Genomic DNA, 259,795 nt, shown 5'->3' on the forward strand with positions numbered 1-259,795 from the left:
AAGACATTGTTCAGGCCCGAAGGAAGCTAACAGACAAGCTACCAATAGTACCTTTGACGATCAACATTATGGTCCAATGTATAGGCCATCTTTAAAAATTTAAAAAACAGCCATGTTGGATAAACTCAAGCTTTTCATGAAACATGGATGGATATTTCAAAAGGAGCAGGAAAAGAAAGAGTCTCATGGCTGAGTGAAAAATATCAGAGTGAAGAGTAAGCAGCGCAAAGGAGGCTACTGAAGCGGGTCATTAATAGTCAACCAGGATATACCGCAGGGGGATCGGAGGCGGCTTGATAATTCAATCTGTCACATCGCCTATATATATATATGTATGTGTATATATATGTATATATATATATATATATATGTATATATATATTTATATGTGTATATATATATTTATATGTGTATATATATATTTATATATATGTATTTATATGTGTATATATATGTGTGTGTATATGTATGTATATATGTATGTGTATATATATGTGTGTATGTATGTATATATGTATGTGTATATATATATGTGTGTATATATGTATGTATATATATGTGAATATATATGTATGTATATATATATATATATCAGCCACAAGCTTATTTATTTATATATTTATTCATGTATTTATTTATTAACTTACTTATTACCTATTTATGTCTAAAATGCCTTTCCTATTTCTGCATCCTCACCCTCTTGCTACAGTGACAACAAAATTTCCCGAATACAGGATGAATAAAGTTAACCAATCCTATCCAATGTACATATATGCACACACAGGTGGCAACATCATGTTATGAGACCTATAAAAAAACCATAAATTATTCATGTATTCATTTTCTGAACCGCTTATCTTCACAAGGGTCGTGGGAGGTGCTGGAGCCAATCCCAGCTAACTAAGGGCACCAGGCGGGAGACCCTGAATCGGTGGCCGTAACCCGAAACTTTCATACCAAGAGGTATGATTGTACTATAACATTACATCAAAGTTGTAAAATAAAGGTTGTGAACCATCAATTCGAGACATCATTTTTCCCCAACTAGAGATGCTACAACCAATTGCTAGCCTTTCATTTGTCGTGCTCTTGAACATGTTTTCAACAGGATGTTTTGTGATCTAATGATGAACTCGGGCACTGCCAAAACACCCGTGAGTCACACCACGCAGACATGCCCGGCCGGCATCTAACCCCGAACATCAAAACACGAAGGACGGCGCGGGCACGGTCGCCGAGGAAACGGGAGGAAGTAAAAACTCCCGCTATCTCCCTGCCGACAGCTCACGGGGATGCCGCAGGTAACAAATCAAACAAGGAAGTGGAAGCTCCAAAACATTTAAAATGGAAGTGATGCTCAGTGTCGCAGTGGTCCGCGGCTTATCTCTCCTCAAACACCTGCCATGTCGCCTTCTACTTATCCTATGATTACAGCTGTAGCCCTTTTAGTGTAATTCACCAAAAAACGGATTCTTGAAATACATGGATTTTACACAGGAAGTGAGAGGTTGAGAGGAATTAAGCCGGGGAGAGGAGTTAAAATAGTATTCAAGTTGGAAGGGGAATGTGGTGTTCCCAGATTGGGATAAATAAGTAAAAATGGAGTAAAAGGAAGAGGAAAAAGTCCAAAAGGAAGTTAGATAAGTAGTACTTTGTGACACATTTGACTCCCAAAACGGTCTATTGCTATGCTACACATCATACCTGGCAACTTATATGTTTTTCCTGTATTTTATACGTTTTTTTGATCATTTCAAATGGTGTACGCCGTATAACAACGTTTGTACGGGATTTTTTTAAGTACGTTTTTTGTAAAACCGATCTCCCAAATGTCAAGGAAATGACAAGCAACGTAGCTCAACTCATCACACTGCATTATCTTATAAAAGTTTAATCACGTGGTACAGAATACTGCAATTCTAGTGTTGGGTTTATTCTGGGATGTTAGTATATGTTCATTAAGCATTTTAATAGGTAATGAAGCTATAACTTAATTTGTGCTTTATGTTGGGACCAAGTAAGCACGAGGACACAGAGCTGCTTTGGAGGCCAGTTAATTGTTTTCAGGACTATTGACTGAACAGGACACCTTGTTCCAGGCCGAGACTGTTGATCTGAGTTGGCAATGAAGATCTACAAGGGACTCTTAAATTGCTTTGACTTGGATTCCGGCAGATGTCGATAATTATTGTTTAAAAATACGGCCGCTCTGTTTACCTTATAAAGAAATTATATGCTTATTCGTGCAAAAATCTTACGCAGTTGTTTTGGTTTCCGATCTAATATGAGCAGGTTTTTTTACCTTAATGGTGTTATTCGGTTAGCTTATGCAATTGTTTGAATCAGATGACCTTAAATGTTTTGATTATGCGCCGACTAAATTGACAGAGGAAGATGCCGTTTCTTTAGAATCCTCTTGAACAAAGGCGAGTTGGGAGTGATTTTCCTTGCAAGTTGTAGCCAGTGTATGTTAAAGATGTCTCCCTGTTTGATTAAAGTATATTAATAATAAATCTATCACTAGTTTCTCAGATTGATTGAAAATGATAGAAAAACTCTGTTGAAGTAGCGAGCTCCCCCTAGCGTTAAAGACGAGAAATGCAACACAATCTTGGTTGAACTTTAGCTTCTAGTGGGCCCAAATTCATACTTGTCAATTTATACTTATTTGATCATTTCAAATTGTGTACGCCGTGTAACAACTTTTGTACGGGATTTTTTTAAGTACGTTTTTTTTGTAAAACTGATCTCGTTTTAGCCATTTTGGCTCAAATCCGGATCGTCTCGATCACTGGTAGCAGATGAAAACCTAATCGTCGACTGCTAATTGTAATGCTAATGCTATTGTCATGCTTTAAGCATAATTATGTCAATCATGTCCGCCTTTTCACTGTATAAATATAGCGCGTCAGCAAGCAATGTACCCGGATAGTCAAGCTCTCAGCGTCAAACAGCGACATCTACAGAATCTTGAATTTAGTGCACCGATTGATTGGGCACCGCGTCCACTTTGGAGAAAATTTGAGACTTTTAAGTGCGCCCTATGTGAGTAAATATGTGCCGTTAATGTTTATTATCGCTTAATAAAGATAATTGCAATCATATTTTCTTTACAATGTGCTTGATTAACCATCATTGTAGGATAAAACTACAATTTAATTTTAACTTAATTCCATTTTTATTATATATAAATCTTTTTATGACAACATATTCACATGTTTGGTGAAACTTTCAATTTCATTGTACATTGTAGAATGACAATAAAGGCATTGCATTCAATAAAGTTCACCCCAAAAATAGAAAGCAAATAGCGTCATTCCGGTTAGCTACGACGCTCACATAATAAAACACAGAACCCAAATTAAATTAGGCATTTCAATTAAATCCCAACATTGAAGTCTCTCACCCACCCACTGCCAATCTGTCAGTCATTTTATTGTCTTTTTTCCGGTGAGCCTCCTGTCATTTTTCTTCCTCGTATGGAGACCCCCAGACAGCCCATCCAACCAAACATGGGGTCTCAAAAGTGTTCATTAAGTAAATCACAACCCAAACTGTTATAGTGTGTCAAAGAGAAAGCAATGGTGCCCTCTGCTGGCTATCCATCGACAGGGGTCAAAATACATTTATTTATTTTTTCATTGGGGGGTCCAAGTATAAAAACACATTTCATTTCTGAAGCGCTTTATCCTCTCTAGTGTCGCAGGGGGTGTCGGAGCCTATCCCAGTTGACTTCAAGCACCAGGTGGGGGAAACCCTGAATCAGTGACCAGCCAATGGCAGGGCACAATGAGACAAACAACCAATCACTCATAGCTAGGAGCAATTTAGAGTGTCCAATCAGCCTACCATGCATGTTTTTGGAATGTGGGAGGAAACTGGAGTACCCAGAGAAAACCCACGCAGGCCAGGGGAGAGAACATGCAAACTGCACACAGGTGGACCGACCTGGATTTGAACCCAGGACCCCAGAGCTGTGAGGCCAACGTGCTAACCACTCGACCCGCCGCACAAGCCAAAATTCATTCATTCATTTTCTGAACCGCTTTATCCTCTCAAGGGTGCGGGGGTGCTGGAACCTATCCCAGCTAACTACTCTCAAAACTTTGCTAACCACTTTCACCGTGTTGCCAGATTGAAATCTAAAGATATCTACAGTGATCACTCGAATATCGCAGTTAATGTAGACCACATGTGTCAAAGTGGCGGCCCGGGGGCCAAATCTGGCCCGCTGCATCATTTTGTGTGGCCCGGGAAAGTAAATCATGAGTGCCGACTTTCTGTTTTAGGATCAAATTAAAATGAAGAGTATAGATGTATATTAAATTTCCTGATTTTCCCCCTTTTAAATCAATAATTGTCATTTTTTAATCCATTTTTCTGTGTTTTTAGTTCAAAAATCATTTTGCAAAATCTAAAAATATATTTTAAAAAAAGCTAAAATAAACATTGTTTTAGATCTATAAAAAACTTAATATTCAGGGCTTTCAATCCAGTTCTTTTAATCCATTTATTAAAAAAAATCTAAATATTATATCTAAAATGGTCCGGCCCACATGAAATTGAGTTGACGTTAACGCGGCCCGCGAACCAACCCGAGTCTGACACCCTTGATGTAGACCATGAATGGCCACAATAATCGAAAAATCGCAAAGTAGGGTCACCCCTATTATAACTATCTTTTTTTTCTTCAGTCCTAGTAGCAAGAGTGGTTTCTGCTTGCGAGTTTCGGCATGGATTTTCACATTTTCATGAACTTAAAAATATATATATATATAATTAATAGCAGTAAAAAAAAGATTGCAAAGTAGTGAATTCGCGATAAGTGAAGTCGCGATAATCGAGGGAAGACCGTACTATGTCTCTTCTACTTGATTTAGCTGGTTGAAGTATTTTTTGAAACCAGCTGCAAGAATATTTGATGTCTTTTTGTGTACCCAAGGAACACATGGCGGTAGAGTGGCCTTTTGAGGGACCTGTGGAGACAGATGGGTCGAATCCACAAAAGTGGGACGAGCCAAACGCTGAGTTGGCACTGGCACCCCTCACGCAGATTTCCATTCTCCGAGGCATTTTCGTCTTCATCAAGTTTGGCATCGTAACGTGGGAGTGTTGAGGGGGACAATATTACAACATCTGCTGCGACCGTGAGGGACGTCACACCGCTATTGATTAGCCTCATCGTTCACTCCTCATTGGGTGGGAATACATTTATTCATTTTTTTTTTTCAAACGCATCAGCATCCACATTAAATGTCTGTTTTCCCGTCATTTTTTTCCAACTTTCCGCAGTTACGGATTCGAGCCGTGAGGTAAACGGCTGCGTAATTCCACAGCTGAATGGCTTCCTAATCACACATTACTAATCTGGCTTCACTCTCCCAACACTCATCCAGCTCGGCCTTTTGTTTGCTAACGCATTAGCGGCCTTGTGGATAATAAAGCAGACTATTGCTCTAGTCACAATGAGTCAACGGATCCAAGCTCAAATCTCATAACCTGAACTTGGCAAGCCGCTATTGATTTCTTTCATAAAGCCAGCTCGGCGTCTCGTCCCTTCCTTTCGGCGACCCGTCGCGGCGAAGGAAAACGCCGCGCCACGTGCCCCGCCTACGCTAAAGAGCAATTACTCACTCTTTTATTGTCTCCTGCATGGCGTGGTATCGGGCTAGTCATCTTTGACGGCGGTGCGGCTCAAATTAAATTCCACAATCTGATAATGAAAGTCATTAGGTCTTTCAGGAGGCCGAACAAAGCATGGCGAAGGTCCGTGTAATAACCCCACCATTGAAAAAAAAAACATAATAAATATATAGGTGGGCACAGACTTTTTGGGTGTTTGTTAGCCTGAAAAAAAAAAACTTTTTTGTTAAATAGAAGTACCGTATTTTCTCGCATATTAGCCGCCTCCGCATATAAGACGCACCCTTAAAATTGTTGAATTTGACAATTTCTCTAGTATAAGACACCCCGTTTCAGAATTTTGACCTCCATATTTGCGGTCGTTTGGTAGCCCGTCTTTTGGTCGCCCGGACGTTTGGTCGCCGGTCTTTTTGGTCCCCGGTCTTTTGGTCGCAGTTTGGTCGCCCAAATGATCGGCTGCTGCCATCTACTGTCAATTTATTAAAAAGAAGACAAAGCAAATTCACAGATGGTGCTTTTATTGAAGTTGTAAAACTTACAAATTCTAGCAGTAAAACTTACAAATTCTGTACAAAAATTACAAATACAAACTTACAAATTATGTACAAAGGGAATTCACAGATGGGAGTTTTTATTACAAATTGTATGCAATGGCTTGCAGGTACTCTACATTGTTCGCGAATCGATCCGGGTTTCCATAGTCCTCCGAGTTCATTGGACGCCTATGACAGTCGATGGCAGCAGCCGATGTGTTAAATGAGTGCTCTTATTTCTCCCAGAGAGAATGAAGGTTGCTAGAATTTCTAAGTTTTACTGCTTCAATAAAAACACTATCTGTAAATTTGCTTTGTCTTCTTTTTAATAAATTGACAGTAGATGGCAGCAGCCGATCATTTGGGCGACCAAACCACGACCAAAAGAACGGCGACCAAAAAGACCGGCGACCAAACGTCCGGGCGACCAAAAGACAGGCGACCAAAAGACCGGCGACCAAAAGACCAGCGACCAAAAGACCGGCGACCAAAAGACCGGCGACTAAAAGACCGGCGACCAATCGACCGTGTACCTCCATATTCATGGTTTTAATAGGGAGTACAAATGTGTTACTTTGGAGGGGAAAATCTTGAGAAAAATCATCGCGTGTGGTATTTCTGAGATACTTTATAAATCGTCTGCTGGATTACATATTCCGAAAGGTTGTCGCCTGCACGTAGATAAATTTTAAAAGGAAAGTCACGTGAGAAGTACAGTAATCCCTCGAATATTGCGGCTTCAACTTTCACGGCTTTACAACGCGGAATTTTGTGCTGTAAATATTGTTAGCATCATTAGTTTAGAGCAGGGGTCGGGAACCTTTTTGACGGAGAGAGCCGTAAACAATTCATATTTTCAAATGTTATTCCTTGAGCGCATACTCAAAATTTAAAAGTAAAAACACGTTTGCTATTTGTAGTAATTTCACCACAAAGTACAAACGTTCTCCGAGATCTTTTGACAACATTGCCGCGCTATTGCTAATCAATGATAATCAATGGCAGTATGCATGCAGAATAATTTAATTGAAAAAGTTTCAAGCCGCACTTCAGGTAGTGTCGGCGCCTCACAGTTTAGCGGAGAGCTATATGCACCTAGCAAAAGAGCCACATATGGCTCCCGAGCCATATGCACCTAGCAAAAGAGCCACATATGGCTCCCGAGCCATATGCACCTAGCAAAAGAGCCACATATGGCTCCCGAGCCATATGCACCTAGGAAAAGAGCCACATATGGCTCCCGAGCCATATGCACCTAGGAAAAGAGCCACATATGGCTCCCGAGCCATATGCACCTAGCAAAAGAGCCACATATGGCTCCCGAGCCATATGCACCTAGCAAAAGAGCCACATATGGCTCCCGAGCCATATGCACCTAGCAAAAGAGCCACATATGGCTCCCGAGCCATATGCACCTAGCAAAAGAGCCACATATGGCTCCCGAGCCATATGCACCTAGCAAAAGAGCCACATATGGCTCCCGAGCCATATGCACCTAGCAAAAGAGCCACATATGGCTCCCGAGCCATATGCACCTAGCAAAAGAGCCACATATGGCTCCCGAGCCATATGCACCTAGCAAAAGAGCCACATATGGCTCCCGAGCCATATGCACCTAGCAAAAGAGCCACATATGGCTCCCGAGCCATATGCACCTAGCAAAAGAGCCACATATGGCTCCCGAGCCATATGCACCTAGCAAAAGAGCCACATATGGCTCCCGAGCCATATGCACCTAGCAAAAGAGCCACATATGGCTCCCGAGCCATATGCACCTAGCAAAAGAGCCACATATGGCTCCCGAGCCATATGCACCTAGCAAAAGAGCCACATATGGCTCCCGAGCCATATGCACCTAGCAAAAGAGCCACATATGGCTCCCGAGCCATATGCACCTAGCAAAAGAGCCACATATGGCTCCCGAGCCATATGCACCTAGCAAAAGAGCCACATATGGCTCCCGAGCCATATGCACCTAGCAAAAGAGCCACATATGGCTCCCGAGCCATATGCACCTAGCAAAAGAGCCAGATATGGCTCCCGAGCCATATGCACCGAGCAAAAGAGCCACATATGGCTCCCGAGCCATAGGTTCCCTACCCCTGGTTTAGAGGATTAGATATTTTTATTGTTAAATAGGACTAGAAATGCTATTGATTAACTCGTTTCGTCTCAACATTTGATTTTATTGTACTTTTCCCCCCAAAAAATTTACAAAGCAACTCATGAAAGTAACATTTGCTAACTTCTACGCGTAGTTAAACAAGTCGCAGACTTTGAATGAACGAAGGACGTCATAGATTTACAAATGATTAATGTGCACGAAAGCGGGATGAATAATTAAACACATTTGGACTCTTTCACACGTTTAACACCTTCCACGCAAGATGTGTGAAAACCACTTAAGCACCCCCATTTGACCCGCAGCATAAAATAAAGAAGCCTTACGTCCATCTCGTCAGACGGCGAGAAATGTAAAGCCGAGTTGAATAAAAAGCGCGTAAGTGGCCGTGAAGTGTGTGTTCGCCAGCCCAGGTGGTCCCGCGCTCCGTTACAACACTTAAACCATTATGCTAATTATCCCTACAATTACACATTCATGAATTTGCTGTGGAAAATGGCATTCGCCGCGCCGAGTGCGGCGGCTCCTGTCAAACTACAGCGCCGGGTAAAATATTTTTAATTGCTCCCAGGCTCGGCTGGCTTGATTGTTGGGGGCCGCTTTACGGCGAGTACAGTTGAAATGTGGGTGCGAAAGGGCTCCGAGACGGGAAGTGGGTGTGGACGGACGGGGATGTTGCATGTGAAGGGAAATGTCAGAGTCGTCGCCTCAAAGGTCAGCGTGGAAATAATTAGAGCGAGAATAATTGAGAGTTGTTTATATGCGGCGGCGGCGGCGGCGGCGTGTGTGCCGGTTACGCTTGGATTTGGTTTAAATAGTTCCGGTCGATCTTAAGAAAACTAATGTGGAAGATGCCATTGTAAAGACAGCTTGGCGCAATAGACAGGGAAAGAATTCTGGGAAGCTGTTGACAAGTGTGTTTTACAAGGAGTTTTAGGCAGTGTGTGCATGCATGTTACAGTAATACCTCGACATACGAGCAATTTGAGATACGAGTAAAATTTTAGGCAAGTATTTATCTTGAGATACGAGACTAATTTTGATATACGAGCAGGCAGCAGATCCTGTAAACACAACAGTGAACAGTTCATTCATTTTCCATACTGCACATCCTGGTAAGGGTTAGGGTTAGGGTTAGGCAGCCGGTGTTAAATGAGTGCTCTTATTGATAATTTGATATTAGATATTTAGATCGTTTCAACAGTATTTAGATCGTTTCAACAGTATTTAGAGTCTAAATACTGTTGAAACGATCTAAATACTGTCTAACTAAAAGTATACTAACACTTTTATTTGTTTGTAAAAAATGACCATCTAATCTAAAGTATTTCAACATTGCAAGTTCTCCCAGAGAGAATGAAGGTTCATTGGACTGCTTCAATAAAAACACCTTCTGCTATTTAATAAATTGACAGTAGTAGGCAGTAGCCAATCAGGCGACCAAAAGACAACCCAAAGACCGGCGACAAAAAAGACCGGCGACAAAAAAGACCGGCGACAAAAAAGACCGGCGACCCAAAAGACGACGACCAAACTTCCGGGCGACCTAAAGACCGTGACCAAAAGACCAGTGACCAAAAGACCGGCGACCAATCAACCGCGTACCGTGTGCACGAGTATACTTCATTACCCAGAAAGCCCTCTTTTTGCCCGCGCATGCGCGTTGTGCGTTTCCTGGTCGAAACTCGTCTGAATAAATCGTTCAGTCCTCGTAGATATAGTAGTTATACACGAAAGAGATGCTGCAAAAAAAACAGTGCGCTACAATGATAAACAGCCTCTCATGTCATGGCCTCCTGGCTTGGTCGCATCTCGAAATTTTAATTGTATCACAAGCGAATTATGCGATCGAAATTTTCGTCCTAACACGAGCATGTCGTATGACGAGCATGTTGTATCATGAGGTACCACTGTATAATTGAATGTGAGTCCCTTGTAGGGCTATATTTCAGACGGTTACATATTCAGTTCACTGATACTAAAGTTGAACAACAAGAAATTGTTCTAACACCTCCAAATTGAATTTTTTTTTAACCAAAACTTGCTTTATGAAATTCAGAATCACGGGCATACTCATGGTTTAGGGCAATCAATGCTCTGTGGCATTTCATCAATACCAAATTGAGGAGAAGAGTGAAAACCAAATGCCATAAGAGCACCATGTTGGAGTTAATTGTGAGATACTTGCGCTTTATTTTGAAGGCCTAATTAGTCCACGGTGTCTAGACAGAGATGGGAGTTGAATCAATATTGACCAAAGTAAAGGACACCAATACACAACATGAGAATGTTGGACTCTTTTATGTAGCTTATCTTGTTAGGAATCGCCACGGCCTTTTCGACCTAAACTGATCTTCTGCCATCCTCAAGTGTCCTCCTGTATTTCTTCACGCCATCTATCAACATTCTTTTACTGTATCTCTTCCTGTCGGCTCAAACCTCATCAGCCTTCTGGCAAAGTGCTGGCGACCTTTCCTCTGAATGCATCCGGAAACAGGGGTGTCAAACTCAGTTTGGTTGGCGGCACACATTCACGCCAACGACAGCTCACGTGGGATGGACAGTGCATTTTCCATTTTGACCGGGAGGGGCGATTGAGCAAATGTTGGACTAGTAACATGGACAAATTAGCACTTTTAGCACGGCAACGCGCTCGTAACATAACATAAATACATTTAAATGAACTGATTACGATGCAGACACACTCAAAAATAAGTTTAATCTAACCTTACACTTACCGTATTTTCACGACTATAAGGCGCACTTAAATTTTCTCCAAAATAGACAGGGCGCCTTATAATCCAGTGCGCTTTATATATGGACCAATACTAAAATTGTTATCACGATAAAATAAAATAAATCAGTGGATAGGGTACACCATCCTCTACAGCTCTCACAACTACGGCAAGCAGCCCCCGACTCTAGTATTTTCCCCGTAGAAACAGTACTGCGCAGTGACTGCTGGGATATATAGTTCTTTTGTCAATACACCCAATGGATTGTGGCCTGGACATCGACATCAACACAACTTTACGAAGGGTGGCAGGCAGACTCGGGCTAGTTATGCTAGCTACTAGCTAGCTACTATTTGCGAATTGATTGTGGCCTGGACATCGACATCAACACACCTTTACGAACGGTGGCAGGCAGCGTCGGGCTAGTTACGCTAGCTACTATTTGCGAATGGATTATGGCCGCCTGGACGAACGTATTAAACTCAGCGTTTTCGATGGACAATTGTTCAATTCAGACACAGAAAATGAGGACTTTGATGGATTTGTGGGTGATGATGACGTGAGTACATTGTAAAATGGCTAAATAAAGTACAACCGAACTCGGTTTTGCTTCCGTTGCCTTTTTAAAAACGTGTTTTTAGCGTGTGTCCGTATGTTTAAGCTGGTGTATGTTTTGCCATGCCTGGCTGCGTCTTTAAAAATGGTGCGTCTTAAAATGCGATGTGTCATATAGTCATGAAAATACGGTAACTGAATTCTAATTTTGTTTGAAATGTTGATACCTTTCTTCTCCCTGGTTGGCTCTATTGGCCCTGCCTCCACCCTGACTTTCAGATGCAAACCATCGAGAGTTGTTTGCTTTTGTCGTCCCTTCAAAATATTCCCAAAATGATGCACACAAATGTGCTCACAATAGGATAACGCACGACCACTTGCCAATATATAGTATATACTCCTCTCGTATTAGCGATTGCTCCGCCATTCGCACTGACTAACAGGGAAAAAAAACACTGAAAAAATGCAAGGCTCCGCCCAGTGCTCGTAGAGACATTACACGAGGGAGTTGCGACCAGAAAGACAGTGGCCATGATGTTCTTATGAGCAGCCTCTCGCGTCTGCTTTCTGCTCGTATATCAAAATTTGGCTCGTATCTCAAAATAATTATTTGCCCGAAATTTTACTCTTATCTCAAATTGCTCATATGTCGGGGCACTCGTATGTCAAGGTACCACTGTAGTTTACGGCTCTCTCTGTCAAAGAGGTTTGCACCCCCTGACGTAGTGGTTCTTCTGCCTGACTTTGATTCGGCCAGTCTGGGTTCGATTCCCACTCGGTGGCACTGTTATTCGTGAGCCTGAGTGGTTGTCTGTTTCTCTGTGTGCCCCTCGGCTGACTGGCGACCAGTCTAGGGGTGCAGTTTGCCTTCCACCGAAAGTTTGTTGGGACAGCCTCCGTCAACCCCCGCAACCCTCACCAGGAGGCGCGGTATGGAATATGAATGAACTGTTCACTGTTGTGTTTACAGAATGTGACTGTAGCACAAGAATTGCTATAGAAATCAATTAAAATACACCAGTTGTGCGCTCATCTGTCCATTTTTTTCGTTCGTCCTTGGGTGAGGATTAAAACCGTCCTTTTCAGTTGACATTTTCCACCAGTTTAAATGATGAAAGGGTATGTTTATTGCCCTGAATCATTTCATTTGGCAATTATACAGTACGGCCAAGACGATTTTGCAACCGCCACTGCAAGACAATTCCAATCTGTTGTCAAAAAGAGTGGCACTTTCCGATAATGTCTATAATCAGCCTACTTAATGCTTTCACCGAGCAGTAGATATGAAGCAGATGGTGAGTCTGCAGGCACGATGTGCTTCACATTAATTGACTCGGGCTGTTGTCGGAAGACGGCGTTTGTACCCCGGAGGATCCGCGGATGCCCGTGAGGAAGACCAACGGACTTTCTGGGCCGGCCGATAAATCATTTCCACCAGATATACAAGGTTAACCATCCATGTCATGTTCTTCGTTGCAATCATCCTCAGACATGAAGGGCTTTAACATGTAGGCGGAAGGAAGAGTGCAAGCTTTGCGCTTCTATTCAAGCTAGCTGAAGGAAAAAGTTGGCCCCCGCCCCTCGCCGAGCGTGCTGCGGCGTAGATTTGATCAGCCCCCTGTTGTGAATCATGTTAATAGTCCTGCTGCAAATGGGGCAAATACAAACACTCCATAATGCTCAGGAAAACCGGTGGTGAACATCTGAAAAGTCTTTAAAAAACGCCTACGAAAAGAAATGAAGTAGCGGGAAGTATAAAAATGAAAAAAAAAAAAATACAGTGGTACCTCTACTTACAACATTTTAATTCTCTAATTGGTTCCACTGTCCTCTAAACAACCTCTACTTACGAAATTAATTGGTTCCAGAACTTGGATTTTGCGTGAATAGAGCAGTATTTTATTTGTAAATTTTCTAATAGGTTCCACGGTCTCAAAAAAACGACGTCTAGTTACAAAATTAATGGGTTCCAGAACTTGTTTTGTAACTTGGGTTTTCCGTGAAAAGAGCAGTATTTTATATGTAAGTTCTCTAATAGGTTCCACGGTTGGATGTTTTGTGAATAGCAGTACAGTAATCCCTTGAATATCGTAATCAAAAGAATCGCTAACTTAAATTATTATTATTTTAAATAATAGTATAGATAGTAGTAGAAAAAAATTGCGAAGAAGTGAATTCGCGATAATCGAGGGAAGATCGTAGTTCTCTAATTGGTTCCACAGTCCTCAAAAAAACAACCTCTACTTGCGAAATTAATTGATTGTTTTGTAACTTGGATTTTTCGTGAATAGATTATAGAATAGATCATTTATAAATTCTCTAATTGGTTCCACGATCCTCAAAAAAAAGAACAACTAAACCCTTCGAAAATGATCAAAATGTTTGTAGGAAAGGCTTCAGAAAAACACAAAAATGAGAGGAAATGACAAGAAAATGTATTAAATATTTATTATCAATAATAAACAGGCAAAATAATTTCCTATTCGTGCAGGTGCATACGTTTAAGGAGGAAGCTAACTTTAGCTCACAAACATGCACGTACACACGACATCAAATTACGAATTCAAATCAACTTAACATTAATAGAACACATCTTTTTTTTATTAATGTTTTTATGTTTCATGATTTTTTGCGCATTTGACTGTTGGGATTTACATTCCCCTTCTGCGCTGCTTTTTCAGACATAATCGACTACCAAAAAACACTGCAAAAAACACTGCAAAAAAACACTGCAAAAAAACACTGCAAAAAAACACTGCAAAAAACACTGCAAAAAACACTGCAAAAAACACTGCAAAAAACACTGCAAAAACGCTGCAAAAACACGGCAGAAAACACACTGCAAAAACACACTGCAGAAAACACTGCAGAAAACAGCAAAAAAACACTGCAAAAAAACACTGCAAAAAATACTGCAAAAAACACTGCAAAAAACACTGCAAAAAACACTGCAAAAAACACTGCAAAAACGCTGCAAAAACGCTGCAAAAAACACTGCAGAAAACACTGCAAAAACACACTGGAGAAAACACTGCAGAAAACAGCAAAAAAACACTGCAAAAACAGTGCAAAACAGTGCACAAAACAGTGCACAAAACAGTGCAAAAAACAGTGCAAAACAGTGCAAAACAGTGCAAAACAGTGCAAAACAGTGCAAAAACAGTGCAAACACACTGCAAACACACTGCAAACACTGCTAACACACTGCAAAAACACTGCAAAAAACACTACAAAAAACACTGCAAAAACCACTGCAAAAACACTGCAGAAACATCCATCCATTATCTGCACCATTTCGGTCAATTGTGAGCCGGACGCGACCCAGTTGATACGGGCAGGAAGTGGGGCAGACCCTGAACCGATTTCCAGCCAATCGTAGGGCACTTGGTAGTAGTACCGCATAGTAAATCATAGCCGAGTCATGAACGGTTGACGATAGTTGATGCAATTACTTCCTGTATTCACCTTTTGATCTTCCGAGGTAAATGTAAGCCGTCATTGAAAATGCCCTTAAACTGTCATTTATAATGAATGGGAGCCGGCCAATAGGAGAGCTCTTTTTTTAGCTTCTAGCGCATGGATTGGAAGATAAAATACAGTCAAAACATACACACACACACACCCACACACTTGTAATTAACATCCCCAGTGACCCGAAAATAAACATTTATTTTCCCGTCTCATGCACACGAGGGTGGATTTTTGACACTGTCCTTTGATAGGCTGATTTCCATTTTCATCTTGGTTTCTCTTCTCCATGCCTCAACTGTAATTTATGCATCAAATTCATGCATAATTAATTTTTGAATTTGCCGACGTATAAGAATTGAGATACCCAAACAAATACTCCGATAATTGGGATGGTTTACGTTCCTGCTCTTTTTGAATGAACAATTAACTTTGCCATTCATTCATTTATTTTCTGAACCGCTTATTCCCACAAGGGTTGCAGGGGGGGGGTGCTGGAGCCTATCTCAAACCACACCCTAAATTGGCTAGCCAATCGCAGGGCACGAGGAGACGGACAACCAATTATACCTAGGGGCTATTTAGAGTGTTCAATCAGCTAGCCTAGCATGCATGTTTTGGGGATGTGGGAGGAAACCAGAGTACCCAGAGAAAACCCATGCGAGCCCGGGGAGAACATGCCATGTTTAGGAGAGTCTGACAACTGCGCAGGTCAAAGAAATGTACACAAAAGGACGCTAATTTATAGCAGGACTATCCACACAGTGAGGAACGACCTGGGATCGAACCCTCGACCCCAGAACTGCGAGGCCGTCATGCTAATCACTTGGCCACAGTATATATATTTTTTATGAGGAATTGATAGCATTGGGTTTTAATTTTGACAGACTATTAGTAGCTAACAGTATCACAATAAGCAGATAATGTCAACAATAAAAACAATAATAAAAATAAGAGACTTTTTGCACACTAAATTCATTTTTTATACACAAAATAATGACAGTGCATCTGAAACAAATAATTATAACAATATATTTGAGGAAAAACATTTTTTTGCCTCATTCAAATCATGCAAAAACTGCCATCTTAATATATGAACATTTAAATACCAATCTATTTTGATAAAATGACAAAATAGCATTGACCACCAAAGTGTCCAGCATTCATATCTGGCGCCATCTAGCATTGTGAATGAGAATAATGTCTAGACAACACTTTTTCACTCTCATTTCAATGCAAAAAAAAACATTGTCTTATATTCGGGCCAAGATGTAAGGCCATTTTTTTGAAAATTTAACCTGGTGGTCATGTTTTAGAAATTTAAAACTACAAATACAACCAACAAACGTCAAAAAATGACCGTGCTTCAAAAGAGAACCTTAAAGTGATGTCATTTCTTGAAAAATGTCTTCATCAAGAGGCAAAAGATAACTACAAAAAATGAAAAACAATCAAACAGTGAAGCTTATTTTCCACATGACCAGACACTCGTGAATGAGCTTTTGGAAGACTTCTGAAGCAAAGACACTAAAAAGTGCGCAGACGGATCATAATTGGGTGAGGGGGGTTTGTAAAAAAAATAATTAATAAATAAAAAATGCTTGGAAATGTCGGTTCCACTAGCTTAGACTTGCAGCACATCGTGCAATCTGCCTTTGTAATTCCCTAAAGCACTCTAGGCCAATTTTCTGCTATGCTCGCACTATAGCTTCCAAGGAATTGCTTATGTTAATGTGTGCTTGAAAGCAATTAAACAAATAATGTGTCAGACATTTACTGTTGTTGTTTACCACCTTTAAATATTGACATTTTCATGCCTCCTCAACCATGTCAGTGATTAAATAAACAATTAAAAACATTTTCCTTTCCTGGGAATCACACACTAAGCGATGGTGCTAAATTGATATGAAATTCATTGCATGGGAGAATTAAAATTTTGAAGAAAAATATGAATTCAAGTACAGTCGTACCTCTATTTAAGAAATGAATTGGTTCCAAGACTTTTTTCGTAACTTGAAAATTTCGTAAGTAGGTGTACTTTATATGTAAATTCTCTAATTCGTTCCATGGTCCACAAAACTACCAACTAAAACCCTTTAAAATTGGTCAAACTGTCCCAATGTAATATGAAAGATGAAAAAAATATAAAGAAATGATTTATTAATGTCTTAAAGCATATGAAAAAATGCCCTGCACCGCTGAAATATCTCCCTCCGTGGCGTTTTAGATGTAATACCCGTGTTTGTCCGCCAGATGGCGTCAAGAGTCGGTTCTACCAGGGGCGAAAGCCGTCCACTTTGTAGTACATTTTAGACTTTTACGTGCGCCCCATGTGTGTGTGTGAAAATATGTGCCACGTTGCATTAGTACAATTTTTAAATCACTTAATAAGGGGAATTTAAAATAAAATAATGGATAAGGAAATGCATTTACTTTTTGGGTGATTTCGTAAATTTTTCGTATCTCCAGTCACTCATTTGCATATAAAAAAAATTGTAACCTGAAACTTTCGTATTTAGAGTCAAGACTGTCGTTTTAGGCTTCACGTCTGGTGAGAAAAAATATTTACATTTAAATATCGTGGGAAGAACTTCAGTAGGAGGCACTTTACCAAATCAGCTACTTATTTATTTATCACTTATTAATTGATTATTTATTTATTATTATTATTTATTGATTATCTTCTGTTTGTTTGTTTGCTGTTGTTAATTGTGCACTTCCCTAATTTTGTTGTTGAGTCCTTTATTCATTCATTCATTCATTCATTCATTTTCTGAACCACTTTATCCTCACTAGGGTCGCAGAAGGGTGAATTGGTGGCCAGCCAATCGCCGGGCAACTACTTATTTATTATATATTTATTAGTTATTGTTATAATATTTTGATTATTTGTCCGTTTGTTGTTGTTATTTGTGCACTTTGGGGTGAAACCTTAAATCTAATTTTACTTATTTAATGACAATAAATGCATTCATTTCGAAATCAATTCATTTCAATGATCTCATTAATGATCTAGCCATCATATTTAATGATTAATATCCATGCATAAAACATCTTAATAAATGGCAGTAGAATTTACACAAATCTGACTTACCTTATTTTTCACGTGTGTCCTTGAAGTAGTCATAACGGAAAGGAAAACTTGCTCACAACTTTACCTTTCGCTGCATGTTTTGCACATTTCTCACGCGAAAAATAAAAGATCTCCCCCAGTTTCAACGCTTGTTCTTCCGTTTGCCATACTGCAACGGCCATTCCAACTTAAAAGAAGCACAGTTAGTTCTTTTTAACGCTGGCTTGGGGAGTGTGAACGTTGCACGTTCACGTTAGCTGCGTTACCTTAGCCTCATGTGCAAGTTTACTGTCAATGCTGTGATTGGCTGCGCAGCATGATTGCATCATAGCCAATGATTGGCTGGACACCTACCACTCAATGAATTTCACAGTAAAATGATACAGAAAAAAAAGTTATATTTCTAATATATTTGCAGTGCGTTCACTGCGCTGGATTGGATTTGTTGTGCGCAGCTTAGAGGGAACGTTAAAAATAAAAGTGGTACAGAAAATGAATGAATGAATGTTACATTAACAGGTGCTTATTTTGACTGGTGTTCCCTATTGCACGATTATTTTAATATAGAATGATATATATATATATATATATATATATATATATATATATATATATATATGTATATCCACATATATATACATATATATAATTATTCAATATTTGTTATTATTCCAAAACAATCATTAAATATTAAAAAAATCTATATATTTTTTTCTAATATACAATGATTGTTTTGGAATAATTATATATTTTGTTTTTGTTTTAGTAATTATTATTATTATTTTTAATTTTTTTCATGTACAATGATTTATACATATATATAATTATTTTTTTCCAAAATAATCATTATACCTTAACATAACATTCATTCATAAAGTAACATTCATTCATTTATTTTAACCTCACGAGGATCGCGGGGGTGCTGGAGCCTATATACACTGACTTCGCGCCAGAGGCACAAGGAGACAAACAACCATTCACGCTCCCACTCATACCTAGGGGCAATTTAGAACGTCCAATCAGCCTACCATGCATGTCTTTGGAATGTGGGAGGAAAACGAAGTACCCAGAAAAAACCCACGCAGGCCAGGGGAGAACATGCAAACTCCACACAGGTGGACCAACCTGGATTTGAACCCAGGACTCCCACATCGAGGCCGACTCAGCCACTCTACATATTTTTGTCAACATACAACTGCACACCTTTTTGAATTGAAAGTGCTAAAAATTATCAACACGCTAAGCTAATTAATTGCAAAAAAATCTGGCTAACCACGTCCATCCTGCTTTCATCTTGCAGTTAAAGCATCCACTGTATTTATAATGACGTGAAATATGAGCCATTGATGGAAAAAAGGGCAACACCTGTTTCATTCTTTTTTTTTCCATGTCGTGCCTGAAAAGGAAAGCGCGATGATAAGGGAAAAAGAGAAATACATTGAAGATAAAATGCTGGCGACTGTGGAGTGGGCATGAGAGTGAGACTGTTTCTCATCATAATAAAAAGCCAGGCGGAGCTGAGGACGGGGCTAGAAAATGGCACAGGCCCCTAAGTGCACTTTGTGATGCTGAAAGCAAAAAGGTTGTGCTGTTTGAAAGCAGCTCATGGTTGCGTTTGCGTCCCTACTTTGTGCGCAAGACCATGCCGGCACGCGTAAATAGCACCTGCATTACTTAGTCATTGGGACAAAAGCTCATCCGCATCAGATGGACGGACGGACGTTCCGACGCCCCCGTTGTCGTTCCCGCGGTCCGTTCGCTCTTTCTATTATAAATCGAAGCGTAAAACGGTGGCGACGTGGATTGTGTTTTAAAAGGTTATTGTTGTTTATGGAAACATGGACGAGTAATAATTACGTTTCATTGGGTTTTCAACCTAACTGGTTTTAGTCTATAATTGCCATATTTTTGGACTATAAGTCGCACCCGAGTAAGTGAGAATAGTAAAAATGGGTAATAACAGGCTAAATGGGCATATAGCGTAAAAGGAGATACGTAGTAGTAGTATTAGTAGTAGTAGTATTAGTAGTAGTAGTAGTAGTAGTATTAGTAGTAGTAGTATTAGTAGTAGTAGTATTAGTAGTAGTAGTATTAGTAGTAGTAGTAGTAGTAGTATTAGTAGTAGTAGTATTAGTAGTAGTAGTATTAGTAGTAGTAGTATTAGTAGTAGTAGTAGTAGTAGTAGTCGTCGTCGTCGTAGTAGTAGTGGTAGTAGTAGTAGTACTGGTAGTAGTAGTAGTAGTAGTGGTAGTAGTAGTGGTGGTAGTAGTAGTAGTAGTAGAAGTAGTAGTAGTAATGGTAATAGTGGTATTATTATTAGTAGTAGTAGTAATAGTAGTAGTGGTAGTATTATTAGTAGTAGTAGTAGTAGTAGTAGTAGTAGTAGTGGTGGTATTATTATTAGTAGTAGTAGTAGTAGTAATGGTAGTAGTGGTAGTATTATTATTAGTAGTAGTAGTAATAGTAGTAGTGGTAGTATTAGTAGTAGTAGTAGTAATAGTAGTAGTGGTAGTATTAGTAGTAGTAGTAGTAATAGTAGTAGTGGTAGTATTATTAGTAGTAGTAGTAGTAGTGGTGGGAATATTAGTAGTAGTAGTAGTAGTAATAGTAGTAGTGGTAGTATTATTAGTAGTAGTAGTAGTAGTGGTGGGAATATTAGTAGTAGTAGTAGTAGTAGTAATAGTAGTAGTGGTAGTATTATTAGTAGTAGTAGAAGTAGTGGTGGGAATATTAGTAGTAGTAGTAGTAGTAGTAATAGTAGTAGTGGTAGTATTATTATTAGTAGTAGTAGTAATCAAGATAACAGGCTGTAGGGCAACACAGTGGTGGAGTGGTTGCCACGTCGGCCTCACTGTTCGGAGATCGAGGGTTCGATCCTACGTCTGGATCTTCCTGTGTGGAGTTTGCCTGTTAGCTCTGGGCTTACGTGGTTTTTTTCCGGGTACTAAAACACCTTAGCTACCTTGCTATGTGTGCTGATTCAAATTTGGGAGGAAGAACCCGATATGAGATTTATCGTCATCGTTTTGGCAAAAACGCCACTTACTTTTGGGCACCTACGCAGGGTTTACAAGATTCACAGGGGCTTACATTAGCGAGTTATACAATGAGTTGATTTTAGGGCTTTTGACATCGCTTATATTATGGATTCATTTAGGCTTAATTCCACAATATGAACCACTTTAGTCACTTTTTTTACCTTCATTTTTATTGTATATAAATCTTTTTATGACTACTTCCCCTCAGCAAGCAATGGCAGGCACAATTTAGTGAGTTTTTCACATTTTATGCAAGATTTTTTTTCTTCTTGAAATTCATTCATAGACGTCAACATAAATTTTATTTTGCATTTTATCCGTGTATCTTTTCTCTATTTTGAAATAAATGACTGTAACGGCCGCATTGTCTTGCGTTATGACGTCATGGCGTCATGGCGCCACGGCGTTAGGGTGTCATAGTGTTTCGTCTTAGTTTCCTTGCAGTTTCGTGCATGTCAAGTCTAATTTGTGCCGAATAAAACCATTAAGGTCAAAAAACAACTGCCACAAAAATCTCATATTAGATCGAAACCAAAAACACCTGCGTAAGATTTTGCACAAGTAAGGATACAATGTGACCCGAGCGGATCGGAAACCAAAACAACAGCGTAAGAATTTGCAGAATAAGCATAATAATTTCTTTATAAGGTAAACAGAGCAGCCGTATTTTTAAACAACAATGTGATTATCGCCATCTGCCGGCGTCCAGGTCAAAGCAATTCACGAGTCCCTTGTAGATCTTCATTGCCAACTCAGATCAACAGTCTCGGCCTGGAACAAGGTGTCCTGGTCAGTCAATAGTCCTAAAAACAATTAACTGGCCTCGAAAGCAGTTGTGGGGGAAAGTGTCCTCGTGCTTACGTGGTCCCAACATAAAGCACAAATTAATTTATAGCTTTATTACCTATTAAAATGCTTAATGAACATATAGAAACATCCCAGAATAAACCCAACATACGGTAAGTCAAGGCTGACTCACTTCACCTGCGGTATCTGCCCTCTGTTTGTCTCAAAAAACCCAAAGAGTGTCCCCCTCTTTATTTGTGGCATTTTTTTGGGAATGTCTAATGACCAATCTGATACCTCGCCAATTTCCACATGATCACAAACGACTAAAAGAGGTTCAGAAATCAACCGAAACTTCATCACGGTGCTAATGAAGAATATGTTTCAGTCACATGGTGACGTTGGGGAGCATTTAATTCGTTTATTTCCGTGTAATTGTGTCTCGGAGGACTTGTGTGTGTGTGTGATGTGGACGCGTGTTCAACTCCGCATGACTGGTTTGTTTGTTCCCTGGTGAATGCAATCACATCTGACTTTTGTATACAACGCGCATTTTGATTCTTGCCTTGGCGTAGCGTCGCCGCCGAGCTTTGATGGCGAAGGCGCGGCGAGGGCTCGTCGGGGGTTTCGCTCCATTACCCTCGTAAACGCATGTGAGCCCCGACACACGCTGACGACAGCCACCATTCCTTTGTGCACGTGTGAAGACTTCCCTCGGAAGACGTTTGAAGTATTTTTTGACCCGTGATTACTCAGCCGAGACTTGCAATTGAAACTTGACGACCTGTCATTAAATTTGGGTTTGAGTGCAGCAAATAGTTGAGTGCATGTTGCTTTTAAATTTAACAGTATCACTGATTTGGATGAAAATGTCCAAGGCTAAGTGGTTAACGCGTCGGCCTCACAGTTTCGGGGTCGAGGGTTCGATCCCAGGTTGGTCCTACCTGTGTGGAGTTTGTATGTATTCCCTGTGCTTGCGTGGGTTTTCTCCAGGTTTTCTCTCACATCCCAAAAATGTGCATGCTAGGCTAGCTGGTGGAACACTGGGTGAAAAAAAGTGTAATTTAATAGATTAAATAATCCAAGAGATTATAATTCCTCTCTAGGCTTGCGTGGGTTTTCTCTTGGTTTCCTCCTAGATCGCCAAAAACATGCATGCTAAGTTAACTGTATGATAATTTGCCCCTAGCTAAGAGTGATTGGTTGTTTGTCTCCTTGTGCCTTACGATTCAGGGTGTCTGTAGTTAGCTTTTTGCATGGCAACACGCTCGTAACATAACACAAACACATTTAAATGAACTTGGATTACGATGTTTTTCCCGTATTTTATAGTTTTTTATCATTTCAAATTGCGTACCCCGTCTAACAACTTTTTTACAGGATTTTTTGCACGGCAACGCGCTCGTAACATAACATAAACACATTTAAATGAACTTGGATTACGATGCAGACACACTCAAAAATAAGTTGAATCTAACCTTAAACTAAACTTAATTAACTTAATACTCCTCTCGTATTAGCGAACAAGCTCCGCCATTCTGCACTGACTAACGGGGGAAAAAAACACTGAAAAAATGCAAGGCTCCGCCCAGTGCTCGTAGAGACATTACACGAGGGAGTTGCGCCCAGAAAGATAGTGGCCACGATGTTCTTATGAGCACCCTCTCGCGTCCGTTTTATGCTCGTATATCAAAATTTGTCTCATATCTCAAGATAAATATTTGCCCGAAATTTAACTCCTATCTCAAATTGCTCGTATGTCGGGGCACTCGCATGTCGAGGTAACACTGTACTGTTATATCTAAAATGGTGTAAAACAACTACTGTTTTTTGTTGTTGTTTTTTTTGGGGGGGGGCGTTATTTCACCATTCAATTCCAAAATGCTATCATTTTCTTGCCCCAAAGTAAAATCCTCTCTCAATAAATGGCCGTGTGCGGCTTTTCCAAGATGTAAATACATTTTTTTTTTATAAGAAATGAGTCACAGCGGAGGACATGTTGACTCTGATATATCCCAGGTGGCTTTATAATTCCCACTTGTCTGCCACGAGAACACTAATTCCAGCTCCTTCACCATAAAATCTTGCATAAACAGTGGCACTATTTCCGGCTTATTTTTTCCTTCAGTGGATTTAGCATAAATCAACATTTTAACAAGTATTTCGACGTCCTCCTCGCTGTCCATTCCTTTGACATAAAGACTCTGCTTTTGCAAACTGATTACCTTCTTTTGTTTTGCTTTCAGTCACAACAGACAATCCTTAAGTACTTAAAAGTGAGGTAAAATACGATAAATTACTTCAAAGTAGAAAGCTAACGACTATAAATTTGCTTCGCGGTTTAATGCGTACTAGTAAAACAATGAATAGAATAGAACATATCAACCCGTAAATCATATTATATTTTACGCCCGGGAAAAAAAATCAATAGTCTAGGGTGACAAAAACGGGAACTTTTTAACTAGCCAATAAAAAGCCTTTAAGATATAATAAGGGAATTTGTTTAAAATGGCGTCTGTGTTTCTCCACAAATCAGCTTTTCAGATGCTAAATTGAGTTATGATACAGTGAACTTTTCAAAAAAATCCCAATCTTTACTAAAATGGCGGATTGGTCGCTATCTTGCAGTGCAGTCGCTTGCTCATGTCTGCCAATGACCACTTAAAAAATGAACTATTAGCTTATTAGCTTAGCAACAAAAGAGAAGTTCAAATGAATGAATTATTTTCAAAACTCACCTTCAGAATCAGGCGGCCGAGTGGATAGCCCATTGGCGTCAAAGTTCTGGGGTCGAGGGTTTGATTCCAGAACTCTGAGGGCCACTCAGAACCAAACAAAAACATCCTAAACAAACAGAAACTATGATAGTCATAATTATGGGTGATTTTAAATCTTTCATCAACATGCTTGTTTATTGAAAGGGGAAAATTTACACAGTACACAAGCACATGCTAATCATTTAGCATTTCTCTTCTTACACGTTATTAATTGAATTCAATGCTTTTATTGTCATTATACAAGTATGATGAGATTTAAAGGCTCACCACAGTGTGCACAATGACAACAACAAATAAACAGACAAATAAATAATCAATAAATAATAAATAAATAAGTAGTCAACATAATGAGTAGTCTACACAAGAACATCAATAAGTAGGGAAGTGCACAAATAACAACAACGAACAGATAAATAATCAATAAATCATAAAAATAAATAATCAATAAATACGTAATAAATAAATAGTCAACATAATAATTAGTAGTCAACACGCTAAGTGAGTAGTATATAGTCAACATAGATAAGTGGCCAACATGAATAAGTTATGTTATGTTAGCGTTGGGCCCGGTGGAGCAAGTGGTTAGCGCGTCGGCCTCACAGCTCTGGGGTTCTGGGTTCAAATCCAGGTCACGTCCACCTGTGTGGAGTTTGCATGTTCTCCCCGGGCCTGCGTGGGTTTCCTCCGGCTACCCTGGTTTCCTCCCAAGTTCTAAAAACATGCATGCTAGGCTGATTGGACACTCTAAATTGCCCCTGGCTATGAGTGATTGGTTGTTTGTCTCATTGTGCCCTGCCATTGGCTGGCCACCGATTTAGGGTTTCCCCCACATCTGACCCGAAGTCAGCTGGGATAGGCTCCAGCACCCCCCACGATCCTAATGAGGATAAAGCGGTTCCGAAAATGAGATGTTAGCATTGTTATGTTAAGCACCATTGTTTGCAATACAAAACAAAAGTACTATACTATTTTAATATTAATTTTCATAGGACATTAAATGAGGCCTCGTTGCATCCAAGGTGAGTGACAGGCAAGAAATATGTTGCTTTTTGGAGACGTTTTTGACCTCCCCAGTGCCTTAAGTATAATCCGCGTGGATAAAGCAAGCAATTGCGAGATAAATTATCGCCGTTGCTTTGGAGACAGGCCGTCCTTTTAGTGGGAATAGCTGTCAAACGCAACGCTCGCTACTTGTTTGCTTCCAAGTCTAATGAGTGGAATTGGAAACCCAGATTTCCATCGCAACCAATTTATTGACATTGAAAGGATCGAGCAGCCTTGAGCTCAATGAATGCTTTGCCATTTATTGGACCAATTTCTTAAAAAGAACCAAGAAAAAACAGCCAATGCGGGTAAAAAAAATAGCATCTATTATGTAAGAAAATAGCGACCATTCAGCTTCTGAAGCACTATTTTTTTAATTCTAGTTTTTAAATATGGGTTGGCAGCCTAGTGATGGGGTGGTTAGCGTGTTGGCCTCGCAGTTCTGGGGTCGAGGGTTCGATCCCAGGTGGGCATGTTTCCCCCCGGCTTGCGTGGGTTTTCTCCGGGTACTCCGGTTTCCTCCCAAATCCCAATAAAAGGCATGCTAGGCTAACTGAATCCCAATAACAGGCATGCTAGGCTAACTGAATCCCAATAACAGGCATGCTAGGCTAACTGAATCCCAATAACAGGCATGCTAGGCTAACTGAATCCCAATAACAGGCATGCTAGGCTAACTAAATCCCAATAACAGGCATGCTAGGCTAACTGAACATGCTAAATTGCCCCTAGGTATGATTGGTTTTCCATCTCTTTATGCTCTGTGATTGGCTGGCCACCAATTCAAGGTGTCTTTAGTTAGCTGGGATAGGCTCCGGCACCCCCTGTGACCCTTGTGGGGATAAGCGATTCAGAAAATGAATTAAATAAAAAAAAACGGACATTTGAAACCAAGACCACCAAATAAAGGCACTTTTGTAACTATGCTGTCCAAAATAAAGCAACAAAAACTCCATTAAAATAGTGGCGGTGAGAGATGTCAATGTCATGAATGATCTTCACTAGCTCCGCCCCCCAACCTCAACCCAGTTGTTTGTCATCAAAAAAACCAAGGCAAGTTCAATTGAAGCTGTTGTTGTCCACTTGAGATTGAAAAGATGGCGGACACGATCTGGCCAAGGATTTTTATAAGCTGGCCCGAGTGTTGATTTATACGAAGCTCAATGTTCTTTCTCCGGCTCAAAGATGAGGGCTTGATAAGCGGACGCCCAAAGTGCAAAGCAATTGGATAAGAGGAGAGTTTCAAACAAGCTGAAGGTCCCGCTTTTATCTTTCTTGCTCCCATTTCTGACTCTTGTTCCATCCGGGTATTGACAAGTTGCTGCTTCAAGATAGCCTTTTGCTATCCTTTCTTCCCAGGAGCGAATTCTAGGAGAAGAAATCCGGGTTTTGTCAACTTTTTTTAGCTGTGGCGTCACATTTCGAAAAAATCTCAAGGCACAGAAAGTCATAGATTCGTTTTTTGCTTGGGTGGGTTTTCTCCGGGTACTCCAGTTTCCTCCTAAACCCCAAAAACCTGCATGCTAGGCTAGCTGATTGAACACTGAAATTGCCCCTAGCTATGATTGGTTGTCCTTTGTCTCCTGCAATTGGCTGGCCACTGATTCAGGGTGTGCGTCATTAGCTGGGATAGGCTCCAACACCCCCCTGCCACCCTTGTGAGGATAAGTGGTTCAGAAAATGTACTTATTTTAAATGCCTTTCAAAGTGAAATATCTGTTTTTTATTTGGATTATAGCAAATGAAATTCCCCCAAAATCTTTTTTAAAAATGTTAAGGCTCACTGTAGATTTTTTCACAAAGTTCTAGTCATTAAGGCGAACCTTAAAGTTATCATTAAATATAACACACACACACAAACAAGTGAAACATTGTTATTGTTAACTTTGTGAGCCTTCCGACATGGAAAAACAAAAATAAAATATATTTCTTTCTAATGTGTCCTGCTGCATCTCTCATCTGTGCTTTGATGATCCTTTTTCTCTCTCACTGACACACAATTAAATCCCCAAATAATGATGATACCTGCTTCCAAAGTCTGTTTCATGCACATCAAAAAGGCTCGTGCTTGGACTAAACTCACAATATTCTTCAAATGAAGTCAAAAGATTGATTATTTGCACACAGGCGTTGATTTGACCTGCTAAACTTGAGTGTGCAATATGAGCAAATGGCGCCATCTTGAGGACGAAAGGGCTCCTTCACTTCACATACCTATGGGCACCCATTGAGGGTGGTCCCCCGCCTGGTGCCCAAAGTCAGCTGGTATAGGTTCCAGCACCCCCCGCGACCCTTGTGAGGATAAGCGGTTCAGAAAATGAATGTATATACATGCATACACACACACACGTATTTCAGTGTGGTGTTTTATATTTGCTTGTAGCGTATGGGAACAATAAAGAAAGTTACATTTGAAAAAGCACACCGAATCATCTGTTGCTTAGCAACCATTTTGAGCCTATCTGTGTGGCACTTTGGTAAGTCACTGCAAATGAAGATAATTCCAGACGTCATCCGCGATAGTACTCGGAGTAGTAGCAGTAGCAGTAGTAGTAGTAGTGGTAGTTGTAGTAGTAGTGGTAGTAGTGGTAGTCGTAATCGTAGTAGTAGTAGTGGTAGTTGTAGTAGTAGTGATAGTACTACTACTACGGTAGTAGTGGTAGTCGTAATTGTGGTAGTAGTAGTAGTGGTAGTTGTAGTAGTAGTGATAGTACTACTACTACGGTAGTAGTGGTAGTCGTAATTGTGGTAGTAGTAGTAGTGGTAGTTGTAGTAGTAGTGATAGTCGTACTATCACTACTACTACAACTACCACTACTACTACTACCACAATTACGACTACCACTACTACCGTAGTAGTGGTAGTCGTAATCGTGGTAGTAGTAGTAGTGGTGGGAGTAGTAGTGGTAGTAGTAGTAGTAGTAGTAGTAGTAGTAGTAGTAGTAGTAGTAGTAGTAGTAGTAGTAGTAGTAGCAGTAGTAGTAGTAGTAGTAGTAGTAGTAGTAGTAGTGGTAGTTATAGTAGTAGTGGTACTAGTAGTGGTAGTCGTAGTAGTGGTAGTAGTAGTAGTATTCGTAGTAGTAGTGGTGGTAGTAGTATTAGTACCAGTACTTGTAGTAGTAGTTGTGGTAGTAGTAGTGGTGGTAGTAGTAGTAGTCATAGTAGTACTCATAGTAGTAGTAGTAGTAGTAGTCATAGTAGTAGTAGGAATAGTAGTGGTGGTAGTAGTAGTAGCAGTAGTAGTAGTAGTATTAGTAGTAGTAGTAGTATTAGTCATAGTAGTAGTAGTACTCATAGTAGTAGTAGTCATAATAGTAGTAGTAGTAGTCATAGTAGTAGGAGTGGTGGTAGTAGTAGTAGTAGTAATAGTAGTAGTAATAGTAGTAGTAATAGTAGTAGTAGTAGTAGTAATAGTAATAGTAGTAGTAGTAATAGTAGTAGTAGTAGTCATAGTAGTAGTAGTAGTAGGAGTGGTGGTAGTAGTAGTAGTAGTAATAGTAGTAGTAATAGTAGTAGTAATAGTAGTAGTAGTAGTAGTAATAGTAATAGTAGTAGTAGTAATAGTAGTAGTAGTACTATGGGATTGTGTTATACATCCACTAGATGGAGCTACCTTGATTAACCAATATTGATCTATGGATATATATTTATATATTTGAGAAAATTGACGTCTTTTAGTGGCGCCTTTAAGTGTGGAAAAGACGGTAATCATCCCTTATCCAAACAGTAAAAATCGAGTTCCGAAGATCCTGACTTATGCTCCATAGCTACCAAGCTTCAAGTTTACGAATGACAGAGAAGCAGGCCTTCAAAGTTAGTGTTTACAACAACAACAATCCCAAACTGAGCGGTGACCTGACAAACCTCCAGCTCGGTTTAAAAATAAATAAATAAATAAATAAATAAATAAATACAAAAAAGGCTGTTATGAAAGAGGACTCTCGCTCTCACAGAAATCACACAATCTGACAGATGGTATAACACAACATCCACTGTAGCTACCAGTTGCAGTTAAAGTTGAAGTCAGCCATTCATCCATTCAGCCATCCATCCATTCCTTTTCAGGCGTCACCATAGCAAAAACCATCAATTCTCTCCTTCCACAAGCCGCAGGAGGTTCGAGTGACCCAAAATGGAGGTATACATACGTCTCATTAAACCTCCGACTCCGACCAATCCGTGCCGTGAGTCATTCATCTGGTCATGGAAACAAAAAGCACCATTTGGTTGGGTGTTTGATCATGGGGTCACCCCATGAACAGCTGCTTTCCTCCACGCGTAACGCTTTTTATATTTAGCATAACCTTTGGATTTATTGACGCGATGCTGATTAATGGCTTTATGTACATTTCTATGGCCTTTCATTATGTAGCATGAACAGTAAAGTGGTTTCTCATGCCATGACTTTTCTGGTGTTTTTTTTTTGTTGTCTGACATGGACAGAACAGAAGAGTGGTTCCCTTCAAAAGTGGGTTGGAACGTTGGAAGAATTGATATGATGGCGTGAGTGGATTAAAACTGGACTCGAAGGTGTGTGAATAAATATTCGGGGATTTAAAAATAGTGCACTGTCCCTTTACATGTGGAAAAGTGTCGTTTCGCGTCCTACCCGAACGCCCGATTATTGTCTTTTAGCTTTGCCGGTTAGCTCTAAACACTGGGCCCATCCCGGAACCACAAATAGAAAACCACGTGAGCTCAGAGGGTTGAGCCCAAATCCACCGCAAACTGCAGCGTAAAACCTGTGCGTCCCAGAGGAGAAACTACACATTAGCACCCTCAAATTCCACCGTTCACAAATGCTAGGGCTCTTCGTTGCAGAATCAGACAACCAACCGACTTTGTGACGTACAGCCTTTCCTCATGGTGACGGTGTAATAAAGCTAATATGCTAATACGCTAATAATAATATTGTAATGTTGTAGATTTAGTGTGCGGACCAAATTGTTGCGATTAGCGCTAACGAAACCCTTCACTGAATAGGCCCAGGAGGTGGGAGGTCCGGTTGAGGTTTGGTCAGGTATTTTGCGGGTGAGTCCAACCTTCCAAGCCCCACCCCCTTTTCTAATGGATCCCAGGTACACACAACCGACTGCAAACTAAGACATTTTAACAAAATTATTGCTCTTTATATCAGTTTAAGTTGGTTTCACGCTCTCGTCTCACGCAAACACGCCCACCTTACGCCCTAAAACTGGACCCCCTGAAGATCGGGGGTCGGGTAGGGCCACCCCCTCAGCACCCCCTACTTTTCATCCTAAAATCGGCCCACCTGAAGGTTGTGGCTCGGGGGGGCCCACCGGGGGGGCCCACCCTCGGAAGCCCCCCTACTTTCCGCCCCTGCTTTAAAAGACAGTAGACGAGTTTAAACGCTTTTAATGGTCAAATTGGTTTCCTATTTCTAATTTAAGATTTATAATGGGCAGTGATTGATCCTAAAAATTGCCCCCCTTGTATTTTTCAAATTAATTCAAAATTAATTATTCAAATGAATCAAATATATTAACATATATTTTAGATATAATATTTAGATTTTTTTTAAATAAATGGATTAAAAGAACTGGATTGAAAGCCCTGAATATTAAGTTTTTTTAATAGATCTAAAACAATGTTTATTTTAGCTTTTTTAAAATATATTTTTAGATTTTACAAAATGATTTTTGAACTAAAAACATAGAAAATTATTATTAAAAAAATACAATTATTTATTTAAAAGGGGGAAAATCAGGAAATTTAATATAAATCTATACTCTACATTTTAATTTGATCCTAAAACTGAAAGTCGGCACTCATGATTTACTTTTCCGGGCCACACAAAATGATGCGGCGGGCCAGATTTGGCCCCCGGGCCGCCACTTTGACACAGGTGATATAAAGCATTGGAAATAAAAGCTGTTGGTTGCCAGGTTGTGACTCTTTATATATTTATATTACTTATGGTTTTTTTTACTGGGAAAACACACTTTGTGGAGTAGCACCACCAATTTTGTTATACGCAGCTGTGTATGATGAAAAAAGGCTTTTTGATTTTGATTAATCCAAGGAAATCATACTATATAAAGCATTGGAAATAAAAGCTATTGGTTGCCAGGTTGTGACTCTTTATATTTTTATATGACTTATTTATGTTTTTTTTTACTAGGAAAACACACTTTATGCAGTAGCACCACCAATTTCGTTATACGCAGCTATGTATGATGACAATAAAGGCTTTTTGATTTTGATTTTGATTTTTTGAAATCACAATCTATTTGAAATAAAGTCGTTGAAAAGTGAGGGGGCGCTCGAGATTTGCCGTGACGTCACCTCCCACGGCCCCCTCCATGTTTTGGCGAAGAAAAAAAATTCGTTCAACTTCCACAAACTCCATTCTCCGGCTTCAATTCGGCTTCCGAAACCGCGTCCGCGAAGACGGTTGTCGCCCCCACGATCGTTGGCTTTCGGCATTCCGGTGATCAAATTTGTTATGGAATGATTTATTGACGAGTTCATGTGAGTGGCTCCCCGAGAATAGTTCCAAAGCGCAGCCCACACTTGTCTCGGATGGCCGCTCACAGACGCTCTTCCAGCCGCTTCATGTTCCGAAAGACTGCCGGTTCCTCGGCCGATCGGCCCCGCTTCGTGTGAACCCCGGCCGGGGGAAAGGGGACACGAGAACCGAGGCGCAGGCGTCGCGACGGAGAGCCGCCCGAACGGACGGCCGATCGGCCGGGCGGGGGGACCGGCGACCGGCACGATGAGGATGCCCCGAGGAGGACGCCTGTTTCTGGCGACGTGCCTGGGTTCTCTCGTGGTCCTGGTGCTCTACTACCAGAGTGCCGAAAAGCTCGGTAAGTCGCCCCCCCCCCTGACTCCTCATTTTGATAGATTTATAGATCTTTTTTTTTTTTACTGTAAATGTCTCCAACTCCAACTCTATCATTTTTTTAGGAGTTCTAATAAAGTTAAGAGCAGAACGGTTTGTCCGTGAAATGACTGTCAGGAGAACATGTTGTACAAACCGCAATTCGGAATTAAATGGAGATGTTTTGTATCATTTTAAATTTAAAGATTTGGAAATATTTTTGGAACATATAGCGAGATGCTTTGTCAATGATTGTGTTTATAATAATTGAATTGAATGCTTTTATTGTCATTTTATGCAAGTACAATGAGATTTAAAGCTAAAGTTTCACCACAAAATGCACAAATAATATCTATAAACAAATAAATAATAACAAATTAATAATAAGGCTGGGTGGCAAATGAGTGGTTAGCGCGTTGGCCTTACAGTGGGGGATTTGGGTTCAAATCCAGGTCGGTCCACTTGTGTGGAGTTTGCATGTTCTCCCGGGCCTGTGTGGGTTTTCTCCGGGTACTCCGGTTTCTTCCCACATTCCAAAAACATGCATGGTAGACTGATTGGACAATCTAATTTGCCCATAGCTATGAGTGATTGGTTGTATTTCTCATTGTGCCCTGCCATTGGCTGGCCACCCAATCAGGGTGTCCCCCACCTTTGGCGTGAAGTCAGCTGGAATGGCCTCCAGCACCCCCCGCGATCCTAGTGAGGATAAGGCAGTTCAGAAAACGAGATGGGTAGGTGAGATGAATAATATATAAATAATTAATAAATAATTTCCCATTATGCTTGATGTACAACTTCTATTTTGATTTAGTTTGCGCCTAATTAAACTGCTCGTCAGGGGTGCTAGACAGCTGATTTTGTTGGAACACGTGCAGAATGGAATTTGGAATTCTCTCGGGTAATTACCCAGAAAGAATGCTCCTCGGGGGAAGTCACTGCTCGCATGATCGATCAAATTTGAATTTTAATAAAAATAATGTTGCCCTATGGCGGCCCGGTGGATGAGTGGTTAGCTCGTTGGACTCACAGTTCTGCGGTCCTGGGTTCGAATCCAAGTCGGTCCACCTGTGTAGAGTTTGCATGTTCTCCCGGGGCCTGCGTGGGTTTTCTCTGGGTGCTACGGTTTCGTCCCACATTCCAAAAACATGCATGCTAGGCTGATTGGACACTCTGAAATTGCCCCTAGCTACGAGTGATTGGTTGTTTGTCTCATTGTGCCCTGCCATTGGCTGGCCACCAATTCAGGGTGTGCCCCGCCTCTGGCCCGAAGTGGGTTGGGATAGGCTCCAGCACCCCCCGCGACCCTAGTGAGGATGTAACGGTTTAGAAAATGAATGAATATACTAGCTTAGGGAATCTAATTAACAGGCTAACCCAGAGTGTATATCCAAAATGGACAACACCCTGCGTGGCACAGGAAGCTCGTTGCGTGTTATTGTTTTGCCTCCATTGTTTGACTTTTAAGTGCCACCACCCTTGGGAAGGAATACGTCTGTCCACTGTGCCAATATAAACTCATCAGTCATGCCATAGTTATTGCTATCATGGTTATTTTTGGAGTCAACGTCAGGGGCCATTTAAACGATGAGTGTACAAACGCCCTCAAAAAATTCACATATTAAACAACTTCTTTGAATCTATCTATAATATGCTGAAATTCTCAATGAGGAGCATGTTTTTAATGTTAATGCTTATGATTAGTTTGTTTACAAAAGGAGCCTAGAGACAAAAGACAATCAGGCACACTCACACTCATACCTAGGGGCAATTTAGAGTGTCCAATCAGGCGAAAGACAGCTTTATATTCACTAAAATTGAAGATTATTAACCACAGTGGGTTGGAAAATCATTATTTATCATCATTTGATTCACAAAAAAAATCGCAGGGAAAAAGGAGACAAACAACCAATCACTCGTCACTAGGGGCAATTTAGCCTTCAATTAGCCTAGCATGCATGTTTTTTGGAATGTGGGAGGAAACCGGAGTACCCGGAGGAAACCCATGCAGGCCCGGGGAGAACATGCAAACTCCACACAGGTGGACGTGACCTGGATTTGAACCCAGGACCCCAGGACTCCTGTGCTAACCACTTGCTCCACCAGGCCGCCCTGATGCTACATTAGTTTACAAAATCTTCCATCAAAAAGCTGCTCCTCCACTGCAAGAATTTGCCAAAAAAACTCTAACACATCAACAAGGGCTGGCTCTAGAGGTGAATGTGTAGTTCCCTTCAAAAACTGTGCATTTAGCCGTGCCTCACATAGCAGTTAGCATACGTGAACTCCCGTCTCTGAACCCCTCGGCCAATAATCTTAAAGCCTGGCAGTTAGACAAATTAAATTGCCATCACAACGCCGTCTAAAACTCTAGAGTAGGACTTTTGGTCGCCGGACGTTTGGTCGCCCGGAAGGTTATTGATAATTACCATTTAAAATTGTTGCTCAAATTCCCTAAATACAAACTGCGAATTAGTATTTAGTCATACTTAATGCCCTAGTAATTATTAGGCTAAAGAAAGGCTCCAAATTTCCTGGACTTTTATTGTTTTTTGTTGGAGAACTTGTTAAGACCCTGACTGACGTAGCTTCTTAAAGGGACAACGCATGTACATACAAACTCTTCTACACTCACACGTCGGCTCAGTGAAACTGCTCAGGGCCATTGTTGTCTTTTATTGATGCGTAGACCGTGTTGTTTTACCTTGTTTGGTCGCCGGACTTTTGGTCGCCGGTTGTTTGGGTCCGGGCGACCAAACGTCCGGCGACCAAAAGTCCGGCGACCAAACGTCCGGTCACGAGATAATACAACTAAAATACAACTTTACGGTACATGACTGCTAGCATGTTGCTAGAAAGACATTAGAATTCTGACCAATTTGCCAACATTGTGCCATTTTTGTTGTCAAATTAGAAAAGACTAAGAAATACTAAGAAAAAACAAAGCATTCAAGTTTGTGTTTTCGTCAAAAACAACGTTTTCACACAGTGGTGCCGTGTGTCGTTTGTGTTTGCTCACATGCCAAATCTCAGCACAGTTTGAAGCATTACAGCTTGCGATATGTCTATTTTTTCATTTTATTTTTGAAGGATGGGCTTGTTCTAAGTGAATACTAGTATCAAATCTATTCCCTTGTGCTAATTTGCCAACTGCACCAGAATCACCAAAAGTCAACATTTGTATGTCCAATTTGCAAGAAAGAGGAGCAGACAAGTTTCTCTCTGATGCGCCACAGTCGGCCTCACACAGGCCAAGTCCACCAAAGTCCACCAAAGTCCACTCGGTAGGTTCTTGTGACAGTGATGGATTCCTCCTCGCAGCTTTAAACCCAAACCATCAAAGACCTCCGCGTGAGTCAGTTTAGTTCACCACGGTCAATTTTAGCTCACGCTTACTGTAGCCATATACACACGGGAACAATGTAGTATTTGAAACCCATGGCCACACATTCATTCATTCATTTTCGGAACCGATTACATACCTGGCAACCTCGGACAATTGCTCCCTTATTAATGATTGCAATTCCCCTTATTAAGTGATGATAAACTGTACAAACACAATATTTACTCACATAGGGTGCACTTAAAAGTTTAATATTTTCCCCAAAGTGGACGGGGTGTCCAATCAGTCGGTGCAGTACATTCAATATTCTGTAGATGTCGCTGTATGACGCTGACAGCTTGACTGTCTGGGTACATTGCTTGCTGACACGCTATATTTATACATTTTTTTCAGTGTTTTTTTCCTGTTAGTCAGTGCGAATGGCGGAGCTTGTTCGCTAATACGAGAGGAGTACTACTTCCCGGGCAAGTGTGCACCATTTTGGGAATATTTTGAAGGGAAGACAAAATCTGAAAGTCAGGGTGGAGGCGGGGCAAATAGAGCCAACCCGGGAGAAGAAAAGTATCAAAATGTCAAACAAAATTAGAATTAAGTTTAGTGTGACGTTAGATTAAACTTATTTTTGAGTGTGTCTGCATCGTAATCCAAGTTCATTTAAATTTGTTTATGTTATGTTACGAGCACGTTGCCGTGCAAAAAATCCTGTACAAAAGTTGTTATACGGGGTACACAATTTGAAATAATTAAAAAAAACTACAAAATACGGAGAACCAATCACTCTTCGCTAAGGACCATTTATCATGCAATTAGCCTAGCATGCATGTTTTGGGCGTGTGGGAGGAAACCGTAGAACCCGGAGAAAACCCACGCAAGTCTGAGGAGAACATGCAAACTCCACACAGTGAGGGGCCCAGCTGGGATCGAACCCTCGACCACAGTACTGCGAGGCCAACGCGCTAACCACGCATTTATACAAAAATACGTAAGATTGTCAGAGATTTTTATTATGTTGATTACTATATGTTTGTGTTTCTTAATAAAATGGTTGTCTATTTTAATTTTTGACCACTTTTGATGAAATTGACATTTTTTGTTTAAACCACAGGTGTCAAAGTGGCGGCCCAGGGGCCAAATCTGGCCCGCCGCATCATTTTGTGCGGCCCGAGAAAGTAAATCATGAGTGCCGACTTTCTGGTTTAGGATCAAATTCAAATGAAGATTATAGATGTATATTATATTTTCTTATTTTCCCCTTTTTAAATCACTAATTGAGATTTTTTTAATCCAATATTTTTGGTTTTAGTTCAAAAAGTATTTTGGCAAATCTGAAAATAAATATATAAAATATTTTCTATTTGAAAAAATATATTTTGTTTTGAAAAAACAAATGATTAAAAGACAATTTCCCTTACTAAGGAACAAAAAAGCTCAAATAAACATTGTTTTACATCTAGACAAACTGAATATGAAAATGACACCTTTGGTTTAAACAGTCCTTTTGATTATTTACTTCTAAACACATTCAATATATTTGAAGATAAAACATGTGCGCCTTTCTAAGTTATAGCCGGAAATATTGTTGTCCTTTTTTTTCTAGACGGGTCTAAAATTTAATGACGTCAACTAAACATCTTGCATCAGCGTCTCTTCCTGCCGATCACCGTTCATAACCACACGATTACGTTATTTAAACCCCAAAAAATGACTTTAACCATATTATCGTCATACCGCAAGTCATCTCTCCATTCATAATAAGTTTCTAACCTCCACCTTAAAAATTAACGTAAACACGCAATCGCAAAATGAATCCAAATAATTAAAAAATCCAAAAAAACGTCCTATCACAAAGCGAGAACCTAAATGAGGTCACCGTGACTCAAGCACAGCAGGAGTGCGGATGTCTTCAAACGATCCTTCAGCATGGAAGTCGACAACTAACCCAGCGGGAGTGTTGTCTATCATTAAAGGAAACATTAAAAAAACACAAGTGTCTGCTCAACCTTCCAAAGAATATCACCTGTCGTAAACTCACATCATCTCATCTGCTTTAATGACATCCAGGTGTAGCTCGCTAAGATGTCTGTTCTCATTAAAGAACTTTTTTTTTAGCGTTCCTAAGTTTCCCTTTCAAGGCTAATGCACTTCGGTTACGTACTTTGGAGAATGAGACGATCACAATATGCCCGACCCTTTTAAAATTTGCAAGAATGTTAATGTAGCGCATCATTTTAGTCAATCAATGCTTCAAGGCGAGGAAAACCCGCATTTTCTTCACCGGATGAGGGTTGTCCCCTGACCCCCATCTATAGACACCCCCCCCCCCCCCCGAGAGTCTCCTGACCAGCTGCATCTCCGTTTTGTCTGGAAATCTTTGCATACCTGTCAACCTCTGCCGATAACTGCCCTTATAAATGATTATGATTCCCCTTACAAACCCCCCAAAAACCTTACAAACACCGTACGACTCGTACGGTGTTTGTAAGGTTTTTGGGGGGTTTGTAAGGGGAATCATAATCATTTATAAGGGCAGTTATCGGCAGAGGTTGACAGGTATGTCTTTGTTTTAGTGAGTAGCAGGGGTGAAGCTAGCCTTCTTTAGTTGGTAGCGTTAGCACAGAATTTTGGTGGAACCTTTTTTCAAAAAAAAAACATCCATTTATTTTCTTTACTTGAGGTATAGCTTTTCCGATACTTTCACTTTTAATAAGGTGAAAATCCAGGTATACATATAGTTGTACCTCTACTTACGAAAATAATTTGTAACTTGGATTTTTTTTGTAAGTAGAGACATATTTAACATCAAATTAGCCTAATTTGTTCCACGATCTTTCATACTAGCTCCTTTAAAAATGTTACTCTTTGTATGAAATAAGTATGCAAATGGATGTAAAAGAAAAAAAGATATATACTATATATACGTATATTTAATTGAAAAATTAAAAACACGTCAAAATTTAAGTGGGCTGGCAGTGATTTTATATTATTTAATCCCAATAACGGGAATAGATGACCAATCTCTTTGTGCAGAAGAAACTGGCTTACTTTTTTAAAAGTAAAAAAATATAAATAAGGTGACAGTGAATAATCAAGTTTACGTCCAATCCATTTGGTTTGGGCTGACAAAAAAAAATAATTAAATGGAGATGGACGTCCAATCCAATTCAAATGGAAGCAAAAAAAGAGGAAATGGGTAATACATTTTATATGACGCAATTAAAAATAATAGGAAAGGGAAAGATATTTTCTAAAGGGGTGGAAATGCGAGTGGCAGCTGAGTACACATATATACACGCACATAAACACGCCATTTTTTACTTAGAGGCTTTTTGTATCCTGATTATTTCGTATGTAGAGGCATTCGTAAATAGAGGCATCACTGCATACAGTAATCCCTCGAATATCGCGGTTAATATAGCGCAGACCTATAATAATCGAAAAATCGCAGTAGGGTCACTCCTATTATAACTACCTTTTTTTTTTCTTCAGCGCTGAGTCGTAGTAGCAAGAGTGGCTTCTGCTTACGGGTTTCAACATGGATTTTCACATTTTTCTGAACTTGATTTTTTTAAATAATTAATAGCAGAAAATAAATCGTGAACAACTGAATTCGCGATAAGCGAAGTCACGGTAATCGAGGGAAGACTGTAATGTGCCGCAAACAACATTCTAAGCTACCCTGCTAAAAGAAATGTACTGGTTACAAGCTTTTTTTTACCTTTCAGAGAATTGTTTACAAAGTCAGTGACACACAATGTCCTTCGCACTTTATCACGATGATTAAGGGGAAGAGGTTTTCAAACAGGGAAGTTAATTTCCCCACAGAGCAGCGCTAAGATTTTCGCCGATCACCCAAGATAAATGAAGTGGCCCACACACGTATTTTTGATTTAAATTTGTGCTGCCCTGTTTATAACATCGTGACATTCTACCAAGCAAACGTAAAGACCGAAGCACTCAACGGAGCCTGAACCCTGACCGCCAAGTGTTTGCGTCGGGGCGCTGCATCAACTGTCTGCATTGCTTCACTTCCTGGATCTGAGAGGAAGTTGTGGTTTGGGGTGCAACGCCACGTATGATACAGAAGAAGGTGGTTTACGTGGGTCGAAATAGAGCACACGCAAACTTTAAAACATTTACCTTTTGCAATCGAGTTGAATCTGGACACGAGATTAAATGGCATTTTTTTTCAAAGTTATAATTATAATGGCCAAATAATACGCGAAAGCACATTGGGCAATAGCTAGTATTCACCCCATTTGACAAGATATTTATTTAACTATTTGTTCATAAATAGGTCGCACTGGGCTCTTAACCAAAGTTTATTTTAGAGGATGTTTAGATGAAAAAAAAAAGTATAAAGTCTATCATTAAGGCATACTGGGCTGTAAATTGCAGAGTTCAAAGCTGGAGAGAAAAGTAACTATTTATACTTCAAAAAATGACAATATTATACAAAGTGTGAAAATGTAATATCCACCACATATGTTTGTTTTTGGTTGGGGATTAAGATCCTAACTAGCAGATGCTAGTAAGATGGAAAACTAACAAAAATTGTGGTAATGCTATATTTAAAAAGGGTTCTAATACTTTGGATTGTTATGCTAGTTATGCTAGTTTTCATTTCACAATGTAAAAAATAGTGTAGGAATTAGAAAGAGCTTAACATACAATTCAAAAGTCAAAGCAAAGTCTTCAGAAAAACAGCTTTAGATTCATTAAAATCAAAGATTATTAACCACATTGGGTTGCAAAATCATTGTTTATCATCATTTAATTCACAAAAAAAATCGCCAAACAACCAATCACTCGTCGCTAGGGGCAATTTAGCTTTCAATTAGCCTAGCATGCATGTTTTGGGGATGTGGGAGGAAACCGGAGCACCCGGAAAAAAACTCATGCAAGCCTGGGGAGGACATGCAAACTCCATTCAGTGATAACCCACCTGGGATCAAACCCACGGGCCGCCAGGTTTTATCGTTTATTTTGCAGTAGTTAACTTCTCAAGTCAATATTTGCACACGGTACTTGGAGTTATCCCAAAGTTTGTCAAAACAACGCCAATATCTCGAAGCAAAACCTCCACAGAATTTGAAAATCCAATCTTCAGTATTTTGGACCTGACCCTGTTGTGGTGTTAATCCTTTTTACAAGGCTTTTTAACAAGACACTTGGCCTGTTCTCATGGGCCGGCTCCAACATGCTCAACTCCCTGGCAACCATGAGCTTTTCTTGCTCAAGTTGACAAAGCCAAGTCATTTGTAAATGTCCATCAATATTTACACTTTTTTTTCAGGTTGACACAATGATCATATCACACATGACTTACCACCTAACAACTTTGTCATTGGCCTGCGAGATAACACTAAAACCAATTGAAACCGTTTACAAGCAAGCTCTGAAAGTATTGGACAGAAAACCAAAAACGCACCACCCCCGTCCGATATTAAAAAGACCCAAACACCTGAACTAGGGCAATACTGTTAAATATGCATATACTACCTTAATTTACAACATCTCCCATTACAAAGCTCCTCCTCCACTGCAAGATTTTGAACAAAAATATTCCAACACATCAACAAGGGCTGGCTCTAGAGGTGAATGTGTAGTTCCCTTAAAAAAACTGTGCCTTTAGCCATGCCTCACATAGCAATTAGCATACATGAAATCCCGTCTCTGAACCTCTTAGCCAATCATCTTAAAGCCTGGCTGTTAGACGAACAAAATGGCCATCACAACGCTGTCTAAAACTGTCCTACTAGTGTTTGTGTGTGTGGGTGTGGGTGTATGTTTCCTCGTTCACCTTCAACCTGCACAAGGGACTAAAGATGGAAATTAGCAATCAGCTACAATCTTACATATTTAAATGTATGTATTCATTAACATGAATATCTTCACCAAAATGTGTTTTTATTTGAGTATAACGTGCACATGTGTATAACGCGATTGCACTGGTACCGATAACTGGCAAATGCAGAACACATTCACAACAGATGGCACGGAAACCTGGGAAAACAAACTGATAGGATGAATACAATTCTCAAATGGAATTTACAATTTTAAATACTTAAAGTCTAATTCAACAGCATAATATTTATTTTTTTTCAAAGTCTGATTCATCATCATCAAATTCACCGAACAATTGATTTTTTTTTTCCAAGTGTGAGCATCGGCCAATAGAACGGGCTCTCATCTGGCGGGCAAAGACCAGTTTTACATCACCGGTGGAGGGCAGTGTTTCACCGAGATTCGTGTATAACGCGCACCTGAACTTTGCTTCAGTTTTTTGGTGCACAATTTTGCGTGTTATACACAAATAAATATGGTATTTACATGTATATGTTCATTAACATGAATATGAATGTGCTCAGGGCGGCCCCGTGGCTGAGTGGTTAGCGCTTCAGCCTCACAGTGGGGGTCCTGGGTTTAAATCCAGGTCGGTCCACCTGTGTGGAGTTTGCATATTCTCCCTGGGCCTGCGTGGGTTTTCTCCAGGTACTCCAGTTTCCTCCCACATACCAAAAATATGCATGGTTGGGTGATTGGACACTAAATTGTCCTTAGGAACGAGTGTGAGCGTGAAAAAATCAAAATAAATCAAACTCAGGTTGAAGATTTTGCACGTTTTTTTAGGAAAATGTCGGAGGATTAAGTCATCACAAAGCGCGGAGTTAATCGTTTTAACGACGGACCGTCTGGAAGTGTGTTCACAACAAAGGAGAGCCGAGGTGCAATTATTGCAATAATGAATGTAATTATTGCTGAGGAGCCGCTTCGCAAATTAGCATTTGGATTCTTCCAAATTAAAAAAAAATAGACGACACATCTGGGTTGTCTTTGGCCGTGTCATTTTGATATAACGCGTGACTACTTCCCATCCATCATTAATCAGTGGATAGTCCTTTTAACAAGAAGCTCATGATACCCTTGCATGTGACCATGCATTCACTTGCCCTTTGAAATGAAAGATTGAAAACAATCTGGAAATTTAAGCATTTTCATGTGATCTGCTATCTGGGTTCTCCACGTTTGTAAGTAGTCATATCCTGTGACTGAGTCCCGTCACCATGTGACAGGAAACGCTTGAACTCCTTTGAAGAAGGAGGCACAAGACAACTCAAAGTTGGAATGCTGACTCAGGCAACTTTATTTATACCGTTTTGGAGAACAAACGTAACAGACTAAAAAATTAAGTACAAGTAACGTGGGTATATTCGAACTCGGTTTCGGTGTATTAGTTAATTTTCCCAACTGCTTGTCCTCACAAGGACCGCGGGGGGTGCTGGAGCCTATCCCTGCCAACTATGGGAAGTAGGCGGGGACTCCCTGAATTGGTTGGTAACCAATCGCAGGGCAGACTGACACAAATAACTATTCACGCAATCACTCATACGTAATTTAAAGTGTCTGACTAGCCTAGCAATCATGTTCTTGGAATGTGGGAGGAAGCAGGAGTACCCAGAATAAAACCCATGCAAGCCCGGGAGCACAAACAGCTATATATATACACACACACACATATATATATATATATGTATATGTATATATATACATACATATATATAGGTATATATATATATATTATATATATATATATATATATATATATATATATATATATATATATATATATATATATATATATATATATATTTCAGCAACATGGTTATTTATTTATTATTAACTTATTTACTACCTATTTATTTGTCTAAAATGTCTTTTTCTGTGTCTGTATTCTCACCCTCTTGCTACTGTGACAGTGAAATTTCCGGAATACAGTATGAATAAAGTTATCTCATCTAATCTAATTAGTCACTTCCGCCCTTTTCACTATATAAATAAATATATAGTGTGTCAGCAAGCAATGTACCCAGAAAGTACCGACTGATTGGGCACCCCGTCCACTTTGGAGAAAATTTTAGACTTTTAAATGTGTGTATGTGTGTGTCAAATGTCATATGTCTATGTGAGTAAATATGTGCCGCAATGCATGTGTACGGTTTGTTGTCGCTTAACAAGGAGAATTGCAATCATTAATTTGAACAATTGGTCGAGGTTGCCAGGTATGAAATTAATAGTAAAGGTCCTTTGCCCAAGTTTTTCTAAAGTGCTAAAGCCAACTTATATACATTGTTTGAGGCACATGTGCAAAAGAAATCACTTCTCTGGTGCAGCCTCATTAGCCGCAGTTGGCCCTCGGTGGGGGATGGGATTGGTCGGCCAAAGAGACACTGAAAAGAAAAAGGCCCACAGAACAAACCATGGAGGAATTCCAATCTTTTCGATCAGTTCCTTCAGCCCAGTTCCCCCGTGGACATTTTCCTTTTTGCGCAATGTGAGAAAATACACTTGCCTTTATGTCATAGCACATTGCGTGTATTAGGACAGGACACCGTGTTCTTTCTAGAGGACGGACAGGTCTTCGGAAGGGCTTGAACATGAGGTATTGGTTAGGATCTCATGTATTATGTATGCCTGACGCAGAAGCTGATGCTGGGACAGGCGGCAGACTGAAGAAAACCAGAACTCCGTTGCAGAATCTATACAGTGGAGACCAGGTGAGGACGTGAATATCTGGTCCGAGTCCCCCGATTTTGACAATTTGCATACCGAGTCTCGATCTGATACTCGGGAAGTGTGTTACTGTATTTACTCGCATATAAGCTGCATTTGTCAGACCCCAAAAAAATGATGACTGAATCGAGGGTATGCGCATAAAAAGACGAAATGCGTGAAACTGCAAGGTGACAAAGACGAAACGCCATGACGCAAGACAATGCGGCCGAAAAAATGTATTTTGCAAAACTAAACTTCAAAATCGAGGGTGCGGCTTATATGCGCATAAAAAGACGACATGCGTGAAACTGCAACGTGACAAAGACGAAACGCTATGACGCAAGACAATGCAGCCAAAACAATGTATTTTTGCCAAACTAAACTTCAAAATCGAGGGTGCGGCTTATATGCGCATGAAAAGACGACATGCACGAAACTGCAAGATGGCAAAGACGAAACACCATGACGCAAGACAATGCGGCCGAAAAAATGTATTTTGCAAAACTAAACTTCAAAATCAAGGGTGCGGCTTATATGCGCATAAAAAGACGACATGCGTGAAACTGCAACGTGACAAAGACGAAACGCTATGACGCAAGACAATGCAGCCGAAACAATGTATTTTTGCCAAACTAAACTTCAAAATCGAGGGTGCGGCTTATATGCGCATAAAAAGACGACTTGCACGAAACTGCAAGATGGCAAAGACGAAACGCCATGACGCAAGACAATGCGGCCGAAAAAATTTATTTTGCAAAACTAAACTTCAAAATCGAGGGTGCGGCTTATATGCACATAAAAAGACGACATGCGTGAAACTGCAAGGTTACAAAGACGAAACACCATGACGCAAGACAATGCGGCCGAAAAAATGTATTTTGCCAAACTAAGCTTCAAAATCGAGATTACGGCTTATATGCGCATAAAAAGAGGACATGCACAAAACTGCAAGATGGCAAAGACCAATAATAAGACAATAATAATTTAGCGTGTCGCATGGCTCGGTTGTTTACATCAGCGTGTGTTTTGAACGTAAGCCCCGCCTATATTTCTTTTAACGCCCGCCCTTCTTCCAGCAAGCGCAGCTGTTGGCCGATCAGAAGTCACTTCAAGGTCGCAGGGAATTGTTGGAACGAGCTTGTTTGAGTCACACAAAGAAGCGGCGGGTGCTTTCTCCCGAAGATCTTAAACATCTCATCGTGGATGACAAACACAACCTCATTTACTGCTATGTTCCCAAGGTTGGTTCCCCGTCACTTTAAACCCCGTTTAAAATGTTCAAAAATGGCATTACCCAACACAACAAATTCATTTTCACTATCAAATCTGGTGAGGGGGGGGTTGTCAATTTTAGTTCAATAGTCTTCCTTAAAAAATGACTTCACAAAAAAAGAATATTAACCTCTATTTTAATCTCCATTTTAGTTCAACAGAATTTTTTTTTTTTTTTTAAGAAAGAAAATTAACCACTGAAAGTCCAATTTTTTCTCCATTTCAGTTCAACAGAATTATTTTAAAATATTTATTTTAAATTTTAAAAAAGGAAACCACTGAAAATCCAATTTTTCTCAAATGCAGTTGAAAAAATAAAATAAAAAATAAAAAGGGAATTAACCACAGAGAATCAAACATATTTTCTCAATTTCAGTTCAATAGAATTAAAAAAAAGAAAATGAACTTAATTCATTAGAATTAATTTATTTTCTGAGTTTTTTTTTCAATGTAATTTATTTTTGGGGTTTTTATTCCTTCGTTTTTTTAATTAACTTATTTTCTGTTTTAAACAAAATCTCCCTTCGTTTTAAAAATTAATATAGGTTGTTTTTGAATGTTTTTGTTCTCTATTTTTTAAATTAGTCATTTATTTTCTGGGGTTGTTTTTTGAAGAAAAAAAATTATCTCCGTTTTCAAATTAATTTTGGGTGTTTTTTATTTATTTTTTTCACAGTTTTCAAATTTATTTTTCGTGTAGTTTTTTTTAATTAAAAAAAGCAAATTAACCCCTGAAAACCAAATATCCTTTCTCAATTTCATGTGAACATAATTAATTTTAAAAAATGTGAATTAACCACACAAAATCAAATATGAAAATGAACCACTCAACAGAATTCATAAAATTTAAAAAAAAACGCTAATTAACCCCTGAAACCCAAATATCCTTTCTCAATTTCATTTGAACAGAATGAATTCCAAAACCAAACTCGCGATTGGTCGCCGACAACTACAAGCCTAACTTTTAACGGTTCAACCTTTTTTATATTTTTTGGGCGTTCCAGGTGGCGTGCACCAATTGGAAACGCGTCCTGATGGTCCTGAGCAGCGACGGCCGCCTCACGGAGCCCCTGGCCATCCCGGCCAACGAAGCCCACGTGGCTGGCAACCTTCGCACGCTGTCCGAGTTCTCGGTACCCGAGATCAACCGGCGCCTCCGCGGCTACCTCAAGTTCGTCTTCGTGCGGGAGCCCTTCGAGCGCCTGGTGTCGGCCTACCGCAACAAGTTCACCCGCAGCTACAACACGGCCTTCCACAAACGCTACGGCACCAAGATCGTGCGGCGCCACCGCAACCGGCCCGACCCGCGGGCCCTGGAGAAAGGCGACGACGTGGCCTTCCACGAGTTCGTCCAGTACCTGGCGGACCCCCGCACCCAGCGCGAGGAGCCCTTCAACGAGCACTGGGAGAGGGTGCACTCCCTCTGCCACCCGTGCCTGATCCGCTACGACGTGGTGGGCAAGTACGAGACGCTGGAGCGGGACGCCCACGCCGTGCTGTCCTTGGCGGGGGTGGACGACACGCTTCGCTTCCCCACCTCGGGGAAAAGCACCCGGACGGACGGCGACATGGCGGCGCGCTTCTTCAAGCACATCAGTCCCTTTTATCAGAAGAGGCTGTTCAACCTCTATCGTCTGGACTTCCTGCTGTTCAACTATTCCATGCCGGAATATCTCAAAACTTGACGGCGATTTGCACTTGTTCGTGGCGGAGGATGAACAAAACGTCTCTCAGCGGGTTGTGTCGTGAGGTTTGAAGGAAGTTGTTTTGTTTTCGGGTTTGCGCGGTCGTCAAACTGAACTCCAGTTTTCGATTCAATTTAAAAAAAAATATTCAAAAAAAATTAGGGTGGTCCATTGGATAAGTGGTTTTTCATGTCGGCCTCGCAGTTCTGGGGTCCTGGGTTCGAACCCAAGTCGGGCTTCCTGAGTGGAGTTTGTATGTCCTGCGCTTGCGTGGGTTTTCTCTGGGTACTCCTATTTCCTCCCATATCCCAAAAACATGCATGCTAGGCTAATTGGATGCTAAATTGCGCCTAGCTATGATTACTTGTTCTGCGATTGGCTGGCCACCGATTCAGGGTGTTCCCCGCCTGGTGCTCAAAGTCAGCTGGTGTTTGTTTGTCCTGCCTCCCCTTGCGTGGGTTTTCTCCGGGTACTCCGGTTTCCTCCCACATCCCAAAAACATGCATGCTAGGCTAATTGGATGCTAAATTGCGCCTAGCTATGATTGCTTGTCCTGCGCTTGGCTGGCCACCGATTCAGGGTGTCCCCCGCCTGGTGCTCAAAGTCAGCTGGGATAGACTCCAGCACCCCCGTGACCCTTGTAAGTGGCTCAGAAAATGAATGAATGAAAAAAAATACTGATATTTTTTTTAGAGAAGGGGATTATGGTTTTTAATGTTTTTATTTTGCATTCAAATTCTTTAAAATAGTGCCTTGTAATATTTTGTAAATGCTACACAATTTATCATTTTCAAAAATTGGAGTTGATACATCACAAAACTGGTCACATTTATAACACACAATTCATGCTCTGCGATTGGCTGAATGGAAACGGGAAAACTACCTGCTTAAAAGTGCTTCTATGTATTTTCTTTGCAATTCTATTTTATTTTATTTATGGCCTTGAGCCATATTTTTTATATGGATCACAATTTACCATGAAAATGCGCTTGGTTTAAAAAAAACTAAGTGAACATTTATTTAACAGTACAATCGCGATTAAATCGGATAATCGCTACTTTTAACACGGACTCAAATCACTTTCTAGTCTTGCCCGTCAGGCTTATAAAACTGAGGACCCGGATTTTAAGGAGCAGGTTCTCCTTTTGCATGGAGGTACGGACTGAAAATTCCAAAGCACCTCCTATATCTATTAAATAAAAATTAAATTATACGTGTCGGCCAATGCGTTTGGTATTTATTCATGTACAGAAATGCGACGTCTCGTTAGCAATTTGATCATTTCCATATTTTGACAAGAGTGAAAATATCGCTCGATACGGTATTTTGCGATAACGTCAACGTACAAAAGTTTTTTTTTTTAAATATGGACCATTTATGGAAATGCCAGCTGAAATGTTGAGCATGTAGATTATTATTATTATTTTTGTTTTCATTGGAGATGCGCTTATTAATCTATTGACTTCACTTTATTAGCATAAATGACAACATGAAGTTACTTTATTCACTGTGACAAAACTCTTTCAGGTAATATTATTCTGCTGAAAATGAACTAGATGTTTATCGCACAATGAATATGCAGTATTTGGATTTTTGAGCAGTTTTGTATGGCATCAACGTGTGATGCTGATATTGTGAGAAATGAAACCTACTGTGGATTTCTTCAGTAAAAACAGTGACTTTGTTTTTGCACACTTTTGAACGGATGCCAAATAAAAATCCCATTTTTGTTTTTATTTGTTCAGAAGTCAAAGCTTGTGTCCTCTTAATCCAAATTGAAGATATCAATGGATTTGCATATCTGGCAACCTCGGCCAATTGCTTCCCTTATTAATGATTGCCTTTCCCCTTATTAAGCCATGATCGGACGATTCGCCGACGGACGTTTGGCCGACGGACAGTTCGCCGAACGAACGTTTCGCCGAAACGCTCGCCCCGCCCCCGGATCATGTGTGTACATGTTTTTCAACCTCGGCCCACAGGCCATATGCGGCCCGTTACAGATAACATTCATTTAGGAATAACAAGGGCATGTACTGCCCCCCGGTGGACATATTTCTAAATACAAGTACATACTACACTACAATGTGCTGCCAATTTTTTATATTTTTTATTTTATCCTTGCGTTTAAAGTAGTAGCCATTTGGACACGCAATGTAATTTATCAAAGCGGGGGATTGATGTCTGACACTGAGAAAAAACAACACTAGGAGACTTATGTGAAATTCTAAGAGCAGTGGTTCCCAAACTGGGGGGCGCGCCCCCCTAGGGAGGCGTAAAGAGAATTCAAGGGGGGCGTGAAGTCATCTGCTAAAAAAAAATGTTTAAATAGATTATAAGAATAATAAAATTAAATAACAAATATCTGCCATTAAATACATGCAAAATATGATTATAGCAGTCACTCCAACGGTCCAACCCGTTTTCTACTAACAGAGATCTGTTTTCCGGAACAATGCTAAGAAATAAATGCAATAAAATAAAATAAGTTCACATGAGCAAAAGAGGAAGAGGGAGGGGGGGGGGGGGTTCGTGCGGGTCTACTGGAACCAAGAAGGGGGGCGTCAGGTAAGATAGTTTGGGAACCACTGGACTAGAGGAATCCACTTTTACTTCTAGTTTAATTTTAAATAATTTCCCATTATTTTAGGAAATATATATTCAAAATGATTTGCTGAGGATCTTAATTCAAAGATTAATCTCAACGTTTTCTATGCTGGTGTATGTTTTCTGGAGTAGGATTTCTGGATTTACAATTTCATTACAGTAGTACTTACTGTTACTACTACTACTTTATTTTCTCTATTTCTTCTGTCACGTAGGATAAAATAAAAAAAATAAAAAATGGCGGCACATTGTAGTACGTACTTGTGTTTAGAAATATGCCAAGCGGGGGGCAGTATATGCCCTTGTTATTCCTAAATGAATGTTATCTGTAACGGGCCGTATGTGGCCCGCGGGCCGAAATTGAAAAACATGTACACACACGATCCGGGGGGTGGGGCGAGCTTTTCGGCGAAACGTCCGTTCGGCGTACTGTCCGTCGGCCAAACGTCCATCGGCCAAACGTCTTTCGGCGAATCATCCGAGTAACTTATTAAGCAGTAAAAAAAATGAACAAATGCAACGCGGCACATAATTACTCACATTAAGTCTAAAATTTTCCCCAAAGTGGACAGGGTCCCAAATCAGTCGGTGCACTAAATTCAAAATTCTGTAGATGTCGCTGTTTGACGCTGACAGCTTGACTGTCTGGTTACATTGCTTGCTGACGCGCTATATTTATATAGTAAAAACAGGTACACGTGTTTCAAGTTGGGACCTGGCAACCTTTTATCCCTTTGAAAAAAAAAATTTGGACACCCGTGTCTTAAAGGTTCATTTTAACGTATTTGATTGACTTTCATTTCAGGTGAGCGACTGCCCAATTCCAGTAAAAACTTGCCATGCCCTCTACTTGTGCCGCCCGTTTCACACCGGGCAGCTACGCCGTCCAAACAAGGCCGTGACTGTATTCCAAGCCCGGCTCAGGTCAGAGCTTCCCTTGTTAGATCCCACCAGGGACATGGAGTGATTCAATCCACCTTCACTGCCCACACACTCACAAATGGCTAAAAGCGGAGTTTTGATCCAAATAGTATGGAATCTTATTGCATTCAGCTTAAAAATAAAAAATAAAAAGCCCTGGCGATTTTTCAAATTCATTTATTTTCTGAGGTTGTTTTTGTTTTCTTTGTTTTTCAAGTAAATTTATTTTTGGGGTTGTTTGTGGAATTTTTTCCCTTTGTTTTTTTTAAAATAAATGTAACTGGGGTTGTTTTTTGATATTTTTTTTCTGTTTTCAAAATGTTTTGGAGTTGTTTTTTGATTAATTATCTTTTGAAATCCCTATTTTTCAAATTAATTGAATTTCTGTTTTTGGGGATTTTTTTTTATTCTTTGTTTTTCAAAATAATTAATTTTTGGGGTGTTTTTGTTTAATTTTTTTTGCTTTTGTTTTTCAAATTAATTAATTTTCTCGGGTTGTTTTAGTATTAATTTTTTTTCTCCGTTTTTCTATTTAATTTATGTTCTGGGGTTGTTTTTGCAATTTCTATTTCTTTCTTCATTTTTCAAATTAATTTATTTTATCGGGTTGTTTTTTTAACTATAATTATTTTCTTCTTTTTTTAACTTAATGTAATGTCTACGGTTTTTGTTTTTTAATATTATTTCTTAGTTTTTCAAATTATTTTATTTTCTGGGGTGTTTTTTAATGACTTATTTTGTTCTCTGTTTTTCTCATTTTTTTATTTTTTTCCAAATTAATATATTTTTAAATTTTATTAAGAAAACAACCCCAAAAATAAATTAATTTGAAAATGGCCACAGATTTTTATTTTTTTATTTTTAAGGTGAATGCAATAAGCTTCCATAAAATAGCACTTCACAAGCTATTCTTGACAAAATTGCAAATTATACAAGGATACTTTCCACAACTGCGGTGCGCCATTTCGTCTGCGGCTGATACAAACGTACGGTTGAGTGATCAAATTTGAGGGTGAACTAAAAATGGAATGCTCACTTCTGATGTTTTTTAGGTAAAACTATAATTTTATAATTTTATCTTTGTGAAATGACCTTCAACGACGAAGCTTGCTGAAATGAAATATTTGCCATGCTTGGGCTGTTTAGGATATTTCTCATTTTTTCTTTTGGATATCAGACGTCACAGGATGTTATCTGAAGGGTCACGGGTGGTCTCAGAAGATTAAAAAGTGACAGAAATACTCCCTGATGTTGAAAACAAACATTTGAGAAAATCAACTTTTCTAAAGGCCAGGTGCCAAAAACATTTGTAGTTTTTACAGTTTCATTTACCTTAAATATTTATTCTTCATAATGCTTATCATCACATGGGTCCCGCGGGGTGCTGGAGCCTATCCCAGCCAACTATGGGCACCAGGTGGTGACACCTAGGATTGGTGGCCAGCAGATACCTGAAACATAAATCAAAATAAACAACTATATGTATAATACATACTAGTAATCATTTTTTTTGCCATATACAGTGGTACCTCGAGATACAAGCTTAATTCGTTCCGGGACTGAGCTCGTATGTCGATTTACTCGTAACTCAAATGAACGTTTCCCATAGAAATCAACTAAAAACAAATTAATTCATTCCATCCCTCTGAAAAAACACCAAAAACAGGATATTGGATTGGAAAAAATGTTTTATTTGTTCTATTTCGCCATCTATTAACAAAGTAATAAAAATACTAGTGGTTTAATAGTACTAAAATGGGTTTAATAGTACTAAAATTAGACAGATTTTGCAGAGGGGAGTGACATTTTGCACGGCAACGCGCTCATAACATAAACAAATCTAAATGAACTTGGATTATGATGCAGACACTCAAAAATAAGTTTCATCTAACCTTACACTAAACTTAATTCTAATTTAGTTTTAACTTTTTATACCCTTTCTTGGCACTATTGGCCCCGCCTCCACCGTGACTTTCAGATGCAATCTATCGACAGTTGTTTGCTTTTGCATTCCCTTCAAAACAGATGTGGAATTAATATCATTGCATTTATAAAATAAAATAGTTTATTCCCACTCACAAAAAACTCAAAATATATCATCAATAAACCACACAAACACTCGTTTCGTCGTGATTAAAAATCTTACAAGAAATCCGTTTGTTTTGGACAACAAAACTGCAAATAAATAAAAAGATACAAAACATTGTAACATGCTTTGGCTCTTTGAAGAAAGTTCAGCGAGACATTTTTTCATGTTAAATACAGATTAAAAAAAAAAATCTGTGGAAATTTAAAAAAAAACACTTACATTAAAAGGTTTCAACAGTGTAAGAATCACAATATGTTACAGTTTAATCAATTTTTTTTTTCAGCGCAGAACAGAATCAATATTTTTTTAAATTAATCCACAAAAAGGCCAATTTGTTGGTGAAGAAAAAAAACGATGATGAAGCATTATGTATTTAAATGTACTAGGAACTCTTTTGGCAAATTTTATTTTCATTTTTAATACTTAACTCGCTCACGGCCAATGACAACGATTGACGTCCAATCCATTTTAACGGAGGGCTTCCTATCAATTTCATTTCAGCACTGTTTCAAAATAAACCAGAGTAAAATGTAAGTGCGAGACAAGTGGTTAGCGCGTCCGCCTCGCAGTTCTGGTGTCGAGGGTTCGATCCCAGGTCGGTCCTCACTGTGTGGCGTTTGCGTGCTCTCCCCTGGCTCGCGTGGGTTTTCTCCGGGTGCTCCAGTTTCCTCCCACATTCCAAAAACATGAAGCTAGGCTAATTGTATGCTAAATTGATAAATAAATAAGTGTGATTGTTTGTTTATCTCATTGTGCTCTTCTATTGGCTGTTTACCAAATGAGGGCGTCCCCTGCATGGTGGTGAAAGTTCGCTGGGATAGGCTACAGCACCCCCCGGGACCCCTGTGAGGATAAACGTTTCCGAAAATGAATGGCGTCCAATCATTGCTTGTGTCCAACATGAAAAGTGTCGTGTCAACTTGCACAGTAACAAGAAAAGCAGTTTAGCACCCATTTCCTAAAACGCAAGTTACGCATTGCATATTCCGCGGTTGTCGGTTGTCTTCCCAAGCGAGAAAAAGACCACCTTGGCGAGCCGGGTATGTCGAAGCGCCATTCGCCGATTGCTCATTTCCAGTTGTAGGACATCCAGAGAGCGGCAAAAAGCAGGTTGGCGCTCAAGCTGACCACTAAAAGCACCTTCCAAATTCGGCGTGTCGAATCTGCGAAGAAGTGAGGAAATTAATATAAGGCAATGTTTCCCAAGCAGGCAATGGTCAGGTGGTACACGGTCGATTGGTCGCCGGTCTTTTGGTCGCCCGGAAGGTAAGTGATAATTACCATTTAAATCGTTGCTCAAATTCCCTAAATACAAACTGCAAATTACTATTTAGTCATACTTAATGCCCTATTAATGATTAGGCTAAAGAAAAGCTCCAAAGTTCCCGGACTTTTATTGTTTTTTTGTTGGAGAACTTGTTAAGACCCTGACTGACGTAGCTTCTTAAAGGGACAACGCATGTACATACAAACGCTTATACACTCACACATCGGCTCAGTGGAACTGCTCATGGCCATTGTTGGCTTTTATTGATGCGTAGACTGTGTTGTTTTACCCTGTTTTGTCGCCGGTCTTTTGGTCGCCGGTCTTTTGGTCGTCGGTCTTTTGGTCGCCCGCTGTCGCGGTCGGGGCGACCAAAAGACTGGCGACCAAAAGACTGGCGACCAAAAGACCGGCGACCAAAAGACCGGCGACCAAAAGACCGGCGACCAAAAGACCGGCGACCAAAAGACCGGCGACCAAAAGACCAGCGACCAAAAGACCGGCGACCAAAAGACCGGCAACCAAAAGACCAGAGACCAATCGACCGGCGACTAATCGACCGGCGACCAATCGACCGGCGACCAATCGACCGGCGACCAATCGACCGGCGACCAATCGACCGGCGACCAAAAGACCAGCAACCAATCGACCGGCGACCAATCGACCGCACACGGGTCAGGTGTGCCGTGGGAAATTGCAAAAAGTAGTCCAATGTCATTTTCAGAGAGGAAAATGAATATGAATATAACAAGATTAAAATATGAACGTTAAATCACAGATTATACTATTACAAGATTCAAACTGTGAAACAGTCATTTTGTTGCTTATTTTTCCTCTAACATGAACCGGAAATTGTTTGGTTTCTAGGGCATCAACTGTTGCTGACGTTAAGTAATATTTGGAGAAAAGTCATATTGTCAAATGTGCGATTGCTAGAAGGAATAGTAGTTGGAATAAAAACAAAATAAATGCTAAAGAACTTTTGGGAAACCCTTATGTATTTTATTCATACAGTCGTACCTCTACTTATGAAATTAATTGGTTGCAGGACTTTTTTTCGTAAGTTGAAAATTTCGTAAGTAGAGGTGTACTTTATATGTAATTTCTCTAATTCGTTCCGACCCTTTAAAATTGGTCAGTGTCCCAATTTTGTATGGAAGATGTGAGGAAACACACAAAAATGAGAGAAAATGATAAGGAAATGATTTATTGTCTTAAAATAAATAAAGCATATGAAAATGTGCCGTGTGCCGCTGAAATATCTCCCTCCGCGGCCGTTATAGATGTACTACCCGTGTTTGTTGGCCAGATGGCGGCACAAGTCCGTTCTACCAGGGCCGAAATCCGTCCACTTTGTAGTACATTTTAGACTTTTACGTGTGCCCTGTGCGCGCGTGAAAATTTATGTAGTTTTTAATCGCTTAAGGGGAATTCAAAATAAAATAATGGATAAGGAAATTGAATTTTTGAGGGATTTTGTAACTCGGATATTTTTCGCATCTCGAGTCACTCATTTGCATATTAAAAAATTTGTAACCTGAAACTTTCGTACCTAGAGGCATTCGTAAGTAGAGGTATGACTGTACAGTAATGGAGGCTGGCATCTTAGACGTTAGCTTGATGGAAACATGGCAGAAAAACAAAAATCTGCGTGATATCTATTACAAAAGTACATGTTTGGCTACAGAAATATAGAATGACTACATTCCATATCCTATTAGAAATTGGATACACGCAGTATGAATTTTTTTTTTAAAGGGAGAGCATCCAAGTGTTAGTCAGTGTTTTTTGTGTTGCCATCTCTCAAAACATTGTTTTAAGGAAGGAATCCAAAAAGTGAATGGATGATGAATAAAATCTAAACAAACAACCACAAACAATTCATAACGTTGTTAAAGAAGAAAAAAAAATCAAGTGCATTTTGGTTGTTCAAAAGCTTACTTTGTGAGGAGGGGCTGTTCTGTGGAAAGCCCGTCATGGTGTCAACCTCAGATGTTAAAGACCCAGACGTGCTGCTCGCTTTCTCCTTCATACAGCTGTCTTTGTCTAGTGAGGTCAAATCTACAAGTTGGTGAAAAGAGGAAATCATTATTTGAAAGCGAGCAGACAAAATGCGCCCATTTTTGCTAGGAGAGGTGGAACTATGAATCTAAAAGACGGCATCTGTAGATGTGAATGTTGTTTCAGTGCATGTAAGTCATTACCTAGTTAAATTTGAATTACATTTGACTTAAATGTAGTTTTTATTTTTTTTTAAGACATTTTCTAAAATTCCAGTCGTACCTCTACTTACGAAATTGGTTCCAAGACGTTTTTTCGTAACTTGAAAATTTTGTAAGTAGGTGTACTTTATATGTAAATTGTCTAATTGGTCCTCACAAAAAATTCCAACACATCAACAAGGGCTGGCTCTAGAGGTGACTGTGTAGTTCCCTTCAAAAAGTGTGCACTTAGCCGTGCCTCACATACGTGAAAGTCATTAGCAATTAGCATACATGAACTTCCATCTCTGAACCTCTTGGCCAATCATCTTAAAGCATGGGTGTTGGACGAACAAAATTGCCATCACAATGATGCCTAGAACTGTGGTACTTGTTTGTGTATTTGTGTGTTTGTGTGTTTGTGTGTGTGTGTGTGTGTGTGTGTGTGTGTATGTTTCCTTGTTTACCTTCAACCTGCACAAGGGACTAAAGATGGAAATAAGCTCTCGGCTACAATCTTACATATATATATATTCATTAACATGAATATCTTCATTAATATGTACTGTCCCCTTATTAAATAAATCTAACTGGTGACTTCCACCTGCTGGCAGCTTTCTGTTGCTACGACGAAAAAATTTAATCATGACTAAACGAAAAATGTTAAAACTTTTGAGTTTGCCCAATAAATGCCACTTAAAAGGGCTTTGGCAATGCATTCTGGGGGCAGCGATTAACGAGCCGTCAACACAGCTGTTGCACTCACCGCCGTGGCTCGGGAAGAAAGAGATGTCCGGTGAAATGCGACCGCTGCAAACCGACGTCTGGTCTGCGGCGAGGACGCGTGACGTGCACAGCAGTCTTGACTTGACGATGTACTCGGGTTTGCTGGAGTACATTTTGGGTCTTGGGTTTCCCAAGTGGAGTCGGGCGGGGCTGATGAGGGGGCGACTCTGCCTGTCTGAACCGGAACTCGACGTCGCCGAGCCATCCATCGACGGCGTCGGCGAGAGCCCGGGCGACGAAGGGCGACTCCACGACTTCATTGAAAAGTAATCTGTGGCAGAAACAAGTGGTAAGATGTTTTTCCCCTGACTCAAACCCTATTCATTTCGCCCCGAAAGCCTATACCTGAAGGTGGGGAGTCTTTGTAGACTGAGGCTGGCCTGCTTCCACTGAACAAGTAGCCTGAATCTGAAAAACAAGTGTTAATACATTTTTAACGCCACAAGAATTCATTCTATGCAGTTGGGAGTGATTTGCCTGCCACATTCAGGGTTTATTTTGGACAGAACATGTTGAGCTGGTTAAACTAAATTTGATATTCTGCACCCTCTACTGGTGCAACTATAAAAATGCAACCTTTCAGCAGCAAGCTCTTTGAACAAAAGAAATTGAGCTGACTTTTTCTGGTCAGCTAAACAGTAAGATTAGCATACCTGCTAACCTCGGCTAATTGCTCCCCTTAGTAATGATTGCAATTCCCCTTATTAAACGTAACAAAAAAAAACGTACAGATGTAATGCAGCACATATTTACTCAAATAGGGCGCACCTAAAAGTGTAAAATTTTCCCCAAAGTGGATGGGGTGCCCAATCAGTCGGTGCGCCTTTTGTATGCAGTAAATTCAAGATTCTGTAGATGTCGCTGACAGCTTGGCTGTCTGGGTACATTGCTTGCTGACACACTATATTTATATAGTGAAAAGGGCTAAAATTTGAAAGGGGAATATCATGCTTAAAGCATGACAATATTAGCAGTCGATGATGACGTTTTCGCGACCAAGACGATCCAAATTAGAGCCGAAATGGGTCAAACCATATCGGTTTTACAAAAAAAACGTACTTAAAAAAATACCGTACAAAAGTTGTAGTACGGCATACACAATTTGAAATGATCAAAAAACGTATAAAATACGGGAAAAACAAAAAATGAACACATGGATTAGTCAGAATAATTTGTCACATTGCAAAGGCATTCTTACCATTTTCCATGAAAAAATATGAATGCTATAAAAGTGTTTTTACTCATTGATTGCTGTCCAGCATGCGCAGCAGAAAACCACTATTCTTTCTATTTATGATAGCTAACGTGCATTTTTTAAAAACTAATTTCCCCCCTTTGAAAGTACAAAAAGTCCATAAATTCTTTTGACAGCATTGTTGTGCTGTTGCTAACCAATGAAAAAATGCACGCAGAAGAAAAAAACGATTAAAAAGGCGCTAGATTGCCACAATACCGACGTGAGACGCTCTCATTGGTGCGTTCGGCATTCAGCTCTCTCATCAGCGCCTTCCATATTTTCGCTCACAGGTTAGCGGAGAGCATTTGCACCCATCAAAAGAGCCACATATGGCTCCCGAGCCATAGGTTGCCTACCGCTGCAATAGACCTGAGTAGTCCCTGGCAATATTAGCGGAAAAATACATCAAAAAAGGGAACTTAAGGTCAGAATTCTCAAGCCAAACGTTCATCAGACCCAAATATAAAGCAAAACAAATAAACACCATTCTAACTGGAAAAAAATTGCGGTAAAAGCAAAAAAAATATTATTATTATTTTTTTTAATACCTTTTCGGCCATTGTGGTTACCATGGTTCCCAATCAACAATGTTTATACTTATAAGCATATAACGACAGTCCTCCCTTAAAAAGAAGCCATTAATTGGAATTTTGAGATCTTTTTTTACACTTCATTCTAAAAAAAAAGGTAAACGGGCTCCCTCTTGTGGTACATAAAGTCATCACTGAATTAAACCTCACTGCACACTTATACTTTTCTTTGAAGTCCTGTTAAATCAATCCATTTACTACAGTTAGTTTACCTTTGAAATTAAATATATTTGCCAAAAATGTTGTTATTTTGTCCTCAAACAATCAAGTGCTATTTGTATTCATTTTTACGAGTAACGCATCTGGAATGATCGCAATTGTTCTTTGCTGATATTAACGTATAAGAGTAATAAAGGTCGTATTGGAGTAAATTTAAGGGTGAACACAAACATTGGGTGCTACCTGTCCTGGTGAAGGTGGAACCAGTGCCAAGGCAGAGCGCATTCTTGAGCCGGCGTGGCAACGAGGACAGCTTCCCCTTGAGTTTCATGGGAGTCTTTTGGTGGTTTATGAGCTTGAAGATGTTGGGAGGCGGCGCGGGGATGAAGGAGCGGATCATTTCGGGAGTAACCAAAGCGGGCCGGTTGCTTAGGGAGTGCGGGGAGGAATCCGGGAAGTTTCTGCAAAACAAGAGCAGCGACAGTCTACTATCCTGGAATTGGTATGTTCAATGTTTTTCAATTCGTTCCCAGACCGCTTCACTGAAATATGGATTTGACGTCCATTGTCATCAAAAGCCGCTAATCACTTAAACCTGATAGCAAAATTAGATGGATAAAAAGAACACATTTTTTTGATTTAATGCGTCTAGTACAAATTGTGCATACTTTACTAGTCCAGGTATAGTAATATTTTACGCATAACTGTAAGAAATGACCGAAAGAGAAGCATTATGAATATTAAATTAATGCTTAGATGACGTTTTGTAGTTGAATAAATGTTTGGGTAAATTGTTTTGGCAGCCATGGCTGTTTCCAATTGCGATTTAAAAAGAAGAGCTTTGCATTTCAATTAAAAAAAGGACACATTCTCACATAAGCCCTTTATTATATAAATACACAGTAGCATATGCAAATGTAACAGTTGAAAGTGGAAATTGAAATCAAATGTTAATATGCAGAGAAGTTACAAACAGGAGAAATACAAGCCTTGAAAATGGGTGACATCACAAAAAAGAGAAAATTATTAAATCACGGGTCACCAACGTTTTGACGAAGAGTTACTTTGTGAAAGGATACAAATTTCCTTATACATACTTAAGGAAAAAAGGTATTGCCAAAAACATAATGATAAAATATGTATGATACAGCTATCCCAATACAGGGAATAGAAGGCGATACAAATCGCAATATAACTTTTAAAAAAAAGACATTTGTATTTTGTTGGATAGCAAATCCACCAAGTAGTCTGACTTAATGTCCTCAACTGTTAGCATGTTGCGTGTGCGGATTTCTTTAAATACTAAAATTAATTTGGCTCTGGTCGATTTAGAGTACATCCTGAAGTACCGTATTTTCACGACTATAAGGCGCACTTAAGTCTTAAATTTTCTCCAAAATAGACAGGGCGCCTTATGATCCAGTGTGCTTTATATATGGAATTTTTTTTAAATGTGTCATTCATTGAGGGTGCGCCTTATAATGCGGTGCGCCTTATAGTCGTGAAAATACGGTATTTATGTTCCCATCCAATACTCGGTGTTACGGTACAATTATTTTTGGAGTATTGGATTTGGAAACTAAATCTTAGTCGATCTAGTAGTGGCGTATTTTTTTTTAATAACGTCATGCATTTCCACTGCTGTTAATCAAACCACAAGCCAAACATGTCCGCTAAAACTAATGAGTGACAGATCATCGTAAACAGAGCATTGAATTTAATACAAAGTGATTTATCATTTAGCGTTAGCATTGTTTTTTTTTTATTATTTTTACTAGTCGAACAAATATGTATCGGTAAAACGTATCTAAATGGGATTGATCGAAAGTTAAAAAGTCCGTGTTGAGACATTCCTACTCTGAATAAGTTGCATACCTGGCAACCCCCGGCCAATTGCCCCCTTATTAATGATTGGAAATCCCCTTAAGTGATTAAAAAACGTACAAGCGAGTATTTTTTTCTCTTCTTCAATGGCATATCTGGCAACCTTGGTCAATTGCTCCCCTTATTCATGATTGCAATTCCCCTTATTAAGCGATTAAAAAAAAAACGTACAAATGCAACGCGGCTTTTATTTACTCACATAGGGTGAACTTAAACGTCTAAAATTTTGGCAAAAGTGGACAGGGTGCCCAATCAGTATGCACTAAATTAGAGATTCTGTAGATGTCGCTGTATAACGCTGACAGCTTGACAGTCTGGGTACATTGCTTGCTGACGCGCTATATTTATATATTGAAAAGGCGGGACCTGTGAAAGGGGAATGCCTGTGCACATAATAGCAATCGACGATGAGGTTTTGGTCTGCTACCAGTGACCGAGACGACCTTGATTAGAGCTGAAATGTGTCAAATAGGATCGGGTTTACAAAAAAATGTATTTTTTAAAAACCATTACCTTGTACAAAAGTTGTTATACGGCGTACACAATTTGAAATTATCATAAAAATGTATAAAGTACGGGGAAAAACTTACAAGTTGATTTTTTCACTGATGTTTTTTAGTGTCTTTCATTTAATTTTGTCCTAAACTAACACACACAATCACTACATTCTTATACGACGGGTATAGAGTAACACAGAAACATAAAAATAATATAAAGTATCACATGGAAGTCATCCATTTACAAAAATAAATATCACTATGACCACTTACTATTGGTGAAATAAAGTGAAATATTATGGAGAGAAAAATTAAAGCATTTACGAGGAAAAAATCAAACGCGCCCAAAAACAGCGTACGCATGTCTAAAAAAAAAAATCTTTCCAAACATGACTATTTTCAGTGTCGCTAAGATGTCACATGATTTTCAGGAAAACTTGTGGTACAGTGCTATTATAAGATAAAAATACATTCACCCCATTTCTAAAAAGGTCGGCAATTTGTTTGGCATACTGTGTCTACCATTTTAAATAGCATTTGGGGGAAAAAAATTGTGCTTAGAAAGATGCGTGCTTAACATATAATAATCACTAAATCTAGAGCTTCATTTTAGCTAATGTTGTATTCACTTGGGAGCGCCAAAGAGATTAAAATGAAGCAAGTGGACGGTGACAAAGGGCAGGAATAGAAGAGACACACTAGCCAAATAAGACAGTGACGTCAAATAACCTACTGTCCTCAGTAGTAGTAAATACTCACTAAATATCTTTAGTTTTACGCTAGTTAGTCCTGTTGAGGCATTGCAAATACACAGGACATTTCATAAGGTACACCTTAGAATGCAGGCATTTGACTGACAAATGTTTTTCTACATCACTTCTTCGATACACAGTGTTCGATAATTTGGAAGTAAATAAAGTCCAACCTGAAGTGTAAAAAAAAAATACAAAACATTATAATTTTTAATATTTTCTGTGATAGTCCGTCACTGAAAAACGACAACAAACTGTAATTACGGCTAAAACTATGACAAACACTGTGTCCAGCCAATGAGAGTGGGTACACGGTCGATTGGTCGCCGGTCTTTTGGTCGCCAGTCTATTGGTCGCCCGGAAGGTAAGTGATAATTACCATTTAAATCATTGCTCAAATTCCCTAAATACAAACTGCGAATGACTATTTAGTCATACTTAATGCCCTAGTAATTATTAGGCTAAAGAAAAGCTCCAAATTTCCCGGATTGTATTTGTTTTTTGTTGGAGAACTTGCTAAGACCCTGACAGACGTAGCTTCTTAAAGGGACAACGCATGTACATACAAACCCTTCTACACTCACACGTCGGCTCAGTGAAACTGCTCATGGCCATTGTTGGCTTTTATTGATGCGTAGACCGTGTTGTTTTACCTTGTTTGGTCGCCGGACTTTTGGTCGCCGGTCTTTTGGTCGCCCGTTGTCGCGGTCCGGCCGACCAAAAGACCGCGACCAAAAGACCGGCGACCAAAACACCGGCGACCAATTGACCGCACACGATGATTGTGACATTAAAATGTTTTATTCATCGATATTAATCATTAAATTGTATTATGACGAGATCATTTATGGGTAGTAGACATGCACCTGCTTATGGCAGGTTTGATACTGGTGTGTGCCTATAGCGAGCATTTATGGTGATGCTCACCGTGGTCCTCAGTGTGCTTAGGTTGTCTGTATGGCGAAAAATTGTGAAAAATTAGAGGGAACATTGGTCAAACATGGGGGTGTTTTTACACTACCATATGTGGCCTTGACCACTGCTGCAAAAATGTCAAATTATGCCAGGAAATTAGATAGTATTTCCATTTTTGGCCAAGTTTGCAGGAGTACCTTATGAAATGTCCAGTGGCTTTACTCATTTCCATATTGACGTAGATGTAAAATCTAAAGTGCAAGAATCCTTAGAACGAAATGAAAAGATGCAATGGCTACATTTCCAGAGTCAACAGTAGTGTGGCAAAAAGAAAAGATAACTGCAACGCTGCCAAGAAAAATAGCTTTCAAACAATGTTGCTGCGTCAACATCAAGTTACCAAATAGCAGTGCTACATCCAAGATTTTCACTTAGGAATTCCCAACAAGAGTCTTTTGACTAATAAGTTAAAGCAGAGAAAATGTCTAAAATTAAAGCCACGCCTACTTGTGAGGGACATTCATAATTATGGATCATTTTGTCATTAATTCAGGAAATGCCATAGCAAAACGTGTAGAAATTGACCCATGAAATTGACCCTTACATGTTAGTCAAAACAAACAACATACGTGAATGATGGCACGGAAAATATCTTTTCCTTCGTGATATCGCCCGTGAAGCTATCATGTAAAAAAAATAAAAAATACTGGCTCTTATCTAAAAAAAAACCCTCAAAAGCAGCACGTCACCATCCTTCATGTAGGCATTCCCTACACACTGCAAGTGTATGTGTATATATATATATATATATACATATATATATATACATATATATATACATATATATATATACATATATATATATACATATATATATATATATATATATATATATATATATATATATATATATATATATATATATATACATATATATATATATATATATATATATATATATATATATAGTGTGTATCTTTGCGGTTTGGTTATTATAAGTAGTATTATGAGTATTGCAAGTACACACAAAAAAATACACATTCAAATTAGCAGTGTGAATGTAGTAACTGGTTTTAACACTAATGGAATTTCTACAGCATGCAAGGATTGTTTTTTTTTCTTTTGGGTTTTAATAATTATTATTGATGAGTGATCTGTGTGAAACAGAAATTTAATACAGTAATACCTTGAGGTATGAGCTTAATGCGTTCCGGGACCGAGCTCGTATGTCAATTTACTCGAACCTCAAATCAATTTTTTCCATATAAAATTACTAAATACAAATTAATCCGTTCCCAACCTCTGAAAAAAAAACTAACATAGGATATTATAATGGAAAAACATGTTTTTAATTGTTATAATTCACCAACAATACTCAAAAAGTAACAAGTGCCTCTAAGTACGAACGTTTCAGGTTACGAATTTTGTTTATAGGCAAATGATTGACTTGAGATACGAAAAAGATCCAAGTTAAAAAATCCCCCAAAAAGTAAATGCATTTCCTTATCCATTATTTTATTTTGAATTCCCCTTAAGCGATTAAAAACTACAAATTCACGTGGCACATATTTTCACACACACACACACAGGGCACACGTAAAAGTCTAAAATGTACTACAAAGTGGACGGCTTTCTGCCCTGGTAAAACCGGTTCTTGTTGCCATTTGGCGAACAAACACGGGTATTACATCTATAACGGCCACGGAGGGAGATATTTCAGCGGCGCAGGGCATACTTTCATATGCTCTATTTATTTTAAGACATTAATAATTCATATTTTATTTTACACTAAAGTAGGGTTCGGTGAATGCGCATATGAAAGTGGTGGGGTTTGGTAACTCCGCCTAGCCGCCGAATCGTATGCTGGTATGTCAAATTCATCTTGTATCTTAGGGCAAAAATTTGCTTGGAATTTTCCTCATATGTCAAATTTCTCATATGTTGGGACACTTGTATGTCAAGGTATTACTGTATACCATAGATCACGTTAAGAGGATCTTGGATTTTGTTCAAACCAATGCAGAGCAGACAGTTTAACCAATCAAATGTCTTCTCCTGACTGCAGTCAACTGATTACAGTAGTAAGAGATCAAATTGGTCAAAATATCTTAGATCAAAAAATCATCTAAAATGACACCCGCTATTATAAAGTTAGGCAATTAGAGTCAATATATTATAGGAGAGGTCTTTTACAGAATTGGCTTGACACCAGTGCCATTGGTGATTTTTACCTAAAAGGCTAATATAAAGTTAGGCAAACTGTCAGTATATTATAATAAAAAAGAGAGGAGGGGGGCGGGGGTTCATTAGACGGACGGATACAATACAACTAAGATTATAAATTGCACATAATGAACTCAAGTTTGCTTACTGGCATGAAAAAAGGCAAACTTATCATATAGGACAATCAATGTGTTACTGAATTTCTATGATCTTTTTCTTTTTATACAAATATTTATGACAATTCTGACTACAAGGTGCACGTTTAATCATAAATATTGTTTGGACTTGCTTCATTGGAACGGAAAGGAACTTCAGAAACTGAGGACTTCTGTATTTTCTTATATATTAGCCTCCCCGTGTATATAAGCCGCATTGTCTTGCGTTATGGCGTTTCGTGCATGTCAAGTCTAATTTGTGCGCATATAAGCCGTACCCTCGTTTTAGTCATCATTTTTTGGGCGACAAATACGGCTTATATGCGAGAAAATACGGTATTTACTCTAATTTGATTCATGAATTTCAGTCTGTGTGCGCGACACATGGCTTCATGTTTTCTTCAAGCTTCTAAAATACTAATATTATTTTTTTTAAACTGGAGAATTTACAGTTGAGGTGAGGTTATTTTGCATTTCAAAAGTCTCCTGGCAAATATTTAGAGTGGCTCATAATTTCTTTTAAAATGAAAAATGAATATGACAACAAAAGGAGGACATGTATACTTCAGCGTTGAGTTTCTGACCTTGGATATTTGCTTCTTCGTTGATTCAGAGGGTTGCGTGTTGCCACGGCGGCGGCAAAGCTGACGAGGCAGCAGAGCACGATGGTGACATGTAGGCCGGTCCAGCTGGACACGTCACCCTCCTCTATGTACTCCGCCGCCAGGTGCCAACACAAAACCAGGAACCACAGTACTGAAGACACGATGTCGATTCTCCTCAACCTGCAAATCCCACCAGATGGGTGATTGACGTTTCTTTTTCCAACAGATGGCCACAGCAGGTCGTGACTCACCTGCCGGCTCCCGCTAACACGAGACCGATGAGACACGACGTCAGTCCGGCACCAACGACGGCCGTCTGATGAGCTAGTCCAAAGAGCCACGAAACCTTGCCGTACTGCGCGAGTTCATCTGGGAGAAGTTCCACGAAGCTCTGCCACGTCTGTGCGATGCCGTCACCCTCAACGTCGGCGCCGGGTCGGGGAGGATTCTCCACTGTACTCGGCCCCTTCCATTCGGGCGCGTAGGACATCGCGAGCAGAATCGCGGAAATGAAGAAGGAGACGAGGCGGAAAAGTACGACCGCCAGAGGACAAGACGCCGAGAGGGTGCCCTGTGGGAAAGAGACGACTTGAGAGGCTATACGGATTTAAAAGGCAGTGAAAAATTAAAGTTAACTACCATATATCACACCTATAGGACGCATCGCCTGAAAGGGTGTATGTTCTGCTAGCATATGTTCTGCTAGCGTATGTTATACTATCGTATGTTCTGGTACCGTATGTTATGCTAGCATATGTTATGCTAACGTGTATTATGCTAGCGTATGTTATGCTATCGTATGTTATGGTACCATATGTTATGGTAGCGTATGTTATGCTAGCGTATGTCATGCTCACATATGTTATGCTAGCATATGTTATGCTAGCGTATGTTATGCTCACATATGTTATGCTAGCATATGTTATGCTAGCGTATGTTATACTATCGTATGTTATGGTACCGTATGTTATGCTAGCGTATGTTATGCTCACATATGTTATGCTAGCATATGTTATGCTAGCGTATGTTATGGTACCGTATGTTATGCTAGCGTATGTTACACTATCGTTTTTTTTAAAGGCGGAATGAACAAAACTAAGTTTGATTGTGCTTTATTGGATAATAATTTTAACCTGCTTCGTATCATATTTTTGTATAACTGCATTTGATGTCTCTTGAGGGTGGACACTTAGCTTGAAATGAACGCACTGTTGATTTATATGGATATATACGTGTTATGGTGAATAATATGGCTATAATTGTGTGTTTTTGTGTGTCTGTCTGTTTTGGTAGGTGAGGCTCATTGACTTACTGTTAAACATTTTTTGCTGTGTCGAAATTATTCGCCATTCCTATATTATTTGAATAAATTCATTTTATTAGCACTTATCAGGGGGTTGATGTAACTCAACCCGGGATATAAAAACAATGTTTACATTTCTGTACATGCTAATTATTCACATGTATTTACTGTATGCCTTTAAATGTGAAAAGTCAGATAGAAAACTTAAAACTGATGTCATTTATATAGTCACAACACGTATTTAGTTAAAATAAAGGTACGCACATACCTTTATAAAGCCCTTAAGGGGCTCTTGGGTACGTCTAAGATGATTGCTGAGCAGCACGGTCCTCAGTTGGCGATTCTGATATTTGATGTAGTAGTCTACAGCTGCTTGACATGGCCTGCAGAGTTTGTAGTGTTCCTCCAAGTGGCACGTGTAAGCGTCAATCTCATCATCGTAGTTTCCCTATAGAATTAGTTTAAAATATGATTAACCTTTCATTAACAACAATGAAAGTTTCATCACATACATCGTCCTTTGGAAGGAAAGACGCCAGCAGCTTGATTTTAGTCGACTGGTTGTGATAACACTTTCTGCAAAGGAGCATCTTGGAGTTGACCCACTGCATGGTTCCTGGCGTCATCTGGGTCGGAATGCTGCCAGAGGCCCCGTGGTTCAAATCCTCGCTGTACTGAGCCGGAATGGGTTTGTTGTAGTCCCCATTCTTATATCGGAAATGGAAAAGAACGTTACTAAACATTGACAAGTCCTATTTGTTGGAATGAAAGGTAATTAGCCAGAAAGGGAAAACTTACATCTTGAAAGCCGTTGTACTGGTCACAACTGGGACAATCCCAACAGTTTCTATTGCCATACGGAACTATTGTATCTTGATTGCAGAACCAGCAATTCACTGTGGCATTCAGGGGCTTTTTCTTTTTTCTGTAAACGGGAGTTTATTTTTATTTGATGTGAGCATAATAAAACGATCCAGGAAACTATGGGAACTACAAACCAATCGGGACATCGAAGGAAGAAGCAGCATTAAGGTACAACAATATTAGTTTGGGAATGTTCTCTTGGTTTAGCTTTTTTTTTAATACTTCCAGTTCCTACAGTAGTGCCATGTTGATACCTGCTAGCAAGCTTGTAGATGAGCGCGCCACCGGCCACAAACGCTGTAGCGCTATACAACATTTCCGGATATTGGTGCATGATGTCCTTAAAACTCTCCATTACATAAATAGCAAAGTCACGTGGGAAAATAAATATAGGTAATTTGTCTTCTTATGGCTGAGTAGCCATGTAAGTTTAACACGCTGCAAGCTAGCTACTCTTTTGTCTAGCCCCTGAACCGGAAACGGAAGTTACGTATGCTCATGATGCGAACATGATTGTGATTTCTTCGATTTAAAAATTTTAATATACATTTTGAAAATATGTTTTTACAATACTAACTTATTAGAAAGTTGCTAGTTCATTCAAATTTTGAAAAATCTACGCAAACTATTGAATTTGTAGAACACGTTTGCTCAGGCACTCACGAGATAGTATCAGAAGGGACGAACAGGTCAAATGTCGGCCAATTCAACGTAGTAGAAAAACAGTTATAAAATCCCAGAATGCTATTTTTTTAGTCAAAACATTACACCTTCCAAGCCACTCATTTAACTTACTGAGTGATAGATATTCATTCGATTTTAATAAATCGATGTCAAGCACCGTCATTGGCACTGAAAACGATAACAAGAATTGGACGTCTATCGCGGTCAAAGTCAGTAAATAAAATTCGTGAAATAAAAAAAAAGTTTACGTTAGCGTGCATTTGTGTTTATTCTTTTTCCATTTTTGTTTCACTAATATTTGAATGATAATTTATGTATACATTAAAAAGAATATCTAAAACTATTTGTTAGGTTCACTCAGTGGCGGTCCGTGCATTTTCTCGTAGCGCCTTCAACGGGTAAAATCCACTTCCTAGCAGCATTTAATGATTAAATACAAATATTGGAGCTTTTCAGACATTACAACCGGGCCGGGGAGTGATTTTCCCAGGAAAAGACAGCGATGAACGTCAATGTCGTGCCGGCAAACATTGCCCAAAAATGGGGTAAAATCCAGCCAAAAACAGCATTTATTGATTAAATACAAATACTGGAGCTTTTTAGACATCAGAACCGGGCCCGGAGTATCATTTCCCCGGGAAAAAGACAGCGATGAACGTCGATACGTCCATACGCGAAACGGCAAAAAATGCACTAAAGGGGTAAAATCCACTTCCTAGCAGCATTTAGTGATTAAATACAAACACTGGAGCTTACCCAGGAATAGTGTCCCAAATGCAGGTACTTGTATTAGGGAAGAGTGTGAGTATAAGAACCAGGCCTGTTTGGTTCTGAGGGTTAACTTTACCCAAGAATAGTGTCTCAAATACGGGTACTTGTATTAGAGAAGAGTGGGTGAATAAGAACCGGGCCTGCTCGGTTCTGGGGGTAATTTGACCCAGGAATAGTGTCTCAAATGTGGGCACTTGGATTAGAGAAGTGTGGGTGTATAAGAACTTAGCCTGTTCGGTTCTGGGGGTTAAGTTTACCCAGGAATAGTGTCTCAAATAGATGTAATACCGACGTTTCTCCACCAGACGACATACATCCATCATCATAAAAAACATAATTATAGTAATCAACAAACAGATCATTTGGTCCCCAGAGCATAGGATGTTTGCGAAAACACACGTGAAACTTCATCTATGCTGACAGACCAATACATACAGTGGTAAATACTACATATAAGTGGGCAAACAATTCCACAAATGGCTTGCAGTCAGGTGCTTCTTGTTTCAGCAGAAACCTCTTTGGTAAAACGGTCTGTATTGGATCGGTTGGAACGAAAAAACTTGCACTCACATGAACCTCGAGGACCGGTTTGCCCACCCCTGTATGCGTGCATTGAAGCATTCACACCCTGTGGCTCAGGTAGGTGTGGAGACCTTTGTGAAAGAATGGAACAACACAGATGATTGCCATTTTTGGATTAGTGGATAATTGTCTGGGTGGGAAGTTGGAGACAAGCCATTGTGCACATAATACATTTCCTTCTCAACCCAAACCAGGACTTTCAGTATTTATCAATCAATGAGTATGATTTGGGTTCATTTGGTCGAATTGACTCTTTGTATGAAGCCCATGCACATTTCACCTCCATTGTGTAAAACAATAGTGTTTCATTCACCAGTTTTCTTGCTGACCTAGGAAGAAAGACGACTGGACCGGTACAAACAGACATGGGCAAGATGAAAAATGTCAAACTTCACACATGAAGGCCAGAACCTTTGTTCCTATTAATTTTAACTTTAACGTCCAATTTACGTCCACCGCCACCCCGCAATGACTCAGATAATATTCCTGCCATGAGACCTGGGAACACAATAAAGAATTTAAACGATAAAGCTCCACACCTTAGTTTAACATGCAATGGAAACATCTTCACTTACATATTTTCCACAGGTGCAGTACACTGTCGTCATGACAAAAGATTGTATCTTGTAATCTAATCATATCATAATCCCAACTAAGGAGGAAAATTGTTTAGCGTAAACCGAGTGTGTACATTCACACGCTTTAAGACCATAATGATATGCGATATGTAAAATCCAGTGGGGGTCTGTGCATTTTCTGGTGACGCCTTCAGCAAAAACTATTTTATGGCTATAAAACCTCTACTGCAGCTACAGCTGCGACACATAAAAAATAATCAATAATAACCTTATACAATTGAAATATTATTTAGGAATATAGCCATATTTTACTCACCAAAAAACCTTTTTACCTGTAAACAATATCCATCCTCCTTTCTTTCCTCCTTTTTTATCGACATCGAAGCTAATGCTGAAAGTCGAGCCTTTCCTGTCGTATTTCTGGCATACGTTTCTATTCGATTTAGTGCTGAAAATGTTCGTTCCCGGTTGCGACAGGCTTGCTTCCTTTGGTGTTGTTCGACCCTTCTTAATGATGTCCTGCTTTTTTTTCTTGAAAAGTCTGTCTTGAAAACGGCTTTGACAGTAAATCTGCAAACAAATCCATTTCTTCTCCTCCTTCAGCCATTGCGGGTTGAGAAAACCGCTTTTAAATCAACACAACAATATATTTGCTTGTGCTGCTCGCTACAGATACACTTTGGTAGCTCTGGCTAATCCACTCTATCGCTAGCCAGCCTGCGAGAAGGCCGTGGTGTCACCAAATCAAATTCTGATTGGTTAAAGCAATAGTCTTATCGACGCTTGTTTAATGCACCAAAGCCTGAAGAACTGATTGTGAAGGCCTTGAGGCAGATTTCTGACCCTGGCAACAAATAATGCCTGAAATGTGATTGGTTAAATGCTTCAATATGAAAACACATCTGGAAGCAGTGCAACCAGAGGGAAAAGCAATGAAAGGAAGCTAACAGACCATTTGGAATAATAAGTATTGATGGACAAAATATAATATGATTCAGATATTTCTTAGCCCAGCAGAGAGGGCCTTGAAGGCCCTGACGGCCCGCCACTGCTATATATACACATACATATATATATATATATATATATATATATATATATATATATATACTCAAACTCAATGGGTGGGGAGCAGATTCAGACTGTTCATCTTACCCGTACCCAAAGGGATTGCAGGGGCCTTGGCTCCTATTTGTTTGTTTAAGGAGACGAAAGTAAATACACACAAAGACACTTGCTCCAGTAGGTTGCTTTATTAATTGCTGTGCTAAAGTTTGTTTTCTTTTAGTAACTACTTAACAAAAAAAACTAGAACACATGCTAAGAAATATGCTTCTAATAAGGTTTTGCATATTTGGCGCAAACAAAAGGTAGTCGGCTATTGCAATTTCGATCATTCCATTGTTGTCCATCTGAAAGTAAACATAAGTACCAGTTTAATTATTTGCAGTCATGAAGGCTTTATTAGTTGATAATATAGCAGCCAAATTTCTCTAGGTTTGAGTGTATTAAAGTTATTTTTTCATTTTCCTTCCAAACACACATCCTTATTTACCCTGTTTTGGAAAGTCAATTTTATCCATTCATTTTCAACTTCACTATCCTTGTCAGGGTCGTAGGATGGTGGAGCCTATCAAAGAGCTAAATTCGGCAAAAGGCGGACCACACCCTAGACTGGCTGCCAGTTAGTCACGGTGAAGACAAAGATACAAACTATGGAGCTAAATCAAGGCCAAAGGTATTGAATGGAAAAGAAAATTGAAACTTGGAGTTGAGGTTTTGTTCTTGTTTAAAAAAATAAAAACAAAAAAATTAAAAATCACCTAAAAATATTTACTTTCAGATCTTATATTTTCAGTTTCAGAATTTTTGCTTCCAAATCTTTTGTGTGTGTGTTCAATTTCAACTTTTTTGAAAGGAGGATTACACCTTAGCCTGGTCGCCAGTAAACTGTAGAGCACATAGTCAGACAACCATTCGCACTCACAATCACACCAACACATATAAACACTAAATCCAAAACTTAAATCTAGTTATAGTTGTATTTTACAGTATCTGACAAGAGAATGAAATACATGCAGACAGAATAGACGGCTGTATGTATTACAGGTGGGTAACTTAGGATGACAAAATTGTATTCTTACTTCGAAAGTTTATCTCTGCGCAATTTGAATTTGCAGCAACTCTTGGCCGGTTATTACCCCAGTCATCAAAATCAAACGCTGAGCCATCTACCCATAGAAAATCTCCATCCTGTTAGGAAAGTAATTTTTTTGTTATGCATGGAATAAGAAAGGTCAACCCTATTCATTGATTTTCTGCTATAATTTTCTCAGGAGGATTTATTATATTATGATAAAATCCTGGTTACGTTGTTAAGGTTTGATTCCTTTGTCATTGGGGATTCATTTATTCATTTTTTGTACCGCTTATCCTCCGGGTCGCATTGATGCTGAAGCCTAACCCAGCCAACTATGTACAGTATGCGGGCAACACCCTAAGGAGACGAACAATAATCATGTTCCCTCCAACTCATAATTAAGGACAATTTACAGTGTTCAACCCTCCTACCATACATGCATTCTTCGTTCCTTTGACTTTGGATTCACATAGTATCTCAGAAATACCATGTGCGATGTTTTTCAAAGAAACACATTTGTACTCCCCATTAAAACCATGAATATGGAGGTAAAAATAATGAATCAGGGGGCGGCTTATACGAGAGTAATTGTAAAATTCAACGATTTTAAGGCAATTTTAAAGGTGCGACTTATACACAGTGAGTGGCTTATATGCGAGAAAATACGTTATCACATCGGGTCAGTGCATAATATGTAGTAGCAAGTTTCATATCCCTGAAAGTTGAAAGTGGAATTTTTAAAACATTTTACCATGACTCGTTCATGCAGTCCAATCCAAGTACGGGCAAAAGTTCCAGCATTTGCCCGGATTACGTGTCGAACTACTTCATTTTCGAGAGCATTGTGAATTGAAACCAGATTTCCTCCAAGGAGGTTGCAGAAAGTCTAATGGATTGAAAACAACCATTGAATATTAAATACAAAATAAACACAACTGCTTAGTTTTATATATATATATATGGGTTCCCAAATATTGTACCTCAGCCATGCCAAATCTTAATCGCTCATTTATAAAAATGATACAGCGGGAGTCCAGACGAGTCCAGTCCATGGGGCATTCTTTATCTGCAACAGAGAGCAAAGACAAGTTGAAGACAGTAAAAAACCTTTAGAAGTCCGACTGAAGCTAAAATTTGCGAGATACAATTAAATTAAATGTGTCTACAATTAGATAAATACTTAAATACATAAATAAATAAGTCTATTACTATATATCAGGGGTTGGGAACCTTTTTGACAGAGAGAGCCATGAACAATTCATACTTTCAAATATTATTCCTTGAGAGCCATACTCAGAATTTATATATATATATATATATATATATATATATATATATATATATATATATATATATATATATATATATATATATATATGGCAGACAATTTGGAATTATTGATAAGTATTCATGGACGAAACATAATTAACAGACAATTACCAACCTCCATGTATGACAAAAGCCCGCTGTAAGAAAAAAGAAATGCTGAGTAAATTAGCAGTAATAATTTATGAACCATGTTAAAAACACTACAGCTAACGTAGGCCAGATTTAGAGATTCATTCATTCATTCCTTTTCTGAACCGTTTTATCTTCATTAGGGTTGCGGGGTGTGCTTGGAGCCTATCCCAGCTGACTCCGGGCCAAAGGCGGGGGACACCCTGAATCGGTGGCCAGCCGATCGTAGGGCAGATGGAGACAGACAACCATGCACACAATTTAGAGTGTCCAATCAGCCTAGCTTGCATGTTTTTGGAATGTGAGGGCAAACCGGAGTACCCCGAGGGAAGCCACGCAGGAGAACATGAAAACTCCACAGAGGTGGACCGACCTGGATCTGAACCCAGGACCCCAGAACTGTGAGGCCGACACGCTAACCACTCATCCGCCGGGCCAGAGTTAAACAATGACTGTAAAATTTAGTTTTCAACCTATGTCGCAAATTTGGATTTGTTTCAGTGGAGTGTGTTAACTTAGCTAAACTTGAAAGATAGAAAGATGAAAGACGTTTAAAAAAAATACTTATACATACAGTTCCGGTTAACAGGCCACTGATGCCACACAGCAGCCACAAAAAGTGAAGAAAAAATCTCATCTGTTGAATTAAAATATTTCAGCAATGGAATTTCTCATTTGGCTTCATGATCAATGGTTACACCACATAAAATTGGTTAATTTAATAATACTCAACTATATATTTGTGCATGTAAAAATTAGTTGCCAGGACATCATAAGTGTACATTTAAAAAGTTAACGTAAAAAATGATGTGTTAAATCTTACCTTTGCCGTTGTTCAATTCAACTGACAACCTACCAAAGAGCCTCTCTGTAGTTACCCTTTTTGTACACGCAATGTTTTTCTCGTTTGTAAGGTAGACCTATGGAAACACCCACAAAGGAATTTTAATAAGCACTCATAATAACTCACTGTTTCTGTTAATTACACAATGTCACAAAAAAATGAAAATTGGGTTCTTGTGAAAAGATAAGTCTCAATGAGAAGTTTAACTTTGATGCTAATAGTTTTCATTTAAATCCTAAATCCAAAACATTCACATTCATCTAGTGCTTTCCTTTGACACAACATAACCAAAACTGAACAATAACCATTTTTCCCATACATCAACTTTAAACCCTATAGGGGTTTGTGCACGCGTGCACGTGTGTGGGTGTTGGGGGGATTGTGCGTGCATGAGTGCGTATCAGTGGTGTGCTGTCAGGGACTTCAAGGCCTTCTCTGCTGGCCTAAGAAATATCTGAATCACAGACTGATGTTAATTATATTTTGTCCATGAATACTTATTAAATAATTCCAAATTGTCTGTTAGCTTCCATTCATTGCTTTTCCCCCTGGTTGCACTGCTTCCCTCCCTCAGTTGACCCTCACCACTTAGCCTATAGAGCAGGGGTAGGGAACCTATGGCTCGGGAGCCACATGTGGCTCTTTCGATGGGTGCATCTGGCTCTTCGCTAACCTGTGAGCTAAAATATGGAACCCGCTGGTGACAGAACTGAGATACTACGTCCAGTGCTGCTTTAGTCTTCTTTTTTGCATTAGACTCTGTTAGAATGCATACTCTCATTGAGTAGCAACTGCATAAGAATGTTGTCAAAAGTATTCTTTTTTCCACTTTAAAAGTGGTGAAATTACTAAAATAAAAGACACCCATTTACATGTATTTTGACTTTTAAATTCGGAGTATGGCTCTCAAGGAATAACATTAGAAAAAATGAATTGTTTATGGCTCTCTTCGTCAAAAAGGTTCCCGACCCCTGCTATAGATCAAATACGTCCACTGAGGACGCCATCGCCGTAGCTCTACACACAGCACTGAGCCACCTGGAGCACCACTGGATAAAGAACTTCTTAACCAACCGACCACAAACTGTTAGACTTGGTCCCCTGTTGGAATTATTGTAAATAAGTTATCCTGATTTTAGTTTAGACTGTCGAAATGTAAGTTAATAGAATTGGGGATGTCTTGACTCCCTGGGGGGGAAGTTTCACCTTATTCAACAAAGAGGAACTACCCCAGGGGGTCTGCTTGTCTGTTTGAACTATTGTGTGAAGATTGCGGGATATCGGGAAAGATACTGTAAAGGTGTTACCTTGAAGGGGCATATGGTCATACATCAAAGAACCTTTTGTAACTGGGAGAGAACTCTCTCTCCTTTGATCAGCTTGAAACTTCCTGTAACTTGGACACTCCCAAAAGACAATAAGAGACTTGGCAGGAGGAGACATCTTCAGAGTGTGTCGAAGGACTGAGACGCGAGCAGTCCCGAGACCCTCTCATTTTTAAATAAAATAACCTCAATTCTTTGTGTTCTTACTTCTTTCAGATTGGTGATACAAATGTCTGGGGTTTAAACCTAACATCCCCACCTCTCTTCCTCCATTACACTGAGCACTGGCTCCCCTCAGGGCTGTGTACTGAGTCCTCTTCTTTTTTGTCACCTTTGCATATGGAAGGCTGATTTTGTCAACAAAAAGACCCAAAAAGTATTTTTCACCAAAAAGAGAGCTTTATTGGAACTACCAAAAAGATGACATGTTAAATCGGTTTAAAAACGTGATTCGTCTTATAATATGACAAAAGTATAAGGACATTGTACTACTTATTTATTTTGAGCAAATTCTTTGTCTTTCACACCATATTTCTACTAATGTTTCTGAGATCCTCGATTCAATATATCAATGATTTTCATTAAGATGTATCATGTTTGAATAACACTCAATATTCTTATTGGATTTGCTAGCAAATTCAATAGACAAAAACTGCAATTTTTCAAATTTCTTAGGCATGTCTTCTTTAACTGTGAAGACATATTTTCCAAATTATTTACATACAATTTCCTCGTTTAGGGTCTACTATTTCGGATAGAATTGTGAAGTAAATATAATCTTCAACGACACTCAATTTTCTTATACAGTGGTACCTCGACATACGATCGTAATCCGTTCCGAGACTGAGATCGTATGACGATCTTTTCGTAACTCGAGCGGACGTTTCCCATTGAAATGAATTGAAAACAAATTAATTCGTTCCAACCCTGTGAAAAAACACCAAAAACAGGATATTGGATTGGAAAAAATGTTTTATTTCTTCTAATTTGCCATATATTGACAAAGTAATAAATAACAAGTGGTTTAATAGTAATAAAATGTGTTTAATAGGAGTAAAATTAGACATTTCATGGAGGGTAGAGACAGCGACATATCCACAACGCACTCGTAAACGAACAAACAAATTTAAATTAACTTGATAACTATATACAGACACTCAAAGTCTAATGTAACTTCAAACAAAACTGAATTCTAATTTTGTTTTAATCTTTTTTAACTCACATAGTTCTACGGGTTGACACCACCCGGACGCTCCGCGGAAGTCTTCAAAACGAACGCATCAAGAGTTGTTTGGAACTCGCCTCCCCTTCAAAATGTTTCGAAAATGACGCGTAATCCAAGCTTTAGAATTAGCGCGCCACATCACTTATAGGTTTTCTTTCTTGATGTTGTGTGTCTTGAAGGCACGCGGGTTCTCCGCATTGTACACCAATAGCGGCTTAATTTTACAGTCACCGCTCGCATTAGCACACAACGCTAGCGTTAAGCAGTCCTTCATAGGTTTGTGCCCCGGTAATGCCTTCTCCTCTGCCACGATGAATGTCCCCCTGGGCATCTTTTTCCAAAAAAGACCAGTTTCATCGCAGTTGAAAACTTGCTGGGGGATGTAACTTTCCTTGGTGATAATCAAGTCTTGATAAATTCCAGCGCGGCTTTCGAATTGGAACTCACCGCTTCCCCGTGTCGGATTACCGAGTGTACTCCAGATCTTTTTTTAAATTTTTCGACCCAGCCATGACTCGCTTTAAAGGGTTCTGAAGTTGTTGAAGGCTCTCCTTTCGTTGTTATCAAATCCATGTAAATTCCGCTGGCTTTTTCCACATATGGTTGACTCGGTCACGCTATTTCCTGCTAATTGTTTTTCTTTTATCCACAATAAAAGAAGGTTCTCCATCTCGTCGTGAATGTCACTGCGCCGGTGGGAAATTATAGTTATTCCCTTGGAAGACCTCCTTAATTGCGTCCTTCTGCTTAAGGATGGTGGATATAGTTGACGGATTCCTCTAGTATTGTCGAGCGAGCTCGGTAACACGTACCCCACTCTCATATTTTTCAATTATTTCACGTTTCATGTCCATTGTCAACGGTTGCCTTTTCTTTGCAAAACTCTACCGATCCATAGTATTGTTTACCTGGTATGTAAATGTAGACCAAGGTGAGGGGAAAAAGCGGTTGTGGAAATGCAAAGTCCGTCCAGTGCTCGTAGATATATTTTATACACGAAAGAGATGCAAAAAAGACAGTGCCATGGCCACCTGGCTTGGTCGCATCACAAAATTTTGATCGCATGACGGGCGAATTATTCGATCGAAATTTCCGTCGTAAGACGAGCATGTCGTATGACGAGCGGTCGTATGACGAGGTATGACTGTACAGTCATACCTTGACATACAAGTGTTCCAACATACAAGAAATATGAGATAAGAGGAAAATTCTGAGCAAATTTTTGCCTTGAGATACGAGAAAAAAAGGAGATATGAGCACACCAGATGTTTCCCGATTGTGAGTCAGTGGTGAATTAGAACAATAAAGATGTTTTTCCCTTGTAACATCCTGTTTTTTTAGGATGGAAACGGATTAATTTGTATTCTGTTCATTCCTATGGGAAGAAGTTATTTGACACACTAGCTCGATCCCGCAGTAAGCTCGTATCTTAAGGTATGACTGTATTTGAATCGTGTAGATCGATATTACACGCTAAAAAGTGTAAACAAAGTTCTCAGAGTAAATTTGTAGCAACACTGTATCCATGTAAGCGTATTTTAGAAGCATTTTATTTTGTTTTTCACAGCACTAGCTCCGTCTACTGCACTTAATCGTAACTTAACTGTTTTCTCAATATTCACCCAGTATAACACGTCCAAACGTGCCTTAACACACACACTTTGACAAGTGCTGTCCAACATGAATTTTAATGACAAAAGTTAAGAAATGGCGACTGTAAATGCTAACGAAGCAAGATATGGTGACATTTGCGTCTTTTAAGTCAATCCTTACGGCTAAATCTCTGGAAAGAAGCTGAGCAGGAAAAGGGTTTCTGACCGCATGGGTAATTGTGTTTTTAAGATATTCCTGCCACAAATTCAGCAAAAAGGGCTTTTCTCCTGTGCGGGTTGTTAAGTCTTCTTTTCAGGTTCTCTTATGTGAAAATGTTGGAACATTAACTGCGCCTGGAAAAGGTTTTTGAATTGTGTAACTGTTCAATTGGGCTGTTGTAGCAAATCTGTGGCCACAGACTGAGCAGGAAAACATTGTTCTCCAGTGTGGGTTAATAAGTGTTCTTTTAAGCTTCTCCTTTGGGAAACTGGTCCACCACAAACTGAGCAGGAAAAAGGTTTTTTGCCAGTGTGGGTTCTTGTGTGGCCTTCTAAGTGGTGCTTTTGAGAAAAGGCTTTACCGCAAACTGAACATGAAGATGGTTTTTCACCAGTGTGGGTTCTTTCATGACTATTTAAGTTTCCCTTATGTGTGAATGCTTGACCACAAACTGAACACGAAAATGGTTTTTCACCTGTGTGGGTTCTTGTGTGGGTTTTTAAGTGTCCCTTCTGTGTGAATGTTTGACCACAAACTGAACACGAAAATGGTTTTTCACCTGTGTGGGTTCTTGTGTGTATTTGTAAATCTTGCTTTTGAGAAAAGGCTTTACCGCAAACTGAACATGAAAATGGTTTTTCACCAGTGTGGGTTCTTGCATGACTAATTAAGCTACCCTTGTGTGTGAATGCTTGACCACAAACTGAACACGGAAATGGTTTTTCACCAGTGTGTGTTCTTTCATGAATAATTAAGTGTCCCTTCTGTGTGAATGTTTGACCACAAACTGAACACGAAAATGGTTTTTCACCAGTGTGGGTTCTTGTGTGCCTTTTTAAGCTTTCATTCCGGGTGAATGCTTGCCCACAAACTGAGCAGGAAAATGGTTTTTCACCAGTGTGGGTTCTTGTGTGTTTTTGTAAATGTTGCTTTTGAGAAAAGGCTTCACCGCAAACTGAACACGAAAATGTTTTTTCCCCAGTGTGGGTTCTTATGTGGGCTTTTAAGCTTTTCTTGTGTGTGAATCTTCGACCACAAACTGAGCACGAAAATGGTTTGTCACTCATGTGGTTTCTTGTGTGCATTTTCAATTTTTCCTTGTGTGTAAATGTTTTACCACAAACTGTACATGATAAGGGTTTCTCCCCAGTGTGGCTCCTCATATGTCTTTTCAAAAATGACTTTTTCCCAAAAGTTTTCCCACACTGATAGCATTTGCTGAGTTTGTCGCCACTGGGATTTTTCTTAACATCTTCAACATCATCATCGTCAAAAAGCATGTCGTTGCTATCTGATAAAGGAGCAATAAAATTTTCTGCTCGCCATCCTTCAGTTGAGCTGCCGCTCAGAAGCTCCGCCCCTCTGTAGGCCACGCCCAGATCATCTTCACTCTTGAAAGGCTCACCAGTTGACCATTTGACACATTCCTCGTTTTTGATTGGAGGTTGCTCTTCTCTTTTGCACTGTTGAGGGAACTCTGGCTCCTCTTTAATTTGGGGCCATGCTGAGGCGTTGGCAGGCTCCGCTTCTTCGCTGGCCACGCCCAGATCATCCCTTTTCACGGACTCACCTGGTGACCAGGTGAAATGATCTTCCTCCTTTTTGATTGGAAGTTGCTCATCTATCATTGTTTGTTGATAGAAATCTGGCTCCTCCTCTATAATTTGGGGCCATGATGAGGTGTTTGCAGGCTCCGCCCCTCCGCTGGTCCCGCCCAGATCATCTTGCCTTGTCAAGGCCTCACCAGGTGACCAGGTGACATCATCTTTCTCCTTTTGGATTGGAAGTTGCTCTTCTCTCATTTGTTGTTGAGGGAACTCTGGCTCCTCCTCTTTGATTTGGGGGAGCGCTTTAAGGCCAACAAACTCTTGCCCATCAGGACTAAGATTTTCCCTGAAACCTGCAAAGACAAAAAGATAACATGTATCACTACATGTAGTCAAAAATGGGAAATATTTTTTTCTTACATTTACAAGTTTATTATCACAGCATGGTTGATTGTTTCGCAATAATATATGCCAGAAAAGTTACGTTTTATGTTTGATCCGGTCATCCGGTACACAATTTAAAGACAAAATAGTGGTGACATTCAGATTGTGGTGATTATTTAAAATATTTTATCCTTTTCATTTATTGATATTGATCACATAACCCTCCAAAATAATTCCAAAATCAAAATTTTCACAGTGACCTAATGTCACCGAACTGCTTCCGGTTCAAGTGATGCAAAAATAAGTAATGTAATGTTTTTAATCTCATAATTTTATGAGCATGAAAATTGTTTTTCACCAGTGTGGGTTCTTGTGTGTATTTTTAAACTTCCCATCATTGTAAATGTTTGACTAACAAACTGAGCATGAAAATGGTCTTTCATCAGTGTGGGCCCTTAGGTGCGTTTTTAAACTTTTCTTAAATGGGAATGCTTGACCACAAACTGAGCAAGAAAATTGATTTTCACCAGTGTGTGTTCTCCTGTGGCATTTTAAGTAGTTCCATTGAGAGAAAGCGTTACCAAATCGAGCATGAAAATACTTTTTCACCAGTGTGGCTTCTTATGTGGGTTTTTAAGTGTTCATTTTGAGAAAAGGCTTTACTACAAACTGAGCATGAAAATGTTTTTTTCGCCAGTGTGGCTTCTTGTGTGTATTTTTAAACTTCCATTGTTTGCAAAAGTTTTACCACACACTGAGCACAAAAATGGTTTCCCGCAAGTGTGGCTCCTTGTGTGTTTTCAAAATAGACGTTTTTTACCCAAAGGTTTTCCCACACTAAGAGTAAAATGGTTACCCTCAAGACATACACAACATTTGTACCCAAAACAAGAAACATCTTCTGATGTACTTGACATGCAGCTCATCTCCAACACGATCTCTAGCTACCCTGGAGTTACAGTTGAGTATGTGGTTGATAAAAATAACACTGAACAATTGTGTACTTGTGCAACTCCTGTGGCAATGACCTCCACAGTAAACCATCAGTTGTATGTGATGCTTGTCTTCATTGGCATCACTTGGGGTCTGTTCGGAGGAAAACCAAACCAAAGACAAAATTCTGGTTCTGTAGGCAATGTTTCTTGTAACATGTGTAATGACAACAGAATTGTGTTTTATTGCCATTAGTATTGGTGAATGAACAGATATGGTTGATATGTATTATGTTAACAATGTTACTTGTCTAAAAAGTGCTACTCCTAAAGAGGTTTATAGGATTGGAGGGTTACATGTGTTTTATTACTATCAGTATCATTGGAATTGTATGTAACACTTGTCTTAGAACTGTTTCAATTCTAAAGAAAACTGATGTCAATGGACTATGTAGACATCTGTGAGATAACATAATACTGTTACCATTAATGTTTGTGTGCTTTTGTTAATAAATGTATGCCATAAAAGTCGAGTAGACCTAGTTATCTTTATATAAAGGTCCTTATCAATTATCACATTAAGGAAATAAACCTTATAAAATGTAGCTTCTTACTATTTACCCCACAAAGAATTCTTACCGGCTAAATAGCCATATGGGGCCATATAGGCTATTTGACCGGTTACCGGCTACGGATACACTGCCAATAATTTTACGTCAATAGAATACCTTTAAGCCCTTTTCCCTTAAACATTAAGGGAATTAATGGAAATAAAAAGTCAACCCACCTTCTAGTCTATATCCTTTGAGGTCAAAAAGTTCCTCTTGGAACTTTGGCCGTTTTATTCCTGCGGACATTTCCACACGTTGATTCTGATGATGGCGGCGCCTTTGTTGATAGCTGCTAGCTAAAATTAACTCAACTAGAGTAGGGCGCAAAGCTTTAACGGGTTCTTCGACGACTTGAGCACTTGTTTCTTTGATAGATGTTAGCTAAGATAAGCTAAGATTAAGCATAAACTCCCTCTTCGACGACGTTTTCCTAAAATAGCTGCTAGCTAGGCTAAGCTAAATTAGCCTGAAAAGCTCGAACGAGTTCCTCGGTGACTTGTTTCTTTGATAGCTGCTACCTAAACTAAGCTAAAGCATAAACAAGCATTTGACGACTTATTCCTTTGGTAGCTGCTAGCTAGGCTAAGCTAAAAAAGGTTTTGCTGATAGTGATGGGACGATCGACACTGTGGCGAGAGTTCAAAAGTGAAAGCCGGAAGTAGGGCGTGTATAGCTTTAAGAAAGAATCACGTGACCGATACAGGAAATGTATCATTTGGCGAAAGTGTCGTGGGTCTGTTGGATGGGCTTTTACGTAATTATTGATAGTTCTAAAGAGTTTCCCCCAGTGTGTGATTTATGCTCAGTTTTATTTTCAATTTAATTCAAACCTGCGCAATATTTTTTTTCTAAAACCATATGTCACACCATTTGATGAATATTTATTTCCTATGTCCCACTCTCTTGCATTTATAAAGCGAATGCCATCGAAAGAAGTGACGCTTGATTCGCGCATGTGCAATTCCGCACTGTAGGGGAAAGGAAACTTGATGAACTGATACAAATAAAACTTCCCATTTCCTTGCAAAATAAAGAACCGCTGTCAACGAGGTTAGCAAAGTTTGTCCATACTTTCCATTTATATAAGGAAATTCTTTATTAATGTCTTAAAATAAATAAAGCATATGAAAATACAGTGGTACCTCGTCACACGACCGCTCGTCATACAAAATTCTCGTCTTACGACGGAAATTTCGATCGAATAATTCGCCCGTCATGCGATCAAAATTTCGTGATGCGACCAAGCCAGGTGGCCATGGCACTGTCTTTTTTGCATATCTTTCGTGTATAACAATATTTACGAGCACCGAATGAGTTATTCAGACCAGGAAACGCACAACGCGCATGTGCGGGGAAAAGAGGGCTTTCTGGGTAATGAAGTATACTCGTGCACACAACGCCGACAGGCAATGGCACTCTTTCTCAGAATAAAACTTTACCCACAATCAATACGTGGGTAAGCTCAGCTGCTGCATTTCCTGTTATTTTTATCTAATACGAGGAGTATTATATCACTTCTCGTTCGCTGCTCATAAGAACATCAGGGGCATTGGCTCGCAACTCCCCGCAATAGCATCCACGGTAGCAACTCTATCATAGGCGCCGTTCGAGGGGATGCGAACACAGATGCTACACGCTAAAAGGGAGCCGCTAGCCAGCGCCCCCGAAGCTCCCATGAGCAGCGGAGCGATCGCTGATAAAAGACTGCTGCTCGTTGGCAAGTGGTCGTGCGTTATCCGATTGTGAGGACATTTGTGTGCATCATTTTCGGAATATTTTGAAGGGAATAGTACAACAGCAAATAGCCCATCGATAGCGAACGTGAGGGTGGAGTGTTTGTTTTGTTTACGAGTGCGTTGTGTGGAAGAAAAAAACCCGAAGTCCCCCGCCCCTTTTGTGCCCCTCTCCCCTCGGCGAAATCTGCCCAATTTTAGTTAGATTAAACACTTTTTATTTCTATTAAACCACTAGTTATGTGTTACTTTGTTAATAGATGGGGAATTAGAAGTAATAAAACATTTTTTCCAAACCAATATCCTGTTTTTGGTGTTTTTTCAGAGGGCTGGAACTAATTAATTTTTTTTCCATTCATTTCAATGGGAAACGTCCGCTCGAGTTACGAGAACCTCGTCATACGATCTCAGTCTCGGAACGGATTACGATCGTATGTCGAGGTACCACTGTATGCTGAAATATTCCCTCCAGGGCCGTTATTTTGGGAGATGTATTACCCTATTTGTCCGCCAGATGGCGGAAAGAGGCCGTTTTACCAGGGCCACTTTGTAACTACAATTTAGACTTTTACCTTTGCCCTGTGTGTGTGTGTGTGTGTGTGTTTGTCTCATCTCATTTTCTGAACTGCTTTATCCTCGTTAGGGTCGCGAGGGGTGCTGGAGCCAATCCCAGCTGACTCTGGGCCAGAGGCGGGGGACACCCTGAATTAGTGGCCAGCCGATCGCAGGGCATGAGGAGACGGACGACCATGCACACGTACAGCCATACCTAGGGGCAATTAAGAGCAGTGGCGGTCTGTGAATTTCCTAGCGACGCCTACAGCTGACAAAATCAATCCAACCCTCAAAAACTATTTTATGGCTATAAAACCTCTACTGCAGCTACAGCTAGCGACACATAAAAAATCATCAATAATAACCTCATACAATTGAAATATTATTTAGGAATATAGCCATATTTTACTTACCAAAAATCCTTTTTAACTGTACACAATATCCATCCTCCTTTCTTTCTTCCTTCTTTTCTATTGCCATCGAAGCTAATGCTGAAAGTCGAGCCTGTCCTGTCGTATTTCTGGCATACGTTTTTAATCGATTTAGTGCTGAAAATGTTCGTTCCCGGTTGTGACAGGCTTGCTTGCTTTGGAGTTGTCCGACCCTTCTTAATGATGTCCAGCTTTTTTTTCTTGAAAAGTCCCGTCTTGAAAATGGCTTTGACAGTAAATCTGCAAACAAATCCATTTCTTCTCCACCTTCAGCCATTGCGGGTGGAGAAAATCGCTTTTAAATCAACACAACAATATATTTGCTTGTGCAGCTCGCTCCAGATACAGTTTGGTAGCTCTGGCTAGTCCACTCTATCACTAGCCAATCATAGTTGGTGAAAGCGATGACGTATCCCTACGCCTGCGAGAAGGCCTTGGGGTCGCCAAATCGAATTCTGATTGGTTAAAGCAACAGTTTTATCGACGCTTGTTTTGTGCAGCAGAGCCTGCAGAACTGACTGTGAAGGCCTCAAGGCAGATTTCTGACCCTGGCAACAAATAGCTGAAATGTGATTGGTTAGAATGCTTAAATATGAAAACACACATCTGGAAGCAGCGCAACCAGGGGAAAAGCAATGAAAGGAAGCTGACAGACAATTTGGAATTATTGATAAGTATTCATGGACAAAACATAATTAACATCAGTCTGTGTGTGATTCAGATATTTTTCTAGGCCAGCAGAGAAGGCCTTGCAGGCCCTGACGGTCCACCACTGATTAAGAGTCTATATAATCAGCCTACCATGCATGTTTTTGGAATGTTGGAGGAAACATGAGTACATGCAAACTCCACAAAGGTGGACCGACCTGGATTTAAAACTCGCACGCCACCGGGCCACCTTCCCCCGTACAGACGAATAAGGAAGTGGGAAATACAGAAATAATGTCCATTGTTCACATTTATTGCTTCAGGGCATTACATCACTACTAATCCTTCCTCCATCCTAACTTGTTATTAGGTTCATTCTAGTGTCATGACTATTCCTTCATTAAACGTATCAGTTACAGTGTTTTGACTTTAATTGACACTTTTGTTACCATGAATACATGCCACAGTGGTTCAAAAACAAGCAAGCCGACAAAAGGTTTCCAAAAAACAAATCGTCACATCTATAAATAGTCTTTACAACTATATAACTAGGAACTGAATAATATAAGAGAATCATATTTTTCAGAGATAATTTATGAGATGAATAAAGGCAGTATTTTCTATAACAAGCCGGAAAAATGGTAGATTGTGGTAGGTTGGCTTCTTGAAAAGTAAATCTTGAGTCAAGAAAGTTTGAGCACCCTTGTCATAAACACTTCTCCCCAAATAGGAGAGCTTCCAAAGAATCTGAAAACTGTTGTAAGAAAACCTTTTCTAAAAAAAAAAAAAAAATCAACTCTGGATACATGACAATTAGTAACTACTAACCAATTTAAAATATGCCATTCTTGGGGAAAAATGAGATTCAATTCAATAGGTTTATGCTTTCCTGATGCCAAACAATCTCTTTAACTTATTTCATCTGTTTTTCGGTCACGCCCTTGAAATGAGACTGTGATCACCAAGTCTAAAATAATTTTCAGTGGAACAATAATGCTGGCAAATGATCTGTTCTTTTAAATCAGGTCCTCGGAGCCGCATTTGACATGGTTAATCATAGCATACTATTTAGCCGAGTGGCAAAGTGGGCTCAGTGACATTGTGCTTCAGTGATTCAAATCTTCTTTCCTTTTATTGTTTTTTTTTATTAGAACCAAAAGACAGTTGTTGCGCTATAAAAAAATCTCTTTTCAAAAATGGGTGAAATGATTTTCAGTTTTCAGTTACACGCATAGCACAGCAAATGTGTATACATTTCTGTACAGCATGGGTCTCAAACCGGTGGGTGGTGGTCTTTGTTCCAACCCATCCAGTGCCATACCTGTCAACCTGGGCCAATTCCTCCCCGTATTAATGATTGGAATTCCCCGTATTAAGCAATAGAAAAGCGTACAAATGCAACGCGGCACATATTTACTCACATAGGGTGCACGTAAAAGTGTTATGGTCGCGCCGCGTTGTCGTGACGCGACCGTGAATGTATTCGGACCCAAGCGCTATGACTCATAGCTGCTTAAATAACGAAACAGAAAATTATTTAATCATTTCCTGTTTCGTGTGAAAGGGGAATGCGTGTGCGCATATCATGCTTAAAGCATGACAATATTAGCAGTTGATGATGACGTTTTCGTCTGCTACCAGTGACCGAGACGATCCGGATTAGAGCCGAAATGCGTAAAACGAGATCCGTTTTACAAAAAATGTACTTAAAAAAAATCCCGTACAAAAGTTGTTATACGGCGTACATAATTTGAAATGATCAAAAAACGTATAAAATACGGGAAAAACGTATAAGTTGACAGGTATGCAGTGCCGACATTTTAACCAATCAGGTGTCTTCCAAAATAAGTAACACCTGACTGTAATTAACTGATTACACTTGCAAAAGGTATTCTCTTGTTGAGTTGGAATGAAAACCTGCACCCACTGTAGCGGCCCTTTGAGGACCGGTTTGACACCCCTGCAGTGTAACAGGTTTACAGAAGCAGAACTATGCCTTTTAGAAAAAAGTAAGGAAAACTGATGGTCAATTTTTTAAAAATGGATGACAAATTTTACCTATTTAAGCAATGTTTGGGTGTTATTTTTGTTAAAACATTGCAAACCAAAGTGAAAATATGACAAAAATAAAAACTCATAAAATAGCAGTTTCACCCCTGGGCCTTTAGTAGTGCTACGTGTGAATCAATCCAACCTTCAATAAGTATTTTATGTTTATAAAACCTTTACTGCAGCTACAGCTGCGACATATAAAAAGAATCAATAATAACCTAAAAAATGTAAATATTATTTCGGAAAATAGACTTATAGTTGATTTTCAGGTCCATCAAGAAGTTATTTTCTATCGCCATCAAAGCTAATGCTGAAAGTCGAGTCTGTCCTGTTGTATTTCTGGCATAAGTTTTGATTCCATTTAGGGCTGAAAATGTCCGTTCGACAGAAGCAGTGCACACGGGGATGGTCACTGCCAAACACACTAATGTGTACAGCTGCCCCATGCTCTCACTCAGATTTTTCTGCTGAAGGAAGTCAAGGAGATCATTGGGAGATTTTCCTGTAAAATCATCCATGGCATACATTACAATTAGTTCTGTTCTTAGCCGATGCAGATCGAAAAGTGTTCCGTGCCTCTGCGTTAAGATGGAGAAGGCTGCATGTGGGAAAGTTTCCTGGTATTACCGAAACATCTGCGAGTCGAGGAGGGAGAGAACATCAGTCTTTCGTGGTCTTGAAATCCGGTCCGCGTCTGGCAAATAATATTGCCCAAAATCCTGTCGTGAAGTTGTTGGTAGTGCGCGCGAGAATCTTGCGCTTGACCTCTTCGTGCGCTTGGAGCACCCGCACTGCGTTCAACTGTGTCACAAAACTCCTATACTCTTGCAAGACAAAACTGTACATCCCGTTTGTTGTTCTGTAGTATTGAAAAAAAAAGCACGTCTGAATGCTCAAAAATGCCATTAAATGTGTGAAGCAAAAAACAAATTTCAAAATCATCCAGACGTGCTTTAAATCCATCAGCCCACCGCACAGAGTCCTCATCGTACTCGTCATGATGCTCCAGGATGTGATGAAACAGTTCCTTTAGAGCAGCTCTCTTCTCAAATACCGTATTGACCACTCTGGATGCGTACTGCCACCGTGTTGGTGCCACACGGGGCAGACACCGCTGGCAGATTTCGTCCAGCAGCTGTGTGCGTTGAGGCGATCTCGAAAAAAATGCAGCAAAGCCATTCAGGTGAGCAAAAAATATCTTGCATTCTTTAAGCTTTAAGGCCCCGAGTCAGTACTAAATTGAGCCGATGTGCCTAGCAGTGTATTAATAAAACTAACGGTGCTCTCTCCTTAACTTTAGCCTGTACCCCATTTAATCCAGAAGACATGACCGCTGCACCGTCATAACACTGTGCCACAACTTTAGCCAGACATTCATTTTCCACCAAAAATTGAATGATGAGACCTGCAATGTCATCGACTCGCTTCCCACTGGTAACATTTTCAAATCTGACGAACCGCTCCTTGACACCTTTGCCCGTGACATAACGCAGAACCAGTGCAAGCTGTGCTGCATTACTCGCGTCTGTCATCTCATCCACCATTACAGAAACAAACAGTACTTTTTTTAATTTCCCTTCTCATCTCTTCATCCATCACTTCAGCAATAGCAGTGATCAGGTCGTTTTGGATTTTGCCCGACGTGCCACTAAACACTTTATTAGTGGACAGGTGGTAATGTAAATCCGTGTTTTTCTCAGCAATGAGAGAAAGAAGTTCCACATAATTTTCTTTGTTTGGGGATGCAGCGTTTTCATCGTGTCCCCGAAATGAAAGTTCCTGCTTGCCCAAAAAAATGACACAGTCTATCAAACTTTTTAAGATTTCCCTATTTTTCTTTACCTTTTCGTTGTGGCGCTCTGTTTCCCTGCGCACTTGCTCGTTGAATTGTAACTCCACTCGGGTCTCTCCAAAAGTTTTGGAGAGCACCGTTGCTTGTAGGTGTCCGGCAGAGCTTTGGTGTCTCGTTGCTGCTTTAGTTAAACAAGTCCAATTTGCAAATCCAGTGTTGCTCTTAACACCATGTCGATCGGTGGCAAATAACAAGCACTCCCAGCAATACAATTTGCAGTGTTCCTCGGAGCCCGTGAGCCAGGGGTAGCGCTCGTAGTTAGCGAACTCAAAGTGGCGGACAAACCCTTTTCCCGGTTGTAACAGCCTTGCTAGCTTCGGAGTTGACCGCCCTTTCTTAATGATGTCCATTTTTTCTGGAAAAGTACATCTGGAAAATGGCTTTGCCAGCAAATCTGCAACCAAATCCATTTGTTTTCCTCCGTCGGCCATTGTGGGTTGAGTTTGCAAGCTCTGGCTGGCTCACTTTGGCTTTGGTTCGCTCTATCACTAGCCAATCATAGTTGGTGAAAGCGATGACGTTTCCCTACGACTGGGAGAAGGCAATGACGTATCCCTACGACTGCGAGAAGGCAATGACGTATCCCTACGCCTGCGAGAAGGCCTTGGTGTCACCAAATCGAATTCTGATTGGTTAAAGCAACAGTCTTATCGACGCTTGTTTAATGCAGCAGAGCCTGCCGAACTGATTGTGAAGGCCTTGAGGCAGATTTCTGACCCTGGCAACAAATAATGGCTGAAATGTGATTGGTTAAATGCTTCAATATGAAAACACACATCTGGAAGCAGTCCACCCAGGGAGAAAAGCAATGAAAGGAAGCTGACAGACAATTTGGAATTATTGAAAAGTATTCATGGACAAAACATAATTAACATCAGTCTGTGTGTGATTCAGATATTTTTTTAGGCCAGCAGAGAAGGCCTTGCTTCAGGGCTATGCGTCACTACTAACCCCACCTACAGCCTAACCTGTTATTAATTTCATTCTAGTGTTATGACTATTCCCTCATTAAACTTTTATTGACACTTTTGTTACCATGAATAAATGCCACAGTGGTTCAGAAACAAGCAAGCCGACTAAAGGTTGCCAAAAAACAAATGGTCACATCTATAAATAGTCTTTAAAAGGTGGCTCAGTGACATTGTGCTTCAGTGATTCAAATCTTCTTTCTTTTGTTCTTTTTTTCTTTTTTTAATTAGAACCAGAAGGCAGTTGTTGCGCTATAAAAAATTCTCTTTTCCAAAATGGGTGAAATGATTTTCAGTTTTCAGTTACACGCATAGCACAGCAAATGTGTATACATTTATGTACAGGTATACAGAAGCAGCACTATGCCTTTTAGGAAAAAGTAAGGAAAACTGATGGTCAATTTTTAAAAAATGGATGACAAATTTTACCTATTTAAGCAATGTTTGGGAGTGATTTTTGTTAAAACATTGCAAGCCAAAGTGAAAATATGACGAAAATAAAAACTCACAAAATAGCGCTGCTGTTGCGTAGTTCATGCAACTAACTTCAAGCGGAAATGACTAAGCTAAGTGTAGTGTGCACTGATTTTTCTATTCTGTGTAATCAGTGTTATGCTTAAAACAACCACAATAGAGTGACAAGTTAATACATTTCTGGTCAGGCATACTCATCGACAATCCTTGCAAATGCTCAAAGCTTAAGTTTACACACTTAGAGAAGGTAAAGAAATTCCCAGCATATATAGGCTGGTCTTGTTTCATTCTTCTATGCATGCCAGAGCAGTTAACTTAGTATGTGGTAGACTGCAAGACAGTGCACACGTGTTTACAAGTGAATATTGCTAAATGGTAAACTGCAGTATGAACAGTCACACTAAAAGATCCGACATAATCATTGGTATGAATATAACATTAGCTAAAACATGCTACTTTTTGAAAGATAGATTTTGGTTTAAATATTGTTTCACAATATATTAAATATTCTATACCCTCATTTATGAATAAATTACATTTGCATTATACATTTGAAAAAATGTACTTACCGCCCAAAGTGAGTTACCAGCACAGCCACTATCAACAAACCCAGTAGACCACCAATAGCGAATACAGACAAAGTCAGTGAGTACATCAGCGTCAGAGTCTCCCCACTGAGTCCTTTTCCATTGCGACTCAATGCTGTTTTGTTGAAGAAGTCCTTTATATACTAAATAAAGCAAGAAGGATGGGACATTACTTTTGTAAGTAAACACTGAAAAAGAGAAACAGAATCCAATAAAGGAATCACATTTTGAGATACAACTTAACAAATGCATGGTGGATATAGTTGACAGATTCCTCTAGTATTGTCGAGCGAGCTCGGTAACACGTACCCCACTCTCATATTTTTCAATTATTTCGCGTCCATTGTCAACGGTCGCCTTTTCTTTGCAAAACTCTGTCGATCCATAGTATTGATATTTCTTAGGCAAGCAGAGAAGGCCTTGAAGGCCCTGACGGCACACCACTGGCGTCATGGATTCAGGCGTTTTGCGAAATTAAACAAGCACTTGTATCTAGCACGACGTTAGCCCTTCCTGATTACAGGAAACATTTTGTCCAAATGGTGGATTGAAGAGGAATATATGACATATGTTTTGGTTCAAGAAATAGGAAATAAAATGAAACCAGTGGCTTATTTTTCATCAGAATTGGATAGGGCAGCATGTACATTGCCACATTGCGTGCGGGCTGGGATAGCAGCATCATCAGCAGTGGAATGCAGTTCTTCTTGCGCTTTTATATTCTTTAACTGTTAAGGTTCCACATACGGTAGCAGCATTGCTGTTACACACAAACATGGCGTCTCCAGCGAGACATTTGTCTTTCATGGCTATTTTGCTATCTCAACCACACATTCCTTTATTGAGCCATGGGAAAACTCATGTCTCAATGGGGGGAATGGCATCTCTCATCAAACGCCATTATACAATTTATGGATTTAACCCATATTCAAAACATTTTTGCAGAGCGTGTTTGATCTGTGCTCGACATTAACCCCTAACAATTTATGGCCGTAGCATGGTCATTTCCCTGAATCAACATATCCATCTCAAACAACCCATATGGATTTTTAAAGTAAATAAAACTAAAGGGAAAAAATATTGTTTAGTTATCATAGATGCTTTTTCAAAATGGGTTGAAATATTTCCTGCAAAACAACCAGATGCATTAACTGTTGCCAAAGCATTATAAAAAGACATTATTCCAAGGTATGGTATTCTAGAAACTATATATAGTGATAACGGAACTCATTTTGTAAAGAAGATAATTGTGTTTCATTTATTTAAAAAGGGATAGCACTCACAAATGAACATATTCATATCCATGTTAATGAATGAATGTAAATACTATGTAAGATTGTAGCCGAGGCGTACCTATAGGCAATTTAGAGCAGTGCTTCCCAACCTGTTTTGAGATGCGGCACACTTTTTGCATTGAAAAAATCTCAAGGGACACCAACATCCGAAAATCTTTTAATTTAAAACTATGTCAGTTACATTAACAATAGTCATTCCCATAAAAGTTTTATCAGCAGGAATCCCATAAACCTCCGAAATGATTCCAAAATCTAATTTTTCACACTGACCTAATGTCAGCAAAAGTTAATGTCTGCGGACCCTGAACCCTCGAGTGATGCAAAAATAAGTAATGTCATGTTTTAATCGCATAATTTTATGACTTTTCTAGAAATATTACACCTTGAATCGGGGGCCAGCCTGTTAGGAATCGCCTAGGCGATTGTAGGTGGATCCACGGCAATCACGGACGCAGAGAAGTCGTTTCATCATAAGGTAGAATTTATTCAACAAAGGTACGACCGAGTCGGCAACTATCTTATAAATCACGGAATACCGGTGTCAAGAGTCTCAACGAGGTGTATGGGTCGCAGGGCGGCATGCAAGCGTAAGGGATACTTTGCAATACTCCGGCAAAGTCTAACTGTGGCAGGCGTCCATAAATGCCAGCGGGGTTCATCAGTTGCAGGTGTGTTGACCCTGCCCACCTCGTTGGCCTATTCTGAAACACAACTGTTACCGTAGCGACAGAACATGACACAGCCGATCGCATGGCACAAGGAGACGGACAACCATGCACACTCACACCCATACTTAGGGGCAATTTAGAGTGTCCAATCAGCCTAGCATGCATGTTTTTGGAATGTGGGAGGAAATCGGAGTACCCGGAGGAAACACATGCAGGCCCAGGAAGAACATGTAAACTCCACACAGGTGGACCAACCTGGATTTGAACCCAGGACCCCAGACTTGTGAGGTTGACGCGCTAACCACTCGCACCACAAAATGTGGTACAAAATTTTATAGTGGAGGAGGAGCTTTGTGATGGAAGATTTTGTAAATGTTAGGGTTATTAGTCTTACATTATTATATATTTGCTCGCAATGAAGCTTATTAGTCTCAAATTATTATATATTTGAACGCTTTGATTTACTTAGCTTATTAACATTAAAAAAGTCATTTTGAGTACATCTGCTTGCAACCGTGATAAACAACGGGAAGGTCGCTCCTCTCTCCTGCTGGACTTCTCAAAATTGTTTTGAGAAACATCGACTTCTGAATGTGTGGTTCACATCAAACATCCTTGGGAAGATACAGAGGACTTTCAATTGTTATGAAACAAAGACTTCTTCATGTCTGGCTCACGCGAGCTCCCTCGGGAAGATCCGGCAGACCTTCAATTGTTTTGAGAACTGAGATGCATGTTGTAAGTCTTATGTAATAAATAAGCAAGAGAGGCGTCGATTCGGGAGAATGATCTGGGACAGAGACGTGTCAGGATCGATTCTCTCTTGCAAGACCCCGGTTATGAGTCAGATGTCTCTTTTATTTGTGAGTGCATTTGGGAATGCCTATTGGTGAACCTATCAGTAAACTAAGATGGCATCTGCATATTTAACAGTATTGTCCATGTTCAGGCATTTGAGGTTTTTTAATATCTGACAGTGGTGGTGCGTTTTTGGTGTTCCTTCTAATACCTTTAGAGCTTGCTTATAAACTTTATAAACTTAAGTTCAAAAAACATATGATTTAAACAATGTTGAGTTTTTCTAATATCTGACAGTTGTGGTGTGTTTTTTGGTGTTCCGCCTAATACTTTTAGGCTTGCTTATAAACTTTATAAACTTCAGTTAAAAAGTCATGATCTAAAAAAATGTTTTTGTCATTCTATCCTACAGTAAGAGATAAGACAACTCCCTTTAACAATATGAAATGTAAGGGAACAATAAAACTGAGAATTTTCTTTAGAGACATTTTTAATAAACGCCTTCAAAACAAAAACTGCTGTAAAATACTAAATACACATTAAAGGATTGCAGCAATAATAATCAACCAAAGACATCATTAACATTGGTAAGCAAAATTACTATTTTCAGTCTCACAAAAATAAACTATGTATCTTTATGTCAGATATGACAATTTCAAATAAAATAAAAAAGATGGATGAATTTAAGAAAGTCATTTCAGCCTCAATAAGTACTACATTGAGATTATTTAAGCAATAAAGCTGTTGTTTGTGTGTTTAGTAAGCCATAGTAGTAAGACCCTCAGTTAGACTGCCCCTTGTCCCTGATTGGCTTACCCTAACATTTTACCCAATATCCTAGCCAATCATCCAATCATATATATGTATATATATATATATATATATATATATATATATATATATATATATATATATATATATATATATATATATATAAATATAAATATATATATATATATATAAATATATATAAATATATATATATATATAAATATATATATATATATATATATATATATATATATATATATATATATATATATATATATATATATATATATATAATTTGTGGGTGGGGAGCAGATTCAGACTGTTCATCTTAAGGTACCCAAGGGGATTGCAGTGGCCTTGGCTCCTATTTGTTTGTTTATTTGTTTGTTTAAGGAGACGAAAGTAAATACACACAAAGACACTTGCTCCAGTAGGTTGCTTTATTAATTGCTGTGCTAAAGTTTGTTTACTTTTAGTATCTACTTAACAACTGATTGTTTCTCTCAACAAAAAAAACAATACAGTGGAAAAAAACTAGAACACATGCTAAGAAATATGCTTCTAGTAAGAGTCTACATCTTTGGCGCAAACAAAAGGTAGTCGGCTATTGCAACCTCGATCATTCCATTGTTGTCCATCTGAAAGTAAACATAAGTACCAGTTTAATTATTTGCAGTCATGAAGGCTTTATTAGTTGATAATATAGCAGCCAAATTTCTCTAGGTTTGAGTGTATTAAAGTAACTTTTTCATTTTCCTTCCAAACTCACATCCTTATTTACCCTGTTTTGGAAAGTCAATTTTATCTATTCATTTTCAACTTCACTATCCTTGTCAGGGTCGTAGGATGGTGGAGCCTATCAAAGAGCTAAATTCGGCAAAAGGCGGACCACACCCTAGACTGGCTGCCAGTTAGTCACGGTGAAGACAATGATACAAACTATGGAGCTAAATCAAGGCCAAAGGTATTGAATGGAAAAAAAGTTTGTTCTTGTTTAAAAAAAAAACCTAAAAATATTTACTTTCAGATCTTATATTTTCAGTTTCAGAATTTTTGCTACCAAATCTTTTGTGTGTGTGTTCAATTTCAACTTTTTTGAAAGGAGGATTACACCCTAGCCTGGTCGCCAGTAAACTGTAGAGCACATAGTCAGACAACCATTCGCACTCACAATCACACCAACACATAAAAACACTAAATCCAAAACTTAAATCTAGTTATAGTTGTATTTTACAGTATCTGACAAGAGAATGAAATACATGCAGACAGAATAGACGGCTGTATGTATTACAGGTGGGTAACTTAGGATGACAAAATTGTATTCTTACTTCGAAAGTTTATCTCTGCGCAATTTGAATTTGCAGCAACTCTTGGCCGGCCAGTACCCCAGTCATCAAAATCAAACTCTGAGCCATCTACCCATAGAAAAGCGCCATCCTGTTTGGAAAGTAAAATTTTTGTTATGCATGGAATAAGAAAGGTCAACCCTATTCATTGATTTTCAGCTTTAATTTTCTCGAGATGATTTATTATACTATTAGGATAAAATCCTGGTTACGTTGTTAAGGTTTGATTCCTTCGTCATTGGGGGATTCATTTATTCATTTTTTGTACCGCTTATCCTCCGGGTCGCATTGATGGCAACTATACACAGTATGTGGGCAACACCCTAAGGAGACGAAAAATAATCATGTTCCCTCCAACTCATAATTAGGGACAATTTACAGTGTTCAACCCTCCTACCATACATGCATTCTTCGTTCCTTTGACTTTGGATTCACATAGTATCTCAGAAATACCATGTGCGATGTTTTGGTCTGAGGGGTCATCCGTGGAAGCTGTACCCTCGCGGGTTCCGGTTGAATCGGCGGAAGGCTGCTTTTTCAGTGCGCATCGCCGGTCCTTGGAACCGGCTTCCGCAGGGTGTGGTCGAGAAGCCGACGGTCGCCCAGTTCAAGCGGGCTCTGGATGACTTTTTGGCCGTGAACCAGTGACTACATCGCGTTTTGTTGCACATTTCTTGTGTCTTGTTACATGGCCCTTAGCCTAGTGCTTTTTCTTGCCAAATATATTGAATTGAATTGAATTGAATTTTCAAAGAAACACATTTGTACTCCCTATTAAATCCATGAATATGGAGGTAAAAATAATGAATCAGGGGGCGGCTTATACGAGAGTAATTGAAAAATTCAACGATTTTAAGGCAATTTTAAAGGTGCGACTTATACGCAGTGAGTGGCTTATATGCGAGAAAATACGTTATCACATCGGGTCAGTGCATAATATGTAGTAGCAAGTTTCATATCCCTGAAAGTTGAAAGTGGAATTTTTAAAACATTTTACCATGACTCGTTCATGCAGTCCAATCCAAGTACGGGCAAAAGTCCCAGCCTTTGCCTGAATTACGTGTCGAACCACTTCATTTTCGAGAGCATTGTGAATTGAAACCAGATTTCCTCCAAGAAGGTTGCAGAAAGTCTAATGGATTGAAAACAACCATTGAATATTAAATACAAAATAAACACAACTGCTTAGTTTTATATAAATATAAATAAATATATATATAAATATATATATATATATATATATATATATATATATATATATATATATATATATATATATATATATATATATATATATATATATATATATATATATATATATATATACATATATTATATGGGTTACTAAATATTGTACCTCAGCCATGCCAAATCTTAATGGCTCATTTATAAAAGTGATACAGCGGGAGTCCAGACGAGTCCAGTCCATGGGGCATTCTTTATCTGGAGCAAAGACAAGTTGAAGACAGTAGAAAACCTTGAGAACTACGACTGAAGCTAAAATGTGCGAGATACAATTAAATTAAATGTGTTTACAATTAGATAAATACTTAAATACATAAATAAATAAGTCTATTGCTATATATCAGGGGTTGGGAACCCTGAGAAAAGTGCACTTCGTGGAGAAGCACCTTCAATTTCGTCATACGCAGCTGGGTATGATGACAATTAGGCTTTTGTCTAGTCAATGATGATGACAAGCCTAAGTCTGATTTTTTTTTTTTTTTTTTTTTTTTTGACAGAGAGAGCCATGAACAATTCATACTTTCAAATATTATTCCTTGAGAGCCATACTCAGAATTTATATATATATATATATATATATATATATATATATATATATATATATATATATATATATATATATATATATATATATATATATATATATATATCAGTGGTGGTCCGTGAATTTCCTAGCGACGCCTTCAGTTTTCGGTGTTGGATGAAAGCAATGAAAGGAAGCTGACAGACAATTTGGAATTATTGATAAGTATTCATGGACAAAATATAATTAACATCAGTCTGTGATTCAGATATATTTTTTTAGGCCAGCAGAGAAGGCCTTGCAGGACCAGACGGTCCACCACTGATATACATATAGATAGACAGACAGACAATTACCAACCTCTATGTACGACAAAAGCCCGCTGTAAGAAAAAAGAAATCCTGAGTAAATTATCAGTAATAATTTATGAACCATGTTAAAAATACTACAGCTAACGTAGGCCAGATTTAGAGATTCATTCATTCATTCCTTTTCTGAACCGCTTTATCCTCATTAGGGTTGCGGGGTGTGCTTGGAGCCTATCCCAGCTGACTCCGGGCCAAAGGCGGGGGACACCCTCAATCGGTGGCCAGCCGATCGCAGGGCAGATGGAGACAGAAAACCATGCACACTCACACCCATACCTAGGGGCAATTTAGAGTGTCCAGGACCGACCTGGATTTGAACCCAAGACCCCAGAGCTGTGAGGCCGACACGCTAACCACTCATCCGCCGGGCCAGAGTTAGACAATGACTGTAAAATTTAGTTTTCAACCTATGACGCAAATTTGGATTTGTTTCAGTGGAGTGTGTTAATTTAGCTAAACTTGAAAGATAGAAAGATGAAAGACGTTTAAAAAAATACTTATACATACAGTTCCGGTTAACAGGCCACTGATGCCACAGAGCAGCAACAAAAAGTGAAGAAAAAATCTCATCTGTTGAATTAAAATATTTCAGCAATGGAATTTCTCATTTGGCTTCATGATCAATGGTTACACCACATAAAATTGGTTTATTTAATAATACTGAACTATATATTTCTGCATGTAAAAATTAGTTGCCAGGACATCATAAGTGTACATTTAAAAAGTGAACATAAAAAATGATGTGTTAAATCTTACCTTTACCGTTGTTCAATTCAACTGACAACAAACCAAAGAGCCTCTCTACAGTTACCCTTTTGTACACACAATGTTTTTCTTGTTTGTAAGGTAGAACTATGGAAACACCCACAAAGGAATTTTAATAACCACTCATAAAACTCATTGTTTCTGTTAATTACACATTGTTACAAAAAAATGAAAATTGGGTTTCAAGTTTCAAGGAGAAGTTAAGTATAGTTTTCATTTAAATCCTAAATCCAAAACATTCACATTCATCTAGTGCTTTCCTTTGACACAACATAACCAAAACTGAACAATAACCATTTTTCCCATACATCAACTTGAAACCCTATAGAGGTTTGTGCACGTGTGCACGTGTGTGGGCGTGTGGGTGTTGGGGGGATTGTGCGTGCATGAGTGCGTATCTATGTGGTTATGTGTTATGTATTGATTATTTATTTTGACACTACAGATACTGAAAGTAGTCTGTTTAAAAATATGCCTTTAAATTTAAAGGCGCTACTCCCCTTTCTTCGCAGTCAGAGAGTTAAAAATCTCACGCAAAAGATCCAATACTCTAATGACAAATTGTGATACGATTTTGTTCTGGTCTAAAACATGACCTCGGACGGCCTCTACTGGCAGAGTTTGGAATAAAATCCTGCTGTCCTATCCAGAGGATATATCGACCATCAGAACTTGCAATACGGACCAGACTGGTGGCTGGTTGTGCCTGCCACCCAATCAGAGACCCATCCCATAATCACTCAAGCGCTTCCAGGTGTGATTGATCAGCCAGTGAGGAGTATTTAAAGCCAAGAAGACCATGACCACACCGCCAAATCGTCTTAATCAGTTTACTGTTAAGTACCCTTCTCCTTTGTTGGAGTAATCATTATTATAAATGTGTTTGCTTTCAACGAAGACAAACGCTTACTCCAAGGTCGCTCTCCAGGACAGCTGGGTCCAGCGAGAGATACAAGTTCGCAAGGACATAAACAATACACTGAGTCCTTGCTCCGAGGACTGATTACTGGAAGATACGCCTCAACCCTTTCCCCAGATGCAAGTTCGCAATGAAGATCTGTGAAGGACGCTTAAATTGTTGTTGGTTCAGCGGATGGCTATCAGGCATATTGTTTTAATTTGTGACGCTAGTTTTGACGCTAGGTTTGCTTAATATGGAATTGTTTTGTTTCTTGCTTACGCAATTGGATCGAATCGATAACCTTGTAATTGTTTTGATTTGAAGCCTTAAATGGGCAGGACATAATGCCGCTCGAGAGAATAATCTTGACCGGACGAGCGGGGGGATGTATTCTCTTCTTGCAAGAATTAAATGGTGATGTGACTACAGATGCCTTTTTTATTGAAAGCTGAATTGGAAATACCTAAGGATAAACCTACAATTGGATAAACCTAACATCCTTGCTTACCTCTACTGATCTCCGACCTCTTGTTTTGTTCTCAGGATCCCGACCACGCTCAGCCCCACGACCAGGGACCACGATCTCGCTCTCGCGCATTGTAACCTTCGCTCTGGACTCCACTACGTACTCCTCGGGTACCGACCTTCCTGCTACGACTAACGACTCGCCTACGCTACTCCCTTTTGTGCCTCTACCCATCTCTTGGATGCTTTCATTAAAAGTTCCACATCGACTTGCTGCCTTTGCCTGCTTTGGGGTCTTCCGTCCCCGATCGTAACATATATTATACGGCTTATATAAGCAGTATTTTACATGTAAATACTCGAATTCGTTCCACGGTCCAGACAAAACTATCAACTAAACCCTTAAAAATGTCATCAAAGTGTCCCAATTTTGTAGGAAAAGTGAAGACACAAAAATGAGGGAAAATGATCATAAAATGATTTAGATGATTTGGCTCAGCTCCTTCGTCACCAAGACGGACCAGTGCAGAGTTCGCATCACTGCAGATGCCGCACCGATCTGCCTGTCGACCTCCCGCTCTATTCTTCCCCCACTCGTGCACAAGACCCCAAGATACTTAAACTCCTCCACCTGGGGGAGGACCTGATTCCTGACCCAGAGAGGGCATGCTACCTTTTTCCGACTGAGGACCATGGTCTCAGATTTGGAGGTGGTGATTCTCATCCCGAATGCTTCACACTCGGTTGCGAATCGTTCCAGCGAGAGTTGGAGATCACTGCCCGATGAAGCCAAGAGAACCACATCATCTGCAAAAAGCAGTGATGCAATACCGAGGCCACCAAACCGGACCCCTTAAACGCCACGGATGCGTCTAGATATTCTGTCCATAAAAGTTATGAACAGAATCGATGACATAGGGCAGCCCTGAGGGAGCCCAACCCCCACTGGAAACGGGTCCGACCTACTGCCGGCTACGCGGACCAGACTCTAACACAGGGGTGTCAAACTCATTTCACATCGTGGGCCACATACGGCCTAGGGAGATGTCAAGTGGGCCGGACCATTAAAATTTATACCATGCTCTGCTATAAATAACCAAAATATCATGTCTTTCCTTTGTTTTGGTGTAAAGAAGCACAAGAACATTAGGAAAATATTGAAATTGAATGAACTATCCTTTTACAAAACATTTCATGAAACACCTCATATTTCCTTAGACAAATGTGCAATTGAATTTTATCATTCACAAATATGCATTGCAACTGATCCCACTGATTGTACAAAGGCACAAAACTTTAATTGGTACTGAAAAATATAGTCATGCACTTTAAGATTAAATTAGACTTTTAAAGAAAGGAATTTTTAAACCACTTACACATATGCATATAAAATCTAAATGTAATCCCTGCGTGCACCTTACAAACTAAGGGGAGTGATTTTAAATGTGTAATGAAGAAAGTGTCTGTCTCAGTGATGCGGCTTGTCTGCTACTCTGATGGAAAGAGTGCGCCCCTTATCGGATAATCCATGAATTGCAGCGAATTAAAAATATTAATTCCATGTCTTTTATGCATTTTTTCCACTTTCAAATTATCCTGCGGGCCTGATCAAACCTCCTTGGGGGCCGGTTCCGGACTGCGGGCCGTATGTTTGACACCACTGCTCTAACACCAATCATGAAGGGACCGGACCCAGCATATCAAGAGTTCCGGAACCCCATAATCCCGGAGTACACCCCACAAGACTCCTCGGGGGACACGGCCGAATGCCTTCTCCAGGTCCACAAACCAGAGAGACTGGTTGGACGAACTCATACACACCAGTGTGCTGTGGCACAATGGTTGGGAAAGACTGATTTAGAGTATCCAATCAGCCTACCAAGCATGTTTTTGGAATGTGGGAGGAAACCAGAGAACCCAGAGGAAAACCACCCAGGGAGAACATGCATACTCCACACAGGTAGACGTGACCTGGATTTGAACCCAGGACCCCAGGGCTGTGAAGCCGACGCACTAAGCGCCAACCACTCACCCCACCCGGCCACGTGTTGGATTTTTGTGTGTGTTCAAAATGTCGTAGTGGAGGAGGAGCTTTGTGATGGAAGATTTTGTAAACTAAGATGACATCTGCTGCATATTTAACAGTATTGTCCCAGTTCAGGCATTTGAGTTTTTCTAATATCTGACAGTGGTGGTGCGTTTTTGGCATTCCGCCTAATACTTTTAGGCTTGCTTATAAACTTAAGTTCAAAAATCATATGATTTAAAAAAAAGGTTTTTGTTGTTCTATCCTACAGTAAGAGATAAGACAACTCCCTTTAACAATATGAAATGTTGCTACTAGGACTCAGCACAGAAGTAAAACAAATAATAATAATAATGTATATTTTTTGAAGTTCATAAAAATGTGAAACTCACAAGCGGAAGCCACTCCCCTTTTCTCTGCTTGCTACTAGGACTCAGCACAGAAGTAAAATAATAATAATATTTTTTTTAAATAATAATAATAAATAAATAAGTAGTCAACATAATAAGTAGTCAACAAGTAGGGAAGTGCATAAATAACAACAATAAACAAAAACTAACCCATGAATAATGACAACAAATAATAAATAAATAATCAAGAAATAAGTTGTAAATAAATCAGTAGCCAACACAATAAGTAGGAATAACAACAACAAACAAACAGATAAATGATTTAAAAAATGAATAAATAAATTAGTATAGTCTATAATAAGTAGTAGTCAATATGAATAAGTGGTCACATATCTCGATTATCTCCATAAACAACAGATTGAAATATGATAACACCTGTTTAATTATTATCCAAATAATTGTCTAACACACACACTTATTTTTTGATTTCTCAAATGTCCCTTTAATTTGACTTGGCAGTTGTACTTAATGGACACAGGTAGATGCATTATTAAAATAACAGGTAGATATCAAAATAATTTATTCACATGATCTCAGGTGCACGTTTGTCATTGAACCGGATTAACCGTTCTCGAATTACAGCTCGGATTAAGTGAAAGGACGCCCGAAGTCCACAAAGTAAAGAGACGACAACAGGTATTGAATCACTTTTCTTTTATTGAATCATTGACTGCCATTAAAATGAAACGCAACCCGGCTATTTTTTGCTCAAGGGCGCCAATCTTTTGATGCGTTTCCAGATTTCCTTCATCTTGAGCCCGTAAATGATGGGATTAAACAACGGATTGTACACTAATATTTGCAGGCTCAAAAAGAGGCGCAGGATTTTGGACAGTTTTATCTCCAGCAAGCCCACCATGACGTCGAAGATAATAAAAACGGTGAAAAGGATCAAAACCATCAAGTGCGGCAGACACGTGTCGACGGCCTTGGCGCGAACTTCCCCGCGGCTGTGAAAGGCCACCCGGAAAATCCTGACGTAAGTGAACAGGATGAAGACCATGGGGAGGACGGCCATGTTGGCGATAACGACAAAGCCCCACGCCACCAGGGACGTCGGGTTCGAGCAGTGAACTTTGACCACCGTGGTGTTGCAAAAAATCCCCTCCAAAACGAAGCCACAGAGTTTTTGTTTGGACTGAATGATGACGGAAACCGAGACGTGACAGGCGGGGAGGAACCAGGCCAGGGCCAAGAAGACGCACACCCGCGTTTTCCCCATCAGGGTGGCGTACTGGAGCGGTCGGCAGATGGACACGTAGCGGTCGTACGCCATGGTGGACAGGAGCATCAAATCGGCGGCGGCGAAGCTGTAGAAAATGAAAACCTGCAACAGACACCCCGAGTAGGAGGCGACCTGTCGGCGGGACAGGACGTCCACTATGAGTTTGGGGTAGACGGTGGTGCTGAGCAAAATGGAGTTAAGGGACAACGCCGCGATGAAGACGTACATGGGCTCGTGGAGGCTGGGGTGGATCTTCACCACGTAGATGATGACGCAATTGGACGACACGATGAGGAAGTAGAAGACCACCCACAGTGAGAAGTAAAGGTAGCGGAACTTCTCCACGTCCACGTAGCCGCCGAGACTCAGCGCCGTGGTTCCGTTCCAAGGCGACATCGCAGGGGTGCTTGCGACGGGTAGATGAAGACGTGCGGTTAAGGACGGGGGGGCCCGATGGCTGGCGATTGGTCGTCGGGGCGGCGAGGTGTTCCTTATCTTTGCTCCGACGCCCCGCCCTCAAGGCGGAATTCCGAGGGCGAGCGATGTTGATGGGTGATGCAAGGTTAGGAAATTAAAGAAAAACATGGAGTGTTATTTGTAATTTTTGCATATTTTAACTAGCTGGCTCTCGAGCTGCATGCGGTTACCGATTTTGGCTCTTTGTTCTTATCATTTGTTTTGTGTATACTGTGGTTCTTCCTTGTTTCATGTTTTTCTTATTTTTATTCTGTCTTAAACATAGGTGGTCTGGTGATGAGTGGTTAGCGCGGTGGTCTCACAGTTCAGGGGTCCTGGGTTTGAATCCAGGTCAGTCCTCCTGTGTGGAGTTTGCATGTTCTCCCTGGGCCTGTGTGGGTTTCTTGCGGGTACTCTGGTTTCTTTCCACATTCCTAAGACAGGAATGCTAGGCTAATTATATGCTAAATTACTTTAACCAAAAGCTAGGAGGCCCAGCAGACGAGTGGTTGGCGTTTTGGCCTCACAGTTCAGGGGTCCTGGGTTCAAATCCAAGTCAGTCCTCATTGTGTGGAGTTTGTATGTCCTCCGGACTTGCGTGGGTTGTTGTGGATATTCTGGTTTCCTTTCACATTCCAAAGACAGGCATGCTAGGCTAATTGTATGCTAAATTACTTTAACTAAACGCTAGGCCCGGCGGATGAGTGGTTAGCGTGTTTGCCTCACAGTTCAGGAGTCCTGGGTTCAAATCCAGGTCAGTCCTCATTGTGTGGAGTTTGCATGTCCTCCCCGGGCCTGTGTGGGTTTCTTGCGGGTACTCTGGTTTCTTTCCACATTCCAAAGACAGGCATGCTAGGCTAATTATATGCTAAATTACTTTAACTAAAAGCTAGGACGCCTGGCGGACGAGTGGTTAGCGTGTTGGCCTCACAGTTCAAGAGTCCTGGGTTCAAATCCAGGTTAGTCCTCATTGTGTGGAGTTTGCATTTTCTCCCTGGGCCTGCGCGGGTTTCTTGCAGGTACTCTGGTTTTCTTTCACATTCCAAAGACAGGCATGTTAGGCTAATTGTATGCTAAATTACTTTAACTAAATGCTAGGCCCGGCGGATGAGTGGTTAGCGTGTTTGCCTCACAGTTCAGGAGTCCTGGGTTCAAATCCAGATCAGTCCTCATTGTGTGGAGTTTGCATGTCCTCCCCGGGCTTGCGTGGGTTTGTTGTGGGTATTCTGGTTTCCTTCCACATTCCAAAGACAGGCATGCTAGGCTAATTGTATGCTAAATTATCTTAATTAAACGCTAGGAGGCCCGGCGGATGAGTGGTTAGCGTGTTGGCCTCACAGTTCAGGAGTCCTGGGTTCAAATCCAGGTCAGTCCTCATTGTGTGGGGTTTGCATGTTCTCCCTGGGCCTGTGTGGGTTTCTTGCGGGTACTCTGGTTTCCTTCCACATTCCAAAGACAGGCATGCTAGGCTAATTATATGCTAAATTACTTTAACTAAAAGCTAGGAGGCCCGGCGGACGAGTGGTTAGCGTGTTGGCCTCACAGTTCAGGAGTCCTGGGTTCAAATCCAGGTCAGTTCGTAGTGTGTGGGTTTTGCATGTTCTCCCTGGGCTTGCGTGGGTTTTTCCCAGGTACTCCACTTTCCTCCCAGAACCCAAAAAGATGCAGGCTCTTATTTGAAGGCTTTGTTAAAACTTTTTTTCCGTTTAATCACCTTTAAACCTTACATTTAAAAAAAATATTATTTCAATCTTATTGGTCGTTACCAAAACATCGTGGTAGAATGTCAACAAATGATGAAAAATGAAAATGTTTCATTTTCAAACTCTAATTATTGACAGCTTCACTCATTAATCTTGTTGACAGAAGACTTCTGGTTTAACGCGTGTCAACGAGGCAAAACAAGCTATGCCCAAGGGAACAGCTAATGACCACCTAGTTCCCATTTGTGGTTTTTGTTTTGGTGTTTTTCAGACCAAGTTCTCCCATGAGAGGACGTCACTATGACCACCAGCCAAACATTTCCTGGCCCCCTGGGACTGACCTTGTTTTGACACTTGCTATCACTCACTCGCCGTTAGCGTCCTACGGGATCAATCAAGCTAATAGGCTAAGATAAATGAAGCTAGGAAATGACATTGTGACCACTGGGTCATCATTAGTTCTTCCCTCAGGCCCAGATTGTTATGTCTTCTATCTTTTTGGGCTGTAATGGTGCTTTTAACATTCTTAGATTTTCTAGTACGTAGCATAGTCAGGACCTCTACTAACAAGGTAATTTCTCGGTCCAAAATTTTCAGGTTAAGAAACCCTTGGATATGCAAATGAGCGTTCCAACATACAAAGACAAGATTCAAGTTAAGAAATACCTCAAAACTTAAATGCATTTCCTGGATCCGGTAATTTTGAAATTGCCCATTGTTTACTTCCACTTCTAGCCTCAAACAATAACTACAATAACCCTTTTTTAAGCACCGTTTGTTGTCATGGAGTTCTTGATTTTAAATTATTGGTACTGCACTGTTCTACTGCATCAAAAGAACACGTTTTTGCATACAGTAGTACATTTTTAATCATTTTCTTTCATCTTTGTCTGTTACTCACAACTTTCATACAAAAGCGGGACATTAATAATTTTTAAAGGGTTTAGTTGGTCATCATTTTTGTAAGGAAAAAATCCTCACTAAACATGGTCATTTTTTTAACGAAAAAAGTTTACTCTACATGGTCGTTTTTTAAGAGAAAAGTCTTACTATAGATGGTCATTTTTTTCAACAAAAAAGCCTTGCTATACATGGTCATTTTTTTAAACTAAAAGAGCTTTAGTATAGATGGTCATTTTTAACAAAAAAAAAGCCTTACTATACATTGTCATTTTTCTTAACGATAAAAGCCTTACGATACATGGTCATTTTTTTAACAAAAAAGGCTTACTATACATGGTCATTTTTTCAATAAAAAAAGCCTTATTATACATGGTCATTTTTTTTTACAAAAAAGCCTTACTATACATGGTCATTTTTTAACAAAAAAGCCTTACTACACATGGTCATTTTTTAACAAAAAAGGCTTACTATATGTCAGGTTCACCAATAGGCATTCCCAAATTAACGCACAAATAAAAGAGACAGGCAACTCATCTGTGGTTTTCTTGCAAGAGAGAATCGAACTGACGCGCCTTCGTCCAAGTTCATTCTGGCGTTAGACGCATCTTTTTCCTGTTTATTAGCTTCAAGGACTCTAGTTACAATGGACATCTCAGCTCTCAAGGGAGGGGTGTGAAAATAGGAGTGAGGTCAATAGAAGTTTCAGCTCTTCTCAAATGAAGGTCATGTTGAGCCGAAGGTCCTTCTCAGCATTCCAGCAGTCCAAGAGGATTCGACCTTCATTTGTTTGGTCTAACTAAGGAGCAAGCATGTGGATGGTTGCAAATATATAATAATGCAAGACTAATAACCCTAACATTCCCCCCTGTTATTATATATTTGTACGTAATCCCATAATCATTTTTTTAAATGACAAATACAAATACACTTGGGGGAAGTCCGTTGTCTCGATCTTTACCCGAATTTACCTTACTTGCATGTCTGGTCTGAAAAAGGAAGAACAAAATCATTCTCGTCCAACTCATTTCCATAATTTGCATAATCCTGGACATCAATGTTATCACCAGTAGGCTGTCTAATAAGCAGATACAATTCTTGCAATTTGGAATTTGTGTAAGCAAGGGATAAGACAACACCCAAACACTGTCAAAACAGCCATTGATATCATCACAAAGGTGAAGGCCATTTTTTTTACACTAGGAAATAAATATTCATCAAATGGTGTGACATATGGTTTTAACAAAAAATATTGCACAGGTTTGAATTAAAGTGAAAATAAAATTGAGCATAAATCACGCGGAGAAAAGGGAGACGACGCTTAAAGCGCATGCGCAGAAAAAACGTTCATGATACGATAAAAAGACCTAATAGGAGCACTTTATTCATGAAACAAAAAAAAGAAGGTGTGAAGTTATGTGATATGTGTCATGTTTCATTTTTTTTTTTAAATTATTATTATTATTTTTTATTTATTTTATTTATGTTCGATAAAAATAATTCGACATTGGGGTAAACTCTTTAAAACTATCAATAATTACGTAAAAGTCCATCCACGACACTTTGGCCAAATGATACATTTCCTGTGTCGGTCACGTGATTCTTTTTTAAAGCTATACACGCCCACTTCCGGCTTTCACTCTTGAACTCTCGGCACAGTGCGGACGAACCAGTGTCGATCGTCCCATCACTATCAGAAAAACCTTTTTTAGTTTAGCCTAACCAGCAGCTATTAAAGGGAAAAGTCGTCGAAGCGCGTGTTTATGCTTTATCTTAGCTTATTTTAGCTAACATCTATCAAAGAAACAAGTCCTCACGTTGTTGAAGAACCCGTTAAAGCTTTGCGCCCTACTCTATCTTAGCTTATTTCTGCTAGCAGCTATCAACAAAGGCGCCGCCATCATCAGAATCCACGTGTGGAAATGGCCGCAGGAATAAAATGGCCAAAGTTCCAGGAGGAACTTTTTGACCTCAAAGGATATAGACTAGAAGGTGGGTTGACTTTTTATTTCCATTAATTCCCTTAATGTTTAAGGGAAAAGGCTTAAAGGTATTCTATTGACGTAAAGTTATTGGCAGTGGCTCCGTAGCCGGTAACTGGTCAAATAGGCCCAGGGGCTATTTAGCCGGTAACCGGTCAAATAGCCAATATGGCCCCATATGGCTATTTAGCCGGTAAGAATTCTGTGTGGGGTAAATAGTAAGAAACTACATTTTAAAAGGTTTATTTCCTTAATGTGATAATTGATAAGGACCTTTATATAAAGATAACTAGGCCCTGTACTCATTTTTATGGCATACATTTATTAACAAAAGAACACAAACATTATTGGTAACAGTATTATGTTATCTCACAGATGTCTACATGGTCCAATTACAGCAATTTTCTTTAGAATTGAAACAGTTCTAAGACAAGTGTTACATACAATTCCAATGATACTGATAGTAATAAAACACATGTAACCCTCCAGTCCTATAAACTTCTTTAGAAGTAGCACTTTTTAGACAAGTAACATTGTTAACATTATACAGTGGTACCTCGTCATACGACCGCTCGTCATACAATATTCTCGTCTTACGACGGAAATTTCGATCGAATAATTCGCCCGTGATGCGGTCAAAATTTCATGATGCGACCAAGCCAGGTGGCCATGGCACTGTCTTTTTTGCTCGATTAAGAGCAGTAGACGGAGCTAGTGCTGTGAAAAACAAAATAAAATGCTTCTAAAATACGCTTACATGGATACAGTGTTGCTACAAATTTACTATGAGAACTTTCTTTACACTTTTTAACGTGTAATATCGATCTACACGATTCAAATACAGTCATACCTTAAGATACGAGCTTACTGCGGGATCGAGCTAGTGTGTCAATTAACTTCTTCCCATAGGAATGAACAGAATACAAATTAATCTGTTTCCATCCTAAAAAAAACAGGATGTTACAAGGGAAAAACATCTTTATTGTTCTAATTTACCACTGACTCACAATCGGGAAACATCTGGTGTGCTCATATCTCATTTTTTTCTCGTATCTCAAGGCAAAAATTTGCTCAGAATTTTCTTCTTATCTCATATTTCTTGTATGTTGGAACACTTGTATGTCAAGGTATTACTGTACAGTCATACCTCGTCATACGGCCGCTCGTCATACGACATGCTCGTCTTACGACAGAAATTTCGATCGAATAATTCGCCTGAGATACGATCAAAATTTTGTGATGCGACCAAACCAGGTGGCCATGGCACTGTCTTTTTTGCATCTCTTTCGTGTATAAAATATGTCTACGAGCACTGGGTGGACTTTGCATTTCCACAACCGCTTTTTCCCCTCACCTTGGTCTACATTTACATACCAGGTAAACAATACTATGGATCGGTAGAGTTTTGCAAAGAAAAGGCGACCGTTGACAATGGACATGAAACGTGAAATAATTGAAAAATATGAGAGTGGGGTACGTGTTACCGAGCTCGCTCGACAATACTAGAGGAATTTTTGGTGTTTTTTCAGAGGGTTGGAACAAATTAATTTGTTTTCCATTCATTTCAATGGGAAACGTCCGCTCCAGTTACGAGAATCTTGTCATACGATATCAGTCTCGGAACGTATTACGATCGTATGTCGAGGTACCACTGTACATATCAACTATATCTGTTCATTCACCAATACTAATGGCAATAAAACACAATTATGTTGACATTACACATGTTGAAAAACATTGCTTACAGAACCAGAATTTTGTCTTTGGTTTGGTTTTCCTCCCAACACACCCCAAGTGATGCCAATGAAGACAAGCATCACATACAACTGATGGTTTACTGTGGAGGTCATCACCACAGGAGTTGCACAAGTACACAATTGTTCAGTGTGTTATTTTCATCAACCACATACTCAACTGTAACTCCAGGGTAGCTAGAGATCGTGTCGGAGATGAGCTGCTTGTCAGGTACATCAGAAGATGTTTTCTTGTTTTGGGTACAAATGTTGTGTATGTCTTTGAGGGTAACCATTTTACCCGTTTTTGCTGCCATCACCTCACGAAGAAGCTTTTTGTTTGCTGTTCGGTGACATTAGGTCAGTGTGAAAAATTGGAATTTGGAATTATTTTGGAGGGTTATGTGATGAATAACAATTTAAAAGGATAAAATATTTTAAATCAACATAATCTCAATGTCACCACTATTTTGTCTTTAAATTGTGTACCGGATGACTGGATCAAACCTAAAACGTGACTTTTCTGGCACATATCATTGCGAAATAATCAACCATGCTGTGACACTAAACTTGTAAAAGTAAGAAAAAAAATATTTCCCATTTCCGACTACATGTAGTGATACATATTATCTTTTTGTCTTTGCAGGTTTCAGGGAAAATCTTAGTCCTGATGGGCAAGAGTTTGTTGGCCTTAAAGAGCGCCCCCAAATCAAAGAGGAGGAGCCAGAGTTCCCTAAACAACAAATGAGAGAAGAGCAACTTCCAATCCAAAAGGAGGAAGATGATGTCACCTGGTCACCTGGTGAGGCCTTGACGAGGCAAGATGATCTGGGCGGGGCCAGGGGAGGGGCGGAGCCTGCAAACACCTCATTATGGCCCCAAATTAAAGAGGAGGAGCCAGAGTTCTCTCAACAAACAATGATAGATGAGCAACTTCCAATCAAAAATGAGGAAGATTATGTCACCTGGTCACCTGGTGAGTGTGTGAAGTGGGATGATCTGGGAATGGCCAGCGTAGGGGTGGAGCCTGAAAATGCCTCAACTTGGCTCCAAATTAAAGAAGAGGAGAAGCCAGAGTTCCCTCAACAGTGCAAAAGAGAGGAGCAACCTCCAATCAAAAACGAGGAATGTGTCAAATGGTCAACTGGTGAGCTTTTCAAGAGTGAAGATGATCTGGGCGTGGCCAAGAGCGGGACGGAGCTTCTGTGCAGCAGCTCAACAGAAGGATGGAGACCAGAAAATTTAATTGCTCCTTTATCAGATGGCAATGACTTGCCTTTTGACGATGATAATGTTGAAGATGTTAAGAAAAATCCCAGTGGCGACAAACTCTGCAAATGCTTTCAGTGTGGGAAAACTTTTGGGAAAAAGTCTTATTTGAAAAGACATATGAGGAGCCACACTGGGGAGAAACCCTTATCATGTACAGTTTGTGGTAAAACATTTACACACAAGGGAGAATTTAAAATACACACAAGAAACCACATGGGTGACAAACCATTTTCGTGCCCAGTTTGTGGTAAAACATTTACTATGAAGGGGAATTTAAAAATGCACACAAGAACACACACTGGCGAAAAACCATTTTCGTGTTCAGTTTGTGGTCAAGCATTTGCACATAATAGAGACTTAATTAGTCATGCAAGAACACACACTGGTGAAAAACCATTTTCGTGTTCAGTTTGTGGTCGAAGATTCACACACAAGGAAAGCTTAAAAGCCCACATAAGAACCCACACTGGTGAAAAACCATTTTCGTGTTCAGTTTGCGGTAAAGCCTTTTCTCAAAAGCATTATTTACAAATACACACAAGAACCCACACTGGTGAAAAACCATTTTGGTGTTCAGTTTGTGGTCAAGCATTCAGACACAAGGGTAACTTAATTAGTCATGCAAGAACCCACACTGGTGAAAAACCATTTTTGTGTTCAGTTTGTGGTCATGCATTCACACACAAGGGTAACTTAATTAGTCATGCAAGAACCCACACTGGTGAAAAACCATTTTCCTGTTCAGTTTGTGGTCGAACATTTTCCCAAAGGAGACGCTTAAAGGAACACTTATTAACCCACACTGGAGAACAATGTTCTCCTGTGCTCAGTCTGGCCACAGATTCGATACAACAGCCCAATTAAAAAGCTACACAATACTAAAACCTTTTCCAGGGCGCAGTTAATGTTCCAACATTTTTACAAAAGAGAACCTGTAAAGAAGACTTAACAACCCGCACAGGAGAAAATACCTTTTTTTGCTCAATTTGTGGCAGGAATATCTCAAAAACAATTACCCATATCTTTCAGAAACCCTTTTCCTGCTCAGCTTCTTGCCAGAGATTTAGTCATAAGGATAGACTTAAAAGACGCAAATGTGGTGTGATAAGCAGTGGGCAATCACGGCTTTGCTAGCTTTATCAATTTCTGTATGAAAGATCATTGTAATCTAAGTATAATTCTATTTTGCATTCTGAAAATCTTGTTTACACTTTTTAATGTGTAATATCGATCCACATGATTCAAATACAGTAATACCTTAAGATACGAGCTTACTGCGGGATCAAGCTAGTATGTCAATTTACTCGTATCTCAAGTCAATTCTTCCCATAGAAATGAACAAAATACAAATTAATCAATTTCCATACTTAAAAAAACCCACCAAAATTTGTTCTAATTTACTACCGACTCGCAATTGGGAACCATCTGGTATGCTCATATCTCAAATTTGTCTCGTATCTCAAAGCAAAAAAATTGTTCAGAATTTTCCTCGTATCTCAAATGTCTCGTATGCTGGAACACTTGTATGTCAAGGTATTATTGTATAAGAAAATTGAGTGTCGCTGAAGATTTTATTTACCCTTTAATTCTACCCGAAATAGTAGAGCCTAAATTAGGAAATTACAAAGTAAATAATCAATAATGTTATGTAAATAATTTGGAAAATGTCTTCAGAGTTAAAGACATGCCTAAGAAATTTGAAAAATTGCAGTTTTTGTTTATTGAATTTGCTAGCAAATCCAATAAGAATATTGAGTGTTATTCAAACATGATACATTTTGATGAAAATAATTGATATATTCAATCTAGGATCTAAGAAACATTAGTAGAAATATGGTGTGAAAGAATGAATTTGGTCAAAATAAATAAGTAGTACAATGTCCTTCTACTTTTGTCATATTATAAGATGAATCACGTTTTTAAACCGATTTAACATGTCATCTTTTTGGTAGTTCCAATAAAGCTCTCTTTTTGGTGAAAAATACTTTTTGGGTCTTTTTGTTGACAAAATCAGCCTTCCAAATTCAAAGGTGACAAAAAAGAGTAGCGTTATTTGCTAAGATTTAAAACTAAGAGGAAAATGAATACATTAATTTGAACAATTTGACAAATTAATAAATAAAAGATTGTTTTCTTTCTACAGGTGTGAAAATACAGTAACTTCATGTCTGAAATTAACAGTAAATTGTTTTTATCTTTTTGATATTGAACGGGATATTTGGTAGAAATGTAACTAGATTTTTATTTTATGTGTAACTATTGAAAAACATTGAACAAGAAGGTTTAATAGGAGATGATAGACAAACTACAAAGGGAATGTAAAGATAAATGTTTGCAAAAAACAACTAGATTGGGGTATTATTCATTTCAAACAGCTGCGCGATACATATTATTGAATGAATTTGGAGTTCTTGATTAGCATGCATTTTATGTGGCTTAACTGCTGTAAAGGGTACAGGTTTAATATATTAATCCATGCAAACGGGGGAGATGGTGGTTCAATTCTATTAAAAATATACTGTTAGGGTTATTATTTTTACATTATTATATATTTGCTCTCATGTTTGACTTGTGCTCGGCATAACCCCCAAGGGGGTATAGGGCCAAAACGTGGGCAATTCCCCAAAACTACATATCAATTTCAAAGGATACATATGGATTTTATTGAATTAAATAAGAGTGAAGGGAAAAGATACTGCTTAGTGATTGTCGGTGCCTTTTCGAAATGGGTTGAAATTTTCCCAACAAAAACCATTGTTGTGTAATTCCCTCAATTTTTGCCCCAACTTGAAAAAGGCCCCGATCTTCTCAACGCATGAACAATTCAAATTCTTCCTCCATTTTACAGTTTTATTGAAGTTTATGGTGATAGGAAGGGATTAGAATGAAAACCTTAAACTTTATGTTTGAATAACACTAAATATTTTTATCGGATTTGCTAGCAAATTCAATAGACAAAAACTGCAATTTTTCAAATTTCTTAGGCATGTCTTTAACTGTGAAGACATTTTCCAAATTATTTACATAACATTGTTGATTATTTACTTTGTAATTTCCTAATTTAGGCTCTACTATTTAGGATAGAATTGTGAAGTAAATAAAATCTTCAATGATAGGTTCATTAATAGATATATTTTAATAAAAGGAAAGACATCAGAGACATATCCAGCGTTGACTTGCAAGTGAGAATCGGTCCTGGCTCGTGATCGCCACGGATCATTCTAAAGAAAGGCATCCTCTTCTGTCCATTTAGTCGCACATAATCAAAACAATTAAGGTTATTGTTGGAATAATCCTTAGGTATTTCCAAATTCACAATAAAAGAGGCATCTGAAGTCACATCTTTGTTTAATTCTTGCAAGAAGAGAAAGCATCCATCCACGTATGTAGCCTAGATCATTCTAACAACTCGAGGTCTCGCTCGCTACTTTATTCATAAGATTTTAACGCCATGCCCCACAGAAGTCTAAACATATTTAGAGTTACATAACATTTTATCACAGTCATCAAAACAATTGTAGGTCTGTCAAATTCTCTCAAGAGCGCCAGTCGTGGACCCGACCTGCCCAGCCAAAACAGTCCACCGTTCCCAAGACCGTTTGTTGTGGAATCCTCTCGCCAAGCAAAAACAGTCCATCGTTCCCAGGACCGTTTGTTGTGGACTCCTCTTCCGAAGCCGAAAAACAGTCCACCGTTATTGTTGTGAACCCATCCTACCCAAGGCCATTCCCAGTCCTCTTGATGCGAACCACAGTCCTCACTTTGGCAAGAGATGCATTTAAAATGTTTTTTATAAAATGCTAACATAAAAGAAAAGCAAGCTTTAATATATATTGATTAATATTGATACACAGCAATACTATTCCTAATAGGCAAATATATTGATTAATACCACAAGTATAATTGTAATAAGGATTAATATTCCTAATAAGCATTGCAAGCACATTTATAATAATGATTACTTCAACAGTTATCTTATTCAAACAATTGCATAAGCTAACGAAGGTCAAAAAACAACTGCAACAACAATTGCATATCAGGTCGGAAACCAAAAACAACTGCGTAAGAATTTGCACAAGTAAGCAAAACAATTTCCATAAAAGAAGAAACGAGCAACACTATTTTAAAATAATATGCAAGTATTTTCGGAAGTTGATTCAAATATCACCATGTGCTCCAGAATCCAAGTCAAAGCAATTTAAGAGTCCTTCACAGATCTTCATTGCGAAGACAGATCAACTGTCCTTGGCCTGAGACTGGGTGATCTGTCAGGTCAATAGTCATCGGAATAGGGCAAAACAATTATATGTCCTCGGGGCCAGCTGGAGGGGGAAGTGTCCTTGGTAACCAGTATACTGAGCTTTCATCTGCTTATAATGATTAATAATAATCGGACATAGGCCATGTCGTCATTACCACAACACAAAAAGCCTACTTGTCATCACACGCAGAAAACGGCGTGTGACGAAATTGATGGTGCTTCTCCATAAGCTACGTTTAATCGGCAAAAGACCTAAATAAGTGTAAGTTACGGACTTGTAATTTGTCATTCCGCTGTTGTGGATACAGGTCGCTTACCTCTCGATTACATACAGGTCGCTTACCTCTCGATTACCGCACACTGTCTGCCACTTACCTTCCTTCAAGTCAGCTAGTAGGAGGCAGATCACCAACCAAACATCTATTCATATGCCGCAGAAGGGAATGTGTGTATGTTAGCGCGAGTTTAGATGTCTGATGGATGTGGGGAAAAAACTGTCCTTAAGCCTATTTGTCCGAGCTTTGTGGGACCTATAGCGTCTGCCAGAGGGCAGCAGCTGGAACAGATTGTGGCCAGGGTGGTAAGGGTCCCCTATGATGTTCTTGGCTCTGCTGAGGTAACGCGGGCTGGCAATGTCTTCAAGTGAGGGCAGAGAGCAGCCGACAATCCTCTGGGCAGTGTTAATCACTTTCTGCATGGCCTTTTTGTCTGCCGCCGTGCTTCCAGCGTACCACACTGTGATGCCATACGCCAGGATGCTCTCTACAGTGGTTCTATAGAAGGTTCTCAGAAGATTGGAGCCCAAGTTGTTCTTCCTAAGTACCCTGAGGAAATGGAGTCGTGTCTGAGCCTTCTTCACCACTGCCGTGGTGTTTGTAGACCATGAGAGCTTGTCCGTGACGTGGACCCCCAGGAATTTAAAGGACTGGACCCTGTCTACACATACTCCATTTATGAGGAGTGGGGCCAGATCTGTGCCGTGTTTGCCAAAGTCCAAGATTATTTCTTTAGTTTTCGTGGTGTTCAGTGTGAGATTGTTCACCGAGCACCACGAAGACAAATTGTTGACCTCATCTCTGTAAGCCGACTCATCCCCTCCTGAGATGAGTCCGACCACAGTGGTGTCGTCAGCGAATTTGATGATGGCGTTAGACTGGTGGGTGGGTGTACAGTCGTAGGTGTACAGGGAGTACAGAAGAGGACTCAGTACACAGCCTTGAGGGGAGCCAGTGCTTAGTGTAATGGAGGAAGAGAGGTGGGGACCAAGTCTAACAGTCTGTGGTCGGTTGGTCAAGAAGTCCTTTATCCAGCAGCAGATTGAAGAGGATAGTCCAAGGTGGGAGAGTTTGTCAGTCAGAATGTCCGGTTTTATGGTATTGAAGGCTGAGCTGTAGTCAATGAAGAGCATCCTCACGTAGTTCCCAGGGTGTTCCAGATGGCTCAGTGCTGTATGAAGAGCAATGGCAATAGCATCATCAGTGGACCTGTTTGCTCTATAAGCAAACTGGTGAGGGTCAATTGAGGGAGAGATTGTATTCCTGATATGGCGGGCTACCAACTTTTCAAAGCACTTCATGATCATAGGCGTGAGGGCAACAGGCCTATAATCATTCATGCTGCCAATGGTTGGCTTTTTGGGGACAGGGATGATGGTGGCAGATTTCAGACAAGATGGAATGATGGATAGTTGCAGGAAACAATTGAAAATATTTGTGAAGACTCCAGCCAGCTGGTCAGCACAGGCTTTGAGCACCTTCCCAGGTACTCCGTCTGGGCCCGCAGCCTTCCTGGTGTTCACAGACCGCATTACCAGTCTCACTTCCTGTTCCCGGAACGTCAGTGTATTGCTGCAGGGTGGTGGTGGGTGTTGAGACTGGGTCTGATTTGTCAGTCTCAAAGCGGGCAAAGAAACGGTTCAAATTCTCCGCTAGTGAGGCATCTGCATTAACAGACATATTATTGTTATTGTAGTTGGTAATATGTCGTATTCCTTGCCACATCTTCTTTGGGTTATTTTCTGTGAAATGCTCCTCAATTTTTTTGGTATATGCTGCCTTGGCCTTTTTAATGCCTCTTTTCAGCTCAGCTCTGGCAGCGCTATATTTTATCTTGTTCCCTGATCTAAAGGCGGAATTACGGCATTTGATGAGTGCCTGTGTCTCATTGGTCATCCAGGGTTTTTGGTTAGGAAAAACCCGTATTCGTTTATCTATAGTGACGTTGTCGATGCAGTTTTTTATGTAAGAAAGTACAGAGTCCGTGTAGTCCTGGAGGTTGTCGTGTACAAAAAGTTCCCAGTTGGTGCGGGAAAAGCAGTCCTGCAGCTGAGAGAGTGCGTTGTCGGGCCAAGTTTTTATTGTCTTTATTTATGGCGTTGTTTGCCTCCGGAGTGGAGTGTAAGCGGGGGTGAGAGATAGGCAGAGGTGATCTGATCCAGCTAGGTGAGGGAGGGAAGTGGCTTTATAAGCATGTTTGATGTTAGAATAGACATGGTCAAGAGTTTTGTCTCCTCTAGTATTACAATTTACGTATTGAATAAACTTAGGTAAAACAGTCTTTAAACACGCCTTGTTGAAATCACCAGCGACAATAAAAACTCCATCGGGGTGATCAAGCTGTTGTTTGTTAACAGCCGTTAGCAGGAGGTTAAGTGCCGTGTTAACGTTAGCATTCGGAGGTATATAGATAGCCGTTGCTATGACGACATTAAGCTCTCTTGGAAGATAATAGGGCCTACATCGTATTGCTAATAACTCTAAATCCGGGGAACAGTGAGTGTCAATAATTTTACTGTCACAACACCATTCATTATGTATATACATGCACAGTCCTCCACCCTTGCTTTTGCCTGTTAATACTTTAGAACGGTCGTTGCGAAAAAGCGTTCGGCTAGCTAGCGATACCGCCGCGTCGGGGATATGCGGGTGTAGCCACGTTTCTGAGATGATAATAATATTACAGTTTCTAACAAAGCTGTTGGTAGCAATACGAAGTTCCAACTCATCCATTTTGTGGGTGATGGATCGGGCGTTGGTCAAAAGGATACTAGGAAGCGGAGCTCGGTGTGGTTGTTGTTTCAGCTTAGCAGCAAGGCCCGCCCGGCATCCACGCTTCTGTTTCCTGTCCCTTCGCCGCCTTCGACGTGCTTTTGGTGGGCTGGCTAGCCACGGAGATCCCGGAGAGTGTGTTAAGAAATCGGATGTATCGCATATCCTTCGGATAGTGAGTAAATCCTGGCGACTGTAAGATAACGAACGACACCGAACTGGAGAGCTTGAAGCCGCTGCGTCGGTGCGCGCCGCCATCTTAGAATCAGTTTTATTGTTTCACATATACATATAATGATTAATATTCCACAAATACATATAATGCGCACATATATAATAATATCCCAGAATAACCCCAACATTCAACGACACTCAATTTTCTTATACAGTAATACTTTGACATACAAGTGTTCCAACATACGAGAAATTTGATACGAGGAAAATTCTGAGCAAATGTTTGCCTTGAGATACGAGAAGCATTTGAGATATGAGCACACCAGATGTTTCCCGATTGTGAGTCAGTGGTAAATTAGAACAATAAAGCTGTTTTTCCATTGTAACATCCTGTTGTTTGTTTGTTTTTTAGGATGGAAACGGATGAATTTGTATTTTGTTCATTTCTAAGGAAAGAATTGACTTGAGATAATTGACATACTAGCTCGATCCCGCAGTAAGCTTGTATCTTAAGGTATGACTGTATTTGAATCGTGTAGATCGATATTACACGTTAAAAAGTGTAAACAAAGTTCTCAGAGTAAATTTGTAGCAACACTGTATCCATGTAAGCGTATTTTAGAAGCATTTTATTTTGTTTTTCACAGCACTAGCTCCGCCTACTGCACGTAATCGTGACTTAACTGTTTTCTTAATCAATATTCACCCAGTATAACACATCCAATCGTGCCTTAACACACAGTTTGACGAGTGCTGTCCAACATGAATTTTAATGACAAAAGTTAACAAATGGCGACTGTAAATGCTAACGAAGCAAGATATGGTATGATATTTCTCCTTTGGGAAAATGTTCGACCACAAACTGAGAAGGAAAATGGCTTTTCACCAGTGTGGGTTATTATGTGTCTTTTTAAGCTTCCCTTCTCTGTAAATCTTTTACCACAAACTGAGCACGCAAATGGTTTTTCAGCTGTGTGGGTTCTTGTGTGTATTTGTAATTCTTGCTTTTGAGAAAAGGCTTTACCGCAAACTGAACATGAAAATGGCTTTTCACCTGTGTGTTCTTGTGTGCCTTTTTAAGTGTTGCTTTTGAGAAAAGGCTTTTCCGCAAACTGAACACGAAAATGGTTTTTCTCCAGTGTGGGTTCTTATGTGTTTTTTTAAACTTTCCTTCTCAGTAAATGTTTTACCACAAACTGAGCATGAAAATGTTTTTTCACCAGTGTGGGTTCTTGTGTGTATTTGTAATTCTTACTTATGAGAAAAGGCTTTTCCGCAAACTGAACACGAAAATGGTTTTTCTCCAGTGTGGGTTCTTATGTGTTTTTTTCAACTTTCCTTCTCAGTAAATGTTTTACCACAAACTGAGCATGAAAATGTTTTTTCACCAGTGTGGGTTCTTGTGTGTATTTGTAATTCTTGCTTATGAGAAAAGGCTTTACCGCAAACTGAACATGAAAATGGCTTTTCACCTGTGTGTTCTTGTGTGCCTTTTTAAGTGTTGCTTTTGAGAAAAGGCTTTTCCGCAAACTGAACACGAAAATGGTTTTTCACCAGTGTGGGTTCTTATGTGGGATTTTAAGATGTCCTTGCGTGTGAATGTTTGACCACAAACTGCACACGAAAATGGTTTTTCACCAGTGTGGGTTATTATGTGTCCTTTTAAGCTTCCCTTCTTTGTAAATCTTTTACCACAAACTGCACACGAAAATGTTTTTTCACCAGTGTGGGTTCTTGCATGACTAGTTAAGTTACCCTTTAATGTGAATGCTCGACCACAAACTGAACACGAAAATGGTTTTTCACCAGTGTGGGTTCTTATGTGGGATTTTAAGCTGTCCTTGCGTGTGAATGTTTGACCACAAACTGCACACGAAAATGGTTTTTCACCAGTGTGGGTTATTATGTGTCCTTTTAAGCTTCCCTTCTTTGTAAATCTTTTACCACAAACTGCACACGAAAATGTTTTTTCACCAGTGTGGGTTCTTGCATGACTAGTTAAGTTACCCTTGAATGTGAATGCTCGACCACAAACTGAACACGAAAATGGTTTTTCACCTGTGTGGGTTCTTGTGTGTATTTGTAATTCATGCTTTCGAGAAAAGGCTTTACCGCAAACTGAACACGAAAATGGTTTTTCACCAGTGTGGGTTCTCATGTGGGTTTTTACGCTTTCCTTGTGTGAGAATGCTTGACCACAAACTGCACACGAAAATGGCTTTTCACCAGTGTGGGTTCTTGCATGACTAATTAAGTTACCCTTGAGTGTGAATGCTCGACCACAAACTGAACACGAAAATGGTTTTTCACCAGTGTGGGTTCTTGTGTGCATTTTTAAGTATCCCTTGTCTGTGAATCCTTGACCACAAACTGAACATGAAAATGGTTTTTCACCAGTGTGGGTTCTTATGTGGGTTTTTAAGCTTTCCTTGTGTGTGAATGCTTGACCACAAACTGAACACGAAAATGGCTTTTCACCTGTGTGTGTTCTTGTGTGTATTTGTAAATCTTGCTTTTGAGAAAAGGCTTTACCGCAAACTGAACACGAAAATGGTTTTTCACCAGTGTGGGTTCTTATGTGGGATTTTAAGCTGTCCTTGCGTGTGAATGTTTGACCACAAACTGAACATGAAAATGGTTTTTCACCAGTGTGTATTCTTGCATGAATAATTAAGTTTGCCTTGTGTGTGAATGTTTGACCACAAACTGAACACGAAAATGGTTTTTCACCAGTGTGTGTTCTTGCATGAATAATTAAGTTTGCCTTGTGTGTGAATGTTTGACCACAAACTGAACACGAAAATGGTTTTTCACCAGTGTGGGTTCTTGCATGACGAATTAAGCTTCCCTTCTGTGTGAATGCTTGACCACAAACTGAACACGAAAATGGTTTTTCACCTGTGTGGGTTCTTGTGTGACTATCTAAGTCTCCCTTCTGTGTGAATGTTTGACCACAAACTGTACACGAAAATGGTTTTTCACCAGTGTGGGTACTTATGTGGGCTTTTAAGCTTTCCTTGTGTGTGAATCTTCGACCACAAACTGAACATGAAAATGGTTTTTCACCAGTGTGTATTCTTGCATGAATAATTAAGTATCCCTTCCGTGTGAATGCTTGACCACAAACTGAACACGAAAATGGTTTTTCACCTGTGTGGGTTCTTGTGTGACTATCTAAGTCTCCCTTCTGTGTGAATGTTTGACCACAAACTGTACACGATAAGGGTTTCTCCCCAGTGTGGCTCCTCATATGTCTTTTCAAGGAAGACTTTTTCCCAAAAGTTTTCCCACACTGAAAGCATTCGCAAAGTTTGTCACCATTGGGATTTTTCATAACATTTTCAACATGATCATCGTCAAAAGGCATGTCGTTGCCATCTGTTAAAGGAGCAATTAAATTTTCTGCTCGCCATCCTTCTGTTGAGCTGCCGCTCAGAAGCTCCGCCCCTCTGTTGGCCACGCCCCTATCATATTCACTCTTGAAAGGCTCACCAGTTGACCATTTGACACATTCCTCGTTTTTGATTGGAGGTTGCTCTTCTCTTTTGAATTGTTGAGGGAATTCTGGCTCCTCCTCCTCTCTAATTTGGAGGCAAGTTGAGCCATTTTCAGGCTCCACCCCTACGCTGGCCACACCCAGATCATCCCACTTAATGGACTCACCAGTTGACCAGGTGACATAATCTTCCTCATTTTTGATTGGAAGTTGTTCATCTATCAATGTTTGTTGTGAAAACTCTGGCTCCTCCTCTTTAATTTGAGGCCACAATGAGGTGTTTGCAGGCTCCACCCCTCCACTGGCCCCGCCCAGATCATCTTGCCTCGTCAAGGCCTCACCAGGTGACCAGGTGAGATCATTTTCCTCCTTTTGGATTGGAAGTTGCTCTTCTCTCATTTGTTGTTGAGGGAACTCTGGCTCCTCGTCTTTGATTTGGGGGAGCTCTTTAAGGCCAAGAAACTCTTGCCCCTCAGGACTGAGATTTTCCCTGAAACCTGCAAAGGCAAAAAGATAATATGTATCACTACATGAAGTCGAAAATGGGAAATATGTTTTTTTCTTACTTTTACAAGTTTATTATCACAGGCTGGTTGATTATTTCGCAATAATATATGCCAGAAAATCACCTTTTAGGCTTGTTCCAGTCATCCGGTACACAATTTAAAGACAAAATAGTGGTGACATACAGATTATGTTGATTATTTAAAATATCTTATCCTTTTCATTTATTATTATTCATCACATAAACCTCCAAAATAATTCCAAATTCTAATTTTTCACACTGACCTAATGTCACCGAACAGCTTCCGGTTCGAGTGATGCAAAAATAAGTAATGTAATGTTTTGAATTGCATAATTTTCTGAGCAGGTAAATGCTTTTTCACCAGTATGGGTTCTTGTGGGATTTTAAATATTGCTGATGCAGAAAGGAATGACCACATATTGAGCATGAAAATGGTCTTTCACCAGTGTGGGCCCTTAGGTGCGTTTTTAAGCTTTTCTTAAATGGGAATGCTTGACCACAAACTGAGCAAGAAAATGGATTTTCACCAGTGTGTACTTGTGTGGCCTTTTAAGTAGTACTTTTGAGAGAAAGATTTATCACAAATCGAGCATGAAAATGCTTTTTCACCAGTGTTGCTTCTTATGTGGGGTTTTAAGTGTTCATTTTGAGAAAAGGCTTGACTACAAACTGAGCACGAAAATGTTTTTTTGCCACTGTGGGTTCTTGTGTATTTTTAAAGTAGACTTTTTCCCCAAAGTTTTCCCACACAGAGCATTTGCAGCCACTGGGATTTGTCTTAAGACCTTCATCCTCATGAAACACGTTGTTGCCATCTGGTGGAGAAGTGATGACATTGTCTGCTTGCATTCCCTCTGCTGAGCTGCAGTTCAGTCTGCGCCGCTGTGTTGGCCCCGCCCAGATTATCTTCCCTCCTGAATGGCTCACCAGTTGACCCGATGACATTTTGCTCCTCCTTTTTGATTGGAGATTGCTCTTCTCTCTTGTGCTGTTGTTGAGGGAACTCTAGCTCCTCGTCTTTAATTTGGGGCCATGCAGAGGTGTTTGCAGGATCAGTCCCTTTGCTGGCCACGCCCAGATCATCCCTTTTCATGGACTCACCTGGTGACCAGGTGAAATTATCTTCCTCCAGGATACACTTTTCAAGCAGGTGATCTAGCTTTTTCTTCAGGGCACTGAAAAAGCAGTAACTGTGCTTGGACACACGATGCCGCTCTTTGACCGCACAAGTCCCATATGTCTAAGCCTTTTTTATGGGGCATTCGTTATGACGTAGGTCCTACATATATTTTTAAATATTATTGAAATTGTCCAACCTTAGGCTCCTCTCTATGTTTGTGAAGTCAACGATGGAGAAGATATGTCTGCACCTCCTCCAGACCAACAGGGGGCAGAAAAGAAAACCCAATCAAACTCACCTCATTTCCTGCCTGAGGTCATAGGTCATGAACCAGGATATAAATTCAGTAGTCCAGCTTTGAAAGACAAGACAGGCAACAAAGGAACCAGAATTACCCTTCAGACCCGATCACACACAACTGGTTTTCAACCTAACCCTTTCAACAATAACAGCTAACCCTTTCAACAATAACAGCTAACCCTTTCAACAACCGGCTAATCCTTTCAACAACCGGCTAATCCTTTCAACAATAACAGCTAACCCTTTCAACAACCGGCTAATCTTTTCAACAATAACAGCTAACCCTTTCAACAATAACAGCTAACCCTTTCAGCAAAAGCTAATCTGTTCAGAAACAGCAAATTATTTTCTCTCACTGGAAAACTTCAATAAATTTGTTAACTTGAAGGATTTGAGTTGTTCCTGCTGTGAAAAGATCGGGGCCCCTTTTCAAGTTTGGGGCAAAATTTGAAGAAAGTAGAGAAGAACTTGACAATGTTAGTGACTTGATACTCACGGATTCGCAAGAGTGATGAGGCATCGTAGCTAGCTGATAGTGGAGCCATGAAGTTGTCTGCTTGGGATTCTTCTGTTGAGCTGCTGCCACTCAAAGGCTCAACAGCCCACAGAGGGACGTCCATCCCCTCCTCTTTAACGTATGGAGGGTCTTCCTCCATCTTTATGAGGGGATGCTGCTGCTCCTCAATGTGGAGTTTCCCAACTGAAATGAAATGCTCCATTTGTTCCTCTTTAATGCATTCAAATTGTTCATTCTCTTCATCTTTCACGGGAGCCGAATCTTGGTGCTCAGTTCGATGCACTTGCCTAACATCTGAAACACAAGGATCAAATCTTATTTTTTTATTTGCAGTCTTGTATCCACAAAATGATTCACCAAAAAAACACACTAGTCCCAAGCCTAACATACGCTAGCAGCTGGCATAAAATACGCTAGCGGCTAACATAACATAACGCTAGCCTAGTGTCATGCTAACGCCTTATCGGATGAGGCGTGTCCAATGTATTGACAAAAAACTGAAAATACACCCGCAAATGAGACTGAACCCTATCACACAGTGCGTTTTATAGGTGTGAAAATACAGTATATCTCCAAGAGCATTTTGTAATCATTCCAGCGTACCACACTGTAATCCAACATGCCAGGATGCTCTCCACAGTGGCTCTATAGAAGGTTACCAGAAGCTTAGTGTCCAAGTTGTTCCTCGTGAGTACACTCAGGCTTCAAACCCTAATTGGCTTCAAACATAGTAACATCCATAACAAGATGTCAATCATTTTGGACTTTGCTTGCTCTAATTGAAAGACTACAAAAACAACATTGGCTTTTTCCACCTTTCTCACATTTAACGCTAAACCAGCTTTCAAATGACATGTTATGCATTGATTAAATAAGTGTTTATTATCATTTCCAAAGGGTTTTGAAATTAGTGTGGGTGGCTTGGCGTTTTCATCTTCCCAATTTGCGCCAATATTCCACAAAGTGGGCGGGTGCCACAGCTTTGTTGCAACACTGCACTGGAACGGACGTGTAGCGGCAATGGAGCACATTTACTTGATTTCCCATTATCTAGTAGGGTTACGAAAATGCCTATCTTCATACAGAGTGCGGAGGAATATTGTGTGTCGGACTCTTTCGAGCATTTTCAAGGACTGTATGCAAAATTCTAACATTTTAACCAAAAAAAAAGGCGGGAACGCGCCCAATCTGGCAACCCTCGCTGCACTGGGGGAAAAACCCCGTGGATCAAGTGAAGGTACCCAGGGTCTGTTTACACGTCAAAAACATATCCAAAGCAGTACTATACCGAAATAAATCCGGACTGCGTCACTCACAGTATATGTTATACAAATAAATAATCACCAAAAGTCAACTAACCTTCTAGTCTGTGAAGAACAGCTTTGCCATGCATGATTTTGCCAAGAGTCAAATAAAGGCGACCCGAAGGCTCCATTTTGACGTTTTAAAGTCCCTCCTGGACGTTTTCCACAGTTGGTGTAGTTGTCGCCATTTCCTTCGACAGCCGCCCACAACGAGTTGCGAGATGACACGAAAATCGACGGACTGCCCAGTCTTTCTTATACATGCATTGCATGATGGGTAAGGCAACGCCCCGCCCCTTCGCGTCATAAAATCCAAAAGTTAAAAAAAAGGGAAACGAACATATGAAGCTTTCTACATAAAACCGCCTCTTCAGAATAATATAAGTTAAAACATTCATTAATTAAGCAGTGGGTTTGTCCTCAATAAGTGTTAGTTGATTAATCATTTGACATATTACATGTTGCTTTATCACTACTTCAATTAACAAAGTCAAATGTTTGAGGATGTAAACCAGGGGTGTCAAACTCGGGTTTTTTTGTCACGGGCTACGAAGTAGTTTCTCTTTCATCCGGAGGGCCGTTATGTCTTCCATCATGGCTGCCAAAATTAATCGATTAATGAATTGACATATTTTCCGATCATGGAGAGATAATTTTTGGACATTAAAATAAGTTCAAATCTTCTATTTGAGCAAATATTCTCTTGTAATGGATTTTTAAAATGTATTTAAAAAAATTTTTATCAGAAAATTCAACCTCAGCCTCCTGTGTGTGGTTCCAGTTTTATCTAGGTCTACATTGTCTTTTCCTGTGTCTGTGCTTGCTACTGCTACAAACTTAATCTAATCTAATCTGATCTAAAAGAGGGCAAATATTAGATGTATCATGTTTTAACCTTTTGTTTTTTATTAAAAAGTAAAAAGAGTAAATATTGCATTTTTAAAAATCTGTTCATTTACAGTGAAAATTAAAAACAGTTTAGATATCATATTTAGATTTTTTTTCAATTGAATTAAAGGAACTGGACCAAAAGCCCTAAATTTAGTTTGTTATAGATCTAAAACAGATTTAAAAAAATGCTTTTTCAACTAAAAACAACACAACCAAAAAAACAACAACTAATTTTTGGATTAAAGAAGTGCAATTATTGATTTAAAAAGGGGAAAAACAGGAAATATTCCCTATACATCCTTAAACTTCATTTGAATTTGATCATAAAACAGAAATTCTGCACTCATGATTTACTTTCTCGGGCCGCACAAAATGATGCGGCGGACCAGATTTGGCCCCTGGGCCGCCACTTTGACACCTGTGATGTAAACAGTATGTATAAATCCAAGCATTGGAATTGTGAAATACCATTGCACCATATCAATTACAATTACATATTTAATTTTGACAGAGAGAGAGAAAGTTCTGGTAGCACAGAACATCAAAAATTGGATTGAAATTACTTTAAGCTTCAGATAAGTATTACATTCATATTTACCATTGCCAAAGAGATGAAGCTCTAAAAATTTATTGAACTCTTGTTGTTCCTCTCCACAGAAATCTTTAGGAAAAGGCGAAAGATTAGAGCGATTTGAAGAGAAACAGGTGTGTACTAGTAAGAAATTGATAGGACGAGCAATGTCTAAATCCGCAATAGTAGTTTAACACACAAGCTAAAGCACTAAAAACTAGTGCGTGGTTCCAGTCCATTGAGCAGCCAATCACGTTGCAGCACCTGTATTAGGCAGCCAGGGGATTGGCGCAGGGTTGTGATATATAATATGATCCAGGGCACCTGTGTCAAAGTGGCGGCCCGGGGGCCACATCTGGCCCGCCGCATCATTTTGTGTGGCCCGGGAAAGTAAATCATGAGCGGCGACTTTCTGTTTTAGGATCAAATTAAAATGAAGAGTATAGATGTATATGAAATTTCCTGATTTTCCCCCTTTTAAATCAATACTTGTAACTTTTTAATCCTTTTTTTCTGTGTTTTTCGTTCAAAAAACGGTTCCAGACTCTGGGTTAAAAATTCTCTTTAGATTTTTTGTCCGAACATTGTCACCTACCGGAAATGTATCTTTATGAAAATATCTGGAAAAACTAAAATCTGGTGCTGTGGTTTTTGCTTGTTTAAGCAAGCTGGGTGTTCAAATACTTATATTGAACTCACTGAATATGGTTATAAGGACACAATAGGAAGCTTTTTGTATTGAAAGAAACTTTCATCATGGCCAATAGTGGATTTTATGGATACTGTCCTGTCTAACTTAAAAATGTGTTATTTCTCTTTGAAGCAAACTTTTGATAAATTATAAAGACACAAATGTCCCACCCAAAATATGGCCCAAACACAAAGCATTACCTCAATCAAAAAATCATTTTTAAACAGTGAAAAATAGTGCTTGAGTGCATTTTTTTTTCATCTCAGCTATGATTTTGCATTCAAACACATTTTTTCTTTGATTGAAGAGACAATAATTACACAAATAGAATCACAAATGTACCTCCATTAATGTAGTTTAACAATATATACTCACGATGAGATTTTCCCTGATTTCATACAGTAAGGTATTTGTTATGAACCGGCAAATAGAAGATAACGGCAATGTTGCAAGTCTTCAAGGCCACATCTGGCTAGAGGACAGAGCTCTACTAAGGAGAGATAAGCTTGAGACTCATGGAGGAGTCATGACTAGAAACAGGCAAAATACACATTTCATTATGAGACCCACTTCACGGCCCAGCTATTTGCAAAGCCCCTCTTTTTAGGCAATGAATCGAATATTTGTCCCAATATCAGTGGTGTGCCGTCAGGGCCTTCAAGGCCTTCTCTGCTGGCCTAAGAAATATCTGAATCATATTATATTTTGTCCATCAATACTTATTATTCCAAATGGTCTGTTAGCTTCCTTTCATTGCCTTTCCCCCTGGTTGCACTGCTTCCAGATGTGTGTTTTCATATTGAAGCATTTAACCAATCACATTTCAGCCATTATTTGTTGCCAGATCAGATCTGCCTCAAAGCCTTCACAATCAGTTCTGCGGGGTCTGCTGCATCAAACAAGGCTGTTGCTTTTAACCAATGAGATTTCGAGTTGGACACCCCACAATGATTTTTCATAGGCGTTAGCATTTTGCTGGCTGGCATATGTCATTGCCTTTCACAAACTATGATTGGCTAGTAGGCGGGCCGCAGCCAGAGATTGCAAACTCCACCCACAATGGCCGACAGTGGCAACAAAACAAATGGACTCTGTTGCAGATTTCTCTCACAAAGCTATTTTCCAGACGGACTTTTCCAGAAAAAAATGGACATCATTAAGAAAGGGTGGTCAACTCCGAAGCTAGCAAGCCCGTTACAGCCGGGAAAATGGTATGTGCGCGCCACTTTCAGTGTGCTAACTTAGCTGCACCATCAAATATATTGTTGTGTTGATTTAAAGCCATTTTCAAAACGGACGCCGGAAATATGACAGGACAGGCTCGACTTTCATCAATAGCTTCGATGGCGATAGGAAAGAAGGAAGAAAGAAAGGAGGATGGATATTGTGTACAGTTAAAAAGAAATTTTGGTGAGCATAATATGGCTATATTCCTAAATAATATTTTAATTGTGGGCCCGGTTCTGATATCTGAAAAGCTCCAGTGTTTGTATTTCATCACTAAATACTGCTAGGAAGTGGATTTTACCCCATTTTACCCCAGTTTAGTTTTTGGCGTTTCGCCATTGACGTCCATCGCTGTCTTTTCCCGGGAAAAATAACCCCCCTGTCCTGGTTGTAATGTCTCAAAAGCTCCAGTATTTGTATTCAATCAATAGATGATGCTAGGAAGTGGATTTTACCTCATTTTAGTGCATTTTTGGTCATTTCACGTATGGACGTATCGACGTTCATTGCTGTCTTTTTACCGGGGAAATGATACTCCGGGCCCGGTTCTGATGTCTAAAAAGCTCCAGTATTTGTATTTAATCAATAAATGCTGTTTTCGGCTGGATTTTACCCCATTTTCGGGCAATGTTTGCCCGTACGCCATTGACGTTCATCGCTGTCTTTTCCCGGGAAAATCACCCCCCTGGCCTGGTTTTAAGGTCTGAAAAGCTCATTAATCATGAAATGCTGCTAGTAAGTGGATTTTACCCAATTTTTGTGCATTATTTTATTGATTATTTTTTTTGTGTCGCAGCTGTAGCTGCAGTAGAGGTTTTATAGCTATAAAATAGTTTTTGAGGGTTGGATTGATACGTTGAAGGCGCTACCAGAAAATGCACCAAAAGCCACTGCTGAATAAGGTTATAAGGTCACAATAGGAAGCGTTTTGTATTGAAAGAAACTTTCATCATGGCCAATAGTGGATGTATGGATACTGTGCTGTCTAACTTAAAAATTTGTTATTTCTCTTTGAAGCAAACTTTTGATAAATTATAAAGACACAAATGTCCCACCCAAAACATGGCCTGAATAAAAAAAAACAGTTTTAAACAGTGAAAAATAGTGCTTGGGTGCATTTTTTTTCATCTCAGCTATGATTTTGCATTCGAAAACACATTTTTTCTTTGATTGAAGAGTTTTTTTTATTATTATAGTTAGGTTATGAGTTGTTTGAATGCACAGCAATATTTAGATTGAGGGATTTTTTTTATTGAATAATAAGACAATAATTACACAAATAGAATCACAAATGTACCTCCATTAATGTAGTTTAACAATATACTCACGATGAGATTTTCCCTGATTTCATACAGTAAGGTATTTGTTATGAACCGGCAAATAGAAGATAACGGCAATGTTGCAAGCAATGTTCCCTCTAATTTTTCGTTGGTCTGAGCAGAAAGTCAACCTCCCTGAGCGCACTGAGTACCAGTGTGAGCGACATCATCGGTACTCGGATGATTCGCCTAAAGACGTTTCGCCGACGGACGTTTGACAGACGGGCAGGTCGCCGAATGGACGTTCCGCCGAACGTTCATTCGGCCGAACGGAGGTTTCGCCGAAACGGGATTCGCGCGCTCGCCCCGCCCCCGGATCGTGTGTGTACAAGTTTTTCAACCTCGGCCCGCGGGCCATATACGGCCCGTTAGGATTTTTAATCCGGCCCGCCGCCGGTGTTGTCCAAATTATAGTAAAAATCAATGTTAGTCTACCATCAATGGCAGCCCGGGAATAAGCACTCTTGGGCGGGCAGATGTAGCAGAACCGAGCCGTAAAATGACAGCAATCGGGTCAAATCCATCCTAAAACAGCATTTAATGATTAAATACAAATACTGGAGCTCTTTGGACATTAGAACCGAGCCCAGGGAAGTGAATTCCTTGGTAAAATGTCGTGATGATATCGCGATGGAGGCAAAAAAACGTCTATATACGTCCATTCGCCAAACGGCTCAAAATGCTCTCAAATTCGGTCAAATCCAGCCGAAAACAGCGTTTAATTATTAAATACAAATACTGGAGCTCTTTGGACATTAGAACCGAGCCCATCATGAAGAAAGGGGTAAAAAAAAAAAAAAAAAAAAAAAAAAAAAAAAAAAAAAAAAAAAAAAAAAAAAAAAAAAAAAAAAAAATCTGTTTTTTTTTTTTTTACTGCGCGCCATAGGATTTCTGCTGCGCAGAGAAGACGAGAGTAGTGCGCAATTGCGCACGCGCGCAGCTTAGAGGGAACAGTGGTTGCAAGTCTTCAAGGCCACATCTGGCTACAGGACAGAGCTCTACTAAGGAGAGATAAGCTTGAGACTCATGGAGGAGTCATGACTAGAAACAGGTAAAATACACATTTCATTATGAGACCCACTTCACGGCCCAGCTATTTGCAAAGCCCCTCATTTTAGGCAATGAATCGAATATTTGTCCCAATATCAGTGGTGTGCCGTCAGGGCCTTCAAGGCCTTCTCTGCTGGCCTAAGAAATATCTGAATCACAGACTGATGTTAATTATATTTTGTCCATGAATACCTTTTTTTAAAATTAAATAATTCCAAATTGTCTGTTAGCTTCCTTTCATTGCTCCCCCCCCCCCCCCCCCGGTTGCACTGCTTCCAGATGTGTGTTTTGATATTGAAGCATTTAACCAATCACATTTCAGCCATTATTTGTTGCCAGGGTCAGAAATCTGCCTCAAAGCCTTCACAATCAGTTCTGCGGGCTCTGCTGCATTAAACAAGCGTCAATAAGACTTGCTTTAACCAATCAGAATTCGATTTGGTAACACCAAGGCCTTCTCGCAGGCGTAGGGATACGTCATTGCCTTCTCGCAGGCGTAGGGATACGTCATTGCCTTCTCGCAGGCATAGGGATACGTCATTGCCTTCTCGCAGGCGTAGGGATACGTCATCGCTTTCACCAACTATGATTGGCTAGTGATAGTGTGGACTAGCCAGATCTACCAAACTGTATCTGGAGCGAGCTGCACAAGCAAATATATTGTTGTGTTGATTTAAAGCCATTTTCAAGACGGACTTTTCAAGAAAAAAAAAGCTTGACATCATTAAGAAAGGTCGGACAACTCCAAATCAAGCAAGCCTGTCACAACCGGGAACGAACATTTTCAGCCCTAAATTGAATAAAAACATATGCCAGAAATACGACAGGACAGGCTCGACTTTCAGCATTAGCTTAGATGGCGATAGAAAAGAAGGAGGAAAGAAAGGAGGATGGATATTGTGTACAGGTGTTGGAGTAATCATTATTATAAATGTGTTTGCAATGAATATAAAGCCTTATAATATACATGCTTGCTATATTAATCAATATATTTGCTTATTAGGAATAGTAATGCTCATCCTAAATGTGTAACTATAATAAACAATATATATATATATGTGTTGCTCGCTTTTATGTTAGAGTTAGAATTAATATGTGCTTTCAACGAAGACAAACGCTTACTCCAAGGTCGCTCTCCAGGACAGCTGGCTCCGGCTTGAGATACAAGTTCGCAATGACTTAACAATACACTGAGTCCTTGCTCCGAGGACTGATTACTGGAAGATACGCCTCAACCCTTTCCCCAGATGCAAGTTCGCAATGAAGATCTGTGAAGGACGCTTAAATTGTTGTCGGTTCAGCGGATGGCTATCAGTCAACCTCCGGGATTACTCGCATATTGTTTTAATTTGTGACGGTAGGTTTGCTTGATATGGAATTGTTTTGTTTCTTGCTTACGCAATTGGATCGAATCGATAACCTTGTAATTGTTTTGATTTGAGGCCTTAAATGGGCAGGACATAATGCCGCTCGTCAGAATAATCTTGACCGGACGAGCGGGTGGATGTATTCTCTTCTTGCAAGAATTAAATGGTGATGTGACTACAGATGCCTTTTTTATTGAAAGCTGAATTTGGAAATACCTAAGGATAAACCTAACATTGGATAAACCTAACAACAGGTAAAAAGGATTGTTGGTGAGTAAAATATGTCTATATTCCTAAATAATATTTCAAAGTTATTATTGATGATTTTTTATGTGTCGCAACTGCCTTCAGCTTCATACCAAGTACTGGGTAAGAAAAAACAAGTTGCCACAGGCATCTCTTTTAGCAGAATGCTACAAGCAAAATGTTGGTGGGGTTGAAACTAACACATCATCAGAATTTTTGGCAGAGAGAGTCATAAACTATTCATATTTTTACGTTGTAGTATTCTTTAGATCCAGAATTTAAAGGTAAAAATACCTGAAAATGTCTATCATCTCTCTTCTCATTACTGAACCGCTTTATCCTCATTGGGGTCGCGGGACCCCCCGCGTACCGGATCCAATCCCAGCTGTCTCCGGGCCAGAGGCGGGGGACATCCTGAATCAGTGGCCATCTGACCGCAGGGCACAAGGAGACGGACAATCATGCACACACACACCCATAGCTAGGGGCAATTTAGAGTGTCCAATCAGCCTACCATGCATGTTTTTGGAATGTGGGAGGTAACCGGAGTACCCAGAGGAAACCCACGCAGGCCCAGGATGAACATGCAAACTACACACAGCTGGATATGACCTGCTTTGAACCCAGGACCACAGAGCTGTGAGCCCGATACGCTAACCACTCGCACCACCAACTGAAAATGTGTGCATTTAATTTAATATTCCTACACAATTAAAAATACAAAAAATCTCTGAATTCTTTAACAACATTGTTACGCCGTTGATATGCAAAAAGGAGTCTCATAAAAAAAATCATTATGATTAAAGCGAAGCTAGAGGAACCGTCAGTGACACAGTGGTGTGCAAACACGACACTCCTATTAGTGTGTTTGGGACTCGGCTCTCTCACCAGTGGTTTCACATTTTATGTTACAGGTTAGTGAAGAGCCATAAGCACTCCAATAAAAGAACTACAAATAGCCCACGATTTAATGGCAGTGGTGGGATTTGAACCCACGCCTCCTGAGAGACTGGAGCCTAAATCCAGCGCCTTGGACCGCTCGGCCACACTACCTTGAATGAGCCAATGTGAGGGATTTTGCACTCCTAAATTGTGAAATAACCTTAAAAACCCTTATGTCTTTAAATATGAATGTGTTATTTGTTACTTGCAATAAGATCAAACACAATGTAACATTTAAAGCAAATGTCCTTAAAAAGTCCTAACTTTTTCTCAAAATGTAGCTTTTCGATTTAGTGTCACGGCTAGCTAGACTCGAACTGGACTTCGAGCTGCTCTCTTCACGCTGTGGCCTTCAGAGACCAAATTTAACATTATCGCCCCCCTCTGTCTAAAATCTGAATTGAGAACTTGGCAATTTGATGTAATGAGACAGTAGAGGGCGATAATGCTCCAGTACGTTGGCTGCCAACAACCGTAAACCTCAAGAGGAAGAAGAAGAAAACGAAGAAGACGAAGTTGAAGAAGGGATGGCGGCTTTTATTTCTATTCCACATGGCAATGGTTTTAACTTAGCCTCTTGTTCCTCCTCAATTTAACCGAACTTCAATTAAACGGAACCAAACCTCGACAACATGCCCAACATTAAATACTTTGTGGAGTCGAACATCAGTCAATTTATCTTCAATCCGTTTTGGGAGACGTACTTTAGCCTAGCCTAGCCGGCAGCTAACAAAGGAACACGTCGTCTGCATCAGTACGTCGTCAAGCGAACACTAAAAAGTGTGAAAAATGTCTGCAACAACGACGCCGGTTGCGGCAAAGTTTCAGAAAAAACTTTATGGCCTGAAAGAGGATCTCTCATGTCATCAACATTCCATTGTTTGCAAAATGATGCAAGCTAAAGTTGTTCTTCACAAACTCGAAGGTACGTTCTCTTTTGACGGTCTTTGGTTTATAATAGACCGATATATACAATACGATATGTACAATAAATATTTCTTAACGAAATATTTAACGGGGTGGCAATGTTTTGCATTTGCAAAGGCTTTGGCTGCGTCCACGTCCCCAGGATTTCCCCCAATCAGGTCCGAACTGGGAGACTTTTTGAGGCTCGGGGCCACCGGTGGGTGTATTGCCCCCGTACAACTATTCCACAAAGGGCCGCAGTGGGTGCAGATTTTCATTCCAACCCATGAAGAGGCCACCTTTTCACCAATCCGGTGTCCTGCAAGTGCAATCAGAGAATTGCAGTCAGGTGCTTCTTGTTTTCTGCAGAAATCTCATTGGTTAAAGTGCCTTTGCTGGATCGGTTGCAACAAGAACCTGCACCCACAGCGGCCCTCGAGGACCGGTTTGCACAGTTTTGAGATGGAGTTTTTAATCTCCAGTGGGTGCTAATAATAGACGCAGCAACTGTTCGTGGAGAAAAAACGAAACCCGCTGTTGGAATTACAATCTCGGGAATGGCTACCGGACCTTGTAGTTTTGTCTGATATTACGAAACACTTGAACAATCTGAACAAAATGTTGCAAGGCCGCAAAAAGTTGTCACACAGTTTCCTGACAACATATACATGCATTTAAGTTAAAGATGAGATTGTGGGGGACGCAACTGGCAAGAAGCTAGAGGTAAGCTCTTGAGCCCGAACCCGACCCAAATTCGGATCGGGTCAGGTCTCAAATGTCAATCATTAGTTCGGGTTGGGCCGGGCTACTCTCTCGCTGAAAAAAATGTACTACAGTAATACCTCAACATACGAGGAATTTGAGATCCGAGTAAAATTCCGAGCAAATATTTACCTTGAAGTACGAGACAAATTTTGAGATACGAGCATTTGAGACAGCCAGTTGCCTAGGCCGTGAGAGGCTGCTGATGATTTACCCGCACTGTCTCTCTCGCCTCATCTTCCTTGGTAATGTTCTCTACAAGCACTGGGCGAAGCATTGCATTTTTTCCATGTTTTTTGTTGCATTAGCCAGTGCAGAATTAAGTGAACCAGAATGGATGCAAAGCAAGAAATGGGGAAACACCACAACAAGAAAAATATTACAGGCTGTCCTCAAATGAGGACAGTGGGATCAGCACACTTTCAATAAAGCTGCTCTTTGTGCAAAATTATTTATTAGGCATTTAAAAAAAAAAGAAAATGCCAGGGAGAATTCACTTGGATCTTTTAGTGCGTCGGCTCGTTGTTGTCCTGCATCTCATAATTGCTTATTTTGGCCATGTTATTGTCCTTTTGCCGTAATGCTCCGTGTTACCTGTGTGTTTCGTGTATCCTCTATTGCTAACATGTTAAAAACCTGTTTCCTCATCATCATCTCCTGAGGATTGGTCTGGAGCTATCGTTCATCTCGCAACAGCGCCCCCGTTGTCTCTGGTGGTCGGGTGGTGTAAGTGCAAACAGCAAATTATTCAATTTGAAAAAAGAAATAAGTCTATCTTGATGAGAACCTGATGCTTTCGAATTACAGTAATTAAAATTTTCTTACCAGAAGTTTAATTTGACAGCCATATTGCTTCTAATGTAAAAAAATCTCAATTGCCACTAGGCTAGCGTATGTTATGCTAGCCGCTAGTGTATGTTATGCTAGCCGCTAGCATACCAATGTTATGCTAGACGCTAGCATACCCATGTTATGCTAGACGCTAGCATACCCATGTTATGCTAGACGCTAGCATACCCATGTTATGCTAGACGCTAGCATACCCATGTTATGCTAGACGCTAGCATACCCATGTTATGCTAGACGCTAGCATACCCATGTTATGCTAGATGCTAGCATAACCATGTTATGCTAGACGCTAGCATACCCATGTTATGCTAGACGCTAGCATACCCATGTTATGCTAGACGCTAGCATACCCATGTTATGCTAGCCGCTCAGCATATGTTAGGCTTGGCACTACCATGTTTTTCAGCACGAGCAAAACTGAATTTGATAATGCTTCATTGAGGTCAAAGGTACACTCTGATCTAAAGAGTTTGGCGTTTGACATGCTAGGCTCCACTGTCAGTCAGAGTTGTGTATTCCAGGAACCGGATTCCAGCTTTGGCGAAAGCAAGAACAGTGCTGGCCGACATTTGAGCCGTCATCCCTAATCCATTGTAACTCGCGACATGCATCACTCCCAAGCCTTTGATTCTCCTCGCTGTTATATCGGCATCAGCAATTCATTCCAAAACGTCACATAACTCGTGCGACGCTGCCTGCCGAACTACAATGTTGGCCATCCGTTAGCAATCTTTTAGCAATCCGTTAGCAAAGCTGTTAAATTGCGTTCGATCCATGGCTTCAGTCCATTTTCCAAGCATTCACACCCGCATTGTGTTGTCATTCACGTCAGGCATTTCCTCTGTATAGCTCTAATATGCTGTTTCTTTGAGTATTGAGTGTTTTAGGGGGTTAAAAGCGCTGCAAGCACACGGAAGTCAAATGCCTTGCCACTCCCCTGGAATGTTTTAAATGGATTTACCATAATGCTTGGAATGTGCGGGGAGGCTATTTTTAGGTTGATCGTGAATTTAATTTAGTGCACAGACCAGACCGATTGGGCGCATTGACCATTTTAGAGAAAATTATAGAATTTTAAGTGTGCCCTATACGTGTGAAAATATGGTATTTCTAAAGTGGTGAATCATATTGTGGTCACAAGACTGCAAATAAAAAAATAAGATTTGATCCTTGTGTTTCAGATGTTAGTCAAGTGCATCGAACTGAGCACCAAGATTCGGCTCTCGTGAAAGATGAAGAGAATGAACAATTTGAATGCATTAAAGAGGAACAAATGGGGCATTTCATTTCAGTTGGGAAACTCCACATTGAGGAGCAGCAGCATCCCCTCATAAAGATGGAGGAAGACCCTCCATATGTTAAAGAGGAGGGGATGGACGTCCCTCTGTGGGCTGTTGAGCCCTTGAGTGGTAAAGATGAAGGTCCGAGTGAGGCCAGCGGAGTGGCGGAGCCTTTGAGTGGCAGCAGCTCAACAGAAGAATCCCAACCAGACAAGCTCATGGCTCCATCATCAGCTAGCTACGATGCCTCATCACACTTGCGAATCTGTGAGTATCAAGTCACTAACATAGAGAGGAGCCTAGGGTATGGTAATTTCAATAATATTATTTAAAAATATATGTACGACCTACGTCATTACGAAAGCCCCATTAAAAAAAAGGCTCAGGCATATGGGACTTGTGCGGTCAAACAGCGGCATCGTGTGTCCAAGCACAGTTACTGCTTTTTCAGTGCCCTGAAGAAAAAGCTAGATCACCTGCTTGAAATTTGTATCCTTGAGGAAGATCATTTCACCTGGTCACCAGGTGAGTCCGTGAAAAGGGATGATCTGGGCGTGGCCAGCAAAGGGGCGGAGCCTGCAAACGCCTCAGCATGGCCCCAAATTAAAGAGGAGGAGCCAGAGTTCCCTCAACAACAGCACAAGAGAGAAAAGCAATCTCCAATCAAAAAGGAGGAGCAAAATGTCATCGGGTCAACTGGTGAGCCATTCAGGAGGGAAGATAATCTGGGCGGGGCCAACAGAGCGACGCAGACTGTGAACTGCAGCTCAGTAGAGGGAATGCAAGCAGACAATTTCATCGCTCCTCCACCAGATGGCGACAATGTGCTTCATGATGATGAAGGTCTTAAGAAAAATCCCAGTGGCTGCAAATGCTCTGTGTGGGAAAACCTTTGGGAAAAAGTACTTTGAAAATACATGAGGAGCCACACTTGCGTGAAACCATTTTCGTGCTCAGTGTGTGGTAAAACATTTGAACACAATGAAAGTGTAAAAATACACAAGAACCCACACTGGCAAAAACAATTTTTTTGCTCTATTTGTAATACCGCCTTTTCTCAAAATGAACACTTAAAAACCCACATAAGAAGCCACACTGGTGAAAAAGCATTTTCATGCTCGATTTGTGATAAATCTTTCTCTCAAAAGAACTACTTAAAAGGCCACACAAGAACACCCTCGTGAAAATCCATTTTCTTGCTCAGTTTGTGGTCAAGCATTCCCATTTAAGAAAAGCTTAAAAACGCACCTAAGGGCCCACACTGCGAAAGACCATTTTCATGCTCAATATGTGGTCAATCCTTTCCGCATCAGCAATATTTAAAATCCCACAAGAACCCTTACTGGTGAAAAACCATTTACCTGCTCATAAAATTATGCAATTCAAAACATTACATTACCTATTTTTGCATCACTCGAACCGGAAGTTGTTCGGTGACATGAGGTCAGTGTGAAAATTTTTATTTTGGAGGTTTATGTGATGAATAACAATAAATGAAAAGGATAAACTATTTTAAATCAACATAATCTGAATGTCACCACTAGTTTATCTTTAAATTGTGTACCGGATGACTGGGTCAAACCTAAAACGTGACTTTTCTGGCACATATTATTGCGAAATAATCAACCATGCTGTGACACTAAACTTGTAAAAGTAAGAAAAAAACATATTTCCCATTTCCGACTACATGTAGTGATACATATTATCTTTTTGTCATTGCAGGTTTCAGGGAAAATCTTAGTCCTGATGGGCAAGAGTTTGTTGGCCTTAAAGCGCTACCCCAAATCAAAGAGGAGGAGCCAGAGTTCCCTCAACAACAAATGAGAGAAGAGCAACTTCCAATCCAAAAGGAGCAAGATGATGTCACCTGGTCACCTGGTGAGGCCTTGACGAGGCAAGATGATCTGGGCGGGGCGGAGCCTGCAAACACCTCATCATGGCCCCAAATTAAAGAGGAGGAGCCAGAGTTCTCTCAACAAACAATGATAGATGAGCAACTTCCAATCAAAAATGAGGAAGATTATGTCACCTGGTCACCTGGTGAGTGTGTGAAGTGGGATGACCTGGGCATGGCCAGCGTAGGGGTGGAGCCTGAAAATGCCTCAACTTGGCTCCAAATTAAAGAAGAGGAGGAGCCAGAGTTCCCTCAACAGTGCAAAAGAGAGGAGCAACCTCCAATCAAAAACGAGGAATGTGTCAAATGGTCAACTGGTGAGCTTTTCAAGAGGGAAGATGATCTGGGCGTGGCCAAGAGCGGGACGGAGCTTCTGTGCAGCAGCTCAACAGAAGGATGGCGACCAGAAAATTTAATTGCTCCTTTATCAGATGGCAATGACTTGCCTTTTGACGATGATAATGTTGAAAATGTTAAGAAAAATCCCAGTGGCGACAAACTCTGCAAATGCTTTCAGTGTGGGAAAACTTTTGGGAAAAAGTCTTATTTGAAAATACATATGAGGAGCCACACTGGGGAGAAACCCTTACCATGTACAGTTTGTGGTAAAACATTTACACACAAGGGAAAATTTAAAATACACACAAGAATCCACATGGGTGACAAACCATTTTCGTGCCCAGTTTGTGGTAAAACATTTACTACGAAGGGGAATTTAAAAATACACACAAGAACACACACTGGCGAAAAACCATTTTCGTGTTCAGTTTGTGGTCAAGCATTTGCACATAATAGAGACTTAATTAGTCATGCAAGAACACACACTGGTGAAAAACCATTTTCGTGTTCAGTTTGTGGTCGAAGATTCACACACAAGGAAAGCTTAAAAGCCCACATAAGAACCCACACTGGTGAAAAAGCATTTTTGTGTTCAGTTTGCGGTAAAGCCTTTCCTCAAAAGCATTATTTACAAATACACACAAGAACCCACACTGGTGAAAAACCATTTTTGTGCTTAGTTTGTGGTCAAACATTTACACAGAAGGGACACTTAATTAGTCACGGAAGAATCCACACTGGTGAAAAACCATTTTTGTGCTCAGTTTGTGGTCAAGCATTCGCTCGCAGGGGAAGCTTAAACATCCACGCGAGAATTCACACTGGTGAAAAACCATTTTTGTGCTCAGTTTGTGGCAGAAGCTTCAGCGAAAGGCAATCTTTGAAAAGACACATAAGAACCCACACTGGTGAAAACCCGTTTTCGTGCTCAGTTTGTGGTCATGCATTCACAGACAAGGGTAACTTAATTAGTCATGCAAGAACCCACACTGGTGAAAAACCATTTTCGTGTTCAGTTTGTGGTCGAACATTTTCCCAAAGGAGACACTTAAAAGAACACTTATTAACCCACACTGGAGAACAATGTTCTCCTGCTCAGTCTGGCCACAGATTCGATACAACAGCCCAATTAAAAAGCTACACAATTCTAAAACCTTTTCCAGGGCGCAGTTAATGTTCCAACATTTTTACATAAGAGAACCTGAAAAGAAGACTTAACAACCCGCACAGAAGAAAATACCTTTTTTGCTCAATTTGTGGCAGGAATATCTTAAAAACAATTACCCATATTTAGAAACCCTTTTCCTGCTCAGCTTCTTGCCAGAGATTTAGTCATAAGGATAGACTTAAAAGACGCAAATGTGGTGTGATAAGCAGTGGCCAATCACGGCTTTGCTAGCTTCATCAATTTCTGTATGAAAGATCATTGTAATCTAAGTATAATTCTATTTTGCATTCTGAAAATCTTGTTTACACTTATTAATGTGTAATATCGATCCACATGATTCAAATACAGTAATACCTTAAGATACGAGCTTACTGCGGGATCAAGCTAGTATGTCAATTTACTCGTATCTCAAGTCAATTCTTCCCATAGAAATGAACAAAATACAAATTAATCAATTTCCATCCTAAAAAAAAACCACCAAATTTTGTTCTAATTTACTACCGACTCGTAATTGGGAACCATCTGGTATGCTCATATCTCAAATTTGTCTCGTATCTCAAGGCAAAAAATTTGCTCAGAATTTTCCTCGTATCTCAAATGTCTCGTATGCTGGAACACTTGTATGTCAAGGTATTATTGTATAAGAAAATTGAGTGTCGCTGAAGATTTTATTTACCTTTTAATTCTACCCGAAATAGTAGAGCCTAAATTAGGAAATTACAAAGTAAATAATCAATAATAATATGTAAATAATTTGGAAAATGTCTTCACAGTTAAAGACATGCCTAAGAAATTTGAAAAATTGCAGTTTTTGTTTATTGAATTTGCTAGCAAATCCAATAAGAATATTGAGTGTTATTCAAACATGATACATTTTAATGAAAATAATTGATATATTCAATCTAGGATCTAAGAAACATTAGTAGAAAAATGGTGTGAAAGAATGAATTTGGTCAAAATAAATAAGTAGTACAATGTCCTTCTACTTTTGTCTTATTATAAGATGAATCACGTTTTTAAACCGATTTAACATGTCATCTTTTTGGTAGTTCCAATAAAGCTCTCTTTTTGGTGAAAAATACTTTTTGGGTCTTTTTGTTGACAAAATCAGCCTTCCAAATTCAAAGGTGACAAAAAAGAGTAGCGTTATTTGCTAAGATTTAAAACTAAGAGGAAAATGAATAATGAACAATTTGACAAATTGATATATAAAATATTGTTTTCTTTCTACAGGTGTGAAAATACAGTAACTTCATGTCTGAAATTAACAGTAAATTGTTTTTAAATTTTTGATGTTGAACGGGATATTTGGTAGAAATGTAACTAGATTTTTATTTCATGTGTAACTATTGAAAAACATTGAACAAGAAGGTTTAATAGGAGATGATAGACAAACTACAAAGGGAATGTAAAGATAAATGTTTGCAAAAAACAACTAGATTGGGGTATTATTCATTTCAAACAACTGCGCGATACACATTATTGAATGAATTTGGAGTTCTTGATTAGCATGCATTTTATGTGGCTTAACTGCTGTAAAGGGTACAGGTTTAATATATTAATCCATGCAAACAGGGGAGATGGTGGTTCAATTCTATTAAAAATATACTGTTAGGGTTATTATTTTTACATTATTATATATTTGCTCTCATGTTTGACTTGTGCTCGGCATAACCCCCAAGGGGGTATACGGCCAAAACGCGGGCAATTCCCAAAAACTACATATCCATTTCAAAGGATACATATGGATTTTATTGAATTAAATAAGAGTGAAGGGAAAAGATACTGCTTAGTGATTGTCGGTGCCTTTTCGAAATGGGTTGAAATTTTCCCAACAAAAAACTTTGTTGTTGTGTAATTCCCTCAAATTTTGCCCCAACTTGAAAAAGGCCCCGATCTTCTCAACGCATGAACAATTCAAATTCTTCCTCCATTTTACAATTTTATTGAAGTTTATGTTGATAGGAAGGGATTAGAATGAAAACCTTAAAGAAGGGGTAAATAAGGAAGCATGTGACATCATATAAGTTTCAAGTTACTATGTTGATCAAAGTGTTGCTCTTGAGTTTACTACAGAAATATTGAAAGTTGTTCAAATGATATGAGTGGAAGTGCAAGTGAATTGGTACATTAACTGACTGAGTAAATCAACACTAATATTCACTTTACATAGATTGATAGTAAGAGTAATCTAAGTTAAAAGAAAGCACAAAGAATGCAACTTATACAACTTATAGTTGTGAGAAACAAACTCAGCAACAATCAGCTGGAATCCAAGTGGTACTCAAATTTGATCCTACCAATTGCGTATGATCGGGAACTGAAGGGTATCCTTGGTTGCCTGTCTTGTCTTGTACTTTTCAAGGCTGGACTACTGAGCTTACATACTGGCTATGACCTCAGGCAGGAAGCGAGGAGAGTTTGGTCTGATTGGGGTTTTTCTGCCCCCGGTTGGTCTGGAGGGGGGCAGACATATCTTCCGCTTGGTTGACTTGACATTATCTTTCAATTTAAAAAGGCCAAACACCCGAAATGTTCTTTATATTTCCGTCGTCTTCATTTGAATTTTAGCATGCGATACCAAAACTATGGAAACAAATGCACAAGCTTCCCATTGTCGATGGGCTTTAGCTTTACGTCATCTTTGAAATGGGCTGCCATTGACAGCGATGGAATTCTAATCCATTTGCCGTGTTTTGCTTTCAGCTTATTTCACAACGCAGTTTAGACAGGCTGCATCCTTTTCTCTTTTTAACTCATCGGCCGCCCTTCTCGGCATCGGACGTCCAATCCATCCGGACGGCGAGGGTCGGCAGTGATTTGATCGATCGCTTGGCAGACCTGAAATCATTTGAAATTGCAACCCAACCCCCCAAAAGCCGCTTTGAACCGTACGGTGAAATGTTTGCTTTTCTCAGACCTCAATGGAAAATGGTCAAGTGGACTAACCTAGTATGTCGTATTTCCATGTAAATGGATTTGATGCTAATCCTCTCCATTTGAGTCACTATCAGAGAAGCAAAGGCTGCCAATTCACCCGCTGATATGTTTTATTCGCTGGAAAAGAAAATGAGTCAAGCTGAAATTGGGAGTGTGCCGATTTCCTGAGTAAATTCCAGAGAAAATAAATGACTCACTCCCATCCAGCTGTCAATCATTGGATTCAAAGAAGGCGCCGAAACTTGGGTTGGCAAACCGGGGCGAGGCCTTTAACTCACACGGAAACTAACCGCCAACGGCAGCCCTCTCGCTTCCCGCGAGTTGGACGTTCACCGCCCTCGACGGCAGCCGTGGAACGAAGCCTTCTTGCGACGCAAAGCCTGGCCGTGCTGTGAATTTGGCGGCTTTGTCAGATCAAATAAAAGCAGTATTTTAAAGTAAAATTGATGAAAGGCCGAGGCGAACATTCTTCTTCGGCTCCAAATGTCGTTTGAGCAAGAAGGTGGGGGGGGGGGGGGGGTTCCCCACCGCGCTTCGAGCTCGGCAGCCCGTCGTCGCTTAACCCGATTCCCTGACCAGTGTGTCCAAATGGGCTGGACGTCTATCGCCGTCGAACGCAGCCGTTGACTTCAATGCCCAAGGCTAGCTTTTTGCTAATTGTGAAAACGCCGTTTGGTTCCCGTGTTTATCCATCGAATTCCGTGGTATTTTGGGGCAAGTCGAAACGGCGAGCGCTGGCAATTAGGCATGCACGCATGCCGACGCGCGCTTTTGCCCGCATAATTGCAGGCGTGTTAATTGCAGCTAACCAGAGCAGCTGTGCTATTTCTTTTATTTGCGCGTGGGATTTTGCTCACCTTTGAGCAGAGGCGTCAAACTCATTCCAGAAAGGGTGCAGATTTTGGTCCAAAACCACCGAGAGGACACCTTTTCACCAATCTGTTCAATTACCACCGTAATCAGTTGATTGCAGTCAGGTGCTGCTTTTTCCACCAGACCTCCCCATTGGCCGAAGTGTCTGCGCTATAGCTTTCAGTAGGGAGCAGTAAGTAAAGTTAAGTGATTAACACTACCCAGAGGATTGTCGGCTGCTCTCTGCCCTCACTGGAAGACATTGCCAGCCCTCGTTACCTCAGCAGAGCCAAGAACATCATAGGGGACCCTTACCACCCTGGTCACAATCTGTTCCAGCTGCTGCCCTCTGGCAGACGCTATAGGTCCCACAAAGCACGGACAAATAGGCTTAAGGACAGTTTTTTCCCCACATCCATCAGAAATCTAAACCCGCGGTAACATAACACACATTCCCTTCTGCGGTAATATGAAAAGATGTTTGGGTGGTGATCTGGCTCCTACTAGCTGACTGAAGTAAGGTAAGTGAAAGACAGTGAGAGGTAAGCGAGAGGTAAGCGACCTGTATCCACAACAGCAGAATGCCAAATTACAAGTCCGTCACTTACACTTATTTAGGTCTTTTGCCGAGTAAACGTAGCTTATGGAGAAGCACCATCAATTTCGTCACACGCAGTTTCTGCGTGTGATGACAAGTAGGCTTTTTGTGTTGTGATAATGACGACAGGGCCTATGTCCGATTATTATTATTATTGGAATCAGTTTGACACCTGTGCCTTTGAGTGTCGAGTCGTTTCACCCTGACAGAAAAAAAGGAAAACCAAGGATTTTCCCACCGGCACTGGCTTTTTTTAATAGAGTTAGGGGAGCTAAAAATGTGAACGTGCCGTTCTAAAACAGCGGTACAGTCTTCAAAAAATGGCATGGTCCCTCCCAAACTCATTCTTTAAATTTGCTGTGGAGATGCACGTATTGGCAGACATCCGTGGCACCAATGAGCCCTTTTAATAATCATAATTCAAGGGGAAAGGTTTATACCAGGGGTGGCTAAGTCCAGTCCTGGAGAACCCTCCCTCCACCAACACCCCTGAATCAAAAAATCGGGATCGGTATCAGGCTTCTGGACAGTAAAATGAGTTGATGCGTTGATCATTTGATTCAGGTATGTTAGAGGAGGGAGATATGGGGAAAAAGACGGCAAATTTGAAGAAAGTCTGTTTTCTTGTTAACCGTCTATCTTCCATTTTGCTTATGGTAGGCTCCGGCACCCCCACGTCCCTCGTGGGGGAAAATGAATGAATGTTTAATTAGCATGTTTCAAAGTTTCAACGACTGATGAAAATATGAAGACATATTCATTTCAATTACACACAGTATATACCATACATGCATAGACACACATTGATATTACATTTATAGAGTACATTGCTCCTTGTATCACGTGCTTCTAAACACTGTAGCTCACTTTGCTACCTCATTTCATTGTTATGCTGAATCATTTTTTTCAGCCTATTTATAATATGTGCACTTTAAGGTGAAGCTTTAAATCTCATTGTACTTGTAGAATGACAATAAAGGCATTCCATTTATACACAAAGTATACATACATAAAGTTCCAGAAGTTCTCTGACGACACCGCTATTGTTGGACGAGTGACGGACGGGAACGACCTGGAGTACAGGGGAGTCATCACAGCCTTTGTTGACTGGTGTAGGCAAAACCACCTCTACATCAACACCAGTAAGACAAAGGAAATGGTCATCGATTTTCGGAGGAATCCTCAACAGACCACTCGGGTGAACATCCAGGGTACAGACATTGAAATCGTGGAGAATTTTAAGTACCTGGGTGTTCACCTCAACAACAAACTAGACTGGTCCACAAACACAGATGCCCTGTACAAAAGGGGCCAGAGCCGCCTCTACCTACTGAGGAGTTTACGGTCCTTTGGAGTGTGCAGGACACTGCTGAGGACTTTCTACGACACTGTGGTGGCATCTACAGTGTTTTATGCAGTGCTTTGTTGGGGATGCGGGAGCACGGAGAGGGACAGGAACAGGCTGAATAAGCTGGTCAGGAGGGCCAGCTCTGTTCTGGGCTGTCCTTTGGACTCTGTGGAGGAAGTGGGAGAGCGGAGGATGCTGAGCAGGATGATGTCCATCATGGACAGCACCTCCCACCCCCTGCATGAGTCTGTGGAGTCCCTCCGAAGCTCCTTTAGCAATAGACTGCGGCACCCTCATTGCAGGAAGGAGCGCTTCCGCAGATCCTTCCTCCCATCAGCTGTCAGGCTCTTTAACAAAAAAATGGCTGTGTGTTAAGACCTACCGTATGCATGCATGTACATTTATGTGTATGTATGTATGTATATATGTGCTAAGCAACACGCTTATTTAATTACATATTTATTCATGTATTTATTTCTTGACCTACGTATTACCTATCTATTTATGTCTAAAATGCCTTTCCTATTCCTGCATCCTCACCCTCTTGCCACTGGAACAACGAAATTTCCCGAATACGGGATGAATAAAGTTATCCAATCCAATCTAAACTCATATATCTTTGTGTATATGTATGTATATATATATATATATATATATATATATATATATATATATATATATATATATATATATATATATATATATATATATATATATATACACACACACACACACACGCCTATTTTTCGAGTGGCTTATCCTCACAAGGGTCGCCGTCTTGGCGACCCTGGAATTGCAATGGATCCCAATCAATCCTCCTTCCTCGATATTTATTTCGGGGCTGATGTAAGTGAGAAAAGTGGCTAACGAATGTCAGACCCGCCCTGATGGATGAGCATAGAAATGACTCAGCTTTAACATCAGAGAGCGCCAAGAAACGAGCGTATAAAAAGACGGAACCGCGCGTCCTGCAGTCAAAAAAGAGGCACAGCCGCATTGAGCAGCTCTCAGAAAATCTCCGAAAAACCCGTGAGGAAAAAAAAAAGAAGCGAAACGGCCCCGAGATGCCACTTTCCAGCAGCTCCACGTCCTTGTCCAAGAGCGTCCCCAGAGCCGGTTCCGAGTTGGAACGCTCCGACTACATCACGGTAGGATCTTTTGCAGGAAAATGCGGACCTGTTCACATTCGGCATTTTGAAATTGGGAGATTTCATTTTACTCTCTAGAAGACCATTTGCTTTTTAAAAAAAAAAAAAATTTTTTGACGCGCTCGCTCGCTCGCAGTCTCAACACTTCCCCAGAAAACGTTGCAGTCTGATCGACGACGCGCGCAAGGAATGCGAAGCGCCCGTCGCCGCCGAAGCCAGCGAGCAGATCGTTTTCGAAGAGGACGACGGCAGAGCCCTCATCAACCTCTTCTTCACTTTGGCCAGCGACAAGACGCACTTGTTGTCCAAGACGCTCAAAGTCTTTGAGGTGGGTAGCCTGTCAACGTTTTTCTTGTTGTTGTTGTATTTTTGATTACTGCGGAATGTGTTCCATGTCAAGACTTTCGAAGCCAAAATCCACCACTTGGAGACGCGCAAGGCCAAGGACGACGTGCAGTCTTTGGAGTACTTTGTGCGCTGCGAGGCACCTCTTTCGGACGTGTCCACGCTCGTGGCTTCCGTCAAGAGTAACGCCCAACGCGTCAGGACCAGCGAGGAAGTCAAATGTGAGAGAGTGGTCGCCGTCGCCACCGCTGCTCCGGTCGTCTGGCTCGTCGCCGGAGACAGCCTCATGCGTCTTGTTTTTTGTTTTTCCTTCCAGTTCCCTGGTTTCCCAAGAAAATCTCTGACTTGGACAAATGCCAACAACTGGTCACCCAATACGACCCGGACAAGGACCAGGAACACCCCGTGAGTAACCCGGTTTGGCAAAACGTGGATCGTTTGCGAAAAAGAGTGTGACGTAGGGAATGCAAAACAGGGCTTCAAGGATCCCGTCTACCGAGAGAGGAGACAACTCGTGGCCGACATCGCCCTCAAATATAGACAGTAAGAGCGGCGGCGACGGCGGCATGCCCACTCGATTGCCCGCCCACCTCAACTTGCTTGTGCTCGTTTCCTTTCCGCAGCGGCGATCTCATCCCCAGGGTGGAATACACGGACAGCGAGATCGCCACTTGGTGAGCGGGAGGCGTCCGCCAAAAGCACGGGTCCAGAACTTTGCTTTCCTAACATTTGTGTGCCGGCAGGGGGAAAGTCTACCGGATGCTGCGCGACTTGTACCCCACCCACGCCTGCAGCGAATACCTGGACTCCTTCCGGCTGCTGGAACAGCATTGCGGCTACGGTCCGGACAGCGTCCCGCAGCTGGAAGACGTCTCGCGCTTCCTCAAAGGTAGCGAAGACGGACGGAGGGGCACACGTATCGTTGCCCGTGACGTCCCTTTGTGAGCTTGACCCTTTCTTTTTGCGGCGGCGGTAACAGAACGCAGCGGCTTCGTGCTGCGTCCGGTCGCTGGTCTGGTCACGGCGCGGGACTTCCTGGCCAGCCTGGCCTTCCGGGTCTTTCAGTGCACGCAGTACATTCGCCACGGCTCGAAGCCCATGTATTCCCCGGAGCCGTGAGTAGACGGGCGTTCCCACCGGGAGAGCTACGTCAATGTATTTTTGAAGAAATAAAATGTCAACAAATTTTCACCGAGAGAGAATTTTCCACCATGGCTTTGGTTCGCTTCCGTCAATGGGAAGAAGGCTAAGCACCTCGTTTGTCTTTCCAGCGACTGCGTCCACGAGCTTTTGGGCCACATTCCAATGCTGGTGGACCGCACCTTTGCACAGTTTTCCCAGGTGAGACGCACCGCCACGAGCAGTGAACAAGAATCCTTGTTCATTTTTAGAATACTTAACCCTGGTTCACTATCTGGACATATTAATAATCAGACATAGGCTTTGTCATCATCATTGACTTGTCAAAAGCCTAATTGTCATCATACCCAGCTGCGTATGACGAAATTGGTGGTGCTTCTCCACAAAGTGCGCTTTCCCGGCAAAAGGCCCAAATAAGTGATAATTTCAGACTCGTTGGCACTCTGCCGTGATGGATACATCGCATCCCCCCCCGAGCGCAACCAAATCCCGGCGACTGCAGAAAAAGTTTGCCTCGCAGATGCCAGCAAACAACAGATCACTTACCTCCTCACTTACCTTCAGTCAGCCAGTAGGAGGCAGATCACCGCCCAAGGTCTTTTCATGTTACCTCACCCCAAAGTTATTACACAGAAAGGATTGTGTGTCGTGCTACCGCAAGTTCAGAGTCCTGATGGCTGTGGGAAAAAAACTGTCTTTAAGCCTATTTGTCCGTGCTTTGTGAGACCTGTAGCGTCTGCCAGAGGGCAGCAGCTGGAACAGGTTGTGACCAGGGTGGAATGGGTCCCCGACAATGTTCCCGGCTCTGCTGAGGTAGCGAGGGCTGGCAATGTCTTCCAGTGAGGGCAGAGAGCAGCCGACGATCTTCTGGGCAGGGTTGATCACTCTCTGCATGGCCTTTTTTCAATCATTTATTTCTGTACATTTGAGGGCATTCACTTCCTGTTTTTGGGTGACTTTCTGTACATTCGGGGCTGACTTCCTATATATTGGGCATCATTTCCTGTTGATTTTAGGGCATTTCTGGGTCACTTACTGTTGATGCGTCTTTTCCTTCTGATTGCTTCCTATTGATTTCACTTTCTGTTGGTTTTGGGGCACCTGCAGGTCACGGATTGGACACGACGAGACGTGATCGTATCTTTTTTTTTCTCTCTCTAGAATCTGGGCTTGGCGTCCCTTGGAGCTTCGGAAGAGGATATCGAGAAACTCGCCACGGTGAGTTTGTCATTCTAAACGCTCGCCACTGCAAATGTATTCCCCATTCTGACGTGAGCGTTTTGGTGCGGCGCGCCAGCTCTACTGGTTCACCGTCGAGTACGGCTTGTGCAAACAAAATGGCGAAGTGCGAGCCTACGGTGCCGGCCTACTTTCTTCTTACGGAGAACTCCAGGTTGGTTTTCATCTTAACTTGATGTCAATTATCGACCGTATTCATAAATGAATTCAACTCACGATCTCCCCGGCCGACAGCACTCGCTGTCCGACGAACCCGAGATCAGGGAGTTCCAGCCGGAAGCGGTGGCGGTGCAGCCCTACCAGGACCAGACCTACCAGCCCATCTATTTTGTTTCCGAGAGTTTCGCGGACGCAAAGGAGAAATTCCAGTACGTACGAGAGCCGTCGGAAAAGTCGGCAAAAAAGGATTGCAAAACACTGGAAAAGATTCACAAAAGTTTGATTTAATATTAATCATTGTCATTTAACTTTTTTTTTATTTTTTAAATGCGTTATGTATGTATATTTTTGTTAATCTAAAAATATTTTGACATGTAATTTTCTTCTCAAAATCAAAATTGCCCGTTTTCGCCCGTTAATCACATAAACCAAGTAGACTGGGAAGGAATTTGGCCCTAAGTGGAAGCGTCTTCTTTATCTTCCGCCAGGACGTTCATGGCGGGGATCCGCCGGCCCTTCTTCATCAAGTTTGACCCGTACACCTGCAGCGTGGAGGTCCTGGACGACCCGGGCAAGATTCAAGGAGGCCTGGAAAAGCTCAACGACGAGCTGAAGACGCTGAGCGACGCGCTCACCGTTTTGGTTTCCTGAAAAGTGGCTTTGCTTACTCAAAATGGCCGCCAATTAACTCATTCGCTGCCACCCGCCAGGTCCCATCTAAAAAAAAATTTAAAAAATCATCTGGGCTAACTTCCTGTCGAAGTTATGGGCCATTCCCAAGTCAATTCTTGTAGATTTTGGTTGACTTGATAGATAAATGATGAAACATTTTCCAATTAAAATGAATGAATTTGTTGTTCACAGAAATGAAACCAAACGGAAGAGTCCGCCATACATTCATTTTGTCACTGTTATGGCTGTCAGCCTGGGTATACATTATGTTGTGGGTTGTATTGTTTTTGTTTTGCAGTTGCCTGGAGCTGTGGCCTCAAACCTGTGGCAGAGCCCTGCCCAGGCCAACACAGCTGTGACGACTTCACACTCATCCATCCTCCAATCACGGTCCAGATCCTGCCCTTACTTAAACCCTCCTATTTTGCAGTTCTGGGCTTGACTGTCTGGCATGCAGGTGCTAAGGCAGTGGAGTCCTTACTTGCTTTAGAAGACACCCTTGTCTAAAGTTAAGTAAGTTTTGTTTGCCCCAGCTTCACCTTATTTGTGAGTACGTACTATATTCATTGTTATATAGGGTATTTATGTTTAGATAAAGTTAATTATTTTGGGCTGCATAGGTTTTAGATAGGACTTTAGATAAGTTTAGATACCCTGGGGTATACATATAGTTGTTTGCACTTATACATGTTTATTTCTGTGTCTAGACTTTTACTCCATCAGTTCTCACAGTGGCAACCCTAGGCCTTATTTCCTGTATTTTGGGGTGTTCATTTGAACACCTGTCTGGGGAGTGTGTTTTTTTTACCTTTTTCATTTAAGGGTGCCACTTTAGTATCTTTTGCTTCCCCTATGTTGTCCCGTAGATCTGGTTTTCTGTTGACTTTAGTGTTAATAAATGATCATTTTATGTTAATTGCCTTGTGTGTCTGTCTCCTCATTGGCCGGGATTTCCTGCTGTGGTAGTTGCAACTCCCTGGAACATCTTACCACCAGGGGGAGTCGTAACATTCACCATGCACTACCTACCACTGTGGTAATCTTGTCAACAGCCAAATGTTTAAAACTGTTTTTTGGGTGTATTTTTACAAAGAAAAGGACTAGTGGGGAGTAAAGTATCTTCACAGGTGATGGTAGGCCCTTAAAATTTGCCCAAATCTTTTTTGGAGCCTTTTAATTGAAAACATTCTCTTTTATGTTTAAGATCAGTTACAATGCTTTCACCAAAGGGGAGGCATTAAAAAAGCATTATCTTTCATTCATTAGCTAGTCTATCATTATTTGGGGAATTTGTATTTAAAGAAACCATCAAATGTTTCCTTTTTTGGTGTTTTCATAAAGAGAAAAATATTATTTGAATTAAATTATAGAAGCAAAATGGTTTAAATCACTTATTTTTACATTTGTGTTATTTTTATATGATATTTTATTAAAACAAAACAAAAAACTCAATATTAAATTTTTTCATCAAAAATGTTTGTTTTTTTTTCTAGAAAAATGCACGCACAGATAAAGTCATTTAGTCGCACATAATCAAAACAATTAAGGTTATTGTTGGAATAATCCTTAGGTATTTCCAAATTCACAATAAAAGAGGCATCTGAAGTCACATCTTTGTTTAATTCTTGCAAGAAGAGAAAGCATCCATCCACGTATGTAGCCTAGATCATTCTAACAACTCGAGGTCTCGCTCGCTACTTTATTCATAAGATTTTAACGCCATGCCCCACAGAAGTCTAAACATATTTAGAGTTACATAACATTTTATCACAGTCATCAAAACAATTGTAGGTCTGTCAAATTCTCTCAAGAGTGCCAGTCGTGGACCCGACCTGCCCAGCCAAAACAGTCCATCGTTCCCAGGACCGTTTGTTTTGAACTCCTCTCGCCAAGCAAAAACAGTCCACCCGTTCCCAAGACCGTTTGTTGTGGACTCCTCTCGCCAAGCAAAAACAGTCCATCGTTCCCAGGACCGTTTGTTGTTGACTCCTCTTCCGAAGCCGAAAAACAGTCCACCGTTATTGTTGTGAACCCATCCTACCCAAGGCCATTCCCAGTCCTCTTGATGCGAACCACAGTCCTCACTTTGGCAAGAGATGCATTTAAAATGGTTTTTATAAAATGCTAACATAAAAGAAAAGCAAGCTTTAATATATATTGATTAATATTGATACACAGCAATACTATTCCTAATAGGCAAATATATTGATTAATACCACAAGTATAATTGTAATAAGGATTAATATTCCTAATAAGCATTGCAAGCACATTTATAATAATGATTACTTCAACAGTTATCTTATTCAAACAATTGCATAAGCTAACGAAGGTCAAAAAACAACTGCAACAACAATTGCATATCAGGTCGGAAACCAAAAACAACTGCGTAAGAATTTGCACAAGTAAGCAAAACAATTTCCATAAAAGAAGAAACGAGCAACACTACTTTAAAATAATATGCAAGTATTTTCGGAAGTTGATTCAAATATCGCCATGTGCTCCAGAATCCAAGTCAAAGCAATTTAAGAGTCCTTCACAGATCTTCATTGCGAAGACAGATCAACTGTCCTTGGCCTGAGACTGGGTGATCTGTCAGGTCAATAGTCATCGGAATAGGGCAAAACAATTATATGTCCTCGGGGCCAGCTGGAGGGGGAAGTGTCCTTCGTAACCAGTATACTGAGCTTTCATCTGCTTATAATGATTATTGTTTCACATATACATATAATGATTAATATTCCACAAATACATATAATGCGCACATATATAATAATATCCCAGAATAACCCCAACATTCAACGACACTCAATTTTCTTATACAGTAATACTTTGACATACAAGTGTTCCAACATACGAGAAATTTGATACGAGGAAAATTCTGAGCAAATGTTTGCCTTGAGATACGAGAAGCATTTGAGATATGAGCACACCAGATGTTTCCCGATTGTGAGTCAGTGGTAAATTAGAACAATAAAGCTGTTTTTCCATTGTAACATCCTGTTGTTTGTTTGTTTTTTAGGATGGAAACGGATTAATTTGTATTTTGTTCATTTCTAAGGGAAGAATTGACTTGAGATAATTGACATACTAGCGCGATCCCGCAGTAAGCTTGTATCTTAAGGTATGACTGTATTTGAATCGTGTAGATCGATATTACACGTTAAAAAGTGTAAACAAAGTTCTCAGAGTAAATTTGTAGCAACACTGTATCCATGTAAGCGTATTTTAGAAGCATTTTATTTTGTTTTTCACAGCACTAGCTCCGCCTACTGCACGTAATCGTGACTTAACTGTTTTCTTAATCAATATTCACCCAGTATAACACATCCAATCGTGCCTTAACACACAGTTTGACGAGTGCTGTCCAACATGAATTTTAATGACAAAAGTTAACAAATGGCGACTATAAATGCTAACGAAGCAAGATATGGTATGATATTTCTCCTTTGGGAAAATGTTCGACCACAAACTGAGAAGGAAAATGGCTTTTCACCAGTGTGGGTTATTATGTGTCTTTTTAAGCTTCCCTTCTCTGTAAATCTTTTACCACAAACTGAGCACGCAAATGGTTTTTCAGCTGTGTGGGTTCTTGTGTGTATTTGTAATTCTTGCTTTTGAGAAAAGGCTTTACCGCAAACTGAACATGAAAATGGCTTTTCACCTGTGTGTTCTTGTGTGCCTTTTTAAGTGTTGCTTTTGAGAAAAGGCTTTTCCGCAAACTGAACACGAAAATGGCTTTTCACCTGTGTGTGTTCTTGTGTGTATTTGTAAATCTTGCTTTTGAGAAAAGGCTTTACCGCAAACTGAACACGAAAATGGTTTTTCACCAGTGTGGGTTCTTATGTGGGATTTTAAGCTGTCCTTGCGTGTGAATGTTTGACCACAAACTGAACATGAAAATGGTTTTTCACCAGTGTGTATTCTTGCATGAATAATTAAGTTTGCCTTGTGTGTGAATGTTTGACCACAAACTGAACACGAAAATGTTTTTTCACCAGTGTGGGTTCTTGCATGACTAATTAAGTATCCCTTCTGTGTGAATGCTTGACCACAAACTGAACACGAAAATGTTTTTTCACCAGTGTGGGTTCTTGCATGACGAATTAAGTCTCCCTTCTGTGTGAATGCTTGACCACAAACTGAACACAAAAATGGCTTTTCACCTGTGTGTGTTCTTGTGTGTATTTGTAAATCTTGTTTTTGAGAAAAGGCTTTACCGCAAACTGAACACGAAAATGGTTTTTCACCAGTGTGGGTTCTTATGTGGGATTTTAAGCTGTCCTTGCGTGTGAATGTTTGACCACAAACTGAACATGAAAATGGTTTTTCACCAGTGTGTATTCTTGCATGAAAAATTAAGTTTGCCTTGTGTGTGAATGTTTGACCACAAACTGAACACGAAAATGGTTTTTCACCAGTGTGGGTTCTTATGTGGGATTTTAAGCTTCCCTTCTGTGTGAATGCTTGACCACAAACTGAACACGAAAATGGTTTTTCACCTGTGTGGGTTCTTGTGTGACTATCTAAGTCTCCCTTCTGTGTGAATGCTTGACCACAAACTGAGCAGGAAAATAGTTTTTCACCAGTGTGGGTTCTTGTGTGTCTTTGTAAATGTTGCTTTCGAGAAAAGCCTTTACCGCAAACTGAACACGAAAATGGTTTTTCACCAGTGTGTGTTCTTGCATGAATAATTAAGTTTGCCTTGTGTGGGAATGTTTGACCACAAACTGAACACGAAAATGGTTTTTCACCAGTGTGGGTTCTTGCATGACGAATTAAGCTTCCCTTCTGTGTGAATGCTTGACCACAAACTGAACACGAAAATGGTTTTTCACCTGTGTGGGTTCTTGTGTGACTATCTAAGTTTCCCTTCTGTGTGAATGTTTGACCACAAACTGAACACGAAAATGGTTTTTCACCAGTGTGGGTTCTTGCATGACGAATTAAGCTAACCTTGTGTATGAATCTTTGATCACAAACTGAACACGAAAATGGTTTTTCACCTGTGTGGGTTCTTGTGTGACTATCTAAGTGTCCCTTCTGTGTGAATGTTTGACCACAAACTGTACACGATAAGGGTTTCTCCCCAGTGTGGCTCCTCATATGTCTTTTCAAGGAAGACTTTTTCCCAAAAGTTTTCCCACACTGAAAGCATTTGCAGAGTTTGTCACCATTGGGATTTTTCATAACATTTTCAACATGATCATCGTCAAAAGGCAAGTCGTTGCCATCTGTTAAAGGAGCAATTACATTTTTTGCTCGCCATCCTTCTGTTGAGCTGCCGCTCAGAAGCTCCGCCCCTCTGTTGGCCACGCCCCTATCATATTCACTCTTGAAAGGCTCACCAGTTGACCATTTGACACATTCCTCGTTTTTGATTGGAGGTTGCTCTTCTCTTTTGAATTGTTGAGGGAATTCTGGCTCCTCCTCCTCTCTAATTTGGAGGCAAGTTGAGCCATTTTCAGGCTCCACCCCTACGCTGGCCACACCCAGATCATCCCACTTAATGGACTCACCAGTTGACCAGGTGACATAATCTTCCTCATTTTTGATTGGAAGTTGTTCATCTATCAATGTTTGTTGTGAGAACTCTGGCTCCTCCTCTTTAATTTGAGGCCACAATGAGGTGTTTGCAGGCTCCACCCCTCCACTGGCCCCGCCCAGATCATCTTGCCTCGTCAAGGCCTCACCAGGTGACCAGGTGAGATCATTTTCCTCCTTTTGGATTGGAAGTTGCTCTTCTCTCATTTGTTGTTGAGGGAACTCTGGCTCCTCCTCTTTGATTTGGGGGAGCTTTTTAAGGCCAAGAAACTCTTGCCCCTCAGGACTGAGATTTTCCCTGAAACCTGCAAAGGCAAAAAGATAATATGTATCACTACATGAAGTTGAAAATGGGAAATATGTTTTTTCTTACTTTTACAAGTTTATTATCACAGGCTGGTTGATTATTTCGCAATAATATATGCCAGAAAATCACCTTTTAGGCTTGTTCCAGTCATCCGGTATACAATTTAAAGACAAAATAGTGGTGACATACAGATTATGTTGATTATTTAAAATATCTTATCCTTTTCATTTATTATTATTCATCACATAAACCTCCAAAATAATTCCAAATTCTAATTTTTCACACTGACCTAATGTCACCGAACAACTTCCGGTTCGAGTGATGCAAAAATAAGTAATGTAATGTTTTGAATTGCATAATTTTCTGAGCAGGTAAATGCTTTTTCACCAGTATGGGTTCTTGTGGGATTTTAAATATTGCTGATGCAGAAAGGAATGACCACATATTGAGCATGAAAATGGTCTTTCACCAGTGTGGGCCCTTAGGTGCGTTTTTAAGCTTTTCTTAAATGGGAATGCTTGACCACAAACTGAGCAAGAAAATGGATTTTCACCAGTGTGTACTTGTGTGGCCTTTTAAGTAGTACTTTTGAGAGAAAGATTTATCACAAATCGAGCATGAAAATGCTTTTTCACCAGTGTTGCTTCTTATGTGGGGTTTTAAGTGTTCATTTTGAGAAAAGGCTTGACTACAAACTGAGCACGAAAATGTTTTTTTGCCAGTGTGGGTTCTTGTGTATTTTTAAAGTAGACTTTTTCCCCAAAGTTTTCCCACACAGAGCATTTGCAGCCACTGGGATTTTTCTTAAGACCTTCATCCTCATGAAACACGTTGTTGCCATCTGGTGGAGAAGTGATGACATTGTCTGCTTGCATTCCCTCTGCTGAGCTGCAGTTCAGTCTGCGCCGCTCTGTTGGCCAAGCCCAGATTATCTTCCCTCCTGAATGGCTCACCAGTTGACCCGATGACATTTTGCTCCTCCTTTTTGATTGGATATTGCTCTTCTCTCTTGTGCTGTTGTTGAGGGAACTCTAGCTCCTCCTCTTTAATTTGGGGCCATGCAGAGGTGTTTGCAGGATCAGTCCCTTTGCTGGCCACGCCCAGATCATCCCTTTTCACGGACTCACCTGGTGACCAGGTGAAATTATCTTCCTCCAGGATACACTTTTCAAGCAGGTGATCTAGCTTTTTCTTCAGGGCACTGAAAAAGCAGTAACTGTGCTTGGACACACGATGCCGCTCTTTGACCGCACAAGTCCCATATGTCTAAGCCTTTTTTATGGGGCATTCGTAATGACGTAGGTCCTTCATATATTTTTAAATATTATTGAAATTGTCCAACCCTAGGCTCCGCTCTATGTTTGTGAAGTCAACGATGGAGAAGATATGTCTGCCCCTCCTCCAGACCAACAGGGGGCAGAAAAGAAAACCCAATCAAACTCACCTCACCTAATTTCCTGCCTGAGGTCATAGGTCCTGAACCAGGATATAAATTCAGTAGTCCAGCCTTGAAAGACAAGACAGGCAACAAAGGAACCAGAATTACCCTTCAGACCCGATCACACACAACTGGTTTTCAACCTAACCCTTTCAACAATAACAGCTAACCCTTTCAACAATAACAGCTAACCCTTTCAACAACCGGCTAATCCTTTCAACAACCGGCTAATCCTTTCAACAATAACAGCTAACCCTTTCAGCAAAAGCTAATCTGTTCAGAAACAGCAAATTATTTTCTCTCACTGGAAAACTTCAATAAATTTGTTAACTTGAAGGATTTGAGTTGTTCCTGCTGTGAAAAGATCAGGGCCCCTTTTCAAGTTTGGGGCAAAATTTGAAGAAAGTAGAGAAGAACTTGACAATGTTAGTGACTTGATACTCACGGATTCGCAAGTGTGATGAGGCATCGTAGCTAGTTGATGGTGGAGCCATGAAGTTGTCTGCTTGGGATTCTTCTGTTGAGCTGCTGCCACTCAAAGGCTCAACAGCCCACAGAGGGACGTCCATCCCCTCCTCTTTAACGTATGGAGGGTCTTCCTCCATCTTTATGAGGGGATGCTTCTGCTCCTCAATGTGGAGTTTCCCAACTGAAATGAAATGCTCCATTTGTTCCTCTTTAATGCATTCAAATTGTTCATTCTCTTCATCTTTCACGGGAGCCGAATCTTGGTGCTCAGTTCGATGCACTTGCCTAACATCTGAAACACAAGGATCAAATCTTATTTTTTTATTTGCAGTCTTGTATCCACAAAATGATTCACCAAAAAAACACACTAGTCCCAAGCCTAACATACGCTAGCAGCTGGCATAAAATACGCTAGCGGCTAACATAACATAACGCTAGCCTAGTGTCATGCTAACGCCTTATCGGATGAGGAGTGTCCAATGTATTGACAAAAAACTGAAAATACACCCGCAAATGAGACTGAACCCTATCACACAGTGCGTTTTATAGGTGTGAAAATACAGTATATCTCCAAGAGCATTTTGTAATCATTCCAGCGTACCACACTGTAATCCAACATGCCAGGATGCTCTCCACAGTGGCTCTATAGAAGGTTACCAGAAGCTTAGTGTCCAAGTTTTTCCTCGTGAGTACACTCAGGCTTCAAACCCTAATTGGCTTCAAACATAGTAACATCCATAACAAGATGTCAATCATTTTGGACTTTGCTTGCTCTAATTCAGGGGTCACCAAACTACGGCCCGCCGGCACATTTGGACCGGCCCTCTGAACAATACCAGAGACGCTATCGGATTTTTTTTTTTTTTTTTTTGAATTTTTTTTTTTTTTTTTTTTTTTTTTTTTTGGGGGGGGGGGGGATGCGGCCCGCCGGCACATTTGGACCGGCCCTCTGAACAATACCAGAGACGCTATCGGATTTTTTTTCCTATTTGGCCTTGAAGACTGGGACATTTTAATCTTGTGTTTGGTTCATTGCACCCCTGCTGAGCCCACAAATCATCCCAGTGAAGCGGGGCTTCGCATTGCTTCTTTGGTGACACGCGCGGGGAGAGTGTTTCCCTTTGATGCATGTGGGCACGTCCACCGTTGCATGCACGAGCAGTGTTACCGAGACATCTGGACGATCGCAGGTGAGGGCGGAGCCCTGGGACCATCGCGGACTATTCAAGCATATTAAAACTGCAACCTGTTTGAGAACGGAATAATGGCGAAAAAGTTAGGTGAGAGAAAGATTGATTCAGAATGCAGGATATTTAACCTGGAGTGGACAAACGATTATTTTTTTGTTCAATGCAAAGAAAAGGCTGTTTGTCTCATTTGTCAAGAGACGGTGGCGGTATTCAAAGAATACAATCTTTGCCGACACTATGAATCCCGTCACAAAGACAAGTACGATAGATTGCAAGGCCAAATACGAGCAGACAAACTCTCAAAGCGAAAAAGTGGACTACTATCTCAGCAGAACCAGGCATCCGTTCGGGCCAGCTTTTGGGTTGCTAATTGATAGCAAGCAGCGGTAAGCCTTTCACTGACGGAGAGTTTGTTAAGAAATGTATGGATACTGTCGCGGAGGAGGTGTGTCCCGAGAAGAAAGATGCATTTAATGCCGTAAGTCTGTCGGTGAGTACAATGACCAGACGCGTTGAAGAAATCGGGAGTAATTATATGCCCAGCTGCAGCAGAAGACGAAATAATTTGACTTTTTTTCATTAGCACTGGATGAAAGCACGGACGTGCAAGACACAGCGCAACTGCTCATTTTTATTCGTGGAGTTAGCGCAAACTTTGAGATTTGCGAGGATCTGGCAGCCCTCCAAAGTCTCAAAGGGACTACAACGGGAGAGGATATTTTTGACAAAGTGTGCCAAACCATGGAGAAGTTGGACCTGGACTGGTCAAAGCTAGCTAGCATCACGACTGACGGGGCTCCTAGCATGGTGGCCGAAACTCGCGGTCTAATAATGGGACGCATGAACCGGGAGTTGGAAAAAAGGGGTCTCACCGCCCCGCTACGAGTCCACTGCCAAATTCACCAGCAAGCACTGTGCTGCAAAATGTTGACGTGGGATTCTGTAATGACGGTTGTGGTGTCGTGCATAAACTTCAGAGCAAAGGGAGAAGATTGTGCATGGCACAACAGAAAGTTAATGTTCCATGGCTTTTTCTGTTACAAACTGACACCGGCCCCCCATCAGAGAAGGGAAAAGTTATGTGGCCCTCACAAGAAAAAGTTTGGGGACCCCTGCTCTAATTGAAAGACTACAAAAACAACAGTGGCTTTTTCCACCTTTCTCACATTTAACGCTAAACCAGCTTTCAAATGACATGTTATGCATTGATTAAATAAGTGTTTATTATCATTTCCAAAGGGTTTTGAAATTAGTGTGGGTGGCTTGGCGTTTTCATCTTCCCAATTTGCGCCAATATTCCACAAAGTGGGCGGGTGCCACAGCTTTGTTGCAACACTGCACTGGAACGGACGTGTAGCGGCAATGGAGCACATTTACTTGATTTCCCATTATTTAGTAGGGTTACGAAAATTCCTATCTTCATACAGAGTGCGGAGGAATATTGTGTGTCGGACTCTTTCGAGCATTTTCAAGGACTGTATGCAAAATTCTAACATTTTAACCAAAAAAAGGCGGGAGCGCGCCCAATCTGGCAACCCTCGCTGCACTGGGGGGAAAAACCCCGTGGATCAAGTGAAGGTACCCAGGGTCTGTTTACCGTCAAAAACATATCCAAAGCAGTACTATACCGAAATAAATCCGGACTGCGTCACTCACAGTATATGTTATACAAATAAATAATCACCAAAAGTCAACTAACCTTCTAGTCTGTGAAGAACAGCTTTGCCATGCATGATTTTGCCAAGAGTCAAATGAAGGCGACCCGAAGGCTCCATTTTGACGTTTTCAAGTCCCTCCTGGACGTTTTCCACAGTTGGTGTAGTTGTCGCCATTTCCTTTGACAGCCACCCACGATGCTAGGTCGCAAAACGACAACGAGTTGCGAGATGACTCGAAAATGGACGAACTGGCCAGTCTTTCTTATACATGCATTGCATGATGGGTAAGGCAACGCCCCGCCCCTTCGCGTCATAAAATCCAAAAGTTAAAAAAAGGGAAACGAACATATGAAGCTTTCTACATAAAACCGCCTCTTCAGAATAATATAAATTTAAACATTCATGAATTAAGCAGTGGGTTTGTCATCAATAAGTGTTAGTTGATTAATCATTTGACATATTACATGTTACTTTATCACTACATCAATTAACAAAGTCAAATGTTTGAGGATGTAAACAGTATGTATAAATCCAAGCATTGAAATTGTGAAATACCATTGCGCCATATCAATAGCAATTACATATTTAATTTTGACAGAGAGAAAAAGCTCTGGTAGCACAGAACATCAAAAATTGGATTGAACAAGGTCAGATGCTTAAGGACATAAACAGTCTGTAAACATTCAAGCAGGGAAATTGCATGAAATAACTTTAAGCTTCAGATAAGTATCAAATTCATAATTACCATTGCCAGAGAGAGGATTGAGCTCTTGTTGTTCCTCTCCACAGAAATCTTTAGGAAAAGGCGAACCAACCCGAGTCTGACACCCTTGCTCTACTGGGACCATAAAAAAAAGTGCTAAAACAGTAAATTTCACTGGACTCATCTGTTGAAGGCCTTTTTTCATTGGTAATACGGTTCCAGACTCTGGGTTAAAAATTCTCTTTAGATTTTTTTGTCCGAACATTGTAACCTACCGGAAATGTATCTTTATGAAAATATCTGGAAAAACTAAAATCTGGTGCTGTGGTTTTTGCTTGTTTAAGCAAGCTGGGTGTTCAAATACTTATATTGAACTCACTGAATATGGTTATAAGGACACAATAGGAAGCTTTTTGTATTGAAAGAAACTTTCATCATGGCCAATAGTGGATGTATGGATACTGTCCTGTCTAACTTAAAAATGTGTTATTTCTCTTTGAAGCAAACTTTTGATAAATTATAAAGACACAAATGTCCCACCCAAAACATGGCCCAAACACAAAGCATTACCTCAATCAAAAAATCATTTTTAAACAGTGAAAAATAGTGCTTGAGTGCATTTTTTTCCATCTCAGCTATGATTTTGCATTCAAACACATTTTTTCTTTGATTGAAGAGACAATAATTACACAAATAGAATCACAAATGTACCTCCATTAATGTAGTTTAACAATATACTCACGGTGAGATTTTCCCTAATTTCATACAGTAAGCTATTTGTTATGAACCGGCAAATAGAAGATAACGGCAATGTTGCAAGTCTTCAAGGACACATCTGGCTACAGGACAGAGCTCTACTAAGGAGAGATAAGCTTGAGACTCATGGAGGAGTCATGACTAGAAACAGGCAAAATACACATTTCAATATGAGACCCACTTCAACAATTGAACACCGATAAACACTCAACCCAAACTAGTTGTACATCCTCAACATGCAATCGTTAATCAATCAAACACTCTAGCATGTCACACACACACCCACACACACCCATGCTAATCAGCCCACTATGCATGTTTTTGGAATGTGAGAGGTAACCGGAGTACCCAGAGGAAACCCACGCAGGCCCAGGGAGAACATGCAAACTACACACAGCTGGATATGACCTGCTTTGAACCCAGGACCCCAGAGCTGTGAGGCCGATACGCTAACCACTCGCGCCACCAGGCCGCATAGCTGAAAATGTGTGCATTTGATTTAATATTCCTACACTATTAAAAATACAAAAATTCTCTGAATTCTTTAACAATATTGTTATGCCGTTGATATGCAAAAAGGAGTCTCATAAAAAAAATCATTATGATTAAGGCTCTCTCACCAGTGGTTTCACATTTTATGTTATAGGTTAGTGAAGAGCCATAAGCACTCCAATAAAAGAACTATAAATAGTCCACAAATTATTGGCAGTGGTGGGATTTGAACCCACGCCTCCTGAGAGACTGGAGCCTAAATCCAGCGCCTTGGACCGCTCGGCCACACTACCTTGAATGAGCCAATGTGAGGGATTTTGCAGTCCTAAATGTCTTTAAATATTAAATGTGTTATTTGTTACTTGCAATAAGATCAAACACAATGTAACATTTAAAGCAAAGGTCCTTAAAATTACCTAACTTTTTCTCAAAATGTAGCTTTTCTATTTAGTGTCACGGCTAGCTAGACTCGAACTGGACTTCGAGCTGCTCTCTTCACGCTGTGGCCTTCAGAGACCAAATTTAACATTATCGCCCCCCTCTGTCTAAAATCTGAATTGAGAACTTGGCAATTTGAGGTATTGAGACAGTAGAGGGCGATAATGCTCCAGTACGTTGGCTGCCAACAACCGTAAACCTCAAGAGGAAGAAGAAGAAAACGAAGAAGACGAAGTTGAAGAAGGGATGGCGGCTTTTATTTCTATTCCACATGGCAATGGTTTTAACTTAGCCTCTTGTTCCTTCTCAATTTAACCGAACTTCAATTAAACGAAACAAAACCTCGACAACATGCCCAACATTAAATACTTTGTGGAGTCGAACATCAGTCCATTTATCTTCAATCCGTTTTGGGAGACGTACTTTAGCCTAGCCTAGCCTAGCCGGCAGCTAACAAAGGAACACGTCGTCTGCATCAGTACGTCGTCAAGCGAACACAAAAAAAGTGTGAAAAATGTCTGCAACAACGACGCCGGTTGCGGCAAAGTTTCAGAAGGAACTTTATGGCCTGAAAGAGGATCTCTCATGTCATCAACATTCCATTGTTTGCAAAATGATGCAAGCTAAAGTTGTTCTTCACAAACTCGAAGGTACGTTCACTTTTGACGGTCATTGGTTTATAATAGACCGATATATATACAATACGTTATACAATAAATATTTCCTAATGAAATATTTAACGGAAGGAGTGGTTTGTAGTGGGCAAACTATTCCACAAAGGGCCGCAGTGGGTGCAGTTTTTCATTCCAACCCATGAAGAGGCCACCTTTTCACCAATCCGGTGTCCTGCAAGTGCAATCAGAGAATTGCAGTCAGGTGCTTCTTGTTTTCTGCAGAAATCTCATTGGTTAAAGTGCCTTTGCTGGATCGGTTGCAACAAGAACCTGCACCCACAGCGGCCCTCGAGGACCGGTTTGCACAGTTCTGAGATGGAGTTTTTAATCCCCAGTGGGTGCTAATAATAGACGCAGCAACAGTTCATGGAGAAAAAACGAAACCCGCTGTTGGAATTACAATCTCGGGAATGGCTACCGGACCTTGTATTTTGTCTGATATTACGAAACACTTGAACAATCTGAACAAAATGTTGCAAGGCCGCAAAAAGTTGTCACACAGTTTCCTGACAACATATACATGCATTTAAGTTAAAGATGAGATTGTGGGGGACGCAACTGGCAAGAGGCTAGAGGTAAGATCTTGAGCCCGAACCCGACCCAAATTCGGATCGGGTCAGGTCTCAAATGTCAATCATTAGTTCGGGTTGGGCCGGGCTACTCTCTCGCTGAAAAAAATGTACTACAGTAATACCTCAACATACGAGGAATTTGAGATCCGAGTAAAATTCTGAGCAAATATTTACCTTGAAGTACGAGACAAATTTTGAGATATCCTCCGTGTTACCTGTGTGTTTCGTGTATCCTCTATTGCTAACATGTTAAAAACCTGTTTCCTCATCATCATCTCCTGAGGATTGGTCTGGAGCTATTGTTCATCTCGCAACAGCGCCCCCTGTTTTCAATATTATTGTTGACAAAAATTATTTCATGATAATTGCATGTTTCATGTATGAAGTTTACACATTTGCAGCACAGTTGAATAACGTATTCACCCGCATATGTCGCACGCGCGTATAAGCCGCACCCTGAGAGTTGCCCTGAAATCATAAGGACGTTAATATGCCTGTCTTTGTAAATGCAAAACAGCAAATAATTCAATTTGAAAAAAGAAATAAGTCTATCTTGATGAGAACCTGATGCTTTCGAATTACAGTAATTACAATTTTCTTACCAGAAGTTTAATTTGACAGCCATATTGCTTCTAATGTAAAAAAAATCTCAATTGCCACTAGGCTAGCGTATGTTATGCTAGCCGCTAGTGTATGTTATGCTAGCCGCTAGCATACCAATGTTATGCTAGACGCTAGCATACCTATGTTATGCTAGACGCTAGCATACCCATGTTATGCTAGCCGCTGAGCATATGTTAGGCTTGGCACTACCATGTTTTTCAGCACGAGCAAAACTGAATTTGATAATGCTTCATTGAGGTCAAAGGTACACTGATATAAAGAGTTTGGCGTTTGACATGCTAGGCTCCACTGTCAGTGAGAGTTGTGTATTCCAGGAACCGGATTCCAGCTTTGGCGAAAGCTCGAACAGTGCTGGCCGACATTTGAGCCGTCATCCCTAATCCATTGTAACTCGCGACATGCATCACTCCCAAGCCTTTGATTCTCCTCGCTGTTATATCGGCATCAGCAATTCATTCCAAAACCTCACGTCACTCGTGCGACGTTGCCTGCCAAACTACAATGTTGGCCATCCGTTAGCAATCTGTAAGCAATCCGTTAGCAAAGCTGTTAAATTGCGTTCGATCCATGGCTTCAGTCCATTTTCCAAGCATTCACATCCGCATTGTGTTGTCATTCACGTCAGGCATTTCCTCTGTATAGCTCTAATATGATGTTTCTTTGAGTATTGAGTGTTTTTGGAGGTTAAAAGCGCTGCAAGCACACGGAAGTCAAATGCCTTGCCACTCCCCTGGAATGTTTTAAATGGATTTACCATAATGCTTGGAATGTGCGGGGAGGCTATTTTTAGGTTGATCGTGAATTTAATTTAGTGCACAGAGCAGACCGATTGGGCGCATTGACCATTTTAGAGAAAATTATAGAATTTTAAGTGTGCCCTATAGGTGTGAAAATATGGTATTTCTAAAGTGGTGAATCATATTGTGGGCACAAGACTGCAAATAAAGAAATAAGATTTGATCCTTGTGTTTCAGATGTTAGTCAAGTGCATCGAACTGAGCACCAAGATTCGGCTCTCGTGAAAGATGAAGAGAATGAACAATTTGAATGCATTAAAGAGGAACAAATGGGGCATTTCATTTCAGTTGGGAAACTCCACATTGAGGAGCAGCAGCATCCCCTCATAAAGATGGAGGAAGACCCTCCATATGTTAAAGAGGAGGGGATGGACGTCCCTCTGTGGGCTGTTGAGCCCTTGAGTGGTAAAGATGAAGGTCCAAGTGAGGCCAGCGGAGGGGCGGAGCCTTTGAGTGGCAGCAGCTCAACAGAAGAATCCCAACCAGACAAGCTCATGGCTCCACCATCAGCTAGCTACGATGCCTCATCACACTTGCGAATCCGTGAGTATCAAGTCACTAACATAGAGAGGAGCCTAGGGTATGATAATTTCAATAATATTATTTAAAAATATATGTACGACCTACGTCATTACGAAAGCCCCATTAAAAAAAAAAGGCTCAGACATATGGGACTTGTGCGGTCAAACAGCGGCATCGTGTGTCCAAGCACAGTTACTGCTTTTTCAGTGCCCTGAAGAAAAAGCTAGATCACCTGCTTGAAATTTGTATCCTTGAGGAAGATCATTTCACCTGGTCACCAGGTGAGTCCGTGAAAAGGGATGATCTGGGCGTGGCCAGCGAAGGGGCGGAGCCTGAAAACGCCTCAGCATGGCCCCAAATTAAAGAGGAGGAGCTAGAGTTCCCTGAACAACAGCACAAGAGAGAAAAGCAATCTCCAATCAAAAAGGAGGAGCAAAATGTCATCGGGTCAACTGGTGAGCCATTCAGTAGGGAAGATAATCTGGGCGGGGCCAACAGCGGCACAGACTGAACTGCAGCTCAGTAGAGGGAATGCAAGCAGACAATTTAATCGCTCCTCCACCAGATGGCGACAATGTGCTTCATGATGATGAAGGTCTTAAGAAAAAAACCCAGTGGCTGCAAATGCTCTGTGTGGGAAAACCTTTGGGAAAAAGTCTACTTTGAAAATACATGAGGAGCTACACCTGCGTGAAACCATTTTCGTGCTCAGTGTGTGGTAAAACATTTGCACACAATGAAAGTTTAAAAATACACAAGAACCCACACTGGCGAAAAACAATTTTTGTGCTCCATTTGTAATACCGCCTTTTCTCAAAATGAACACTTAAAAACCCACATAGGAAGCCACACTGGTGAAAAAGCATTTTCATGCTCGATTTATGATAAATCTTTTTTCTCAAAAGAACTACTTAAAAGGCCATACAAGAACACCCTGGTGAAAATCCATTTTCTTGCTGTTTGTGGTCAAGCATTCCCATTTAAGAAAAGCTTAAAAACGCACCTAAGGGCACACACTGGTGAAAGACCATTTTCATGCTCAATATGTGGTCAATCCTTTCCGCATCAGCAATATTTAAAATCCCACAAGAACCCATACTGGTGAAAAACCATTTACCTGCTCAAAAAATTATGCAATTCAAAACATTACATTACTTATTTTTGCATCACTCGAACCGGAAGTTGTTTGGTGACATTAGGTCAGTGTGAAAAATTTGATTTTGGAATTATTTTGGAGGTTTATGTGATGAATAACAATAAATGAAAAGGATAAAATATTTTAAATCAACATAATCTGAATGTCACCACTAGTTTGTCTTTAAATTGTGTACCGGATGACTGGATCAAACCTAAAACGTGACTTTTCTGGCATATATTATTGCGAAATAATTAACCAGGCTGTGATAATAAACTTGTAAAAGTAAGAAAAAAACATATTTCCCATTTTCGACTACATGTAGTGATACATATTATCTTTTTGTCTTTGCAGGTTTCAGGGAAAATCTCAGTCTTGATCGGCAAGAGTTTCTTGGCCTTAAAGAGCTACCCCAAATTAAAGAGGAGGAGCCAGAGTCCCCTCAACAACAAATGAGAGAAGAGCAACTTCCAATCCAAAAGGAGGAAGATGATGTCACCTGGTCACCTGGTGAGGCCATGACGAGGCAAGATGATCTGGGCGGGGGCAGCGGTGGGGCGGAGCCTGGAAACACCTCATCATGGCCTCAAATTAAAGAGGAGGAGCCAGAGTTCCCTCAACAGTGCAAAAGAGAAGAGCAACCTCCGATCAAAAACGAGGAATGTGTCAAATGGTCAACTGTTGAGCTTTTCAAGAGTGAAGATGATCTGGGCGTGGCCAACAGAGGGGCGGGGCTTCTGAGCGGCAGCTCAACAGAAGGATGGCGATCAGAAAATTTATTTGCTCCTTTAACAGATGGCAACGACTTGCTGTTTGACGATGATCATGTCGAAAATGTTAAGAAAAATCCCAATGGTGACAAACTTTGCGAATGCTTTCAGTGTGGGAAAACTTTTGGTAAAAAGTCTTCTTTGAAAAGACATATGAGGAGCCATACTGGGGAGAAATCCTTATGTACAGTTTGTGGTAAAACATTCACACAGAAGGGAAACTTAACAACCCACACAAGAACCCACACAGGTGAAAAACCATTTTCGTGCCCAGTTTGTGGTAAAACATTTACTATGAAGGGGAATTTAAAAAAACACGCAAGAACACATACTGGCGAAAAACCATTTTCGTGTTCAGTCTGTGATCAAAGATTCATACACAAGGTTAGCTTAATTGTTCATGCAAGAACCCACACTGGTGAAAAACCATTTTCGTGTTCAGTTTGTGGTCAAGCATTCACACAGAAGGCACACTTAATTAGTCATGCAAGAACACACACTGGTGAAAAACCATTTTCGTGTTCAGTTTGTGGTCAAGCATTCACACAGAAGGGAAGCTTAATTAGTCATGCAAGAACCCACACTGGTGAAAAACCATTTTCGTGTTCAGTTTGTGGTCAAACATTCACACACGAGGCACACTTAATTAGTCATGCAAGAACACACACTGGTGAAAAACCATTTTCGTGTTCAGTTTGTGGTCAAGCATTCACACACAAGGAAAGCTTAATTGTTCATGCAAGAACCCACACTGGTGAAAAACCATTTTCGTGTTCAGTTTGTGGTCAAGCATTCACACAGAAGGGAAGCTTAATTAGTCATGCAAGAACACACACTGGTGAAAAACCATTTTCGTGTTCAGTTTGTGGTCAAGCATTCACACACAAGGTTAGCTTAATTAAACATGCAAGAACACACACTGGTGAAAAACCATTTTCGTGTTCAGTTTGTGGTCAAGCATTCACACAGAAGGAACACTTAATTAAACATGCAAGAACACACACTGGTGAAAAACCATTTTCGTGTTCAGTTTGTGGTCAAGCATTCACACAGAAGGGAAGCTTAATTAGTCATGCAAGAACCCACACAGGTGAAAAACCATTTTCGTGTTCAGTTTGTGGTCAAGAATTCACACAGAAGGGAAGCATAATTATTCATGCAAGAACCCACACTGGTGAAAAACCATTTTCGTGTTCAGTTTGCGGTAAAGCCTTTTCTCAAAAGCAACACTTAGAAAGGCACACAAGAACACACACAGGTGAAAAGCGCTGGCTACCGGAAGCAGCCTATTTCCGGGTTCCGGTGCGCAGTGACTGCTGGGAAATATAGTTATTGCATGCTACACCCACACGCTAAAAACATGTTTTAAAAAGGCAACAGAAGCAAAACTGAGTTCGGTTGTACTTTATTTAGACATTTTACAACTCACTCACGTCATTATCACCCAAAAATCCCTCCAAGTCCTCATTTTCTGTGTCCGAATTAAACAATTGCCCAAACGAGCCTTCCAAAAAGCCGGGTCCCCTCTCTTTGTTCTCAGAGTCACTGTCATTTCCATCAATCTATTCACAAATTGTAACGTAAGAAGCCCGGCGCTGCCTGCCACTTTTCGTGAAGCCAGGCATGGCATATATATATATTATTTATGGCTGATTATCGAACCGTAATAGCGCTGTCTACAAAAGCAGCCACAGACGCTATTTCCGGTGCGCAGTGACTGCTGGGATAAATAGTCCTTTTGTCAATACACCCAGGTTGACGGCTGTGATAACGTTGCACTAATAATATCAATATACTACAACGGCGAACACACTAATTTGGTGTTACATGTACCAAATGCACGCTACACCCGCACGCTAAAAACACGTTTTTAAAAAGGCAACGGAAGGAAGACTGAGTTCGGTTGTACTTTATTTAGCCATTTTACAATGTACTCGCGTCATCATCACCCACAAAACCATCAAAGTCCTCATTATCTGTGTCCGAATTGAACATTTGTCCATCGAAAACGCTGAGTTTAATACGTTCGTCCAGGCGGCCACAATTCATTCCCCAATGGTAGCTAGCTAGTAGCTAGGGTAACTATTCCAAGGCTGTCTTCCATGCTTCGCAACTGTGTTGATGCCGATCGCCAGGCCACAATTCGTTCACAAATAGTAGCTAGCTAGTAGCTAGCGTAACTAGTATTCCAAGGCTGTCTTCCATGCTTCGCAGCTGTGTTGATGGCAATCGCCAGGCCACAATTCGTTCACAAATAGTAGCTAGCTAGTAGCTAGCGTAACTAGTATTCCAAGGCTGTCTTCCATGCTTCGCAGCTGTGTTGATGGCAATCGCCAGGCCACAATTCGTTCACAAATAGTAGCTAGCTAGTAGCTAGCGTAACTAGTATTCCAAGGCTGTCTTCCATGCTTCGCAGCTGTGTTGATGGCAATCGCCAGGCCACAATTCGTTCACAAATAGTAGCTAGCTAGTGTTGATGCCGATCGGCAGGCCACAAGCCATTGGGTGTATTGACAAAAAAAAAACCTACATATCCCTGGAGTCACTGCGCAGTACTTTATCTACGGGAAAATAGAGTCGGGGGCTGCTTGCCATAGTTGTCCTATCGACGGATTTATTTTATTTTATCGTGATAACAATTTTAGTATCGGTCCATCTATAAAGCGCACTGGATTATAAGGCGCCCTGTCTATTTTGGAGAAAATTTCAGACTTTTATGTGCGCCTAATAGTCGTGAAAATACGGTACTTGCTTCTGTAAATTCTTACGCAGCTGTTTTTGGTTTCCGACCTTAATTGTTGTTTTGAAGACCTGATATGCAATTGTTGTTGCAGTTGTTTTTGGACCTGAATTGTGTTATTCGGTTAGCTTATGCAATTGTTTTGAATTAGATAACCTTAATTGTTTTGATTCTAATGCAACTAAATGGACAGAAGAGGATGTCTTTCTTTAGAATGATCCGTGACGGGGACGAGTCAGGACCGATTCTCACTTGCAAGTTAACGCTGGATTATGTCTCCGATGTATTTCCTTCTATTCAAGAATGTAACCATATCTTGCTTCGTTAGCATTTACAGTCGCCATTTCTTAACTTTTGTCATTAAAATTCATGTTGGACAGCACTCGTCAAACTGTTAAGGCACGTTTGGACGTGTTATACTGGGTGAAAATTGATTAAGAAAACAGTTAAGTCACAATTAAGTGCAGTAGGCGGAGCTAGTGCTGTGAAAAACAAAATAAAATGCTTCTAAAATACGCTCACATGGATAGTGTTGCTACAAATTTACTCTGAGAACTTTGTTTACACTTTTTAATGTGTAATATCGATCTACACGATTCAAATACAGTCATACCTTAAGATAGGAGCTTACTGCGGGATCGAGCTATTATGTCAATTAACTTGTATCTCAAGTCAATTCTTCCCATAGAAATGAACAAAATACAAATTAATTCATTTCCATCCTAAAAAAAACAAAACAAGATGTTACAACGGAAAAACATCTTTATTGTTCTAATTTACCACCGACTCACAATCAGGAAACATCGGGTGTGCTCATCTCAAATTTTTCTCGTATCTCAAGGCAAAATTTAGCTCAGAATTTTCCTCGTATCTCAAATTTCTCGTATGTTGGAACACTTCTATGTCAAGGTATTACTGTATAAGAAAATTGAGTGTCGTTGAAGATTTTATGTACTTCACAATTCTATCCGAAATAGTAGAGCCTAAATGAGGAAATTACAAAGTAAATAATCAGAAATGTTATGTAAATAATTTGGAAAATATGTCTTCACAGTTAAAGACATTGAGTGTTATTCAAACATGATATATCTTAATGAAAATAATTGATATATTGAATCGAGGATCTAAGAAACATTCGTAGAAATATGGTGTGAAAGAAAATGAATTTGCTCAAAATAAATAAGTAGTACAATGTCCTTATACTTTTGTCATATTATATGATGAATCACGTTTTTAAACCGATTTAACGTGTCATCTTTTTGGTAGTTCCAATAAAGCTCTCTTTTTGGTGAAAAATACTTTTTGGGTCTTTTTGTTGACAAAATCAGCCTTCCATATTCAAAGGTGACAAAAAAGAGAAGCGTTATTTGCTAAGATTTAAAACTAAGAGGAAAATGAATACATTAATTTGAACAATTTGACAAATTAATATATATATAAGATTGTTCTCTTTCTTCAGGTGTGAACATACAGTAACTTCATGTCTGAAATTAACATTAAATTGTTTTTATCTTTTTTATGTTGAACGAGATCATTGGTAGAAATGTAACTAGATTTTTATTTTGTATAACTATTGAAAAACATTGATTAAGAAAGTTTTATAGGAGATGATAGACACACTACAAAGGGAATGTAAAGATAAATGTTTGCAAAAAAACCTACTAGATTGGGGTATTATTCATTTCAAACAACTATGCGAAACACATTATTGAACGAATTTGGAGTTCTTGATTAGCATGCATTTTGTGTAATATATGAATCCTTGCAAACAGGGGGGAGATGGTGGTTCAATTCTATTAAAAAATATACTTAGGGTTATTAGTCTTACATTATTATATACTTGCTCGCAATGAAGAATTCCTTACTTTACTTAGCTTATTAACATTAGAAAAGTCATTTTAGTACTTCTGCTTGCAACCATGTAAATGCTTTGCTCCTTAGTTAGACCAAACAACAGTAAGATCGAATCCTCTTGGACTGCTGGAATGTGGAGAAGAACATTCGGCTCTGCATGACCTTCATTTGTTTTGACAGCTAAAACTTCTATTGACTTCTCACTCCTATTTTCCACCCCTGCCTTGAGAGCTGAGACGTCCATTGTAACTAGAGTCCTTGAAGCTAATAAACAGGGAAAAGATGCGTGTAACGTGAGAATGAACCTGGACAGAGACGAGACAGTTCAATTCTCTCTTGCAAAAATTTCACAGAGGATTGTCTTGTCTCTTTATTTGTGCGTGCATTTGGGAATGCCTATTGGTGTACCTATCATACCACTACTAGGATACAAGGGTGAAGAGGTCACCCTGCCTTTAACTTTCCCGGTAGCCACTAAGTGCTACTCACAGACTCTCACTCATTCCTTCATCTATGCTCCAAAGTGCCCTGTCAACTTGATGGGCTAGGGACCTTCTTATCAAGATGTGTCCTGTCATGAAATGCAGCCCAGATGGACAATATCTGCACTTTCCAGATGGACACTCATTCTTTTGCAGTCCCGATTATCGTCCTGAGGTCCAGCTTCCACAACTCCAAGCCTCTCCTGCAAGGCACCAACAAGCAACTGCCCCAATCTTTGCTGACATCTACTGGGCTCGCATTGACACCGACTTCGATGGCTGGAAACAAGCCGAACCCTGCTGGCCTTTGTGGCTGCCCTGCGTATGGCACCGACTTGGTTTCTGACTGCTTTATTTGCACGCTCTACTATGATAGGCAAGGTAATGAGGTCTATTCAGATTCTTTCCAAACAATTGAAGGACGCACTTGGCAAATACATTGTGGCGATACCATGTCACCATCTCATCCACATGTTTCCATGATGATATCTCCTCACTCAGCTAAAGACCTTGGGACCTTTGTACGAGAATACATGTTGGCTAAGGATTGGAACCCCACCATAACTCAATCTTTGTTGTATTCTCCATCTCTTGATGCTTATTGTGTCCAATCTGAAAAAGTCAAACCATGCTCCGTTTTGAAGCATCAACTGTTGGACAGACACCGTGGTTGAGAAACAATGGACAGCGACATGGCCCCAATGGTTCTCGCTGACCTGCCGGACACAATTTGGTCCGTGGGCTTGTGTAACGTTGCTTTAGCACTTTTGACATGACTTCCGATCCCGTGGATGTCAAATGCAGTCTTTATAATTCAACTGTCCATTTCAGTAAATACTACAATGACATTGAAAAAGACTTTTTTTTTTTTTAAAGTACAGTTGTACCTCGACATACGATCGTAATCCGTATGACGAGCTTTTTGTAACTCGAGCGGACGTTTCCCATTAAAATGAATTGAAAACAAATTAATTTGTTCCAACCCTCTGAAAAAACACCAAAAACAGGATATTGGATTGGAAAAAATGTTTTATTTCTTCTAATTCGCCATATATTGACAAAGGAATAAATAACAAGTGGTTTAAGAGTAATGAAATGTGTTTAATAGAAGTAAAATTAGACGCATTTCGCGGAGGGGAGACAGCGGCTTAGTGTGGGTGTAGCGTGCAATAACTATATTTCCCAGCAGTCACTGCGCACCGGAACCCGGAAATAGGCTGCTTCCGGTAGCCAGCGCTATTGCGTTTCGATGTTTATCCATATATAATATATATGCATGTAATGAAACGGTGCGTGCTTTGTGTGTCTAAAATACAGAAATAGCACTGGTTACTGACACTGCGGCTTAAAATACAATGCGCCGAATAGTCGTGAAAATACGGTAAAATAATTTTCATATTCGGTTAAACGAGCAACACTATTCTAAAACAATATGTGAGTAATTTCGGAAGTCGATTCGATTATTGCCATCTGCTCTGGAATCCAAGTCAAAGCTATTTAAGAGTCCTTCACAGATCTTCATTGCGAACCCAGATCAACAGTCCTCGGAGCCCGGGACTGGGTGATCTGTCAGGTCAATAGTCCTCGGAACAGGGCAAAACAATTAAACGTCCTCGGAGCAAACTACAGGGGGAAGTGTCCTTCGGTAACAGTTATTCTAAGAAGGTTTTTCACCAGTGTGGGTTCTTATGTGTCTTTTTAAACTTCCCTTCTCAGTAAATGTTTTACCACAAACTGAGCATGAAAATGTTTTTTCACCAGTGTGGGTTCTTGTGTGGCCTTCTAAGCTGGTCTTTTGAGAAAAGGCTTTACCGCAAACTGAACACGAAAATGGCTTTTCACCTGTGTGTGTTCTTGTGTGCCTCTGTAAGTGTTGCTTTTTAGAAAAGGCTTTACCGCAAACTGAACACGAAAATGGTTTTTCACCAGTGTGGGTTCTTGCATGACGAATTAAGCTACCCTTGTGTGTGAATGCTTGACCACAAACTGAACACGAAAATGGTTTTTCACCAGTGTGGGTTCTTGCATGACTAATTAAGCTTCCCTTCTGTGTGAATGCTTGACCACAAACTGAACACGAAAATGGTTTTTCACCAGTGTGTGTTCTTGCATGACTAATTAAGTGTGCCTTCTGTGTGAATGCTTGACCACAAACTGAACACGAAAATGGTTTTTCACCAGTGTGTGTTCTTGCATGTTTAATTAAGCTAACCTTGTGTGTGAATGCTTGACCACAAACTGAACACGGAAATGGTTTTTCACCAGTGTGTGTTCTTGCATGACTAATTAAGTGTCTATTATGTGCAAATGCTTGACCACAAACTGAACACGAAAATGGTTTGACACCTGTGTGGGTTCTTGTGTGTATTTGTAACTCTTGCTTTCGAGAAAAGGCTTTACCGCAAACTGAACACGAAAATGGTTTTTCACCAGTGTGGGTTCTTGCATGAGTAATTAAGCTTCCCTTCTGTGTGAATGCTTGATCACAAACTGAACACGAAAATGGTTTTTCACCAGTATGGGTTCTTGCATGAATTTTTAAGTGTCCCTTCTGTGTGAATGTTTGACCACAAACTGAACACGAAAATGCTTTTCCACCAGTGTGTGTTCTTGCATGACTAATTAAGTCTCTATTATGTGCAAATGCTTGACCACAAACTGAACACGAAAATGGTTTTTCGCCAGTGTGTGTTCTTGCGTGTATTTTTAAATTCCCCTTCATAGTAAATGTTTTACCACAAACTGGGCACGAAAATGGTTTTTCACCTGTGTGGGTTCTTGTGTGGGTTGTTAAGTTTCCCTTCTGTGTGAATGTTTTACCACAAACTGTACATAAGGATTTCTCCCCAGTATGGCTCCTCATATGTCTTTTCAAAGAAGACTTTTTACCAAAAGTTTTCCCACACTGAAAGCATTCGCAAAGTTTGTCACCATTGGGATTTTTCTTAACATTTTCAACATGATCATCGTCAAAAAGCAAGTCGTTGCCATCTGTTAAAGGAGCAATTACATTTTCTGATCGCCATCCTTCTGTTGAGCTGCCGCTCAGAAGCCCCGCCCCTCTGTTGGCCACGCCCAGATCATCTTCACTCTTGAAAGGCTCAACAGTTGACCATTTGACACATTCCTCGTTTTTGATCGGAGGTTGCTCTTCTCTTTTGCACTGTTGAGGGAACTCTGGCTCCTCCTCTTTAATTTGAGGCCATGATGAGGTGTTTCCAGGCTCCGCCCCACCGCTGCCCCCGCCCAGATCATCTTGCCTCGTCAAGGCCTCACCAGGTGACCAGGTGACATCATCTTCTTCCTTTTGGATTGGAAGTTGCTCTTCTCTCATTTGTTGTTGAGGGGACTCTGGCTCCTCCTCTTTAATTTGGGGTAGCTCTTTAAGGCCAACAAACTCTTGCCCCTCAGGACTGAGATTTTCCCTGAAACCTGCAAAGACAAAAAGATAATATGTATCACTACATGTAGTCGAAAATGGGAAATATGTTTTTTCTTACTTTTACAAGTTTATTATCACAGCCTGGTTGATTATTTCGCAATAATATATGCCAGAAAAGTTACGTTTTAGGTTTGATCCAGTCATCCGGTACACAATTTAAAGACAAACTAGTGGTGACATTCAGATTGTTGATTTAAAATATTTTATCCTTTTAAATTGTTATTCATCACATAAACCTCCAAAATAATTCTAAAATCTAATTTTTCACACTGACCTAATGTCACCGAACAGTTTCCGGTTCGAGTGATGCAAAAATAAGTAATGTAATGTTTTGAATTGCATAATTTTCTGAGCAGGTAAATGGTTTTTCACCAGTATTGGTTCTTGTGGGATTTTAAATATTGCTGATGCGGAAAGGATTGACCACATATTGAGCATGAAAATGGTCTTTCACCAGTGTGTGCCCTTAGGTGCGTTTTTAAGCTTTTCTTAAATGGGAATGCTTGACCACAAACAGCAAGAAAATGGATTTTAACCAGGGTGTTCTTGTATGGCCTTTTAAGTAGTTCTTTTGAGAAAAAAGATTTATCATAAATCGAGCATGAAAATGCTTTTTCACCAGTGTGGCTTCTTATGTGGGTTTTTAGGTGTTCATTTTGAGAAAAGGTGGTATTATAAATGGAGCACAAAAATGGTTTTTCGCCAGTGTGTGTTCTTGTGTGTATTTTTAAACTTTCATTGTGTGCAAATGTTTTACCACACACTGAGCACGAAAATGGTTTCACGCAAGTGTGGCTCCTCATGTATTTTCAAAGTAGACTTTTTCCCAAAGGTTTTCCCAAACAGAGCATTTGCAGCCACTGAGATTTTTCTTAAGACCTTCATCATCATGAAGCACATTGTCGCCATCTGGTGGAGGAGCGATGGAATTCTCTGTTTGCATTCCCTCTACTGAGCTGCAGTTCACAGTCTGCGCCGCTCTGTTGGCCCCGCCCAGATTATCTTCCCTCCTGAATGGCTCACCAGTTGACCCGATAACATTTTGCTCCTCCTTTTTGATTGGAGATTGTTTTTCTCTCTTGTGCTGTTGTTGAGGGAACTCTGGCTCCTCTTCTTTAATTTGGGGCCATGCTGTAGCGTTTGCAGGCTCCGACCCTTCGCTGGCCACCCCCAGATCATCCCTTTTCACGGACTCACCTGGTGACCAGGTGAAATGATCTTCCTCAAGGATACAAATTTCAAGCAGGTGATCTAGCTTTTCCTTCAGGGCACTGAAAAAGCAGTAACTGTGCTTGGACACACGATGCCGCTGTTTGACCACACAAGTCCCATATGTCTGAGCCTTTTTTTTAATAGGGCATTCGTAATGACATAGGTCGTACATATATTTTTAAATAATATTATTGAAATTATCATACCCTAGGCTCCTCTCTATGTTAGTGACTTGATACTCACGGATTCGCAAGTGTGATGAGGCATCGTAGCTAGCTGATGGTGGAGCCATGAGCTTGTCTGGTTGGGATTCTTCTGTTGAGCTGCTGCCACTCAAAGGCTCCGCCCCTCCGCTGGCCTCACTTGGACCTTCATCTTTACCACTCAAGGGCTCAACAGCCCACAGAGGGACGTTCATCCCCTCCTCTTTAACATATGGAGGGTCTTCCTCCATCTTTATGAGGGGATGCTGCTGCTCCTCAATGTGGAGTTTCCCAACTGAAATGAAATGCCCCATTTGTTCCTCTTTAATGCATTCAAATTGTTCATTCTCTTCATCTTTCACGAGAGCCGAATCTTGGTGCTCAGTTCGATGCACTTGACTAACATCTGAAACACAAGGATCAAATCTTATTTCTTTATTTGCAGTCTTGTGCCCCGAATATGATTCACCACTTTAGAAATACCACATTTTCACACCTATAGGGCGCACTTAAGTCTAAATTTTTCTCTAAAATGTTCGATGCGCCCAATCGGTTTTGTCTGTGCACTAAATCAAATTCACGTTCACCCTAAAAGTATCCTCCCCGTGTTTTCCAAGCATTATGGTAAATCCATTTAAAACATCCCAGGGGAGTGGCAAGGCATTTGACTTCCGTGTGCTTGCAGCGCTTTTAAGCCCCAAAAACACTCAATACTCAAAGAAACAGCATATTAGAGCTATACAGAGGAAATGCCTGACGTGAATGACAACACAATGCGGGTGTGAATGCTTGGAAAATGGACTGAAGCCATGGATCGAACGCAATTTAACAGCTTTGCTAACGGATTGCTTACAGTGCTTATTATCGATTGTCATCATAGGCCTTTTCTTCACACTACCTTTCATTGCACCGGCTTGCTTTGGATCCATTCTGGTTCACTTAATTCTGCACTGACTAATGCAAAAAAAACACGCCCAGTGCTCATAGAGAACATTACCAAGGGAGATGAGGCGAGAGAGACAGTGTGGGTAAATCATCAGCAGCCTCTCACGGCCTAGGCAACTGGCTGTCTCAAATGCTCATATCTCAAAATTTGTCTCGTACTTCAAGGTAAATAATTGCTCGGAATTTTACTCGGATCTCAAATTCCTCGTGTGTCGGGGAACTCGTATGTTGAGGTATTACTGTAGTACATTTTTTTCAGCGAGAGAGTAGCCCGGCCCAACCCGAACTAATGATTGACATTTTAGACCTGACCCGATCCGAATTTGGGTCGGGTTCGGGCTCAAGATCTTACCTCTAGCCTCTTGCCAGTTGCGTCCCCCACAATCTCATCTTTAACTTAAATGCATGTATATGTTGTCAGGAAACTGTGCGGCCTTGCAACATTTTGTTCAGATTGTTCAAGTGTTTCGTAATATCAGACCAAAATACAATGTCCGGTAGCCATTCCCGAGATTGTAATTCCAACAGCGGGTTTTGTTTTTTCTCCACGAACTGTTGCTGCGTCTATTATTAGCACCCACTGGGGATTAAAAACTCCATCTCAGAACTGTGCAAACCGGTCCTCGAGGGCCGCTGTGGGTGCAGGTTCTTGTTGCAACCGGTACAGCAAAGGCACTTTAACCAATGAGATTTCTGCAGAAAACAAGAAGCACCTGACTGCAATCCTCTGATTGCACTTGCAGGACACCGGATTGGTGAAAAGGTGGCCTCTTCATGGGTTGGAATGAAAATCTGCACCCACTGCGGCCCTTTGTGGAATAGTTTGCCCACTACAAACCACTCCTTCCGTTAAATATTTCATTAGGAAATATTCATTGTATAACGTATTGTATATATATCGGTCTATTATAAACCAATGACCGACAAATGTGAACGTACCTTCGAGTTTGTGAAGAACAACTTTAGCTTGCATCATTTTGCAAACAATGGAATGTTGATGACATGAGAGATCCTCTTTCAGGCCATAAAGTTCCTTCTGAAACTTTGCCGCAACCGGTGTCGTTGTCGCAGACATTTTTCACACTTTTTAGTGTTCGCTTGACGACGTACTGATGCAGACGACGTGTTCCTTTGTTAGCTGCCGGCTAGGCTAGGCTAGGCTAAAGTACGTCTCCCAAAACGGATTGAAGATAAATGGACTGATTTTCGAGTCAACCGAGTATTTAATGTTGGGCATGTTGTCGAGGTTTGGTTTCGTTTAATTGAAGTTCGGTTAAATTGAGGAGGAACAAGAGGCTAAGTTAAAACCATTGCCATGTGGAATAGAAATAAAAGCCGCCACCCCTTCTTCAACTTCGTCTTCTTCGTTTTCTTCTTCTTCCTCTTGAGGTTTACGGTTGTTGGCAGCCAACGTACTGGAGCATTATCGCCCTCTACTGTCTCATTACATCAAATTGCCAAGTTCTCAATTCAGATTTTAGACAGAGGGGGGCGATAATGTTAAATTTGGTCTCTGAAGGCCACAGCGTGAAGAGAGCAGCTCGAAGTCCAGTTCGAGTCTAGCTAGCCGTGACACTAAATCGAAAAGCTACATTTTGGATTAGGACTTTTTAAGGACCTTTGCTTTAAATGTTACATTGTGTTTGATCTTATTGCAAGTAACAAATAACACATTTAATATTTAAAGACATTTAGGACTGCAAAATCCCTCACTCTGGCTCATTCAAGGTAGTGTGGCCGAGCGGTCCAAGGCGCTGGATTTAGACTCCAGTCTCTCAGGAGGCGTGGGTTCAAATCCCACCCCTGCCAATAATTTATGGGCTATTTATAGTTCTTTTATTTGAGTGCTTATGGCTCTTCACTAACCTGTAACATAAAATGTGAAACCACTGGTGAGAGAGCCGAGTCCCAAATACACTAATAGGAGTGTCGTGTTTGCACACCACTGTGTCACTGACGGTTCCTCTAGCTTCGCTTTAATCATAATGATTTTTTTTATGAGACTCCTTTTTGCATATCAACGGCCTAACAATGTTGTTAAAGAATTCAGAGATTTTTTGTATTTTTAATTGTGTAGGAATATTAAATTAAATGCACACATTTTCAGTTGGTGGTGCGAGTGGTTAGCGTGTCGGGCTCACAGCTCTGTGGTCCTGGGTTCAAAGCAGGTCATATCCAGCTGTGTGTAGTTTGCATGTTCTCCCTGGGCCTGCGTGGGTTTCCTCTGGGTACTCCGGTTACCTCCCACATTCCAAAAACATGCATAGTGGGCTGATTAGCATGGGTGTGTGTGTGTGTGTGACATGCTAGAGTGTTTGATTGATTAACGATTGCATGTTGAGGATGTACAACTAGTTTGGATTGAGTGTTTATCGGTGTGCGATTGTTGAAGTGGGTCTCATAATGAAATGTGTATTTTGCCTGTTTCTAGTCATGACTCCTCCATGAGTCTCAAGCTTATCTCTCCTTAGTAGAGCTCTGTCCTGTAGCCAGATGTGTCCTTGAAGACTTGCAACATTGCCGTTATCTTCTATTTGCCGGTTCATAACAAATACCTTACTGTATGAAGTAAGGGAAAATCTCACCGTGAGTATATTGTTAAACTACATTAATGGAGGTACATTTGTGATTCTATTTGTGTAATTATTGTCTCTTCAATCAAAGAAAAAATGTGTTTGAATGCAAAATCATAGCTGAGATGAAAAAAAATGCACTCAAGCACTATTTTTCACTGTTTAAAAATGATTTTTTGATTGAGGTAATGCTTTGTGTTTGGGCCATATTTTGGGTGGGACATTTGTGTCTTTATAATTTATCAAAAGTTTGCTTCAAAGAGAAATAACACATTTTTAAGTTAGACAGGACAGTATCCATAAAATCCACTATTGGCCATGATGAAAGTTTCTTTCAATACAAAAAGCTTCCTATTGTGTCCTTATAACCATATTCAGTGAGTTCAATATAAGTATTTGAACAGCCAGCTTGCTTAAACAAGCAAAAACCACAGCACCAGATTTTAGTTTTTCCAGATATTTTCATAAAGATACATTTCCGGTAGGTGACAATGTTCGGACAAAAAATCTAAAGAGAATTTTTAACCCAGAGTCTGGAACCGTTTTTTGAACAAAAAACACAGAAAAAAAGGATTAAAAAGTTACAAGTATTGATTTAAAAGGGGGAAAATCAGGAATTTTCATATACATCTATACTCTTCATTTTAATTTGATCCTAAAACAGAAAGTCGCCGCTCATGATTTACTTTCCCGGGCCACACAAAATGATGCGGCGGGCCAGATCTGGCCCCCGGGCCGCCACTTTGACACAGGTGCCCTGGATCATATTATATATCACAACCCTGCGCCAATCCCCTGGCTGCCTAATACAGGTGCTGCAGCGTGATTGGCTGCTCAATGGACTGGAACCACGCACTAGTTTTTAGTGCTTTAGCTTGTGTGTTAAACTACTATTGCGGATTTAGACATTGCTCGTCCTATCAATTTCTTACTATTACACACCTGTTTCTCTTCAAATCGCTCTAATCTTTCGCCTTTTCCTAAAGTTTTCTGTGGAGAGGAACAACAAGAGTTCAATAAATTTTTAGAGCTTCATCTCTTTGGCAATGGTAAATATGAATTTAATACTTATCTGAAGCTTAAAGTAATTTCAATCCAATTTTTGATGTTCTGTGCTACCAGAGCTTTCTCTCTCTCTGTCAAAATTAAATATGTAATTGTAATTGATATGGTGCAATGGTATTTCACAATTTCAATGCTTGGATTTATACATACTGTTTACATCACAGGTGTCAAAGTGGCGGCCCAGGGGCCAAATCTGGTCCGCCGCATCATTTTGTGCGGCCCGAGAAAGTAAATCATGAGTGCAGAATTTCTGTTTTATGATCAAATTCAAATGAAGTTTAAGGATGTATAGGGAATATTTCCTGTTTTTCCCCTTTTTAAATCAATAATTGCACTTCTTTAATCCAAAAATTAGTTGTTGTTTTTTTGGTTGTGTTGTTTTTAGTTGAAAAAGCATTTTTTTAAATCTGTTTTAGATCTATAACAAACTAAATTTAGGGCTTTTGGTCCAGTTCCTTTAATTCAATTGAAAAAAAATCTAAATATGATATCTAAACTGTTTTTAATTTTCACTGTAAATGAACAGATTTTTAAAAATGCAATATTTACTCTTTTTACTTTTTAATAAAAAACAAAAGGTTAAAACATGATACATCTAATATTTGCCCTCTTTTAGATCAGATTAGATTAGATTAAGTTTGTAGCAGTAGCAAGCACAGACACAGGAAAAGACAATGTAGACCTAGATAAAACTGGAACCACACACAGGAGGCTGAGGTTGAATTTTCTGATAAAAAAAATTTTAAATACATTTTTAAAATCCATTACAAGAGAATATTTGCTCAAATAGAAGATTTGAACTTATTTTAATGTCCAAAAATTATCTCTCCATGATCGGAAAATATGTCAATTCATTAATCGATTAATTTTGGCAGCCATGATGGAAGACATAACGGCCCTCCGGATGAAAGAGAAACTACTTCGTAGCCCGTGACAAAAAAAACCGAGTTTGACACCCCTGGTTTACATCCTCAAACATTTGACTTTGTTAATTGAAGTAGTGATAAAGCAACATGTAATATGTCAAATGATTAATCAACTAACACTTATTGATGACAAACCCACTGCTTAATTCATGAATGTTTTAATTTATATTATTCTGAAGAGGCGGTTTTATGTAGAAAGCTTCATATGTTCGTTTCCCTTTTTTTAACTTTTGGATTTTATGACGCGAAGGGGCGGGGCGTTGCCTTACCCATCATGCAATGCATGTATAAGAAAGACTGGGCAGTCCGTCGATTTTCGTGTCATCTCGCAACTCGTTGTGGGCGGCTGTCGAAGGAAATGGCGACAACTACACCAACTGTGGAAAACGTCCAGGAGGGACTTTAAAACGTCAAAATGGAGCCTTCGCGTCGCCTTCATTTGACTCTTGGCAAAATCATGCATGGCAAAGCTGTTCTTCACAGACTAGAAGGTTAGTTGACTTTTGGTGATTATTTATTTGTATAACATATACTGTGAGTGACGCAGTCCGGATTTATTTCGGTATAGTACTGCTTTGGATATGTTTTTGACGTGTAAACAGACCCTGGGTACCTTCACTTGATCCACGGGGTTTTTCCCCCAGTGCAGCGAGGGTTGCCAGATTGGGCGCGTTCCCGCCTTTTTTTGGTTAAAATGTTAGAATTTTGCATACAGTCCTTGAAAATGCTCGAAAGAGTCCGACACACAATATTCCTCCGCACTCTGTATGAAGATAGGCATTTTCGTAACCCTACTAGATAATGGGAAATCAAGTAAATGTGCTCCATTGCCGCTACATGTCCGTTCCAGTGCAGTGTTGCAACAAAGCTGTGGCACTTGCCCACTTTGTGGAATATTGGCGCAAATTGGGAAGATGAAAACGCCAAGCCACCCACACTCATTTCAAAACCCTTTGGAAATGATAATAAACACTTATTAAATCAATGCATAACATGTCATTTGAAAGCTGGTTTAGCGTTGAAATGTGAGATAGGTGGAAAAAGCCAATGTTGTTTTTGTTGTCTTTCAATTAGAGCACAGGTGTCAAAGTGGCGGCCCGGGGGCCAAATCTGACCCGCCGCATCATTTTGTGTGGCCCGGGAAAGTCAATCATGAGTGCCGTCTTTCTGTTTTAGGATCAAATTAAAATGAAGTTTAAGGATGTATAGGGAATATTTCCTGTTTTTCCCCTTTTTAAATCAATAATTGCACTTCTTTAATCCAAAAATTAGTTGTTGTTTTTTTGGTCGCAGATCTTTGACATTGCAAACATGATGTCTATTCTCTGACTATTTCCTTAACGTGATGAGGCTAAATAGCAGAAATGACAAGGTGTTTTTTATGGCTATAAATTGGCTTGTTAGCTTGGTGCTTTTCAACACTCAAAAGGGAGGAAAAACTATGACATAAAAATGCAGTCCATTTACTGGGCAATGGAGCGATGTAGACCCCGCTCGTCTTTACAGCATCCTTCAGGCGAGACTGTTTCAGGACAGCAAGGGTTGGTTGGACCCATTTGTCTCTTCACTTGCTGTTATGCCTCCAAGTCCTCTGTCCTTGTTACTCGAAGGCCAGGTGCTACCCTTGATAAGATGAATCAAAAAGATCCCTGACCGTCTCCGGTGGCTTATAAATCAGTGCTGACTGTCTCCTTTGTGTGTAAGAGTACTTTTATCCAGATAGACTGCAACCTGAGAGCATTGTTTGAAAAGCGGTCTTGACTGATTACACTTGTGTGCTTCCCACAAGTTCTGACCTTTACTGTTTTTTCCCAAATATGTGTGGGATATGCTACAACTTCCATTGGATTACTCATTCTTCACGGTAGTCTAATGCTCTACAGCAGGGGTCGGGAACCTTTTGGAAAGAGAGAGCCAGAAACAGTTTTCATTTTCTAATGTTATTTCTAAAGCGCCATTCTGAGAATTTAAAAGTCAAAATATATGAAAATGTGCGTTTTTTGGTGTGTCATTTCACCACTTTTTAATCACAAAAAGTCTGAATTCTTTTGACAACATTTTTATGCTGTTGCTAATTAATCAGTATCAATGAGATGATGCATGCAGAAGAGTCATAAAAACTAAATTATGATTAAAGTGGTGCTAGAGCTCGTCTCAACGCCACAGTGTCAACATGACGCTCCTATTGGTGCGTTCGGGACTCGGCTCTCTCACTAGTGATTTCCATATTTGACCTCACAGGTTAGTGGAGAGCCATATGCACCCATGGAAAGAGCCACATATGGCTTCCGAGCGGTAGGTTCCCTACCCCTGCTCTACAGCGTGTCAAAGTGGCGGCCCAGGGGCTAAATCTGGCCCGCCGCATCATTTTGTGTGGCCTGGGAAAGTCAATCATGAGTGCCGACTTTCTGTTTTAGGATCAAATTAAAATGAAGAGTATAGAAGTATATTACATTTCCTGATTTTCCCCCTTGTAAATCAATAATTGTCATTTTTTAATCCATTTTTTCTGTGTTTTTAGTTCCAAAATCATTTTGTAAAATCCAAAGATATATTTAAAAAAAGCTAAAGTAAACATTGTTTTAGATCTATAAAAAACGGAATAATCAAGCTTTTAATCCAGTTCTTTTAATCCATTTATAAAAAACAATCTAAATATTATATCTAAAATGTGAAACCAAGTTGACGTTAAAGCGGCCCGCGAACCAACCCGAGTCTGACACCCTTGAATTAGAGCAAGCAAAGTCCAAAATGATTGTCATCTTGTTATGGATGTTACTATGTTTCAAGCCAATTAGGGTTTGAAGCTTGAGTGTACTCACGAGGAACAGCTTGGACACTAAACTTCTGGTAACCTTCTATAGAGCCACTGTGGAGAGCATCCTAGCATACTGCATTACAGTGTGGTACACTGGAATGATTACAAAATGCTCTTGGAGATATACTGTATTTTCACACCTATAAAACGCACTGTGTGATAGGGTTCAGTCTCATTTGCGGTTATATTTTCAGTTTTTTGTCAATACATTGGACACGCCTCGTCTGATAAGGCGCTAACATGACACTAGGCTAGCATATGTTATGTTAGCCGCTAGCGTACTTATGTCATGCTAGCCGCTAGCGTATTTTATGCCGGCTGCTAGCGTATGTTAGGCTTGGGACTAGTGTTTTTTTGGTGAATCATTTTGTGGATACAAGACTTCAAATAAAGAAATTAAGATTTGATCCCTGTGTTTCAGATGTTAGTCAAGTGCATCGAACTGAGCACCAAGATTTGGCTCCCGTGAAAGATGAAGAGAATGAACAATTTGAATGCATTAAAGAGGAACAAATGGAGCATTTCATTTCAGTTGGGAAACTCCACATGGAGGAGCAGCAGCAGCCCCTCATAAAGATGGAGGAAGACCCTCCATATGTTAAAGAGGAGGGGATGGATGTCCCTCTGTGGGCTGTTGAGCCCTTGAGTGGTCAAGATGGTCCAAGTGAGGCCAGCGGAGGGGCGGAGCCTTTGAGTGGCAGCAGCTCAACAGAAGAATCCCAAGCAGACAAGCTCATGGCTCCACCATCGGCTAGCTACGATGCCTCATCACACTTGCGAATCCGTGAGTATCAAGTCACTAACATAGAGAGGAGCCTAGGGTTGGACAATTTCAATCATATTATTTAAAAATATATGTACGACCTACGTCATTACAAATGCCCCATACAAAAGGCTTAGACATATGGGAATTGTGCGGTCAAACAGCGGCATCGTGCGTCCAAGCACAGTTACTGCCTTTTCAGTGCCCTGACGAAAAAGCTAGATCACCTGCTTGAAAAGTATATCCTGGAGCTAAAAAGTTGGAGCATCCATGGCTTAAGCCACGTGTGTCAAAGTGGCGGCCCGGGGGCCAAATCTGGCCCACCGCATCATTTTGTGTGGCCCGGGAAAGTAAATGATGAGTGCCGACTTTCTGTTTTAGGATCAAATTAAAAAGAAGACTATAGATGTATGTTAAATTTTCCTGATTTTCCCCATTTTAAATCAATCATTGTCATTTTTTAATCCATTTTTTTCTGTTTTTAATTCCAAAATCATTTTGTAAAATCTAAAAATATATTTTAAAAAAAGCTAAAATAAACATTGTTTTAGATCTATAAAAACTGAATATTCAGGGATTTTAATCCAATTCTTTTAATCCATTTATAAAAAAAATCTAAATATTATATCAAAAATGGTCCGCCTCTCGTGAAATCAAGTTAAAGTGGCCCGCGAACCAACCCCGAGTCTGACACCCCTGGCTTAAGCGATGTGCTATTTCCTTTCATTGATATGCATTTGTGTGATGAATTAAATGGTAAAATGACAGAAAGCTCCGACTGTATGATGCCGGAATCAAGGTTGGCATGCTAAAGGAGAACGAGAGCTAGCTTGTGCAGGGTAGTTAGTGGCCACCGGCCTGACACGTTTGGCGGACGCCAAAGCTGTCTCTTCATGGGGTTGTTTAAAAAAAATATTCCTGATATGTGATATTATGTACTGTCAATTCCTTTTTAAACTAGTTTAATCACTAATATTTTACAAAGTTTATTTTAAACCACCAATTAAAATGCAATAAATAGTATTTCTTAAAACATGAAAGCAACACAGACTCCGGGACTCTGGACAACCTCTCTGAACTCTGGAAATCGGCAAAAATTGTCACCTAAATTTTTTGGAATTAACCATTTCGGAAAAGTACCACATTTCCGATGGAAATGCCTCGTAACTCACACCGTCGCTACTGCTTCCGCATTTGATTCAACTGCACTGTTTACCGAATTAATTCGGTAACACGAGTGAATTGTGTATCATCCATTCTTAAAAATTACTCGCCTTGTTCGACTTAGGTGTGGCAATCGAATCCGTATCGATTGCATAAGTCGCCTCCATCACTTTAATATTTTTTTTTTCATTTTTTTTTTCCTTAAGTATTATTGAGGCTGACTCAACCACCAGTCTTTTGTTTTGAAATGAATCATATCAAATCAAAAGCGGGCCGCTTTAACGTCAACTTAATTTCACGTGGGCAGGACCATTTTAGATATAATATTAAGATTTTTTTTTTAATAAATGGATTTAAAGAACTTGATTAAAAGCCCTGAATATTCCGTTTTTATAGATCTAAAACAATGTTTAGTTTAGCTTTTTTTAAAATATATTTATAGATTTTACAAAATGATTTTGGAACTAAAAACACAGAAAAAAATGGATTAAAAAATTACAATTATTGATTTAAAGGGGCAAAATCAGGAAATTTAATATACATCTATACTCTTCATTTGAATTTGATCCTAAAACAGAAAGTCGGCACTCATGATTGACTTTCCCGGGCCACACAAAATGATGCGGCGGGCCAGATTTAGCCCCTGGGCCGCCTCTTTGACACATGTGCTCTAAAGCATGTTTTTAAAAAGTCATACAAGAACCAAACACAGTTGCTTATATTCAGTTTATGGTGGAACATTTTCATATGAGGAAAACTTAAGACAACACACCACACTGCTCAATTTGTAGCCACAGATTCGCTACCAAAACCAAATTGAAAAGGCACATAAGGACCTACATTGGTTCAATTTTTGGTCAAGCTCTCTCTCTCTCGAAAGCACAACTTAAAAGGCCACACGAGAACCCACACATGTGAGAACTCCTTTTTTCATGTGCCGTTAATGTTCAAACATTTTCACAGAAGGAACCTGAAAAAAAACTTAAAAGCCTGCACTGGTGAAAAGCTATTTTTTGCTTAATTTGTGGTCCAAGATTCCATCATAAAAATAGCATAAAAATACCCAAAATATCCCACATTGGTCAAAAATCGTTTGTTGCTAAGTATTTTTTTTAAAAGGATAGATTCAAAAGACAAATGTGGCGGACATTTGTCGAATCTATCCATTGACAAAAACGACGGGAATCCCTCAAGTGTCATTTTTGATTCAAGTGTTGATAAAATTAGTCTTCCATGGATTTGGCTGTGAATGAAAAAGTATTAAATTAAATGTTTTATTTCATTTGATCTTTTCAGGATTTTCAATTCGCTTTGAAAGCTACATTCATTTGATTTTTTTCTTCTTCTTTTGAACTTTACCAGAACTGACTTTAGGTTAATTTTGTAGTTCTATTCCATTTTAATATTTATCCAAACTGATTTGATTAGCATTTAACTAAATAGATCTGGCAATTCGCATATGGAGTCAAATGTAAATTGTTTTTTATTACAATGTCTGATAGGTTCATCAATAGGCACGTACAGATAAAGTGATGGAATAATGATTAATACCATTAAATCATTATTAGTAATATTTAATTAAAACTGGAAGACATCGTTGACATAACTGATTACAACTTGCAAGGAGAATTCACTCATAACGCGGCTTCGTTCACAAGCATTCTGACGTGCAGTATACTCTTCTCTGTATTTAGTCGCGACATATTGAAAACATTTAATGTAATCTGATTCAAAACAATTGCATAAGCTAACCGAATAACACCCTTAAGGTAAAAAACAACAACTGTTTTGCCGAAAACAACTGTAAGAAATTGCAGAAGTAAGCATACAATGTGACCCGAGCAGATGGGAAACCAAAACAACTGTAAGAAATTGCAGAATAAGCATAGTACTTTCTTTATAAGGTAAACAAAGCAGCCGTATTTTTAAACAATCATGCGATTATCGCCATCTGCCAGAGTCCAAGTCCAAACAAGGTATGAGTTTCTTGCAGATCAGCAGGAACACGGGGTTTGTTGCCGTCAAGTCCTGATAACAATTAACTGGCCTCGAAAGCAGCTGTGGGGGAAAGTGTCCTTTTGCTTGGTCCCAACATAAAGCATGAATTAATTTAACGCCTTATCACCTATTAAAAATGCTTACAAAACATAGAGAAACATCCCAGAATAAATCCAACATAAAGAGACAAGACAATCTTCTGGGTTTTCTTGCAAGAGAGAATCGAACCTTACAGGTCTCTGACAAGATTCGTTCTAGCGTCATACGCATCTTTTTCTTGTTTATTAGCTCAAAGACCCTAGTTACAATGGACATCTCAGCTCTCAAGGGAGGGGTGGGAAAACAGGAGTGAGAAGTCCATAGTCAAGGACCCTAGTTACGATAGAAGGTTTAGCTCTTAAAACAAATGAAGGTCATGTTGTGCCGAAGGATCTTCTCCACATTCCAGCTGTCCAAGAAGATTCGACCTTCCTGTTTGGTCTAACTAAGGAGCAAAGCATTTACATGGTTGCAGGCAGATGTACTATAATACTTTACTTAATAAGCGAAGTGAAGCAAAGCATTCTTCATTGCAAGCAAATATATAATAATGTAAGACTAATAACCCTAACACCCACTATTTTTTCTAGAAAAAAAACCCAAACATTTTTGATGAAAAAATCTAATACAGTGGTACCTCGACATACGATTGTAATCCGTTCCGAGACTGAGATCGTATGACGAGGTTCTCTTAACTCGAGCGGACGTTTCCCATTGAAATGAATGGGAAAAAAATTAATTCGTTCCAGCCCTCTGAAAAAACACCAAAAACAGGATATTGGATTGGAAAAAAAAGTTTTATTTCTTCTAATTCCCCATCTATGAACAAAGTAACACATAACTAGTGGTTTAATAGAAATAAAATGTTTAATCTAACTAAAATTGGGCGGATTTCGCCGAGGGGAGAGGGGCACAAAAGGGGCGGGGGGCTTCGGTTTTTTTCCACACAACGCACTCGTAAACGGAACAAACACTCCACCCTCACGTTCGCTATCGATGGGCTGTTTGCTGTTGTACTATTCCCTTCAAAATATTCCGAAAATGATGCACACAAATGTCCTCACAATCGGATAACGCACGACCACTTGCCAACGAGCAGCAGTCTTTTATCAGCGATCGCTCCGCTGCTCATGGGAGCTTCGGGGGCGCTGGCTAGCGGCTCCCTTTTAGCGTGTAGCATCTGTGTTCGCATCCCCTCGAACGGCGCCTATGATAGAGTTGCTACCGTGGATGCTATTGCGGGGAGTTGCGAGCCAGTGCCCCTGATGTTCTTATGAGCAGCGAACGAGAAGTGATATAATACTCCTCGTATTAGATAAAAATAACAGGAAATGCAGCAGCTGAGCTTACCCACGTATTGATTGTGGGTAAAGTTTTATTCTGAGTAAGAGTGCCATTGCCTGTCGGCGTTGTGTGCACGAGTATACTTCATTACCCAGAAAGCCCTCTTTTACCCGCGCATGCGTGTTGTGCGTTTCCTGGTCTGAATAACTCATTCGGTGCTCGTAAATATTGTTATACACGAAAGATATGCAAAAAAGACAGTGCCATGGCCACCTGGCTTGGTCGCATCACGAAATTTTGATCGCATGACGAGCGAATTATTCGATCGAAATTTCCGTCGTAAGACGAGAATATTGTATGACGAACGGTCGGGTGACGAGGTACCACTGTATTGAGTGTTTTGTTTTAAGAAAATATCATAGAAAAATAACAAAAATGTAAAAACAAGGGATTTAAACCATTTTGCTTTTATAATTTAATTCAAATAATATTTTTCTCTTTATGAAAAACCAAAAAAGGGAATATTTGAGTTTCTATAAATAAAAATCCCCCAAATAATGATAGCCGAGCTACTGAATAAAAGATAATGCTTTTTTAATGCCTCCCCTTTGGTGGAAGCATTGTAACTGATTTTAAATCTTAAACATAAAAGAGAATGTTTTCAATTAAAATGCTCCAAAAAAGATTCGGGCAAATTTTAAGGGCCTACCATCGCCTGTGAAGATACTTTACTCCCCACTAATCCTTTTCTTTGTAAAAATACACCCCAAAAACAGTTTTAAACACATTTGGCTGTTGACGAAAATACTACAGTGGTAAGTACTGCATGGTGACTGTTATGACTCCCCCTGGTGGTAAGATGTACCAGGGAGTCGCAACTACCACAGCAGAAAAACCTGGCCAATGAGGAGACCGATACACAAGGCAATTATCCTTAAATGATCATTTATTAACACAAGTCAACAGAAAACCGGGACTACGGGACAACATAGGGGAAGCAAAATATACTAAAGTGGCACCCTTAAAATGAAAAAGGTGCTTCTTTCCGCCGCTAATACCGACGCCTGGCGCTGTGAGCTCAACTCACCCAGCATCCACCTTCTCTGCCCAGTTCGTTGCAGTGCGTAAGTTGCGTAAGTGCGTGACATATCTCCAGTGTGCAAAGAACCTTTTTCATTTTTATCATGAAATATCTCGTGCAGCCATTATTCAATATGGTTGGTGAAAAAGCGACATGCTTCTAGTGAGGGAGGTGCAAGGAAGAGGCAAGCCATTTTGTTTGAAACGAGTGGCAATAATAACGAAGCTTCATGCGCGCGAGCGTTGCACGGGCATACAACTTGAATCGTTCGACAGTCAGTACCATTTATAAACAGAAACATCGAGCAGCAGGACTCAAATATTGAACGTTGCACAAAGTTTGCAAATCAATTGAATGATGCCATAAAGTGCTACCGCATCATTTATGATGAAAAAAGGAAGAAAACTGTGCAATCGTCGTTAGATCGCTTCTTTCGGCCAGTTTCTGATACATAAATCTCTCTCTCTCTCTCTCTCTCTCTCTCTCCAGTACTGTACATATTCTCCATTTTATTAAATGTTTTTTTCAGTACAAATCAATGCGTGTTACTTATACAAGCCTTAAACATACAAATGCACTTATATAAACCTTCAATATACAGACGCTCCCCTACTTACGAACATTCAACTTACGAACAACGGTACATACGAACATGTCTGCAAATTGCGTTTAAGTCCAAAAATGTTCGCAAGTCCAATTTTGTATTTCGCGTCTTTTTCGGAGTAGTACTTCTTTCCGCCGCTAATACCGACGCCTGGCGCTGTGAGAGCTCAGCTCACCCAGCATCTACCTTCTTCTTCGTTGCAATGCGGAAGTGCGTGAATGTATCTCCAGTGTGCAAAGAACCTTTTTCATTTGTATCATTAAATATCTCATGCATCCAATATTGAATATGGTTGGTAAAAAGCTAAAGGCTTCTATTGAGGGAGTTGCAAGCAAGAGGCAAGCCATTTCATTTGAAACGAGTGGCAATAATAACGAAGCTTGATGCGCGTCAGAAAGTGGTGAGCGTTGCACATTCAGTACCATTTATAAACAGAAAGATCGAGCAGCAGGACCCAAATATTGAACGTTGCACAAAGTTTGCAAATCAATTGAATGATGCCATACAGTGCTACCGCCTCATTTATGATGAAAAAAAGAAGAAAACTGTGCAATCGTCGTTAGATCGCTTCTTTCGGCCAGTTTCTAATACATAAATCTCTCTCTCTCTCTCTACAGTACTGTACATATTCTCTCCATTTTATTAAATGTTTTTTTCAGTACAAATCAATGCGTGTTACTTATACAAGCCTTAAACATACAAATGCACTTGTATAAACCTTCAATATACTTATATAGGCCTTAAACATAAATTATAATACAAAATATAGCACTGAATCAACTTACAAACAAATTCAACTTATGAACAATCGCTCGGAACCAATTGCGTTCGTAAGTAGGGGAGCGTCTGTATATGTATACCCCGGTGTGTCTAAACTTATCTAATGTCCTATATAAAATCTATGCAGCCCAAAATAATTAACTTTATCTAAACATAAATGCCCTATATAACAATGAATATAGTACTCACAAATAAGGTGAAGTTGGGGCAAACAAAACTTACTTAACTTTAGACAAGGGTGTCTTCTAAAGCAAGTAAGGACTCCACTGCCTTAGGACCTGCATGCCAGACAGTCAAGGTCATAACTGCAAAATAGGAGGGTTTAAGTAAGGGCAGGATGTGGACCATGATTGGAGGAAGGATGAGTGGGAAGTCGTCACAGCTGTGTTGGCCTGGGCAGGGCTCTGCCAAAGGTGTGGAGCCACACCTCCAGGCAACTGCAAAACAAAAACAATACAACCCACAACATAATGTATACACAGGCTGACAGCCGTAACAGTGATGAAATGAATGTTTGACGCACTCTTCCGTTTGGTTTCATTTCTGTGAACAAGAAATTCAGTCATTTTAATTGGAAAATGTTTCATCATTTATCTTCGTGTTTTTGCAGGGTTCCCTCAACAAAAAATGAGAGATGAGCAAATTCCAATCAAAAAGGAGGAAGATCATTTCACCTGGTCACCAGGTGAGCCTGTGAAAAAGGATGATCTGGGCGTGGCCAGCGAAGCGGCGGAGCATGCAAACGCCTCAGCCTGGCCCCAAATTAAAGAGAAGGAGCCAGAGTTCCCTCAACAGTGCAAAAGAGAAGAGCAACCTCCGATCAAAAACGAGGAATGTGTCAAATGGTCAACTGGTGAGCGTTTCAAGAGTGAAGAGGATCTGGGCGTGGTCAACAGAGGGGCGGAGCTTCTGAGCGGCAGCTCAACAGAAGGATGGAGAGCAGAAAATTTAATTGCTCCTTTATCAGATGGCAACGACTTGCTTTATGACGATGATGATGTTGAAGATGTTAAGAAAAATCCCAGTGGCGACAAACTCTGCAAATGCTTTCAGTGTGGGAAAACTTTTGGGAAAAAGTCTTCTTTGAAAAGACGTATGAGGACACACACTGGGAAGAAACCCTTATGTACAGTTTGTGGTAAACCATTTACACACAAGGTAAATTTTAAAATGCACACAAGAACCCACACTGGTGAAAAACCATTTTCGTGTTCAGTTTGCGGTAAAGCCTTTTCTCAAAAGACCAACTTAGAAGGCCACACAAGAACCCACACTGGCAAAAAAACATTTTCATGCTCAGGTTGTGGTAAAACATTTATTGAGAAGGGAAGTTTAAAAAGACACATAAGAACCCACACTGGTGAAAAACCATTTTCGTGTTCAGTTTGTGGTCAAACATTCACAAACAAGGGAAACTTAACAACCCACACAAGAACCCACACAGGTGAAAAACCATTTTCGTGTTCAGTTTGTGGTCGAGCATTCACACACAAGGGAAACTTAAAAACCCACACAAGAACCCACACTGGTGAAAAACCATTTTCGTGTTCAGTCTGTGATCAAATATTCACACAGAAGGTTAGCTTAATTCTTCATGCAAGAACCCACACTGGTGAAAAACCATTTTCGTGTTCAGTTTGTGATCAAAGATTCATACACAAGGTTAGCTTAATTGTTCATGCAAGAACCCACACTGGTGAAAAACCATTTTCGTGTTCAGTTTGTGGTCAAACATTCACAGAGAAGGGATACTTAAAAACCCACTTAAGAACCCACACTGGTGAAAAACCATTTTCGTGTTCAGTTTGTGGTCGAGCATTCACACACAAGGGACACTTAACAATCCACACAAGAACCCACACTGGTGAAAAACCATTTTCGTGTTCAGTTTGTGGTCGAGCATTCACACAGAAGGGAACCTTAAAAACCCACACAAGAACCCACACGGGTGAAAAACCATTTTCATGTTCAGTTTGTGGTCGAGCATTCACACACAAGGGACACTTAACAATCCACACAAGAACCCACCACACTGGTGAAAAACCATTTTCGTGTTCAGTTTGTGGTCAAACATTCACACAGGAGGGACACTTAAAAACCCACACAAGAACCCACACAGGTGAAAAACCATTTTCATGTTCAGTTTGTGGTCGAGCATTCACACACAAGGGACACTTAACAATCCACACAAGAACCCACACTGGTGAAAAACCATTTTCGTGTTCAGTTTGTGGTCAAACATTCACACAGGAGGGACACTTAAAAAGGCACACAAGAACCCACACAGGTGAAAAACCATTTTCATGTTCAGTTTGTGGTCGAAGATTCACACACAAGGAAAGCTTAAAAGCCCACATAAGAACCCACACTGGTGAAAAACCATTTTCGTGTTCAGTTTGCGGTAAAGCCTTTTCTCAAAAGCAAGATTTACAAATACACACAAGAACCCACACAGGTGTCAAACCATTTTCGTGTTCAGTTTGCGGTGTAAGATTCACACAGAAGGAAAGCTTAAAAATGCACACAAGAACCCACACTGGTGAAAAACCATTTTCGTGTTCAATTTGCGATAAAGCCTTTTCTCATAAGCAACACTTAAAAAGCCACACAAGAACACACACAGGTGAAAAGCCATTTTCGTGTTCAGTTTGTGGTCAAGCATTCACACACAAGGAAAGCGTAACAACCCACATGAGAACCCACACTGGTGAAAAGCCATTTTCGTGTTCAGTTTGTGGTCGAGCATTCACACACAAGTTTAGCTTAACAATCCACACAAGAACCCACACAGGTGAAAAACCATTTTCGTGTTCAGTTTGTGGCCGAGCATTCACACACAAGGGAAACTTAAAAACCCACACAAGAACCCACACAGGTGAAAAAACATTTTCATGTTCAGTTTGTGGTCAAACATTTTCCCAAAGGAGAAGGTTAAAAGAACACTTATTAACCCACACCGAAGAAAAATGTTTTCCTGCTCAGTCTGTGGCCACAGATTCGCTACAACAGCCCAATTAAAAAGCTATACAATTCAAAAACCTTTTCCAGGCGCAGTTAATGTTCCAACATTTTCACATAAGGGAACCTGAAAAGAAGACTTAACAACCTGCCCAGGAGAAAAGCCCTTTTTTGCTCAATCTGTGGCAGGACTATCTTAAAAACACAATTACCCATAGCGGTCAGAAACCCTTTTCCTGCTCAGCTTCTTAAAAGACGCAAACGTGGTGTGATAAGCAGTGGCCAATCACTGCTTTGCTTTATAATTGTATTTTGCATTCTGAAAACCTTGTTTACACTTTTTAATGAGTAATATCGATTCACACGATTCAAATACAGTAATACCTTAAGATACGAGCTTACTGCGGGATCGAGCTAGTATGTCAATTTACTCTTATCTCAATTCAATTCTTCCCATAGAAATGAACAAAATACAAATTAATCCGTTTCCATCCTAAAAAAAACAAAAACAGGATGTTACAACGGAAAAACATCTTTATTGTTCTAATTTACCACCGACTCACAATCGGGAACCCTCTGCTGTGCTCATATCTCAAATTTGTCTCGTATCTCAAGGCAAAAAATTCCTCAGAATTTTTCTCGTATCTCAAATGTCTCGTATGCTGGAACACTTGTATGTCAAGGTGTTACTGTATAAGAAAATTGAGTGTCGTTGAAGATTTTATTTACTTCACAATTCAATCCGAAATAGTAGAGCCTAAATGAGGAAATTACAAAGTAAATAATCAAAAATGTTATGTAAGTAATTTGGAAAATGTCTTCACAGTTAAAGACATGCCTAAGAAAAAATTGCAGTTTTTGTCTATTGAATTTGCTAGCAAATCCAATAAGAATATTGAGTGTTATTCAAACATGATACATTTTAATGAAAATAATTGATATATTGAATCTAGGATCTAAGAAACATTAGTAGAAATATGGTGTGAAAGATAATGAATTTGCTCAAAATAAATAAGTAGTACAATGTCCTTCTACTTTTGTCATATTATAAGATGAATCACGTTTTTAAACCGATTTAACATGTCATCTTTTTGGTAGTTCCAATAAAGCTCTCTTTTTGGTGAAATATACTTTTTGGGTCTTTTTGTTGACAAAATCAGCCTTCCAAATTCAAAGGTGACAAAAAGAAGCGTTATTTGCTAAGATTTAAAACTGAGAGGAAAATGAATACATTAATTTGAACAATTTGACAAATTAATATATAAAAGATTGTTTTCTTTCTACAGGTGTGAAAATACAGTAACTTCATGTCTGAAATTAACAGTAAATTGTTTTTATCTTTTTGATGTTGAACGAGATCATTGGTAGAAATGTAACTAGATTTTTATTTTATGTGTAACTATTGAAAAACATTGATTAAAAAAGTTTTATAGGAGATGATAGACAAACTACAAAGGGAATGTAAAGTTAAATGTTTGCAAAAAACTACTAGATTGGGGTATTATTCATTTCAAACAACTGCGCAATACACATTATTGAATGAATTTGGAGTTCAACCAGTACCAGTGGTTCACTTGTATTGATTTAGCTAACGCCTTTTTCTGTGTACCTTTACATCCTTCGGCTAGACCAGGGCTCGGGGACCTTTTTGACGAAGAGAGCCATAAACAATTCATATTTTCTAATGTTATTCCTTGAGAGCCATACTCCGAATTTAAAAGTCAAAATACATGTAAATGGGTGTCTTTTATTTTAGTAATTTCACCACTTTTAAAGTGGAAAAAAAGAATACTTTTGACAACATTCTTATGCAGTTGCTAATCAATGAGAGTATGCATTCTAGCAGAGTCTAATGCAAAAAATGAAGACTAAAGCAGCACTGGGCGTAGTATCTCACTTCTGTCACCAGCGGGTTCCATATTTTAGCTCACAGGTTAGCAAAGAGCCAGATGCACCCATCGAAAGAGCCACATTTGGCTCCCGAGCCATAGGTTCCCTACCCCTGGGCTAGACAGTACTTTGCTTTCACCTATAGAGGTGTCCACATGCAGTATCAGTGCCTGCCACAAGGGTTTAAAAACTCACCTAGTATTTTTATTCAGTGTCTGAAAAACCTGTTACAAGACCTGACTTTACCTGAAGGTACTGTTGTTTTACAGTATGTGGATGACCTTTGCATTGCGGCAACTACTTCTGGAATCTGTCTGGAGGTCACTAGGATGGTCCTACTCAAACTTCCTAATCTTGGTTTCAAAGTGTCCAAGAAGAAGCTTCAGTGTTGTCGAAAAGAAGTAACTTTTCTAGGTCGTATTGTGTCAGCCAGAGGACTGTCCATGTCACCTGAACATCGAAAAACCATTTTGTCTCATTCCAGACCCTGTAAAAGACATGTTGTCAATTCTAGGCCTCTGAGGCTACAGTAGGACCTATATACCATGTTATGTGGACAAGACACACATTCTTCGTGCTCTGGTCAAAGACAAAGGTGTTAAGAGCCTTAGAGCACAACTTGATTAGACAAAGAAAACAGATGAAGCCTTTGTATCCCTGGTCCAAGAACTGACCTCGGCGGCTGCCCTGGCTAACCCTGATTTTGACAAACCTTTCTATCTTGACGTGTCCAACTCGGCGACTACAGTAAATGCTGTTTTGTTTCAGAAGGTTTCAGCGACTAGACGGGTATTGATGTATTGTAGTGTAGCACTAGATAGTGTTGAACTCTGTCAACCAAATTGTAGTCGTTATGCCGCAGGGCTCGCTAAAATGCTTCTTAAAACAGCCCATACAGTGATGGGACATCCTCTATACGTTCTGACTGATCATGTCGTAACGGCGTACGTGGCTTCGTCATCATTTACCTTATCATCACTTCAACAGTCCAGACTTTTACGTATCCTCACAGCTCCAAACATCAATTACGTTCACAGAGGCATCAACATGGCAGATAACATCCATTCAGGACCCCACGAATGTGCTATGCGGGTTAATCACCAAAGGTACGTTCGTGCTGAACTTGCTACCAAACCGCTCACATCCGGTCGCAATATGTTTACAGACGGTTGTTGTTGGAGAGACCATTCGGTACGTGTCCATGCGGCGGCTCCCATAGTGGAAAGCAAGGGAGATGACTTTGTGCATTGTGCATCCTCTATCCTGGCCGCTAATCAGTCTGCCCAAGCGGCTGAGGTGTTGGCTCTCTGTTTGGCTTTGGAGACCGTAGCAGGTCATCCGGTTACTGTTTATAGTGATTTGGCGTATGCAGTTTCGGTTGCTATCATTGACCTCCCTGAAGGGGAACGCAATGATTACACCACAGCCAAAGGTCAACCCATTGCACACAAGGATATGTTGCGCCAGCGCGAAGCCTTGCTCCTTCCGTCCCAATTGGCGATTGTTAAGGTTCCTGGTCACTCCAAGTCCTCATCTCTTACAGCTAGAGGTAATCATGCGGCTGATCAGTTAGCAAAATCAATAGCTGGATACGTTGTAGATAATCCTTCTAATCTGGTTCTATTGGCTTCTACCCACCACTCAGGGACGGTGCATGAGAGTTTGTCTGTGGATGTGGTTATGGAGGCCCAGCAGTTGTAATGTATTGTGGACCTCCTAAAAAACACCAATCCGACATTTAATTGTTCTCATTACGATTCAATATTCTCACTTGCCCAAGAGGATAAGACATTTTTTTTTGACAAATCAGTAGCCCGCTAAAATTTTACCTGTCTCAAATTAAACTGGACTGGAAAATCGTTGGGAGGCATTCCGTCTGACTGGTGTGTAGTAAATATGTCTTTTCCGGTGCCACGCCCCTTATCCCGAGCTGACATGTGGTTATGGTGTGGAAGCGATAAGTTGTATGATAGATTACCCTCGAATGCTTCTGGTGTGTATTCTTCGGTGTCTTTGTTGCTTCCGGTTTCTGTTTCCCCAGTGGATCTCACAACTGAAATACGCTTACCTTCAAACCTGAAGGATGTCTTGCATCGCAACAAGAGAGCATCATCCACCTGGATCCAACTCCGACCCCACCTATATTGACGCCATAGGCGTCCCACGTGGCGTCCCTGTTGAGTATAAACTGGTTGATCAGGTTACAGCAGGATTCGAAAGTATTCTAATTTGGGTCACCCCTAACAAAAATGTGGATCACATGAATTACAATTATTCATTACAATGTCCAACGACTTAGCAATTACATTGTTGAGTCGTTTGAGACGGTACATGAACAGTTAGCCGCAACATCTGTCATGGCTTTCCAAGATCGTATAGCATTAGACATGTTATTGGCTGAGAAGGGTGGTGTGTGTGCTATCTTTGGTGATTCGTGTTGCACTTTCATCTCCAATAACACCGCTCCAGATGGACGTCTCACCAAAGCCTTAGACGGCCTCCGAACCCTAACTAAAAAGATGGCAGACCATTCAGGTGTGGGCGCCTCAATCTGGGACCAATGGATGAATCATTTCGGTGCCTGGAAAGGTTTGGTGGGCAGCGTCTTCATATCTGTTGCTGTGTTCGCTGCTTTACTTACCCTGTGTGGTTGTTGCATCATTCCCTTTGCTCGTACTCTGGTTGTTCCTTTGATCGAGAGGGCAGTGGGAACACTCTCTAAAGGTCAGTATGCTCAGTTGCCCCAATCTGACCCCTCTGCACCCCCGCTGAACACGTGTTCATGGATACACTAATGTAATACTTCTTCGTTTCTCTTCTTACTAACCTGTGTGCTATTTGTTGGTGTGGTCTCTTCAAGATTAATGTTTGCACAATGAATAAAGGAAGCTTTCAGTACGAGATATTCTTTTGAGGTTGATTACAGACGGCTTCACCCAAGGCCAACTGATACGGAGGCGAGTGAAAAATCCCAAGAGGATGGAAGAAGTTGGGACCTTGGAGACAGTCGTGGCCCAGTGAATGTCATACCTTTAATCAACTAATGCATTATTTATATTTTTGTTATGAAAACTGGGCAGTTTTGGGTGTTTTCTCTGGTACTCGGACGATTCGCCGAAAGACGTTTGGCCGACGGACGTTTGGCCGACGGACAGTTCGCCGAACGGACGTTTCGCCGAAACGCTCGCCCCACCCCCGGATCGTGTGTATACATGTTTTTCAACCTCGGCCCGCGGGCCATATACGGCCCGTTACAGATAACATTCATTTAGGAATGTTATCTGTAACAGACCCATCGCCCTCACCTCTACGTTTAGCAAAACGATGGAAAGGCTCATCGTGAACCGTCTCGCCTGGTGGTTTGGAAGATAAACAGCTTCTCAGCCATTGGCAAGCCGGTTTTCGAAAGGGAAGAAGTACGACGGACCAGGCCCTGCGACTGTTGCAGTTTATCTCTGACGGCTTTCAGTCGACTCAACGTGAAGATCGCTCTCCCACCCCCGCCTTTTGCAGACCTACACTATGAAAGTCAGAGGAAGAACTTGCCCTACCGAAAGGAAACCGCACGGACCTGATTTGTTTCCGCAGTGGACACCACCCCTTGCTCCGCTGTTGGCTCCACCTTATGGGGAAATCCGACTTGGATCGCTGCCGCCTGTGCGATGAGGAAACTGAATCGTCTGAACACCTATGGCTCCGCTGTCCGGCCTTAATGACCGAACGCTACCATCGCTGCCTGGGCAACTCCCTGGATGAACTAATCAGTGTTCCAGTGGCAGCTCCAGTGCTGAGGGTAATTCTCAGGCGCCTGAGGTGAAGATGAAGAAGCCGACAGCGATGTAGGACAGAGTTTATGCAAACAAAACTTTGGACTGATATGGTTAGACATTTGCAGGGCTAAGTTTTGTGCAAACACGATATTTTTATAGCTCACACAAACTGCCGTAGCCTATCTTACATCGCGCGATTCGAACAAACAATTGCAAAGCCAGTTAGCCAGCCTATCTTACATTCCGCGAGGCAAACAAACAATTGCAAAGCCAGTTAGCCAGCCTATCTTACATTCCGCGAGGCGAACAAACAATTGCAAAGCCAGTTTGGCCAGTCTATCCCACACAACCTAAACTTGTTCCCACATTTTGACAGGACAAGGAGTGATCGATGTGAAAGAAGTCCTGTATGGACGCTCAAGTTCAAAAGTTTGCATGAAGGGACAATCCCAAGAAATGGTGTCTGATACCCAAGGCACCTTGGACCAAATTAAGATGAGTTATGCAGGAAGATCTGAACCGGGGATTGACCCCTTGATCTCAGAACTGTGAAGTCAATACACTAACCACTAAACCATGAGGCTGCCTTTTCGACTCAATAGTTGCCACTATTTTTTATCTTCTAAAACAAAGGTGTGGTTTAAAGGATTTTTTTGTTTCTGCAGTTGTCATGGAAAGCAATCGTGTGACTTGTTCCTGGAAGATTTCCGCACCCCCGATCCCAATGTTTGCACCTCCAAAATATTTACAAACAGACTTTGACTGCATGCCTGCGAGTAAATCATCTGTGCGTATTATTGTTTGATCAAGAATTAATTCGAGTTTTGCTTTATTCACAGTTACTGTGGTGGCGTGTGAGATTTCTATTGCACATTTATATTGTGGTAAGTCTTAAATATGTATTTTCAGCGTAACTGACATCTCATTGGGGTGTTTTGGATTTGTCAGGTCAAGGACATGTTATTCATGTCTATAGTGCCGACTATGGCCGCCGTGATCAGAATATCTGTCAATACAAAAGGCATCCACATGGCATAGAAAACAAGGAATGCATGGGCCCAAATGACATCGTTGCCAACAAGTGACCAAAAGGTTCACTAGTAGAACATGAAGCCATTAAAAATCCAAAGTATACATTTTAAAATGTAATGTTGAATTTTAAAGAAATCGGTCTTGTTTTTCAAGGGGATTCTACCCCTTCTTTTTAAATGCAAAAAAATGTTGGATTTTTTTTGGGGAGAATTCTTCATCTCGTTTTTCCATTGGTTGCTATCAGTGTATTTTGTCTAAGACAAATGGTAGATAAAAAAAAAACGTTAATATTTTAAAACTGCCCTCACTTGAATACTCGGTATGTTTTTTTAAAAGTAAATGCTTTAAAGTAAAAAAAATCCATGAAATGGAATTTGTTTTTTGTTTTTTTGGGTGAGTTACAGTATAAACCTTTTTTGTATTTTTTAATATGAAACTTTTACTGGGGGTATTTGAATAATCCAGAACCTCTCATTGGTTGCTATAAAAATAAAATACAAACATTTTTCCCCTATAATGCAAAGAAACCTAATGCTACATTTAATTAAAAAAAAATAAAATTTACACAGGTTTATTTCAAGCTAATGGGTGGTTTCAGTTTGAAATGGGAGTGGAAAGCTGTGAAAATTTACCATTTGGCCAAAGGGGGTGGCTTGGCCGTCTATTAATGACAATTCCGTTTCTAGGTGTAATGGCCAAAATAAATGTGATATCATGGCAAGCAATGCTGTGTTTGGGGACGAAACGACCGGGCTGCGGCAGAGCCACTCAACAAGGCAGAGTAAAAAAAGAAATCCGGTTCTTTTAAGATGGAATGGCTGTCGGAGTGTGTGCACATAGAGGAACAAATGGTGAAATTGGGTGAGAAAGGTATTCTCTGCAAAACACGCAGAAAAGCTAAAGTTGTTAGCGAGTTTTCCGATGGAAAAATATTGGATATAGATGCAAGTTTAACTATCAAGTGACGCATTCAGCAGAAAAGTCATTTGATTGAGAAGTGAGAAGGACAGATGTGAAAAATACGGTAAAATTTAAGTCAGATTTGTGGATTTTCTAGTGACAGTTATTAACATGTTTCATTCAGATTTTAATCCTTACATTTTATTATTACTAAATCATTTATGTGTAGTAGACATGCACCTGCTTATGGCAGGTGTGATACTGGTGTGTGCCCATAGCGAGCAATGATGATGTTGCTCACACTGGTACTCCGTGTGCTCAGGGAGGTTATCTTTCTGCCCAGACAAACGAAAAATTAGAGGGAACATTGCCTGTGATTAGCTAGTCCACATTTAAGTCTAGTATGAATGGACTTTTGTTGCAAAATGTATTTTATGTTGCTTAATGTCGTTGTGCTTTTTGTCTTTTTTTTAAATGTGTCAACTAAGATATGACAAAGTCTCTTTGCAATTGCTTGTTCATATTATATCATTATATATTTTGTAAGTATGACGTCATCGTTGACATCCCTGTGAATGGCTGACATGTCAGCACAAACACTCAACTGTCTGACATAGATTAATCAATCTTTGCCCTGCAAATGATTAAACGTATCTGTCCAGAGGCCTGCCAACAACTGTCTGTTTTGCCTGTATATAAGACTCACTCACTGGTCATTCGGAGAGAGTTGCAAGGACAACAGACTATGAGCGATCACGCTGATTGAGCTCTCCCCATTCTGCAGTCTGGTAATAAACTGAATCTCCTTTAAATTGGTCTCACTCTTTCTTAACCTGCTGTTTTACAGACATATCATCAACAGACCTAATTGTTTGTTGCCGTTATTTGTGGTGGTGGTTGAGGACCTGACACAACAGAGTGATTTAAAATAGCTCTAACATTTGATATGAGAAGTTTTCAGCCTTGAGTGCGAACGAACCGCTCCCGAGTGATTAGAGCCTGGGAAACATGCCTTCCTGCATTAGAATCTGCTCAGCAATAGGTGAGTAGTCTCTTGAGTCAAGTATTCATTTCACGGAGATAAAAATATATTTCTCCTATTTTGCAAATGTGACTGACATAAAAATACAGTCTAAAAATGTCTACTTTATTCATCCGCCTGTTTTCCAGTGCTGGTAGCGACAGCTTTATTCCTGGCAGCAGGTGACCATTAAAGATCTTGTAGAGCATTTACATTTGTTTTCAGTTTTCTAAACTATTTTTTCATTTGTTTGTATTTCTTTCCGCAGTTGTCGATTCAGTAGAGCAAATGACTACCTGTGATTCTGACAATTCGAACATCCATCGCCTACACTGTGGTAAAACTTTGAGCTTTTTCTTTCGTGGACCATTTTCAGTGATATTTTCTTAATTTCCTGCGGGCCAAAATATTGCTGTGGAGTATGGAATGTATTCTTATGCTTTTTATTAGTCAATAGGTTTATTTAGTTTAGTCACTAGAATAGAATTTTGCATGACCTAGCGGAAATTTCCGTCCTTGACACCTATGAGTTAGGGGCGCGTCATCTACCATGACACACCCATTTCTTTGTTCACAGTTTCCCGCCTAAAGTTTGTACCTATGTCACATGACCTTTGTCAATAAAACTAGTCGACCTGTTGGGGGGAGGCAGGGAGTTCAAACTAGTCAGGCTGGAGGATAGATGCGCTCCTGCCGCTGGCTGCTCTGACCCCCTCCTTCAGCTGAAGCTAGATAAAACTCATCATGGCCGACTCTGTGTGCTTCCTCTAATTCGAAGTTATTGAATGTTTATCGATTAGATCCAACAATTGCCCAGCAGACCACCGTCGGCCCGTGACCCATAGTTTGGACACCATGCTCTTATAAGTTACTTTGGAAAAAGCGGGGTTAAAACGCGATTTTATTATTTTTAATAATTATTTAATTTATTTTTATTTGTATACTACACCTTGAAAGCGGTAATTGTCCCATGCCTCGTTGAATTGTTTTGATTGTTGTGTACTTTTGTCTTGTGCCAGAGGTGGGAGTGATCGCCGTTGACCAGGCTTTGTACGGTCGCTCAAGCTCGGTGGTGTGTGCTGAAGGCAGACCTTCACAGCAGCTGGTAAACACCCAGTGCGCCCGTCAAGGCACGGTTGACGCCTTGAGAACAAGGTACGTGTCGCTCTCCTGTAAAAAGTCACACGTATTTATTATGCCTATGAAATGGAACTTGCCATTCATTTTTGAACCATCTGTAAACAACTAACTGCCACCGCAAAAACATGGTATCTCGTAAAATAAATAAATAAACACCTTGATATGATCTCACATGTGGAATTTGAGTGTATTTCAGACAAAATTAGATAGATTGACGTATTTACAGGAGCCGGTTCCCATTCTATCAAAGTATTTAGGCAGATAATCTTTTCCTGGTTCCGTCTGCATAACCCGCCACTTTCTCTTGATTGGCTCGTCATCAGAAAGGCAACCAATCCACAATAAGACGCAGTTTGACGTAATGGTTACCGGAAAAGCAAGAACATTGTTTCGCGAAAAAAAGAAGCCCATTTGTTACGTTTTGTGAGGAAAATTAAGATTGGCTCCTTCATAAGATGGCGGGGAATTAGATGCAAAACTAGGCAAATGTATGCACTGTGACAAGATGAACTATGAATAATAAATAATATAGAATAATTGTTGATAAATAAATAAGAAACCCTAACTGCATATCTTTTTTTCCATTTTGAAGAACAACCAAATTATTCAGTCTACTTTTACTGAAGACTGTAGAAATCAGTACTGGATTTCCCAGTTTTATTGTGAAAATTAATGAAAACAAAAATACTGTATTGCATCTTTGAAGATTCAGAAATGTTTTTCCCGACACATCAGGAAATGGATTTTATTTTCTTTAATGTATTTTTTGTCCGTGTTCATTTTCCTAAACACTTTCTTGTGTATGTAAAGTTTTTTTTCTCATCACATTTTCAGATGCAATGGCAAAAAGACATGTGTGGTCAACATAAATACTTTTCGCAATCCTGACCCCTGCGTTGGCACCTTTAAATATTTGCAGACCAACTTCACATGCTTTCCCGCAAGTACGTAGTCTCTGTTGAATTGCCTGCAATGTATCCGATCATAACTAATATTTGGAATCTTCTTGCTCAAATAGTTACCGCGATAGCATGCGAGGGGTCTTTGTTGCAGTTGTTTTGTGGTAAGTTATCTTTCCTTTGCTTGATGATCAATTCCAGTGATATCTTTCAAATAACTTCTCATCACAATCCCAGAGTCATCTATCCAAGTCATCTCCGTCTTCAATGCCGAATATGGACGTCGCGACCGGAGCACGTGTTCCTACAAAAGGCCTAGCAATCAGATACAAAATGTTGAATGTCTAAGTCCAAATGAAATTGTCTCCAACAGGTAATGTTGGAGACATTTTGGGGGAAAATTTGCAAATGAAAATTTCATGAAGTAGAAAACTGACCATTTTTCACCATCAAACTCCATACCTGTCAACTTAGAAATTTTCCCGTATTTAATACGTTTTTTTATCATTTCAAAGTGTGTAGGCCGTATTACAAGTTTTGTACGGGATTTTTTTTAAAGTACGTTTTTTTGTAAAACCGATCTCGTTTTACCCATTTCGGCTCTAATCCACATCGTCTCGGTCACTGGTAGCCTACGAAAACGTCATTGTCAACGGCAAATATTGTCATGATATGCGCACTCGAATTCCCTTTCACGTCTGCCTTTTCACTATATAAATATAGCGCGTCAGCAAGCAATGTACCCAAACAGCTCGATCCAAGATGGTGGTGCGCACGGGTGCAGCGGCTCTTTGCTCTCCAGTTTGGTGTTTTGTTTTCTCAATCTTATCGTTATTTACTAACATCTGCGAGGCAAACTTTTTCTACAGTCGCCAGGATTTAATTACTCTCGGGAGGAGATGCGATATATCCATCACAACAGATTACCAACGGGCCTACAATATGCCCGAGGACATCTCGAGACCACCGGGATGGAAAGTTTTAGACTTAAGTGCACCATATGTGCGTAAGTATTTACTGCGTTGCATTTGTACGTTTTTTTTTTTTTATCGCTTAATAAGGGGAATTGCAATCATTAATAAGGGGGAGCAATTGGCCGGGGTTGACAGGTATGAAACTCAAAATATAAATATTGGTCTAAACGAGTTATGATTGTCCATGTGATCATCGATGAGTGGGTTGATCGTGCTTGCCCTAATATTAATATTTTATTCTGTATAGGTGTAATGGGCTAAACAGCTGTACTATTCATGCAAGCAATGGCGTGTTTGGAGAACCCTGTAGAGGCACCCACAAGTACTTGGAAGTTGCTTACGCGTGTGTTTGTAAGACTCTTGTTTTGCTTAATTAGCATTTAAAGCTCATTTTTATTGATGGGAACGAACGAAATTCTGTATTCATCATTTAAAAGATGTTTACTGCAATTGTAGGCAGTATTTATTTGTAGGCAGTGACTCTTTTTATGTTTTTTTTTCCCCCAGATGGTTAGATATGACCTTCATGTATCTCACAGAAGAATATGGAGGACTGTCACATGGTTTAAAAATGGATTAGCGGTGGCAGTTAATGGAAACAGAAATGCACATCAATCAAGACACGTGATTATTCAGTGTACAAAAAGTACATAATCTGCCTTTGATTTTCTCAATTCCACTCCCAAATAAACTTGTGCTTGCAGAGCTTTTATTTTGGTGAATAAAAACCTTTTTCCACTTTAAAAGTGGTGAAATTACTAAAATAAAAGACACCCATTTACATGTATTTAGACTTTTAAATTCGGAGTATGGCTCTCAAGGAATAACATTAGAAAATATGAATTGTTTATGGCTCTCTTCGTCAAAAAGGTCCCCGAGCCCTGGTCTAGCCGAAGGATGTAAAGGTACACAGAAAAAGGCGTTAGCTAAATCAATACAAGTGAACCACTGGTACTGGTTGAACTCCAAATTCATTCAATAATGTGTATCGCATAGTTGTTTGAAATGAATAATACCCCAATCTAGTAGTTTTTTGCAAACATTTAACTTTACATTCCCTTTGTAGTTTGTCTATCATCTCCTATAAAACTTTTTTAATCAATGTTTTTCAATAATTACACATAAAATAAAAATCTAGTTACATTTCTACCAATGATCTCGTTCAACATCAAAAAGAATTTACTGTTAATTTCAGACATGAAGTTACTGTATTTTCACACCTGTAGAAAGAAAACAATCTTTTATATAATAATTTGTCAAATTGTTCAAATTAATTTATTAATTTTCCTCTTAGTTTTAAATCTTAGCAAATGACGCTTCTCTTTTTTGTCACCTTTGAATTTGGAAGGCTGATTTTGTCAACAAAAAGACCCAAAAAGTATTTTTCACCAAAAAGAGAGCTTTATTGGAACTACCAAAAAGATGACACGTTAAATTGGTTTAAAAACGTGATTCATCATATAATATGACAAAAGTATAAGGACATTGTACTACTTATTTATTTTGAGCAAATTCATTGTCTTTCACACCATATTTCTACGAATGTTTCTTAGATCCTCGATTCAATATATCAATTATTTTCATTAAGATATATCATGTTTGAATAACACTCAATGTCTTTAACTGTGAAGACATATTTTCCAAATTATTTACATAACATTTCTGATTATTTACTTTGTAATTTCCTCATTTAGGCTCTACTATTTCGGATAGAATTGTGAAGTACATAAAATCTTCAACGACACTCAATTTTCTTATACAGTAATACCTTGACATACAAGTGTTCCAACATACGAGAAATTTGAGATACGAGGAAAATTCTGAGCTAAATTTTGCCTTGAGATACGAGAAAAATTTGAGATGAGCACACCCGATGTTTCCTGATTGTGAGTCGGTGGTAAATTAGAACAATAAAGATGTTTTTCCGTTGTAACATCTTGTTTTGTTTTTTTTAGGATGGAAATGAATTAATTTGTATTTTGTTCATTTCTATGGGAAGAATTGACTTGAGATACAAGTTAATTGACATAATAGCTCGATCCCGCAGTAAGCTCCTATCTTAAGGTATGACTGTATTTGAATCGTGTAGATCGATATTACACATTAAAAAGTGTAAACAAAGTTCTCAGAGTAAATTTGTAGCAACACTATCCATGTGAGCGTATTTTAGAAGCATTTTATTTTGTTTTTCACAGCACTAGCTCCGCCTACTGCACTTAATTGTGACTTAACTGTTTTCTTAATCAATTTTCACCCAGTATAACACGTCCAAACGTGCCTTAACAGTTTGACGAGTGCTGTCCAACATGAATTTTAATGACAAAAGTTAAGAAATGGCGACTGCAAATGCTAACGAAGCAAGATATGGTTACATTTGCGTCTTTTAAGTCTATCTGATAGGTTCATTAATAGATATACTTGAATAGAAGGAAATACATCGGAGACATAATCCAGCGTTAACTTGCAAGTGAGAATCGGTCCTGACTCGTCCCCGTCACGGATCATTCTAAAGAAAGACCTCCTCTTCTGTCCATTTAGTTGCATTAGAACCAAAACAATTAAGGTTATCTAATTCAAAACAATTGCATAAGCTAACCGAATAACACAATTCAGGTCCAAAAACAACTGCAACAACAATTGCATATCAGGTCTTCAAAACAACAATTAAGGTCGGAAACCAAAAACAGCTGCGTAAGAATTTACAGAAGCAAGTACCGTATTTTCACGACTATTAGGCGCACATAAAAGTCTGAAATTTTCTCCAAAATAGACAGGGCGCCTTATAATCCAGTGCGCTTTATAGATGGACCGATACTAAAATTGTTATCACGATAAAATAAAATAAATCCGTCGATAGGACAACTATGGCAAGCAGCCCCCGACTCTATTTTCCCGTAGATAAAGTACTGCGCAGTGACTGCAGGGATATGTAGGTTTTTTTTTTGTCAATACACCCAATGGCTTGTGGCCTGCCGATCGGCATCAACACTAGCTAGCTACTATTTGTGAACGAATTGTGGCCTGGCGATTGCCATCAACACAGCTGCGAAGCATGGAAGACAGCCTTGGAATACTAGTTACGCTAGCTACTAGCTAGCTACTATTTGTGAACGAATTGTGGCCTGGCGATCGGCATCAACACAGTTGCGAAGCATGGAAGACAGCCTTGGAATAGTTACACTAGCTACTAGCTAGCTACCATTCGGGAATGAATTGTGGCCGCCTGGACGAACGTATTAAACTCAGCGTTTTCGATGGACAAATGTTCAATTCGGACACAGATAATGAGGACTTTGATGGTTTTGTGGGTGATGATGACGCGAGTACATTGTAAAATGGCTAAATAAAGTACAACCGAACTCAGTCTTGCTTCCGTTGCCTTTTTAAAAACGTGTTTTTAGCGTGTGGGTGTAGCGTGCATTTGGTACATGTAGCACCAAATTAGTGTGTTCGCCGTTGTAGTATATTGATATTATTAGTGCAACGTTATCACAGCCGTCAACCTGGGTGTATTGACAAAAGGACTATTTATCCCAGCAGTCACTGCGCACCGGAAATAGCGTCTGTGGCTGCTTTTGTAGACAGCGCTATTACGGTTCGATAATCAGCCATAAATAATATATATATATGCCATGCCTGGCTTCACGAAAAGTGGCAGGCAGCGCCGGGCTTCTTACGCTACAATTTGTGAATAGATTGATGGAAATGACAGTGACTCTGAGAACAAAGAGAGGGGACCCGGCTTTTTGGAAGGCTCGTTTGGGCAATTGTTTAATTCGGACACAGAAAATGAGGACTTGGAGGGATTTTTGGGTGATGATGACGTGAGTGAGTTGTAAAATGTCTAAATAAAGTACAACCGAACTCAGTTTTGCTTCTGTTGCCTTTTTAAAACATGTTTTTAGCGTGTGGGTGTAGCGTGCAATAACTATATTTCCCAGCAGTCACTGCGCACCGGAACCCGGAAATAGGCTGCTTCCGGTAGCCAGCGCTATTGCGTTTCGATGTTCATCCATATATAATATATATGCATGTAATGAAACGGTGCGTGCTTTGTGTGTCTAAAATACAGAAATAGCACTGGTTACTGACACTGCGGCTTAAAATACAATGCGCCGAATAGTCGTGAAAATACGGTAAAATAATTTTCATATTAGGTTAAACGAGCAACACTATTCTAAAACAATATGTGAGTAATTTCGGAAGTCGATTCGATTATTGCCATCTGCTCTGGAATCCAAGTCAAAGCTACTTAAGAGTCCTTCACAGATCTTCATTGCGAACCCAGATCAACAGTCCTCGGAGCCCGGGACTGGGTGATCTGTCAGGTCAATAGTCCTCGGAACAGGGCAAAACAATTAGACGTCCTCGGAGCAAACTACAGGGGGAAGTGTCCTTCGGTAACAGTTATTCTAAGAAGGTTTTTCACCAGTGTGGGTTCTTATGTGTCTTTTTAAACTTCCCTTCTCAGTAAATGTTTTACCACAAACTGAGCATGAAAATGTTTTTTCACCAGTGTGGGTACTTATGTGGGCTTTTAAGCTTTCCTTGTGTGTGAATCTTCGACCACAAACTGAACATGAAAATGGTTTTTCACCCGTGTGTATTCTTGCATGAATAATTAAGAATCCTTTCCGTGTGAATGTTTGACCACAAACTGAACACGAAAATGGTTTTTCACCAGTGTGGGTTCTTGTGTGCATTTTTAAATGTCCCTTGTCCGCGAATCCTTGACCACAAACTGAACACGAAAATGGTTTTTCACCAGTGTGGGTTCTTGTGTGCATTTTTAAATGTCCCTTGTCCGCGAATCCTTGACCACAAACTGAACACGAAAATGGTTTTTCACCAGTGTGGGTTCTTATGTGGGATTTTAAGCTGTCCTTGCGTGTGAATGTTTGACCACAAACTGAACACGAAAATGGTTTGACACCTGTGTGGGTTCTTGTGTGTATTTGTAAATCTTGCTTTCGAGAAAAGGCTTTACCGCAAACTGAACACGAAAATGGTTTTTCACCAGTGTGGGTTCTTGCATGACTAATTAAGCTTCCCTTCTGTGTGAATGCTTGATCACAAACTGAACACGAAAATGGTTTTTCACCAGTATGGGTTCTTGCATGACGAATTAAGTGTCCCTTCTGTGTGAATGCTTGACCACAAACTGAACACGAAAATGCTTTTCCACCAGTGTGTGTTCTTGCATGACTAATTAAGTCTCTATTATGTGCAAATGCTTGACCACAAACTGAACACAAAAATGGTTTTTCGCCAGTGTGTGTTCTTGCGTGTATTTTTAAATTCCCCTTCATAGTAAATGTTTTACCACAAACTGAGCATGAAAATGTTTTTTCACCAGTGTGGGTTCTTGTGTGGCCTTCTAAGCTGGTCTTTTGAGAAAAGGCTTTACCGCAAACTGAACACGAAAATGGCTTTTCACCTGTGTGTGTTCTTGTGTGCCTCTGTAAGTGTTGCTTTTTAGAAAAGGCTTTACCGCAAACTGAACACGAAAATGGTTTTTCACCAGTGTGGGTTCTTGCATGACGAATTAAGCTACCCTTGTGTGTGAATGCTTGACCACAAACTGAACACGAAAATGGTTTTTCACCAGTGTGGGTTCTTGCATGACTAATTAAGCTTCCCTTCTGTGTGAATGCTTGACCACAAACTGAACATGAAAATGGTTTTTCACCAGTGTGTGTTCTTGCATGACTAATTAAGTGTGCCTTCTGTGTGAATGCTTGACCACAAACTGAACACGAAAATGGTTTTTCACCAGTGTGTGTTCTTGCATGTTTAATTAAGCTAACCTTGTGTGTGAATGCTTGACCACAAACTGAACACGGAAATGGTTTTTCACCAGTGTGTGTTCTTGCATGACTAATTAAGTGTCTATTATGTGCAAATGCTTGACCACAAACTGAACACGAAAATGGTTTGACACCTGTGTGGGTTCTTGTGTGTATTTGTAACTCTTGCTTTCGAGAAAAGGCTTTACCGCAAACTGAACACGAAAATGGCTTTTCACCTGTGTGTGTTCTTGTGTGCCTCTGTAAGTGTTGCTTTTTAGAAAAGGCTTTACCACAAACTGAACACGAAAATGGTTTTTCACCAGTGTGGGTTCTTGCATGAACAATTAAGCTTTCCTTGTGTGTGAATGCTTGACCACAAACTGAACACGAAAATGGTTTTTCACCAGTATGGGTTCTTGCATGAGTAATTAAGCTTCCCTTCTGTGTGAATGCTTGATCACAAACTGAACATGAAAATGGTTTTTCACCAGTATGGGTTCTTGCATGAATTTTTAAGTGTCCCTTCTGTGTGAATGCTTGACCACAAACTGAACACGAAAATGCTTTTCCACCAGTGTGTGTTCTTGCATGACTAATTAAGTCTCTATTATGTGCAAATGCTTGACCACAAACTGAACACGAAAATGGTTTTTCGCCAGTGTGTGTTCTTGCGTGTATTTTTAAATTCCCCTTCATAGTAAATGTTTTACCACAAACTGGGCACGAAAATGGTTTTTCACCTGTGTGGGTTCTTGTGTGGGTTGTTAAGTTTCCCTTCTGTGTGAATGTTTTACCACAAACTGTACATAAGGATTTCTCCCCAGTATGGCTCCTCATATGTCTTTTCAAAGAAGACTTTTTACCAAAAGTTTTCCCACACTGAAAGCATTCGCAAAGTTTGTCACCATTGGGATTTTTCTTAACATTTTCAACATGATCATCGTCAAAAAGCAAGTCGTTGCCATCTGTTAAAGGAGCAATTACATTTTCTGATCGCCATCCTTCTGTTGAGCTGCCGCTCAGAAGCCCCGCCCCTCTGTTGGCCACGCCCAGATCATCTTCACTCTTGAAAAGCTCAACAGTTGACCATTTGACACATTCCTCGTTTTTGATCGGAGGTTGCTCTTCTCTTTTGCACTGTTGAGGGAACTCTGGCTCCTCCTCTTTAATTTGAGGCCATGATGAGGTGTTTCCAGGCTCCGCCCCACCGCTGCCCCCGCCCAGATCATCTTGCCTCGTCATGGCCTCACCAGGTGACCAGGTGACATCATCTTCCTCCTTTTGGATTGGAAGTTGCTCTTCTCTCATTTGTTGTTGAGGGGACTCTGGCTCCTCCTCTTTAATTTGGGGTAGCTCTTTAAGGCCAACAAACTCTTGCCCCTCAGGACTGAGATTTTCCCTGAAACCTGCAAAGACAAAAAGATAATATGTATCACTACATGTAGTCGAAAATGGGAATTATGTTTTTTCTTACTTTTACAAGTTTATTATGACAGCCTGGTTGATTATTTCGCAATAATATATGCCAGAAAAGTCACGTTTTAGGTTTGATCCAGTCATCCGGTACACAATTTAAAGACAAACTAGTGGTGACATTCAGATTGTTGATTTAAAATATTTTATCCTTTTCATTTATTGTTATTCATCACATAAACCTCCAAAATAATTCCAAAATCTAATTTTTCACACTGACCTAATGTCACCGAACAGCTTCCGGTTCGAGTGATGCAAAAATAAGTAATGTAATGTTTTGAATTGCATAATTTTCTGAGCAGGTAAATGGTTTTTCACCAGTATTGGTTCTTGTGGGATTTTAAATATTGCTGATGCGAAAAGGATTGACCATATATTGAGCATGAAAATGGTCTTTCACCAGTGTGTGCCCTTAGGTGCGTTTTTAAGCTTTTCTTAAATGGGAATGCTTGACCACAAACAGCAAGAAAATGGATTTTCACCAGGGTGTTCTTGTATGGCCTTTTAAGTAGTTCTTTTGAGAAAAAAGATTTATCATAAATCGAGCATGAAAATGCTTTTTCACCAGTGTGGCTTCTTATGTGGGTTTTTAGGTGTTCATTTTGAGAAAAGGTGGTATTATAAATGGAGCACAAAAATGGTTTTTCGCCAGTGTGGGTTCTTGTGTGTATTTTTAAACTTTCATTGTGTGCAAATGTTTTACCACACACTGAGCACGAAAATGGTTTCACGCAAGTGTGGCTCCTCATGTATTTTCAAAGTAGACTTTTTCCCAAAGGTTTTCCCAAACAGAGCATTTGCAGCCACTGAGATTTTTCTTAAGACCTTCATCATCATGAAGCACATTGTCGCCATCTGGTGGAGGAGCGATGGAATTCTCTGTTTGCATTCCCTCTACTGAGCTGCAGTTCACAGTCTGCGCCGCTCTGTTGGCCCCGCCCAGATTATCTTCCCTCCTGAATGGCTCACCAGTTGATCCGATAACATTTTGCTCCTCCTTTTTGATTGGAGATTGTTTTTCTCTCTTGTGCTGTTGTTGAGGGAACTCTGGCTCCTCTTCTTTAATTTGGGGCCATGCTGTAGCGTTTGCAGGCTCCGACCCTTCGCTGGCCACCCCCAGATCATCCCTTTTCACGGACTCACCTGGTGACCAGGTGAAATGATCTTCCTCAAGGATACAAATTTCAAGCAGGTGATCTAGCTTTTCCTTCAGGGCACTGAAAAAGCAGTAACTGTGCTTGGACACACGATGCCGCTGTTTGACCACACAAGTCCCATATGTCTGAGCCTTTTTTTTAATAGGGCATTCGTAATGACATAGGTCGTACATATATTTTTAAATAATATTATTGAAATTATCATACCCTAGGCTCCTCTCTATGTTAGTGACTTGATACTCACGGATTCGCAAGTGTGATGAGGCATCGTAGCTAGCTGATGGTGGAGCCATGAGCTTGTCTGGTTGGGATTCTTCTGTTGAGCTGCTGCCACTCAAAGGCTCCGCCCCTCCGCTGGCCTCACTTGGACCTTCATCTTTACCACTCAAGGGCTCAACAGCCCACAGAGGGACGTTCATCCCCTCCTCTTTAACATATGGAGGGTCTTCCTCCATCTTTATGAGGGGATGCTGCTGCTCCTCAATGTGGAGTTTCCCAACTGAAATGAAATGCCCCATTTGTTCCTCTTTAATGCATTCAAATTGTTCATTCTCTTCATCTTTCACGAGAGCCGAATCTTGGTGCTCAGTTCGATGCACTTGACTAACATCTGAAACACAAGGATCAAATCTTATTTCTTTATTTGCAGTCTTGTGCCCCGAATATGATTCACCACTTTAGAAATACCATATTTTCACACCTATAGGGCGCACTTAAGTCTAAATTTTTCTCTAAAATGTTCGATGCGCCCAATCGGTTTTGTCTGTGCACTAAATCAAATTCACGTTCACCCTAAAAGTATCCTCCCCGTGTTTTCCAAGCATTATGGTAAATCCATTTAAAACATCCCAGGGGAGTGGCAAGGCATTTGACTTCCGTGTGCTTGCAGCGCTTTTAAGCCCCAAAAACACTCAATACTCAAAGAAACAGCATATTAGAGCTATACAGAGGAAATGCCTGACGTGAATGACAACACAATGCGGGTGTGAATGCTTGGAAAATGGACTGAAGCCATGGATCGAACGCAATTTAACAGCTTTGCTAACGGATTGCTTACAGTGCTTATTATCGATTGTCATCATAGGCCTTTTCTTCACACTACCTTTCATTGCACCGGCTTGCTTTGGATCCATTCTGGTTCACTTAATTCTGCACTGACTAATGCAAAAAAAACACGGAAAAAATGCAATGCTCCGCCCAGTGCTCGTAGAGAACATTACCAAGGGAGATGAGGCAAGAGAGACAGTGCGGGTAAATCATCAGCAGCCTCTCACTGTCTCGTACTTCAAGGTAAATAATTGCTCGGAATTTTACTCGGATCTCAAATTCCTCGTATGTCGGGGAACTCGTATTTTGAGGTATAACTGTAGTACATTTTTTTCAGCGAGAGAGTAGCCCGGCCCAACCCGAACTAATGATTGACATTTGAGACCTGACCCGATCCGAATTTGGGTCGGGTTCGGGCTCAAGTGCTTACCTCTAGCCTCTTGCCAGTTGCGTCCCCCACAATCTCATCTTTACCTTAAATGCATGTATATGTTGTCAGGAAACTGTGTGACAACTTTTTGCGGCCTTGCAACATTTTGTTCAGATTGTTCAAGTGTTTCGTAATATCAGACAAAACTACAAGGTCCGGTAGTCATTCCCGAGATTGTAATTCCAACAGCGGGTTTTGTTTTTTCTCCACGAACTGTTGCTGCGTCTATTATTAGCACCCACTGGGGATTAAAAACTCCATCTCAGAACTGTGCAAACCGGTCCTCGAGGGCCGCTGTGGGTGCAGGTTCTTGTTGCAACCGGTACAGCAAAGGCACTTTAACCAATGAGATTTCTGCATTAAACAAGAAGCACCTGACTGCAATCCTCTGATTGCACTTGCAGGACACCGGATTGGTGAAAAGGTGGCCTCTTCATGGGTTGGAATGAAAATCTGCACCCACTGTGGCCCTTTGTGGAATAGTTTGCCCACTACAACCCACTCCTTCCGTTAAATATTTCATTAGGAAATATTCATTGTATAACGTATTGTATATATATCGGTCTATTATAAACCAATGACCGACAAATGTGAACGTACCTTCGAGTTTGTGAAGAACAACTTTAGCTTGCATCATTTTGCAAACAATGGAATGTTGATGACATGAGAGATCCTCTTTCAGGCCATAAAGTTCCTTCTGAAACTTTGCCGCAACCGGTGTCGTTGTCGCAGACATTTTTCACACTTTTTAGTGTTCGCTTGACGACGTACTGATGCAGACGACGTGTTCCTTTGTTAGCTGACGGCTAGGCTAGGCTAAAGTACGTCTCCCAAAACGGATTGAAGATAAATGGACTGATGTTCGACTCCACAAAGTATTTAATGTTGGGCAGGTTGTCGAGGTTTTGTTTCGTTTAATTGAAGTTCGGTTAAATTGAGGAGGAACAAGAGGCTAAGTTAAAACCATTGCCATGTGGAATAGAAATAAAGCCGCCATCCCTTCTTCAACTTCGTCTTCTTCGTTTTCTTCTTCTTCCTCTTGAGGTTTACGGTTGTTGGCAGCCAACGTACTGGAGCATTATCGCCCTCTACTGTCTCATTACATCAAATTGCCAAGTTCTCAATTCAGATTTTAGACAGAGGGGGGCGATAATGTTAAATCTGGTCTCTGAAGGCCACAGCGTGAAGAGAGCAGCTCGAAGTCCAGTTCGAGTCTAGCTAGCCGTGACACTAAATAGAAAAGCTACATTTTGAGAAAAAGTTAGGTAATTTTAAGGACCTTTGCTTTAAATGTTACATTGTGTTTGATCTTATTGCAAGTAACAAATAACACATTTAATATTTAAAGACATAAGGGTTTTTAAGGTTATTTCACAATTTAGGACTGCAAAATCCCTCATATTGGCTCATTCAAGGTAGTGTGGCCGAGCGGTCAAAGGCGCTGGATTTAGGCTCCAGTCTCTCAGGAGGCGTGGGTTCAAATCCCACCACTGCCAATAATTCGTGGGCTATTTATAGTTCTTTTATTGGAGTGCTTATGGCTCTTCACTAACCTGTAACATAAAATGTGAAACCACTGGTGAGAGAGCCGAGTCCCAAATACACTAATAGGTGTTTAAGGCAGGTGTCTCAAACCGATTCCGCCGAGGGCCGCAGTGGGTCCTGGTTTTTGTTCCAACCGATCGATCCAGTGCCGACATTTTAACCAATCAAGTGTCTTCTAAAATAAGTAGCACCTGGCTGCAATCAACTGATTAACTGATTACACTTGCAAAAGGTATCCTCTTGTTGAGTTGGAATGAAAACCTGCACCCACTGCAGCCCTTTGAGGACCGGTTTGACACCCCTGGAAGCCTTATGAGGTGAAAACATCAAATTAGTCCTGATTCACAACTATAGCTGCTCGATTTGATCATTTTCTTCCTTTGCAGGCCATTAGTTTCCCATGCCGGTTACAACCCGGGCCGGCCATTTCTTCCTCAGGGACGCAGAAGGACGGCTTTGTGGGCGCCTCCCCGAAGACCCCTGCGGTACCACCAGATTGCATGAGTGGAAGTTTCTGCATCAACACACACACACCAGTTGGAGAGAAAGGTTTGTAAAACATAGCAGTATTACCAGTTGATGGGTCAACTTTGGCTAACATGGATACCTGCAAGATTCGGGAACGAGTCAAAGGCCGATGAGGATGAAATATTGGATCAGGGGTAGGGAACCTATGGCTTGGGAGCCACATGTGGCTCTTTTGATGGGTGCATATGGCTCTGAGCTAATATATGCATACCTGTCAACCTCTGCCGATAACTGCCCTTATAAATGATTATGATTCCCCTTACAAACCCCCCAAAAACCTTACAAACACCGTACGCGTCGTACGGTGTTTGTAAGGTTTTTGGGGGGTTTGTAAGGGGAATCATAATCATTTATAAGGGCAGTTATCGGCAGAGGTTGACAGGTATGTATATGGAAACCGGTGGTGAGAGAAAAGAGTCCCGAACGCACCAATAGGAACGTCACGTCGGCACTTTGGCATCGATTTTTTTTTTCATTAGTCTTCTGCATTCATTCTCTCATTGATGCTCAATGAACTCATTGACATTCATTGATTAGCAACAGCTTAACAATGTTGTCAAAATAATTAAGAGACTTTTTGTACTTTGAAAATTGTCAAATGACTAAAAAAAGTTGCACATTTTCATGTGTTTTGACTTTTAAATTGGGATTATGGCTCTCAAGGAATAATATTTGTAAATAGGAATTGTTTATGACTCTCTCTCTCTTTCAAAAAGGTTCCCGACCCCTGCATTGGATCATTAGAAGATTCCTGTGGTTCGGTCCAGAATGGAGTTAGCATTGGCACCTGAAAGATTTTGGATATGACATTTTAATTTTGTTAATTGATCCAGTTAATTGAGCAACATACAACTTGTTCTCATCCTCCTTATTAGAAATGAATCTGGTTCTCTAATCATTTGGGCAGATTTACATACCTGTCAACCTCTGCCGATAACTGCCCTTATAAATGATTATGATTCCCCTTACAAACCCCCCAAAAACCTTACAAACACCGTACGATTCGTACGGTGTTTGTAAGGTTTTTGGGGGGTTTGTAAGGGGAATCATAATCATTTATAAGGGCAGTTATCGGCAGAGGTTGACAGGTATGGATTTATGTCCAGGGCAAAGCTTGCTCATTCCAGCATTCGCTCTGTCTTCATGCTGAGTGGCAATTTCTTTTAGTTATGTTTTGTGGAACCATTTTGGCGTCTGATTAAATTCTGCCTTATATAGTCCTAACTGAGTCAGATGTGTGAATGGGTCGATCCGATTTAATCTTCAATAGTACTTGATAAAAGCTAAATAGAAGTACCAGAGCCAAAATGTATCAAAAGCATTCGAACCTTTAACGTATCAAAAATGCTAGATCCGTTATTTACCAAAATTCTCAGACGTCTTAGCTTGTTTCTGTAAAATATTATTTTATTTTAAGGAATTCTAGTCTCTACGATTCTTAACAGAACGAAATAATCTCTCACAAAATAAAATTATAAGTGCACATAACACTGTTCAATCCAGCTACAGTTTATCTCTTTAGAATATTAATTTGAGGCACCAAATAGGGAGGATAATTGTCCTCTTACCTTATCAAATTGTCGTCATGGAAACAGGCAAAATACACATTTCAATATGAGACCCACTTCAAGCGCTATACAATATTTCCGGATATTGTTGCAAGATGTCCTTAAAACTCTCCATTACATAAATAACAAAGTCACGCGGTAAAATAAATACAGTGGTACCTCGAGATACGAGCTTAATCCGTTCCGGGACTGAGCTCGTATGACAAGATACTCGTAACTCGAGGTAAAGTTTCCCATTGAAATGAATGGGTAACAAATTAATTCGTTCCAACTCTCTGAAAAAAACACCAAAAACAGGATATTGGATTGAAAAAAATGTTTTATTTCTTATAATTCGCCATATACAGTGGTACCTCGTCATACGACCGTTCGTCATACGGAATGCTCGTCTTACGGGGGAAATTTCGATCGAATAATTCGCCCGTGATGCGGTCAAAGTTTCGTGATGCGACCAAGCCAGGTTGCCATGGCATTTTTTTTGGCATATCTTTCGTGTATAACAATATTTACGAGCACCGGATGAGCTATTCAGACCAGGAAACGCACAAGGCGCATGCGCGGTGAAAAGAGGGCTTTCTGGGTAATGAAGTATACTCGTGCTCGCAAAAGTATCCCCGGTAGCAACTCTATCATAGGCGCCGTTCGAGGGATGCGAACACAGATGCTACAAGCTAAAAGGAGCCGCTAGCCAGCGCCCCTGAAGCTACCATGAGCAGCGGGGCGATCGCTGATAAAAGACTCTGCTCGTTGGCTGCTCATAAGAACATCGGGGGCACTGGCTCGCAACAGCATCCCCGGTAGCAACTCTATCATAGTCGCCGTTCGAGGGGATGCGAACACAGATGCTACAAGCTAAAATGAGCCGCTAGCCAGCGCCCCCGAAGCTCCCATGAGCAAGTGGCAAGTGGTCGTGCGTTCTCCGATTGTGAGGACATTTGTGTGCATCATTTTCGGAATATTTTGAAGGGAATAGTACGACAGCAAACAGCCCATGGATAGCGAACGTGAGGGTGGAGTGTTTGTTCTGTTTACGAGGGCGTTGTGTGGAGGAAAAAAAAAACCGAAGCCCCTCTCCCCTCGGCGAAATCCGGCCAATTTTAGTTAGATTAAACACTTTATTTCTATTAAACCACTCGTTATTTATTACTTTGTCAATATATGGCGAATTATAAGAAATAAAACTATTTTTTTCAATCCAATATCCTGTTTCTGGTGTTTTTTTCAGAGAGTTGGAACGAATTAATTTGTTTCCCATTCATTTCAATGGGAAACTTTACCTCGAGTTACGAGTAACTTGTCATACGAGCTCAGTCCCGGAACGGATTAAGCTCGTATCTCGAGGTACCACTGTATTGACAAAGTAATAAATAACGAGTAGTTTAATAGAAATAAAGTGTTTAATCTAACTAAAATTGGGCGGATTTCGCCGAGGGGAGAGAGAGACGCACAAAAGGGGCGGGGGGTTTCGTTTTTTTTTCCACACAACGCACTCGTAAACGGAACAAACACTCCACCCTCACGTTCGCTATCGATGGGCTGTTTGCTGTTGTACTATTCCCTTCAAAATATTCCGAAAATGATGCACACAAATGTCCTCACAATCGGAGAACGCACGACCACTTGCCAACGAGCAGCAGTCTTATCAGCGATCGCCCCGCTGCTCATGGGAGCTTCGGGGGCGCTGGCTAGCGGCTCCCTTTTAACTTGTAGCATCTGTGTTCGCATCCCCTCGAACGGCGCCTATGATAGAGTTGCTACCGGGGATGCTGTAGCGAGCCAGTGCCCCCGATGTTCTTATGAGCAGCCAACGAGCAGTCTTTTATCAGCGATCGCCCCGTTGCTTATTAGAGCTTCGGGGGCGCTGGCTAGCGGCTCCTTTTAGCTTGTAGCATCTGTGTTCGCATCCCCTCGAACGGCGCCTATGATAGAGTTGCTACCGGGGATGCTTTTGCGAGCACGAGTATACTTCATTACCCAGAAAGCCCTCTTTTCACTGCGCATGCGCGTTGTGCGTTTCCTGGTCTGAATAGCTCATCCGGTGCTCGTAAATATTGTTATACACGAAAGATATGCCAAAAAAAATGCCATGGCAACCTGGCTTGGTCGCATCACGAAATTTTGACCGCATCACGGGCGAATTATTCGATCGAAATTTCCCCCGTAAGACGAGCATTCCGTATGACGAACGGTCGTATGACGAGGTACCACTGTATAGGTAATTTGTCTTAAGGCTGAGTAACCATGTCAATATAACACGCTGCAAGCTAGCTACACTTTTGCCTAGCCCCTGAACCGGAAGCGAAAGTGACGTCTGGTTATGATGCGAACATGTTATTTCTAAGATTTAAAATTTTTAATACACATTTTAAAAATATGTATTTACCATAATAATTTATTTGAAAGTTGCTAGTTTATTCAAATCTTAAAAATCTACGCAAACTATTGTATTTGTAGAACAGCTTTGCTCAGGCACTCACGAGATAGTATTAGAAGGGACGAACAGGTCAAATGTCGGCCAATTCAACATAGTAGAACAGTTATAAAATCTCAGAATGCTATGTTTTAGTCCAAATATTACACCTTCCAAGTCACTCATTTAACTTACTGGGTGATAGATATTCATTCGATTTTAATAATTTGATGTCATCGCGGTCACAATCAGTAAATACAATTTTTGAGATTAACAAAAAGGTTTACGTTAGAGTGCATTTGTGTTTATTATTTTTCCAATATAGTTTCATTAATATTTGAATGATGATAACTGATTTATTCATTGAAATGAATTTCTAAAACGGTATTTAAATAAAATATACCATATGTACATATTACAATCCAAAATGCCATGCCCAAATATGTGGACACCAGGTCATTATATGCCCAGTTTAAAACAGTCACTTGCACCATAAAGGGTTAAAGAAACAAAAGAAAAGTTATACGCGAAAATATTTGTATAAAAAAAGTCAAACCTACACCGCCTGTTGAATTAAAAAAGAAAGCCTAAACCATTTTTTTGCCAAAATAGATTTATTTAACAAAACATGAATAATTTGGCGAACATGTGAACAACAACATGAAAAGTGCATCATACCCAACAATAAGAAATAAACGACAAGAACGTTAAGGTTGGGCTCAAAATATAAAAGACAGGTAAGAACTTTTTCCCTCCAACGAACAAACGCGTTGCTGCATTTTCACTTGTTTCCCGAACGGTATGTATTTCAAGGGCTAGTAGCTAATAGCTATTAGCTAGTAGCTAAACTCCACCGACGCGACGGTAGCCATGTTGGGGCCCACGACGCCAGCCATGTTGGGGCCTACGGCGCCATACTGGCTCCAGTCCTGTGGCGCCAAAATCGGCTGCTGATGGAAGACGGGCCCTGGGACGGAGTTGAAGCACGGCGGGCTCAGGTAAGGGCTCACCGGGGGGGAGTTGAATAACCCGTGGTAGTTGTTCTGCGGAAACGAATTCACGCTGTAAAAGCCCGGTTGCGCTACGTTGAACCAGTTGGGGCTAGCGTAGGGCGTCGAGTATTCCACGGCGGCCGAACTCAAGCGGCTCCTTTCCGGCCTCCTCGCGCCGCGTCGACGGCGCCGGCGCCGGTAGTCGCCCGCCTCGAACATGTCCTCGAAGGCGGGGTGCAGCATCCAGTGGTGACCCTTTCTGCCTCGCGAGGTTTCCTTTGGGACTTTGATAAAACAGTCATTTATAGACAAATTGTGCCGGACGCTGTTTTTCCAGCCGGTTTGGTGGCTCTGGTAAAAAGGGAAGTTGGCGGAGATGAAGTCGTAAATCTCACTCACGGTTTGCCTCTCGCGGGCGCTGTGTTTAATGGCCATGGCAATGAGGGCCACGAACGAATATGGCGGCCTCGTCTCCGTGTCGATTCGGAAACCCACGCCGGTAAATTGGGCTTCGTGTTGGATCGAGTCAACCATGGGGACGTTGGGGTCTTCGAGGTGGAAATTAGGCGAGCAGACGAGGAATGACTGCAGGTGCACATCTCACTCCGTTTTATAAGATTACAGTTTCTTTCATCTTCGATCATGTTTACACTTACACAAAATTTTCTCACGGGTATTAGCCTCAATTGTGGCAGTTTCTACACACATACACGCTCGCTTACACGCGGACACTTGCACTTCATTTAACCTTTTTTTTAGATGTGACCGTGAGAAGAGACAGTAATTAGGCATTATTATTATTATTTTATTTAATTAAAATTCATTAAGCAGCGGTGGTCCGTGCATTTTCTAGCGACGCCTTCAATCCAACCCTCAAAAACTATTTTATGGCTATAAAACCTCTACTGCATCTACAGCTGTGACACACAAAAATAATCAAGAATAACCTCATACAATTAAAATATTATTTATGAATATAGCCATATTTTACTCACCAAAAATGCTTTTTTTACTGTACACAATATCTATCCTCCTTTCTTTCTTCCTTCTTTTCTATCGTCATCGAAGCTAATGCTGAAAGTCGAGCCTGTCCTGTTGTATTTCTGGCATACGTTTTAATTCGATTTAGTGCTGAAAATGTTCATTCCCGGTAGTGACAGGATTGCTTGCTTTCTTAATGATGTCCAGCTTTTTTCTCTTGAAAAGTCCGTCTTGAAAATGGCTTTATCTGGCTTGTCGCATCATTTTGTACGACCCGTGAAAGTAAATCATGAATGCCAACTTTCTTTTTTAGGATCAAATTCAAATGAAGATTTTAGATGTATATTATATTTCCTCATTTTTTCCTTTTTTAAATCAATAATTGCAAATTTTTAATCATTTATTTGTGTTTTTAGTTCAAAAAGCATGTTGTAAAATCTAAGAACACATTTATTTTCTACTTTATTGTTGAACATAATTTAATTTTTCCTTTGAAATGATTAAAATATAATTTTTCTTAAGATTTTCCCTTCAAAGTAACACATTTGTACTCCCTATTAAAACCATGAATATGGAAGTGAAAATTAGGAATCAGGGGGCGGCTTATACGAGAGAAATTGTAAAATTCAACTATTTTAAGGCAATTTTAAGAGTGCTGCTATACGCGCGGGTAGCTTATATGTGAGTAAATACGGTATTCATATTCATGTTAATGAATGTAAATATGTAAGATTGTAGCCTAGGGCTAATTTCCATCGTTATTTAGTCCCTTGTTTGACTCATTTATGAGGAAAAGAGTGGGTGGAATTTTTGGACCTAAATGATTTCACTAATATATAATCCTTTTTTTCCAGGTACTCCAGTTTCCTCCCACATCCCAAAAAACATGCAAGGTAAGCCCTTAGTTAGTTGGGCTAGACTCCAGCACGCCCCGCGACCCTTGTGAGGATAAGTGGTTCAGAAAATGAATGAATGATTTGGACAGCAGGAAAATGGGCAATCAAATCAAAAACTACTTCATATTCAACATATAAGAAAAACAAGAACACAACATGATAAATGAACGGGAAATCCTAACCAAACAATTCAGTATGTGAAGAACCCAAAATGTTAAAAAAAATATAGCTATGTTAAAAAAAAAAATGTGAGGTTTGTGGTTCAAAGTGCAAATATTTTTTTTTATAGATTTAAGGTGAGTCTTTGTTTTTAACACAATTTAGAAAGTGTTTCGTTTGGACTTTTTGGACTTTTCTTGCTATCTTGTGCAGACAAAATAAGTGTCAGATTTTCCAAAAGACTATTAAAAACCAAAGATACTTGTTTTAGAATGTTCCAGCATGTTTTGAACACTAGAGTTGTGATTTATTTGTCATTGGCCAGAAGATGGCAGCAAACTAGTGGTTGTAAGACTTGCTCGGGTCACATTTCTTCAAATTACTTATGTTTTTACTGAAACATGCACTTTGTGGAGTAGTGCCACTAATTTTGTTATACGCAGCTGTTGTATAATGACAATGAAGGCTTTTGATTTGATTGATTTGATTTGATAAGATATTACAATGGAAAAACATCATTTTATTTGTTCTAATTCACTAACTACTCACAAAGTAACAAGTGTCTATATGGACGTTATGATTATTAATACTAAAATGTGACATTATTGACGGCAACGCGCTCGTAACATGATATAAACTTTAAATTTAGGAACTTAGATCACAATGCACACTTAAAATACGTTTTAATTTTACGTTACACTAAATTTAAACCTTGCGCGATAACCGAGGCAAAGATGTTAATGTATTCCACCGCGGCTTTCGAATCGGAACTTCCTGTCTTCTCCATGCCACAAAACCGAGTGTTCGTTTTTAAAAATCTTTTTTAAACGACTCGTTTTGAAGGGTTTCTCTGGTGTCTTTTTCAAATGCTTATTTTGCTATCAAGTCCTTGTAAATTCTGCTGGCTTTTTTGCAGATTACTGACTCGGTCACGCTATAGCTAGTAAAAAAAAATGCAACCTGTACGTAGATCTTATCTGCTCGTAGATATCTTAACGCGAGGGAGATGTGGCGAGAAAGAGAGTGATGCTGTTGTCATAAACAGACTCTCGCATATTCGGCCGCTTCGGGAGCCATCTTGTATGCTCGTATCTCAAATTTGTCTCGTATCTCAAGGCAAAAATTAGCTCAGATTTTTCCTCAAATCTCAAATTTCTCGGATGTTGGGATACTCGTATGTCAGGGTATTACTGTAGATTTGGATAACTTTATTCATCCCGTATTCGGGAAATTAAATTACATCTGAACTTTAAAAAAATGCAGAAACACACATTTAAAACCTTTTAGATCTTATTCTCGATAACACGTGTCAAAGTGGCGGCCCGGGGGCCAAATATGGCCCGCCGCATCATTTTGTGTGGCCTAGGAAAGTAAATCATGAGTGCCGACTTTCTGTTTTAGGGTCAAATTAAAATGAAGAGTATAGATGTATATTACATTTCCTGATTTTCCCCCTTTTAAATCAATAATTGTCATTTTTTAATCATTTTTTTCTGTTTTTAGTTCAAAAATCATTTTGTAAAATCTAAAAATAAAAGCTAAAATAAACATTGTTTTAGATCTATAAAAACGGAATATCCAGGGCTTTTAATCCAGTTCTTTTAATCCATTTATTTTAAAAAAATCTAAATATTATATCTAAAATGGTCCGATGTATATTAAATTTCCTGATTTTCCCCCTTTTTAAATCAATAATTGTCATTTTTAATCAATTTTCTCTGTTTTAGTTCAAAAATCATTTTGTAAAATCTAAAAATATATTTAAAAAAAGCTAAAATAAACATTGTTTTAGATCAATAAAAAACTGAATATTCAGGGCTTTTAAAACAGTTCTTTTAATCAATTTATTTCAAAAAATCTAAATATTATATCTAAAATGGTCCAATGTACATTAAAATTCCTGATTTTCCCCCGTTTAAATCAATAATTGTCATTTTTAAATCCATTTTTCTGTGTTTTTAGTTCAAAAATCATTTTGTAAAATCTAAAATATATATTTAAAAAAGCTAAAATAAACATTGTTTTAGATCTATAAAAAACTGAACATTTAGGGCTTTTAATCCAGTTCTTTTAATCCATTTATTAAAAAAATTGAAATATTATATCTAAAATGGTCCGGCCCACGTGAAATCAAGTTGACGTTAAAGCGGCCCGCGAACCAACCCGAGTCTGACACCCTTGCCCTACAATATGATATAAGCAGGATGATTTTTAAAATGTATTTATTTATTTTTTTACATGGAGTGATTAACTGTTGTGTGAATAATGGACTTGGGTGTGGGGGGCCTAGGGTCATTTTGTTAGGGCCATGGGAAAAAAAACAAATTCCCTGTAGGGACTATGGTTTTTAGGTGAGAGGTTTGGTAAACAACTTCCAACCGGCCCCTGGTGACCCCCCGCAGTTTCTTCATTCTGACACATCCCATTGCAAACTTTGAAGTCCAAAACAAAAAGAGGAAAATGTATCCCAGGGCTCTTTAGAATTCACGCGAGGAGCCATAAAAACAACACTTCATCAGAGGCGCCATTCAAGAACGGCGATCTGCAATATATTCAAATGAGGAGCATTGGAGTATCAATCTGCGGAGGAACAGGAAGGGGAACGTTGGCGGTAAGATGGCCGCCGAAGAGGCCAATACGCCACATGAGCAGGCTGTGAGAAAAAGGAGCTCCAGTGGGTCGCCCTTTAGAAAAGGCCCCAAACTCTCCTGCTGGGTCTTCCTCGGCTCTTGTCCTCCCGCTACAATGCTTCCCACTCCTCCCCACACGCGCCCCCCCAAGTGCCCCTCGCATGCCGAAGCGCCGCTTTTGACAAGCCGCGGCCCAGACCTTAGCATATGGAGGGCCGCTGTCCAATGTGCTCCGCAGCTGGGACTCTGCTGGAAAAGGGCACGCCGCCTCCTCACCGCCGCATGCTGCCTTCCAGTCGCACACTTCAAGCACACTATTTCCTCCGCTATTCCAAAGCATTTACATGGGGAAAGGCCATTGGGCTATGTACTGGAATGTCTACTAAAAATCTGCATAATAATGGTAGTACAGTGGTACCTGGAGATACGAGCTTAATTCGTTCCGGTACTGAGCTCGTACGTCGATTTTTCTCGTAACTCAAACGAACGTTTTCCATTGAAATGAACTAAAAACAAATGAATCCGTTCCAACCCTCTGAAAAAACAACAAAAACAGGATATTGGATTGGAAAAAGATTTTTATTTGTTCTAGTTCGCCATCTATTAACAAAGTAACAAATAACTAGTGGTTTAATAGTACTAAAATGTGTTTAATAGTACTAAAATTAGACTTTTTGCATGGCTCGTAACATAAACAAATTTAAATGAACTTGGATTACGATGCAGACACTCAAAAATAAGTTGAATCTAACCTTACACTAAACTTAATTCTAATTTTGTTTGACATTTTGATACCTTTCTTCTCCCGGGTTGGCTCTTTTTGCCCCGCCTCCACCCTGACTTTCGGATGCAACCAATTGAGGGTTGTTTGCTTTGGTCTTTCCTTCAAAATAGTCTGAAATTGATGCACACAAATGTCCTCACAATAGGATAACGCAAGACCACTTGCCAACGAGTAGTGTATATATAATATATTCGCAATTACTAACGGGAAAAAAACACTGAAAAAAATGCAACGCTCCGCCCAGTGCTCGCAGAGACATTACAAAGAGGGAGTTGCGACCAGAGACATTACATGAGGGAGTTGCGGGGTGAGAGACAGTGGCCGTGATGTTGTTATGAGCAGCCTCTCGCGTCCGCTGTCTGCTCGTATATCAAAATTTGTCTCGTACCTCAAGATAAATATTTGCCCGAAATTTTACTCGTATCTTAAATTTCTTGTATGTCGGGCCACTCGTATGTCGAGGTACCACTAGTATATTCTGTATGATCCACAATAAAATTGAAAACACTGCTTCAATCTACGCCTGAGTGCATGCCTGAATGTTCTTATTGTGATTTAAGCATCATTTACTTGGAAATTAAAGAGTATGTCACCAAATGTAAGAAACATTTAAAGCAACTTCCTTGACCAGAGAATGATTGAATGCCTTTATTGTCATTATATACGGCTCGTATATAATGTCGACTCGGGTTGGTTCGTGGGCCGCTTTAACGTCAACTTGATTTCACGTGGACAGGACCATTTTAGATATAATATTTAGATTTTTTTCTTAAATAAATTGATTAAAAGAACTGGATTAAAAGCCCTGAATATTCCGTTTTTTATAGATCTAAAACAATGTTTATTTTAGCTTTTTTTAAATATATTTTTAGATTTTACAAAATGATTTTTGAACTAAAAACACAGAAAAAATGGATTAAAAAAATATAATTATTGATTTAAAAGGGGGAAAATCACGAAATTTAATATACATCTATACTCTACATTTGAATTTGATCCTAAAACAGAAAGTCGCCACTCATGATTTACTTTCCCGGGCCACACAAAATGATGCGGCGGGCCAGATGTGGCCCCCGGGCCGCCACTTTGACACATGTGGGTTAGATAAAGAGGGGGGGTCTGCTTTTTTGGGGGGTTCCTGGGACGGCGAAGCTCTTTCAGCAGCGTCTGGAGACCATGCTTTAGTAGAACGGATGTGTTAACAGTTTCAAGCTCAATGGAGGGAGAAATCCTCACAAAGGGAGGTGTACAAATATTGTGAGAAATCCCCCCGCTCTTTAATATTTCATGAAGGCCCACAAGCTATTCATGGGAGTCGGTCTTTTTCGGAGGGGCCCGCGTTAAGGCTCACTCCGCGGGCTCAATGGGCAGCTCTTAATTGAGTGCCCGCTCATTCTTGGGCTCCCCGCTAGATTGTTCCCCCCGTGAAAGCCGGCGCCCCTTCATCCGCCTCTTCTTCTCCCTGAGAGTGGCCCGAAGAAAAAGAGGGCACGCCTTGCTGGTGGTGCTTATGGGAGGGCGATGAAGGAGAAGAAGTTGGGATTGTGGGGGGGCACGGGGGGCGAACGGGGGTGGATGAAATATGATAATAGGGGCAGTAGGGGATGGTCGTGCATACAGGGCTGGGGGCAGGGGGTTAATCCTTGGGGCGAGGCTGCGTTTCCCTCAAGATGGTGGGAGCATGTGGGTCTGGATGTCACAGGATTCTATGGAGAGGCGCTGTGTGAATTTGTTTAACGACCTGGTGTTGTTCTGGGCATGGATTCTTTCAGCGTGGCATTTTCTATAGAGTGAAAGAGCAGGCCCACCAAGAGGTGGCATCTGTGCATGGTTATGCAAGTGTTGGAATGTCGCCCGTTCAAAAATGTCAAGGCGCACGGTTTACGGATACAGTGGTACTTCGAGATACGAGCTAAATTCGTTCCGGGACTGAGCTCGTATGTCGATTTTCGCGTAACTCAAATGAAAGTTTCACATGAAATGAACTAAAAACAAATTAATTTGTTCCAACCCTCGGAAAAAACACCAAAAACAGGATATTGGATTGGAAAAACATTTTGATTTGTTCTATTTCGACATCTATTAACAAAGTAACACATAACTAGTGGTTTAATATTACTAAAATGTGTTTAATAGTACTAAAATTATACAGATTTCAAAGGGGGGGGGGAGAGAGAGACGGACAGAGAGAGGGGGGGCTTTTTGCATGGCAACGCGCTTGTAACATAACATAAACAAATTTAAATGAACTTGGATTATGATGCAGACACTCAAAAATAAGTTTAATTGAACCTAACACTAAACTTAATTCGAATTTTGTTTGACATTTTGATACCTTTCTTCTCCCGGGTTGACTTTCAGTCAATATTTAGGGTTGTTTCAGTTTGTATTCCCTTCTAAATATTCCCAAAATGATGCACACAAATGTCCTCACAATAGGATAACGCACGACCACTTGCCAAGGAGAAGTAGTATATACTCCTCTCGTATTAGCGATCGCTCCGCCATTCGCACTAACTAACGGGAAAAAAAACACTGAAAAAATGCAACGCTCCGCCCAGTGCTCACAGAGACATTACAAAGAGGGAGTTGCAATGGGAAGGAGACAGTGGCCATGATGTTCTTATGAGCAGCATCTTGCGTCCCCTGTCTGCTCATATATCAAAAGTTGTCTCGTATCTCAAGATAAATATTTGCCCGAAATTTTACTTGTATCTCAAATTGCTAGTATGTCGGGCCACTCGTATGTCGAGGTACCACTGTATTTGTTCTGTTGCATAGCTAACTCTCGAGAGTCATCTTACTGGTAGTTTTTAATAAGAGTCATGTTAATGTAGCAGAATGTGACTTCAAACTTGTAATAGGAATTTCTCATGGCGTTTTACTAGATAATTTCCTGCCGCACAACAGTGGTTGGGAAACACTGATACAACCCATAAAAAATACCTATTAAATAAATATATTACAACCGTGACTAAATAGAGGAAAAAAATGTCAAATGCAGTATACATTGATGCACTAATGTTATTATCAGGTGCGCCTTATGTATAAAGCATATCTGTCAACTTCGGCCAATTGCTCCCCTTATTAATGATTGAAATTCCCTTATTAAGCGATTAAGAAACGTAGAAATGCAACGTTGGAAATATTTACTCACTTAAAAGTCTAAAATTTTGTCCAAAGTGGACGGGGTGCCCCAATCAGCACACACTAAATTTAAGATTCTGTAGATGTCGCTGTTTGACGCTGAGAGCTTGACTTTCTGGGTACATTGCTTGCTGAGATGGTATATTTACATAGTGAAAAGGCAGAAGTGACTGACACCTGTGCAAATATCATGCTTAAATTATGACAATACTAGCAGTTGACGATGTTTTTGTCTGCTCCAAGTGACCGAGACGATCCGGATTAGAGCCGAATTGGGTTAAACCAGATCAGTTTTAGAAAAAACGCACTTAAAAAAATCCTGTACAAAAGTTGTTATACGGCGTACACTTTGAAATGATCACAAAGTGTATAAAATACAGGAAACGCGTATAAATTGACAGGTATAATTAAAAAAAACTTGTTAATGAACATCTCGCCCTATAGTAAATATAAATGTGGTAGTATTAATTTGACAGAATCCCTTTTCCCGGAGCTAAAAGCTATAAAAAATTGCTAATGATAAAAACATACAGATTGATGAGTAGGTTGAAGGGTGCTTTGACGGGTTATATTGGTTCTCAACTGATGCTGCAGCTGGAACTTGGGTTCCTGATCTGGAGAACCAAGGCCGTCCCGCGCTTTCTCAGGTCTTGTAAGACCCCAGGACCCCAACTCAGTCCCTGTGACTTCCCTTTAATGCTCCAAACTGTGTCCAACAGGCTTATGCGCCAGCTCGGGAGAGGGCCTGCCGAGAAGAAAATCCTCCACATCCAACACTCCCAAGTAACTATACACCCACAACCCGCAGATGCGGGGTTCATTCCGGCACGGCCACGCCCGCTATCCAGCCAAGGACCCCCTAGGCAGAGTGTAGCAAAGCCATGCTAAATGGATTTTGCAGAGGAAGAGATTTAAAGCTTTTCATTGGCTTTAGTTTGTTTCACTCGAGTGCATCGCAGGCCTTTGATGGATGCGCTCAGGGTAGCTGTCGTTTTATGCCTGTCATAGAATGAATATTGTTGAAATCGAGGAAATGTGGAGTACAAAATTTTAGATTGAACTCCTTTATGACGGTTGCCGTATTTTCTCGCATACTAGCCGCCTCCGCGTATAAGCCGGTCCCTTAAAATTGCCTTAAAATCGTAGAATTTTACAATTTCTCGCGTATAAGCCGCCCCCTGCTTCACAATTTTCACCTCCATATTCATGGTTTTAATAGGGAGTACAAATGTGTTACTTTGAAGGGAAAGTCTTAAGAAAAATCATCGCACGTGGTATTTCTGAGATACTGTATAAATCGATTGCTGGATTTCACATTCCTAAAGGTTGTTGCCTGTTTCCACTGAAAACTGCCTAAAAATGATCTCTTGCTGGAAACTGTTAATATCACAATGACTACCGTATTTTCTCGCATATAAGCCGGCTCCGGGTATAAACCGCACCCTTAAAATTGCCTTAAAAATGCTGAATTTTACAATTTCTCTCGTATAAGCCGCCCCCTGATTTGGAATTTTCACCTCCATATTCATGGTTTTAATAGGGAGTACAAATGTGTTACTTTGAAGGGAAAATCTTGAGAAAAATCATCGCACATGGTATTTCTGAGATACTTTATGAAATCGAAAAGATCGTCTGCTGGATTGCATATTCCAAAACGGTGTTGCCTGCACACAGACAAATTCAAAAAGGAAGTCACGTGAGCAGTACAATCAGGAAGTGTGTCCGTAGTGGTCTAGTTTGTCATCCCCAGGTAAGGTATTGTCTTTCGTTATGGGGTTTTGTGCATGTCAAGTCTAATTTGTGCGCATATAAGACGTACCATCGATTCAGTCATCATTTTTTTGGGACAAATACGGCGTATATGTGAGAAAATACGGTAACTCGCAGGATCTCTTTGCAGAAAGTAATTGGGTGTTTGTCATTTATCTGCCTTGTGGTTGCATGGCAACCGGCATAATCTGCCTTTTGGCCAGCTAGCTCTCTTAACCTGTAACAGGTTAACTGTTTATTTGTGAAAATGGATCCGTATCACACTGTACAGTGGTGATATAAAGTTAAAACAAATGCTATTTCCAGCATGAATGTTGCATGCATATTAAGTAGCGCTGAAAAGTCAATGGACAGAATCCAATGATAGGGTTGTGTTTTGCTTAGTAAAACATCCAATGCAGATGATTACATTCTCTGATTTAATCCCGGGCGAACCACAGGCCGAGGAGGAAGTAGTCCAGGAACAGGCTAATCCAAATATCCCGGATATGGAGCAACCTCACCATGTTGCTCTGCTGGGCCTTTGTGCTATTTGGTATTAACCACACAAATGTCGCTTAAGCCTCAGACTGATTTGTGATCAGGACAACTATTTGGTTTGAACCTGGAATGCATTTTTTAACGCTTTTTGTAAAGGCAAATAAAAAAAAAACTTTATTTCATCCCGTATTTGGGAAATTTCTTGGTTACAGTAGCAAGACGGGCACAAGACACACAAGACATTGTAGACCTAGTTAAAAAAACTGGAGCCACACACAGGAAGTCCACAAGGTGGGGACCTTCTGCAGACTGAGACTGAGATTACCGCACAAAAAAACGTACTTAGAAGTTTAGTAGCTCGACTTCAATGTATTTTATTATCTGTTCATAATTTAAGTGTTTATTCAGTTTTTAAACCAGCACCTTCAGTGTTTAGATGTATTTTCACATACATTTCATGTGAGTAGTTGAATATGCATGCCCAGAAGTTAAGACACCAAAAAATTTGTTGGCGAAAGGGAAGTAGAACATTGCAATTGAGTATTTTTTTTCTGTACTTAATAAAAAAGAGCTCTTCCAAGTAAGAGTTTTATCCATTTCCAAGGATGAGAGAGCATAAAAATGACCTTTCACTATTGTTTAAATCAAGGGTGTCAGACTTGGTTCGCGGGCCGCGTTAACCTCAACTCGATTTCATGTGGGCCGGACCATTTTAGATATAATATTTAGATTTTTTTATATAAATGGATTAAAAGAATTGGATTAAAAGCCCTGAATATTCAGTTTTTTATAGATCTAAAACAATGTTTATTTGAGCTTTTTTTATATATATTTTTAGATTTAGAAAATGATTTTTGAACTAAAAACACAGAAAAAATGGATTTAAAAAATGACAATTATTGATTTAAAAGGGGGAAAATCAGGAAATGTAATACATCTATACTCTTCATTTTAATGTGATCCTAAAACAGAAAGTTGGCACTCATGATTTACTTTCCCGGGCCACACAAAATGATGCGGCGGGCCAGATTTGGCCCCCGGGCCGCCACTTTGACACACGTGGTTTAAAGCTCGCCTACCTTAGTCTATAAATTAATTCCACTAAGTGGCAGCGCACAAGCCTCCATATTATTTATACTTTTACTATAGGGCGCGGTGTCACCTAGATAAACACCACGGAGGTTCATCTCATCGGGTACACAAAAAGCCAGAGTGTGCCACTTCCAATGGCTCCGCTGAACTTTGACCCGCCCGGGTCACGGAGAGCATTTGTCCCTCGGTAATTGGACAGAAGGGCCCTTTCGCTCTTCATTTAACCTTTTGGGGTTCTGGATCTTTCTTCCGAGGCTACGATAAAGCCCGCGGACCTGACCGAATGTTTTCACTTCTGTTTTTCCACCCCCACCACGGGCCTTTGAGAGCCAGAGAAAAGCTGAAGTGTGCTTGCCCTGTTGGACACAATGATGGAGTTAGTGACCCTTGACCTGGCGCTCCCCGGCCTTTCTTCTAGGCTCAGGCAGTCCCTTTCGCCACGCTGGGTTATTGCTGCACAGCTTGGCAACAGGGCTAGGGTAAACATTTGTTAAGATTGCACTTCTTCTTGCCTTTCTTTAGGCTCCCCCGCAACTTGTCATCTCCCGGGCGCACTGCTTCGAGATTTGTTTCTTGTTTGGGAGGTCTGTTTGAGAGTACTTGCAGAAGCTTCGTCATCCATCATTCGGACGTCTTTTTGTCACTGTTTGAATAGTTGTTCAAAATGGCCGTTAAAGTCATCAAATGTATTGGACATGGCAACGCTTTGTTTGAAAGCATTCAGTGTCGATTCAGTACGGAATGTTTTGTTCAGCGTACGTGTTCTATGACGAACTTTTCAGGTTATAGAGTGGATTTTTCACTCTGCATTTGTCATTCTACAGAAAAAATCCAATTCATCGACAAGGGCTGGCTCTAGAGGTGACTGTGTAGTTCCCTTCAAAAACAGTTCATTTAGCCATGCCTCACATAGCAATTAGCATACGTCAACTCCCGTCTCTGAACCTCTTGGCCAATTATCTTAAAGCCTGGCTGTTAGACCAACAAAATTGCCATCACAACGCAGTCTAAAACTGTGTGTGTCATCGTTAATGTTAAACCTACACAAGGGACTAAAGATGGAAAATAGCCCTCAGCTACAATCTTACATATTTAAATATATTCATTAACATGAATATAAATATGTTCATTAATGTGCTGTCCCTTACCGTATTTTGCCATTTAATATACCCGTGTATATTAAATGATTTTTGCTTTTTTGAGCCTCCCTTTTGTGCGCCATTTAATATACCCCTGCCGTTTAATATACCCGGGTATATTAAATGGCAACTTAGCTTTTTTGGCAAGATTTGTATGGTGTTTATAGGGGCATAATTATAGATACTTAAGCTCATTAAAATTCCAAGTCAGACTTTTTTCAGCAGTAAGTAGTTTGTTTGCAAAACATTGACGCACCCCGTCACGGCATAAAGAGTGCGTAGTGGATCGTACCTTCCCGTTTGCACGCCATTTAATATACCCGGGTATATTAAATGGGGGGTATATTAAACAGCAAAATACGGTATTAAATAGATCAAACTGAAACGCAAACTCTTCATAGTCCACATTTGTGACTTGACATAGCAAAATGAATCTCAATGACTCATTTTTACAAGCTGATATTCTGGTGTAATCAGAAAGAGAATAATTTGAGTTTTCTAATGACAAGTGAACCATTTTTCTACCTTGATTCTTCATGGAAAAAGTGCGACCTGAAGTTGGATTATGAATACATCTTGGTTCTTGAAAAGGATTGTGAACATTTTTACCGCAATCTTTTCTTACCAACCAGCATGTTAGTGTCGTCAATTCTGATTCTTATCGATTCTTTCGTGTACATCTGTTGGTACTCATCAAGCACTTTGACAATCACTGGTGTTGAGAACATGGTCTTGAAACACAAGTCAAGATTTCAACCCATCACTTCGTACATTAAGAGTGACTCAAACAGCACGCGTCGCCTTAGCGCTGACTAACATTATTATTTTGGCGGGGCTTCCTTCAGCGATTTAATCTCATTCCTTAATTCCAGTCTGGTATGTTAAGTATCCATTTTCCCAATCCAGTCGTCGTGACTCTAAATCCAACCTAATTGGGGGTCCAATGCATCTAAAATGACTTCCTTTCCTTAATCTCCCAAGTGCTGCCTTGAATCTTTGTGTATCATTGTGCCGTTACCGTGGAGACCCCCGTCCACTTGCTCGGACCAGATGCCGAGCATGCGTCCGCCGGACCAGTAGCATCCTGTGAGGTGGCCGCAAACATATGGGGGGGAGAAAGAAGGACTCCCGGAGCGACCGGCTTCCCTCCTTTTTAGAACACAAGGCTTTTGTCCCGAGCCTGTCCACCATGCCACTTAATGGTCCACAACAGCAGTGTACAGTATTGTCCACCGGCCTCTGCTTCTGTGCTGCCGTCAGGCGCTCAATAGCTAGCCCCGCGCCTTCTTGGCTTTCATTCCCAGTGGGTGTTTTAGTGTCCTCTTCGCTCATTGTTTTCCATCCTTTTCATTAGCCGCCGCTATTGCCTTTGCCGCTTTTGCTCACTTGCTCACCGTGCTACCGAGTGATGGTCTTAATTGTCTAGAAAACAATTAAGCCATCTGATTTCGGCTCTGTTGTCGTGCATGCTTTGATTTCAATTGCCAGTGCCTCGATTCATGTTTCTAACAGATGTTGTTTTTTGTTAGATTTCCCTCGATTTCCAGGCATTTTAACCCCTAATTTATAATAATAATAATAATAATAATAATAATCAGACATAGGCTTTGTCATCATCATTGACTCGACAAAAGCCTAATTGTCATCATAGCCAGCTGCGTATGACGAAATTGGTGGGTACGCTTTCCCGGCAAAAGGCTCAAATAAGTGATAATTTCAGACTCGTTGGCACTCTGCCGTGATGGATACATCGCATCACCCCCCGAGCGCAACCAATCCCGGTGATTGCAGAAAAAGTTTGCCTCGCAGATGCCAGCAAAAAAACGAATCACTTACCTCTCACTGTCTCCTCACTTACCTTCAGTCAGCCAGCAAGAGGCAGATCACCGCCCAACTATCTGTAAATATTGCCTAAATTTGAAACTTTAAATCCTTGTATCCAAAACAAAACACCCTCAATTCAACCATTCGGCCATTTGATGAAACCTACTCAAATTATGTCCATTACACAATTTTTCAATGCAATTTTCATGGGTTCCTTCAATAGCTGGACTCCTTTGATTTTCCGATTGGTGTAATCAAATCATCGGGATCGTTATCAAGCTTCTGGACAGCTTGCTGATGAGTTGTTCATTTGATTCAGGTGTGGCAGAAGAGGGAGACAAGACTGGAGAGGGGCCCTCGAGGACCGGCGTTGGTGACCCCAACTGACTTTTGGCGCTGTACATCATTAGCCACACAGTCCATTTTGGAAAAAATACGAAAATTTGAAGTCGTGAAACTACGGTAAAGCTCTTCCGTTCGGGCGAATGCCGAGACAGGTGATCTCACCGTTTTACCAACAGATACGGAGGTGACCTCAAAGCCTTATACCAGGGGTGGCCATATCCGGTCCTCGAGAGCCCCTATCCAGTCTGTTTTCCATGTCTCCCTCCACCAACACACCTGAATCAAATCATCGAGATTGGTTGGAAGCTTCTGGACAGCTTGCTGATTAGTTGATCATTTGATTCAACTGGGCTAGAGGAGGGAGATATGGAAAACAGATGGACAACGGCTCTTGAGGACCGGAGTTGGACACCCCTGGTATAAGGCTTTGAGGTCGTCTCCGTATCTGTCGGTAAAACGGTGATGTCACCTGTCTCGGCGTTCACCCGACCACAAGAGGTTTACCGTATTTTCATGACTTCAAATTTTCGTAATTTTTCCAAAATGGACAGCGTGGCTAATGATGTGTGGCGTCTAAAGTCGGGGTCACCAAGCCCAGTCCTCGAGAGTCCGTTTCCAGTCTTGTTTTCCAGGTCTCGCTCTTCCACCACACCTGAATCAAATGAACAACTCATCAGCAAGGTGTCCAGAAACTTCCTACCAATCCCGATGATTTGATTCAGGTGTGTTGGTGGAGGGAAACATGGAAAACCCTAACCCTAACCCATCGAGGACCAGAGTTAGGAACCCCTGACCTGACTAATCTGTGCACCAAATTGAAAAACCTGTTGCTTTGTGACTTCAACAAGATCTACCAATCCTTGACCTCCCCCCTTGTCAACCGAATAAATCTCCTCAAGAAATATGTCCCCTCTTAATAGACAGTTGACCCAAACAGCTGGAAGACCGCTTTGCCAAAGATGAGGTGTCATTTTGACCCCCGTCGCTCCCATTGTTAGTGTAATGTCACATCTGTGACCCCGTCTGCTCCCCTCTGCCATTAAAGTTCTTCATCCTCTTCTCTACTCATACCTTCCGCTACATTACATCCTGTCTGCTCCCCCCCCCTCCCCCCCTCCCCCAAACGTGAGGGTGGAAGCTTTGCAGCGTAGCGTTGCAATAAGACGAAATCCTCCTCACGTCTAATCCCGTTTTAATTTGATACTCCTGGCTGGACACACGAGGCTGCTTCCCACAAAGAACACAAGGCGGATTGGTCATGAAATTCACACACAATTACGTTTATGCTCGCAAGTGTGAAGTCAGGAAGAGTTCATTTTCTCTCCTTTCTATACATACCTAAAAGTGCTAATCTATTCAACAAATTATTTATAAAGAAAAATCTTGAAAATGAATAGGGATGCCCACACTTTTTTATAACATCGTTTCTAAGACTGAAAAACATTTAGTTTGAACTGCAACATCGCGATGTGCGCATGCACAATATTTGTTCGTTAAGTGATACATTGATCTTGTACACTTCAATTCTGTGCCTTATCTATATGATTTAATTCAGCGCCCTTTGGTGTTCATGGGACAGGAATTCTTTGAGCTGTTGAATTAAAATTTTACCAATTTTTTTTCTTGCATCATCAAACTTTTCAGGATAGGTATGATATTCCCTTTACATTATATGAATGAAAGCATATTAGCTAATGAATTTCCTCTCATTTTTGTGTTTCCTCGCATCTTTCATACAAAATTAGGACACTTTGACCAATTTTAAAGGGTTTAGTTTATAGTTGTTAGGACCATGGAACGAATTAGAGAATTTACATACAAAGTACACTTACCTACGAAATGTTGAAGTTACGAAAAAGTCTTGGAACCAATTAATTTCGTAAGTAGAGGTACAACTGTATACCATTTCTGAAGTTACATGCTCTGCTTGTCCAATAGGTGGCAGCAATAGCAGCCAGAGCATCTTTTGGGATCCTCACAGCTGTTGCATGGAGTGATTCTCCAACATGTGGGACGAAAGATCAACAATGTGCGGTAAGAAAGGATCCAATTTCACTATTTTGTTTATTTCTTCAGCATCAAACACCCTGGAAGTGTGAAATTAGTACATTCCATTGGGAGTCAGTTAATCAATCAAGGAATAGTTTAAGTTTTCACAACAATACTTCCATTCCATATTGCTTGGAGATCAAATGAACTGATGACAACACCTTTTAAAAACCTGCACTTACATTCATTAACTCAGGCTATTTTATCTTTTTATTTACATTTCTTTGACTTTGTCCCCTAATAAAGTTCCCATTTTCCATCCTCTGACTGTCTTGCCATTAGATTAGATTTAGATTAAATTACATTAGATTACATTATATTAGATTACACTGGATTAGATTACTTTGATTAGATTACATTATATTAGATTACATAGGATTAGATTACATTGAATTATATTATTTTGGATTAGATTACTTTGGATTAGATTACATTGGATTAGATTACATTGGATTAGATTACTTTGGATTAGATTATTTTGGATTAGATTATTTTGGATTAGATTATTTTGGATTAGATTATTTTGGATTAGATTATTTTGGATTAGATTATTTTGGATTAGATTATTTTGGATTAGATTACTTTGGATTAGATTACTTTGGATTAGATTACATTGGATTAGATTACATTGGATTGCATTACATTGGATTGCATTGCATTGGATTGCATTACATTGGATTGCATTACATTGGATTGCATTACATTGGATTACATTACATTGGATTACATTATATTATATTACATTAGGTTAGATTACATTAGGTTACATTAGATTAGGTTACATTAGATTACATTATTTAATTTTATTCATCCTGGGAAATTTCATTGTCACAGTAGCAAGATGGTGAGGATACAGACACAGGAAAATACATTTTTGACATGAATATATAGGTAATAAATAAGTTAAAATATATACAAATATAAAAAATACATGTATAACTATGGCATCAGCTATCAAGAAAATCACAACTGAAGACCCAGGTGTTCAATGCACTGCCCGCTACTGGAAAATCCAAACACGTCAACCCAGTTAGCGTGCCGCGGCGTCCAGTTGAGAACCCCCAGTTTTCCACACCCCGGCTGGCGGTTAATGATCTGCCTGTGCGGCCTGCCCGTGTGACAGGAGAGGCGAGCAGTGTGTTGTTAATGAGAGAAGAGGACGGAGCGGCCCCCTCCTCTCACACACACGGCCCTTTGTCTATGTCGCTGGCCCAGATCATTACCTTAATGTGGCCCTCTCCCTCCACTAAAAAGGCCGCTGCCAGTTTGCCAGTAGGTTCACAGATGCAAATCCCAGCCCACCGCTAATAGAGGTAAATGAAAATTAATTGATTCTCATTCAGAGGCCTTTTCACTTGCCTGTTCTCCCTTCGTGTTTTCTTAATATGCGGACCCCCCTGCCAAAGACACGCCCTGGTCCGAGACCTTAACATCTCAAATGTATTGCATTGTGCTGGCCATTGCTATGTAGAGTGGACAAGACAAAGGCCAGCTCAGGGAAATAGCATCTTGACACCTAGCTATAGTATGCATGAGATGGCTATCTTTACTCCATCACCCTTGGGGCATGGCCCTATAAATTGAGTTTTGAATTTGAATTAAGTTGCCTGTTTCCACTGAAAACTGCCTAAAAATGATCTCTTGCTGGAAACTGTTAATATCACAATGACTACCGTATTTTCTCGCATATAAGACGCCTCCGCGTATAAGCCGCACCCTTAAAAATGCTGAATTTTACAATTTCTCTCGTATAAGACGCTCCCTGATTCACAATTTTCACCTTTATTCATGGTTTTAATAGGGAGTACAAATGTTATATATTATACTTTGGCAGCCATAACTCTGGCAACCAATCTTACAAATTCAAAGTCTCTACGTCCATTGTTTTGGTTGAACAAAATCAATGACTGGAAAGGCATTTTATTAAAAAATATCAAGGGCTATAACATTCACCGAGGAGATTAATTATGGTTTCACAAAATGATTTGTTAAAATATGAGAGCACAACATTTTGGTTAGCGTAGTTGACCAAAAAAAATGGGGCTACTGTATTTTCTCGCATATTAGCCGCCCCGCGTATAAATCGTACCCTTAAAATTGCCTTAAAACGCTGAATTTTACAATTTCTCTCGTATAAGCCGCCCCCTGATTTGGAATTTTCACCTCCATATTCATGGTTTTAATAGGGAGTACAAATGTGATACTTTGAAGGGAAAATCTTGAGGAAAAATCATCGCACATGGTATTTCTGAGATACTTTATGAATCGAAAGGATCATCTGCTGGATTTGGAGTTGCCTGCACGTAGACAAATTCAAAAAGGAAGTCATGTGATCAGTACAACCAGGAAGTGTGTCCGTAGTCTAGTTTGTCATCCCGAGGTACGATGGCGGCGCCCTGAGTGAGCAATGGCCGGCACAAGTGAGTTTTTTCACGTTTTATGTAAGATGCAGTTTATTTTTTATCTTGAATTTCATTCATGGACGTCAAAATAAATTTTAATAGGATTTTTATCTGTTTATCTTTTCTCTATTTTGAAATAAATGTCTTTCGTTAAGGCGTTTTGTCTAATTTGTGCGCATATAAGCCGTACCCTCGACTCAGTCATCATTTTGTTTAGCAACAAATACAGCGTATATGCGAGAAAATACGGTACTCATAATCCATTTCATACACCGTATTCATAGCATATTGTGATGCTAATATCAAAAGACGATGGAAGTATTCAATCTAAGATCAGTGAGTGAGTATTCTTCAGTCCATAAGTCTCTTTTATGATATCTTTTACGAATGTACTGCCACTGCCTGTTTGTTTGCCAACCAATCGATCGCCCACCGTCTTCCTTTTGTCATTAACCAATCGTCTTTGTGCCTCTTCTTCCTCCTTGTGTTCTTTCCGCCGGGCATCGGAGCTAGCATCGCGGGTGAAACATTAACCAGACAAAGGTGACGTGACGACGATAAAATAGGCCCGCGGGGAGGATGCTCTTGTTATCTGCCAATGGGCCGATTGTTCTTCGGCCTGTAAAGTGTTACTGGGGGTCAGCTGAGGGGTCACGTTGGCTTTTTAGCCACTTTTGATGAGACAGAGCCTCATTCTGCTGATATACTAGCACATGTTGCCACATATAACTTTATGGCAACTGCCGTGAAAAGAATTTGAACCATTGAATGAACCTTAAATCGACTTCACTCAGCCACAACCAATACCGTATTTTCTCGCATATACGCCGTATTTGTCGCTAAAAAAAAAAGATGACTGAATCAAGGGTATGGCTTATATGCGCACAAATTAGACTTGGCATGCACAAAACTGCAAGGAGACTAAGACAAAACACTATGACACCTTAACGCCATGGCGCCATTACGCCATGACGTCATAACGCAAGATAAGGCGGCCGATACGGTCATTTATTTCAAAATAGAGAAAAAATAAACAGATAAAACGCAAAACAAAATTTATTTTGACGTCTATAGATAAAATTTAAGAAAAAAATAAACCGTATCTTGCATAAAAAACTCACTTGTGCCGCCATTGCTCGCTCAGGGCGCCAGCATCTTACCTAGGGATGACAAACTAGACCATGACGGACACACTTCCTGGTTGTACTGCTCACATGACTTCCTTTTTGAATTTGTCTACGTGCAGGCAACACCCTTTCGAAAATCCAGCAGATGATCCTTTTGATTCATATAGTATCTCAAAAATACCACGTGCGATGATTTTTCTTAAGATTTCCCCTCCAAAGTAACACATCTGTACCCCCTATTAAAACCATGAATATGGAGGTGAAAATTGTCAATCGGGAGGCGGCTTATACGAGAGAAATTGTCAAATTTAACGATTTTAAGGCAATTTTAAGGGCACGTGTTATACGCAAAGGCGGCTAATATGCGAGAAAATACGGTCGTCCTTTGCAAAATACACTAAAAAAGCATCCAAGATCTAATGTTAATGGAGCTCGAGATGTTTCTGTGTTCAGTGCAACCGGTTTCAACTTGTTATAAAAGATTTCCCCAGAATCAGGTTCTTGGGGACTTTCCGCCTCCCTGGCTCCACTTTCCATTTCGTATTTCGACTCGTCACACGATACTGTCAATGAGTCTCTGGTGTTTTCCATTGATTACGTCATCGGTTTCAAATATGCAGAGGCAAACCGTTACAAATTCTGGGCGCTATACTATTCTATCAATTATTTTTCGTGTATGAAAAGCTTGTTTCAAGATGCGCACGTGGACAGGACCATTTTAGATGTTTATGAAAGCGGCGCATATCATGTTGATGTCACTCTGACTTCCAAGAATATCTCAAGCGAATCCGATTCCCCACTTTGAGTCCTTCCACCGTGAGAGCCAAGCACCAATCAAGGTAACAAGCCCAAAAAGTGCCAAATTTCCCGCCTTCTAACACGTCCACGCTCCCATCGACAAAACGCGGCATGTCGCAGGACCCCGAGCCAATCAAAGGCAATAAAACCAACAAAGCTTGGGCGTGTTTATGAAAGAAAAAGAAGAGATGGCTCTCAATGGAAGCCAATGAAAGGACCAAGCATTTGCTAAGCTATCATTCATGGCGCTACGGCTCCCATGCTCGTACAAGCTTGCTCCCGGCTCCACACACTTGTTGTCATTGTGACACGCCGGCAGAAGGAAACCTCTGTAGTCCGGGATCAATTGAGACCCTGACAACACCACACTGAACCGGGGTGCCATTTGTTAGGGACCCCCACATCCAAAACCCCCTCCCCATCTGTCAGGAGGCCTCCGAGGAACTTTTTGTGTCCTTCCTGGATGTGTGAATGTAAGTGGGTGGTAAAAAGGGAGGTTCATCGCGATTTGGAGGTGGGCGAGGGTGCCGGTGCAGGGCTGGGGGGGAGAACATATGAGAAATTGAATGCGTGCTAAGTCATTATGTTGATTTCCTCTCTTTCTGGCTCCACAAGACATTGAAAGGCTACTTTCTTTAACACTCTTTTCTTCCAAACCGGGACAATCTTTTACCTCCTGCGCTGCACATTTTTGGGCCCAGGGGGGCGGAGATCTGGGAATCGGGTCAATTAAGGATGACGGCGTGCTGATATGGGAGAAGGGAGCGAACGTGTTGGTTTTTTTCTTCACAAAACTGCTCAGAATTCATTGGTCCATACGACAGTCCTTCCCAACTAACATGTATAGTACCGTATTTACTCGCATATAAGCCGCATCCTTAAAATTGCCTTAAAATTGTTAAATTTTTGCAATTTCTCGCGTATAAGCTGCCTCCTGATTCGCAATTTTCATCTCCATATTCATGGTTTTAATAGGAAGTACAAATGTGTTACTTTCAAAGGAAAATCTTAAGAAAAATTATCGCACATAATATTTCTGAGATACTGTCTAAATCGATTGCTGGATTGCACATTCCTGAAGGGTGTAGACAAATTCATTTTATACAAATATTTAGGACAATTCTGACTACAAAGTGCACGTTTAGTCATACATCTTGTATGGACTTGCTTTATTGGAACGGAAAAGAACTTCATAAACTGAGGAATACTGTATTTTCTCACATTTTAGCCGCCCCGTGTATAAGCCGCACCCTTAAAATTGTGTTAAAATCGTTGAATTTTTACAATTTCTTGCATAAAAGCCGTCCCCTGATTCACAATTTTCACCTCCATATTCAAGGTTTTAATAGGGAGTACAAATTTTTTTTTAAGGGAAAATCTTCAAAAATTTTCATGATATAAAAATGATATATTAGTGAAATCATTCAGGTCCAAAAATTACACCCACTCTTTCCCTCACAAATGAGTCAAACAAGAGACTAAATAAAGATAGAAATTAGCCCTCGGCTACAATTTGACATATTTACATATATATGTTCATTAACATGAAGACTCGAAGATCTTATAACTACACCTAAGGTTTTCAAACGAATAATAAAACACCTCGTATAGTGTTTTGGCACATTCACGTCAGTTTGCTAAAAAAATCATGATATGTTACTATTGTTTTGTCTGTTTTGTTGTTATTAAACTGACTGATTTTAAATTAGAACTCATTTCAAAATGGCTTAGGAAACGAACCCAAAACTTGGCATCCCTTGATGCCGGCGCACCTGAAAAGTCTTAAACCGACAACCTTCACTTGGACAAGTCTGCATTATTGATGAGTCACAAAACACAAAGCTATGAAATAGTAGTAGTTCTTCTCTCAGGCTCAATTGACGAGTCGGTGCCCCCCAAAAACAAATAGTTTCTTGCTGACTGTGGTCTTCGTTTGGGTTCATGTTTGTTCCTAGCTGACAATGAGTCGCATGGTGACCCTTGAACCCTGGTAGTGACCTCACTCTCTTCCAGGGTTTGGGTGGAGAAACAGATGTAGCTCAGCTTCTCCCACCAACAACAGAATGAGGCCCACCCTTCAAAGAACTCGGTTCTCTCCTTCTTATGGGTGAAAGTGAACCTTAAAGTGGACGAAGGACGGACTGATTGGGAGACGCCATTCTGCTTGTGTCACTAATTGCTGCGTGTTATTCCACCCTTTTGAACGCTGCCAAAAAGGATACAAAGCGGGAATTTTCTCGTGGTGAATTCAACTTGTAATGCTCATTTTTCAAGTGTGCAACTAAACAAGCACTTGTCCTTTCGTGAGCCTGGATTTTTTGGGGGGGGTCTTACACCAGTAGGTGGTACTCTCGGCCTGAAGTCTGAGGTTAAAACCGCCAATAAACAAACCCAAGGCTAGACTCATCAAAGCAATTAAATGTAGAATAATGATTTCCATCAAAGCAAAGCTTTTAAAATGGACACAATGCTAATTTGCTGAATGGTACGTACTTGGGCAGGTATTCTTTTGCATACCACTAGAGGGAACCCTGCATAACTTGAGTCTACTGGTACTGACATCACGTTTTACTTGTGGAAAAAAATAATGGAGTCATGTTCCGTGAGGTTTCGATAACAACTAACCTTTTCAGTTAAATATGTCTAGAAACAGAGGCATTATTGCAAAAAAAAAATCTTACCAAAGTAGAACTCCAATTGAACTACACGAGTACATTTAAATGCAATGAATGCAAATAAAGCATTTTCCAATCATAGTTACCGTATTTTCTCGCATATATGCCGTATTTGTCACTCAAAAAGATGATGACTGAATCAAGGGTACGGCTTATATGCGCACAAATTAGACTTGACTTACACAAAACTGCAAGGTGACAAGGACGAAACGCCATAACGCAAGACAAATGAATTTTGACGTCTATGAATGAAATTCAAGAAGAAAAAAATAACCGAATCTTGCATAAAATGTGAAAGAACTCACTTACTTGTGCCTGTCATTGCTCGCTCAGGGCGCCACCATCTTACCTACGAACAACAAACTAGACCGCTACGGACACACTTCCTGGTTGTACTGGTCACGTGACTTCCTTTTTGAATTTGTCTACATGCAGGCAATACCCTTTCAGAATGTGCAATCCTTCAGACAATTTATAAAGTATCTCAGAAATACCACGTGCGATCATTTTTCTTAAGATTTTCCATTCAAAGTAACAAATATGTATTCCCTGTTAAAACCATGAATATGGAGGTGAAAATTCCAAATCAGGGGGCGCCTTATACGAGAGAAATTGTAAAATTCAACAATTTTAAGCCAATTTTAAGGGTGCGGCTTATATGCAGGGGCGGCTAATATGCGAGACTATACAGTGCCCCCATTTTTTTTTTTGTGTCATCGACCCTAACCAAAATGTTGTGCTCCCATATTTTAACGGATCATTTTGTGAAACCATAATTAATGTCATTGTGATATTAACAGTTTCCAGCAAGATATCAACGATTTTAAGGCAATTTTAAGGGTGCGGCTTATACACGGGGGCGGCTAATATGCAAGAAAATACAGTACCCCCGTTTTTTTGTTGTTGTGTCAACTACGCTAACCAAAATGTTGTGCTCTCATATTTTAACGAATCATTTTGTGAAACCACAATTAATCTGCCCAGTGAATGTTATTGCCCTTCATATTTTTAAATATAGTCATTGATTTTGTTCAACCAAAAAAATGGTCTTCGAGGCTGTGAATTTGTAAGATTGGTTGCCAGGGTTATGGCTGCCAATGTATAACATGCCATGCTGCACTTTCACTGGCTCCTGCTTGAGTAGCCTTCCTCCAGCTCCTAATTAAGCGCCTGACGAGACGAGAAAGCCAGAAGCGAGACAATGCCAGGGGCAGGTAATAACAGGCCATTTAAATCACCCCCAAATGGGGGGGAAAACACTCGGACGGAGGAAAGACCTTTTCTTTCAAAAACGAAGCAGCTCCGAGTGGCATGGTTCTCCCAGCATGCCGCCGGGCGTACAAGAGCCGCGAACATCCTCAGCGTGAACCCTCTTATTTTTCTTCCGAGGCCAGAAGAGTCATAAATGTCTTGTTCCCATTGTGTGGGAACTCATCTCGGACATTGTCCCCACGGCTCGGCCCACCGGTAGCCAATAAGAGGAACATGATCTCCTATCGAGCGGCAGTCTAGCATTCCTGACATTTCTAGTCGGCTGCCTGCCATAAGGTCGCAAGAGACCGTGGCGAACGCCGAGGCACCTTGCGCACCGGACCGATTTTCATGGTGAGCTTGGCTCCGCATTGGAATGCTTTTGTCTTGGCCAAGAAGAGCAAGAACTGAGATGGCATCTTGGACGCAGATAATGTTCAAGTGAATTAACACAACTTGACAGACATGATTGGATGCTAACAAAGGGGTAAAATTGGCGCTGAGAGGTTACATTTCAAGACAGATGGCGGGTGTTAGCTTAGTGGCTTTTCTGTTGTGGCCAATGAAAGGTCTCGGAGGTGTGTTGGCACCCTGTTCACTTCCTACATGAAGTTAGCTAACGCAAAAAACATTATTTGAGACAGTCCCTGCGTTGATTTTCATATAAAATTTTAATTTTATCGCGAGCGAATTATCCGATCGATATTTTCGTCGTACCACGAGCATGTCGTATGACGAGGTATGACTGTATTCTGAAAAAGTTTCTCGTTGCTTCAGTCCTAACGTATTGTGTCTAACTTCCATGACAGATGCTTCATGGTACTTCGGAGACCAGGAGAAAGTGGACGGGAGACATGAACTCTTACTTGTGGTCATAAAAATAGAATGTCAAAAGGAAAACGGCGTGTATGGAGTCTTCGGGGACCCCGGGGTCTGCCGTTTTACCGCTCTGGATTTCAAGTCTCGTTACTGGCAGATTATTCGACTTAATCTAGTAAAGGAGCATAACGATCCAATCGCCCCAAAGGCTCCCGCCAGCCTCCTGAAACAGTAGGGGGATTCAACCGAGAGGGCCATATGCTGCCTACCACTTTGAGGAGGGTCGGGGGTGCCGTTTCATGTAAAGTCTTTTCAAACATCACCTTAGGCACTTTGCTGGCAGGTAGCCCCACCAATGGCAATTTCACGTGTTTGAATAATAGCCGGGACGTTAGTGACGGAGCACCGGGTCACCCGCAGTGTGCATGCGGATCAAGAGGGTGATGGTGGTGGGGGGCTTCGCCTGGGGGCAGATGGTGGATAGCTGTCGAGCGCTGAGGTGTGGTTGGAAACCCTCTTTGAACTGTGGCTTGCAGGTGGAATGTGCGGAGTCAGCAGGTCATTTTTTTTTTTTTGCGCTAGCTTAAAGGCTGATGTTGGAGAGTCGAGCTAATGCTAATTGTCCGTCATGTCAACGAGAGATCTGTGACGGAAGTTTGGCAGTCGTTGGAAAACGTTGATTATTGTTGGAATATGATTTGATAGTTGATTTTTGCTGGTTTTGTGTCGATGGTTTTCTGTCGTTTTGAGTACAGACGCTCCCCTACTTACGAACATTCAACTTACGAACAACGGTACATACGAACATGTCTGCAAATTGCGTTTAAGTCCAAAAATGTTCGCAAGTCCAATTTTGTATTTCGCGTCTTTTTCGGAGTAGTACTTCTTTCCGCCGCTAATACCGACGCCTGGCGCTGTGAGAGCTCAGCTCACCCAGCATCTACCTTCCGCATTGCAACGAAGAAGAAGTGCGTGAATGTATCTCCAGTGTGCAAAGAACCTTTTTCATTTGTATCATTAAATATCTCATGCATCCAATATTGAATATGGTTGGTAAAAAGCTAAAGGCTTCTATTGAGGGAGTTGCAAGGAAGAGGCAAGCCATTTCATTTGAAACGAGTGGCAATAATAACGAAGCTTGATGCGCGTCAGAAAGTGGTGAGCGTTGCACATTCAGTACCATTTATAAACAGAAAGATCGAGCAGCAGGACCCAAATATTGAACGTTGCACAAAGTTTGCAAATCAATTGAATGATGCCATACAGTGCTACTGCATCATTTATGATGAAAAAAAGAAGAAAACTGTGCAATCGTCATTAGGTCGCTGCTTTTGGCCAGTTTCTAATACATAAATCTATCTCTCTCTCTACAGTACTGTACATATTCTCTCCATTTTATTAAATGTTTTTTTTTTTCAGTACAAACCAATGCGTGTTACTTATACAAGCCTTAAACATACAAATGCACTTATATAAACCTTCAATATACTTATATAGGCCTTAAACATAAATTATAATACAAAATATAGCACTAAATCAACTTACAAACAAATTCAACTTATGAACAATCGCTCGGAACCAATTGCGTTCGTAAGTTGAGGAGTGTCTGTATTGCGTTAGTTAGCATCTTGCTTGAAAATTGAAATCGTGCACGAGATGTTCAATGAGAAACTCATGTTTGATTGTTATTCTGCTAGGCATGTCGGTCATTGAGCCTGATGGAAAAAATATGAAGAAATGTGTCATTAAGTCAATTCCTTCTACAGCACCTGTGTCAAAGTGGCGGCCTGGGGGCCAAATCTGGCCCGCCACATCATTTTGTGTGGCCCGGGAGAGTAAATGATGAGTGCCGACTTTCTGTTTTAGGATCAAATTCAAATGAAGAGTATAGATGTATATTAAATTTCCTGATTTTCCCCCTTTTAAATCAATAATTGTAATTTTTTAATCACTTTCTGTGTTTTTAGTTCAAAAATCATTTTGTAAAATCTAAAAATATATTTAAAAAAGCTAAAATAAACATTGTTTCAGATCTATAAAAAACTGAATATTCAGGGCTTTTAATCCAGTTCTTTTAATCCATTTATTTAAAAAAAATCTAAATATTATATCTTAAATGGTCCGGCCCACGTGAAATCAAGTTGACGTTAAAGCGGCCCGCGAACCAACCCGAGTCTGACAACCCTGTTCTAAAGTATTTGTCGACTCAGTTATTCTGTAAATTTTGTTTACGTGGAGTCATTCAATTTTGCTTAGGTGAAACCAGCAAGAGAGAATTTGTCTACGTGTCATAAGGAAGGGTCAAAGGTCACTATTTTTCAACCCTAGAAGACCGTCGCAAAATTGTCCTGTATCAAAATCACGTATTTGACCCAATTAAACGAGGGTTCTCCGTGGTTGGCTGTATGGGTCAATATAATGGGAATGTTGACTGAATAGGAATTCTTTTTAAATTAACATACGACAAATACATCAACATTTGTGATGCGTGCTTTGGTAGACAGCCAAAATGGTGGCATCCTATTTGGCGATGAACATGAAAAACTTTGATATTTGAGAATACAGTAATGCCTTGACATACGAGTGTCCCAACATACGAGGAATTTGAGATACGAGGAAAATTCCAAGGTAATTTATGCCTTGTTTTTTCATTGTAATATCCTGGTTTGGGTGTTTTTTTAGAAGGTGAAAACTGATTAATTTGTATTTAGATCATTTCTATGGGAAAAAATGATTTGAAATACAGTCGTACCTGTACTTACAAAATTAATTGGTTCCAGAACTTTTTTCGTAACTTGAAAATTTCATAAGTAGAGGTGTACTTTATATGTAAATTCTTTCATTCGTTCCACGGTCATCACACAACTACCGACTAAACCCTTTAAAATTGGTCAAAGTGTCCCAATTTGGTATGAAAGATGTGAGGAAACACACATAAATGATAGAAAATTATAAGGAAATGATTTATTAATGTCTTAAGATAAATAAAGCATATGAAAATCTGCCCTGCGCCACTATAATTCCGTTATAATGGGAGATATGATAACACATTTGTCCGCCAGATGGCGGCAGGAGCCCTCAAGTCACTCCTTTGCATATAAAAAAATTCATAACCTGAAAATTCCGTAAGTAGAGGTATGACTGTACGAGTATTTTGACATACGAGCTTGGTCCCAGAACGCATTAAGCTCGTATCTCAAGCCGCAAATTGAATTTTAAACGGTTTGTATGGCAATTTCAGCACATCCTCTATTAATATATCAAGACCCCCGCCTCCGGGGATCCCCCCCTTTAGCCTCCAGCCCATCTCAATGCGGCTACTCCTAATGAGCTTCTTCTCTTCACACGGGGTGTCGGGGGTCCGAGGCTTGTTTGGTACCAAGCAGGGGGAGTAGATGGGACAAGAGTGCTGAATGGATTGTTGGGAAACATGCACTTTCCAGACCTTATTAATGGCCGGTTTGTGTACGAGTGTGGGAAGGGTGGGTGTGATTAAAATAAATAAATAAATAAAAGGTTGCCACATGGCACATTACATGACACAAGTCCATTTTACTTGGTCTTACAGTGGTACCTCTACATACGAGTGC

The 259,795-nt window shown here is 40.2% G+C and overlaps 14 protein-coding genes, 2 long non-coding RNA genes and 6 other non-coding genes across 30 annotated transcripts; 10 read left to right on the top strand and 12 right to left on the bottom strand.

The window, feature by feature from the left end:
- Positions 1-32,128: 32,128 nt before the first annotated feature.
- LOC144074032 (carbohydrate sulfotransferase 11-like) lies at positions 32,129-47,582 on the top strand. The gene is made up of 4 exons (XM_077600090.1): positions 32,129-32,604; positions 44,443-44,516; positions 45,591-45,755; positions 46,791-47,582. Exons 1-4 carry the CDS (start codon positions 32,511-32,513, stop codon positions 47,469-47,471), a joined length of 1,014 nt encoding a protein of 337 aa, XP_077456216.1. The 5' UTR covers positions 32,129-32,510; the 3' UTR covers positions 47,472-47,582.
- Positions 47,583-53,395: 5,813 nt separating this feature from the next.
- tmem201 (transmembrane protein 201) lies at positions 53,396-68,991 on the bottom strand. Its single transcript, XM_077615095.1, has 11 exons — positions 68,778-68,991; positions 68,458-68,584; positions 68,172-68,366; positions 67,928-68,107; positions 66,608-66,927; positions 66,336-66,536; positions 59,569-59,786; positions 57,685-57,747; positions 57,320-57,610; positions 56,294-56,413; positions 53,396-54,251 (listed from the first exon to the last, which is right to left on the bottom strand). The coding sequence occupies exons 1-11, from the start codon at positions 68,876-68,878 to the stop codon at positions 54,157-54,159; spliced, it is 1,911 nt and encodes a 636-aa protein (XP_077471221.1). The 5' UTR covers positions 68,879-68,991; the 3' UTR covers positions 53,396-54,156.
- Positions 68,992-77,859: 8,868 nt separating this feature from the next.
- On the bottom strand, positions 77,860-84,078 carry LOC144085688 (uncharacterized). Its single transcript, XM_077615234.1, has 2 exons — positions 83,593-84,078; positions 77,860-81,842 (listed from the first exon to the last, which is right to left on the bottom strand). Exons 1-2 carry the CDS (start codon positions 83,660-83,662, stop codon positions 80,107-80,109), a joined length of 1,806 nt encoding a protein of 601 aa, XP_077471360.1. The 5' UTR covers positions 83,663-84,078; the 3' UTR covers positions 77,860-80,106.
- Positions 84,079-96,674: 12,596 nt separating this feature from the next.
- On the bottom strand, positions 96,675-100,651 carry LOC144085708 (uncharacterized). Its single transcript, XR_013304222.1, has 7 exons — positions 100,487-100,651; positions 100,238-100,300; positions 99,723-99,744; positions 98,952-99,037; positions 98,592-98,726; positions 97,577-97,685; positions 96,675-96,886 (listed from the first exon to the last, which is right to left on the bottom strand). It is a non-coding gene; the product is annotated as an uncharacterized LOC144085708 (long non-coding RNA).
- A 4,285-nt stretch (positions 100,652-104,936) lies between these two features.
- On the bottom strand, positions 104,937-105,918 carry LOC144085703 (olfactory receptor 6N2-like). The gene has a single exon (XM_077615257.1). It carries the CDS (start codon positions 105,916-105,918, stop codon positions 104,995-104,997), a length of 924 nt encoding a protein of 307 aa, XP_077471383.1. The 3' UTR covers positions 104,937-104,994.
- A 4,303-nt stretch (positions 105,919-110,221) lies between these two features.
- On the top strand, positions 110,222-116,363 carry LOC144085693 (uncharacterized). Its single transcript, XM_077615248.1, has 2 exons — positions 110,222-110,573; positions 112,943-116,363. Exons 1-2 carry the CDS (start codon positions 110,504-110,506, stop codon positions 114,430-114,432), a joined length of 1,560 nt encoding a protein of 519 aa, XP_077471374.1. The 5' UTR covers positions 110,222-110,503; the 3' UTR covers positions 114,433-116,363.
- A 4,732-nt stretch (positions 116,364-121,095) lies between these two features.
- Positions 121,096-128,556, bottom strand: LOC144085632 (uncharacterized). Its single transcript, XM_077615107.1, has 3 exons — positions 128,369-128,556; positions 126,989-127,303; positions 121,096-125,043 (listed from the first exon to the last, which is right to left on the bottom strand). Exons 1-3 carry the CDS (start codon positions 128,442-128,444, stop codon positions 122,519-122,521), a joined length of 2,916 nt encoding a protein of 971 aa, XP_077471233.1. The 5' UTR covers positions 128,445-128,556; the 3' UTR covers positions 121,096-122,518.
- A 1,247-nt stretch (positions 128,557-129,803) lies between these two features.
- Positions 129,804-129,913, bottom strand: LOC144087310 (U5 spliceosomal RNA). The gene has a single exon (XR_013304682.1). It is a non-coding gene; the product is annotated as a U5 spliceosomal RNA (small nuclear RNA).
- Positions 129,914-136,646: 6,733 nt separating this feature from the next.
- trnal-uag (transfer RNA leucine (anticodon UAG)) lies at positions 136,647-136,728 on the bottom strand. Its single transcript has one exon. It is a non-coding gene; the product is annotated as a tRNA-Leu (tRNA).
- Positions 136,729-137,097: 369 nt separating this feature from the next.
- LOC144085678 (uncharacterized) lies at positions 137,098-144,851 on the top strand. 2 transcript variants are annotated; one of them, XM_077615221.1, is made up of 3 exons: positions 137,098-137,542; positions 140,427-140,681; positions 142,137-144,851. In XM_077615221.1, the coding sequence occupies exons 1-3, from the start codon at positions 137,407-137,409 to the stop codon at positions 143,819-143,821; spliced, it is 2,076 nt and encodes a 691-aa protein (XP_077471347.1). In that variant the 5' UTR covers positions 137,098-137,406; the 3' UTR covers positions 143,822-144,851. The 2 variants fall into 2 exon arrangements, with proteins under 2 accessions (XP_077471347.1, XP_077471338.1); XM_077615212.1 differs by having other exon boundaries at positions 140,316-140,681; positions 142,137-144,850.
- Positions 144,852-150,617: 5,766 nt separating this feature from the next.
- LOC144083149 (tyrosine 3-monooxygenase-like) lies at positions 150,618-154,235 on the top strand. Its single transcript, XM_077610701.1, has 13 exons — positions 150,618-150,701; positions 150,838-151,029; positions 151,102-151,267; positions 151,363-151,451; positions 151,522-151,589; positions 151,670-151,720; positions 151,790-151,935; positions 152,026-152,161; positions 152,318-152,387; positions 153,348-153,404; positions 153,484-153,579; positions 153,660-153,793; positions 154,073-154,235. Exons 1-13 carry the CDS (start codon positions 150,618-150,620, stop codon positions 154,233-154,235), a joined length of 1,452 nt encoding a protein of 483 aa, XP_077466827.1.
- Positions 154,236-157,762: 3,527 nt separating this feature from the next.
- On the bottom strand, positions 157,763-165,142 carry LOC144085657 (uncharacterized). 2 transcript variants are annotated; one of them, XM_077615160.1, is made up of 3 exons: positions 164,900-165,142; positions 161,988-162,302; positions 157,763-160,102 (listed from the first exon to the last, which is right to left on the bottom strand). In XM_077615160.1, exons 1-3 carry the CDS (start codon positions 165,030-165,032, stop codon positions 157,914-157,916), a joined length of 2,637 nt encoding a protein of 878 aa, XP_077471286.1. In that variant the 5' UTR covers positions 165,033-165,142; the 3' UTR covers positions 157,763-157,913. The 2 variants fall into 2 exon arrangements, with proteins under 2 accessions (XP_077471286.1, XP_077471295.1); XM_077615169.1 differs by lacking the exon at positions 157,763-160,102 and adding an exon at positions 160,118-161,611 and having other exon boundaries at positions 164,900-165,139.
- Positions 165,143-167,020: 1,878 nt separating this feature from the next.
- Positions 167,021-167,102, bottom strand: trnal-uag (transfer RNA leucine (anticodon UAG)). Its single transcript has one exon. It is a non-coding gene; the product is annotated as a tRNA-Leu (tRNA).
- Positions 167,103-167,476: 374 nt separating this feature from the next.
- LOC144085639 (uncharacterized) lies at positions 167,477-202,246 on the top strand. Of its 4 annotated transcripts, none has more exons than XM_077615120.1 (3): positions 167,477-167,897; positions 170,092-170,457; positions 198,925-202,246. In XM_077615120.1, exons 1-3 carry the CDS (start codon positions 167,762-167,764, stop codon positions 201,330-201,332), a joined length of 2,910 nt encoding a protein of 969 aa, XP_077471246.1. In that variant the 5' UTR covers positions 167,477-167,761; the 3' UTR covers positions 201,333-202,246. The 4 variants fall into 4 exon arrangements, with proteins under 4 accessions (XP_077471246.1, XP_077471264.1, XP_077471255.1 ...); XM_077615138.1 differs by lacking the exon at positions 198,925-202,246 and adding an exon at positions 171,926-174,577; XM_077615129.1 differs by lacking the exons at positions 167,477-167,897; positions 170,092-170,457 and adding exons at positions 188,115-188,274; positions 191,023-191,385.
- LOC144085668 (uncharacterized) lies at positions 178,429-184,573 on the bottom strand. Of its 3 annotated transcripts, none has more exons than XM_077615188.1 (3): positions 184,159-184,573; positions 182,315-182,569; positions 178,429-180,849 (listed from the first exon to the last, which is right to left on the bottom strand). In XM_077615188.1, exons 1-3 carry the CDS (start codon positions 184,292-184,294, stop codon positions 179,075-179,077), a joined length of 2,166 nt encoding a protein of 721 aa, XP_077471314.1. In that variant the 5' UTR covers positions 184,295-184,573; the 3' UTR covers positions 178,429-179,074. The 3 variants fall into 3 exon arrangements, with proteins under 3 accessions (XP_077471314.1, XP_077471305.1, XP_077471324.1); XM_077615179.1 differs by having other exon boundaries at positions 182,315-182,680; XM_077615198.1 differs by lacking the exon at positions 184,159-184,573 and adding an exon at positions 183,572-183,852 and having other exon boundaries at positions 182,315-182,680.
- trnal-uag (transfer RNA leucine (anticodon UAG)) lies at positions 184,947-185,028 on the top strand. Its single transcript has one exon. It is a non-coding gene; the product is annotated as a tRNA-Leu (tRNA).
- Positions 186,731-186,840, top strand: LOC144087367 (U5 spliceosomal RNA). The gene has a single exon (XR_013304714.1). It is a non-coding gene; the product is annotated as a U5 spliceosomal RNA (small nuclear RNA).
- Positions 202,247-209,872: 7,626 nt separating the features above from the next.
- Positions 209,873-213,413, top strand: LOC144083215 (L-rhamnose-binding lectin SML-like). Its single transcript, XM_077610821.1, has 9 exons — positions 209,873-209,906; positions 210,035-210,039; positions 210,111-210,222; positions 210,905-211,040; positions 211,860-211,969; positions 212,044-212,088; positions 212,162-212,297; positions 213,146-213,249; positions 213,406-213,413. Exons 1-9 carry the CDS (start codon positions 209,873-209,875, stop codon positions 213,411-213,413), a joined length of 690 nt encoding a protein of 229 aa, XP_077466947.1.
- Positions 213,414-215,979: 2,566 nt separating this feature from the next.
- Positions 215,980-223,801, bottom strand: LOC144085713 (uncharacterized). 2 transcript variants are annotated; one of them, XM_077615288.1, is made up of 4 exons: positions 223,395-223,801; positions 221,562-221,927; positions 218,356-220,093; positions 215,980-217,935 (listed from the first exon to the last, which is right to left on the bottom strand). In XM_077615288.1, exons 1-4 carry the CDS (start codon positions 223,528-223,530, stop codon positions 217,311-217,313), a joined length of 2,865 nt encoding a protein of 954 aa, XP_077471414.1. In that variant the 5' UTR covers positions 223,531-223,801; the 3' UTR covers positions 215,980-217,310. The 2 variants fall into 2 exon arrangements, with proteins under 2 accessions (XP_077471414.1, XP_077471403.1); XM_077615277.1 differs by having other exon boundaries at positions 215,980-220,093.
- A 407-nt stretch (positions 223,802-224,208) lies between these two features.
- Positions 224,209-224,290, top strand: trnal-uag (transfer RNA leucine (anticodon UAG)). Its single transcript has one exon. It is a non-coding gene; the product is annotated as a tRNA-Leu (tRNA).
- Positions 224,291-224,593: 303 nt separating this feature from the next.
- Positions 224,594-225,773, top strand: LOC144086892 (uncharacterized). Its single transcript, XR_013304595.1, has 3 exons — positions 224,594-224,656; positions 224,726-224,888; positions 225,584-225,773. It is a non-coding gene; the product is annotated as an uncharacterized LOC144086892 (long non-coding RNA).
- A 3,673-nt stretch (positions 225,774-229,446) lies between these two features.
- On the bottom strand, positions 229,447-230,622 carry LOC144086881 (forkhead box protein L2-like). Its single transcript, XM_077617048.1, has one exon. It carries the CDS (start codon positions 230,369-230,371, stop codon positions 229,682-229,684), a length of 690 nt encoding a protein of 229 aa, XP_077473174.1. The 5' UTR covers positions 230,372-230,622; the 3' UTR covers positions 229,447-229,681.
- Between the last annotated feature and the right edge of the window lie 29,173 nt (positions 230,623-259,795).

Source organism: Stigmatopora argus, chromosome 1, assembly GCF_051989625.1.
Source record: "Stigmatopora argus isolate UIUO_Sarg chromosome 1, RoL_Sarg_1.0, whole genome shotgun sequence".
In the NCBI taxonomy this organism is placed as follows: Eukaryota; Metazoa; Chordata; class Actinopteri; order Syngnathiformes; family Syngnathidae; genus Stigmatopora; species Stigmatopora argus.

Coding starts and splice junctions, on each gene's coding strand:
- LOC144074032 (XM_077600090.1), top strand. CDS start 32,511: ATGAGGATGCCCCGAGGAGGACGCCTGTTTCTGGCGACGTGCCTGGGT. Junction 44,517..45,590: donor ATCTATACAGTGGAGACCAG/GTGAGGACGTGA, acceptor CCCTTCTTCCAG/CAAGCGCAGCTGTTGGCCGA. Junction 45,756..46,790: donor TTTACTGCTATGTTCCCAAG/GTTGGTTCCCCG, acceptor TGGGCGTTCCAG/GTGGCGTGCACCAATTGGAA.
- tmem201 (XM_077615095.1), bottom strand. CDS start 68,878: ATGGAGAGTTTTAAGGACATCATGCACCAATATCCGGAAATGTTGTAT. Junction 68,585..68,777: donor ATCTACAAGCTTGCTAGCAG/GTATCAACATGG, acceptor TCCCGTTTACAG/AAAAAAGAAAAAGCCCCTGA. Junction 68,367..68,457: donor AGTACAACGGCTTTCAAGAT/GTAAGTTTTCCC, acceptor TTCCGATATAAG/AATGGGGACTACAACAAACC.
- LOC144085688 (XM_077615234.1), bottom strand. CDS start 83,662: ATGTCCGCAGGAATAAAACGGCCAAAGTTCCAAGAGGAACTTTTTGAC. Junction 81,843..83,592: donor CAAAGGATATAGACTAGAAG/GTGGGTTGACTT, acceptor TTGTCTTTGCAG/GTTTCAGGGAAAATCTTAGT.
- LOC144085703 (XM_077615257.1), bottom strand. CDS start 105,918: ATGTCGCCTTGGAACGGAACCACGGCGCTGAGTCTCGGCGGCTACGTG.
- LOC144085693 (XM_077615248.1), top strand. CDS start 110,504: ATGGCCGCAGGAATAAAATGGCCAAAGTTCCAGGAGGAACTTTTTGAC. Junction 110,574..112,942: donor CAAAGGATATAGACTAGAAG/GTGGGTTGACTT, acceptor TTGTCTTTGCAG/GTTTCAGGGAAAATCTTAGT.
- LOC144085632 (XM_077615107.1), bottom strand. CDS start 128,444: ATGGAGCCTTCGGGTCGCCTTTATTTGACTCTTGGCAAAATCATGCAT. Junction 127,304..128,368: donor TGTTCTTCACAGACTAGAAG/GTTAGTTGACTT, acceptor CTTGTGTTTCAG/ATGTTAGGCAAGTGCATCGA. Junction 125,044..126,988: donor CTCATCACTCTTGCGAATCC/GTGAGTATCAAG, acceptor TTGCCTTTGCAG/GTTTCAGGGAAAATCTCAGT.
- LOC144085678 (XM_077615212.1), top strand. CDS start 137,407: ATGTCTGCAACAACGACGCCGGTTGCGGCAAAGTTTCAGAAAAAACTT. Junction 137,543..140,315: donor TGTTCTTCACAAACTCGAAG/GTACGTTCTCTT, acceptor CTTGTGTTTCAG/ATGTTAGTCAAGTGCATCGA. Junction 140,682..142,136: donor CTCATCACACTTGCGAATCT/GTGAGTATCAAG, acceptor TTGTCATTGCAG/GTTTCAGGGAAAATCTTAGT.
- LOC144083149 (XM_077610701.1), top strand. CDS start 150,618: ATGCCACTTTCCAGCAGCTCCACGTCCTTGTCCAAGAGCGTCCCCAGA. Junction 151,721..151,789: donor GACAGCGAGATCGCCACTTG/GTGAGCGGGAGG, acceptor GTGTGCCGGCAG/GGGGAAAGTCTACCGGATGC. Junction 153,794..154,072: donor GACGCAAAGGAGAAATTCCA/GTACGTACGAGA, acceptor ATCTTCCGCCAG/GACGTTCATGGCGGGGATCC.
- LOC144085657 (XM_077615160.1), bottom strand. CDS start 165,032: ATGGCGACAACTACACCAACTGTGGAAAACGTCCAGGAGGGACTTGAA. Junction 162,303..164,899: donor TGTTCTTCACAGACTAGAAG/GTTAGTTGACTT, acceptor CTTGTGTTTCAG/ATGTTAGGCAAGTGCATCGA. Junction 160,103..161,987: donor CTCATCACACTTGCGAATCC/GTGAGTATCAAG, acceptor TTGCCTTTGCAG/GTTTCAGGGAAAATCTCAGT.
- LOC144085639 (XM_077615120.1), top strand. CDS start 167,762: ATGTCTGCAACAACGACGCCGGTTGCGGCAAAGTTTCAGAAGGAACTT. Junction 167,898..170,091: donor TGTTCTTCACAAACTCGAAG/GTACGTTCACTT, acceptor CTTGTGTTTCAG/ATGTTAGTCAAGTGCATCGA. Junction 170,458..198,924: donor CTCATCACACTTGCGAATCC/GTGAGTATCAAG, acceptor GTGTTTTTGCAG/GGTTCCCTCAACAAAAAATG.
- LOC144085668 (XM_077615179.1), bottom strand. CDS start 184,294: ATGTCTGCGACAACGACACCGGTTGCGGCAAAGTTTCAGAAGGAACTT. Junction 182,681..184,158: donor TGTTCTTCACAAACTCGAAG/GTACGTTCACAT, acceptor CTTGTGTTTCAG/ATGTTAGTCAAGTGCATCGA. Junction 180,850..182,314: donor CTCATCACACTTGCGAATCC/GTGAGTATCAAG, acceptor TTGTCTTTGCAG/GTTTCAGGGAAAATCTCAGT.
- LOC144083215 (XM_077610821.1), top strand. CDS start 209,873: ATGCCTTCCTGCATTAGAATCTGCTCAGCAATAG. Junction 210,223..210,904: donor CATCCATCGCCTACACTGTG/GTAAAACTTTGA, acceptor GTCTTGTGCCAG/AGGTGGGAGTGATCGCCGTT. Junction 211,970..212,043: donor CTTCACATGCTTTCCCGCAA/GTACGTAGTCTC, acceptor TTGCTCAAATAG/TTACCGCGATAGCATGCGAG.
- LOC144085713 (XM_077615277.1), bottom strand. CDS start 223,530: ATGTCTGCGACAACGACACCGGTTGCGGCAAAGTTTCAGAAGGAACTT. Junction 221,928..223,394: donor TGTTCTTCACAAACTCGAAG/GTACGTTCACAT, acceptor CTTGTGTTTCAG/ATGTTAGTCAAGTGCATCGA. Junction 220,094..221,561: donor CTCATCACACTTGCGAATCC/GTGAGTATCAAG, acceptor TTGTCTTTGCAG/GTTTCAGGGAAAATCTCAGT.
- LOC144086881 (XM_077617048.1), bottom strand. CDS start 230,371: ATGGTTGACTCGATCCAACACGAAGCCCAATTTACCGGCGTGGGTTTC.